At 36.0% G+C, this 286,810-nt stretch overlaps 12 protein-coding genes and 3 long non-coding RNA genes across 22 annotated transcripts; 8 read left to right on the top strand and 7 right to left on the bottom strand.

Moving 5' to 3' along the window:
- Positions 1–5,671: 5,671 nt before the first annotated feature.
- On the bottom strand, positions 5,672–7,168 carry LOC135072948 (uncharacterized). 2 transcript variants are annotated; one of them, XR_010257535.1, is made up of 2 exons: positions 6,694–7,168; positions 5,672–5,834 (listed from the first exon to the last, which is right to left on the bottom strand). It is a non-coding gene; the product is annotated as an uncharacterized LOC135072948 (long non-coding RNA). The 2 variants fall into 2 exon arrangements; XR_010257534.1 differs by lacking the exon at positions 6,694–7,168 and adding an exon at positions 5,920–6,148.
- A 6,290-nt stretch (positions 7,169–13,458) lies between these two features.
- LOC135072586 (aminoacylase-1-like) lies at positions 13,459–26,197 on the bottom strand. 2 transcript variants are annotated; one of them, XM_063966558.1, is made up of 10 exons: positions 26,091–26,197; positions 20,454–20,626; positions 18,211–18,377; positions 17,434–17,605; positions 16,196–16,342; positions 15,039–15,109; positions 14,740–14,856; positions 14,557–14,652; positions 14,205–14,338; positions 13,459–13,853 (listed from the first exon to the last, which is right to left on the bottom strand). In XM_063966558.1, exons 1-10 carry the CDS (start codon positions 26,108–26,110, stop codon positions 13,622–13,624), a joined length of 1,329 nt encoding a protein of 442 aa, XP_063822628.1. In that variant the 5' UTR covers positions 26,111–26,197; the 3' UTR covers positions 13,459–13,621. The 2 variants fall into 2 exon arrangements, with proteins under 2 accessions (XP_063822628.1, XP_063822629.1); XM_063966559.1 differs by lacking the exon at positions 26,091–26,197 and adding an exon at positions 20,914–21,027.
- A 927-nt stretch (positions 26,198–27,124) lies between these two features.
- On the bottom strand, positions 27,125–33,587 carry LOC135072819 (aminoacylase-1-like). The gene is made up of 9 exons (XM_063966856.1): positions 33,581–33,587; positions 33,330–33,496; positions 32,840–33,011; positions 32,310–32,456; positions 30,615–30,685; positions 28,783–28,899; positions 28,157–28,252; positions 27,759–27,892; positions 27,125–27,501 (listed from the first exon to the last, which is right to left on the bottom strand). The coding sequence occupies exons 1-9, from the start codon at positions 33,585–33,587 to the stop codon at positions 27,288–27,290; spliced, it is 1,125 nt and encodes a 374-aa protein (XP_063822926.1). The 3' UTR covers positions 27,125–27,287.
- A 4,332-nt stretch (positions 33,588–37,919) lies between these two features.
- LOC135072587 (uncharacterized) lies at positions 37,920–47,461 on the bottom strand. Its single transcript, XM_063966560.1, has 8 exons — positions 47,200–47,461; positions 46,984–47,124; positions 46,580–46,711; positions 45,882–46,004; positions 45,644–45,714; positions 45,100–45,260; positions 41,284–41,467; positions 37,920–38,170 (listed from the first exon to the last, which is right to left on the bottom strand). The coding sequence occupies exons 1-8, from the start codon at positions 47,275–47,277 to the stop codon at positions 37,930–37,932; spliced, it is 1,131 nt and encodes a 376-aa protein (XP_063822630.1). The 5' UTR covers positions 47,278–47,461; the 3' UTR covers positions 37,920–37,929.
- Positions 47,462–47,684: 223 nt separating this feature from the next.
- Positions 47,685–51,006, top strand: LOC135072584 (zinc finger and BTB domain-containing protein 41-like). The gene is made up of 7 exons (XM_063966556.1): positions 47,685–47,880; positions 48,282–48,422; positions 48,623–48,766; positions 48,849–48,958; positions 49,350–49,885; positions 49,970–50,150; positions 50,772–51,006. The coding sequence occupies exons 1-7, from the start codon at positions 47,803–47,805 to the stop codon at positions 50,974–50,976; spliced, it is 1,395 nt and encodes a 464-aa protein (XP_063822626.1). The 5' UTR covers positions 47,685–47,802; the 3' UTR covers positions 50,977–51,006.
- A 3,525-nt stretch (positions 51,007–54,531) lies between these two features.
- Positions 54,532–57,164, top strand: LOC135072585 (L-2-hydroxyglutarate dehydrogenase, mitochondrial). Its single transcript, XM_063966557.1, has 4 exons — positions 54,532–54,780; positions 54,978–55,847; positions 56,148–56,368; positions 56,453–57,164. Exons 1-4 carry the CDS (start codon positions 54,701–54,703, stop codon positions 56,611–56,613), a joined length of 1,332 nt encoding a protein of 443 aa, XP_063822627.1. The 5' UTR covers positions 54,532–54,700; the 3' UTR covers positions 56,614–57,164.
- LOC135072591 (post-GPI attachment to proteins factor 2) lies at positions 57,087–58,616 on the bottom strand. The gene is made up of 3 exons (XM_063966566.1): positions 58,153–58,616; positions 57,852–58,070; positions 57,087–57,760 (listed from the first exon to the last, which is right to left on the bottom strand). The coding sequence occupies exons 1-3, from the start codon at positions 58,562–58,564 to the stop codon at positions 57,633–57,635; spliced, it is 759 nt and encodes a 252-aa protein (XP_063822636.1). The 5' UTR covers positions 58,565–58,616; the 3' UTR covers positions 57,087–57,632.
- A 156-nt stretch (positions 58,617–58,772) lies between these two features.
- LOC135072947 (uncharacterized) lies at positions 58,773–59,862 on the top strand. Its single transcript, XR_010257533.1, has 2 exons — positions 58,773–59,370; positions 59,646–59,862. It is a non-coding gene; the product is annotated as an uncharacterized LOC135072947 (long non-coding RNA).
- A 2,701-nt stretch (positions 59,863–62,563) lies between these two features.
- Positions 62,564–66,684, top strand: LOC135072582 (reticulocyte-binding protein homolog 2a). Its single transcript, XM_063966550.1, has 8 exons — positions 62,564–62,793; positions 63,444–63,493; positions 63,695–64,642; positions 64,724–64,944; positions 65,037–65,182; positions 65,304–65,687; positions 65,770–65,924; positions 66,139–66,684. Exons 1-8 carry the CDS (start codon positions 62,683–62,685, stop codon positions 66,278–66,280), a joined length of 2,157 nt encoding a protein of 718 aa, XP_063822620.1. The 5' UTR covers positions 62,564–62,682; the 3' UTR covers positions 66,281–66,684.
- Positions 66,685–66,787: 103 nt separating this feature from the next.
- Positions 66,788–70,371, bottom strand: LOC135072590 (palmitoyltransferase ZDHHC23-A). 3 transcript variants are annotated; one of them, XM_063966562.1, is made up of 7 exons: positions 70,028–70,371; positions 69,478–69,687; positions 69,321–69,398; positions 69,020–69,196; positions 68,829–68,932; positions 68,377–68,434; positions 66,788–67,941 (listed from the first exon to the last, which is right to left on the bottom strand). In XM_063966562.1, exons 1-6 carry the CDS (start codon positions 70,237–70,239, stop codon positions 68,394–68,396), a joined length of 822 nt encoding a protein of 273 aa, XP_063822632.1. In that variant the 5' UTR covers positions 70,240–70,371; the 3' UTR covers positions 66,788–67,941; positions 68,377–68,393. The 3 variants fall into 3 exon arrangements, with proteins under 3 accessions (XP_063822632.1, XP_063822633.1, XP_063822635.1); XM_063966563.1 differs by having other exon boundaries at positions 66,788–67,516; XM_063966565.1 differs by lacking the exons at positions 66,788–67,941; positions 69,321–69,398 and having other exon boundaries at positions 67,949–68,434.
- Positions 70,372–71,223: 852 nt separating this feature from the next.
- Positions 71,224–157,113, top strand: LOC135072579 (uncharacterized). 2 transcript variants are annotated; one of them, XM_063966547.1, is made up of 12 exons: positions 71,224–71,585; positions 85,217–87,666; positions 88,219–88,355; positions 109,659–109,745; positions 112,274–112,420; positions 150,809–150,996; positions 151,932–152,064; positions 152,290–152,420; positions 152,570–152,848; positions 153,372–153,671; positions 154,316–154,551; positions 155,022–157,113. In XM_063966547.1, exons 1-12 carry the CDS (start codon positions 71,523–71,525, stop codon positions 155,245–155,247), a joined length of 4,377 nt encoding a protein of 1,458 aa, XP_063822617.1. In that variant the 5' UTR covers positions 71,224–71,522; the 3' UTR covers positions 155,248–157,113. The 2 variants fall into 2 exon arrangements, with proteins under 2 accessions (XP_063822617.1, XP_063822616.1); XM_063966546.1 differs by having other exon boundaries at positions 154,316–154,557.
- Positions 157,114–161,202: 4,089 nt separating this feature from the next.
- Positions 161,203–174,202, top strand: LOC135072946 (lipase member H-like). The gene is made up of 8 exons (XM_063966957.1): positions 161,203–161,553; positions 162,641–162,680; positions 162,758–162,867; positions 164,027–164,181; positions 165,025–165,173; positions 168,505–168,728; positions 172,682–172,844; positions 173,857–174,202. Exons 1-8 carry the CDS (start codon positions 161,511–161,513, stop codon positions 173,924–173,926), a joined length of 954 nt encoding a protein of 317 aa, XP_063823027.1. The 5' UTR covers positions 161,203–161,510; the 3' UTR covers positions 173,927–174,202.
- A 15,087-nt stretch (positions 174,203–189,289) lies between these two features.
- Positions 189,290–210,695, top strand: LOC135072577 (uncharacterized). 2 transcript variants are annotated; one of them, XM_063966541.1, is made up of 7 exons: positions 189,290–189,650; positions 198,087–198,323; positions 199,046–199,174; positions 201,074–201,188; positions 201,761–201,939; positions 208,438–208,509; positions 209,741–210,695. In XM_063966541.1, the coding sequence occupies exons 1-7, from the start codon at positions 189,620–189,622 to the stop codon at positions 209,821–209,823; spliced, it is 846 nt and encodes a 281-aa protein (XP_063822611.1). In that variant the 5' UTR covers positions 189,290–189,619; the 3' UTR covers positions 209,824–210,695. The 2 variants fall into 2 exon arrangements, with proteins under 2 accessions (XP_063822611.1, XP_063822612.1); XM_063966542.1 differs by lacking the exon at positions 189,290–189,650 and adding an exon at positions 197,031–197,621.
- A 35,806-nt stretch (positions 210,696–246,501) lies between these two features.
- On the top strand, positions 246,502–253,362 carry LOC135072576 (glucose dehydrogenase [FAD, quinone]-like). Its single transcript, XM_063966540.1, has 6 exons — positions 246,502–246,606; positions 246,985–247,428; positions 249,191–249,421; positions 251,409–251,541; positions 251,799–251,918; positions 252,076–253,362. The coding sequence occupies exons 2-6, from the start codon at positions 246,990–246,992 to the stop codon at positions 253,319–253,321; spliced, it is 2,169 nt and encodes a 722-aa protein (XP_063822610.1). The 5' UTR covers positions 246,502–246,606; positions 246,985–246,989; the 3' UTR covers positions 253,322–253,362.
- A 16,980-nt stretch (positions 253,363–270,342) lies between these two features.
- Positions 270,343–273,011, bottom strand: LOC135072945 (uncharacterized). 2 transcript variants are annotated; one of them, XR_010257532.1, is made up of 4 exons: positions 272,789–273,011; positions 272,027–272,241; positions 271,622–271,849; positions 270,343–270,862 (listed from the first exon to the last, which is right to left on the bottom strand). It is a non-coding gene; the product is annotated as an uncharacterized LOC135072945 (long non-coding RNA). The 2 variants fall into 2 exon arrangements; XR_010257531.1 differs by lacking the exon at positions 272,789–273,011 and adding an exon at positions 272,551–272,659.
- Positions 273,012–286,810: the final 13,799 nt, after the last annotated feature.

Genomic DNA, 286,810 nt, shown 5'->3' with positions numbered 1-286,810 from the left:
GTTGGTTTTGTATTTTATTTACACTATTTATCGTAAAATGGTTCTCAATCGATTAAAATGATAATGCTAACATTAATTTTGTTGGAGTACAGTTTATTTATTTATCCTTACTAGGATAACAAGCACATGCTACTGCATGTGCTTGTTAAACGCACCTCTACATCTTATTTTGCAATAACACAAATAAAACTGTTTGAAAGAAAGAAATTGGAGAGCATAGGACTTTTTGACCAATTAAAGGAAATTAAAAATAGACAAATTGTTTCATTAGTTCAGTCACTAATCAATTTTGATAGTTGTCCATTAAAATCTTAGTCAAAAGCACCTCCGCCAAACCCGCTATCGTTCTACTATCAGTGTAGCAAACATTAAAATGTCAAGTTAGCTCTCGGGGTCGCGTCAGCTTAATTGGCTGGGCGTCGGCGGGGACCAATCACAGCGCGCTACGGCGGTGGGCGGACTCCGACTCCGCGAGCTACGAAGCGAACTTGCCACGTGCCGAACGTAGCAAGGCTACACGGCTACTACCCAAGTAACACGCAATCTGTATATTCACTGAAGTTAAGATTGATTTACGTTTTAAAGTCAGACTATCACTTTAAATCAGTTTTGACTTAGTTTAAATGCTTTTGAGTAGAATGCGGTAAAATTTACAATGCATGAAGCTATTATATGGTCTAAAAAAATTAAGTTAATTGGCTTATAATCATACTAAAACATTAATTACTTTTAATATACAGCACCTTTAACAGCATTTACACTAACACAAAGGTTAAAACCGTATATTAGTAAATAAGAAAACCTAATGCATTAAATAAACGTTGTCGAAATATTCTATAGTGCATTCAGATATTATTAACACATTTTACAGATTGAACGCATTTTTATGATCTTTTCTTATGCTTATTTACTGCTCAGCATTAGCCAAACATTTACTAAAGTTTTAGCTCTGTTATCTTCTTATTTTATTGTTACTTTAAAGCTTTTAGCACTATTTAGATAAATTAAAAAAATATTTTATTACTTTAGGTCATAATTTGGCCATAAAACCACGAGCCGTATGATTATATTCATTTGTGCGTTAGTAGGTCCTGTATATTCATTAGAAAGGACAATGTTCGTTCTCCATACATTGTTCGCCTAAGAACCAACAATTTTGACATATTACTACCCGAAAGCGAAATAATACGATTCTGTGTGTAAGAACAATGATTCCTGATGGACACTTGCCATAAAATTAATGATTAAGAATATTAAATCACAGCGATTTTATAATATGTCGTTTATGACAACATGGCGTCTAATGTATTGTGTGAATGTATGAACACCGATTCGCGAAAAATGTTTTGTATTGCCGTCACGCCGAGTCGCAGTCAAATAGTATAAAATAATAGAACAAGTTTTAGAAATACAACTCGGCATTCCACTTTTATAATATGCCCACATATTGCACGTAAATAAACAACATGAATCGTAGGTTGTTTCCACCCTTGTCATCTGACACATGAAATAAACTCCTATTGTATTATAGATATCGAAGCCGAATCGTATATAATAATAGAATGGGTTTTGGAGATCACTCGGGGTTCCACTTTTATAAAATACCTACATATTGCATAAAAATAACACGAATCATGAGTTTTCTTTACACCATTTACATCTGACACGAGATAACAAACTCCTATCTCCATGACTACCGTCGTAGTCTATGCCAAAGACTACAATATTTTAAGCAAGAAGTTTCAAACCTTAGCGGCTACAGTAACCCCTGGGCCACATACATCGAGATAACATTCGGTCGACACCGGAACGAAGTCTTGCGATTATGCAAAAAAGCACCGTATTCTAGTGCGGCTATATCACGTTCAACCGGGGTTTTAATTCGACTAAAGTCCTGACTAAAGACTGGAAGAAAATACGCCGCATTGTATGAGCACTTCGTGTTCGTTAAAGCGGCTTCAGATCTAGAGCCTACATAGTTTTCTTTCCAATAATATCCGCAAGTAGCGCTGCATGATCTTTGCAACAAAAACGGCAATAGTTATTAAGGTGCCAAAATTATATGATTACTTTGACACGGTATTATACACGTTCGAAGATTTGTCATTTTCATTCATTTCATCATCATCATCATTTCATCCACAGGACGTCCACTACTGAACATAGGCCTCCCCCAATGACTTCCACATCGCACGGTTGGTAGCGGCCTGCATCTAGCGCCTTCCCGCTACCTTTATCAGGTCGTCGGTCCACCTTGTGGGTGGACGTCCCACGCTGCGTTTTCATTCATTTATTATTTTCTTAAAGTGCCGGAAAAAAAATAGTTTCTAGCTGTCCCAGCAACTTCGTCAATAAAAAGTTGTCTTGTCTTATCTTTAAAATCGTAATATTAATTTCTGAACGTATCCTGTTTGACACCTAATAATATTATTTGACATAGCTGGCTCGGCGAATTTCGGCAAATTAATTTTGACATTGCAGAATATGACTTTTGATAGGTTTATCATAGAATTCGGCGGGGATATCCTCACGGAGGAATTTCGAAAAATGGCGGAACAAGATCTTATAATAATGCAAGGCCGAAGCTGTAACGCGCGTGCTCCTACGGCTCCTACGTGTAATCCGGCGAGTATACAATAAATAGTAATGTCTGGTAAATACTGGTAATACGTATCGTTCGTTCGTTCGTTTCAGCCGAAAAGACGTCCACTGCTGGACAAAGGCCTCCCCCAAGGATTTCCACGAAGACCGATCCTGCACCGCTCGCATACAGGCACCTCCCGCGACCTTCACCAGATCGTCGGTCCACCTAGTGGGAGGCCTGCCCACGCTACGTCTTTCGGCTCGTGGTCGCCCCTCATGAACTTTCCTGCCCCAGCGGCCATCAGCTCTACGAGCTATGTGCCCCGCCCCGTCTATGTCTATATGCGCTACGATTACAGGGTATCATTTTGCATAGTCGCAAGACTTCACTCCGCTGCTGTCAAATCAATGTCGCATAATGTTATCGCAATGTGTGTGGCCCTTGGCCAAATCACAGAAGCCTATGCGAAGAAAGAGCACTTGAATGACAATGAAAATCAGGGTTACCATTTTATAAGATCTCCTCACTATTGAGGGTAACAAAGTAACATTAATAATCTAGCCATTAATTACATTTATTACCTATACGAGAAAGTAAAGCAACATGCGGTTTTATTTTAATTTGTAAAATATTTGTAACAGTTTGTTCTAAGTTTAGTTTTACAACAGTATTGCTGTTTCAGCTGTCACTGTGAAGCTTTGGGAAAATAAATAAATAGAAAAATTATTAACATAAATATTTATTTAAGTTTTTATGTTCATTATCATAATATGCCAATTTAAGTTACACTATGTGACAGTCTTTGACACTAAACAAACTCTTCAGCTTAATAATACCTACCTACAGGGCGTTTTTATAGTTACTCTTGCTGATGAAACAAGAAGGGTTGATTCTACTACTGAAATACAACTACTTTTCTTACAGGACCAATATCAAATTCTCAAAAAAATTCACATCCTCGTGATGGTGATAATTTCTATGGAGAGGTTTTTTTTAAATATTCGGTCTCTTGGGATAAGTTATTCCATTTGAGCAGTAGCATTAATCCTTTTTATTTGATCACATACAAAAATAACACAAGTGTTTAGGAAAACTTCTTCTTTGGTATGGTATCACCACGGAGTTATAATGGCGGCAACTCTGTATCACTGACTTGTAACTTTCAAACAGTATGAATAATTAGGGCACCACATTGGTTTTCTTTCTGAAAAAAGGCTTTCACTTTTAGTACTAACCCTTTAGCACTATTTCATTGAAATAAAAATACATTAAGCACAGAAGACTGAAATTGAGTCAACTGACGTGACATTTATAATTTGTTGACATTATGACAGTTTGACAAGACTAGGGATTGAAAAAGTTTTAATTGAAAAAGTAAAATGACAATTTATTAAAACGATTCACAAGGATATAATCGATTAAAAATATTTATAAAATGTTCTGATACTTGCCTGTAGCGATTATCCAATCCTGGTTTCTACTGAAAAACTACCTCGTGGCAAGATTTTAATAAAATAATAAAATCTTTATCTTCTGTTTCACAATCTATAAAAGTTCATTTGGTCTATTATTATACATGTGCTATGAATGAGGGTTTTCGCGATTGAAAAATCCGCGAGATGGCAATACGTAGACGCGAGGTCCAAATGCTGCATGATTGGTGGATTTTGACATATCTGTCAATGTCATGTCAAAAATAACCAATCATGCAGCATTTGGACCTCACGTCTACGTATTGCCATCTGGCGGATTTTTCAATCGCGAAAACCCTCATTGGCATAGATTATGAGAGACTGGCAACTATACTAGGTTGATATACACTCGACGTCAAATAAATCGCACCTCCCGCGACAAGCATATTCAAACGTATGCATCCCCACTTCCCACCAATATTGGTACCATTTAAAAGCCTAGTTCTAACCTTCATTTCATTAAAGGAAAGGTTTTTACCCCAAAAATGTGTCTTTAGAAGAATCCAGAGTCACTTCTTCAAAAAATAGGTAGTTACGCTAGAGCCAACTTTTATGGCTATAAAACTGTTAAGTTGGGTTTAATTGCTATCCATCTGTTAAAGAGGACACGTGAAATCATTATTTGGTTTTATAACCATAAAAATTGGTCTAATTGATCCCATAGGTGGGCCCAAAGTGAGGTATTTTTTCAAGTCACATTTATGGTATATGTTAATCATTTATTAAGAAATTAAATGTGTTTTTCTTTAAGGATATTTATTGGGCTTTCAAATAACACCAATATTGTTGGGGTACCATGATTGTGTCAAAAGAAAATCGTTAAAGTTCGCGTCGCGGAAGGTGCGGTTTATTTGATGTTGAGTATATGTTTCTCTCACTTCAACTGGCATTGGATTCAACATCGGATTCTGACACTTTTACAGTTATGATACCATGAATATCAGTTTATGGTCCTAATTATTTTTATTTTATTTACGACCTTCGACCACTTGGACACTTTAGATAGCTTCTTGTAATAGTGTCAATATCTTTTTAGCTTTTATAGCAAATCTAGTCTTCAAAGCAGTTTAATCGATTTATTTTATTTTCAAAATCGATATTTTATTGTCTATGATGGCCGCAGGAACATCACTATACATGGACTCCCAGCAATAAAGTACGGTAATGCCTCGTATAGATTTTATCGGCAAAAATTATGGAACTTGATAGGTTTTAGACCATGCCACGCACCAAAACGTCCGGAAGTTGTAATAGTATTATAGAATAAACGTTAAAAGACTTATTTATTTAATTTTTCAATGCTTAAGTGTCCATTAGAATGAATGGGTGCTTAATGTATTAAAAAAAATAGAAAATAATTATGATGGGTTAATGTTTTTGGGCGGTTTTTAGGCGGTTTCTGACAATGTCCTTTATGTCGAACGTGTCACGTTATTGACATGAATAAACAGTGGAAAAAGACTTAAGGCCGGGTTGCACCAACTTACTTTAACAAACGTCAAAAATCTGTCAAACCCCATACAAAAAACATCGGTTATCGTCATAGTTACGGTCAAAGTTAGGTGGTGCAACTCAGCCTAAGAGAACAGGTGGAGTAAAGAGAAAGATAAAGACGGAATATTCAAACTTTATATTTGGTTTAAGAAATGCAAAACGTGTTCCAAAAAATGATACACCTCATACACAAAATACAGTACAATCGGTTGTTGTGTGAGTCAAGAAGTTCCGTAGAACATTCCTTCATCCCTTTCGGTCGTTTGCACTATTTTAAAAGGCATCTGAAAAAAAAACAAATAAGCTTATTTATGACTTAATAGAGAAGTAGTTACCTGAAAACTAAATAATTACCCGTATAACGCATACCCTTAAAAAAACGACTACAGCAACACTACTAACTAGTTACAAAAAGTTCCTTTAAATTATTACTATTACAATGAGCGAAAAATAAGATAGGTAGCTATATCGTGTTTCATTACAAATTACATTTGTAGTGATAATGATTTTATACTTAACACTTGTCAAACTAGGTACCTACCTAATTGGAGACAGATAAAATTGAAAGACGTGGAGTAGGGGATCATGACGTGATTAAAGGATTTTAAATTATTGTTTCGGTACCCTGATTAACACTAAAGCAATCCATTTTTATGACGTTTAAACCTAATGAACATTATAACACACCTAAAAAGTGTTACAGTAATGCTAAAGATATCACTTAGATATTTTATATGTAGGTTGAATGACTTAACCATTTTCTTTTTACTATAATAAGACTGACAACATTAAAAGACACTAGTTGAAAGTTTAAAACATTAATATTATCTGACGCCATTTGCTTTCTGTTTTCTCTAACATAGAAAATAAAATTATAATACACATATGCATGAAATACTACTTATTATCCTTTTCTTACAAGCGGAGTATCGATAGAAGCAATTTTATAAGTTAAAATTAATCAAATCGTTAAAAAAATCACAAAAAGTGTCATATGTCGATTCTAAATTTGTCCCTATTTTATTAAAAAAGGGATTTCTGTGAGGGCGCGTGAATTATAAACCACAAACATATATATATTTTCACATAAGACTAATACTCCCAGCTCATTTTCATTCTTGAAACAAAAAAAAAGATACTTACCTTATGATAAATTATTTTAAATAAAGACATTAAAACATCTCCTCACAACACCATTGCACTGCAATACTCTAAACGAAAAATAATCAAATCGGACAATAAAATGCGATAAGTTTTTTCGAATACTTTCAAACAAACAAAATAAAACGTTCAGCCTTAGAATAAAACGTAACTTTGGCATTGTAATTCTGAAAGCTGTTTCAAAGCTGTACTAACATCTAATAAAATGCTTTTTACATTAGAATATGCTGTCTAACAACTTTACTAATGTCTGTCTTCAATAACATTATAAGCGCTGGTTAGCAGCACTAATAATATTTAATAATGCTCAAAGCCGTATTATTTGGGGCCCAAATTGCGCTTACAAGACACTTATAGACTTTTATACGGCTGATATAGTGCTACATATGCTGCTCATATACTGCTCTGCACGTAGGTTCATGCTGTTGTACGCTTCTTATAATTGTGTTTTGTGTTACTTGGGTACGGACTACATGGCTACGTGCTACGTGTACGTCTACGAATTGTCTCGTAAGTACACGTGTGGTCAGTCGTAGCGAAGGTGCTGAAAGTTTGACCTGACAATGGTTGGAGTTCGATATAGGATTTTTAGGAACTTTTATTTTAAAAGCAACTTGTATATTTATCAGTCATTATTTCTTATAAAATGTAATAAAAAAATAAAGAAGTCTTTACTGTATTACTGTATACTGCCTTTACGCGCAAATCAGATTATTATATCATTCTCAAGAATAAACATTCGACATTGTGCTAAGAATAGTGGTTTTCTTTTCTAAAATATACTCAACATCAAATAAACCGCACCTTCCGCGACGCAAACTTTAAAGATTTTTTTCTGACACAATCATGGTACCCCAACAATATTGGTGTTATTTGATAGCCCAATAAATATCCTTAAAGAAAAACACATTTAATTTCTTAACAAATGATTAACATATACCATAAATGTGACTTGAAAAAAGACCTCACTTTGGGCTCACCTCTGGGATTAATTAGACCAAATTTTATGATTATAAAACCAAATAATGATCACACGTGTCCTCTTTAACAGATGGATAGCGATTAATCCCAACTTAACAGTTTTATAGCCATAAAAGTTGGCTCAAGCGTAACTGCCTATTTTTTGAAGAAGTGACTCTGGATCCTTCTAAAGACACATTTTTGGGGTAAAAACCTTTCCTTTAATGAAATGAAGCTTAGAACTAGGCTTTTAAATGGTGCCAATATTGGTGGGAAGTGGGGATGCATACGTTTGAAAGTGCTTGTCGCGGGAGGTGCGATTTATTTGATGTCGAGTGTATATTCCTAGCTATTTTAAGCGTAGGAAAATTCCATTCCCTGTCTACTGTGGGTTTCAATCGTTATTGAAATTATTTTCGATAACAATTACTTATTTTGTATGTCTGTCTATACCACACAGGAGATAGGGAATCTTTTTATTTTGGGTAAACTAAAAATAAAAATTCTCAATGTGTCTAAATAGTATCTTGGCCGGATTTTTCGATCAGTCTTTATTTTCTAAGCACAGTTCTAAAAAATCTTTTTAAATATTGAAAGCACTTCACATAATATTCCCGCTGGTCGCCGCATAAGCCTTAAATCCTAGATCACACGTGCGTGACGTGTTGTTTTATGGCGCGCGCCCGTGAGGGTGTAGCGCGAACGTCGTCCACTCGATTAGCTTTGCACAACCCTATTATTGGGTATAAGCGCACTTTAACCTTTGATAAACTGTGAAAATATTTGCCTTTGATGTGAAAAGAATGTAAGGATTATTGAGATTGGTTATGTTATTTAAAACTGGTACTGATTTAGTACATTTATCAAACTAAGTAATCAACTAAAAAGTACTCTGCTGCACTGTTCGATGTGTGTAAAAAAAGAGTGGAAATAAATAATATAATAATAAATAAATAAATAAATAATATTACTTTCATGAGCTCAAATTATAACTTAAACCCAAATTATTTTTAAATTATTGATTATTTTATCATTGTTCCAGAAACTATTATCGTGGGAATTTCTCACACTTCTTTTTTAAAACATTAAAAACTAAAATTTTAATTCAACAAGCACTTGAGGTAACGAAAATATTAAATCCATTGTCGATGTGCTCGTTTTAAAATAGAAAACATATGGACGGGCGCCAAAAAATGTAAAGGGTGCAAGACTAAACCACTTGAAAAATTCAAATAATGCGCGCGTGACCATTTCGCCGTGGGGAGGAAATAGAAGAGCTTATAAGCCCTCTTTGTAATGTAAACAATGTCTTTAATTTATTAAAATAGCTTCTTCTTTTCATGATTTTAGATCTAATTTAATGCCAATTATTCGTATTAAAAATATTTTCTAACTTAAAAGTGATGCTTTTCAATATCTCATTATTTTTTCTCAATTAACTGTCCTACCTACCTGGGCGTCTCTGAACTTTGTTAAATTATCGAGTTAATCGAGTAAAACTTACCTACGTTAAAAAAATATGCCTACTTTTGTAATTTAGAGATTTATAGCCAAAACAACAAAACATTTTAGACGTCACAATTTATCAGGTTTTGAAGTTAATTGGATTTTGAATAAATAAAGTCTCGTTTTTACCGAGCCTTGAGTTCTTGACAAAGTAGAAGAGTACTCGCATACAGTGAGATCAAAGAATAATATTGTATGGTGATAGGTATTAGCATTTTTCACATCATAAATAGTCGGTGAAAGTCTATTTTTCACTAACATTAAAGTACTTACAACATTTTTGCCGAAACAGCATTAGATAGGGTTGTCCATCATTTGTGCGAAATGAACACTGCTTTCGTAGCTCGGAACAAAAGTGGATGCGCTGTCATACTCGTAACGACGACTCATTTAACAGCTCGGGGGTAGAGATGAGACGTATTTACTAGAACAGATCCACACACTAGGTATTTTACAGTACTAGGCGGCACCTATTCCATTTTTTAAAATACTTGATCCACCTAGTATTTTATAAATTACACGATTTCCGACCCTACCCTGAAAGTAATAGAGGTTATTATTGCGTAATCCGTAGTCGTGTATTACGCGCACCTAGTATTTCTCGCTAAGCTTATGTGCGAACGTAGAGATTCACTGAGCGCGACGAAGCAAACGCACACAAACGTAGTCAAACCATAATCATGTAAATAAGAAAAAAATATGTAAATATTTTTATGCAATTGATATTAAGTTGACAGTCCAAAGCCTGTTGAAGTATGAAGGGAGGAATTATTATTCAATTTCAAATTGCATTATACATACTACGGTTGTATCTTTTCAAAGAAAATTGTATTTTAAAGTCATATTACTTGGATTAGTCCGCACTAGTCGCGTCAAGTATGCTATATTACTACGTACTAGGTGGAACAGGTATTTGGATCGAGTATTAATAAATACTTGGAATAGGTGCACCTAGTATCAAATTTACCTAGTATAACCCATCTCTACTCGGGGGGTTCCATACATTGCCGCGAGTATCATTAAGTAACAAGAAGCGGAACATCACTATATGAAGTGAGCAGATTTATTCAAGTGTTATGACTAGTGGATATATGATCTTTATATTATTCAGTTTTCGCTTGAGAATAATGTTAATTTATCAATTATAAAGATAACTATCTACATTAAATTATATTTTACTGCTATCTAGTCATACAAGATTTTTATGTGTATGTAGTTGTTGTAACCCTACCCAAGTAGGTAAAATAACCATAGTCATTTGAATAAAATTAATTAAAAACTAGTTCATTACATTACTCGTATACGAGATAGTAAAAGATGATGATGATTGGACAGACTATCAACAAAAGATCCAGGATGTAGGTTTTTTGTAAGTAGATGACGTTTTACTTGTTGTCACTATCGAGTTTATTTGAAACTGGTCTAGAAAGCCCTAAAAGAAAGTAGGTAACTTGCTGTTCCATCAGTAAATGATGGCCAATGTCTTATCCACATTAGCGAGCCGAGCGCGTGCTTAGTGCGTGGGAGTGGATGCTGCGACCGCGCACCTGTGCGGTGACAAATGAGCACTACGAAGAACCGCGCCGCCGCGTTTGGCTGAATTAATTCGTCGCGCGCTGTCTCTTAGAGCGTCATCCCTTGACGGGACCTCGGAGAAGATTAGACAGGGCATATACCAAAACCCTATAAAGAAAAAAAGAAAGTAACAAGCTGTTCCACAGTAAAATGATGGCCAAAGTCTTATGATCATCATCATCATTTCAGCCGCAGGACGTCCACTGCTGAACATAGGCATCCCCCAAAGATTTCCAGATTAGCCGGTTGGCAGCGGCTCAGCATATTTAGCGCATTCCAGAAACCTTAATGAGGTCATCTGTCCACTTTGTGGATAGACGTCCCATGCTGCGCTGCACTTTCCGATACGTGGTTCTATTCCTAGCCCAACAAAGTACCTACCTGCTGATGTTATTTTCCAAGGCTAATATTGCTTTAAACAGCTACAGATTATTCTTCAGCAACTGCCTTAAAATTGCATGAGAACTATATTAATAGCAAGTGGTATTTGTTTATTTGATAGTGAAAATGAATCAATTAACTACTATTTTGTCAAATCTATAACTTCTTTGTATAAATTGGATATTCCACCTACAAGGTGGACCGACGACATCGTAAAGGTAGCAGGGAAGCGCTGGACTCAGGCCGCTACCAATCGATCAACGTGGAAAGCATAGGGGGAGGCCTATGTTCAGCAGTGGACGTCCTTTGGCTGAAATGATGATGATGATGATAAATTGGATAGTTTACATGTAAAGCGGGCCCTGTCTATCCATTCGCCGGTCCCAATCCGCGCGTAGAGGCACTTAACCGGTCGCCGGCGGCGGCTCTGATTTATGTCCCGGCGACAGCCAGCGTGACAATTTATTTCAATTAGAGCGCGCGCCCTCCGGCGGTCTGCGCTAAATTAATATTAAAACGCCGCGTGCCACTCGCAACCAACTATACCCACCGTTTAAAAACTTTGCCGAAGGTAGCTATAATTTATTGTTGGCGTAGACGCTTGGGGCCACTTTATACTGCTGCAACTTGGAAATAGGCATCAAGCAAACTTGGTATTAATCCATCAGATATCCATCATTATTTGTATCTATGAAGGTATTTAAGTTTAGATTAGGTTCTTATGAGTTTCATACGTAGATTTGTTTAAGATACAGTATTCCTAAGAACGAAACTGTTTCTTAAAGCCTGTATTGTTCTTTGGCTTCTCTACATTCCAATTTCGCACTAACAAGCTAGAACACTCACCACATTGTTTCCTCAATCAAATACTAATTTGTTTACATACAAAATCCCTATTATTCGGCAGCATTCATTTGTACGCTAAAAGCGTGACGAGCGCTAAATCCGGCGAGCCGCCGCCGCCGCCCGCCGGCTCTTCAAACACGCCGGCGGTCGCGAAAAAGTCCTTTTAAAAATGTCCCGGCACGTACGATGGGAAGGCACCCATTACTGAGAGTGCCGAGTGTTGGTCTAAAGATTTAGGTGCAAACGTTGAAACAAAGGCGAAAATTAAAGTGAAATTCCGTTTTAGTCTGCGGTAGATAAATGTTACCCCGAAAGAGCATAGTACGGTTTATTCTGTAACTCTTGGATTTACGGTGTAGCTTTGAATGATCTTTCTAACGTTCCTACAAATCTGCACTAACAAAAAAGGTCAATGTGGAAAAGAATCTTCGAACGGTATAATGAATGTATTTTTAAATTGATTACAAATTCCATTTTATTTACTTGGGAGAAAGTAAGATGAAAAGGCAATTTTACTGGTGCAAAAAACTTAGGTAGGTACTCTAATACTGTGGAAACTCAATTTGACAAACATACTTGTCTCGTAAAGTATATTATTTTGCGAAGATTGCCACATCTAGTTCTAATTAACAAGTTTATGTTCCTGTAATTGCGTAGCTCAGTGATCAGTCGAGCCGTCAGCCTCGCGTGGCCGAAAAGACGAGAGCCAATATTTACCCGAAGGCAGGTGAAGTGCTATTCTTGCCTATCCTACAAAGTACAGTGCGATTAGGAGGGTATAATATTGGTAAATGTGGATCGGATTTAGAGTTTTTAAAAGTGGATTAGAATCAGCGTTGCCAGTTTTTTTTTCGCCAAGTCGGGACCTTGGTACTTTTTGAGTGAAAATAGCGGGATTCTTCCGTCAGAAGCGGGACATAGTAAAAAAACGTGTTTAATCAAAGGTTTTCAAATATTTATCTTTTTATTTGACTTAAAATTACGTTTACGTGACAATAGATAGAAAAAGTAGCCATAGAAAATGTATTTTAACAAAAAAAAATATATTTTAAATCAGATTTATTCTATTGTTAAATTCGTCTTTAGAATAAAAAAAGAAAAAAATGAAAAAAGTTTTATTCTTTAGAATAATATGGCGTTTCAAACAATAGTCTGGTGAAGTGAGTGTCTCTCTCCGAAAAGCGGGACGGAGCCTGTCCCGCGCGGGACATTTAAATTTGATTTAAAAATCGGGACGTCCCGCCAAAATCGGGACGTCTGGCAACCCTGATTAGAATGCAGGATGTCTCAAAACTTTGGATAGCCAAAATCGAACTATTAAATAAATGTTCAACTACGGACGATATAATAACCTAACTATTAGGTTCATTATTCAACGAAAAGTAATAGCCTGATGTTCATATTTTAGTACAGCAGGCTCTACCTTTCACAATTTTAATTAAATACCTCCTCAAAAGGCGAAGAATAAAAATGTTGGTGTTGTTTATGTGAGTATACTTTTGTAATATTTGCTGTACAAAGCTAAATCATAATTATACTATTTACGTACGCATGTTTTGGTAACTCTACTTTAAAAGAAAATGTGACTGGTTTCAATCAGACGCGAGACGTGAAATACAAACTACTTGGTCGCTTCTTTAAGTTATTCTGTACAGTCCATTTTCTTCTCCGGCAAATTCGCCAGATTTGTGATGAGGGAGACGTAGATATCGATGCCTTCCAGAAAGATATCGATGTTTAGGTACTCGTCGATGTCGTGCGCGCGGCTCGTGGTGCGACGTTTGGGCGCGAACCCGATGGCCGGGATGCCGATGTTACGGATGTGCAACATGTCTGACGTAGCCGGACAGACCACTGGGACCAGGTTGTAGCCCCTGAGAAAATAAGATGAGTAGAAGTGTTACATATCGTAAAGATTTTTAACTTAACGAATTAACAGCGCTCTTAACCCTTCAATAGGGTAGCGAACAATGAGTTCCAGGGCTAGAAAGTGTTTTTTAAGATTGTCTTGGATTTATTGGTCAATGATGTCAACTAACCAACTGACTGATTGTGTTTGATCCCCTACTGTTACATCTTATTATCTGCAATATTTTACCCTAAGAGGAATCTTATCTAAATGTTTTTGAAGGAAACGCTTGGGAATTGAAAGTAAGAGCGTACTTTGCCCACTTTAATAGACATCTAGGCTGTCTTCATAACTAGTAGATACCTATAAAACTTACATGTGTGTTATGGTTTCATTAATAGTAACCCAATAAGGATTGGTTTCATCTATAGGAGTTGCCAGCGACTCCATTTCTCGTCTTAAGAAGTCTACTGTTGTTCCGTTCCCAGCAAACGCGCCCCATGAGTTTACCTAGAAATTATTATCCTATATTAGGAGTGCGCAAATCGCGCGTGTCTTAGAAAACACATCGGGACTATCACTACCTCTCGTCTTTACCTTTACAATTCCTGTGTGGCCATGATCTACATCAATACCCAAATAAAAACTTAACCAGTGAAAGTTCAAGTAGCCAGTTTAGAAAGCGCAGCATAACTATTTGTTACTTATTAACTTAATTGATCACATACCAGGGATAGTATCTCAGTTGCATTTTCTTCAGGAGACAGTCTCATATCAGCTACCAGAGTGAAGGTTTCCGGAATAATGTTTGGGGCCATTCCACCCTGTAATGATAATAATAAATTACCGTTTATTTTAAAACAAAAATAATATGTAAACAAGGAAGAGCCACCAGAGCATTAGCCACTTACATTGATCATGTTAAGATTCAGAGTTGTGTAAAACCCATTTCTTATACTAGGCACTGATATCAGAGCCTTTTCGAGTGGTTTCCTGTATCTCATCATCACGTTTATTAGCCTTTGCAGCTGAAAGCAAAACGAATTATTTTAAAAGGTGTTTCCCAAACGTGAAAACGAATAGATTTAACTTTACTGCCCGAATAAAATAAAATAACGACGTGTTATTGTTAGTAAGGTCATAAATAAACCTAATGTAATCTAACAGAACACGCAATTTAAAATTTATTTAATGGTAAAACATTAGGTACCTTTTTGATAGCAATATCAGCTGGCATCGATGATCCATGGCCGCTCTTTCCCTTGACTGTTATTTGTATAGCTGGAAACATTCAACATTAGATTCCAACCTCCCAAAAAATTCTAATTAGGTATGCTACTTAGATTAATAAAACCTAGATGGATAGTCTTCATACAAACGCTTCGTCAAGAGTGAGGCAAAAATCTTATGTCATTAGTGTCAATTTTGTTGGGGAGTGTAGACAGTGAAGGCGATTTTCCCGAAAGTAGGGAAAATTTTAATACGTTTTAAATTATTTTATAACTAACAAAAACAAAACACATCATGTACTTACTTATTTGTTGAATTCAAAGTACCTACCTAATTACAATAAGATAAATCGACTTAAAAGTCTTGAATTCATAAAAAAGGAAGTGTATTTGTACGGCGAACAATTGGGAAATAAATTTTCTTGTTACTGGTATCATTCCCGTATTTAATTTTTGAAAGCCAAATTCAAGCAAAATACGCGTCGAATCGTAGTACTTACTTATGAAATGTAACACTGGTCACTTTGTTTAGTTTTTCTGATGTATTTAGACACCCTTTCACAGCACAAACCGTCTTAATTAATTAAAAGTCGTCGGACGTGTTTACCAATTTTTCACTTTGACAGTTCATGTGACGTTTACGAGTAAGCCATTCTGGCTCACTAAAATCTGCCTCACCTTTCGTGCACTGACTATCTATCTAGGTTTTATTAATCTAAGTTATGCTACCTATTTTACAAAAAAAATGTTTGGTAATATACTGTTAGTTCCAAATGATAATATGTACTTAAGTACTATAGATTAGCTTAGATTACCACGAGGGGTATCGGTAACGGGATTATTAATTAATTTGTATTTATAAATTGCTATGTAATAAGTATTCTTTAAAAAAACTCCCAGAAAACCTCCTTTACATACAGTCTACGCATGCAGTTATATTTATTAAACCTAGAGTCGACGGAAAACACCTAATATTATTTTTCACTTTTCTTACATTTCTCATGCCATCAAGAGCGTTCGAGTGAACGCTCATCGCGCTTACCATGTCTTGAAATAGTACAGACAGACAATGCTCCTATTTACTGATAAGACTTAATAAAATACAGCAATCATAACAAAAATTGAAGCATAATCTTACACCAAGCTCTCCGATCTTGATATGTAGCATACAAGTCGTCAGTCGGGTTTGCCAGCCCCTCGTCTAATGCAAAACCGATATTTAACGCCTTGAACTCTGGCGTTTTTATAAAAGGTCTAATTCCCTCAAATCCACCTGTTTCTTCATCTAAAATAAAGGCATAAATTATCTTCATGGCTCTTTAGCAATTTACAAAATATACTAAAAGTATTAAGTGACACCTTGTAAATTAAACATGGGTGTTATGTTACTAAAGTAGCGAATCGAATTTCAATAATTTAAGCATGAAGCTATAATGACGGTCATTGTAAGGCCTGGTTTCCACCAAGCCGGAGCGGAGCGGAGATGTACGTGTTTTGAATAACCAATTAGAATTCATTATTTCCGCATCTCTTCCCGGCTCCGTTTCGGTGGAAATGGATCGAGCGGAGAAGAGAAATGTGTCGGGCGGACTCATTTTTCTCTAGATTTGACAGCATCGGCGGCAGGCGCGGAGCGAAGCTGTGCTGAGCGGCGCAGTGTGTTTTCCTTTCTTGGCAATAGATTGACAGCTTCGTGCAGCTCACACAGCTCCTCTCGTTTCCGCTCTTCTCCACTCTGCTTTGGTGGACATAACCTGCCAGCTTTACCGCACATCTCCTCTTGTCTCCGTTCCGCTTCGCTTTGGTGGAAACCGGGCCTGTGTCTTTCTTTACAAAAACATGTAATTTAGTAAGATATTTACCAAAAAGACACATCACATGCCTACCTACTTCATTTTTGTAAAGTAGGCAAGAAGGTAGTGCAATTACCTACCTACTATAATCTAGCACGGCGAGATAAGTAAGGTAGGTAAACCTGCATGTGACCTAGAAGCAGTCTTTTCTTTAATTAGGGGTTCCAAGTAACAAGGTTATCTCATAAAAGTACTTTCTGCTATTTTATTGAATGGATAAGTAAGTAAGTAGTTGAGCCAACATTGCAATCTCAGAGGATGTGAGAATGTTAGTTATTGAACTAACTTAAACCCAGAAGATCTAGGACTTGGAGTCCAATCCTGTATTAAATCGGTAACACAGACGAGAAAGGATTCCCTCCTTTATCCTCAATAAGCCAAGGTCATCCTTGGCTGTTGGCGAATAACAAACAAAACGGTACTAATCACACCTCCTTTTCCACCAATGCAAGTGAAGGTGAAACACAACAAGTGAAGGTAGGCAAGCAATGAGGTTTTCTTGGATGAAATACAATTTATTTACCAGGCATAAGAGTGATGTGTACAGTGCGTTGCAAGGTGACATTCTGGGCAATGATCCGCCTGACCGCCTCCAGGTACTGGATGGCTACGTCCTTGGTGTCCTGAGCTCCGCGCCCGTAGATGTTGCCATCATTGTCCACTTGCGCCTCGTAAGGTGGATAGGTCCATGCGATCTGTTGTTAAATATTTACAGCATAGTGGTATACTTACTAGTGCAGTAATACTTACCTACTTTTTATGCATGTTTAAATACTATTTTTTGGAGATAAGCTATCAAAAACTCTACTTTTATTGCGTGTTTCAATCGATGTAGGTTGCAATTTAAATATTTTTAAATAAAAAAACATCACTGTATCTTTTTCATTACATTTCCAAAGGAAGAACTTTGCTTCTTGCTCAGGGAATTGGAAAGCGTTCTAAGTGACTTTAATGGGAGGAGTTGAATTAGGTTGATGATTAACTAAAAATTGCAACTTTGAGCTGTTGAGCTGCTAGATAAAACTTAATACAGTAACCGCTCTTAACAGGCATATCTATACTCGTAGACGAAAGTTTTTCGTGCTACAGGTAGGCAGACACTGATTCGAGTGGCGACCAAGGACCGGAAAACGTAGTATAGGCAGTCCTCCTATTCACTGAGTACTGCTGAGCTGAGACCTGTCTGGTGAAGGTCGCGGCACCAGGGCGGGCAACGCAGGACCGGTCATTGTGGAAATCCGTGGGGCATCCTTTGTCCAGCAGTGGACGGAATTCCGTTGAAACGAACGAAGTAACTCACTGGCACGGCTGCAACCACATCCATGTGGGAATTGAGCATGATGCTGGGCAAGGTAGGGTCGGCGCCCACGCGCGTTAGGACGCATATCGGCTTGCCGGCCGGCGAGTACACCGCAAAATCAAGCCCTGAGTCGGCGGCCTGCCGCCTCCAGAATTCCACGGCCTCCTCTGTACAAAAATAATAAAGAAACATTACACATTACCTTGCCAAAAGCTTCAGCCACATCAACGCGTGCAAATCGCCATCGCCATCCAGTGCGATCAAAGGCCAATGACAGGTCGCGCGACCCATGACAGTTCACGCGACCCGTCCCGCCGGCGATGGCATAAGAAATATTAAAAATAGTGTATGTCTAACAGTCTAATTTTGAATGTTATGCAAGGTACATACATTTATAATGCTTTATACAGGGTGACAGGTAAAGCGATACATTCCTTGAAAGGGGTTAAAGTAGAGCTTATTTGCAGTCATTTAAGTCATATGACACCATGTCCGAAACTTGTTCATTTCCAAGTTATTTAAGATTTAAGTATTTTTTTAAAAATCTCCAGTTTTTATGTTAAAATGTATCCTTGTAATGAAGAATACGGAATAATGTTAACTTTTTTGTTGTATTCGTATAGCTAAATAATAAAATTGACATTTTAAATTAAAATTTGCAAGAAAGAATCGTCATTACTCAAGTAAAAGCTAAAAAACCATGTATTATTTTGCAAAAAAAATATGTTTTAGGTAATTAAACGAAGAATTTCCAAGAAAAAATGTATGGAATGTTGTGTACAAATTACAGAATTTAGTTCCTTGATTCATTAGCTATTCAAAAAGGTACAGGTGTTTAACAAACACTTCATAATTATTTTTTTATTTGAATTTAAACGTCTAGTAAGATACTTTCATAAAAAAATAAAAAAGTCACACTAACAACTATTCTTGGGTCTCAATAAATGAAAAACTTAGTATTTTAATAATAATTGTATCACCTAATTTTATCTAGGTACATTATTTCAAGTCCTGCTCAAACTGTGAGCCCCGTCTTCTAATACAAGCTCGTAGTCAGTTTCTCACTTTTGTTTTTGTGACTCTTGTTGTCAAACTGCTGAATATCTTGAGCTGCCCTCTGAATGCGCTCACGAAGCTCTTGCTCGTTGTTTACGGGGGTTACATACAAGAGATACTTCATGTGACCCCATAAATAAAAATCGCAAGGGGTCAGATCCGGACTTCTGGCTGGCCAAGGAATGGGTCCACAGCGCCCAATCCAACGAAGTGGATATTGTTGATCCATCCATTGGCGTACACTGAGCCGAAAGTGTGCTGTGTGTGTGAAAGCTTCGTGAGCGCATTCAGAGGGCACCTCAAGATATTCAGCAAAGTTTGACAACAAGAGTCACAAAAACAGAAGTGAGAAACAAACTACAAGCTTGTATTAGAAGACGGGGCTTACAGTTCGAGCAGGACTTAAAATAATGTACCTAAATAAAATTAGGTGATACAATTATTATTAAAATACTAAGTTTTTCATTTATTGAGACCCAAGAATAGTTGTTAGTGTGACTTTTTTATTTATTTATTTTTTTAAGAAAGTATCTTACTAGACGTTTAAATTCAAATAAAAAAATAATTATGAAGTGTTTGTTAAACACCTGTACCTTTTTGAATAGCTAATGAATCAAGGAACTAAATTCTGTAATTTGTACACAACATTCCATACATTTTTTCTTGGAAATTCTTCGTTTAATTACCTAAAACATATTTTTTTTCGCAAAATAATACATGGTTTTTTAGCTTTTACTTGAGTAATGACGATTCTTTCTTGCAAATTTTAATTTAAAATGTCAATCTTATTATTTAGCTATACGAATACAACAAAAAAGTTAACATTATTCCGTATTCTTCATTACAAGGGTACATTTTAACATAAAATCTGGAGATTTTTAAAAAAATACTTAAATCTTAAATAACTTGGAAATGAACAAGTTTCGGACATGGTGTCATATGACTTAAATGACTGCAAATAAGCTCTACTTTAACCCCTTTCAAGGAATGTATCGCTTTACCTGTCACCCTGTATTTTTTAACTAGGTATATTATCTTAGCAATGTCTGCCACACTGGAATCAGGAATGCCAATAAAAACTATGCCAATAAAAAGTATTGAGTTAATTAACTTAATTTTTTGCGATGACGGGATGCCTAACTGACAAAATGCTAAAAAAATTAGATCATAATATTATTGCTACTTACGTAAATTCTCACTTGGGCTAGTGTCTATTCGCAAGTATTCTCGAAATTTAACAACAGCTGGGTTTTCCAGTTGTTCCTGTAATTTGTTTGGCAGTGGACTGGCCATGACGGTTGAAGTCAGAAACGGAACGAAGGACAGCAACAGCAATTTATATGCCATGTTTTTATAAATTCTGAAAACAAAAGATAAACAAAGTCAACCCATTTAGCCCGCACTAAAACGGTAACTAACAATTTTTATTTCGTCTTAATTTTGATTAAATTCAAGCCGAAGAAGTAGGTAATAATCAATTTACTTATTATCAATGTTATGCTTCAGTAGGCACCAGAAAAAAATATTGAAACGTAAAGTAAAAAAATAAGATAGTGAGTGAGAAACACTCTTACACAATTTGCAAGGTAAGAAACATTTGAGCTCTTCTAAATCTGTTCGAATTTTAAGAGTAAAATGTTGTCTTACCTTCCGATTTGTATTATTAGTTTAGAATAGAGTGAACGTGCACGCTCTCAATTTAGTAAAAGGATGATCTTTTTTACCCATCAACAAACAGAAATATCATATTCAAATAAATAGATTGGCACAGGGCGAAATCGTTATCAATGTAGAGGACATTGATAACGATTTTTTTCTTTTTTATATCTTTATGATGGTCATCACCCCGTGGCCCGTTTTGGGTGTGTCACCTTAGGTATTATGTCATCATTATTCCGAAAAAGATTCTTACTTAATTAATTTCGTTGCGGGTCCAATGACAGCTTAATTTTCCCAAACTTGACCTTCACTGGTTGGATTTTATTGACAGTCAAGCTATACCTTTTCTGCACACGGGAGTTGCAGCGCGGTGGGAACGAGAGGTGGAAATAGTCCCAATAACATTTATTTGCTGATAAAGTCCATCAACGTCAGACAGACACAGATTTAGTTAGTGAAACCGGATCTTTATCGACAGACAGAGTGCAACGGATAAAATCTCATTTGATAATCGAAATATGTTTTCCGAAGTAAACAAAATCTTAAACATTGATGACACCTTACTGATAGCATTTTGTAAAAACTTAAACAAAAGGTTTGATTTCCCTACACAGCACGATCATCTACTAAACAGATGGAAATGCCATGTATTCAAAAACTTGTTATAGTTAAAGAAACATGTTATTTCTGGTTAGACGTGAGCCAGTAATAAATTAATACCGGAACAAAAAGACGATAACTATTCGTAACCAGTGGGACTCTACTTTGTTTTATTAAATGAATTAAGCGTACTACGAGTACTGCCTGCAGTTTTTAAATTAACTCTAACGTAAGTTTTTGATTAATCTCCACTTGAAAGTACCGGAGTTCGGTCAAGTAAATACTAGTTAACTCAAACTCTACAAAACTTACCTCAGTGTTAGCCATTGAAACTTTTATAAATTGACTAACACGTAATTTAAGAATGGGCTGGGGTCAAATCGCAAAAATGTATGTTTGATTTAAATGTTATACCTAGTAAAAACACGTTTCAGCCGGCTCTGGTACAAATACTCATTACATTTAAAAGAACATTAGGACCTTTACTGTGACAAAATTCCCCACGGACAAAGATGAAACGTATTTGTCGGCGCCGGACACAGATGCTGCAAATTATTATTGATGATTAATAGTACCAATCTTAATATTATGTTATCTGTATAAATCTGTAGAGCGGAAGGTTTGTGATTCCTAAACGTAACACCCAACTGATGCGCAGAAAAAGATAACTGTCATTCAGTTGTGTCATGTCAAGTGTGAGCAGGCGGCTGCGAGGTTATCTTTGAGAGCGTGTTGAGTTTGGTGGAACGTTAAATTGTAGGAAAAGTGATTGTCAACCATCCAAGATATTATCTCCTTGCCCGTTAACCCACGCCTATGGAGATTCCACCCCTAGAGTTCCTTCTGATAGAGACCCAGTGCCTTTATCAGAAGTGGGATTCGAAGGGCACTATTCAAAGGAGATAAATCTTTCAGCATGCACACCTACGATATGCAACTCATCAAGTTTTACATGGAGGATGCTGGCTCAGACATTGAGAGTTGGTGCAGGTTGACGGAAATTATTGTGATTGACGTAAACTGGAAGGGCCTTTGTGAGTGAGTGAGTTGAGGGGGGCCGGGCCAAGGGCGCCCGGGCCACCCTGTTGCCGTGGTTGAAGGGGCTGTTTACGCCCGGGCCACGCTGGTGTAATGTTGGTTTCCTGATCGCACGGCTGCATGCCTGGATCAGCAGTAATAGTGGTAGTTGGGTTTGAGGTAACTGGTTGAAGGAGCCTTGGCTTAAGCCTTGCGCATCGGGCCATGTTACCTAAACTCTGGTTTCCTGGTCGGCCAGCTGTAATGTGTTGGTTTCCTGGTCGGGCCAGCTGTAATGTTTTGGTTTCCTGGTCGGCGGGGCCTCACCCCGGGCCAGCTGTAATGTTTTGGTTTCCTGGTCGGCGGGGCCTCACCCCGGGCCAGCTGTAATGTTTTGGTTTCCTGGTCGGCGGGGCCTCACCCCGGGCCAGCTGTAATGTTTTGGTTTCCTGGTCGGCGGGGCCTCACCCCGGGCCAGCTGCAATGTTTTGGTTTCCTGGTCGGCGGGGCCTCACCCCGGGCCAGCTGTAATGTTTTGGTTTCCTGGTCGGCGGGGCCTCACCCCGGGCCAGCTGTAATGTTTTGGTTTCCTGGACGGGCCTGACGCCCGGGCCAGCTGTAATGGTTTGGTTTCCTGATCCAGGGTCATCACGCCCTGATCAGCTGTATTTATTGTGATTCTACGATCTGATATTCGCACACTCTGTAGTCAGGAATGGACGAGCTGTGATAATGAGAAATTGAATGTTTACAGATGGACAAACCCTGGACTAAGCGCACGAGGCCGTGCGATAGTCAGGCTGGCCGTGTCGGCGCCGGACACAGATGCTGCAAATTATTATTGATGATTAATAGTACCAATCTTAATATTATGTTATCTGTATAAATCTGTAGAGCGGAAGGTTTGTGATTCCTAAACGTAACACCCAACTGATGCGCAGAAAAAGATAACTGTCATTCAGTTGTGTCATGTCAAGTGTGAGCAGGCGGCTGCGAGGTTATCTTTGAGAGCGTGTTGAGTTTGGTGGAACGTTAAATTGTAGGAAAAGTGATTGTCAACCATCCAAGATATTATCTCCTTGCCCGTTAACCCACGCCTATGGAGATTCCACCCCTAGAGTTCCTTCTGATAGAGACCCAGTGCCTTTATATTTTATTTCAAAAGCTTTATACTTGTAGGCATGGACCTATAAAAAAAGTCGGACGGATTCTCATCAACAAAATACTGTGACATTAGGATACACCAGCTTGCCTGTACGTACAGGCCGGCACGCACACATTCAAACCCTGACGCACCACTTCGAGTGCAAACTTCACACAGTTGACACATTTAGGCGGCGAAAAAACAACACGAATGCGACATTTCTTGTGTGATGAAATTGTGTAAAAACCGTTCTGTTCGAACAAACAAAAATTAAGGAATTACATTTCACAGGTAAAATAATAATCCAATCACTTATTTCCCGACATTAAAATATTGAAATTAATTGAAATCAAACGTCATTCACTCGAAAAAATAATACGTCAAAGACCAGTGTTCTCAGTTGTTTACGTGGGAAAATTACCCGAAATATGGGAAATTAATAATAATTTTAGGACTTTTTAGTTGTTTATTACGCATGTACGAAATAAAATAATTTATCATAATAATTGTGTTTCAATGGGATATATTTTCATAGGCAGATTTGATCCTTCCCAAAAATGTGGAACTGCGAAATTCAAATTTTCTTACATTGATTGCAAGTCAGTGTCAGGTTGTATGTTAAAATCTATCAGAGATAATAATAATATATTGATGATGCATAAGATTATCATCATAATCATAATCATAATCGTTTATTGCTTCATAAGTGTACATAGGTGCTTCATAAGTGTTCATAAACAAGATTCGTAATTTGTAACTGCGTGAATCATTTTTGATCAACATGATGTACATACCCTGACACTGACTTGCAAACAATGTTAGAAAATTTGAACATTGAAAATTTCGCGCCTACCTCAACGCATTCACCTTTCATCCTTTTCAAATGGCACGGAATAATTCTGTCTACATTTCCAAGTAACATCTGCCGATCTGTTTTTCTTAAATTAAATTGGTAAAATGTTTTGGCTAACGTAACATGGCATCCCTAAATTCACTCACACAAGAGACAGACGCCAAAATTTTGCGTCACAGTTTTGTTGTAGCGCGAGTTCCGTCCGCCTTTTTTTATAGGTCCATGCTTGTAGGTATATTCACTTAAAGCGCTATGTTGTGACATATGGGAATTCTGAGATATGACGAGTCTAAGTTGAAAATATATTTGTCTAAAATGATTTGATATTTTTACATAAGTATTATGTTGTTTGGCATTGCAGAGTAACCAATAAAAGTAAATAAAATAATATAAATAAATAAAAAATATAAATAAATTAATTAACATCTCATACATTACTCCAACCTTAGATTAATAAAACCTAGATGGATAGTCTTCATACAAACGCTTCGTCAAGAGTGAGGCAAAAACCTTATGTCATTAGTGTCAATTTTGTTGGGGAGTGTAGACAGTGAAGGCGATTTTCCCGAAAGTAGGGAAATTTTTAATACGTTTTTAATAATTTTATAATTAACAAAAACAAAACGCATCATGTACTTACTTATTTATTGAATTCAAAGTACCTACCTAATAACAATAAGATAAATCGACTTAAAAGTCTCGATTTCATAAAAAAGGAAGTGTATTTGTACGGCGAACAATTGGGAAATAAATTTTCTTGTTACTGGTATCATTCCCGTATTTAATTTTTGAAAGCCAAATTCAAGCAAAATACGCGTCGAATCGTAGTACTTACTTATGAAATGTAACACTGGTCACTTTCTTTTGTTTTTCTGATGTATTTTAGACACCCTTTCACAGCATAAACCGTTTTAATAATTAAAATTCGTCGGACGTGTTTACCAATTTTTCACTTTGACAGTTCATGTGACGTTTACGGGTGAGCCGTGCCGGCTCCCTAAAAACTGCCTCACCTTTCGTGCACTGACTATCTATCTAGGTTTTATTAATCTAAGACTCCAACCCAAAATAAGTAGCTAAGGCATTTTTGTTATGGAAATCGGGAACGACGAACCACGAAAAAACACGGGAGCGCACAGAACACAGACAGATGACGAAGGACTGCGAGTTGCGTATTGGGTGTTCGAGCGATGCGCGTAGGCAGCGAAACCGGTTTATTTTTTACCTGACTAGACCCTGCTGAGCCGCAGCGCGCATAATCGTAGTCATTTGGCGTATTTTTGTGATGATATTATTAATATTTAGATGCAATGAAAAGTTTAAATGTAAAATAAAATAAAATATTTAACTTCATTTTCTCAATATTCCCATATAAGAGAGAAAAAGAAAATGCACGGAAATTCATTGGATATTAGTATGTATCATCTGTGACAGATTTCGTTTGTGTCCGCTACTTTTTGAAAAGTGGGGCAAAAAGTTCCCAATGTCATTTATTATAAAAATAAATCCAAAACATGAACTGAAAGCAAAAAAATTCATGTATATACTCACCTGTTTACAAAGCTCTCCATATTAAATGAACACAGATGACTATTATTAGCGTGTCCGCCTAGGGGCGCACCGTTGGTGATACTGAAACCGTGCTATAAGTATGGCAAAACATATGAATGAAAAGGATTATTTTAGGTAAGTTTACAGTCAGTAGGGTTGCCAAACTACTTATTCGCAGAGTAAATCAATGAATAAAGACACATGTTTTTATACCATGATACTTACTAGGAACGTGAACGTAACGAAGTACCTAATTTCCACGGTTGTGAATGGATACAATGTAAGGTAGTTAGAGTCAAAATCTTAAGGCCAAACAACAATATTCTGTACAGTGCTTTATTTTATGAATATAATCGCATGGCAATAACTTCACTCACAAGTAAATTATGCAGTTTTTTCAATAAGTAGGTAGGTATTAAGTGTACATTCAACTGTGGAAGAGCCAACAAAAGGGGGCGATTCGATAGAGTCGCAATTGAGAAGTTGATACCATCAACCCAAATCAAAACTTCGTTAAAAACACTTTATTTTAGCGCTGAAAACTGTAAAATTTCACATTTTTACATATATTTCTAGTAGCTTTGATAATAAATAGTTGCTTAATTAAATTCACGAACTGATGACATAGTCCCATTTTCATTGATAATACAGGATGGAATTTTGTAATGCCACCTGGAGGGAAAGTACTGTTAATACTGTAGATAGAAAGTTTTATTGAAAGAAAACATTCCTTTATTTTTGAAAAAAATTCAACTGCATTCAAAGATTTCCAAAAATTTGCTTGCCACACCCGGGAATCAAACCAACTAAAATCTGTAAAAAATTACACCCTGTTTTTTATTACATCGATCGGTATAAGGATCAAATATCTCTAACAAACTTGATGAATCTAATGAACGGAAAACCATGAAATCTTAAATTATTTTAATTATTTACAGAAAAATGTATGGTATGGTGGTGATTTTCGAAAAAATTTCAAAAATCTTTGAATGCAGATCTCTTTCTTTTCAAAAATAAAGGAATGTTTTCTTTGAGTAAAATTTTCTATCTACAATATTAACAGTACTTTCCCTCTAGGTGGAGTTACAAAATTCCACCCTGCATATATTTTATTCTACTATAGGGTAGTCTCATTTTAGCAGCTCAAAAAAGTATGTCATTCATTGGTTTATATTACAGTGGTGTCTACTACCCTATTTATTTTTCAGGCAAATTTGCCAGATTAGTGATGAGGGGGACGTAGATATCGATGCCTTCTAGAAACACGTCGATGTTCAGATACTCGTTGGGCTGGTGCAATCGGCTGATGGTCCGCCGTTCGGGCGCGAACCCGATAGCCGGGATGCCGATGTTGCGAATATCGAACATATCGGTCGTCCCGGGACATACCCCTGTGATCAGTCTGTAACCCCTGAAGAAAGGAAAAAATACTGTACCAAGCTTTCCTCTTAATTATCTCCCTGAGTTGTCTAGAGATCGCTTCTTAGCAATAAGACCGCCTAAATTGTGACCTTTCAATTTGCAATAAAAACGTAAGTTCGTGAAGATGAATTTGTTACTTCTTAAAATAACAACTGTTGAACGGATTTTGATGCATATTGACAATGTTAAAATAAGTTCAGGCATCACTCTGTCGTTCTGTTCTCCATAAAATCCAACGTTACTTACAAATCTGTGATGGTTTTATTCATAGTGACCCAATAAGGGTTGGACTCATCTATTGGAGTTGCGAGCGACTCCATTTCTCGTCTCAAAAACTTAACCGTTGTTCCATTGCCAGCAAACGCCGCCCACGAATATACCTTTAAGTAACGAAATGCAATGTTTTAATAAAATAAAAGCATTTTTTTGTAAATCTTTTAGGTCAACCAAGATATTGGGGGAGGCCTGCAGTGGACGTTCTGTAGCTGAAATGATGATGATGATGATAAACAAAAAAAAAGCGCTTCCATTTATATGGAATTGCAATGAACGCGTCAAGCTAAATCTCATTTAAATAACTATTAGAAATATTATTTTAGATTTTAAGTATATGTACCTATACCTACTTAAATAGCATTATTTACCAGGGACAACATGTCAGTAGCGTTTTCAGTAGGAGGAAATCTCATGTCAGCCACCAGAGTGAATGTTTCCGGAATCACGTTTGGGGCCATTCCACCCTGTAACCAAAAAAGGCAAAATATTTCTGAAAAACAACAATATGTATAAAATATGCATATCCAGACCAAAACTATTAGTTATATTAAAAGTATGTATTTATAACGCTAACGCATAAGCACCCGCGCTGAAAATTGGTCTTTTATAAAAAAATAAAATCTTATAAACTCTACATAATCTAAAACTTAGGCATTTATTTATTCGTTGTACTTTTTATAATTTAAGTGGCTAGTACCTATCTAATGATGGCGCCTAAATACAAAATTGAATGTGTTATTTAAATGGTTTCTATTCCTTATTGTTTTAATGACCGCTTGAAATATCGTGTTACAAGTTTGTAGTTAAGTGTGTTGTTTCTTTTGCATGCATAAATTATGCTACACATCTGTCTCCTTTTCAACTTTGACTGTACAACCTAGCTTTAGAAACTTTAAAGGCCAATGTATAACCCACTTAATTTTAAGCTGCATGTGTCAAACAAGGCTGTATGTTTCTTTAATAAAGATAAATAAATAAATAAATAATCACTTACATTAATCATATCGATATTCAGTGTTGGATATAACCCATACGTAGCTTTATCAGCTGATTCCAAAGCCTTTTCAAGCATCTCCCTGTATTCCATCATCACATTTATCAACCGTTGCAGCTGAAAGTAAACAAATTATTACGATGGGGTCTCCAAAAAATGCACACTGCACAGCCATGTTGGATTCCATGCTTCCGAACATGGAAACAACCATTACATATCCATTTTAAACAATTTTATACAAGTGTATCTCAAAAGTATTAATTGTGTAGTAGAATAACCCCTTATTTCTTTTCGGTTGTGCATTTTATGTACAGTCAGCGTAAAAAAGTTCGAGACACCCAAAGTGGCCAAAAAGTTCTAACTTATTGGCCACTTTGGGTGTCACGAATATTTGACGCTGACTGTACCTGGTATAGCTATTATACTTATGTATTTGAATTACCTAAGGGCTAATAAAGTTTCATGTAGGTGCATCTGGTACATAATATAAACAAGAATGTAAATTCATATTGTAGGAAAATTATGGATAAATCTCAAAACAATAATATTTGTGATCCATAAACAATGATAGTGGTATTGTTACTTAGGATAAACATTTACCCACGCTCGTTGTATTATTCTGTATTTGACTTGTAAGGCGAATTAAGTAATAAACAATAAAGATAATCCCATCAAAAACAATACTTGTCAAAAAAACCAAGTTTCGCAACTCAGTTGTTCTACGGTAAAAAGTTGTGAGATCCATGTAATACCAAGTCCAGGCCAGGAAAACTTTAACGTTTTACATAAATTATTGACTTGGCCATCGCACTAAATAATTTAATTTACACGTGTTTTCATGCGATGGCCAAGTCAATATATTTATGTAAAACGTTAAAGATTTCCTGGCCTGGACTTGGTATTACATGGATCTCACAACTTTTTACCGTAGAACAACTGAGTTGCGAGACTTGTTTTTTTTGACAAGTATTGTTTTTGATGGGATCTCATTTCTTTTTGTATTTTGTAGACAGCAGTTATGTATCTAGAAAACTGGACCGAAAATGAAAAATTTTACTCGACTTGGCGGTTGCACTACCGTGCCCCCAAATATTTTAGTTTTCCTTGATTCATACACCAAACACTACCTACTTATATTCCAAATTTGAAGCTTCTAGGTTTGCTAGAAGTGCCTTAGAGTTTTGATGATCGGTGAGTCAGTGAGTGACAAAATTAAGAAACTTTGACCCGTTATAATTCTTAAACTACTGGTTCAAATTGAATGAAATTTGAAATATACCGTGTCTTTACAATGCCTACATGGTTACTGAAAATTCAGTCTTCTAGTTTTATCACAGAATAATAATAAGTACTACGGTTTTATCCACAACGAAGTTACAGGGGGTCGAAAATAGCCTGAATTGCTTCGAGAAAAGGATGGTACGGCCGTACCGCTTTTTTGCTCGACTTGGTGCTGACAGACTTTGTTTCCTGGTAACAAACGTTTATTCAAAGTTTCAACAACGTTACATCTTAACTCAATAAAATTAAAACATACCAATTACTTAACTGTGTGATTATTTAAACAGCTTTGTACAGTTATAATTTATGATTGTTTTTTAGTAAATAATTATTTACCTGTATACACACACCTGTTCTAACATTTAATTATAATAATAATGTGGTTTTTAATCCTTATCCAATTGCGACAGTCAACTACACCACATTACTCAGTTAAAAAAGAAGACAAATACGCAGATTACATCATCCATTTAATGTAGTTAGTTCCCTACAACTACATAATGTGCCTAAGTGTTAAACTTGATGTCGTCGTCCGCAGTTACACAACGTACCTTTTTGATTGCAACATCAGATGCCATGGTTGATCCATGGCCGCCGACTCCGTTGACTGTTATTGCTATAGCTGCAAATATTCAAAAAGATAATGCTGGCGTTCCTATGCAATAGGGACGAGTTACCTATTCAACCTTCATTTTGAGTTTCATTTGAAGTCAAAGGCCCGGAACACACGGTGAAACGCAATTGCAACGAAACTGCAACTTCTAGTTACTTTTGAGTTGCATCTAAGTTCCTGCCATAGATTCCGTTGAGAGACCACACATGACGCGACCAGTTTGAAACCGGTTTGAAACCGGTTGTAGTTTCGTTGCAATTGCGTTTCACCATAGCTGGGCACCGTTAATCAAATAGTTAACTTCGTTAATCGTTAAACCGTTAATGAAAAAATTAACTTCGTTAAACGTTAAAACGTTACATTTCGCAAGATTTAACGCAAGTTAACGTTAATCGTTAATCCGTTAACACATGATAATAAAACGAAAAAAATAATTGTATGCAAGGTTCAAATAATTTCGACAGCTTGTATCGCGCATGGAATTTATTCCTCTTTTATGTTTGCGCTACAAGCTTTCGAAATTATTTGAACCTTGCATAAGTACAATAAAATTATTTTTTTCGTTCTAGTACAACTGAATTTCAGAATAAAAGCTTGTTTTTAAAAAAGTTTTTTAATTATTATAATTTTATTTTACACTTTTTAGTGTTTTTAGTAGTATCTAAATCTCAGAGCCTTGGTTTAATTACAATACAATTTAGCACCAAAGCGCTCGAAAAGACAAATCCAGCAAACCCAAACTCGATAAGTTTCCACCGTTTCATTTAGGAGTTCCTATGGCCACCTCATGACTCCATCGTCAGACCAGCTCAATGGTACCATAACATTGCATTGTCATCGTACTTACATAAGTATACCAAATTTCAGCTCAATCGGTTGAGGAAAACTGGTCTTAAATTCAGTTGCAAGAGTTGTCCCACACATACTAACAAGTGTCGTTAGTGATCTGGTTACAAAAACTGTTGTTTTGGGTTCTGGAAGTTCTGGAAACCCGAACGTACTTGTCAGAACGCGTTTTTCTAGCGTTTTTCAGCGTGCCTGCTGTATCTTTTTGGTAAATAGTAGGTACTGGATTAACGATTAACGGACATAGGATAATTTAACGGAAGTTAACGAGTCCGTTAACATTTTTTAAAGTTAACTTAAAAGTTAATCCGTTAATAGAAATGTTAACTTCGTTAATTAACGTTTAACGGATTAACGAGTTAATGCCCAGCTATGCGTTTCACCGTGTGTTCTGGGCCAAATTGTAGCGTGACTGATAAGTACAGAAGTTGCAGTGATTGGAAAGAGTGGGATTAGTCCCGATTTACCAAAAAAATCCCGTTCAAACCATGATTTACCTACACCTATTACTGTACTGAATAATAATTATGAATACAATCATAAGTCCGGCTCCTAGAATTTTTAGATTCCAGACAATTCCAGGGCAGTCGTAATTTTCTTTTCTTTTGCTTTTAAAGCACTGCCTAGCAAATTGAATCTCTTTAGCCCTATGGTTATCTGACAGAGAATGTATGTACCTAGCATTAAGTTTCATTTGCATTCGAATGGGCGCTCTACATGTTTTTTACTTTATGTATCTACACTATGAGTTTTTTAAAGTTATTAATAAAACCTTAATAAATCTTACACCAAGCTCTCCGATCTTGATACGTGGCAAACATGTCGTCCGTCGGGGATGCCCCCCCCTCGTCCAAAGCAAAACCGATGTTTAACGCCTTGAACTCTGGCGTTTTAATAAATGGCCTGATGCCCTGAAATCCGCCTGTTTCTTCATCTGTAAGTATACAAGGCTGCTTTATTATAGCGGCAGGCATCCAACTCGGTGGACCGATAAATCTGATGAAGGTCCCGGTAAGCACCTGAACTGGACGCCTAGGTCCACTATTTGCTAGACGCCAATGTCTACTAACACAGACAACTTACTTAAAGTAGTCTCTCATTTCATCAAAGTCAATGATTAATTAAGTTTCAGCCAAACCAAAGCGATCACACGCGATCGCGTGCAACGATGGCGCTGATTGCCATCGCTGCACGCCGGCTGATCGCGTTGGTTTGACCGAACCATTACGTATTGTATCACCTTCAGAATAAAATGCAATATTCTATTTCTGTGCTATTTTTGTAAGTATGAATACACCCATAGATGCAATTAAGTACCAGGCATAAGAGTGATGTGGAAAGTGCGTTGCAAGGTGACATTCTGGGCATTGATCCGCCTGACCGCCTCCAGGTACTGGATGGCTATATCCTTGGTGTCTTGAGTTCCACGAGCGAAGATGTTGCCGTCATCGTCTACGTGCGCCGCAAAAGGTGGATAAGTCCATTCAGTCTGTTGTAAAGAGACATTTGTATTATACAGTGCAATGGTTCATCGCTATCAGTGTAAATACAGCCTGTATTTATGAACCCTGGGAGTCACTCCGCAGTTTACCCATTCCGCAAGGTAATCTGATTTAGTAGCGCAGCAATGCGCGATAAAAAAATGCCCATCGACGGCGCCTGAAAGAAAAGTGGTGTGCTCTTACACGTGTACATGATACGACGTTGCATCGTGTCACGACTCTTAATGTGCGTTTTTAAATGAATTGGCTTGCGAAGTGATCCTTCTGTTGGAACTAAGTATGTATTCTATGCTCGGCACACTTACTGGGTCAGCCTCAACGACATCCATATGAGAGTTGAGCATAATGCTGGGCAGGGCGGGGTTGGCCCCGACGCGCGTTAGCACGCAAACCGGCTTGCCTGCTGGGAAGTACACTGCGAAATCTAGGCCCACTTCGCTTGCCTGCCGCTTCCAGAATTCCACAGCCTGATCTGTATGAATTTATATATTTTATCATCATCATCATCATCTCAGCCATAGGACGTCCACTGCTGAACATAGGCCTCCCCCAATACTTTCCATGTTGCCGGTTGGTAGCGGCCTGCGTCCAGCGCTTTCCTGGGGGCGCGTGAGGAGATCCGTAAACGAACTAAAGTCGCTGACATAGCCCGACGGATTAGCAAGCTGAAGTGGCAATGGGCAGGGCACATAGGACGCAGAACTGACGGCCGATGGGGCAGCAAGGTTCTGGAGTGGAGGCCGCGTACCGGAAAACGCGGCGTGGGACGTCCACCCACAAGGTGGACCGACGGCATTATATATTTTATATTTATAGAAAATAAGCTACTGTCGGAATCAGTTAGTTTTTTCTAATTTAATAATAGGTAAGTATGAGTAACTTAAATGGATCCTACAGTTAAGTATTCAACTCGCAACAGATCAATGCTCAATCCAAATTAAGTCTAACAACGGTAAGAAGAATGTTGCAACTTACGTAAATGTTCACTTCGGCTAGTGTCTATTCGCAAGTATTCTCGAAATTTAACGACAGCTGGATTTTTAAGTTTTTGTTGTAATTCATTTGATACTGGACTCATACTGGCCGAAGTCAGAACCAAAACAAAAAACAGCAGAAGCAAATTATTATATGCCATGTTCCTGCAAATGCAATGAAGCAATAGTAAGTATGTTATTAACACGAAGATAACGCCAAATCTATGTATTTGAGTAGTTACTCAATGCGCGAAACAACGTTATTACTTGTTACTAAAATTAGATTCCACATTTTAGTTATAAGTAACTTTGTCATAAATTAGGCGTTTACTTACTGCCAGTTAATAATTACTGAGGCGTTGCCGATTGTGAAACGGTAGCAATAATGATTTTTATTGTGCAACTGAAAGTTAATCATATGCATAGGTACTTACTTTTTTCTGAATACACACCGGTGGTGGTGGTGATATTATATTACACGAACTGTAACTACTGTTAAGGCGGACACCTTCGGCGGACGACAGTCACCATCATGGAGTCAATAGGAAGTCTTTGAGGGGTAAAAACACGACCACCATTGGTGTAGAGTCGTGACTTTACTGGTTGGTTATGAAGTATTTTATTATTTTTACTATCAAGTTGGATTGACGAAAGCCAAACTGGTGGTCTGGGATTGCCTTTTGCTCTTCAAGTATGGGTAGCAAGCGTGGTAAAAGTAGTTTTTCGAAAAGCTTGGACAGCAAAGGTAGGAGGCTAATTGGTCTATAAGAGGACGCTTCAGTAGGCGGTTTTCCTGGCTTGGCCACCATGTTTATGATCGAAATTTTCCAGATCAGAGGGAAGTAATGAAGTCTCAGTATTGAGTTGAAGAGAATTGTTAACAGGACGATTCCCTTTCTCGGTAGTTGTTTTAAGACCTCTGATGTGATCAAGTCGAATCCTGGTGCTTTTTTCTTTTTCAGATTTCTTATTGTTTTGAAGACCTCGGCTGGGGTGCACAAGCGTAGTGGTAAAGACATTTGCTGGTCACTACTTAGGATTTCGTCAAACTCATGTTCTGGATACATTGTGTCAGGTTCATTTGGTTTAAATGTGTCATTCAGAAATCTGGCAAAAAGTTCCGCTTTCTCTGGGGATTTCCTGGCCCAGCCACCATCTGGTTGCTTTAGTGGAGGTAAGTGTTCTTGTGGTCGTTTAAGAGTCTTGGTGAATTTCCAGAGAGAGTAGTCGTCTGCTTTGCGCGTCGATAGTGTCATGAGTTTGTCCTGGATGGTGGCGTTCTCGTGCTCTCTGAGCATCTTCTTCAGCTCTTTCTGTGCTTTATTGAGAGCTCTTTTGTCGTGAGCGTTTCTGCTGGTATGCCATTGTCGTCTCAGTTTCCTTTTAGTAGCTACCATCTTCCGTATCTCCAGTGTATAGTCCTGTTTCTGTGGTCTATCAACCAAACATGGACTGGACATCCAGGCTGCTTTTTGGATTAGGTTGGTTGTATACCAGGCGGCACTTTCTATGTCTTCCTTTGTTTTAAGGGGAATTTGTAGATTAGTATATTCCTGTATGTAATTCTGGAAGGACTCCCAGTCAGTCTTACTGTTGTATAGAGTCTGGGGAGGTTCTCTCCAAATGATTGTAGTGCTTAATGTACATACTACCGCTGTGTGATCAGAGCTGCCATCAAAACATGATTCGACCTTTGTATAGAGTCCAGACATTCCTTTGGTGATGAAAAAGTCAATGAGGTCAGGTGTTTTATTGGGGTCAGATGGCCAGTAGGTTGGTCCTGTAGACAGTGTGCTGAGTGAGTTTGAATCTACAGCTTTTTTCAAAGATCTGCCTCTCGTTGTGGTTAGTCTGGATCCCCAAAAGGTATACGTCCCCATGGCACGATAGAACAAATACACAGAGTTGTACATACCGTTCGACAGTCCCTTGAAAGGAAAGAATACTGTTCAGCTGCTTTCCTGGATGTACAGCAAGCGTTCGACCGAGCATGGCACAAAGGCCTTTTGTGTAAACTAAAAACCTGCCTACCGCACCCAGCGTACGTGCTCCTCAAATCGTACCTAGAGAGCAGAGTGTTCCAGGTAAAATCTGGAGACAGTCTTTCGGCCATGTACCCCATAGAAGCAGGAGTACCCCAGGGATCGGTCCTGGGCCCGGTTCTGTACACCATTTACACTGCGGATCTACCCACCTCCAATAATACTGTTACCGCTACCTATGCCGATGACACTGCAGTCCTATCCTGTGATAAAGATCAAATTAGAGCCTCTACAAAACTCCAAGAACACCTGGATAGGATTGGCTCGTGACTAAGGAAGTGGAGGATCAAGGCCAGTGCAGAAAAATCTATCCATATTACCTTCGCCCTGAGAAGAGGAGATTGTCCAACGGTAACACTCAACGGAAACGCTATGCCACATAAACAAACCGTGAAATACCTAGGCATGCACATAGATAGAACTCACCTGGCGTGAACACATCAAGAACAAAAGGGAGCAAATTAACAGACAACTTCGTGATATGCAATGGATACTAGGCAGGAGGTCACTGCTAAGCCTAGAGAACAAACTGATGATTTACAAATGCATCCTAAGACCCGTGTGGACATATGGCATTGAGCTCTGGGGGTCGGCCAGCCACTCAAATGTGGAAATACTCCAGCGTTTCCAAAACAAAGTGCTGAAAATCTTGAGTTGTGCACCTTGGTTTACAAAGTCCACTGAAGTGCATGAATACCTGGAGATACCAAACGTCAAAGAGGTTGTAGAAAAGTCCTGTAGGGCTTACAAACAGAGACTTCAGCGTCATGAAAATGTACTTGCTGCATCCCTTCTGAATTCTGAGAACTCTACATTCAGGCTCAGGAGAAAGCGAATAGCATCCATCTGAAGAGTTATTGTAAAGGAAACGAGGTGACACATCATGGGATGTGCAGAACCTAAACTGTCATTAATGCGAATTCATCTAATCTGATAAAGGCTGACGGCTGATCGCAGATAGAATAAAAAAAAAAAAAGTTGGATTGACAAAATTGCACCTGTGCCACGTGACATGAACACAACACTACAATCGATTCCTCGTAAGCTACGAGTCGTAGCTGATTTTGGTACCCCTATTTTTTACCTAGCTCCAAAAATCAAATCAGCGCTGTATTCACCTTTACAGATTACCTACTTCCAGAATCTTAATAAGGGCTACTAATAAGCACTGCATCTAATACAGTATCCAATTAACAGAAAATAATAACTGTGACAAACAAACTCATTTCCATATTTTTAAAGAATTAATACTGCTTTATGCAGCAAAGCCATAAAATAATAATGTAAATATTATATTGCCTTGGCACGCCCGCGCGCCCGAGTTATTGACCATCCTAGTCGCATAAATCTCATAGATAGCACTAAAACCGAAATAGGTTTATGAACTTCACGAAGTCAGTGTCTATTTTTGTTTAATACTTATCACTCCCTGCGTTAACTGTAAATGGAGCACATTGGAGTTTATGAAAGAGTTATAAATCCCAGAAACTAAATTTGCCGGGGCGACCCGGTTGAAACAAAGCAAGAGGCAATATTTTGTTATAAATCGCGTATCGTGATTGAGGGTTGCTACTCGTACACCATAAGTGGGCTAGCAATAGGTAATCGGCACAGCCGGATGGTAAAATCGAACAGACTTGTGGATGTTTTCGGGAAAATTCCGCTCGACTTTGCCGTAATATACGTATTGGCTAGCAATGTAACAAGTGTAGTAATTACTTTCAGTCGGCTTTTTTGTAACTTACTGCCAAACCGACAATTCTGGGCCACTTTGTGTGTAGCAACCCTAATTCCCGTGCAACGAGAGTCTAAAAATTAGTAAATAATATTATTGAATGGACATCGAGGACAGTTCATTCGCGACAAATTAAACTCTTACTAAGAAAGAACTAATTTATTTTGTCTTTGATAAATTCATTTTTATTATTATCCGTCATGTCGTTCATTCCCGTACCAAAGTCGTCGAGCATGTTGAAGTCGTCTTGATCCATTGAAGCATCATTTTCCGTCATTTTTGCCTCTTCTTTTTCTTTGTAGCCATATACTTCGTCTAACGCAGAGTAAACCGCTTTCTTTTCTATTTTCGAGAGTATTTTCTTGTCATGAAACGAGTGGTTGTGAAGATTCGCTCTAAAAATAATTAAGTAAGTTTAAAAAAAATAAAACAAATGAGTACTAGTAAAAAAATCTATTATAGTTGTAATGCCGATCCTGTGACCGACATGTAACAAGAATTGACAGATGTATGAGAAAATCCACAAAAACGATGAGAAAGTGTATGTGAAGTCATAGCAAATAGCATCTGGACAAATATTTTAATTAGGTATCTGAAAAGTTTCCATTGTATCAACGAAATTGTTGACGTCAATTCAACTTTTATGTTTACATTTCACATACACTTGCGAGCAAAAGTATGGAATCACTTACATGAAGTTGTTTCCCCGCGATCTTGTGAACTAACGAATTTGTTAGTAAAAAAAAAAGTGGCACCATTTTAAAGATTAAACTTTTAACTTTAAATTGATACCAAATTCATTTAAATCACACCAGTATTTAAAAAGATATCCCGGCTGATGTAAAGAAGTAAGTAAAAATTATAATAAAAAAAAACTTTTTTAAAAACAAGCTTTATCCTGAAATGCAGTTGTACTAAAACGAAAAAAATAATTGTATGCTAGGTTCAAAGAATTTCGAAAGCTTGTATCGCGCATGGAATTTATCCCCCTTTCTTCTGTTTGCGCTACAAGCTTTCGAAATTCTTTGAACCTAGCATACAATTATTTTTTTCGTTTTAGTACAACTGCATTTCAGGATAAAGCTTGTTTTTAAAAAAGTTTTTTTTATTATAATTTTATTTTACACTTTTTAGTTGTAACTATCTCAATATCTGGACCTGGTCATCATTTAGCATAAAAGTGCTCGGGAAGTCGAATCCAACGACCCCAAACTCGATAAGTTTCCGCCGTTTCGTTTAGGAGTTCCTATGGCCACCTCCTGACTCCATCATCAGACCAGCTCAATGGTACCATAATATTGCATTGTCATCGTACTTACATAAGTATACCAAATTTCAGCTCAATCGGTTGAGGAGAACTGGTCTTAAATTCAGTTGCAAGATTTGTCCCACACATACTAACAAGTGAAGTCAATATAAAGCTTGTAATAATAATAAAAAGCTTGTAATAAAAAGACGTATCAACTGTTTGATACGTCGCGAGTTGCGGCCTATTTACCTCCTATAAAAGCACGTGTTTTCGGATTTTTGCTTTCACACGTTGATCCTTACACATCTCCGCTTGTTTTGACACTTTACTTGGGATTTTACACCTTCAGAAGCAGCACAAATCGTTGCACTATTGCAAGAAGAGCTCAGCCAGCGGGCTGTCGCACGTCAGCTCCACATAAGCCAGTCCTGGGTTTCAAAAGTTTTAAGACGCTTTCGGGAGACTGGTGGCTTTATCCCGAGACCAAGTTCTGAACAGCGCCGGTGCACATCGCAGAGGGATGACCGTTTTTTCATGTCAACCTCTCTATGAAATCATTATTTGACTGACATCGATGTCCAGCAAGAGCTCAGAAATGTTCGTAGGATAGCTGTTAGTGAGTGGACAGTTCGTCGATATTATGAGCAATAGAATTTGACTCCAAAAAGGTCTGCCACAGGCTCGAAACTGACGGCAGGTCACCGACTAGCACGCTTTCAATTACCTCGCACTTATTTTGATGGGAAGGCGAGTAATGGAGGCGAGTTTTGTTCTCCGATGAATGCAGACTATGTTTGCGGTACAGCAGTCGAAGAGGTCGGATCTATAGGCGGCCTGGGGAGCGATTTGTGCAGTGCTGGTTCACTGAAACAGTGGCTTATAGGGGTGGCTTGCTCGACTTCCCATCGAGATGTGTACGAGCAAATTGAAAGCGTGCTTATCGGTGACCTGCCGTCAGTTTCGAGCCGTGGCAGGCCTTTTTAGAGTCAAATTATATTGCTTATATCTTAGACGAACTGTCTACTTGCTAACAGCTATCCTACGAAAATTTCTGAGCTCTTGCTGGATGTCGATACCAGTCAAATGACGATTTCATAGAGAGGTTGACATGAAAAAACGGTCATCCCTCTGCGATGTGCACCGGCGCTGTTCAGAACTTGGTCTCGGGATAAAGCCACCAGTCTCCCGAAAGCGTCTTAAAACTTTCGAAACCCAGGACTGGCTTATTAATATGTGGAGCTGACGTCCGACATCCCGCTGGCTGAGCTCTTCTTGCAATAGTGCAACGATTTGTGCTGCTTCTGAAGGTGTAGAATCCCAGGTAAAGTGTCAAAACAAGCGGAGATGTGTAAGGATCAACGTGTGAAAGTAAAAATCCGAAAACACGTGCTTTTATAGGGGGTAAATAGGCCGCAACTCGCGACGTATCAAACTGTTGATATATGTCTTTTTCCTTATTTCTTCACATCAGCCGGGATATCTTTTTAAATACTGATGCGATTTAAATGAATTTGGTATCAATTTAAAGTTAAAAGTTTAATCTTTAAAATGGTGCCACTTTTTTTGTTACTAACAAATTCGTTAGTACACAAGATCGCGTGGAAACAACTTCATGTAAGTGATTCCATACTTTTGCTCGCGACTGTAGTTGCGCTTCAGTTTCACAAATATCTTGACACGTGTATGTACAGTCGCGGAATGAAAAGGTTCGTCACCTTAGTGTCGGTTTTTGCTTGCACTAGGTACTGTAAGAGTCAAACCTGCCAACATAACCGTGCAAGAAACAGTGCTGCTAACATTTAAATAAATATGACGTTTGCTAAAGAATAAGGTTTTGCTTGTTTATTTTTCTATCCCATCAGTGCAATGTTACGAAATGTAGTTTTTTTTTTATTTAATAGAAATAATAATGGCAGGTTGAACCAACAAGGTTTTAGTTTATCAATCATAATAATCTTCTTGACAAGATAAATCGTCAAACAACTTTGATCTGAATAATTTTGAACTTTACTGACGAACAGTTAAAGATTATTTTCTCTAACTCGAGATTATTCTGTAACATAGTTTCAAAAGGTAATAATAATATGTGCTCGCGATTCGTTGAAGGAATCAATTTGAAAACTGACGAACCTTTTCATTCCGTGACTGCACACTTGGCTTATGAGTATTCATCGCGACGTTCGGCAACCTTAACGAACATTTAGTCTCATTTTATATTTCAAATAGAAATGCAGAGATGTGAGAAATCTGCATACTAACCTGTTTAAGACTACGTTTCCTTTGGTAACAACGAAAGCCTTGCATTTATGGTTTCGGTAGTCAACGCAACGCCAGCGCCGGATCCCGTTTCGTTGTTTGCTCGAGTGCAGATTGTAAATGTAGCGGTTCAGAATTATTTGCAGGGAGCCTCGAATTGATACGGTAAACTGCAGGTTCGATGACGCTATAAAGAAATATCGTACATAAAGTATTCATTTGTGATTTTAGATTTGTGCAAGTCGCCTGTGACGTGACTATTTTGTGAACTACTTTTTTTCAATTACAATGCAAATATAAATCTTAATTTACTGGTAATTTAAAATTAATTAAATTTTTAACCAGAATGAAGTACCTTCTTTAAAAAGTTGTGCTTTAGAATTATTGGGGAATAGTGTTAAGGCTTGGTATTTCTGCTAAAGTAGGTATTTCGCGCTGTCAAAATCTGCGCGCGCAATACTTCGCCGAAGACAGCGCGCCAAAGAGCTCTCGCGGCTACACAGTATAGATATACCAGTTGGTTAGGTTAGGTTGACTTCCTTCCGTTCAAGCGTCACACTCGCAGCACTTTCTAATACAAATCATATCCAAGTGATACAAATTATAACAACTTTCAGAATTTTTAGGAATATATTTTAGAATCGAATAAATATAAAATATAACTGCCAAAGTAAACACGGTTCAAAGAGGCGTGGCGTCACCCGACCTTCCGGAATTTTCAAGATTACGTCACCCGACCTATCGTTAGGTCCTCGGGAGCTTGAGCGATTGGAAAAACATTTTATGATCAGTTACTCTTAGTAGCGATTATTTAGAGCTTGGATAATAAATTATAGTTGTTGCAATTCACGAAACTTTGCATGTGGTTAATTACATTAATCAGTACACGCATCAATTTTGTTCAGTCTTTTTGTTTATTAATAAATAAAAATATCATACTAAAATTGCATACATATTTTTTTGTATTGGTCTGGGTGTTTTCTTTCCATAATTTATGTATAACGTATGTCGGGGCTCTGTATTGAAAATCACTATGAGCATCACACGCGGTTACCTGCCGCAGGCACCCGCTCTGAGCACTCATGGGAGTTTATGCAGAGGTCGCTAGAGTTTGACTTTGAGCTTTGTTTATAGTCATTACGAAGCAGATTTTGATGGGAAACTGCACTGTCTTGAATTCGAAAGGGTAATTTGACGGTGTTAGGGGAATTCTAGGAATAAATGCAGTGCCTCCTCATTGAAATTGAGACATTTCAATTTGAGATTTCACTTGACATTGATTGCAATCTGACATGGAGTTTTCAAACACTTGTAAAAATAAAAAGTAATCAAAAGCAGTAAGACTCCCAAAATAACTTTCTACCCCTTTTACACGTTTGTCATAAATTATAATATTAAGGAATTGTTAAGCAAAATTTCAAGTAGATTGAACCAAATAATCACTGTCCCATACAAACTTTGCCCCCTTATTTCACCCCCTTCATTTCTTGACCCCATTTCGGAAAATCGGATGCCTACGTCATACAAAGAACATACCTTCCAACTTTCAGGTCTCTACGATATCCGTCAGTCATTTAGGACTAAGCATTTTTATTAGTTGTCCAATACTCTATCGTTCCAGGTATGTCATTGACAGGAGGGCGCTACTATCTTAATGGGTTATTTATTAGTCCCAACTTTATACCACTTGACATTTCAGAATCGTTTGACTTTAGATACCTAAGCGATTTGATATTCAGAGTCCCTTAATGAAATCAAGTTCTAAAATAACTTGAGGTGTTGTACCCGATCAAGCTTTTCATTGCAGGACAGTTAAATAGTTTTATTATTAGTTTCTTCTTTAAGTCTTGATTTGTCAGAGTAGGTAAAGGCTCCATGAGAGCAAAATTTAGCTTTATAATAGTTTTTAATTTTTTTCTTGAAATATTTGACGCCTTGTAATCTCTCGTTAATATAGGTCCACACAAATAAAGAATGTTTGACTTCGACTTTAATAATTATGCTCTTACATAATTAGAATAATATAAGAATAAGAATTTTTCGGTTTTTATATAAGGTGTTATTTTTTTAACTGATCATATTTTACCAACACATCCTATTACCCCCTATTGGGTTAGTAGTATGTAGTTTCGCAAGATTTTCCTTCGCACGAATATGCGAAACGTCCCCTTTCAATAATAATTTTTTTTAGTAGGCGTTTCGCCCGGATGTATTAGAAGTATTAAAATCGCGTGCGAATCGACTCTTTTTTGAACTAGTAGTATGCGATTACTAGTTCTCAAAGGGGTCGATTCGCACCCGTTCGATTGTGAAAACCAAACTAATATATTTACTGTAAGTAAATGCTAAATAGTAAATATTAGTTTGGATTGTGAATATCCTATCCTACTATAATATTATAAAGGCGAAAGTTCGGATGTCTGGATGTCATGATGTCTGGATGTTTGTTACTCTTTCACGCAAAAATTACTGTACGGATTTTGTTGAAACTTTATAGTATTATTGTTTATAACCCAGATTAACATATAGGCTAACTTATGACGATATGTGACAAATAAATTTCAATAAATAAATAAGACGTGTCTAAAAAGCGAACTCTACCTATCGTCATTGGTTAAAATCTACAGCGCTGGACAAACTACTGTATGACGTTCGTAAATATTCATTCGGGGGAAGCCGTGAAACGCCATCTATCAACATGATATCTAACGGGGGTAAAACGAGGTCCACGCGAACGAAGTCGCGGGCGGCCGCTAGTTTATAATAGGTAGCTTTCCCTCCGCAACCTTATTGGTATTCCATGTATGTGTCTTTTAACTGATTTCTGTTAAACATTTCATGTAAAATTTGTCCAGTTATAACTCCATTTACATCTGCATCTGTAAACAAGGGTTCATGTTCTCCAGCCCAGATGCCGAGTAAACAGAATCGTCTTTCAGTGACGTGCAGCTGCCCCTATATTTGACCCTCTGACTTAATTTTTTATTATTTATTTGTATCAGTGTGCTCTTCTAATAAGTGTGAGACGATTGTATGTAGGTACTATTAATATGTAATTTTAACTCATTGGTTTTGTCTCATATTTAAGGAATTTACTATGTATCATGAGTAGAGTCTTCGTTTAAAAGGATGCGAACGATTTAAATTTCAATAGGTAGACAAAATTGATAATTCTTAATTATCAAATATTTTAGCTTTCTCCAGTAACACTGATATTATTATACTGTGACTCATCAAAGTCATCATTGTCAAAAATATTGACAAATCGCGAACTGTCACGTCCAAAAAACTGACACGCGTCCGTCCTCCGTAAGCGCCACCGCGCGACTGATTGAGATTGTCCAAGCCGTCATGGACGATTTTTTCCACATTTTTTAACATAGTAACTAAATAAGACGCAATATAAAAATTCCATCCGTTAAAAGCCCTCAAGTTATTTCTGAACTTTAGTTTAGTAAAAGATTTAGAATCTCAAATCGCTTATTTTAAAAATAAAACCATAATTAGAAAACGAATAGAGGTAACTTTGGGAATTTATTCTATCGAGTCAACTTCATCAAATCGTGTTTCCATCCGTTAATAGCCCTAGAAAATATCCTCAACTATGCCCAATAAAAATCTTAGCCTTTAATTTTACTGTTTAGTACCTCAAAAATGAAAAATGAAAACCTCATTTTCGCCATTTTCTCTGCTACCCGGCCTTAAATACTGCTCTGCAACTCTATTAACGCTTTAACGCGGCAATCGGTGGTGCGCATTCTCTTTGGCGAAACCTTAAAACATTGTTTCTAAAAAAATATCCATCTGGTAGGTACTTACGCGTATCTGCTATGTCAGGATCTGTCTTCTCCGTTGGTTTTGTAAAATCATCAGTCTTGAAATCATCATCAGAATCTTGCGCCACATTATCTTCCATGATATCTATTTCAACATATTGGGGTTCAGCTGTTGCTCCTTGAGCTGGTTCAATTTTTCTATGCCTAAAATTCAATATAAATTAATTTGGCTACTTAGGATGTATCTATATGTATATATCATCACATCATCCTTCTATGTATAAACATTAAAATCATTATGTAAACTATTATGAGCCATATTGAGATAACAAAAATTTTCTTATAAAGGATGAGATTCTAGTTTCAAGTACATTTGTTACTTTGGAAAGTTTTTTGTCATTTCATAATATGGACCTCAAAAAATCAGTCTGTAGATTGGAACCCTTATAAAATTTAAATACCATTAAAATTCACAGGGTGGAAGAAAGCAGAAAATTAACAATGATCTTAGCAGAAACGTTATTTATGAACCAATAAAATAGTATTTTTTCAATTTAAATTATAACCAATAAGCTGTAGTTACTTACACATCAGCAGTTTGTATTAGTGGAGTCTCTTTTTTAATGATTATCTTTCTAGCAGCAGCTGGCAAACCAATCTAAAATAATCAACATTTAGATGAAGTTTAAATATAATGGTTGTCATATAATTAAATCAATTAATGTTAACACTGTTTTACTAAATACTTTAAAACAAGAATTATCTTTTAGACAATAGTGATTGATAAAATTGATGAAAGTAAGTACTATAGTATTTTTTATTTACCTGTTTAGCTCCTTCTTTTGTAGGAATATTCATGCTTTTGATTCCACTAACATGACATATGTCTCCTTCTTCCATTTGAGACAGATTCTCAGCAACTTTGAGGGTCATACTGTCATAGCCAGTCTGAAATAAGACATATTTACCATAAAAATAGCAATAAAAACTGTAGCATCTTAACCCACCTAATCCCCAAGCAGTAGCATATGACCGCATAACAATTGACTATCCATTGTATCTTGATTAGCGGGGATTGAAGGGTTAATCGGCCGTGTGGTGACGGCAGAGTAGAATACATTTGTCACCAACCCCTACTCTTCCCGCGGGTGTCGTAAGAGGCGACTTAGGGACTACACATCAAACAGAGAACGGGCAGCAGCGCTCTCTGACAAACATAAATCTTTTTAACTGCGATCTCCAACCCGCCTGCCAAGCGTGGGGATTATGGCAAAACCCTCTACTATAGTGGAGGAGGCTCATAGTCCAGCAGTGGACTGTAAAGGGCTGTTGATGAAGGGTTAATGCTGTTGTAATAAGTGCTTAGTAACTATTTTTCAACCAAAATGGGTAGTCTTGACTGATGTCCTGTTGACCATAGCACAGCAGTACATAATTCAGAAAAAAAGAAAAATACTTAAAAAAAATTATAGTATTACATATACAAAATATTTGTGGTTTTATTTAGACTTTTGAATACTTACAAGATTTTCTAATCCCTTAATGTGAAGTGATTTGGCAGCTTCTGCAAAGGCTGCTAAATTGTCAGACGGCACCATCACTTCGCCAGTGTAAATATACATCAGAAGTAAGGATAATGTACTGTGTGATACATTCTGAAATTTTTAAGTATAAGTTATAGACAATATTTCAAAACTAGGTACAGATGTAATTTCAAAAACAGTTTAATCTAACAAAATTATGAAATCTCTGAGTGAAGGTAGAACTTATTATTAATTTTGTGGATGCAATTCTATATCTGTAAAATGATACACATAATCATTTATTTGAATGCTAATAACTAAAGTAAATGTAATTCAACAGGTTAGTTTTTATGAACCCTCTACCACCATGACTGAAAACAAGACATGAAAGTTTGAGTACTTACATTTAAAAACAATACAGGATGTTGACACGGAGCTGATGAAATAAGCTCCTTTAAATATGGGCTAGCCAAGGCTATTAAAACTTGATGGACCTTTACATAGTGACCATCAGCCGCGAGGGTCATGTCGACAAATTCGCCATTCTGAAGCAAAGTAAACAATAAACATAGTAAAAAAATTGTTTCGTGAAATGTATTATGTGATTTAACAAGACATACCTGTTGTAAAGAGCTAAAACCTTTACAAATACTCGATTTGTAGGACTCCCAAGTAAGTGAAAACTGAGATTGCACCATCTCGTGGGTAGGAGAGCCAGTAAAGCGTTTACAATGGATTCACAGAAAAGAAAAAAATACTAGAAATCCCTTTTTCTGAATTGAAACAACGAATTAATTATAAAATTCAATGGAAAAAACTGAAAAACAACAAACAACCATTTCGTAAACTGTGCTGTGACATTTTGTTTTTTTATGCACAGACAATAAATTAATTTATTTGCAGAGCTATTGGCTATCTTTTTGACAACAGTTGCTAATAATTTTACAACCAATAGTTCAATACACACTTTTTTAGCTCGACTGAATGCATGACAATGTCAGTGTCTGTGATCTAAAAAAAAGAAGAAAAAATAAACGTCACTGTGCTCTTCTGTCAGTGTCAGACGTCAAAAAAAAATGTTTTGTTTGCAGTTGTTTGTTTACTTCATGTGGGTATGTAGGTATTATGGCTTGCTTCAAAAGACGACTGTTTTTCTGTTAAAAAATAAGAGTATTATTTCATACACAGCAAAAGAAATGGTGTGATTGTTTGATTGAACAAATATGTTGGAGACAAACTTTAAACTTTGTTGGGAGACCTATAAAAACAATTTAAGTGATGGCTTTTTCAAATTACAACAGGTAAGTAAAACCTATAACATTGATTGTTCTTCCGAAAATATTCGCTTAGTTATCAGAATGGATAAACACAGCAGCAATCGGTTTAGAGTAGGCGCACACCGTTGATTTTTCGTAATTTTCGTCGGCCGATAGTTCAGTCGGGCAGTTGATCAGTATGGGCATGTATGTGAGTGCGCCCACTACGCCGATTCGATTTGGCCGATTCTTCATACAAATTAAAATCGGGCACAACTATCGGCCAACTAAAAATCAACGATGTGCGCCTACTGTTAATAATTGTATTTAATTCATAATAAAAAATAGACTATTACAGTATTATTAATTGGCTATTTATTACATTTTACTTACTCAAACATTTCAACACACCATAACTTACTCTTAAAAACAAATCAATATTTCAGAGGCAGGAATTTGTGGATGTTACATTAGCTGCTGGTGGACATTTGGTCAAAGCTCATCAAAATATAATCGCTTTGGCAAGCCCTTATCTAAAAGAAATGTTAAGATCGGCACCATGTCAACATCCAGTTATATTTTTAGGAGTAAGTTTTTTTATCTACAAAACAAGTTTTTCTCACAACTCCGTTAGTAGCTTGTAGCAATGGCCTTTGAGTTGCATAAATCCAGAAACTGAACACATAAAATAAACTTCAATTTGTATACAATATGAAAATTCAAGAAGTAAATAAATATTATTATAATTAACAAATTCCTACCAAAATTTTATAATATTCAATTTCAGTCTATAAGCCATTCAGTGTTATGCTGCATATTGGAATATATCTACAGCGGAGAAGTCAATGTTCCTAGTCACTTGCTACCTGCCTTTGTTGAAGCTGCTAAACTATTGCATATTTCAGGCATCAAGGACCTTCAATTGCCTGAGGTAGAAATTTAAAAAAATCTATAATTAACTTATTAGGTACTACAAGTATTTCTTGAATTACTACCTTATATTTATGTTTCAGGCTAACTCTGACCAACGGCCAACCAAACAAAATAAATCTAGTCAGCTTCATTCTAAAAATAGCCAACCTATTCAAGACACTGAAACTAATAAAAATTCTGAACATTCCAGGTAACATATCCCATTTTCATTTAAAACAAGGTGGAAATCAAACACTAGCATGTTATTGAATGTATCATACATGATAATATATGTACAGACGACGGCACGTCAACGTAACCACTGTAAATTCTTGTGCAGTTGTAATAGGGGCGAGTTTGCAACAAAAATGGGTAGCCTGATGTGCTGTCGTGTGTACTTACATTCTATAAAATATTTAATACAACATACCTACACATATAAATAATAATAAACATATAATTTGATTTAATGTAAATTGGACTATGCTTCGTGTAGACTATTTAGGTACACTTTTTAGCTTGATATCCAATACTATTTAAAATTATCTACTTTTTTATTATCTTAGATGAATTTGATGCTGAATCCAGGTCTTCATTTTCAGTGAAAATTGTGTTAATATTGTAAATATGGATCTAAGACACCATTCCGACTTGGAAGTAAATCCTATAGAATGTAATGAAGAAAATGTTCATTTGGAAAATTTTAAATATGATGATCATTCAACATCAAGACTTTCAGAAGTTCATTCAGAAAACTTTGTACCAAGCATTTCTGAAGGTACTATAAATAACTTTGAGTCAAGTGCTCCTGATGAGGATCCAAATAAATATGAACAAAACATTTCTGATGTTAATTCAGATAACTTTGCTCAAATTACTTCTTATAAATATGAGACAAGTCAACATGAATTAGAAAATAATGAGAAATGTGATATGGATCTAGATTTTGAAGACCTTATTAAAATTGATCCTGTCTCGAGAGTACCTGGTACAGCGACTGTGACTACACATGGTGATCAAACAAAGAATAATATTGAAAAGAAATCTACTGCAATTGATTATCAAATTGAAACAGCACCTATAATAATTGATTGTTCTGATAATACTAAAAAACCAAAAAAGACTTGTGAAAATTTAGGTGAGTAAGTATAGAAAAATCTACTTGGCTTATTATATGTATAGATATTATTTTTTAATAAATTAATTGTTTCTCACAATACAGGTGTTACTCCACTTTATACAAAATCAAATAGAGGGTCTTTGCAGATGGTAATGAATAGATTTGTTTACTATTTACATCACTCGTCACGTTTACAACAAAAACGAAGGTGGAGATGTATTAATTATCGTAAAATGCGTTGTCCGGCATTTATTGATACAAATGGCGAAATAATTCTATGCAGGTAAATCTTGACTGTTTCTTGTAGTAGCTACTATAACACCAAGGCGCATTTATGAAACGAAATTAATTTTCGAAGCTATGCGCATAAATAGATTCAAATGTGTGATTGGTATAAACCCAGACGGAATCAATGCAAATGATAAAACCGTCGATCTGCCTCCTAGAAAAGTCACAACAAAATATGACAGTTTTAATTTCGAAATCGCCTCACGGAGTGAACTGTGAAGCAATTGCATACAACAGATGCCGGAGCAAAGACAAATCGACAAATAGTGCAACTCGGCGCTCTTAGACTTTTTTCATGCTTTCGATTGTAGGTATGAGTACTGAACTGCTACTGGCAAAACTTTCGGTGCCTGCATGTGACTGGTTCCACAATATTTGACGAATAGGAGGCAGTTTGTTGAGTTGAAGGACAATAATGGACTTTTGATTAGGTCAAGTATTGAACGAGTTGAAAGAGGTTACACCACAGGGCTCAATTCTGAGCCCTATTCTTTCCATTATATTTGCGGCGAAATTTCTATAAATTGTGTGCGACGTTAGAAGCAAAATGTTATACCACTTTAGGGACTTCCTGACGATTTGTGAATTCTCTGTTTTATAAACTTTCGTTTTTCAGGAAAAATCCTCATAATCATAAATTTCAAGACGAAGAAATATTTAAAATGGGAAGAAGAAAAGAATTTTATACCTCCATAGCAGAAGCTACTGACTCCAATGTTCGCATTAGCGAACAAACAAACGACTCCGATCAAGATGAAACTACTGGCCAAAATACAGAAAACCAAAACATGTTTCAAATAAAAATTGTGTATCCTAATTGATCCAATAAATAAACAATGTTTTTAAAACAACTATTAATTTTATTGCTTTTTAGAGAGAGGGGGAATGGGGGATGAAGAAACCCTATAATATAGGGTTTTATGGACCTCTTATAAAGCTCGCACGTGTGCACGGAGCGGCACATTTTGATGATATTACGTAGCCTATGTGCTTTGCTCATACCGGACAATTTTCGGTACAGAACCGCGTTCGGCGCGGGCGCGCGAGTTTTAGCGAAGGCCCTATCTACGGAATTACTTAGTTCATTCATTGTTTTGGACTTTATGAAAGAGGAATCCCACCAAAAACATTATGTAAAAAACTAGCCAAGTCTCGATGGAGCTGCTTGTTTATCTCTAAAAAGTAATGAAATCTAGACAAAGTCGTGCCAAGTCTATGGTTCCTTACTGCGATTTCTTTATTATTATAGTTAATGTTGTGTGACTTGGCCGTTGAAGGGTGACAAAACCAGGTGCTCCATGACACCATTGCACCAATCTGTCGCCAGAACCGCTACCCATTGACGATGGAATATTGCCACTTGGAAAACGTTGATTCAACAATAACCAGTCAATTGTAGGTTTAGTAAAGCTGCATATTTATAATACTTACTAGCTTTCCGCCCGCGGCTTCGCCCGCGTGGAATTTTGTCTGTCACAGAAAAACTTTATCGCGCGCGTCCCTGTTTCAAAAACCGGGATAAAAACTATCCTATGTTCTTTCCCGGGACTCAAACTATCTCTATGCCAAATTTCATCAAAATCGGTTGCGAGGTTTAAGCGGGAAAGCGTAACAGACAGACAGACAGAGTTACTTTCGCATTTATAATATTAGTTGGGATGTATGATTATCTTAATAAAGATTGTTCAACGGCCAAGTCACACAACATTAACTATAATAATAAAGAAATCGCAGTAAGGAACCATAGACTTGGCACGACTTTGTCTAGATTTCATTACTTTTTAGAGATAAACAAGCAGCTCCATCGAGACTTGGCTAGTTTTTTACAGAATGTTTTTGGTGGGATTTCACTTCTTTTTGTAGAACGTGGCAAAATTATTTAACGTCGTCGTTTTATCGACATTTTTTTTACGATATTAAACACAAATAAACTCTACGACCTTTAAAATGGACAACGAATCAGAATTATTTTAATAACATAACCTTAGCGAACCTTACAATATAATAAACGAAATCCACGAAATGCAAATTACATAACATTCAACTTAATCGACGACTTTCTCTAGAACGGAAAAAAATCTGGACACCGCTTGCTAGTGCTAGCGCCATCTAGCGGTGAGCGATACAGGCGAACACCGCGGTGCCGGAGTAGTATTGATTATGAATGTGGTGTTACTCCAGATCTTCGATTTTCCTAGTTTTTATAGTTTTCCCTTTATGTGGCCATTAAACCCTAACTCTGTACCAAATTTCAGCTCTCTGAGTTTATGGGAAGTACTAGTTTTATTTTGATGATCATCAGTGAGTGAGTGAGTGAGTGAGTGTCGTAAATGCGAAACTTTGCTTTCGCTTAACTTCGGAACTAAATGACCTACAGACTTGAAATTTTGGATTTTAAGTATGTGATTATAGCTTACTAGATGACGAAAATTTCTGTGTTCTGGTCTTATCCAGAGGTTCTCAAATAGGGGCCTGAAAATGCGGCGAAATGGTTCCAGTAAAGGATGGTACGGCAGTGTTTGCTTCGCGCTCGACTTGGCGGGGGCACTGCCGTGCCCCCAGATAAGGTTTACCTAATTAAAGTGGAAACTATATTCCGTCTTATTGAGTTTGCCCTTGATCCATTTTCTTACCCGAATATCCCCGTGGTAGAGATGCTATATACTCATTTTGTGCGCTCCACAGTATGTTATGAGACTGTATAATCGGACATTCTCATTTATTTGATGAACCGTATAGAGCTCGGTTATACAAACATGATAGTAAAACTCCCGTTTGAAAATTCTAAGTAGTTTTCGCGGTATACAAATTCAAAGTTACCTATTTTTTTACTTCAAAATTATGCAAAAATATTCTCACTCGTTAACTAATAACATTTAATTCAGAATTGTTATAATACTTCATAGAGCTCTTAAAACTTCATGTAATAAGCGTATTAAGTGCTTCGTAAACGCATTCAGTTAATTAGGAAAAATGATTTTAGTGATTTATGTTTTTATTTTTTTTCTCAATTATACCTTAATATATGCAAACATTTTTAATTGCAAGATATAGTCTGATATTTAATCTAATTGTATAAAAAAAATAAGCTTTAAATTCCGTGACATATTTGAGGAAAAACAAATTGAAAATAATGCGCCATATAGAATTGTAAATTTCCCATCACTTTTTAATAGCAATATTTCTTTTGGATGTTTAAATATCATCAGCTCGATTGTACCAAATTATTGTATTGACATTCGATTTACATAGGTTTCAAATCGATGAGAAAATTATTAAAGGTAGGATAAATTCGACTTCCTAGATTTGTTTACATACTTTTTTAGTTAGTTACTTACATACAACTTAAGTTAATATAAGAGTGTTCAAAAAGAAAAAAGACTCGACTTGAGAACCTCCTCCTTTTTTTGAAGTCGGTTAAAACCAATGTGAATGTGACTTTTTAGAACCTTCAACACTATGCACATAACAGGCGGGATTTGAAACTTTTTAGACATGAATTATTCCTTCCAAAATTGTCGACCCTAGACTCGTAAAAATTTTATTAAGACGTTTTATGTTTTTTCTCAAATATATCACGGAGTTTAAAGCTGATTTTATTAATACAATTAGATTAAATATCAGACTACATCTTGCAATTAAAAATGTTTGCATATATTAAGGTATAATTGAGAAAAAAAATAAAAACAAAAATCACTAAAATTATTTTTCCTAATTAACTGAATGCGTTTACGAAGCACTTAATACGCTTATTACGTGTAGTTTTAAGAGCTCTATGAAATATTATAACAATTCTGAATTAAATGTTATTAGTTAACGAGTGAGAATATTTTTGCATAATTTTGAAGTAAAAAAATAGGTAACTTTGAATTTTTATACCGCGAAAACTACTTAGAATTTTCAAACGGGAGTTTTACTATCATGTTTGTATAACTGAGCTCTATACGTTTCATCAAATCAATGAGAATGTCCGTTTATACAGTCCCATAACACACTGTGCGCTCCAAAGATTAATATTAAATAACTATTTATATACCAAAAAATATATTGGTCGCGCAATGAGAGAGAGAGGCCTATTTAATAATTATGCGGCACGACGAAACAGTAATCACAAATTCTATTCCACTAGCAAAACGCTCTATCCATTCCACTTCGTAGTGATATGTGTGTTAATTATCATTGCAAAAGGTTTTGCAGACCCTGATAACATAAATACCAGAGATTTTAATTTTATGGATTAATGTTTTAATATTTTATAAAAAAAGCGTTTTATGCATTTTTATCGATATCGATAAAGTTGACTTATAACATCCGTACCACAACTGTGTTCCTGTTCCTGACCATTTATTGTCAATGTCATTGTCGCGTATTTAATTTAGTTAGTGTCATCACCGTCATTTTTTTTAGCAATTTTTAGCGTAAGTTTACCAAGTGCTGTTTTCGTCGTGTAATTACTTCAGATTATTTATTTCCATAAATTTATATAATAAAGTTTGCAGTGTTTGTTTGTTATTATCAATTTAAAATACTTTTTACACACAAATAATGGCTATACTGACAAATTTAATGGGACCCTCAACAATGCGTTTTTTCCACAAATCAAGTCTTATTTCTTGTTCTAAATGGTAAGTAAATTATTCAATTTCGTTTCCATCAAATGCTTTTTACCGCTATGCAGCCTAAGATTTGTATGCAGCCTGCTTTACATTCGTACAACGCCACTTGCTCCGCACATTGGTGCCTTCCCCCTTTAATCTTCCCAATAATGATTATTTAAATAGGTACCTAATCATTAACCGATTCTTCTTTTATCTAATTATAGGTACAGCACTGGCAAAGAGCACTACGATATAGCTGTGATAGGTGGAGGCATAGTAGGTGCTGCTTCTGCAAGGGAGCTATTAATGCGTCATCCCAATCACAAGATAGCCCTACTTGAAAAAGAGAACAGATTTGCCTATCATCAGAGCGGCAACAACAGTGGTGTAATCCATGCAGGCATTTATTACAAACCAGGTTCATTAAAAGCAAAGTTATGTGTGAAAGGCATGGATATGTCCTACAAATATTTAGACAAACATGGCATAAAATATGTTAAATGTGGCAAACTAATTGTAGCCACTCAGAGATCGGAAGTGCCCAGATTGCTTGAATTATATGACCGTGGTTTACAAAATGGGGTGAAAGACATACTGTTATTAGATGAAAAGGAGTTGAAAGAAATAGAACCTCATTGTAAAGGAATACAAGCTTTATGGTCTCCGCATACAGGAATTGTGAACTGGGGCGAGGTTACTCAATCATACGTTAAAGAATTTCAGAAGGGTGGTGGGAAGACTTATCTTAACTTTGAAGTTACAAAGTTTGTTGAAGCTGAAGAGGCTGATTATCCTGTTATGATGATTGACAGTAAAGGAAATACTATACAGGCAAAATATGTATTAACATGCTGTGGCCTGCATTCAGACACAGTTGCTGTTCTAACAGGCTGTCCAGAGGAGCCAAAAATCATTCCATTCAGAGGAGAATATTTGTATCTGGTTCCCAGTAAGAGTCATCTTGCCAAAACCAACATTTATCCAGTTCCAGACCCTAGATTTCCATTTTTAGGAGTACATTTGACACCAAGGGTAGATGGACGCGTGATAGTTGGTCCCAATGCAATTTTAGCTTTCTGTAAGGAAGGTTACAGGTATGTAATATTTCTGTATTAAACTTTCATTGTATGCTTGTTTATTAGTGTAAATGTAAATAATACAATGTCACTATTAAATCTTGTGTAATCAGTAGGTTACTGATAACAAGCACATAATTGAATTAAAACTACAAAACATACCTATGTTTTATTAAAAAGTATTTTACTTAGTTGTCTGTTGATAAGACTAATACTGATTACAAACTATGTAGCTAACTAAAAATGAAGTCTGGCTGGATGTGTGCTCATGAATATTAAGATGTCATAGGGTTGATTAACCAATTAATGTTTTTCCAGATGGAGAGACATCAATCTTAGTGAATTGAAAGACATTTGTTCTTTTTCTGGTTTTCGAAAGATGGCCATGAAATATGCAGGATTTGGTATCAAAGAAATGGCAAGATCTGCAATAATGCCATTACAAGTGATGCAAGTACAAAAATACATTCAAGAAATTACTTCAGCTGATGTAGAGAGGGGGCCTGCAGGTGTTAGGGCCCAAGCCATGGGCAAAGATGGTAAGTCTTCTCTTTTGGTATACTACACTTTTATTTTAGCAACAAAATTCATACAGAATATTAACACTTTAAATCTTTTTTTAGGTACTCTGATAGAAGATTTTGTATTTGATTCAAAGCCAGGCTCTGGTGCTATCGGGAGCAGGGTGCTGCATTGCAGGAATGCACCTTCTCCTGGTGCAACATCTTCACTTGCTATTGCTGAAATGATAGCAGACAAAATGGCAGAGGAATTCAAGTTATAGTGTGAATATTTTAATGAAGTATTCTGTGCTGAATGAAGCAGTTGTGATATAACTAAATAATGCCATGTTCACATAATTAGAAAATTTATATTAGGCATGCTAGGCTTAGTAGTCTATTCCAAAAATAATTTTAATTATCTTGTTGAATAATTCCTAATGGCCACCAGTAATCTGGATCTAAAGTTAATGAGGCCTAATCTAAAATTAGCTCTGCAGTAGATCCAGTTAATTATTATAATCTAAGGACTACACCCCAATGTACTAGACTACTGGGGTGTTACTTATGTTGTTGTTACTGACTAGTCTGCCGAGGTGTTAAATAATGACCATTATGTATGAGGCTTTGTGCAGTCATTAGTGCATTTTATCTATTATGTATGTATAAAATACATTTGTTTAATATTGTAATTGTTTTATATGATTGTTACAATTTCAATAGGTGCTAATTTTAGTCATTGTAAGAGTAACTCAAATTCATAACAATACATATTTCTTTATTTTGTATATTATTATAATTTGTTAAATATAAATTATTTACAACTAATTCATAACTTTTTTTTAACAAAACAAAACCTCCTATTCTACTAACCACCTTTTATTAGCCTTGCATTGGATGACATGATTTATAATTTGTTAGTGAAAATACTATTCTAAGTTATAATAAGTATGCATTATAAATATTGGTTTAGTGAGAGCAGTTCCAAGTCATGAATTCTGTCATATAGTTAGTGTAATATATTACAAAGAAATTCAAAGCCAAAATTCAGTTTGCTAAATTAGTAATAAATATGGAAAATATGATACATAATTGACACTTAAAAGATAGGAAGATACTCATATTTATAATACAGAGTTTAAAAAAAGAGATTATTGTTGTTACAATGATTTGTAAATTAACATAAATCAATGGTTTTGGAGCTTAAACTTAACAATAGAATTTTATTGTGAAGGAAGTCATTTTGTTCAGAGCATCTCATTAGTCAACTACTTTTGTTCATCTTGCACTTAAATTATGCCAGTCATTCAGTAGCGATGCCTCTTTTACTAAAATAGACAAACTGTACTTGAAGATCATAAACAGTTGTCAAATGGAATGTTATATTGCTGATGACTACTATGTATTCTGAGAATCCAAACATCGAGTAAACTGTAAGCAAACATAAAAAGTTGTATTAGTATTAATAACATATTAAATTCATATACAGATTTAAATACTTTAGTAACAAAATTTCACTTACCATATGGCTCACATAGTCTATTGTGCCTCAGGAAGAAATAAGCAGCAAATGCGAATGAACCAACATTCACAAAAAAGGATCTCCATTTTAGTTTTACAGAGTGCATTTCTAATGATGTTATATTTGGCCTTCTTCTATATTTTGTTAGCATCATACATGTGAAGAACATATAAATGATTGATGCACCTATGAATGTTTTAAAACATACTTCATGATATGCTGTGGAAAAAATGGATTGTGAGAAGAATACAGTCTTATTTATTCCTGTTGCATTCCTTAACTATTATATGGAAATACTTACGGTAATTTTGGGAAGACGTCCAGTGGGTTAATCCTAATAAGGCTAAATTCTCAATTATATTTAAAAATACTGCCATTTTTACTATCATAATACAATTTTCTCTGATGACACTTTTATAGTATTCCCATCGTAAATAGATGATAAAAAATCTCACGGGTGCATGAATATAGATAGCGGTTTTCCATATTGTACTTTGGGGTTCGTAGTTACCTATAGATGCTGATATCGACGGAAATATATTGGGAACTTGACAGTGAGTATGATTTGCCTTTTCAAAGTCTTTGTACATCGTTAGAAGTACACAAGTTGTGAATGCAAATAATGGTAATGAAACCGTGAAGAACCCCAGTTTTGTAACTGGAATACGTATAAAATATTTACGGCCGGAAACATTGTGAAGAGGTAGATACATTTAATTAGTTAGATAATTATCCATGAATTAAATAAAAATATAAACATTGAACAAACTAAACTCTGATTTTTAATTCGACGGAATTTTGACATTTCAGAAGTGTTGCCAACATTGAAACATTCCCATTATGAATGGAGAGCATTTTCACAAATTAAAAAATAATCCTTTCTTGAATTTAAGGTTAAAAATGTACTGATCATTAGGCCTAAGATGCGCGCATCGACAATGACATGATATGATAAGACAATTTTCGATCACGTAGATAATTTTATCATTTTCCCTAACATGGGACCATCGATAGAAAAGTCTATCGACCGCTATCGCGTGATAACCCAATTGTTGCCATATTAAGAAAAATTTGCGTTATTATGTTGGCCAACCTTGAAATATTTTAGCTCATTCGTTCAATCTCGTTCATTTCTGCTATTAATTCGGCTGAAAAACATATCTTAAAGCAGTGAGAACGTCATTAAAAAAAAGTTATGTCAATTTTGTTGACATTACATGATTGCTTGATTGTATTTGTTTGTGTTTTTAAAATTGTATTTTTATGTTTCCAGTCTTATTTTGAATATTTCTAAAGTACGGAAAATATCAAACGAAGAGATAACCAAGTTAAAGAAAAACAATGAAGAATTCCTAATCATACCGATAGTATTAAAGAATGAAATCTTCAAAATTTAACAGAATAACCGAACTCCACTACCTATCCCATAATGCGAGGTTTACAGTAAATTCAACGTACATGAAGCAGTCAGAAAGTTTATTGAGATTTGAGAAATAAAGTTACACTCATAAGTAGCAAAGTAAGTACCTAAAGTCTAAAATATTAGCTATACTCCGCACATCTTGATTTTCATAAGTACCTGATAAAAGGAAAAATATCTTTATTCCTACAAATAAGCTTTCACCTTCTTTCCTATATTTATTTCACATAGTTCTTTCACTGTGTAATAATATTGATGATCAACATTTTGTATGTAAACTTAAAATACAAATAGGATTAAGTAAATGTTTGTATTTATGAACTGTTTATGTAATTGTAATAATTGTGTTTAAATAATATTCTTTCTTTTTTCAGACAGTGGATGAAGAAGTGTGGGATTATGAGTGATTATTTCATTCTAAAGCAGACATAAGCAAGTCTCGCTCACTGTCATGAAAATTCACAATAACAATCAGCAAAAAACTTCAAGGATACTGGCTAGGCTAACCAATTCATGGAATTCTGTTAGTGTTTGAAATTATCAATAGCTATTGTAAAACAAAAGTTTTCCAAATAAAGATTTTGTAAATAATGGTTGAATTATTTTGAAATTACACTGCAATAATGAATTTATTGCCTGGTTGGTAGCGGCCTGCGTGATGTTGTCGGTCCACCTTGTGGGTGGACGTGCCACGCTGCGTATTCCAGTACCCGGCCTCCACTCCAGAACCTTGCTGCCCCATCGGGCAACATGGAAAGCATTACAGCAGTGGACGTCCTATGGCTGAGATGATGATGAATGAATTTATTATAATGGAATAAATTGTACAAGATTATCATCCTGTCACATTAAAGCCCTTAAAAAAGTCCAAACGGAGGAATTAGATTTATAGTAATGTGGAATGTATGTATGGTATCACCGTCAAGTTATAAAATTAGTAAAATTCATTTATTCTCATTGTTATTATAGCAATTTTTTATTGATTACATATCCCACCCAATGCTAATTTCTGACAATGACCTTGCCACTGTTTGAAAATAATGTAGACATAAGAAGCTCCGTCACCACATTCCGCCCCATTTTCAATAATTTTTACAAGATTATGTACAGATGACAGTAGGTAGGTACTTAAATCAAGCTAAACACTATGGGGCAATGATATTATAGAACTATAATATCATTGCTATGGGGTATCTCAAGTCATTTGCAACTTAATATTTGTCTGATGTAGGTACTGTTGTTGACTGCCTACCTAAGTAGGTAAGTAAGTAATGGTTATTTTACAAGGTAGGTAATGTAATAATTAAATGTGGGTGGGACTGTGGAAGCACTTAGATTTTGCAGTTAATGATTATAAACTGTCGCAAGATTCGCCTCACATCCATTGCAATAATTACAAAATGCTGCTTCTGATAAACTCTTGAACTAAAACTCAATCTCCACCTAGAAGTAAAAGTATCACAAAGGTGCTAGATTCCTTTCTTAGAATTTTTCTAGCCTCAAATTAATCGTAAAATGTCATTTAGCATTGTAAATGATAAATAAATAGAGTTAAAGTAGCTTGCAAAAAAGTTAATCTCCTATCGTCTTGCTATCGTGGGCAAGGATCGAGGACGATAAAAACACCACATCCTATCCTATCGTGATGTCAAAATATGATATAGTTAGCGCTTCATGTTAGGGCTTGCCAGGTTTATCACAAAAAAAAAAACAAATCTATCACTATCACATTTTGACAGATGACATGATAATTTTCGGGGTGCCATGTTAGCGCCGGTAGATAAAACGATATAGTGACGTCAAAATCGATATAACGCCGCGATAGCAGTTTATCACGGCGCGCATCTTAGCCCTGCATGTCAAAATGGTTATTGGAATTTTTATTATCATATTTTTGAAGTTACAAAAAAAATTGGGAATTTATTTTTCTATTACTGGACTCCCTGGCCAATAATCCATGGGTTACAAACCTTTTTTATGAAAATCCTTTTGTTAATAAAATCTTAGCTACATAAAATAACCAATTTAACAAGATGCCAATTTTATAATCCAAGTTGATTATGATGAAGATAATGATGACTGATGATCAATACATATTTTCGTTTACGATAATATGTTGTTTTACTGTGTTAAAAACACGTTTTTTTCTATTTAATCTCTAAAATGTACATAATAATTAGTGTACATTGAATTCACAAAACAAACAATAGTTCATTCTTGTTAGTTGTACTTGATGAAATTTCATTTCATATTATTTATTAATAATTCATAGCAAAAAAGGCTTATTACATCTGAATTGTCAAAAAATGACAGCTGTCAGAATTCCGTCGAATTAAAAATCGGACTATAGCAACGACGAGAATCAAGTAAACCCAAACGTCAAATTGATTGTCAATGTCAGATTATTATGACGTTTAAACTGCAGTCCGAAACGTAGTCTCGCATCAATATTAGTTCGAATACATACGAGTCATATAGTTCCAAAATACTGAACTGTCCTATCGATGACATTGACAGTGGGGCGCCACGGTCAATGCCGGATCGCTGGTTCCGATTTTTGCCATGTTGGAAACCATATAGTTGAACGATGGTAGCGCCCCCCTGTCATTGAGTTTGGTGGGACAGTTCAGCGTGGGTCATCTATAGTCATAGTTGGCGCTTATTCTGTCAATCTCTTAATAAACAAACATTAGAATCGAAAAATAGTCTTCTGAGTTAGAAAGGAGGTACTGAGAACCGATATTTACATACGTATAACGTAAGTAGTGTCAATACTCAATACGTTTATTGCTTCCATATTTCAGTTGCTAATTTCCGATTTTCCTGTGGCAGTGTGGCCACTGTACAATATTATCACAGCACAGAGCTTCAGAAGCGTAGAGAGAGAGAGCTAGTTCTTGCATTAGAATCACCCGTTGCCTTTTATCAGCGCGCCAGGTTTCAAATATCAAGTCTGGGTTCTTGGACGGTCCAAGGTTCTATAACTAAACAATAAGGTCAATAAATAAAGTCGATAGTTGCGAGTGCGACATAATGACTTAGACTAGATGGTTATATCTAATTTCTCTGTACAATAAAATTCTTATGAAATTTACACGGCTTTTCCGAAACAAATGTACTAACTAAAGTTTACTTTAACTTTGCGTGACATAAAGACACATTAACCGAAATCTGCTGTAAGCAAAGTATGTAAATAATCGCCGTAGGTCGCCATATCAAAAGCTAATTTATTGCAAAGCTTCCTATTGATTAAACAAAATAATGTTCTTTCAATACACAATGTTCGATTTCAATGCACTTCGCTAGCAACCTTATTGATTAAACTGAAACGTAATGGTCTTTACTTTATGCAAGCAAACACTAAAGCACTTGCTAAAAGTTTTGTGAAGTGTGTCAATTATTTTAATAACGATGGACGATATTTTGCATAAAAATATATTTAACGACAAAGATTTGTGTAAACTATCGCCAGATTATAGTCCAAGTGATATAACTTTACGTATGCAAGTGAGGAGGACATTGGTAAGTCTATCACACATTCAACTTTTGTTTGGTAATAAACAGTAGGTAAGGTTTTATTAGTAAATTAACTAGCATTTTAACATGTAGGATTCTAGTTACTATACCTACTACAAAAATAGTTTGGGATATTTAGACTTGATCTATTTTGTTTGTAAAATTGCCAGAGTTTAGTAGGGCTGCACTACTTACTAGTTTATACTAGGACTGCACCGAATAATAGTAGGTACCTTAACGTGGAATCTACGACCTAGATCTGTATCTGAAACAATCAAGGGTAGCTTTTTCTACCATGTCGACTGTACCTACTTACCTTACCAATCAATTCACACACATATTTTTATTAGGTATTATATTATGAAGTACAAAAGACTTAACAGACTATGAGTCCTACTACTTACTAAGTTAATAAAAAATATTTTTATAGGTATATCTTTGATATCAAGGGTTGGTTAGATTTATTTACCTTCTTAGATACTAATGGTAAACAGAAACACCGTATCTACACTTAAGTAAGCAAGTAATAAGTAATTACCTATGTAGATATCGTATCTAAGATGTTATGTACTTATATTATTTTCTTAAAGGTTTAAATGTAGGACGTAGCACTTAAGTAGTTTAGATTTAAACAATAGAAATTAAACTTTTTACAGTTTAGAGATAGCCACAGCCACAGTTACTTCAAGAGTAGCAACTGGCACAGGTAAGTACCTACCCAATGCTTTATTTATTTATTTCAGCTATTAGGTAAATTAGTAGACAAATGGACCAGAGTATTATATATCTTTAGATACCTACTCTCTTGGTACTTAGCCGCTAAGTCTTAGCGACGTCGTATATCTAAGTTACAAATTGTTTTATTGGCCGTAACAACCTTTAATTAATTAAACAACTATATTTACAGAAAATCTAATAAAAGAATGAAAGATGGTTATAAAATCACCAAGGAAATTGTAAAAATGCGCAATGAATTTCGCAATACTAACCTAAGAAATAGGATAACTATGAAAGAAAATATAAATAACATTACATCTCAGCCTGGAATTAAAATTTACGGAGGCGAACTGCTTCTTAATGATATAAAAATCTTTAATGATGACGCTGATCAATGCATTTATGATTTACAAGAGGATATGTCCAAATTAGTTTTATGTAATGATAGTGATTTTAAAATAAATACTAAACAACGGCCTGAAATAGTCAGTGTCCATAATCATTCAAAAAACAAATCTAAAAATAAAATTTCTAATACAAAACCTGATGATGACTCTGAAGATAATAATATAAAAGAACACTCAATACGACTCGATATCACGAGTAAAATTAAATTAACAGAACAAAGTGCTGTTGAAATACAAGATATTAGTGCACCTCATATAAATTGTAATAATGACCTTACAAAAAATACTGAAAATGTATTAGATGGACAAGTTAAAGACGATTTGCAAACGTTACTAATAATGATGGCAATGTCTAAAACAAATGACGAATTTGAAATCGAAAATCCACTAAATACATCACGCGTTGCCAATCAGGAAATGGAAAATGGTGAAGAACAAGATCCTTATTTTTTAATGCCACATTCAGAAAATAGTGATATTTCAAAGGTGCTGAACGTGACTCCACTGCGAATAGAAATGAATCACCGACAAAAATATTTAGTGAAGAAGTACAGTCGGAAATGGAAACAACATGTGTCAAAAAAGAAGGAATACATGAATAAGCAAAGACAAGAAACCCTCAATAACTTTTTCGATAAACTGTCCAAGAAAAAGATGAATGCACTTCAGACATCTGAGATAGAAAATAAAGCGAAGTCTTTTGCTCGTGATTATAACACTTACCAACACAGGTAACTAAAATTAATCATCACTTATGAAATTAAGCAAAACCATTCCAAACATAATTTTGATTGAATAATCTTAACTTTTAGATATATGGTTCAGAAACATATCATCGCACTTCAAAAGGCGAAACTAGAAGAGCAAAATAGAGTGATAGAAGAACTTAAATATAACAAAATAGTCGAGGCGTCCCGACAATCGGTTGATGCTATGAAAGAGGAAGTACGAAGAACCTATTATGATATTGATAGACAATTGAAACCAAAAATTAAATGTCTAACAAATGAGCTTAAATTGCATGAAATTCAAGGTAAGTTAACTAGAGGAGATTATGATAAAAGTCTGGTAGTTGTACTTTAGTTGGTTTGTAAACAATGTATTATTTATGGTATTTGTTTGTAGAGCCATCTCTAGTTCTGCATTGCTTGAAAGTGCCTAAGTTTCTACAAAGAATGGAGAAAAGAGCTCGCGAACGTGAGGAGAAACACGCTTTGATTAGAGAAAGGAGGAGGCAGATGGAGGAAGATCGCATCAGACTAAAGCAACAGGTATTTTAAAAATGATGTCATATTCTTTCCAATCCGTATTTTATCCTATGATCATTCCTTAATTACCTGTATTATAACATGATGGAAATCAACAGAAAGCGAAAAACTTTTTGTTTTACAGGCGGAATTGGCCAAAGCGGAAATGGACAAGGAAGAGAAACTGAAGAGAATCAAAGAGTTACGGGAAAAAAGAAAAAAGGAGAAAATTGAAAGCATTAGAAAGAAACAGCATGTCGAGAGATTAAGGGCACTCATAGTTATGGCCGACTTACATTACGAAAGAAGTTTGATGATTAGGTTTGGTATCAGACCATTCAGAAGGTTGCTGCAAATAAAACGGGATAATATGGAAAAAGCGAAAATGCATTACATATTTCAACTACAGAAGAATGTGTTTCTGAACTGGATGTTTTATACAGAGGATATGTGGTTTGAAAGAAACTACATAGCTGAAGATTTTTACAGGAAAACTTTGTTGAGAAAAACCTTCTCTCGTTTAAAACTAGTGAGTTTACTTAGCCAAGTTATGTTCTATTTTCCTGAGAGAATTCAAATTATTTACTTATTTATGTTTTTTATGTTCACAGAATGTCCACAGCTACACTTTACAGAAACAAGTGGCAGATGACTTTTACGATTTATACGTAATGCAATTGGTATTTAGAAAATTTCGTGAAGGTATTGAAATAGTAAAGAAAGAAAACGAAATGAAATGGCAAATGGCTGTTATTTACTACAACAGGTATGACCTTATGTTATGTACTTACTTAATTTAATTCGGACAGTTGATTATCGAAATCGAACAACACAAAAATATTTTTCGATAAGTATTGAAGTACATACGAATGTGACTTAATTTGAAATGCTACATTATCTGAATTGAACGCGAAAATCAAATGTTTACACAGTGAGCTTAGTTAGACCCTTGTGTAATCATACTCTGAATTTATTTACAGCAACCTGTCATTTAAAATATTCACCTGCTGGAGGACTTTGCCTGCTCTGAATGCGTTGAAGAGGGAACAAGAGGCACGAAAAGCGAGATGGAGAGAGAAAGTATTGCTAGTCGTACCTGATTATGCGCCACCCGATGATTAGATGTTTTCTTTTGTTTTTGAGGGTACTTCAAATATGACGTCATTTTAACCTTGGCTTATCAGGAAGTCGGGAGTCAGGATCTGTAGCACGCTTCGTTTGCAGCATTTATTTACTACACATAGCAGACCTCATTCTTTGTTTGAAGAAAGTGTTCAGTTTCCAATTGCATTTCTCTCCAAAAGCCCACGTTGCGCTATAAGCTCCGCAATTTCCCAGACTGGATGGTTAAAAGAACTAACATAATTGGAGATACCATGCATGATTACAAAGCGCATCGCGCTAAGGTCGGTTTTGCAAATGACTTAGCTATAAATTAGGGCTTAAAGTTAAAAAAATAGTTTAGGTATAATTTAGTACAAAAAAAGGTTCATTCATTTAAATGTAGTATAAAATAAATCATAAATGAACTACTTACACATGTTTTTTTATTCGAGTACTAGCAGGTAGGTAACCCTACCTACGTAATAGAAGGAGGGCTTGGACAATCATTTAAAATTAAAATAGCTATTTATGACACATTTTCTGTGAGATATCATTTATTCAATATTTATTACAAAGTTTGAAATAGTAAATACAATATTATAAATATTAGATTAGGCGAATTGTTGTAATTGGTTATACATATAGGAATAAAATAAAGGTAGTGATAATTCTACATAATATTATAATATTTCTTTTTATACATATAAATAAGTAACTTCGTTTGTAAATAAAAGGGTGACAACGTTAAACATGTGTACTATGTAACTTAACGTAAAGTAATATGTTACAAAATAAAAAATCATCTTATTTCCGACAGAAATAATTATATTCGCGGATACGTAGATTGTCGTAAATAACAATAATAAACTTTAAAAAAATAACGCGATATGCTTTTTACTCTGTGTAAAAAAAGAATCATGCAATTTCCTCTGTCACATAAAACATTATTTTAACCGGATTTTGTTTAATGCTAGTGAGGGATGCTGTACTTGCGCCCTTCAGATTGGCGCTACTGTCTTAGCCACTAGCGAGTCACCGAACTATATTGTGGCGCCAACTGGTAACCGGAAATACGACAGCCCTCATTCCATACATACACATGATAATTAAGCAAATAGATCAATGACGGTTTCCTTAATTTATTGTGCTCACCAGTTTTCGCCATCTGAGGAGAAAGATCCTATGACCTATCGCCAGTGGCGCCAACTAGTGAGGGTAATTACGGAAACCCTCATTTGACGCATTAACCACGATCTGTCAAAACATATTGTTTTAAATTAATTTGTATAGAAGTAAGGACTAGAAGTATTAATGTGTATGGATATTATTTACCAAGCTTACAAGCTAAATCTTACAAGTTTACAGACATAGAATTATTAACTATTGTAAAATTTTGTTTTTTATTTGATATTGTAGTTGTATGCCCACAAAAAAATTAAAAGCTATGCAACATGAAGTTAAAATAATGCAGAATCTCTCGATCAAGTTTAAAATCCCTTTATAAAACAGTTTGTTAGATTTTAAGACATTATTTCTATAGATTGGAATGTTTATAAGCCAACAAATAAAGTAAGTAAAACAATACGAAACATTTTATAGAGATATATCTAATATAAATTAACTATACAATAATAAGTACAGAGTGGAATAGGCATTTGTGTATTCAATTCTTAATATACCTTGAAAAGAAAAAATATTTTTAATTATATTTTAATAACTTGAAGTTAATTGATTAATGTATCATTGAAGTTTATTATAAAGTATCATTACTGTCTATATTTAATAATATGAAGTTTATTGATTAAAGTATCATTATCAAAAGTAGTCACTTAAATGTAGATAAATAGTAAGTTGAAAAGCATTAAGTATTTCTTTTTACACAAGTTTCTCTACTCTTTTCATATTCAGCTATTTGGATTCAATCACGTTATGTTTTATATTCGTAAAAGTAGATTAACTAATGATAATAATACAACTACTTTGGTCAAACATAAGTAATTTATATGCCTCATCTATAATCTCTGGGAACTACCCACCTATGGGATCGGGAACCTATCCAATGACTTTGTCACGAATTTAATAGGAATTCTTAATTTGAGATTAGGTACATATACCTGGTAGTGCCTTTCCTTCAAACATTGAGAACATTCACAAGCCTCCTCCATTGAGGTTCTGAAAAATAAAAATTCACTTTACCATGACAATTATAGTAATTACTAGCTTTCCGCCCGCGGCTTCGCCCGCGTGGAATTTTGTCTGTCACAGAAAAACTTTATCGCGCGCGTGCCTGTTTCAAAAACCGGGATAAAAACTATCCTATGTTCTTTCCCGGGACTCAAACTATCTCTATGCCAAATTTCATCAAAATCGGTTGCGAGGTTTAAGCGGGAAAGCGTAACAGACAGACAGACAGACAGACAGACAGACAGACAGACAGACAGACAGACAGACAGAGTTACTTTCGCATTTATAATATTAGTTGGGATTTTCATTTAAAGTTATTGATTCTTCTTCTTATTCAAACAAAAGTTAAAATTAATAAATAACAAGCATACAATACACTTACCTGTATATTTTGGAATGTATACTATTAGTTGATGGATTAAGACAATAGTTATGACCAATAAGTAGCCTAGACCATAGATACATGCGACAAACCCAAGTGCTAGGCTGAAACAAAATTAGTAAACATTAAATTTAATTTTATAGCTCTCTCAATTTTACCAGATAGATATGCAATATGATATAATTTTTTACCTGAACTCAAAATACACATCATCACAATCTTGTGGAACTAGTACAGAGCCAAAAAGCACATAAGGTTGGCATACTGTCGTAAGTCCCAAGATTACGCCAAATAAAATTGTGGCAAATGCAAATATTTGTCCTATTACAAAATAAATGTAATTTGGACGAACTACACAGCAGTCCCACCTGAAACAAACATTTAACATTAATTTACTTATTGCAATAATTATTTTAATTATCTTATTGTAAGAAACTTAACATGAAAATGTTAACTCAAATATCAATCTTGCTCACAGAAAGAAATACACACCATATTGAGTGAAAAAATCTATCATTTACTTCTATTTGGCAGACCTGGCAGTAGTGAGAATCAGAAGTCAGGACAGGGCTGAAAGAACAAGTCAGTAAGTAAACCTATATAAATTTCACCTATCTACTTAATTGTATTTATTATTTATTGCATTTACCTGTATTCTTTACCTTTCGATGAACCAGTAGCTAATTCAAAGTCCGCAACAGCCTTCATTTTGTAAAAATAATAGCATGTACAAGTTAACAGCACAAGGAATATGAAATTTTCAAGCTGTGTTATCTCAAGCAGCTTCATAATGCTAAGTTCAAATACCAGGAACAAGTATATGCCTGATGACAGCGTCCATGAAAAGAAAAATGGGGATCTGAAAAGAAATCTTTCATTAGCATTAATGCAGTGATATGGTAATTAAATTATGTTGTTGAATGGAGTTATTTTTGTTAGAATTTGTACGAGTTTGTGATTGAAATGGCTCTATCTGGCCAGTGATTTAACACACCTTAATGATAACAAATATTTGTTATCAAGAAGGTGTATCTTTGCGATATTATGACTAACAAGGCCTCTATGAAAGAAGATAAGTGACATCAGATGCTTAAAAACTATTTCTATCAGTTGAAAGTACACCTCTGAGCCTTACATTATTTCAGTCTATTATATGAAAGTTAGTAATAGACGATTTATGAAGTACATTGAAGATTTACCTGTTTTTTTGACGTGGCCGTGAAAGTACGTACAAAACGCCCATGCTGATAGCTACCATCACCGCGATAGTGATGGTTTGAGACAGAGTAGCTATTAGAAGTAAAAGTGGCAATATTACAAACGGTAACACGGTATCCAGGTTCAGTTTCTTATTAGTCGACTTGTTGCCGTATGGTAGGATATCTTGAATAGTTAGAGATATTGTAGCCATCTTTCTCTAGCAATAACTGTGAATTCAATATTGTAATGGCCTATTTAAGGGTTTAAATCCAGAAAAGCGTCAATAAAAAGCATTATTTGGATCACAATACTACTGATAAAAGTTTTTCCCGACTCCGACCGATTTACATGGCGATCAATAAAACCAACCAATGACAGCTGACAGCTGTCACTGTCAACAAAAAAAATAATAAAAGCATGGGAATATAATGTTTTACAGCTTACCAGAAAAGTAAGAAGGAACTAGGTACCTACATAATATGAAATAATCCTAAACAGGTGGAAGACCTGTTTATCTATTTAAATAAGATTATTATGAATAGTAATTTTAACAAATGAGTGATAATATTCAATAAAATATTATAAAAAAAAGAGTAGGTAGGTACTTTTTAAAACAATGTCAATAGAAAAATAGATAGGATAGTTATACCTACATTTACTCGTAACAAGACATGTATGGCACCGCAAAAACTTAAACGTTGAATTTTTTACCAATGTTATGGCTTTCTTGGGTGAATGCTAATTTGTTACCACATAGCCTAAAGCTGGATTCAAACCCGAAACCATTGATGAATCTGAAATGCGAACTACCAAAGTAGGTACTAAACTAAGTAGGAGGTCGTTGTACAGTAGGGTGTAGTAGGTAACGTGGTTAGTAATCGAGGGTTGCTTATTAAACCTATTTTCAAAACCAACTCAAAACGGATAACTTTAGTTCTTGTTTCGTAGTAATTACCCATTTATAGATGGATAGTGGGGTGAGTGCATATGCATAATCAATGATGATAGCAGGACCTTACATATATACTTACTTATATGAATGTACGAATTACGAAAACCTTTGATAATTTGTTCCTATGATGTGGGTAGGCAGGTACGTGTGGTGCACCCAGTCTAGCTCTATCAGTTACTTAGCCCTATTGCAGCAGTGTCGTCATATCCATCGTGGAAACTGTGCAATGTAATCTCCTGCCATTACATTACAATTAACGCCGGCGTTCGGTGGCCTCGCGCAAGTGTCGCCATCGCGCTGCCGAGCTGCCGGCCACTCCGGCCAACAGCCCCACACATGCGCCGTGTCAGTCAACAACAGTTTGCGCGCGCACGCGTAATTCAACGAGCACACTGTATTTTTTTCCTTATCCACCGGCAACGACACCAACAGTATTGATCGGGCCTTCGCCGCGATACCGCGTCTTGAAAATGCGACACGAGTAATACCGCGCTAAATCAGTGCTAAAACAAAATCGAATGCCCTAATTACAATGGAGCTGCATGAAATGGAAGTGTGAGATACAGTTTCAGAGTGCGAACCATCAAGTTGACGATATGTCCAAGGTGAGTGCTTAGGGTAGTGGTTGCGGTTGGAGGTAGTCGCTAAACCATTGCCAAGGACGTTGCGAAAATGGGATTTTCAATTCGAGCGCTGAAAATGAAAATCGTTACTTAATACTTAGACAGTCCAGCTGATAATAAATTTTCACTTGCTTGCGTACGTATGATACTTTGAGTAAGTAGGTAGCTATATTGAATTTGTTGTTGTAAGTACAGATCCCATCAAAAACAATACTTGTCAAAAAAACCAAGTCTCGCAACTCAGTTGTTCTACGGTAAAAAGTTGTGAGATCCATGTAATACCAAGTCCAGGCCAGGAAATCTTTAACGTTTTACATAAATATATTGACTTGGCCATCGCATGAAAACACGTGTAAATTAAATTATTTAGTGCGATGGCCAAGTCAATAATTTATGTAAAACGTTAAAGATTTCCTGGCCTGGACTTGGTATTACATGGATCTCACAACTTTTTACCGTAGAACAACTGAGTTGCGAGACTTGGTTTTTTTGACAAGTATTGTTTTTGATGGGATCTCATTTCTTTTTGTATTTTGTAGACAGCAGTTATGTATCTAGAAAACTGGACCGAAATCGAAAAATTTTACTCGACTTGGCGGTTGCACTACCGTGCCCCCAAATCTCATTTCTTTTTGTATTTTGTAGACAGCAGTTATGTATCTAGAAAACTGGACCGAAATTGAAAAATTTTACTCGACTTGGCGGTTGCACTACCGTGCCCCCAAATATTTTAGTTTTTCCTTGATTCATACACCAAACACTACTTATATCCCAAATTTGAAGCTTCTAGGTCTGCTAGAAGTGCCTTAGAATTTTGATGATCGGTGAGTCAGTCAGTGAGTGACAAAATTAAGTAACTTTGACCCGTTATAATTCTTAAACTACTGGTTCAAATTGAATGAAATTTTAAATATACCGTGTCTTTACAATGCCTGCATAGCTAATGAAAATTCAGCCTTCTAGTTTTATCCACAACGAAGTTACAGGCGGTCGAAAATGGCCTGAATTGCTTCGAGAAAAGGATGGTACGGCCGTGCCGCTTTTTTGCTCGACTTGGTGGGGGCACTGCCGTGCCCCCAGATAATTATACACAGATATGACTTTTAATTACTTAGGTATTTGATATTGATATCATCGCTTTGTTTGTTGTAGGTGAATAAAAATCCCAACTTCCCAACTAATATTATAAATGCGAAAGTAACTCTGTCTGTCTGTCTGTCTGTCTGTTACGCTTTCCCGCTTAAACCTCGCAACCGATTTTGATGAAATTTGGCATAGAGATAGTTTGAGTCCCGGGAAAGAACATAGGATAGTTTTTATCCCGGTTTTTGAAACAGGGACGCGCGCGATAAAGTTTTTCTGTGACAGACAAAATTCCACGCGGGCGAAGCCGCGGGCGGAAAGCTAGTATTTGAATAAATTGAATGTCGAGGTACAGTTGTGCTTGATTATGATGACGTCTTTCATGAACGTAATTTTAATGTCTTCGTTTTATCAGTCGAATTAAACTAGGTGAATATGCTACTGCCACTGGATCACCGCTAAGAATGGGTGTATCTGGGTTAATGTATTACGAAGTGTTAAGTTATTTGTTGGTAGTTATTTTGGTGTGTATTGTTATAAAACTTAACGTTCAACAGAAACTAACGGGTTTCCTCGAAATAAAACTCTTTTGGTCGGTAAATAATCTGCGGTCTGCCGTTACAATAATGATTAACCTTTGATAATTGTTTCCACCATGGAATCCGAAAAGCCAGTAGGTATTTTTTTAGATTTTGAAATCGATTTTAAATACGGTCTATAAGTTACCTACATAGTTATAATTGTCTATTTAATTAATTAGTAGGTGCCTACCTACTTTCAACAAATCCAAATCATGAACAACAGTAATTGCAATAGAGAAGAGATTGGCTCATCTTCAAATCTCAATGAAGTCTCGTCGTGAAGCAAAAAGTTCCCATGGACCAAGTCAGTGACCCATGCCTGATTTTTTGCGATGACGTAAGCACTAAAAGTAACAAGTAACATCTCAGGCACGGCCTCAGGCAGGCGTTATTTAATGTACTTTTCGGCCATTACATCAAACACACTAAACCTGCCTGCCTGTTGTTCTTTTGAAGGAACTAAGTACTTAAGTAGGTAGTAATTAAACCACGTTTAAGTTTTTAGTCCTTATATCTACATTGTAGATCAAGAAATTAGCAATTAAGTACTTGCAGCATCTAGTTTTCTGTCAAAAACCTGAAGATAATGCTTTATGTTGAGATGGACCTGATGTTGCAACCAGTGCAATCTGCAGATCATCCAACTCCTCAATGACTTACAGCAGCCATATTGTGTCTGGGCTCGTTATTTTGGTCTTGATGAAGTCTTGTTTTTACAAATGGTTTTTTACTATATTTTTTCTTTACGAAACTTAAAGGATTAAGGATTGCAAATATATCCTACCTACTTACCTGAAAGTGCCTGCCTGAAAGTAATGCTCGCCACTGACATGCATGTACTTACCAACATTATATGTATGTATACTATACCATGTATATTTACGATACAACCTAGGTATTCGTAGTATGTGAACAGCTTTTAAACTTTGTTATCGCTGTTTTCATTAAAAGTTCAATTGGTGGAATTGATGATGTCACTTCTGAGCATTAGAATCGAAATAAAGTGATGAATATTATAATAGTTTGTTTTGCAGTTACCTCGTTTCTTATAATATGAGCTTATAACAACTGTTTGAGAAAAATGACGACTCTTTCCTAAACAAACACTTCTTTTAAACGAGCTTGTGAATCGCATAGCAAAATGTAAGAAAGTGAATGGAAAACCTTAATAAGATAGGTCTTATTAGATTTATTACTCAAATAAATCATGACTGCAACAACAACTTCATTACTTTTATAGGTATATATCGATTGAACTCACGAAATGCTGATTTTGGCGTGTTCGCAATCGATGCCTCGAGTATGTTGCAAGCGCTTTTTAGTTCAAACGTTATTCTGTGAAAAAAACCTTGGATAAATAAATATTAATGTTTGGTAAACCTGACTGGAACCGGTATGATATGGTTTTTTAGACGCACCTGTCTGGTTGGTCAATAAATTGAAACATGTCTGCAAGCATACACATTATTGTGTAGATTTTTAATGCCGCACCGCGGAAATATAACATTATTTACTTTCTAATGTAGGTTGGTATTTAGTTTTGTCATTAACATTTTAAAAAATGATTCGGTTTTAAGAAAGATATTCAAGGTATACAGTGGGATTCCTTCATTCCTGTGTCACTATGTTGAGGTTCCCAAAATCCCAAGTTCTAAAATCGACAACCCTAAAAGCACACACGTTACCTCTATCGGCACCGCAAAAACGCACACGCTGCAATTATCGATTTTTATTATTTATACGAAGTAGGTAGTAGGTATTGATTGCACTTATACCTACGTGCCGTATCGGATGCATTCTTTCGATTCGTACAGGTACGTAATAGGCACCAGTACCTACCTCTAGCACGAAAATCTTTCGTCTTCGAATCGTTTGCGTATCCGAAAAAAATCGATACTCAGCCTTCGAATTCAACGATATCGTGACGATCTCGATTGTCAAAATTATTTCTCATACTAAGTTCACTTTACGTCATTTTCACAGGGGCGCTGTTTATGTTTTCATACTAAAGCTTCTTCAACCACCAAAGGCGATTCAAATACGCATGCATTGCACGATTCGAAGTCGAAAGTTTTTCGTGCAGAGGTACAGGTAATATCGCGTTACCCCTCGGCACCAGTAACCTTGTTTGTGCTAGTCAATTTAATGCAACAACAAGAAAACAAAAGAAGGTTAGAGAATATTACTTGATCACATTTTACTCTTACAAAAACTGCAAGAATTATGATCATGCTAAACTTCTAAACGACAGTCGCAACATTCGCATTAAATACTAAAAGAAGACTTAATTTACGAAGGCGTCTATGTTGCCAAGATATACCCTATTTTATATTAAAATGACTAGCGGCCGCCCGCGACTTCGTACGCGTGGATCCCGTTTTACCCCCTTCCCGCTTTTCTGTTGAAATTTTTCCTGAATTTTCTTTGCTATAAACCTCACGGAGCCCGAGACCTTTCCAACGAATGCAAAACCGTGGAAATCGGTTCGTGCGTTCTGGAGTTATAGCGTCAGGGAGGAAAACCCGACTTATTTTTATATAGTAGATAACCAGCTAAAAATAGTGTTCTGAACCAGACTTCTAGTTAACTCTTATTTAAAAATGTAAATCAAATCATTTAACTAAATAGCAAATTAAATCAAGAATCGCGGATGGCAGTTTGACCTTCCGCACGTTTTTGCGTGCACGCGGAACGTTTCTAGTCATGCAGTGTATTGAACAAGGATGAGATCGTATCACTACATGAGTACCACGATGAACTACTGATAATAATGTGAATTTAATTTAACACAAATTCAGCCTGGGTGGAATAGGATTTCGTAGAGCTGAGTGGAATAACGCCCATATTCACAAACATTACTATGAGGTCTAACAGTGCACGCGGACGCACAGGGTGACACATGAACCAATCACAGAGCTCTATTCAACACTGTGCGTTCGATTTGCTGCTTCACTTAAGCAAGCATCGTTTGTGAATACGGGCGTAAGCCTAGTAGAGGGTACGGATTTGAAAATGAAAATGGAATGTCAGAGGTGTAAATAATGCAGGCTCAACCAAACTAATTAAATTAGTATTTTTAACCAATTTAAAATAAAATTGATCACATAATTTAAAACATGATGCCAAAATATACGGGCCATCCTTGTGCTCGTATTCTGAAACGAAAAACTAGATAGGTACCTACAAAGCAAGATGAAAATCCACTATTTAAGGTTTTATTTAATTAAGCGACGTTTCTGAATAATAACGATAAGAGAACTAAGTTTTAAAATAAACTGTTTTTGTTATTGTTTGTGTGGAAAAGAGTCTAAATGTATTTATTAATGAGTAAGACAGTCAATAAAGACATTCAAATGAAATTGTAACTCGAATTGATGTCGAATTGTCGAACAACCGGACTGCGGAAAAATACTGCCCATTTCTTGGTTAAAACGTATAATTTAATTTTACTATATAAAAAGTAATGGCAGAACAAATCATAATTAACATTATTATTTAAACGTGTAACTTTAGACCGGTTTCAATATAATTTAAACTTGGATTATTATTGTTTTGTTTTGTATTCAGCCTCAAATTGCGTTTATTGTTGTAGGTAGCGAGTACAATCGGTACAATCTTAATGCACCAGGAAACAAAGTTAACCCGAGCAATGATATTATCATGGTGCAAATTGTTTTTATTGGTTAGGTGTTGCGGTTAAACGCTTACGTTACGATAACGACGAATTTAATTGAATCAATTGCAGTGATCGACCTTGAAGCGTCTGAAAAGTTTGAAACTCTCTCAGACTAGTTATTAAAAATCATTGGAAACTTGGGTTGAAAGTTTATTAATGGTAAGTAAATATTTATATATTTATCTCAGTAGTCCTCCTGCAAAACTTCCTGAAAGATAGTGAATAGTCAATTAATTCGTGATTTTATCTACGTAAAGAGAAGAGATTGACATAACATAAATCCGCTATTTTCTCTTCCAATATTGGATTGATTAATATTCCAAAGATTTATTAATTTATTTGCATTTATAACCTTTTAGTAAAATGACTCTACCATGTCTACACGCAGTAAACAGTAGTAAGAAATTGAAACTATTATTCGATATTAACTTTAGAGACATTCTATAGAATTATGTTAATATCCCTACGCATTTATAAAGTACAGATTTCTTCTCCTTGACCTGATGGAAATTCTGTAGTATATAGAGCTCTTTTTATAATAAGTGTTATTTAATATAGAAAAATAAATAATTGCTCTGTGTAATGAATAATGATATAGCACTCAAGTATTTTCTTATTTGATCCGTAACTAGGTATATTATCTATTAGAAAGCTAATTCTAAATACACATATTTCCACTTATCATTTCCATCAAAGTAATATCTATCTAATGATATAGAGACATCTATCCTATTACAATATTTTTATAGCAGTCATGTCATGATGGTCAAGGTTTCACACCATAAGTGGAAATAGTACCTAAGTATCGCTTTAAAAGGAAACGTTAACTTACGTAGCATTTTACCCATGCTACGTTACATGTTATATGCATAGTTGAGTTGTTTCGCACATAATAGTAGGTACATATGTATTCCTATGTAAGCCTTCACCTTGGTATTAATTTTTTCTACGCTTTGTTTTAGCTCCATGCTTTTTGTGTACCTTTAATTTTAACGTACTATTACTTATATTAGTAACGTATTACTACATCTTTGTTACAGTGAATAATACCTAGTTACATGCGGTGCCTATAACTGGCGAAAGCAAGACTTTAAGTACATGGTTATTCAATGTATGTGACGTTATGAGATGGCATTTTCTCTCAGTTTCACTATGTAAGTACGTGTTGCATATTAAGAGAGCTCAGAGTCACTCAGTGTGCTTCAGAAGGAAAAGCTTAGCTTACGTTGAAAGAATCGGATATGCAGTGACCTGGAAAATAAAGCGGGGTTACGACCATGTTCCGACTGAATCAGTGAGTTAGCGCCACCCTTCTACAACCTGTGAAAAGCACTTGCAAGCACAGCCAGGGACGAACAGGTAGATTTCAAGATACTTATCCCTTGCGTGAGTAGATGATCGTATCACCACAGAATCAGTATTTTGTGAATAAGTAGGTACATCAAAAATATACTCGTGTAGATGCAATCCTGTGTTCTCAGATATATGCGGCAGTAGGTTCAAGTATCGTTGGTTTCTAATATTACATCACATTACGATGACCTACCAATTACCGCAAGCTAGGTAATCATTGGCACCGGCTCGGTAATTCGCATTATTTGCGTTGTCATACGGCTCAAGAGGATAACCACTTTCTATTTATTTTAACATACGTGAAGTAGTTAAATATCCATACAAAGTAATCGACAAATATCTATTTACTTAGATTTACTTATTAGGTTTCAAGTCTTTTCAGTTTTTTTCGTTTTCAATAGGTACCTAAGTCAACGTGTGGGTCAATATCTCTAAGAGATATTTTGGCGTAAAATATTGGAAAAGGTAGGTCGTTCCATACTAAATAAAGTATTTCCATGAAAAAGGTTCAATTCCCTTAAGAGCTCATGCTATCGATTTATCATAGCAGTCTGCGTTATTCACAAATGGAGAATAGGTACCATAGCTTAGGTAGGTTTGTACTTACCAAAACTTTTCCCATGTTTCCAACTGAAAACGATATTACCTAAATGATTGACTTATTTATTGTATGAACCGATGATTGACCTGTTAAACTTCCAATAAAACAATACAGTTTGATTTGTATCGATACTTAAGTTGACCTATTGATTGAACTCTTTGCCCTGATTGGGTTAATCGACTGAAATAATGGACTACAAATACAATAGACCTTCGTTGATTGCACCTATATTCTTACAATTTAGAGTAAATATTCTAAGAAAACGACATTTGATTATCACAAAAATTAGCTTAAGTGTGTAGTGGTTAAGTACGAACATAAGTAGGGAACAGAAATAATGTTTACAAGGAGTCTAGACCAAAAATTAAGGCTTTTGCCAAATGAAACGTAGAGCTAGCAGGCAAGTTTCGATTTGCATTTTGGCATGCCGTGTTTTCCGCATTAATTTTGATTTGTTTAATGTGTATGATGGATGGCGTGCCAGACAACGCATTGTGTAGCCGCAGCCTTACGTAGTGCCTTTCTTCAAGACCATGACAATTAGTTTCAGTCTGACGCAAAATTTTGTGTAAGGCTTTTACAGTGTTGATAGTCATTTCCCTCACGTTCGTCACTACATTATTATGATTAGGCGAACAAAGAAGAAAACATCTGTTGTTCTCGCCGATACATTATCAGCTTTTTGTGCTTGGGAACCTTCTACATCCCATTCAGGTGAATAATTACCTTTCGCACGATCTCAAATTCCAAATTCTAGCAGTTGCTTACAAACGGATGGGTAGTTTTTGTAATTGCTAAGTGAATACTCTCACGAGTTTGTTTAAAACCTAATTAATCTTGTAACTGTCTGGAGATTTTCTCTGTTCCATTCAGGCGTGATTCAACATGTGAATTTTAAAGTAGGTATAATTTTGCGTTTACACAAGTGGTTTGGGTTAGATTGAATTAGATTCATTAACATCATCCGTTTTTATTAGATCATCGCGAATAAGGTCAAGCTTATAACGTCATTTGATGTTGATAGCTGTAGTACCTAATTAATCATGTAAGGTGTCTGTACGTTTTCATAGCATTATACCTAGGGAATATTGTATTTACATTTAAATCTTAGCAATATCAATGTGTGTGATTTCAATCATAACTTCTAAATTAGGAATGTTTACTTATCTTCAGCCACTGTGTGATGCTTAGCTGATAGAGAATGATAAGACATTAATACATTAATTTGGGTTATTCATTTCTTATTATGCAATAATAAACCTAGTAGGTATGAAATAAAATTGATAATTATGAAACAATCGGCAGACATGGTTGCTTTTATTTGGATAATATTCATATTCTCACCGATTTGTGATGGTAATAAAATTAGTGACACAGTCAAATTAACATAAACTATGGACATACAGTTACTCTTTGGTTCGATATAAAACACATTACACTTATTCACATTCCTAAAAATCTACCCAGGTAGGTACTGTGAAAATGGTAATTCGCGTGAAAATAAATTCTTATAATTTTACTCGAACGACAGGCCTTGAAATCATCATAACAATCGATATACCTACCTAATACATGAGTGAAGCTAAATCTTTCACATTATTCTTTAGTTTCAAAACAATAGTGTTGGATTCTTGTAAATTTAGCGGAAAATCGTAAATGACTTCACACCATAATGATGCGTTTGGTGTAATTTTTAACGTTCCGCATATTTTTTTTCACGCAACGTAAGCATGAAAAGGTTTTGTGTTGTGTTTGTTATTCATAAAACATTTAACTGGAATTCTGAATAGACCGGCAGGCAGTGTATGTTATAATAACGTAGTACCTACATACAAAACTTACTATTACAACTGAGTTAAAGGTCGAATTCGTGCGTGCAGGATAGCGGAATGACGGAATTAAAACTGGTATTGGGTAATGAATTGATAGACTAATTGCATTACAAGGAGTCTAAATTTATTTCAGAATTACTGATCTATACAGTCTAATCATTAAGTGTGCGACTGGTGATTATTACCGTAGGATTAAAGATATCAATAAACTCCAACCTGACATATCGTACCTATGCTAGTAATAGTGAGTAAACTGAGATAAGCAACTTCTTACATAGTATCTCGTATTCATAAGCAATTGATGTCATTGTATAATTAGCTCTATGTTTTAGATTTAATTTACAGAATAACTGCTTACTTTTTCACAAGATTATCCAATAGACCAATAAGAAGAAAGTGTGTAGGTAGATAAGTAGGTCTATAGTGTTTCAGAAGCTGGAAGGTGTGAATTATTGAAGTTAAAATAGTATTTGTCTCAAAACAGGAGACTTCTAATAAGTGAGTTAGGCAACAACTAAAGTCAGAGCTTTAGGAATCATACTTAAACTTCATTCCTGAAAAAACCTGCTGAAAATTGCCTACCAATATTATAGAAATTCTTTAATTTGCCTTTTGAATTATTCGATAATAAGTAGGTATACCTAGATCATGGAGATTTATTTCATGTAGAGGCTGTTCTGGTCTCCTAATTTTGAAATTTATTACACTTCCACTTGTTTTTAATAACATTAAGAAAAATAACCCATGCTGATGATTTCTTATCTGATTTTAAAATAAAACAATCAACCGACACAAAACGAAAAAGGAAAACTATTCAGAAATGCATTTAAGTTATTATACACACAATTATCGTTATAATAAATTAATATCTGGTTGAAAATGAATTAGTAACAAACATTTTTTGTTCGATTAATTAAATCGCATTTACGCGTATCGCGCTCTACCGAATCGATTTCATAAAAAATAGGAAGTTATGATAGATATGCGGGTTAGAAACGCTTCATCGATCGAGTATTGTGCAAGCTCGGGTTATGGTAATGCGAATCGCTTGTCATTCTTTAAAAGGTATGGTAAACAAAAAACGATACATACTCAAATGATGAACGATCGCCAACTTGGTGATGGTCCACGTAATATTGGACAGGGTTGCGTGTTCGATCCCTGTTCAGCTTCTAAGTAGGTACTAGACATATGTCATTTGCGTGCATGAACATATCTTTTTGTATTGTTTGTGGGTGTTTTCTAGTAAGTATAATAAACTAGGTATTGTAGGACTTTCATTTTAAAAGAGGGTGAAATTTTATTTTATTTGTTATCTGGCTCTACAATTTAATCATTGCTCAATTTGGGACGTTAATAGCCCAGTGTAAAATAAAAGCCGTCGGGTTTAATTCTTGGAATTGGGCTAAGCTTGTTATGCAGGTACTCCGTTTGTGTACAAGTTCAACCTTCATATAATGAAAAATCACCCCCATACGTTCAATATCGACCAAAGCATGGAAAGTGGAAAGCGCCATCATCGTCCACAATGCGTCATAATAGCAGACTCATTGTTAATAAGGGTTTTTATTTTTTCAGATGGTGGTTTACCTTTTAATTAACCTTAACATATAAATCAATGGTTATAAATAAATGTATTTAAATATACTATGTTATACTGACCTTTGATGCTGACCGGCAAACTAATAAATTGTTAAATGTTAATTATGTGCTGACCTGTTTTGATCGCAAGATAATACTTATATGCAAAATGCTTCATTATTAAAAATACAAGTTTGGTATTTCAATATGCTCTTTCGCAAACTACTTAAGAGCCAATAAATGTATTTAAAACAAATCTCGATAATATCATATTTTATTTTTACCCATGAAATGATTTGAATATTTAAATTGGTCGATTTGTTATCTGCAATCAGTAACTTATATAGTTAGTTTGCAAATGTTTTTCCTTATTTAGTATTGATGATAAATCCGGTTAATACAACTTTATGTTACCTATTGTGGAAGGATCTACATAACTGAAAAGTTGAAGTACAAAATGCTATAGTTCTAAAATCTAAGAATATCTTGCTAATTACATAAAATTAATAAGATTTGGGAAAGTTGCAGTGTTTCTATCACCAAACTGCTTTTTTAATCTGTCTGTCGGCGCTTAAACCTAATATAGATTGTTGATAAGGCTATATCTAAGTACTTGACTCAAAGCCAAGGTGCAGATAAGCTACTGTCGATAGTACATCAGAAATACACATATTTTTATACAAAATAGCCCCTATTACGACAGTTTTAGATGCCACATTGCTTAGCATTGTGTCGTCTGTACACGCACTAGCAACACTAGAGACAGACATAACAGATGATAACCCATATTTTGTATGGGGCCTGAGTCGATTACGCACATTTTAAGTTGTAATAATTCATATTTATTTAAAAAAATAAGTTTCAGACAGCTAATCAACAAGAACTGCATAACGAAAAGATGATTGATTATTGGAAAGGATATTTATTTTTACACCTTACGTGTAAGGCAAATTAAGGCAATCCATTTTCTATTAATAAGGATAAAAGATGATAGTTATAAATCAGTAATGGACAGTACTTAGGTAATTAGTTTTAATTGTCTGCGTAACACTGGCCCTACCAGTGATACATATATTATACCACTTTCAGTAATAGGCAACTGATTTCATAACTTATGAAGTAAACTAGTAAAAAATTAGAAATATTTAAAAACTGCGTAATTTCAATCGGTTATACTTGTTGTGGCATTGGCATGAGGCAGTGTCGACGTGTATTCACGAGTAGGTATTGTACGCGTGTTTCAAGTTCAATGAAAAAGCAAATCGTTTACCTTCTTGGGGCGCTTAAGGTGAAAACAAGAATTTCAAAGTGGCAAGTGTTTAGTTATCTGTTGTTCGTCGATCAAGTGATTTCATCTCTAACACATTATCTAATCTAATATGTTTAGTTACTCCTAGGACGTTAACTTTGTTCAAACAGTCAGTGATAAGAATGCAGAAAATTCCCGTTTAACTGATAAGGTGACAATACTAAGTGCTAACTTTGAATTAATACGAATTGCTGAAGTGGTGAGTGCTAAATGTAAAAACGTTGTGTTTCTCAGGACACTTAAATAAAAAAGGTGTTTTTTCTGTTGAATTGAACGTCATTTTATACGTCAGCTTAGTTAATTTTTCAGTGCTTGCCATTGTTTATTCAAAATATTACATTAAAGAATTATGTATCGTCGACAGCACTTTAGACTTTAAAATTTTGTTGGAAAACAGCATCTGTTGTTGGAACTACCTAGATCGACTATACGATGCCGTAGTGTTATGGCGCAGTTACACTGCGGGAAATTAATCGAGACAGTCATGTAGGTGTAAACACGCATTTCAGTTAGTTTCGTCGTGCGTCGCCCATACTTCGGTGTGCGTGTTGACTATTGGGTTTGATCAATTTCCCGCGTAGTGTAACTGCGCCATTAAATTTAATATGAAATCGTAGGCACTTGTTTTCGTAGCACAATAGGCCTTGCAGTCCATGCGCTACTCGTCTGAATCAGGGTGGAAGCGCTCCCAGTCGGCATAATTCATTTGTCCGCCGCGTCCGTCTGCAATTCTTTGTATTCGCATTCGTGACTTTGCGCTCTGATACCTCGCACTTACACGCGGAATTCTCCTAGGTATCCTTTTCGCTTATTAAGCGGCGGTAATGGGCATTCGGCCTACTGTATAACGGTTCTGGAATAATATTATGACGCAGTATCGAAACGATTAATGTTAAAATTTGCCGAATACCTAATTATTTTCGCATTTTATATTACGTCTGTCCACGTTTTCAGTAGGTATAAGTAATTTATTTTACTCATCATTTAAATTCTCCAGTTATTTAAGTAAGTAACATACCAACGTACTATGTTTGTTGTGTTATCTACATCAAGGACGTCGAAACAACTTGGTAAATTTCATTTGTAATTCATTTGTATAAAAAGTTGTTTACAATTTCTGAATTGTTTCAGAATCTGTTCTGACAGGATACGCCGGCTCATTAATTTCACACTAAAATATTTGTAGCAATTCTCTGTGTACGAATCGCATTACATGGATAAATAGTTATAGAACTTATAAGGCAATTGGTTTGGCGACTACGCGCAGTGCGCATTTTACGTTGGAATACAAAAAACGATCAGCAGGTTGACTTAGTTATGTGGAAATAAGATTCAAATGCGTGCAGCAACTTTAGCTGCGTACTGTATGAGCGCATTGGGATCACCATGCGTGACTGTCCTCTGAACCGTGCCGAGCAACTGTCGGCTGGCACATTTAGTTAATGTAGGTTCAAGTTTGACTCGCGCACTCATACTGTCTAGTATTGCAAATAGCGTAACAATTTAAAAGGCTTCTTTGAGGTGACTATCTGAACCTACCGTGTAATTAGTGAAACTTTGATCTACTTGCTAAATTAGATCTTGTTTTTCTTTTCAGATCCCAATCGACCGCAATGGAAAGTTACGAGCAATAGAATTACGAGGACTCTACTCCAGTAATCATTCCAAGATAAAGAGCTTCGGATCCCTAGATTCCGTCGATGTCAAAAGAGTGGCAGAAGCTGCAGGACATTCTCAAAATGCCGAAATAAAACCAGCAAACGACATCAAGGAGCAAATATTTTGCAAATCCTACGCATCATTAATACCAAAAATGAGCTTAAATTTAGAGAAGGTTGTGGAACAAAATCCCAGAATTCTAGATTTACGGGAAAAACTAAATGCAATAACGAAGAAGCAAGATCGAAATGTGGATAAGAAAACAAAAGGATTCATAAATGATATAACACAACTTGTTGATGATAAAGAACAAGATGAATCAGGACCTTATAGCCTTCTGTTTGATTTAAAACCAGATTCATCTACATCATGTCAAGAGTCCACGGAAAATAATGTCTGGAATAGACCTAAATCTGGTGGCGTTATCGATTTCAGTTTTCAAAGTATGGACAAATCAAACAATCCAGTGACAAAGAGTGCGGACAGATTACCTAATGTTTTGAATTTCGATGATAAACCTATGAAAGAATTTGAATATTCATGTGAAAAGGAGGTCAATTTCCCAGTGAAAAAAGTGTTTAATACACATTCTAGATCTGATCTCTGCTTGCAATTGAAATCTCATATAATACACTCCAGAACATTCGAATCAAATCTGAGCCCGAATGATAATTCTTTAAGTCGGACAAATGAAGAAAACTCTCTTGATGACAGCTTAGGAATTCTAACTCCTGATCAGATGGATGACATTTGTTACCTGGAGAATGCATTTTCACCTACAGTTGAGGGGTTACCAATTTTCTGTGATAGCAATGAGTGTAAAATCTCACCTGATAATGGTGATACACCATCAACTGATAAGACTGAAAGTAATTCGGCGGCTTCTACAATACAAAACGATGGTTTTGAAAACGGTGAATCTAAAAAGTACAATTTATTTGAACGCCCACTTGCTCCCATTGTTAGTTTAGAAGCGATAACTAATGAAGATCAGTCAGCAAGTTATGATGTTCCAGTAGGACCTAAATCGCAACACAATGCATTATCTGTACCTAAGGAGTCAAGAGTACTTTCTAAATATTCTCAAGACCTAATAGCAGAAAATGAAAATTTTGATGCTACTAAAGAAGACTCTATTCCCAATTTGATTGAAGAAGAATTTTTGCCTTCTATTCACAGTAGCATTTTAGAACCAGTCAGTTCTATCGCTGAAACTACAGTGAATTTGGAAATTCCTTTGGATTGCAAGCACGACAAAAGCTCAATTGTAAATCGAATAGATGAAACCCCATCACCGGAAGACCTGCCGCTAGACAGTTCGGATATTAATGGTGAGATGAGTACTTATTCTCAATTTTCTGCATCTACCTTACACGACTCAAACACATATTCAGATAGTAAGAATGACTATCCTAAATCGATGGAAACGTCTAAAGTTTCAAATAGTTTTATAACAAGTATAACCAGTATTACTAGCTTAGATGGATACCAGGGCGATGGAGAAATGTCAAGGCCCGTGAGCAGAGGTGCAGATCATTCCATAGAACAGCGCGAAGATGTGATAGAGATGGACTGGCAAAATGTGCCCGTGACTAGAAGAGCAGATCCTATGACAGATTCAGACTTTTTCACAGAAAGCGACGCCGACGGTTTAGATGACCACATGCAAAGAGGCGATAGGAGAGCCCAAGTTATTGATGGCGCTCTTTATGGTGGCAAGAATGCAAATGGTAATCCCCCACTCTTAGTTAACAGGAATGATGACTCTTGCATGGAATCCAGCGGAGTGTATACAGATTTTGAAAACCATCGAGCATCACCAGTGTTTTTAAATGTTATCGATGACATGTCTCCGGAAGGCTCCACACCTTCAACTCGATCTGAATGCAGTCAAAAGAATGCTAGTACAGGGAATTTAAATGCCTTTTTTACATCCGAACATACATTGGAAGAGAGTAAAGTTATTTCTCAAATCGTCAATGACGATGAGACACCCAAAAATACAAGTAAAAGAAATTCAATAAACAGCGAAAAAGATATAAGAACCACTGAAAAAGTTAAAGAAGAAAAGAGGAGTTTTACATTGAAAAAATACAAAATGCCCAAGCGTGACGTGCCTAGCAAACTGAAAAGTATGCTGGCAAGTAGAAAGACTGATGCCGACGTTAGTGTTCAGAGCAGTCCAAAAGCTGTGAAAAAACCTGATCGACGTGAAAATCTATCCAAGAAGAACTCATTAGACATGAAAAGCGACTATAAGATAAAGTCGTTCAAAGACATAAAGTCTAAAGTGGATTGTTCATTTTCTTTACAACGATCGCAAACTTCTTGCAGTGTCAGCAGGATGTTGAGTTCTAAATCTACAAACACCAACCCGAAGCCTAAAAGGTACCTAACTTTAAAACTTTTTTTTTGTTTTCAGTAATTTGAATAGATAGAGATAACTATTGGTTAATTGGAAGCCTTCTGAAATTAATTAATAATTATAATTTATACATTTTCTCTTGACACAATACAATTATGTAAACTGTAAGTTTTGGCCTTGTCAAACAGCGGGCGTTGTTATCGCGTGACAAACCCACTTGATGAAAGTTCCACCATTGAGATTAAGTTCATGCACACATCAGATAATATTACAGATAGAAGGACTCGACACAAATCAGGTCAATAATTTATACGGCACATACCTATTCCCACCTCTCATTCTCACCGCTGCAATTCCTGTGTCCAGGGATCTACAGCTTGGCTTCTATAATTTATAGAAGAGCTCTGAATCATAATTGACAATCTAGTACCAAAACTACTGTTATTGACTCTATGACACGCAAGTTCATCGCCATCAACCAAAAGAAGAAGACTTCTTCATAGAGCATTTCTTAAAAAAATAAGCACATTATTTGATAATATTGGTAATTAATTAATGAAGTATGCCCCTTCCAGCCGCCACATGCGCATGCGCATGGAGCTTGGTTCGGCGAACGGCAGCGGCAAGAGCAGCCTACACAGCTCGCAGAGCGACATCAGCGCTACTAGCACGCCTCTGGGCAAACACCCTACCAGCCGCTTCCCACTATTAAGTAAGTCTTTCAAAATATTCATTCACTATAAGGTGCAAGGGAGAATTTGGCATAAACTTAAGCCATATAATAAATTCAGAAATAAATATAGTTCTAAGCTGAAAGACTTGAAAATCTGTGAAAATCACCCTGAAAAATTAACGATTTTCCAACTTGTCTCTGACACAAATTCAAACAGGTTTTCATTTTAAGTTCTTAACCACACCGACCTGATATCATCACGGGTTTATCGCAGTCACAAGGTAGGTACAGTTTTCGTATTCTACAAAATCCTGACTGACGTGACCAATATGGGCTTTTTGCCCCACAAGTGTTCAAGCTCCTTTTTTTTGGGATTCGTGGTGAACTCATCTAAATTCGTGACAAAGGTAACAATAAATTACCTAAGATTTATTAATTTAATTCAACTGCATGAATTTTAGCCAGTCCTTTATTATAAGGAAGTATAAGGATAACATTGTTCGCATAATGTTTGTTCATCAAGATCAGATCAAAAGATTTGAGTTACAAACGTCTTTACATGACGTAGAATAGTGTTCACAGAGAATAACAACAAGGAAATCTATGCAGGATTGCAGGTAGGTTTATTTAATCTGCAGAACTTGGATCATTAGAATTCATCATAATAAATACTTACCTTTGTGACTGCCAGCAATGCACGACATGATTATTTATACACTACCTTTAAGTAAGAATCCATAATATAAATATGCCAGTATAAGTAGCCAGCTAGCTAGAAGTATCATTTGAAAGTTTAAAATTCAAAATTCAAAAAACATTGCTTTGTTTACATAAATTCTTTTGCTATCTTGACCCAACTTTATAGATAGGTAAGACTTGTCTCCCTTTCCTGTAATTACTTAATGTGTATATTAAAAATGAAGTCGGTTAACTAGTGCATCAAAGCGGTATAAATACGTATAATATGAAGTAATTTTACCACTGAATTAGAAACTGCAGCTTTCGTGTGTTAAATGAGTTAAAACTTTTTGTTGTAATCACTGTCAACTTTATCTTTACAAAAGTATTCACCTCAACCTCATTCTCGATTGTTCTTTTACAACTAATTCTAGCAATTACCTACCTAGTGTCTATGATTCATACGTACTAGAATTGATCGCTTTTCTTCATTTATTCACACGCCAACAATTTTGTTGCGAGTTGTACTGTAATGCGATATTGCTAGTTGAACAACACAGGAGCTTGAGACTGTTACTGAAGCCATTTGCGAGTAAGGACGTGAAAAGTATTTCGGTGTGCTAATTAATCATATTATAATGGTTCATTTACTTAATACTAGTATATTGATTGCTATAGCACTCCAACATTTCTATTTACTTACTTAATTTCATATGTAAATAGATTGGTTGATGTAGATGTTATGCATGCATAAAGGTATATCCCTAATTTACCTAACTAATGTATGAAAAATTTAAACTTCGATACCTTTGTACTTAATAGAAATAATTTTCGCATTTCATTTCATAATTTACAATAGCGCCTGAAAAACACGAGCAGCAAACTAACACGACAAATATTTCTCATGAATGAACATTAGCGAAAGACTTGGCGTTTGTTATTTATAACAAGCCGATTTCGCATGTGCCGTTTAAAAAGAATTGTTCAACTAAACGATATTAGTAAATGAAATTAATAATAAATAATTTGATCGTAACTAGAATAACTTTCGGAAGTTTTTCAGCATAATACTAAATGTCGCCGTTCCTTAATGCAGTCTCAAATATATTTTTAGTAAGTAGTTACTCGTAGTTTTATACAAATAATTACGTCGCTATGTACTTCACTGTGAGTTTCATTCACTATCTAAAGATGACGAAATGAGGACCTCAAATCTTGATAAAAAAAGACTGACTGATAAATTTTAATCTTAAGTTATCGTAACGCGCGGCGCCACGCTCTATCTAGAGAAGTATTTCAGGTATTTTCGAGAGATAGACATTGTCTACTTATTAGTATGTTACGGACTTACGGAGAAATGCCCATAATTTGCATAGTCATTTCAAGTCAAAAGGGTTTGAATTTTCATAGTCAAAAGGGTTTGACAAATAAAACACGATGTGCCTTCTGATGGAATGGATGGATGGAACGAATCCCGACTCAACTGCAACTCGGTGCAGACTGCAGTTTGCTAATTAAAAATCAGCTGGTCTCCGAACCTGTGACAGTGCGACGCGATGCGGAAGGTCAAGTCAAGAGTGCGAGTGGCTCGGGGAGCCAGGACCGCATGGCAACGACACTTCCTCTGTCGGGTTCAGTCAGCCAGCCGCCGCCGACGGTGAGACGCGAGTCGGCGCGCGCCGCTCTGTCGCGATAGTGACGTCAACTTGCAACGCGAAAAATCAATGGATACCTCTCTCTCACTAAGGTTAACCGCATACCGCATTTTCCTGCCGAAAATGTGCCCTATGCCAGTGCAGTGTTGACAGACCCTACATGGATTTATTGATCAGTTATGATTTAGACGACGTAAAATGCGGCGCGTCGTGTGAACGGTTAACTTTCTTATAGTTTTGTGTGGTGTCATAATTTCAGTTCACCTTTAATCAGCTTTCTCGCAATGTTCACTTATCGGCAAGTCAACATAATGACTATTATAGCAATTGTTCAGATTTTTCACGTTAGCGCTGAAGAGAAAATGAGTGAAAACCTTAGCAAAAACGTCATTACGTCTTTTCAGTGTTTTGCATGCCGTTAGTAATTACTGCTGCATCTTAGATATTGTAAATAATAATTGTTTCTCGATGGTTCTTAATCAGTTGACTATAAAGATCGTTTATACTTACGGTTAGTGAAATTAATGGGACTGTCCTTCATTTTTGTATGTCAACCGGCAACTGGTTAAACAACTTACGTTAACCCTACAAGTTGATATTTTTAAAGTAAACAGCATTTACCTTGCTAGATTCTTGGCTATTTTAAGCTAAGTTTTTAGTAAGGAGCTACCTGTCTTCTGGCATAATCTGTAAAATTAAACGCGGTAAATATTCAGAATTTAATGACGGTAAAATTGAATATTGACTAGCAGGAAATTATTTCGTTATTATTGTTTACCAGTGTGAATAAATAGCATGTAATTGGACTTTCCATGACATCAATCATGTCATTGTGATGTTTGGTGCTTTGGTACAATCGGCGGCGTGTTACATAAATAAATGATTAGTTAATGGACTTAATAGGTTCTAAGATCATTTGGACTGGAGAATGTCAGGTTACTTTTACAAGTTTCCATGTTAAGTAAGCAAAGAAAGCTTGTCACTGTGTAACCAAGTTGTTTCTCTAATAAGAGTTCCAAATTGACTACTCGTGTTGTTTTCTAAAACTTCGCATTTCTATTTCTGTATACAATATTCTTATGGAAGTCAGATGACCGCGACATTTAGCTGATTTAAATTATAAAGGGTTTGCCTTTCACTATGACATTGAATTGCTTCGCGAGACTTACATTAATTAATAATTAGTGAATGCTTCGCGTTAACTCTAGAACATCGATTTGTTTCCGGATATAAAATTTTCTCAACGTAACACACCTGGAACCGACAACTTAAAGTAATAAATCAACGACTTAGAATTATTTTTTCATTAAGCATGTGCGTTATTAATTGATTAATTTTTAAAGATTTTTGTAATTAGGTGAGCGCAACCTCTACGTAGGTACAGAAATAAACTTTTGTCGATGAATTATTAAGTAGGTAAGTGCCTAGTATCGTGTCGTGACAACACTTAATAAATTCGTATAACTAATCAATTTTACATTTTATTGCGGAATAAGGAAACGAGTCTGTATTCAAATTAATTATCTCTTAGACACGTGAGTTATGAATGTGATATTGAAGTGTCAGTTTTCCCGAACATATTTGTTGGAGAGCTAAATACATTTGTAGATTTCTCACTCGATAATATTAATTGGATGAAATAAGTCGACTTTCTTGCTGAGGTAAGAATGAACTATCTGTACTATCACGTATCTGTTTCTACCATATCTATCTATTATCTCTACATTGTTTCGTTCAGCGATTTATCCCACATACACTTTCACCGCTCTTCGTTCACCTTACATATCACGCAACGATTGAATTTTGTTGAAAGTGTTGAAACCAATACTAGGGTATAGAGTTACCAGTAAAATAAGAAACTGTACTTATACGTGTTATACAATAACCAGTGTACAGTTTCAGAATTCGAAATGTCATGGTGATTCTAAAAAATAGGACAAAAAGAAACTTAAAGATCTGATACAATAAACAATCGTTGCTACACCCGTTTGGTAACGGAAATCAACAATGGATACTTACTATTCAGAGTCGTTCGTTTCAAATAAAAACTGCAAAATTTTCTGATGGCAATCGTACAAAAAGTTTTCAAGCGTCAAAATGCGCCATTTGGGTCTGCAAAATGTGTGGAATCCCGTTATGGCTCAAAACTAACATTCGTTTGTACCTTTAAGGCGTTATTTGATCGTGAATCGAGAAAATTGTTTTGTCCTATTCTGGCGAATTCGACAGTAGAGCCTTTTTAGTTTTTAATGCATTTTCGCATATTTTCCTTTTTTGTCGGTAGCGCCGATATAAAATGGTCTAGGCGATGCCGGCGGGTGAAACCCGATGGAAGTCGTAGTCGATGCTGTGTAACGGGTTATTCTCGTCGATGGATTTGTTGACGGCCGAGAAGCGTTGACCCCGAGGCGAAGGCGAAACGACTGCGAACTAGACTGTCCGCTAAACTGCAGCACGCCCCAAACGTACACTTTGGCCCGTGTGAAATGACACTCATATATTATGGCTCTACATTCTGAATTAAATCTGTGATTAGCCCAATATTGAAATTCAACCAATCGTAGGCCTGAATAAATCTATGTTTGAGATTGAATCGAGTTTTGAGCTTTATCATTATCAAATTCTTTGGGTTTTCAATACAGGAGCACGACCCTCCCTAAATTATTATTGGACGCACATAGAGTAATTGGCCTACACGGTACACCACCCATCCTGGTTAGACGGGTTGGGTATTAAGCCTAGTTTAATGATATGAGACTAGTTTGACCTGCTCTGTAAGTTTACAAGTGGTCTCTACAAATAAATAATAGAGCGATTGTGATTGTCAACTTCTTGCTGGTCTGTCAGCTGACGGATGACGCAAAAAGGGAGAGCTTTTAAGAGTAGGCCTTCCTTTGATCTTTCAACCTCAAAGATGTTGTTGGTTGCATTTGTAAACATTCATATTAATTAAGACGACATCATGAGTTATCATCGTTAATAAGTAATGTAGGTAACGTCACCTGTTGCCCTCATCAGTCAAAACAGTGGAAACAACAAAATTGTTTTTGAAGAGTCTCCATCTTGACTAAGGTGTAGGGTTTGTTTAAAAGGCTTATAGAGTAAGAAGCTGTAGAGCCAACATGAGATTTGATAACTTTTAACATTTGGAGCCATTGTGGTTGCGTATTGACAACATTTTACAATTTTAATGTAAGTTTAGTGGGATCTCTATTACCTATTATAATCTTTTTTAAATTAAGTTAATATTTTAAGTGCTAAAACAGTATTATTTATCCGGGAAAATCATGATGTTTTGATTAAAAACAAGAATCGTGTAACTTAACCCACTAACTATGAACAATGCCAAGACGAGCATCTTCTATTATGCGTCTAATTATCAATCCATGATCAATCAATTACTTTAATGAAACTTTCCTTGAATTTTATTATTACAATTTATCTTAACAATAAAAACCGCCTCATAAGATTTATTGACTTACCTAACACGCACAGCTAGCTGCATCAGCTACTCCCACATTATGTCACTTCTAAGGTTAAGAAAAGAAATATGTCAGTAGTTAAGATCAAAGATTGAATTACGGTCAATAACAACAGGGTTGACAAACATACAAAATCTTAAAAGAATTCTGAAAATTTTCAGAAATTGATCTTCAAAGGCTAGATGGTATTTTCACAATCACAACTTCATAGAACTATTTTTTGTTTTCTTTTTCAATATAATCTTTAGATTCCGTACCTACTAATTACTAAACATACGACTATTAACACCTGTTAAGTCCACAATAAAACTTAACTCTACCTAGAATAACTCAATAAGAAGTAACTTAGATATTACGGTTACATTAAATTGGTAACGCATTACACCATTTTTGAATCGTGCATGTTTAACCTGAAACTATTGACGTTATAGATTTGAAAAGCACAACGTAACCCATACAAAAAGTACAACGTCCCAGTTGTGGGTGACATAACAAATTAATGCCAGACCTTGTGAGTTGTGACCCGAATGCGATACTATAGAGCGTGGCCTGAAAACCTACGTGACGACGCATTATTATAGCATTATCATTACTTTAAAGGATTGCTTTACCATTTGGTAACTCGCCTACACTTTATGCCTAGAGGCAGCATAAGTAGGTATAGACAATAAATTAAAATTATAAGCTTTAAGATTACCTATTATAACTTTTAAAGTTGTCTAATTAAGCAACTCAAATTGTCCTTAGGAAAGCTTAACGTCATTAGAAATATTAGATTTTTACACAAGCTGTTGGTAGTTTAATCCTGAAATGTATGCGACATGTTTTGCGATACATTATTATTCTTGGTGGCTGCTCCTAAAGCAGGGCTCATAAATACGTGGACCTATGTTTATGCACCTCGTAATTTACAGGAATTACATCTGAATTTATTGGTCGTTAAATATTTCGAATGTAAGCCTACATAATTTCAGTTTCGTGATTACATGTCGGTTATAGATCTATATTTGAGATATTTCGATAGTTTTGAGGGCAGTCGGTGTATTTGGGTTAAAATGTTTGATTGCTGGTGCCACGCGTGCGTAAATACAGATTTAAACTGAATTGGGTTAAGTGTAGAAATGTATTGTAGGGCGTAACAATAAAGTGTTACTAAATCGTTTAAGTACTAAAATATTATAACCGTTTGTAAGTTCTGATCGTATAATTTCTGTATACAGCAGGAGTAAAACGTTACTAAGACATTTAGTCCAGATATAAAAAAGGTAAACCGTTTTAATGGATACCGCTCGCTACTCAACTGTTCTCAGACTTCTCAGTAGTTGATTGTTTGTGTCGAGTCAGCCCCTGCCTCCCACGGCTGATGTATTTGTTTTACTCGTGAACTCTCGCCAACGTTTCTAAGAAACTTAGTTAGATGCATATTTTGCTGACACCAGATTTATTTATTTCATTACACTTTGTAACGCTTCAAATGGTAATCCAGCAGCCTCCGTTCACAATAATATGTTCCGTCGGGTGAAATCTTAATAAACTGCGAAATAACCGAATAAATCAAATTTCTCTTGCCGTCGGATTAACAGTTTCATCGTGTTTTTTTGCGCAATTATATTTTGTATCCAATTGATCGCTGTTGCACATCCGTGATCACTGGAATTTCGTGACGCAATAATTGTCAATATCATATTTCAGTAAATCATTAAACTTCTCCGTAGTTGTAATAGGCTCAAAACGCAAAAACAACGAGGAAATAAATTAGGGAAATGTTTTAGTGATAATGCCATTCTTCTATAAATAGAATTTAGGCCCAAAGTTACGAAATTACTCTCAAAACTCCGTTCGAAAATTCATTATTGGTCCAATTTCTATATTTGGGTCTGAATTATATTCTTGAAACGGAAGAAATTCATACTTGGGTGTCGTTTTATAATACAGGCCTAAAATATACAATCTGTATTGAAGTCGACCATCAAGACCAATTGGCGCAGTCCGAATGCGTGCGCTCTCGTTTAGTCATATCTTGCTTTGTTACATAAACTATATCTTATTGAATAACTTTCTTGTCTGTGGGCGTTTGTAAAATGGATGAATGCCGTTTGTGAAATGCGGTATTTATGGTAATGATCGCTCTAAGCTTTCCCGCAGACGCACGCAGCCACCCCATCCTCTATTATCTTCTTACGTGAATCGGCGTCTCGTTGCGAAGGATGTTATTGTCACGACGTTCTGTGAGAATCCACGCAAGAGAGAAGATAGAAATTGTTTACAAACAAAATTGCACTTAGAAGTGTGATATGTTATCTAATGACTCTTTTTTGGTGACTCTATAATTAGCTTAGCTGTTATCTTTAGATAAAAGTAATAGAGCTGTAATATTAGTTAACATCGCTTATTTATTTACGTAATTAGATCATTTGTATGGCAATAACTTGCAAGACAACATGTAAAGCATTCATGGCATTGTTTGCGATATATACTTGTGATGCGAAAGCACAATGTCATTGTTCAAACATGCATATTAACTAGCATAATAGTACAGATTATCCCCCGCGTTGAAAGTGTGACGGCTGCCTTTTCGTGGTTTGTGACCGCAGCCAACCGGTTCCACTGCGAGATAGTTACAGGTGATTCCTAAAGAACAGGTTCTTTCGTATTGTTGAAAATCAACTCGTATGCGGTGAACGAACCGATATTATTTGTTGCTGTTGCTATAAGGACTACTTTTACTTTGCATTGCAGTATTGAGTGAACGCAGATTAAGGTTAATGCAGCTGACAAAAGACTGACATGCAGCGTATATGGAGCTTAACTGGATAATTTCGTATTCTTTGGTAATAACAGACTCGAAGCCTGTTATTTAGTGCTCATTAGAAAGGCCATCTAGCACTTACCGTGTTAACAACGTTGTTAAACTTCGTGACATGCTATTATTAAACTTTCAGGACAATAAAATCACTTTTCTTTATTGATTTTCTAGACTCTACATTTTTATACAGTTAAAACTACGTCCCATAGCAATCATGCATAATACCAGATCAATGATGGTTTGGATGGATAAAATTACTTGTATTTCTCACAAAGAAAAGTAATTGCTACCTTCATGTCGTTTTTGCTAACCACACGACACGATCACGCGTGAGGCACTTTACATAGTTGCATTTTCGTCTATACACTTGACACAAAAATCTGCTGTATTTAGATGGCGACTGCGAAAATATGATTTATGTATACTAAATAGAATTAACTTTCAGCTCTTCAAAGGATGGGTAGACTGTACAAGTAATTTAGTTGTCACGGTTTTTCATACGTTGCACAACAAAAACCGTGAGACATATTCGCGACATCACGATACGCGCAAGTGCAATTTCTAAAAGATTCCACAGTCATATCATCATACATTACTATAGTATGTATAAATGAGTGACTAAATACATACATAATTTAACTCTTATTATGTATGGAAACTTTTACTCATACATACCTCAAAAGTATGAAAATTTTCTTCAAAATTGATTTGCAAATGAGGTAAAACCTTCATAATAATATTTCTGTTTAATGATTTCTTGTTAAGTTATACTGCGGATAAGTAGGTACTTACTTAAGGCTCTTATAGTAAGGTATATCTTATATTAACTTATCCAAGTTTGGCAAAACGATTTGTTACTATTTCACAAAATACATCGGTGGGTATCAAACCCGTACTCGCGCACGACAAGCTCGCGTAACTAATAGGAACGTGTTACGACTTCATAATTCGAGGTTACGTGACTTTAATAATTATTTTACTTTCGATCGTTCTCAGACTGTTGCAGACTCTATAAGGCATGGGAAAGACTCGACCGTTTGAAACGGAACTTTTCTGTAACCTTAAAAGCTTTTGCTCAAAGCATCCTGTGTTGAATATTTGAGAAAATAACTAAATTCAAACACTAAGATGGATTAAGGATTTCTCTTATAGTTTTTAATAGAGCTCTTACGTCATTTCAATCGACGGGTCGTAGAGTCACCATACTGATAGCTTTTCGCACTTTAGAAATCCCAATAGAGTCGATGAGTAGGTAAATGGGACTACAATTTCCAGTGACGGCTCGCTCGGCTCGGGTGCCGGATGTAATCTGCGTCCTTATGATGGTCCCGACCTCACTAATAGACGTTGGCGACAGTAGACTACGGCAATATTGTGAACAGAATATGAAAACTGGCTTAAATCATTGATTGAACTCTTCAGAATTTTTTAAGCCATTTTGTAAGCCTACTTCAATACATTAACATGACAGTTCCTGTGTCAATACTACTAGTCTTCTTTTGTCTGAAAAACTACCAGTGTCTACTGAAGCGGACAAAGGTACTCCACACACTCACACTAAACCCTGCGCCTCTACTTACACAGCTCTACAAAATACCACTCAATTTTCAACTGTATTCCTTTACCATTAAGGAGACTACTAGAACTTTCGACGCTGATGTAGCTACTACTAAATGGTTTGGCGTACATCCTATCTATTGAAATGGTATTGCGTGTAGGGAAATGGTGAATTTAAATTGTATCATTTGTAGACGAGTGTAGAATAAAAAGACTATTTTGTAGGTAGGTATGCTTGTTACCGTTGACTTACTTCAAAGTTGCTGATTTCCTTAACAAGCGACATAAAATCACTGCTGTCCTAGTAAGAATGTTTAAATTGATTGAACTATTACTAGACTACTATAACAGAAACATAAATAAAATAAAATATGAGCAAATACTAGCTGTCTCCCTACTGAACTAAAGAACGATTGAATAGAAAATACGTATTATATATTTTGTTATTGTTCTTATTCAAGTGACAAGGTGAAATGAGAAATAAATATCTTTAATACAATTTATATCAATCTCAAGAAATAATTGACTAAATGTACAATAACTTAACAGTGCAGTGAAATCATTTTCTAGTTCAATTAAAATTTTAATGCGATTTTACTCTGAATGAATTTCTTTGTTTAATTATAATTTGTGTATTAGCGGCACATTTTGGCTATTCATAAATGAAAATCATGATCCTTTTGAGGATTTTTCAAAAAGCCTTCTTAATTTGGAAAGCTCTATTTCTTATTTTGGACGGTAATCCTGATCCATCAGTCAGGATTAACAAACAGAAGAATACAGAACCATCAACGGACGCTGCAGCTGGCGACGAGCCAACGTCAGCCATGTTTTGTTTATTACGAAATTCCGCCAAAACTGTTGCACTAGTCCGACCTCATTTACGCTTTTGAGACACACGCCGTATTTTACTATTAATAGACATAACCGACATAACCGTATTGACACACGGTTAGGAAACTACTATGCTCGCGATTTATACGATGTAATCCTAGAACCTATGAGCCTATGAGCCTACTTTCATACTGGGTCACACACCATAAAAATATTAAGATTAGGATACTTAATACTAACATGGCAACCATTAAAACAAAACAAAATGACAGGTAGTATAAAATTTTTGTGTTAATTAGTCAAGAGTTTCCTTTCTTAAACGTACTTTTTACTTGTATTTTCTAGGAAAAATATTATTCAGTAGCTTCAACTTCAACCATATCGAAGTTGGTAATCGTCTTCAACTTTTAAAACGTTTAGTTTTAAATTAACTCAGATTCTAAAAACGTCATAGCAGGTTCTAGAAAGTCAATGTTAGCATGAACAAACCTTAATAAACGGTAGCAATCTAAAGTTTAAATAGATGAAAAGGAAATAAAGATAAACTAGTGAAGCCGCATCTACTTCAATCAATAGACATTCATGGCGTTTGGTTGCATAAATCTCTTCGGCACAGCTAAATCCCAGCCCACATTATCGTGAAACCTGATAGACTTTGAATGCTATTACTGAAATGAGAACAGAAAATTTATTTGCTGAAACTCGACAAGTTTAAACCAAAGATGTCCATAAATAAGGGCTGTAAAAGGAACGATCACGCGAATAATACCTTGCCTATACCTATAACCGAACTATTCATGGAATCGAATCCAACGTTGGAACTTTGCATTCCATGGTCGCAGCTGCAGCTATTTTTGAGGCAGTCGACATTTGTATTTCGAAACCCTTTTTGAGATTGAATTGTTCGGATTAGCTGCCAACAAAATATTGTTACAGTTATTTAACATACAATACGATGTAAAGTTTAGCGGCGTGGGTTTTATTACAGCTGAAGTTGTATCTTGCGTAAAACAAACGCAAGATTACTACTTCATTGATGTAATAAAAAATTTAATGAGAAATTTAATGTAAGTTTTGCTCAGGATTTTAGTGATCATAAGAAATGTGCGTTGTTATACCAATGCTAAGAACATGAATACTGAGATTATCTTTTTTGTGTAACGATTCTTTAGTTCTTTTGAGAGTCTGATATTAGTGGGTACCAATTTATCTCGCGTTTGTGCGAAGATGCGCATGATTGGGTTTTCTGGCCTATTAACCATCCGACCTAATAGTGGATTGATGGATATGATCGCAGAACAGATCTGTACTTGTATACCCATTCAGGTTGTCGGCGGCACAATTCGTGACTCTGAAATAACCGCGCCCGCTTTAGGATCAGTCGGCTGTATTTCTTTTATGGGTGAGTTGGTTCGTTCGTACTCATATCTGTCACACGGTGTAGTTGGATGGGAAGTGAAGCTATTATTTCATAATCAAGTAAGTGTATTGTTGTTTCCCACCGTGGAACATATTACGTTGAAAGCTATATTACCAGTCCTTGTTTCTTCCTCCATGGTACGTATTGCGATTGAGAAATAAACATTGGTCTCCCAATTAATGTTTATTTTTACTAGTCTCTACATAAAGTACGTTTTCACTCAAATAAATTGCTAGAATTGAATTTACTACGACTTATTTAATTAGCTTATGTGCAGCGATTGATTGTATAATGTCAGCGTGAACATTTTCTTTTAGTCTTTAGCTTGACAAAATACTTAATCGTAAACAGGTTGAAAATAAAAAACGCAAAGCGGTTATTATGTTTAATGGCATCATCCTCCGGCTATTTCTGTCGATTGTATATGCTGAGTAAATAGATAATAATATGACAATGTGACCTTGAAACTTGTGTATTCTGTGTAACTTGAAGTTTTAACGTGCATGTGAGGTAGACGTGTGATTTTCTGCACAAAACAAATAAATTCCTTGAGCATTTGAGGTTAACGCGTTAGGATTATAAGGCGCATAATTATTGTACAGACAAGTAACTCCACATCAAGCTAAGCCTGGTAGTGCCATATTTAATTTTAATAAGAACTATTTTGCAACCGAATAAATTCTGATTTGCTGTCATTGTGTAACGCAAAATGTTTTGATTACTATCAATAGAATGATACTCAGTGTATTGTTATTGTCATAATAAAGCATTACCAGAAGCGTGTGACAACGATTATTGCAGCAATAAAACAATAATAACAACATCAACTAATCGGCTTATGCCATTCGATTAACGGTATTTGTTTGAACTTGTTTTTAAAAGGAAACCTATTAGAGGTAGACTTTCCTTTCGGTCTATTTAACCGTATTGATTTTTGGGGAAACACGAGTACGTGAGAAGTAGTGGCCACACGCAAAGGGTTCTCTGAACAGAAAGTTGTTTTAACAGAAATAGCTGTTGTGTTAACATAGAGTCATGCAATTACTTGTTTTTCGTGAAGAGTTCAGTTCAGTTATTTCGATTACGATATTTTATTCGTTTTATCTACTTAGATCATCACTTTAGATACATATACTTGCTATATTATTGCGTTTTTTACATGTTTGTATAGAACATAATTGCTTCATTCGAATTATTACATACGTAGAGTGCTTTTTTTGCATGTTTATCAGGTAAATTAGTTATAAATTACGTCGAGTTACCCGTTTCAGAATAAATTTGTTGATATTGATTAAATATACCCAGTATGTGAGTAGGTAGAGTCTGTTTCATATAAAATAGAGACTATGATTGGCTACATCCCGCGTTGTACTGAGATTTATAGACCTATTCTCGCTCGCTACATGGCTAGAATGTGATGTGTATGTGTTTAGCATATAACTAGTTAGTTGATATGGTTAGTTGGCTATAACATTTTGAGCTGATAAGAAAAATAATCACCACCATTTCGATATTTTGATTTAATAAACTCCGATATTATTTTATATCATAATAACACGTATGCGATCTGCTGCGGTAGTTCTAACCGCTACTTAGTTGTAAGTCTCCGTTTAGCCATTACAAAATCATTAAGGCGATAGCAGTCCATATTATTTAGCGTTACTTCACCGATCAGTCTGGGTGGGGTAGCAAGTTGCATGCAACGTTGTCAGTTTACGTGGTTGCCGGCGCGAGTTAGCAACGCGCTTACTCTGTGACACACGAGTACATAGTTGCAGCGGTGTTATTCTGCGACAGTGCATTTATACGATACGTGCGTCGTAAATGTTGGTGCATCTACAAATTAAATTTTATGCAAATCGAATGTGTCTGTTCGCGGTATAGTGATAACGATTGCCTACTGTGAACACGTTTGCGTGCGGTGTGGTGTATAAGATAGTTTTATTGTACGTCACTAATGAAATACCCTTTAATATTTATTTATAAGCAGTCGTCACGTCATATTATTGCTTTAGCGGACATGTGGAGTTAACTGACGTTAAGTAATTTCAGGAAGATTTTGCCAATTGAATAGTATGACTATTCATATATTATGTCAATTGGCAATAAATTAGTGCCTACACAATACACATGTCAACATTCAAGGTGATGTTTAGTGCCAGACAAGATACGATTTGTTACTGAATTTCGATAAGGATCTTCGTCCTATTCTTCAACAATAAGTCTAGTAAATTTCTCAAACGGGAATCGAACTCGATATAAAGCATAAATTAGTTTAACCTCAGTCATTAAAGGATTGTTTTTGAGTTTAATTTCGAAAACATGTCATAACTCGTCCCTCACGTCTCCATATTTTCCGCCCGCATGCGTCCCAAAGCGCGAGTTGCGAAGTTTGCCGCACTGATGCTCCTAAACTCCTAATGCCTTCGCCAGCCATTACGGCGAGGCTAATGTTTCAACACAATGTCTTATTACCCTGACCCTTTCGCCGACATCACCATCAAATACTTAACAACTGTTTATTCACACATTAAAGTCATAAACAGACCGCGATAAAAAGAGTCATTATATTTCGTTTTATCAAAAAACAAGCATTTATGGTCTGTAGATTTGTCACTACATATATGGTAGCTCGTTCGTTCGTTTCAGCCAAATGACGTCCACTGCTGGACAAAGGCCTCCCCCAAGGTTTTCCACAATGAACGGTCCTGCGCTGCCCGCATCCAGGCTCTTCCCGCGACCTTTACCAGATCGTCGGTCCACCTAGTAGGAGGCCTGCCCACGCTACGTCTTCCAGCCCGTGGTCGCCATTCGAGAACTTTTCTGCCCCAACGGCCATCGTCTCTACGAGCTATGTGCCCCGTATATATGGTATATATATATATGGTAGCTAATTGAGTATTTATATACTTAAATAAATACATTTGTCTCGCCGCTTTGTTTAAAAAAACACGCATAATATTTGTCCAAAGCTCTCGTGCCAAGATTTTTGTTCCATACTTGGCATCTGCTAGCAATCTAATAAATAACTTCCTCTGATTATATCAGTAACAAACTCGTATCTATAACACAATACAATTATATGCAGATGTCTTTTATTTGCTAGAAGATAGAGCATTATACATAGGTACACACATACCCCCTTACTAATAAACCTTACACGCTCGTTGAACAGTGGTTTAAAGTGACGTTTAGTATGGAAATGTCATTTTAAAACAGTGTTCAACAACTGTGTAACTTTTTATTAGTAAGGGGGATAGTCTGTAAATAAAGATACTTTACCCCATTAATGTTGATATGTGTACATAAACATTATACACACGTAAAAATAATAATAAAGTCAGTGTCTGTCTAGTAATTCAGTTTTCCACACATATTTCAGTACCTCATTTTGCACATTAATCGATGTCGTTATATTCACTAATTATATGCACTGTGGCGAGTGCTAATAAACCTAATTTTCATAACAAAAATGCTATGCAATTTATCATTTTTAAATCACGTCATTTTACACTCCATTGCGTATTAAATAATGTACACTTTCGTTACGCTGTTAGTAAAAAAAACTAGACACGTTTTCTCTTGTCTTAAAGCGATTTTATCAGTTGATAATCAATATCTGTAACATGACAAGGTAACCTTCTAATAAATCTGTGATTATACGGTCTCCACTCGGTGAAACTATCGCGTGGCCAGGAGAAAATGTACAAAAAGACGGTTAAATCTAAAAATACCCAGCACACTGTAGCTCTGTGCCATTTAGCGCATAGCCTAAAGTAGTCCTTAAGGACACTACTGTCTTTCAATTATTTAACCCTGAAAGCAATGCCCGCAAAAATAGATACAAACCTGGTAACATTTGCTGCGTTTCGAATGACTAATACGGACTATTAGAGCTAAAGTTAGACTTCTGGGCATAATGCGCGCGCGTTCAACTTAGAACACATCTGTCTTAATTAATTTCAAGTCAAACAAAAGTCGTAATACTTACTTGGATTGTTTTTGGAAACCACTATTATTTTCCGTAGCTAACGAGTTATTTAGTCCAGTAGAATTAGCTTTTAAATCGGAAATAATTCTTACAAAAGATTTTATTGTTTTAATGGCTTCATTGGTTGCCCATTAAGATTCTCCTAAGTTTTCGACTTCGACGGAGTTGTGCTTAAGTGGTGGGGGCCCCCGAAAGAGGCATTTTTTCGGTTTTCCGGTTATACCGCGTAAAGGACTTACCCTATCAAAAAGTGGTCTTCATGACTGTTGAAGGGCACTTAATCCTGCATTGAATAAGACCAAATTCGTATGTTTTGGACAAACCGTTCTCGCGCTAAAGTTCGGCAAAGTAGAAAATATACGTATAATTAATGACCCTCTCCACGTCCAATGGTTTGTTACCCACAGGCTTCCAAGTCTTGAAAAGGGCCACCTCAACCAGTGTAACCCTATCAAGGCTTACGAGCTTGATGCGCCTATCCTTGTTCGTCCCAGCCGTTCCTTAACTGCGGTTGCTGCACCTCTTCCTGGCACTCACCTGAACGACTCTGTGTTACCTACTGTGGCTGCCCCTCTTCCTTGTATCCTCCTGCATGACTACGTTGCCTAGCCGTATGCCTGGTCTAAGGTTCGACGCCAAAAATCAACAACAACAAGTTCATATTAAAACGCTGAAGAGTTTTTTGTTTGTTTGTTTGAACGCGCTAATCTTAAGAATTACTAGTTTGATTGAAATCATTATTTTTGTGTTGAATAGCTCATACATTGAGGAAGGCTATAGGATATATACAATCACTCTACGACTAATAGAGGCGAAGCAGTAAAGAAAAATGTTGCAAGCACGGAAAATAGTATTTAAACTATTTTCACGCGTACAAAGTTGATTTTGTGGCGTTGAACCTTGGACCAGGCATATAGCTAAGCAATGCAATCGTACAGGAGGGTACAAGGAAGTGAGGCAGCCACATTAGGTAACACAGAGTCGTTCAGGAGAGTGTCAGGAAGAGGTGCAGCAACCGCAGTTAAGGAACGGCTGGGACGAACAAGGATAAGCGAATCAAACTCGTGAGCCTTGTTAGGGTTACACTGGTTAAGGTGACCCTTTACAAGGCTTGGAAGCATGTGGGTAACAAGCCATTGGACGTGGAGAGGGTCATTAATTATACGTATATTTTCTACTTTGCCGAACTTTAGCGCGAGAACGGTTTGTCCAAAACATATGAATTTGGTCTTATTCAATGCAGGATTAAGTGCCCTTTAACCGTCATGAAGACCACTTTTCGATAGGGTAAGTCCTTTACGCGGTATAACCGGAAAACCGAAAAAACGCCGCTTTCGGGGGCCCCCACCACTTAAGCACAACTCCGTCGAAGTCGAAAACTTAGGAGAGTCTTAATGGGCAACCAATGAAGCCATTAAAGCAAAAAAATCTTTTGTAGGAATTATTTCCGATTTAATCAATTTTTGTGTTTAATTCTACTGGCCTAATTAGATTGTTTACAATACAAGCGAATAAAAGTCAAATCTTCTCTAGAATTGTATTATTACCTGTAACCCTATTTTTACGAAAATGGCTGATCTTAAAAAATGTGTGACACTTCCTCGAATAGTATCCTGAAAACAACACCAAAAGTAAGCGGCTTCAGACCAAACGTCTCGTAGTATCGGCTATAAATATCTCACAGTAAAAAAATCATCGGGGTAATGACTTGAAATCACGGCGACGTTTTAGTTAATTTGGTAAATTATGTTTGAACTGACACGGCTAAATTGGGCTCAATTAGCTGGGAGTTAATTTTGAAATTGTCTAATATTTGTGTTGTTAGGTGTTAGGAATACTTATCCTTAAATAATAAAATAGAGTATGCAGGTTGGTTCATTGCACTTAATGTAACGAATTGGAAATAAGTTACATAAGATGAATTAAATAAGTTTTTCCTGCGAATAAATACGTCAGTAAAACTTAACAGACTATATTATTTTTATTTTTCTTTTTAATTAGAAAATATTATGACGCTTTAATATGTTCATCTCCTGTAGGAAATTAACGGAGCGGTTTTCCATTTCCGTGGAGTCTGAATTAAGACTAGTGGGTTCTCCGTTATGACAGTGTTTTAAAGTCTATATTTTTACTCAGCTTTATCTCCGTCTATCTAGTTTTATCTCTATTTAACTTTATCTAAGCCAGTATGTTAGCCTAACAGCCGGAGTCGAATCACTTTAAAACTTTATTTGTGTACGTAAATACTAAAATAATGCATAGCGAGCAAATCAAAATATTTTTGGAAAGTTAAACAATAATTTCAGACAGGTCTCATATTCTTGACATCGGCGGTAGTTTGAAAGTACACCATCACTTAAAAGGATTTGACGTAGAGTCATTTTCACATCTGTCGCTGACTAAATGCTTTTAGAATACAAAATACTTTGTGTAATAATGTAACGTTGAATGACAAATGACAATGTTAAGGAGCTCTCAGAAAAGATCCTTTTTAAACACACAGTAATGTGTGAAATTACCATTTCGTGTGGAGCCCCGAGATTTCACCGTCAAAGTTTGAACTGATGTTAGGGAGAGGTGAAATGGTTAAAACGGGAGTTCTTCTTATGCTGGAAGATCCGCAGTGACTCGCTTACAGAAATAGACTAAAGCATTGCAATAATTATATCAGCGAATGGGCTTTGTTGTCCAGCGTATAGGGTAACGTAGGGTGTAATTTTATACTGAGATCAGAGAAGTAATAAGTTAAAATGATTATATTAAGTACACAATATTTACAATATCAACTGAATAAGAACACTCTTTAATCATATTATAGCAGTGATTAATGAAAGTTATCTTAAATTATGACACCACAAATATCACTAACAATTTATTGCGAGACAAAATGAGTGGCAATTTATAATATTAATTGTATTTCTATTAACTAGCGCACGCATGCAAGCATCCAGATGTAGATGAAATCTGCCGTATCAGTGATGTGACATTCAAGTGATATTTCTAATAGACATTAATGAGATGACGCAGTTCCTAAGAGTGCCTGTTCGTGAGCGTGAATACGGAAACATAGTATAATGCCTTGAATATTGATGAAGAAGCCGAATATGGGGGCTTACGGGTCAAAAGAAAAGTTGTACAGGAGCAGCTCCGAGAAATATCCGTCCAAGCTACCGGTTCCTAGCGACAAAAAGTATAAAATAGCGGTAAATCGAGAAAGGTTCGGGTCTTTTGGTGCCAGAGGTGAGTGATATCTAAATAGCGTTAAGTTATAAAACCGACTGAATATTTTATGTGAAACTTTGGCGTTGCTTGACCTTTGAGATGTATGGAGTTTGAAGTTCATGTACCGGCAAACCGGCTATTGACCGTTTCCTATAACTTAATGATTCAGCACTAACCTTAAGAAATGCGTCACCTTGAGTTCAGTGCTGGTAAAATATTTGGCTTTTGTCGGCGTAAGTAAGTAGTTCAATGACCGTAGACTTCGTCAATAAATAGAAAAACGAAACAAATCATCAGCATGACAGCTAACTAATTGGTGAAGTGGCGATTCAGCACGTGTAAGAGAATATTCATAAGTCAATTTGTTGTAGAAAATATGAACGACCAAAGTAAAATGAAAACAATTGAAAGTGTTATTACAATGCAAAAGTTAATTTAGTGATTACGATATTAAAACAGTTTCACAATCCTAATTCATTTTACAAAGCCTTGCAATTTACGATCCAACATTATGTCACTAAATGTAGGTAAAGTATCCATTTTCGATAGATTCGATAACAATAAGTGTTTCTCACTGAATGTGAAAAACAAGAAAAAGATTGGAGCGTATCGATTAAATAGCAACAAAAGATTAATGTCAAATAATAAAAGTTTTGTTTGTTGCATATTTTTGCAGTTTGTATAACTTGCTATTTTGCGCGGTTGGTTTTAATTTTTTAAACTTTCCATTTCGCCTGTAAGTTTGGGACTCTACATTCTCATTTTGTTCAATTAGTAAAAAAAATACGGCTGCTATAACATTTTAACAGAACTCAAAAACCGCCAGTAAGTGTGAAGTGACGTAGGACGTGTGATTATAAACCTCATCACTTACCTTCTGGTTGGAAAACTTACAAATGCAAATCCTATTCTTCACGTGTTCATCACACGATGGAGTATGAAAATAATTTACCACTTAGGCACATTATTTTAGTAGAGATACATTATTTTTGCTGTATGTATTTATCTCTTCTTTTTTGATTACGTAGACAAAATACTACAAGCATTTATCTACTTACTATGAGCAAGTAAAAGGAGCGATTTTGAAAAATTAAGCATCATGTCTTGTTGACTGTACAGGTAAATTATCTTGACGAGAAACGAACGAGATAGCTAAAGAATTATACATATAAAGTTTAAAGCAAGGGTAACGATAGAGTTAGAATAAATGGCCTGACGATTTGCCAAAATCATTTTCAACTTCAGTTTAATTCATGTCATTCTCACAGCTTGTTTAAAACAAAAACCATTAACATATTACATATAATGTTTTGTGGAACAAGTTTACTCACAAGCGATTAAGTGAAGGGGAGGGACCAGATTTCATGGACGATCTATAAGTGACACGAAAGAAATAAATAAAAGAAGTCATCAAGCTGTGGATAGTGAAAGAATTGAAGCCATAATATAAGTTTACATTATACACAAAACACCCACTTATAAATTATTTTCACCCGATGCAGTCTACACACCAAAACCGCAGGTGTCGACTTTTGACAAATGTTGTCAAAAGTCGTAGCTAAATCGTCGACATATTTTATAAATCCACTGAGACACCAAGACTTGCTGTCAGCGGGCTTGGCGTGTAACTGTAGAGTCCTGAGTATGACTGTTTTCCATTCTTCATTCACTTACCTTAGTCCTTTCTGTTTTTCCAGGGAACGGCAAAAAGCGGGACAGCGTCCCGACGCCGACGACCCCTGCGCGCCCTCCCGCCACCCCGCCGCAACCCCCGCCTGTACAGGGTGAGTCATACTCTTGGTATATAAAATATAAAGCACATCAAGCTAATCTTTGTGGCACCTTATGAGGCTGTGATAGGGTGCTATTTTGTAACAAAAATGTAGTCTAATGCCCTTAAATATTCACAAATATTACTATGAGGTCTCAAAGTGCTCGTGGACGCAAAGGGTCACGAACCAATCACAGAGCTCTATTCAACGCTGTGCGTTCGATTTGTTACTTCACTTAAGCAAGTGTCGTTTGTGAATACTGGCGTAAGTGTTGTCGACTGTAAATATGTTTTGCAAGGTTACCTTAGTCGGGAAACTCCGGTTTGGTTCAGGTTCCTAGGTTCCATTTATGACGTAATATTACTCATTTTCAAGGGGTGACTTTGAAGTGAGTAGTTCGTGTGGGTAATGGTGTATATCACAAATAACAGTACTATCTCATCATTTATTATATCAAGTATATCTTTAGAATATTACGAAACTTTTTTCGATCAATCATTAGCGTTAGCTATTGGACGTGAACACTGGCATTATAATAAATATTTAATTATATCGTAAGATACAACTGTTATGTATGTACCTATTTAACTATAATATACGCATTGTAAAATAAATAAAACTGATTTAAGTGAAAACTAAAATAAAATGGTTACGACTACGAGTAAGACAGGCTGTTTAGATAAAACTAATTATTATAAGATATAATGTAGGTATTTTATCATAATTTAAGTAAATTACAATACATAACACTCATGGATAACTTATGTTAAGTAGAGCTCCAGTTTTAAAAATGAAAACAGTAAAAAGTTTCACAGATCGAAGCGATTTCGAAATTACAAGTGTCACGTGTAACTTTGTCTAGGGGGGCTGGTGAGAATTCGAATTGTCAAAGAGGAAGGAAATTGGCGCTTGAATGGAGGTTACATAGTTAAATGGCCATTAGACCACAGATTAGACGCACACAGCCTACGCGGTGGAGCGAATAAGTGGTTACACACAACGGCATCGAGCTTAACTTTATGTAGTTGTAATAGATTATATTTTGCCGTAAAATTGTATAGTCTGACTGATGTGCTGCCGACTGTGCCTATCTAATAGCGTTTTGATTGATTCGCTGTCGAGCTCTTATGCAATTACTTACCTCCGTTCTGTTTGCCATTAATAAAAACACGATATGTCGGTGCTGTTACGATGTTAAGCAAAAAAAATAATTAGACTTAACTAAAAAGTTATTAGCACTTAATGCTTCCTAATTAGCGATTCAGTTTCAGTTCAATGAGCACGATATGTGCTATTACAGAGATAACAAGAACTTTGAGGTTTAAATTATAATTTCCGTGTAAAAAACGCGACAGACTCCGATGAGAGTTGACATTTGTTTTCTTATTGTCATGTTTTAATACAAATTAACTGTAATAGAGTGTTATTAACCTTTTCTTAAACAATGATCCATAGAAAACTATACTTATCATATCAATGTAAAATGACAAATAGGCAATTTATCTTATTTTAGGCATATAATGATAAAGTCGAAATTATAGTGACATGGTCAGTAGAATTTAAAATTAATACATATTCTGGTTCGTTGATGTCTTTTACTTAATTATTAGACGTATGAATAACTAATACTTACCAAATTTTGGTTCTTAACGAGAACATTATGTTGTATCACGCACCTCAGCTTATCTCAGAGATGTATTAAACCAACATAGAAATGATTCACAAACTTTGCCCTTAAAGTGAGACTGTGACAATTTTTTTTACCACCAAATTACAATTTGTTTCGTTCTTTCATTTAATTTACTACTTTTTATGACTAACTCCTTCATTTAATGGCATAAAAGTAAGAAGGAAGTGATTAATGTTATAAATAGGCATACAATTACAATCAAATTAGTTACGTAGTCAAATTGAACCTTACTATTTGGGTATCCAGCTGAGCACATCATTATGAAGGAGCCCAATAAAAACTAGCCTCAAGCGTTTACTATTTCATAATGTTATTGCGCAAGTCTAGTCTAACATATAGACAATAGCGCCTGCGCAAAGTTGTCCTTTGAAAAGTGTGTCAACGCAACTGGTCCGATCACAGCGTGCCATAGTGCTCAATGAAATTTGAATACTACGTTCTCTATCTATGGATAAGTGCGAAGTTTCAATGGCAAACACAATTAATATTTACACTTACTGCCATGTTTGTTTGGCATTGGTGAGATATTACGTATTTTAACGCCTAAGCTCTAAGCTCTACAATCGGGTTCGTAGCAAGAATACCTATTTGTTTATAGTAAGTAAGCAGAGATATACAATACAATACGATCTGAGTGATATTACAAGACAGATTTGTTGCAAAATGTGCGTCAGTGATTAATTTGTTGTGCCGTTTTCTTTAACTACAATAATATTATTGTGTTACATTAGTCTCAACAATTTTAAACGTACTGACATTATCGGAATGCTGTTTTGTGTTATAAAGAAACATTAAAATAAAGAAGAAATAAGTATACAATATAAATAAAATCTATTTTATTTTTTTTCAGCTAAGAAAAATGGCGTTGTCCAAAAGCTATCCTCGTCGCCAGTCACAGTGCGCGCGCGCACATCCCTCGCCCCGCCCCCCTCCCCGCGGAAGCCTCCGCCGCATAGGGTGCCCGCGCAGAGGCCTACCACCTTGCCAACTTCTAAAGGTAAGAATAAGAATTACTTTGTTGCGGTAAAAAATATCTAATGGTCAAGTATCGTGATGTTGAAAACATTAGATTTCACTGAATGGGATTAAAATATAGACCAAAACTAAAAAGCCGGTGAAGTTATTTTTGAAATCCATCATGAAATGGCTGAGAAATTAATTATTTAAATTACCTCCATATTTTCGCGGGGAACTTAAAAATAGGCGGTGCCGTGATGTCAGGCCACGTTCAAGTTTCAATCACAATGCTTGCTAACGCATTGTCGAGAATGACACTATAATGTCAGTCTTCTTTTTCTTCTTAAATATGGTCAGGTCTTAGATATGTCAAAAAAGGTTACACAATTTTACTAAGAATCTTGAGTGACCCTGGCTGAAAAATTAAAAACTACTAGATTTAAAAAAAACATTGGATCTGTCAACAGCACAGCCCCCCTAGACAAAACGCACTTTTTGATCGAATCGAAAATCGAATCCGTCAAAACTCCATAAAAAAAGGGGCTTTTCGACCACTTTTCGAGTGGTTTGCGATTATAATTTGCACTTTGTCTAGACCCACAGGGGTGATTTACTGTTTGTATAGTTCCAAAATACTGAACTGTCCTATGCATGACATTGACAGTGGGGCGCCACCGTCAATACCGGATCGCTAGTTCCGATTTTTGCCATGTTGGAAACCATATAGTTGAACGATGGTAGCGCCCCCCTGTCATTGAGTTTGATGGGACAGTTCAGCGTAGGTCATCTTTACTTCGAATGACTGTCGTGACTACTTCGAATTAAAATGGCGCGAATTTTGATTTGCGCAACTTTAGGGCCCTGGCCCTAACTTTTGTATTTGTAGAGATTTTCATGATTCTTTCACAATTATTATTAGTTGTACCGTACTTATATTTTCAAGTTTTATTAAAAGAAAAAAATTGAAAACTTGTCCATTGCCTTTTTAAGATAATATTAAACCATTAACGATTGCTTCGACAAAAAATAGTCGTTATTGAATAGAGCTATTATAAATCCATTACAACTACCACAAAGTCGTATTAATACCATTATGCAATAATACAGAAAATGATAATTTAGTACGTAAATCTAATTTAATACCTACGTATTTAATTGAGCTGGTTGATAATATTTAATTTAAATGCCTACATAAAACGGAATTTTCGCAATTAATAATAGAACTCTTAAGGTTCTTTACAAAAAAATATTTGAACCATACTTACTCGTAGCTTTGCAATAACGCAAGAAAGTTTCTTCGATTGTGCTGTTTCTGAGTTTAGTGAGAAAGAACAGCGAATTTGTTGAAGCAATATTTTTTAAGTACAATTAATAATTTTCTCTCATTCTAGTTTCTCAAAAATGTTTGTGTTTATTACGGTTCATCTTATCAGATAAATTGTTTGAGAACTCTACATTCGGTTTCCCTTTACATGACATTTACTGTAGGTAAATAAATGCACGTTATAATGAAATGAAAATATGTAATAATAACAATCAGTACATATTTTTGAAATAACAAAGTACACTAAAATCTACCAGAATGCTCGCGCTCTATGTAATTCCGCACAATTTATTTTGATACTAGCGCCATCTAGTGTGTTACAGTCAATCTACTAACAGCTATGGATCCAATCTATTGTGGTGCCATCTAGGCATCCGTGTTCAACAACTATTGATTGTTACAAGTTTCAGAGATGTATGGGTAGATGTCGCCTCTTTAATAAATCATATTTTATTTGAAAGCTTTATTTGTCCATCACTGTACAGTCTAAGCATAATAATTTATTTTTATTCCGTCAAATCAAAAAGGTATAGTAGAATTTCCTATTTAATGTGACTTTAAGAGTTAGGCTTAAATGCTTAGTTACTTTTTGTAGGGAATAAACTACACTAATTATTTTTATAAACTTTTATAAAATGGATTAGCTACTAGTTTACCTGAATATTAAACAAGTTTAATTATAAACAAGTTTATAAATCGTTTTTTATGGCTTAACACAATTTATAATTTTTATTTAGATCAATGAGTTAAGTGAAATTAAATTACTAAGGGCCGATTTTTCAATCGTCTGATAACTTTTAACCGAAGAATGAGTTTGGCACATTGACATTTTCAGTATGGAAAAGCTTTCAAAATGACAAGTTTATTATTCAGATAAAAGATATCAGACGATTGAAAAATCAGCCCTAAAGCGATTAGAAATTGGTGCGTTGATACATCGTTCCTAATTAACTTTTTATCATCTTACTAAGGAACTTATTTATTCATACCAATTTACAAGTTTTCATTAAACGTTAACGTTAGTTTCCGTGGTCCAGTGATTAGAGAGTTGGAGTCTCTTGATAATACAGAGCTTTTGGGTAGCGCCCTTTTCAGGGCGCCGGGAGTCCCACACACCACCCTGTCCCCCGGCAGCGCAAAGCATTTCCTCCGTGACAAAAAAATGTGCTTTTGGGTTTGGGTTGAGTACACCTAGTGGGAAATCACTTTATATTTTGTTTATTTGATCCTAGTTTGGTTGGACCACTGCAGGTTCACTATTTTATATTCACTGTACCTACTAAATTTATTTTCGGGAGTCGAACCTCGTGACACTTCTATTTTATGTACACTTATAGCCGAGATTTAGTGGCACGCGTCGCCGGACAGATTAGTTAGATCATCATTAGCATTAGTTAATTGGGTTTGTTAGTAAGCACAATAGCCATCACATGAAACTGAAACTATTTATTTGTGTCCATATTCCAGTAATAATTACATAATATATCATAGTGTTTAGCTTGTAGTGCCGCTGTCTAACAGTGGTTTTAAGTAGATATGAGATTTTAAGATTTCGCGTTCCATTTCAAGTTTCAGTCATTTCAGTTCGCGTTGAGGCCCGTGTTTCTCTATTTTTGTGGTTTAAGATGCCGTTATTATCAACAATTCGGTCATTAAGATTTCGTAATTAAATGATTATTAGCTCTAGTTATTTTACTTAAACTAACCGCAGTTTATTTCTGCAATAATCGCCTCGATATTTCAGACTGGCTGGCGCTCGATCGCTCGTTATATCCTGTTACACTTACCACATGCCTTGCAAATGTTGAAACGTGTACCGTGTTTTTTTATTTATCTTGAAATCGATAGCCAATTAGTGGTTTTGGTTTGTGGTAATCACCATTGAGCATCGTTCCGAGTAAATACCAACATACATTAATTAAGAACTACTGTACGAGTATCTAGTCTACCCCTTTCTAATGCCATGAAAAAATTATGCGTTGATGACAAGAGTAGGTATGCTACTTCTTCGGAACGGTGTTTAACGTGGTAGAAAAAGCTATACGTTCGAAAACGCAAGCTTTCAAACAATAAATAATGTACCAATGTATGACTATGTCAGTCTCTAAATAAAGAAAATAAAGCCAAGAGTTAAGTCTTAAGCTGATGGGGTAGAGAACGCCGACTCTACATGAAACAATCGGAGCTAGCTTGAGGGATGAACCACAGAATAGGTGATAGTCTGATATAAGGGTATGGGGATGCCTCTTATAGTAAAGGCTGAGTGATCCATGAAGCGGCGCTTTCCACGTTTGCTAGTACGAGTCCCGATGGGAGCGAATCGGGGGCACATAAAAAAATCTGAAAGCTCGGTTTAGACATTGACTTCTGTAGGCGTATTTTTAAAGCATAAAAGTTGAATTTGCATACCAAAAAATGCACAAACGTGCGAAGGAAAATCGTGCGAAACTACAACTAACCCAAATTGCATTGGAATTCGTATTTTTGGATCATACTGGTTCAAAACCCGTTGTCTGCACTCTACATCGCAATCTGTTCAGTCAAGTTGTTTTTAAGGCCACTTGTGCCGATACAGCATAATTAATTCTGATAATAATATAATTCAATCGACAATTCGTAAAGATTTGGCTAATAGCTTACATCTATGAATTGGTAGAGCATCGTATTGTTTTTTTTTTCTCGAGCTTGGTAGTATTGACTCAAATAAATATGAGTAATACCAACCTGAAATTCCTACTTCTATTTATCTTTAATACATTACCTTTCATAACACCTTATTATAAGTTTCCTGGTGCTTTTTATTCTCTTCATGCAAGTGTATAAAATACACTGCGTACATAATGTAGGTATTTGCATTTCAGATTAAACTGGCATAATACATTACGAAACGTACTTTATTACACTAAATGTGCCTACTCGCAGTTATCAAAAATGATGATGATCAGTCGTTAAGATCATGGAACAGATTACAAAATGCAGAAGAAAGCTCGACGTCATTTTATTGAGATGTTACGTTGGTAATATGTTGTTCCTAATTAAAATAAAAGAAAATGCAGGCGAATAAATATTGCAGATGAATTTTAAATAGCCACCATGTTACGCACTCGTATACAAATTGTTTCAACCGTTGAGTTTACGTAAGTCCTTTGCAATTAAATTTTGAAACAATTGTTCGTGATTACATTTAGTTCACACCATGCATGTACGCAGGTCACTATGTTCACTATTAAACTTAATTAGATTTCATTATGGGCGATGCTTCACAAAGACAAGTCCTAATTCTATTAATGCAACAAGATAGTACCTAGTAGTTAGTATTTTTTTGTCTTATACCAAGTTTACAACCAATATACAATTTTCCATTTACATGCACGCTAATAAAACAATTCAAAATCAAATCATTAATACTTGTGTAACACGTATTAGATGGTAGGCTACAAAAAGTAATTTCACTTATTATTAAAAACAAAAAGTTTTAAACTACTTTTTTCCTTTTCGATAGGCACTTAATTACTTTAAAAGAACGTACAAGTACCTACGTAAGTTTAACCAATCTACAAACAAAAATGATTTAACCTTCACATGCCTTAATTTATGTAATTTTACCAAAATCCAAAAACCGAAGTAGTGCGAGACATGAAGCAAATGATTTCCTTATAAGTATAGGTACCTTACCTAATTTTGGCCTGAGTGACTATCAATTCACAACCAAAACTACTTTATTAATAAATAAACAGTTTGGATTATTTAAAATTTAATTTAATTTTAAGTTTATTTTTTAAATAAGCTTTCGATAATAAGAAATAATTATTATCGGACATACTGGTATCAACTACATAATAAGAAAGGGAAAAGGGAGGGGAAATTTCGTACGAAACTATTTGTTTATTTAAATATTCTCGTACCTACATAGAAATATGAAAGTCTGAACTAAATAATTTATTTTTTTGTACAATAAAACGGTTTTTAAAGTTCTTCATAAACACGCCACTACGCGTGTAAAGCCGCGGGCAACACCAACTATGAAATATGGATCCAGGGTGAACGGTGACGAAAGTTTCGGCTGAAGGCAGTGCGCCAGCGCAATAGGTAAAAGAGCGGCGCGCGACATTGCCGCCTGCACCCGCCATTTAAAAAATATACAGTTAAAAATACTATTTCGAGTTTCGAGTGCTTTTTTCCGTGGGTTTTTCATCAACTCTACAAACTCCTCTACACAGTGCATTAATTTCTAAGTTTTTTTTACTAATTTATCGTTATTGTTTTGTAATTCAACAAGAATTTTAAGTGCGTAAAATAAAAAGTGGAAGTTGATTTAACAGTGACTTATTTCTTTCTAATTAGTTGAATTTATAAATTATAACTTGTAATATAGTTTCTTTTATAATGAGCCCAATACATAAGTTTGTGTCATTCTTTCAATCGGACTCGAAAAATAATAGAAAAAATCTTGTTGTACAGCAAAAGACATTTTCTAGTGAATTAAACTTGTACAGTGAGTTCGATGAATACAATAAGAATCAATGGGGGACACTCAATGGATATAGGCGGACTAAAGGTAAATTTATTTGTGTAGTACTTATTTCCAAACATTAATTAATGTTTTTGACATGGTTTATAAATATAAATAATATTAAGTAGGTACCTCTTCTTTTCTTACGCATTACTTTTTGTTAATTAACAGTTTTGATTTAAAATGTAAAAATGGTCTTATTAACGTAACGGGTTCATAATCGGATAATGCAAGTCGTTTTGCGTAATTTTTGTTAACAAATTCCTTCATTAGTATGCCACGTAGGACTGAGCTGAATTCGATAATCAGCCTTTATAATTTGCTACAATATTGACTACGTGCATTTTATTTTAAAGTGTATTTAACCCAGTAATTGTAATATCCATGCTATACTAAGTACTAATTTGTCTGCTATTAAGTAATCAACGTGCTAGGAAAAAGATAGGCTTTTAACTTTCCCAATACTTACTTCTGGATATTATCTAACCTCGTGTGAAAAAAATTATAAAAAGTCCTAAGTAAAACGCTAATTAATAATATCTACATATTTACGAATTGGTTAACTAATATCAGAAAAATATTAAATGTAGAGTTAGGAATTACGTAAATAAAAACAGAAGCTGAAAATGTATTTTAAATGAAAATGGATGAACGATACTTGTATCACAAAAACTTGGGGACAAAATAAAGCATTGCATGCAACATTAAAATAAGTATGTCGTGACAATGTCAGGAATTGTCACATTGAATAGTTTCTGTTAATCGATGCATGTCATCGCTCTGTATATTCGAGTCAAAATAAAAGAATGTTGATTCCATTTAATCGATTGTCTGAGACTAATTAACATTGTAGTTGCAAAGACAAGTGCGAATCGCACTCGCGCAACGAGGGTTCCTTACAAACTTATAGGTAGGTAAAGTTTGTTCCTGAAAATAAGGTTTTCGAGCTACAATCAGCAAATAATAAAACAGTACATATTATAGACATAGCCGTTCCTAACACACACAATTTGCATAAAACCATAACAGAAAAAATACATAAATATACCGAGCTTAAAGAAGAAATTCTGAAAATATGGAAAATGGAAAAAGTATACATTGTACCGTTGGTGCTCTCCAGCACGGGTGTCATCCCAAACCACTTGCTAACTGCCCTACGCAATTTGGACATTAAAGAAAATATTTATATGACTATGCAAAAGGCAGCGATTCTCAACACCTGTCGTATCGTCAGAAAGTTCATGCAGGACGACTCCAACTCCGCAATCAACTCTTAACACGTAACTCACTTGGCATGAGCCCGTGAGTTAACGTTATACCGAAGAACTTATGGACTTCGAGTAAAAAAAAAGCCTAAGAAATAATAATAATAATAAAAAATTTATTTGTTTCAAAAGTTTACATGTACACAAAGTAAGGCACTGGTTCCCACACTAGGATTCCCTGTGTTGTGGGATCCAGTCTCTTTCATCTGATTATGTTAATACATTAAGTTTTTAGTACAAAGTTAAAGAGAAGAAGCAATGGAATGTGTTAGCCGAGTGTAATTTGAAATAGTTGTTGTGTATGTGTGTTTGTGTTGCTGGTTGTGTGAATCCTACTAATATTATAAATGCGAGAGTTCAGATGTTTGGATGTCTGGGTGTTAGTCACTCTTTCACGAACGGACTTTGCTGAAACTTTACAGTATTATTGTTTATAACCCAGAATAGCATATTAAAGGCTATAATTTATGACGATCTGTGACAAACGAAAACAAAAGCTAGTGTTATGTAATTATGAATTCTGTATGCGTGTAATCCCAACTAATATTATAAATGCGAAAGTAACTCTGTCTGTCTGTCTGTCTGTCTGTCTGTCTGTCTGTCTGTTACGCTTTCCCGCTTAAACCTCGCAACCGATTTTGATGAAATTTGGCATAGAGATAGTTTGAGTCCCGGGAAAGAACATAGGATAGTTTTTATCCCGGTTTTTGAAACAGGGACGCGCGCGATAAAGTTTTTCTGTGACAGACAAAATTCCACGCGGGCGAAGCCGCGGGCGGAAAGCTAGTCTAGGTTATATAACCATTTGGTGAGTACATTTTTACATTTACGCCTTGTTAGTTGTACCACATCCAGTAAGGTATTGATTCTATTGTAGATAAGTGGCCCCTTGAAGGTAAATGATCTTTTCCCAAACATTAGCTTGCAGGTTTCCTTTTTCCACTTCGTTTTCCTCTGTGACCTTTGGCTTTTTTGGATTGTGCATAATGAGGTTTTGTGGTATTTAAGCGTGACGGCAAGTATATACAGCTGCCGCACTCTCATCAGTCCCGTTTCCTTATAGAGAGTGTCAGTACAGTATCTTATTCGCTTTTGGTACATCACTTTTAGAATAGCTCGCTGCGCACGTTCAGCTTTTATGAAGTATGTTTTACAGGCAGCTCCCCATGACACTACGCAATAATTTAGAACTGACTGGCATAGGGTAAGATATAGTGTTTTCAGCAATTGCGTGTCAGAGATGGAACGCATTTTCCTGAAGATATGCATTAGCTTTCGAACTCTAGAGCTCAAGTAGTCAAGCTGTTTTGTCCAGGTCAGATGTTGATCTATGTAGACACCCAAGTATTTTATGTAGTTCATCTGTTCAAACGTAGGACAGTTACAGGCACCTGTATTTCTACATGTATGGAGCTTTATTGATACCTGGCTAGTAGGAGCTGTGCGTTTGGTGACGCTGAAGTTGACCACTTTGGTTTTATCCAGGTTCAAAGTGAGCAGATTATGACTAAGCCAGTTAGCAACTGTTTGCATACCCGATTCCGCCGCGTTGTGGGCGTCCTTCCATGTATTGCCATGGAAAAGAATGGCGGTGTCATCCGCGTAGGCAAAGATTTCTGCATTGTCAAGCTTAAGCGCGCAAAGACCGTTGATATAGATAATGAAGAGAGTCGGGCCGAGAACGCTGCCCTGGGGAACTCCGTATTTGGTGCAGACATAGTTACTACAGTGGTCACCTATACGTACACTTTGTCTGCGATCAGTGAGATATGAGCTGAACCAATTCAGAGCAACGCCTCGGATGCCGAGACTTTCCATTTTTTTTCAGAAGAATTGACCTTGACACGGTGTCAAAGGCCTTTGCCAAATCTAGGAAGACTCCAGCACATCTTTTGCCACTGTCCAGCTTTGCGATTATGGAGTCAACCATATTTGTCACAGCATCCTCGGTTGACTTGTTGTTTCGAAAGCCATACTGGTTTTCACTTAGTAGGTTTCGGTCCTCTATGTATTTCAGGAGTCTCTTATTCATCACTTTCTCTAATATTTTTGACAGAGAGGATAGAAGAGATATCGGTCTGTAGTTGGATGCCAGTCGTTTTTCCCCTGACTTGTATATCGGGCACACATTTGCTACCTTCATTGCCATAGGAACCTCGCCCGCTCCAAAACTAAGGTTGCACAAGTAGGCTATGGGACCGGCCAGACAATGCTTGGCATTTTTCAGAACACGATTACTAATGCCATCCCATCCAGGTGCAGAGTCGCTTTTTAGATGGTTGATTATATTGCTGATTTCTCTTTCATCCGTGGGTGAAATAAAAAATGAATCGCAGTGAGGCGTTTTGCTGACATCCAGTGTATGGTTCATATTGATAAGTTCGAATTCTGATTTTTCGAGAAGCTCCATAGTTTTTTTAGCCAGATGGTCTCCGACTGTAGAGAAGTAACTGTTGACCGCGTTAAGAGAATCCACAGGATTCTCTTGGGCATTAAGCAACTCAACATTTGAGGAGTCTTTCCTATTTAAGTTACATATTTTTTTAATAGCAGTCCATGTCCTCTTGCTGTTCCCATTTGCGCGGTCCAAAAGTTCCCTTTCATAGGCTTTTTTAAGGTTTTGTATGGTATTATTGCAGTAGTTCCTGTAATTTTTGTATCTAAGCTGTACATTTAGGTTAGGTTAGGTTAAATAAATTACGTTTATGTATGGGAGCCCCACTTAAATATTTCTTTTATTCTGTTTTTGTAAGTATCTGTTGTTATAACAACATTAGCGGCAGTAGAAATTCATCATTTGTGAAAATTTTAACCATCTACCTACGGTCCATGAGATACAGCCTGGTGACAAACAGATGGACAATGAATTATATCTATAGGGTCCCATTTTTGCCCTTTGGGTACAGAACCCTAAAAAAGCTTAGTTCAGCGCTCTCATTAGTGAGATCTCCGCGTTTGTCACGCTCGCGTAGTTCCGCAGGATGCGCCGACGCCGCGTCGCATCGCCGACAGTTTTATGTCATTCGTTCTAAACGACAAACCGATATGGGCCATTGTTCCGATCTCAATAACAATCAAGGTGACTGCGACTTTATGACCGTAGATATAGTCGTAACCGCTTGAAGTTGGTTGCTAAGCCTCAAAACATCAAAATTGTTGTTTTTCCTCACTAGTAATAAGTTATCTAGTACATCTTAATAACGTCCTTGTACTTCTTTATGTAAAATTCGGCAGTCAAGTAAAGATAAAACATTATGATAACGTTTAGTTTCAATAAAACCAAAATGCCTGTTCGTAACAGCACATTTACAGCATTAATATGCAAAACAATAGATTGCGAGTGGAATTTGCATGCATTATTAATTAAATTACCTGATTATTTTCACCTTCACACAGCTTTATTTCAAGTATGTTTGTGAAGTAAAACTGCAGTAAGACGTGATGTTAACCAGCCAACAGCCATTTAAAGTGAAACGTGTTTAGCGAATTGCACTCGCCCTAATGTAGTTTAGGCCTTATGCAGCAAACAATCGGCCGGCAAGACGTTAATGCATTAAAGTGCATGTCATAAAGCGGATGCTCTGTCACTCGTTAACCCATCGACGTGGGTGGCACCTCATCGCAATCGATTTCGATTCACGTCAGAATTTCGCTAAAGTAATCTGAAACTAGCTCATTCATATTATTATATCTAGATATGGAAATGTGGTTAATACTTTGAAATTAATAATGCCTATTATGGATGGTGGCTGTAATCATGATACATATGTATGAAAATTACGTTGCCAAAGCTTATAAGTGCTTACTAAGTAATAATGATAAAAATAAGTATTAATCATGATTAATAGTTAAATAGCCGACGGAAAGTATTTTTAAAGAAAACAGTAATAAGTATTTGCTGCTTTATACGGTTTGGGTTCCGAAAATATTACCTATTATTTTTAGACATGCACTTTTACACATGCACATGCACTTTCCCGCACCTTTACCTACAAGTTTTGAACAAAAATACCAAGTTAATTTAGGCCGCAGTAATTCTTTTAACACCTCTATTAATAAGCTTGTGAGTAATGTTAGTACTTTTCTAATCGTTTTAAGTTTCTTATAAGATAAGAAATAGCGGATTAATTGTACAAAGCCTCGAATAAGTTACTATTAAACTTTATCGAGAGTCAGTTTAAGTCTGTGGAGGTAATTTCACGTTTTCTAGCAGTTGCCAAATGAATTTCTGAGTAAAACACATTGTGAAAGCGTTGTCGGTCAGTCGGATACTTTATGGAAACTTTCTTGCCTTTGAAACCGCGGTAATAACGGGGCAAATAAAACTACCTGCTTATTATGAACTATTCATATTAGATAGCATGAGTTGTTACGTTTTTAATTGACGGAAAAATAATAAATTCATAATTAATTTTGGTGGTTTGTCTTATATATTTTTTTACGTACGGATAACAGCAGATCAACGTGCTGTCGACTGTACTTTAAGAGTTTTTGTCAGAATCTTATCTTTTATGTAGATCTGACAATATTATTTTCAGTACCTATACTTACTAACTAGTAAGGTAAGTTAATTAAACTTTAAACCAATGTACATATTATATTTGTTTGTCAAATTAAAATGTATCCATTGCATCGCCGGATATCTGGTAGTCTTTCCTATATTGTTCTTTATGTAATAGACATTAAACTATTGTCACGACATAATCATAAATAATGAGCATACAAGCATCTACGTGTACAGTACCTAACGTTCGAACCGGGTGATAATTGTGTTGCATAATGCAAACTGCAAAGTTTCCGTTTTATATTTTGTAACCGGTCATGTATCGTCGATACCGTGTGGGTTTTTCAATGAAAGAAAGTGTTTGACTGTGGGAGGATGGCTGCGACCCGAATTAGGAAACTGAATCCTTAATTTGTTTGCTCACAATGAGTAACAAAACGGATTTCTCTAAACCACATCCATTTTAATTGCATTTGCCTAATCGTTAAAATTAAATGAGAGTGAAAACTATAAATTTCTATCCTTCTCAGAAAATCATGGCGGTAACTGCTAGCATTTATATTGAGTGATAACTGTAATGATTTGCAGCATTATATTATATTGATAGACATTTATTATTTTGGAATAATTAAAAAACATTTCGTCGTATCATAAATTACTGATAATTATAACTGTAATTAGCGAAAAAGTTAGCCTACATATTAAAGTTAGTTTTATTACTTGATTATATTATACTGAATGCGCGTGCGTGGCTTAGAAATTATCGCTGAGATTTCTTACATGGTGATTTTAACAATGGCGCGTGGAAGCCATTTAGTTAGAAAATCCCGTGTTTTTTTAGCATTATGGTTCTTCTAAGTTCCGTAGCTATCATCAAGTTGTCAATTGCTGTACTCTGGTTTCAAAGCGTCCGGGAGTCAGTCGCTACGTCTACCTCACACGCTTATTTATCGCTTCCTCGCTCTCTACATTGTTCTTGGAAGTACCTTTTTGTGTTTGTTAATTGATTAGACACAACCAATTTTGGTTTGGTCGAACGAATCTACTCATTACTTGTTTACTTAGACGGTTTCGTCATGTAGCGTCTACAATATTCGCACTACTCGTAACTTTTGGAGAACACTCATTTTTATTAATGGTGCTATGTTATTCAACACTACAGGGAAAGTTTTTAATTATTTATCCGATCTTTATCTGAATATGAGACGTTGTATTCCAAGTAGCATTTCGTCAGTGAAGTTCTAACAGTGCTTAAGTAAAAAATGTACATTTTCAGGAGAATGGTCGGAAAAAGGCACGCGGTAGGTATTTCTTCATTCTATGGCATCAAAATTTTAAAACCGTCAAAAAATGACTTGCGCACTGTTAGAACATCACTGACGGTTTTAAACCTAGCATAAATAGATTCTATTTGCGTGTAACATGCAGGTGCATTATCAAATTGCATTACTAAAAGCGTACTTCCTCGAATTCCGGTTCACCCATTAACGCCCGCTTTGAACTGCTAGACAGCCAAAGATACATTCCCGCCTATTTTGGCCGCGGCCAATTATATGCATTTTTTCACTCTTGATTGTTTTTCTCTTCGATCCTTTAAATACCACGGCTCGGATGAAATTTGATTTTAATTGAGAAGGAAAGATCGGTGTTCATGCCGTGATGACTTCCGAAAATTAAAAATAGATTGATCTTGTCAGCGTGAGTTTGTCGGGTTAAAAAGGTAGTTTATTCAAGACTTATTATGTCAGAAATTGTTGCTAAGCTTTGTTTTGTGCCTCAAATGGCTATTAATAACCAGCTGTACCTAGTTAACGTTCTTGTATTGCGTTATACAACCAAAGAAAAGGAATCAATTACAATTTCAGTCTAGCAAATTATCATTCTGTTATAATTGCATAATTAGCGGAGCATCCATTGCAATATTGGAAGTAGAAAACCATATTAAACAATGACCGATAGAACAGTTACGTTCGCAGAACGGTAAAAAAGAAACAAACGGAAGTTCACGCGAGCGAGACGCCCCTATTCATGCTCAGATATTCGCAACTATCACGACTTCTTCAATACGCAGTTTTCTTTATCCCTCAGTTCTCGTGAAATCGTGATTTTGGATCAATAAAAACCATTTGGTACAAATCACAAACAATTTGTGAATCATTGTTTTATGGCGTAATGTTTATTGTTACGCAACGTTTGAGTGCTTGCTTAGCGATCGGCCTATAGAAAATAGTTTTGTATGGATTTCGTTGTTTTATTATTATTTCAGAACTTTCAGGTTCTAGGTTTTTGTCTCATAATAGAACAAATGACAAAATAATTATTGTCATTAATCTTAATCTTACTTTCAATCCATTTGGCTCAAATACTTCGTTAATGAAGATCATATTAAGAGCAATTACGAATCGAATGAGGCTTGGTCTCCAGTTCTCCACAATTAATTGTCTCTATGAAAATGTGAAATTCACCAGTTTCGCCCGCATTGATTTCCATCCGTTACGGATTTAGTTTACAATTTCATGGGATTTTTAACGGTATAACTAAAATAAAAGTAGCTACTGTCTGAAACACCAATCGCGTGGTGAAAATATATCAAAATCAGTCGTAGCAAACAAGAGCCTATTTTCATTATAATAAAACTGTTACTTTGACGATATAAATAGATACTCGAGTTTTTATTTGTATAGATAATTATAGAAGATAATAATAATTGACGATGTTATGAGCACTAGTTGCGGGTTTCTTCATTATATGTGTACGTAGCTTGCTAAGTACACTTGACACGGAAGCTTGCGGCTATTTTTATACATAGTTGTCTTAAGTCAACGGAAATGTCATTTACAATGCTGCAACAGGTACTAAAGATCTAAAAGGCGTGTTAGGTAAGGCAGGTCAACTAGTGCAGTAAGTGCGAGCTTGCACAATACACTGACCAATAAACGCCTAGCAATTGTTTGGAAAGGCCGCTACTAAAAAGCTCATAAATCTTTATATACCATTGTTTCTTTGTCTTGCTATTTTATTGTCTAAGGTAATTATTCACCGAAGTGAAATCGATAGATAGAGAATGATGGATTTCTGACCATTAAAAGATGATGATTGCATTTATTTCTCTTACCTACATTTATGATACATTAGTTTCATATCGCACGAGTAATTGAATATAGTTTTATGTATTGTTTTGTTTGTTTCAGGTAAATGTTACGATAAATCATCATCCGTACTATATTAGTAGGTACTTGTTTAATCTTTAGTCGACGATCACCTATGGCGGTAAGTACATTTTGTACAACTTGGTTGGTTTGTCTTATAGGCTTTAGTAACCCTAAATAGTTCTTTACCTAAAATTAATATTTCAGGCTTGCATTTCATAAGATCATTACTTACTTCTATGGCTGTGATAGAACTTAGAATACTTGGCATACTAGTGCTATAAATGAATTCAAATTGTGTTTAGAGTAGAACGTACCTAATTTATGCCTGGACTTGCCATCTGTAAATTACGTTGACGAACTAACCGTGAACCGAAATATCAAAATTATGCTATATCCTGTCCATAATAATTAAATACCGCTATAAAAGTTACCGAGTGTTTATATTAACGTGAGTTTATTACTGACATTACCCTTCGGTAAGTTAATAACAAGCAGCGATTTTGAAATACGTTTTCATATTTAATACAGCACAGTCAGGTCAAAGGCCTTGGACAAAGTTGTGATCACCTCGGAAGTATTTAGCAAATGTTGGCACTGCATACAGCGGAACTTTTGGTATGAAGGTCGATACCTAAAGCTTTGAGAAAGCAAAGAAGATTTGGTTTTCAACCGACTTCAAAAAAAGAAGGTGGTTTTTAATCACAATATTTGAACAGTAGACCGTGTAGAGATGCCTAGTAGTTTGCGTACTAAATTACTATGCCAGAGAGATCGCGGATTCGTTCCCTGTGCAATGTGTTTTCATGTATGCTCTCCCATGCCTATATTGCCCATGGCAAAAAGCTTTGCCTGACTAAATGACACTGTGTTTCAAGGATTCTAATTAATTATTATGCATTAATATGTGAACAGAAACCCCGAAAGTAAGGTTCCTTTATATTGACGTCTGCCTTGCAGCATTAAAGTATATTAATACCACAATTTGAACGATGTAGAGTGGCCAGACGCTCAGTTTATCGGTTTTGGCTAGTTTTCAAGTGCCGAAAAGCCATTAGAGGAATATTTTGCGATGGGATGAACCGGTAATGTGTATTTTTGTACGATACAACACTGATTTATTTCGTCTGAAGAAAGGCTTTCAACGATCTTGGAATATTTAGGGTTCATGATTTAAGGTACTACTTTGTTTGTGGAGCACTAAAATCTTTTCTGATTTAAATCTTTGATACCACAAATTAAAAGACTAGCAAAAAGAACAATTTAGACGATTACGAGAAAAATGTACGCATATCATATTTGTACTAAACATCCTATAGTCTTATCTTATAACAACAATGGTATGCAGCATAGAGTATTTAGCACACTATTGTCTGTCTAACTAATATCCCTAATATTTATCCTTTTTCCTGCTGATGTTTAAGTCGGTAAAAATATTAACTGACAGTGCCAGTTTGATCAGGAAGTTGCTTATTTAATAGCAATGTCTATTTTTGTATGCATATTTTAATGCAGCGACCACTCTAACTGTCGGGTCTATTAATGCGAAAGATACAAACTGACAAATTAAAGACTTTTAGCATTTATAATCTGTCTGCGAGAACCGGCTACTCGTTTAAATTAATTAAGTTATGTAATATTGTTTGTTACCCACTAACCTTAAATGTTCGCTTTGGGTAAGTAGCTTGCTCTTACACATCACCAAGAGAGGTTTTATATGATTTTGAAATAAGTATACCATTATTAGTTTGAGATCTCAATTATTTTCGTACACATTTATTTACTTTGAACAGTCAGTAAAATAAATATTGGCTATAACATTACAACGCATAAAACTGTTGTAAATTAGGAACTTTTCAATCTACATTACTCGTGCAATACTCTCTACTACATACGATTGCATATTCATTGTGTAGTAGGTATGCAATTTATTCAGTTTTACCGACCGAGTAATCATTCTCGCAATACAGTTGAACTAAAGCTGTTACATGTAAAAACATGCCAAGCCCTAGTTTTAATTTTGAAGGCAATGAACAAGTGCCAATTATTCCTGCTATACAAAATATAAGACCGAAATAAGTTTCGGCAACGTGTTAATTGACAGTCAAATTCATTGTAAATGGTTTTATAACTTTTCAATACCTCGGAATCCTAAAGCTTATAAACGTTGGATTTGCCATTCACCCGCCTTGGGCTGAAAAACGAAATGACCATTATGTAACATGCAGTGTTTTATTTCGCATGCATAAGCACTCGTGCTGCGCTCGCCCTATTTGCATACGAACTGGACTGACTTGTAAATTACACATAACTCTAGCTAGAAAGAGAAATCATTTGCACTTATTTAGAACCAAGTCGTGCTGAGCCTTGTGTACTTACTGATCCACAAATATGCCTAGGTTGGCATTGATTAACATCGTCTAAGTAATGCATTATGAAGTTGGTTATTGCTAGTGTTTACACGGTAACTTATTTATTGATATTTGATTTAGTGTAAGCTGTGCTGTGCAAGTAACTTAAGGGCTACACCTAAGCGCAGAATTACAGCTTGTAGTGGTGTTTATGACATTTGTATGGCCAAGAATATTTTATGCAACATTTCAATATTTTCATGGAAAGTTAGAGATAATTGATGAACTTGCTTGCGTGCTTCTGGGTATTATACTAAGTGTTAAGTGCTTACGTAGGTTTTAGATGGTAACATCTAGTAAAAGGAGAACATAAAGTGTTTCTAAGTTTAGCCATTTTGAGTCACTCATATGTAAACATTGGTTGAGTAATCCAGGACTTTTTATTGTTTTCCCGGGTTTCTTAGCGCGAGGAATTAATTTAGTCACGAATAGTTGTGTATCTTTAATGCTAATTGACGTAGACAGATGGTAGTGGGCATTTGATGAAAACTCACTGATTGTATTTACAGAAGGGATGCTGTCATAACGACAGACTGTTTTTTACCCGTTGTTGTTATTAATGACCTACCTTACCAGGAAAATAAAATATAGTTTCCAAGAAAAATGGTCAAATTAGCTATAGAAACTAAAGAAAATTGAAATAGGAAATTAATCGGAAATATTTCTAGTCAGGGTGCCGTCATGATGATGGTATGCATCGCTCATTTCGATATACATAACAAATAAGCTAACATATACAATTTACCTTAACATGAGGTAACAGGGGGAAAATAGTGTGACACGAATACAAGATCTTTATCATACTTCCATGGAATAGTAGCATTCTCGTGATGTGCGTGTTGTGACAAAGATTACTTAGATATTATGTACCTACTACACATGTATTACCTACTGAGTTCGGTTTAATTACCAGGAAGTTTATGTTATTGATGAATGATAGCAATAATTTGAAATTTATGAGCAAATTGAGGATAAACAATAGATTGATCATCAGTAATTGACCGTGAAAGACACGCTAGTTTAAAGAAAACACCTTTAGACAATAGAAATCGAAATAGCTATGTTGTCCGTTAGTTTTCCTATTTTTAACAGAACTTTTTTCGCCCTAATCAAATTGTGAAAAAAAAACAGTCTTTTTTTTCAGTTAAAGATTTATTAATATCCTTATTGCTGGGTTGCGTCGCTAGTCTATGCCAAAGAGAAAAGTAGTGAAACACATGTTATCAGCGACCCGCAGCGCGTTAGGGATTACATCGTCACACTTTCTGTCAGCCGGCTCATTTGTTTTATCCCTTTTTAAAACACGACATGTGGACGCGGCTTATCGGATCGAGCGACATGTAAAGCTTTTCACGACATGCAAATACTGGCCACATTGAAGCATAGGTATTTATTCTTTTTTGTTTATGAAACAGTTCCAAATTCGAAAAATTTTGACACACATGAGAGAAGACAAAAACAGTGGCGCGCAAAATTAAATTGTGATCAGATTTAACGTCATACAAAAATCTTAAATGTAAGTGTTTAATATGTGGTTACTAATTTTAATTAAAGTCGCAAGTTCCAAAATATCCTTCCCATCCTGTCAAAAGTAAGAAATAACTTTAAAAACGTATTCTTTCACTGACATGTTATAAATATAACTTAACTTTCAGGCTATCGGAATCCGGTTTTATTTCCTAAGTCGTTAACATTGAATACCGGTAATAAGGAGCTAGATGTTATAGTGTGCCGAAGCGTAAATGTATAAAAATAAATTTGTTTACCGCATGCGCGCGCACTCGCATGATTAATTTTACGGCGGTGCGCCGGCGCGGCCCTGCACCTCGATATGACAAATTGTCCAAGAATAGAGTTACGAGCCGTTCGCGCATTTCTTCCATTTTCAATTGCCACCGTTTAACTTTACAACTCGACTCTATTATTACTTTATTAGATCGGAATATTGAATAATGCATTCAATATGCATCGCATATAAAGCTGTGTATTCCTTGCTCAAGAGAGAGCTCTTATTTTAATTGTCATGAAAAACAAACACTTGTCATAACTGTCTGTCATCACTTCAATCTCACTAACGACCGTCAACTTTTTATTCGTATTTTATTTACTTATTCTGATTACGATAATTTGAATTAATATTTATGTGAAATCTTTCTTCTCAATTAATTATGAATTTGTTTGTTTGTTTAATAAAGTGCTAGTTAGCAATTAACACAGCATCTAATCACGTTTGTTGTCAGTTAAGTTAGTTAATTTGGGTTTTAGACAAACTACAGTGGAAATTAATAAGACGTTATTCTATCTATACCTAAGTCTCTTCATCTATATCTCATGTATAAATGATTCTTTCAGTGAAAATCAAATGTAGGTAAGTATTGGCCATTACCAATAAACATTGACAATTTCATAATAGGTATAGGTGTAGTAAAATAAATAAATAGACTCTTATAGTAAATATCCTTGGACATTTTACACTGCGCTTCTAGTCCCAAACTAAGCAAAGCTTGTACTATGGGTACTACACAACGGATATAAACATACTTAAATACTTTTTTTTTTGTAAAAACATACTTATTATACATAGAAAACACCCAGTCCAATACAAACAAATATGTTCATGCACACAAATGTTTGTACTGTGCGGGAATCGAACCCGCTACCTCCGGAATAGTAGTCCGTTTCGAACCACTACACCAAACGGCCGACATATAGGGATGAAACATTGTTTTATTTATTTATTTGAGGATAGTACACAGCACTATATTAATTTCTATAACAATGGTGTTTTAGTGAGATTTTGTAGGTTTTATAATTAAGCATGTAATACAAAGTTCGGTGTCATTGTCAGTCTACTTACTGGTGCTGATTAATGCATGTGTTTGGCACAGATCGTATAGAATATAGAAACAATTTCATTAACATAAACGAGTACAGTCTTCAGGCATTAGGTGATTGTTCAAAGAAACAAACGGATGTCCTTTACTCTTTCAATGTCACCCCAATCAATCAGGAGTCCGTCAGGCGCAGACGCGCGGTTCCGTCCACTTCGCGTCCTATTTGCAGACCTTTCATTAGTTCCCCGAAGTCGAGGGAAGTTCACGTTTTTGTATCGGAAACAGACGATTTTTCCCTTTTTTACACAAACAACACATTGAACGGTTGTTCTTTGTAACATTAACGGGCGGCCGTAAAAGGATTTTGTGAAATTCGCGAAATCAAGGCACGTGTGCTTAGTTCAGAGGAAAAGCAATCAAAACTGTTTGGAAAAAGAGTAAAATAATCAGTTAAGTTCTTTAGAATTTCTTCCATGGGAGAATTACATAATTATTTACTCATTAATTATAGAGTATGCCAGTTACATTGTTTACTAAATATCATATTAGGGTGAATACATTGTTTCCCTTTAAGTAGTAACAGAGTATCTCGAAAACTGCAGATCAGTTCAGTTTCGGCCAATAGTTATTTCTAGTAAATTATACCTTGTGTTTTTTCTCTTTGATCCTGTTGGGTTAGCGGTCGTACTTTATTAGTTTAGCCGATAGTCTACATCTGAGTATACTAGGTACATCATAGGTGTAAACATAGGTAGGGTTTGTGTTTGTTCCTTTACCGGCGTATTTACGAAGCGCCAGTCAAATGCGCCACCGGCCTATGATTTAGAGCGTCTAATGTGGTTAAGAACAGCTTTTATGCCTGTGCTAAGGAATGCAATCGAAACGCGTTTGATCTCGCACGTAGAGCCAATACATTAGTAGAGTCGGCTGGTAGAGAAATATGGTATGTCTATAAAACGTGAGTAAAGCAAAAAGAGATATCACAAAATAAAAAAGGTAAAGTCATCATTTTATGCAAGTATTACTAAATATTGCATTTGAGGTTTTCGTGTCAAAGAGTCAGCAGTTTTTCTATTTACGATACCTAGTAAACGAAAACATACTAGATAGTATCACAGAATAATAATATGTACTGAATGTCGTCACTTCCTGTCAAATGTGAACAAGGATTAGTCTAATTATTACTTGATTTATTTTCATTATACCTATTATGAATTAAACTATCATTAGTCTGAAATTATTTTCAGAACTGAAAAAAGAAAAAAGTGGCATAATTAATTATATTATAGTAAAAACTTATCGATTGAATATATTAAAATAATAAATAAAAGGTTATATCACCATTTTATTACTCGTAATATTTTTACTTCACCAGAGCTACCGGAAAAGAACCCAAGTGTATTAAATTACTGTTTTTTTACATCTTTCTAATAATCATTTCAAGCAATAACTAAGGCATAATTGGTTCTGTTAGCTCTACCTTACATTTAAGAACTAACTGCGAAAATATCCTTAATTCAGTATTTGTGGGCGTAAATAGCGTATCATATATTTCTCACAGACCTTTCACCCGCACTGACTTGTTATAGCACATTATGTGTGTGTGGTTTCAAAACAGACCAAGGCTGAGATTTTTCACGAGAATCCAAAATGGAAAAGCACATTTACTGAACACCTACTAACGATTAACTGGAATTGATTTCCACACAACTCGTACGTGTTATCACAGAATAATAATAAGTACTTCGTACAGAAGATTTTCTTCGCGAAGGTATTTAAAAAAAAATATGCTCAATGTCGTTAACAATATGGTGTAATTTAGCTTGTCTCAAGAGTCGAGCACCATTTTGTTGACAAACGTCAGTGATCGGTACTGCGCCGAAGACATAGGGCTGACTTCGGTAAAATGAAGTGTGACATGAGGTGCCAAACTGCGGAAAATGGCGGAGGAAATACATGAATAAGATTGAATTATATTTTGTGTTTCTAATATTATTCAGGCAATTAAAAATACTGCAGAGTATTAATTACACCATCGTTTTTACAAATTGTTTATTGTCTTTACAATGCAAATGGGTGAAGAATACGTGCGTGCGTCAATACTCGCTCGTGATTGTCCTGTCGATTAGGTACCTCAGGAGGGGTAGTCGCGCGTGTTTTGTTTTCGATGCAAACTCGCGGAGATGAACAGGCCTGGTGTTATTGAATTTTAACAAACCTAAACATGCGGTTTAGTGCTAAGCGCATTTTAGCGGGCACACCCGCTTAAACAGTATCGTAATGCAATATTGTTTACTGTTTCTGAACCTTTATTCAGTTTCAGGCAAAATGGCTCTGAGTTACGATACAAGGGAGGCCAATTCTGCAAGGCATTCGTACACATCCGTCGGGGAACGTGCGTCCATTCTAAAATATTGTTCTCGCTATGTAAACTGTGTGAGAATAATTTTTCGGGGTATACGATCAGAATAAACTTACTAGGAAGTGCTAACTACCCATTCATTCACTATTAATTTTGGAAAAGCTGAGAGTAGAAAATCAATTGTGGTTCACTTGTAAATGTCAGCAAAACAAAACTGTAGTTAATTAAGGCTGTTCTTGTAGACGATTAAAAGTACTCTATAACATTTAATCTAGATAAGTCATAATTACCACTTTATAGTTATGTAGGTAAGCATTAGTTTTGTTATAGAAAAGGAAAGGCATGTGTCAATGATCAATACCTAACTCGTAAATCATTCCTGCTGCCTTTTTTCTATTAGACAGGAAGTATCTTGCTGTGTAATTAGCCACTAATATTAGAACTGGTCTTACATGTTTGGAGTCATAATGTGTGTCATATGATGCTTCAAGCAAGAAAGCCTGCGGCGATCGTGTCGCGCCAGGATTATATAATTATGTCGTAAATACTTGCTTGCTCTTGATAAACATGGATCTAATGCCGATGACCCAGAAAACACGAGCTTGATCGTAAATTTGACTATGTTTTGTTATTAAACTGTTTGTCTTCCTTGAAAACAGTAAACTGAACCTCTTTGAAACAACTTTTAAGGCAGATATTACCCTACCATAAACTTGGAAGGCTCGAAAAATACCCTACGTTTAAATTCGATATTAGGCTATTAAATAGGAAAAATTGGAAATTTATTTATTTATTTATTAGGGATATCAACAGCTTACAGATTTCAACAGCTATACATTAAACACTTAGCACTATGGAAAGCCAATAACAGATATTCACGTATGAGCTTAGTTTAAATTATATCTGTGTACAGTCGCGGAATGAAAAGGTTCGTCACCTTAGTGTCGGTTTTCGCTTGCACTAGGTACTGTAAGAGTCAAACCTGCCAACATAACCGTGCAAGAAACAGTGCTGCTAACATTTAAATAAATATGACGTTTGCTAACGAATAAGGTTTTGCTTGTTTATTTTTCTATCCCATCAGTGCAATGTTACAAAATGTAGTTTTTTTTTATTTAATAGATAATGGCAGGTTGAACCAACAAGAAGGTTTTAGTTTATCAATCATAATAATCTTCTTGACAAGTTAAATCGTCAAACAACTTTGATCTGAATAATTTTGAACTTTACTGACAAACAGTTAAAGATTATTTTCTCTAACTTGAGATGATTCTGTAACATAGTTTCAAAAGGTAATATGTGCTCGCGATTCGTTAAAGGAATCAATTTGAAAACTGACGAACCTTTTCATTCCGTGACTGTACAAACAAACATTTGTGAAGAGAAGCTGAGAAAAGTTATACAATTTAATTATACAATTAAACTTGTAAAATATTTGTAAAAATCTGTGCTCATAACCTATTTAATTATACTATAATTACATTCCACAATGTTATATACCATTTACTCGAACGCCAAATTGATTCGCTCTCCATTTATTAATGGTGCATTTTCACCTAGATCTTTTTTAGTAAACTGAAATTATTTGGTAGCTGTTATTTATATGACTTTTGCATCCAAGATTTAATATAAATCTAAAACAGATGCAGAATTTGGCACTATACTAATTCACGTGTACACCTACGCATTGTCAAAGGATAATATTATTATGGACGGACGACGCGACGCACATAAAAGTAGATGACACTGTGGCATCTTACTCGTAATTTAGTTGTATTGTGTACTATTTTGGCAACAAAAATGTAATTTAATTTTGTAAAAGATTCTCTTTTTAGAATAACGACGATGTTCCCGAATTCATACCACCCCAAGGCCATTATGACACGAGTTTAAAGACATCTTCTGGGCAAGCTTGCTCCATCATAGATCGCATAATATGCACCCTACGGGTTAGATTGTGATCTTAAGCTATTCAACATAAAAATACGCAAAGTTGGCACTTATAAAGTGTACTTGTATGAGATGAAGAATACAGAGATAAAGTTTGCCGCTGTTTTGCTGCTGTTTTAATATTGAATTAATTAAAAGTAAGCAAAACAATGGCGCAAATAGATAACGCAGTTGAATTCAGTCTATCGATTTGAAATAAAACTTTCCTCAAACACAAATAGCCAGTTAATTAAAGCCCATAAAATATGTTTATGTTGTTAACGTTTGTTACTAACTTTGGTTAACGAAAGAGTTTCAATAGGAAATGGAAACTCAAAACGTTTATTACACCCTTAATATACCCAAATCGTGATTTAATGGACAACATTAGCAACTGTTTAAAGCCGTAAAGTAGGAATGATGCCAATAGACGCAATAAATAAACACAGTTAGTTCGCTAAGCCTCGTGACGAAACTTTTGTTAAAAATAAACGATTTACGGTTACCGCTTCTTTCTACCACACTCGCAACGCATTAATCTGCGATAGATAAAAATAATTGTGGGACTGAAAGCCGAACAACAAACGAAAGTCGAGAGTTTTGTTTGCGTAAACATGTTTTGTTCGCAGTTGCAATTGAAAAAACTGCAATAAATTAATTTTCGAGTAGCCGATTTTTATTAAGCCAATGTTTTTCAAGTTTAAATTATGACTAGGTACTTTATACACGTTGTTAATAATATCCAGCGTATGAAAATCATTTAAACTTCAAACGGATAATCTAGAGTATGACTAATAAAAATAAGTAAGAACAGACAGGTAAATTTACGTTTGCCCACGTAGCTAATTTAAGCTAACGTAAACTGTCTTTGCCAATTTATTACTCACTATTTTATTTTTAACCCCAATTCTAAGATTACCGGGTCGTCCCACGCCCGTTGCGAAGTTCTTTCTAAATAGAATCCGTCTATACACATCTATTGGTGAGAGCTACATTTACGCCTTCAAAAAACCAACCAACCAGATTGAATATTGTCGTGTACAATAAAGAATTCCTTTTTTGCATGGAAACACCTAATTGATATATTTTTCAAGAAAATTCATTAGTGCTTGTTATTCAAAAATCTGTTTGTTATCAAACAGATTTTTTGTCTGTTTATTGCAAATTCGAGAAATTAATTAATTAACACACGATATTTATTACTATTTCAATATTTCCAAAAAAATACACAGAAAGTTATTGACGTCTGAGACTGATACGTCCTTGTACGAATGTTTGTAATGGAAATGGTATACATGAAAGTCGCAGGTGCAAACAGAATTAGCCATTACAAAAACTGATCGGAATTCTAATTCTTGAAGCGGCGTATCAGTGTAGTGCAAGTTGGAAATACATATTGATAACACGCCACATACCTTCGGCCAGTGCTGAATACTAAACAGATACTAGAGGCTACAGTCGTAAATATACGCAACAAATAAACTCTACATTGACGTGAGCCACATCAAAAATATTACAGGCACGTCTAGGAAACTGCCTTTATGATGTCACTGCTCCACCAGTAATTACATAAATCTTGATAAATTACACTTCAATAAAAACAAGGCGAACGTGAAGTGTGTTCCGTCTGTTGAACTCGGTGTTGATTTCATGATGGATGGCTGAAAATGAATGCAATTGTATTAGTGTGCATATTTCAGTTTCGAAAAAAATGCAACAGTTCATTAGAATTGAACGACGATTGAGAAAGTGGTAGCAATTAAATTAATGAAATACGTCGTAAAGCTTTTTGTAGTTATGTTAATTGTCAACATGTAAAACTGTTGATTACTGTCGGCAAAATAGTAATCTTGCATCACAAAATGAGAGAAAAAGACAATTTAAGTTGGTCTAGATTGCTCTATCTAGCATGGGAACAGCATCAGTAGCGTGATATTAACATACAATAGGTCATTTGCTAGATTAGTTTCTAATTTGCATGCTTATGTTAACTCTCCGTAAAATAAGTAAAAGTTAGTCTAAAAGTAGAAACAGCATCAAGCAATAAATAAGAGTGGCGAACAAGCGGGAAACGTTTGTGTTAATTTACCTATACTAATATTATAAACGCAAAATATATGTACTTTGTACGTCCTTTCAAACACAATACCTATACATACATAGTTCACGCATAATATCAATTTTTTTTTTACATACTCGGCCTAGAGATAGTGAAGCCGCAGGCAGTAGCTAGTTTTATAGTATATAAAAGTTAGTTAGTTAGCTAGTTTAAGAAAGGTTTTTCAGGCAGTGCTAGAAATTGTCGCATACGCACTCGTGTCTCGTCACGCACAGCAATGCGATGTACAAGAGTTTCACACGCACGGTGCTAGGCCGTCTGCAGATTCAATCTTCGAAATTATAATGAACATTCTAAGTGTAAAGAAAGTCAGGTTTTTCAAGCCATGCATATGTATGGCGTAGTCGTAGACGGCCGCAGCCGAGCGCGACTGGCTACAGCGCTGAGCCAGCCAATCTTGATATTGCTTGCAAACACCCGTATTTTATTTAGGGGGTGAATACAGCGGGCGATGGTACCATTAGGTATAATAAAATTATCATAGTAATTGAATTTAGCCCGTAATTTCTTTCTTAAATCACGTTTATATGAATTATTTAAGAGCAAATAATAATAATAATGAGGAATTGTCCAATTCCAAAACTAATATAATAATCAAGTCGCAAACTAAACAAAGCTAAAAGATGGAGACTAGATAAACATAGTCATATTTGTCTAAAACTTTGAGCAGAAATGCTTGATTATACTACTAACATTTACCCTCCCCGAGATTCGAACTTCTGACCTTAGCTGGCGGATCAAGAACTAAACACTGCCTAAGCTCTCTTCATTTCATTTGCCTCCATTTATTTTATTCGTCTACACTTTTTGCAAGCGGTCGCTTGTTATTTGTTTATTTCTGAAACGTGATTGTGAAATGCTCGAGAAAACTTGCTTGCATTTTCAAGAACAATGTCAACGTCTTTTCACGTTAGTCGCCGGTCATGTTCTTTATCCTCTGCACCCTTAGGTCTGTAATTGCCTGCGTAATGGCTTATGACTTTTGTTTGTCCATACGGAACTAACGGATGCACCGGCCGACGTATTCTGCACACGTCACAAATGGGTTCCGGTACGATTGTTAAGACTATGCGTTAATTGTCGTTCGGTTTTTACGACGCCTTATTAGTAACACGCAATAACGTTTGTACAATTTGAATAACCCAAGGCACTGGCTCCTATCGACTAGAGCTTCTTTAGAGCTCGGGAAAGCGGTGCAAGATGCTCCAGATCTTAGATTGAGCATGACGTTGCGGTGATTACCGACCACTGTAATATCTGGGAAAGGCTATTCATTAAATGCACAATTTTTTTTTCGAAGGTGTTTCCAATTTAATTGATTGATAATTTATTTAATATGCACTCTACATTTTTTATAAAAAAAATTGGAAAATGTGACCATCATTTTTGTACGTAAACGAGCGTAAGTATCAAGCGAAAGCAATAGGTGCAAACTGTAGATTTATGTTGACGACATCATGATATCATAATTACATAAGTCGGAAACATATCAGCGATTTTCCGGCATCAGTCCAACAGGCGAAGCTGTCAGCTTCATCTCGCCACTCAACTTTCCACGCGTACGTACATTGAACTGCAATGTAAGGGGAAAAGTTACGCACGACACCTTCTATACACATGTTAGCGAGTTTTCTTTTCAAGTTATACAGCTCTACAGTAATCTCATTAAAATTTATAGACACGTTAATTATTCACAGCAACGACTGATCGCGGCCACGCTACAACTTTTCAGTACATAGTTTTGATGTGTTTATTTGTGAAATATGATTATTGTTACGTTTTAGTTACTTCGAGAATTTGAGTTGTTTGTAAATGTGCTATACTTAAGCGTCCTTTTAACGGCGATATGTTTTCTGCTTCTCGTTTGTATTCAATGAAGAAGATCGCTTGTTACCGCAAAGCGAAACGTCAGTCCGACATATAGCGTGACTCGGAACGCACGTTCCGAGCGTCCCTTGCTACGTGTGAGTACGTTTGTGCGGTGTACGTTGGCCCAATATTTGCACTGTGCGATGGGTGTTGGTACTGGTGAAGTGATGGTCGAGTGTGGTGGATTAACCTTACGGCGCATTATGAGCTAGTGTGTGCTACGAACTTCGCAAATGTTTGTGGACGGAAGAGGTTGGTCTTTGGTTAACCTTTACTAAGAGTTAAGTCAACTACGAGTATGTGTACTCTATTCTGTGTAGAATAGAACCAAATGAACTTCTCTTGTATGACTTTTTGTTGTTAAATTGTAAGATAAATGTACATACCTGTGTTAAATGTAGGTATACCTATTGTACACGATTGTCAAGATCTCTTTAACATAATATCATTAGGTATGCGCATAAACTTGAGAAATTTTGTTTTGTTAAACCAATACACACAGTAATTAACTAGGGTCAGGGACATACTATAGGATATATTAATGGTGGTATAAACGAAAACACCTTACTTAAAAATCTTACTTTAAAAAAATATGAGTTTATAAAGTTAGCATTGGGCGTTCATATAGACAGGACCGTTTCATTCATATTTATGACTAAAAATATTCAGTTGAAATACGGACAATCAAAAAATTGGTAGAGCTCTTTACTCTGAAGTAAGTAGGACTCCAAAGGAACAAAAAACAAATCATTCCCTTCACAAGTGCTGAGTAATTGTACTAGGAAGGTTATTACAGGGCTTAGCCCTTAGCGAACTTGAAAGTTTCCGCATGACCTTGTCCCCGCCAAGGCCGCCGGTTTCCTTGCTTTTTGCCGCAGCGGACAATCCGTAATGCTTTACCAGGTACCATTGTTTCACCAGTTCGAGCGCGACTAATAAGTTTCCTTTGCTTGTTTAACACTTTACGGATGTTGTACTAAGTTACATCTCGGTTTTAACAGCACAGTAAAGTGTCGGCAACATGTATTACTCGTAGTTCTTTAACATGATAAATTATTTAGTTTTGACTGTGCAATGCGGCTCAAATTTATTGACTTTTTTCATGAAAATAAAATGATGATCTCAGAGTAATGCTTGATCACATAATATACAAATCGCAACATTATTATCTGATGGATTGGATGTTTAGCAACGAGAATATGGTTATTTTAAGACTTTCAAGTTCATCGCGTAATTTCATTACTAATAACTGATTAAAATAAAATTATGTACCTATTTTATGTATATGACATTAGCTCTATCATTAATTAATCCTGACGCGAGCACGAGTGCGTCATAATTCTTATTGTATTCTAGGACTAACTTAATAATCTGGTCAGTGACCGCTGTTATTCAGCTATCGCATGTTAAATCCAAGGCAACTTGAACATGGCTCGTAGAAACCCCCGTCTACAACCTTGAGGGTCGAAACGAATCGATTTCTTCTGCATTCGTGTTAGTTGCAAAATTTTCTAAACTAAAAGTAGCTGGCCTCACCTTTGCGAGCTGCCTATACAATAAAAACAGTTTGGCCGGCTGTATTTTTGATGATTCTTCGACGTAGAATATTCTTAAGTCATCACTGGAAAACGACAGTTTTCGACGGAAGATTTAAGAAAAAATTAAATAAAAATACATTTTTACTACTTACAAAAGTTTTCTTGCTACATATTACCTCGGGGCCATATTTTTGGAACATTCAAACTCCAGTTTACTTACAAAATTAGGTAGATAAGTACATCCATTTATGATTTAAAATTCAAATGATTCAAGAATAATGTTATTTTAGACTACTTTTAGGATTTTTTTTTATATTCAATGCACTGCTTTTTCTTGCACAATATCAGAGCTGTTATCTCTTTAGTAATTTAAATTTTTAATAATTCTTAACCATTGTATGCAATGAGCAAAAGACACGTTTAACAAGTAAACGATTATACGACGAGTTCTCATGTCAAATGGTGTTATAATTTGTAAAATATTTTTTATTGTTCACCTTATGTTTGTAATAGAAACAATACTATATCATAGTGCTGTAATTATGACACTTGGTTTAAAATTGACCTAATTATTTCTTGGAGTGAAGATACGATTGTCTCAGTTGCCACGTGAATCCATTGTGCATTATTTCAGCAATTCATTGTTGCCGCCGCGGATATTGCGAAATTCGTGCAACACTCTGCTATTGTGTTTATGAAAGCATTTATCGATAAGCCTTAAACTAATTAATGTTGCTATTGTCAGCGTACATGTTAATTTTTTTTCATACAGAGACTATAACATTTACTATTCAGCCTTTGACTTCCATGGTAAAATTTTAAGACAAGGCAACAAAGATCAAACTAAAGCTGCAAGTAGGTACCACATTGCCAATGTTTTTCGGAGGGTTAACTTTGTAATTAGACAAAGCTTTATTATAAATTTAATTCCGTACCTACTTTTATACATTTCCTTTTATGCGTTGCGTGTGCGGTCATAAGAAGTCTTGGTCATGCCGAGTGAAGACTGTACTGGGTGATTAAATTATTTTATTAGACATTTTGTCATCATGTTTTTATGACGTAGACGTCGTTAAGCTCATAAAAGATGCACTTACTTTACATTGCAGCGGGTAATGATGTCTTTACCAAGTACTATGGAGAGAGTGCATGATGTAAATAAACAATACCTTCGTAAAGGAAAAAGTCTCAATATAAATAAGTGAGCTAGTGCTGCTGAGAAAAGCAGCATAAGTAATTTACTCTAACGTTTTTGCATATCTAAACTAACATAAAAGTAGATATACTACACATTTTAAACGGAACAGTTTTAAATACAAACACATACAATATTTATTACAATATTGCCAGTCACTTTAAAACAATGAATAATGTATTGTCTCCTGTTAAAAATAAGGTGGCAATTGTTTTGAATGGCTAGTCATTGAATATAGTCATTGATTGATGCAGCTCTACATTATGCTACTCGATTACTTCCAGATTTCCTGACAGACAGCACACGCAATTTGTATCATTGTTATTTCACATGCGACTACAAAATAGTTCGAACTCCATTTCCTACCATTATTGAGTGGCACTTCGAATAACAATATAGTAATGGAATTAAGTGCCTAATACAAAATTCAAGAACACACAACAAAGTTCATTGAACAAAATACGTACATCCAGTTGCGTGACTAAATAAAAATAAGGAAGTCACTGGCTGGCATCCTTTCCATGCTGACTTCTTTGTGCTTATTCTTTGGAGACGACCAAATGTGCGGACACGATAACTTTACGGTGAATCGTTAAAATATGACGACGGATTTACGCGAAATTTAACAAAGAAAATGGCATTACGGTTGCTGAATGTTACATTATTTATAAGTATTTTTTGTACAAAGTTCACTGACTTATATTTTGAAAAAGGGGTGGTTTTAAGAGACGTACGAAACTACCATAAATCACAACTAAATATGTTGACTTGACTCTACATTATTCAGTAATGCGATGCAATTGTGTGACTATCAACACATCCAAGTATTTACAAGATAGATAGATAGATAGATAGTCATTTATTGTCAAAACTGTGCATACATTGTTGTTACATGGATGTTAAATAACACAGGAACCGACAGTTTGCCCATTTCGGACGTACAATATAGGTAGGTAAAGAGAATAATATAATTTACAATGTTACTTAAGTGGGTTGTTCATATTTTAGAATTTCAACAATGATTAAAATATTCTTCTAAACTATAAAAACATTTCATTATTAGCCAATCTTTAAGAGTTCTTTTAAAAACAAGTATTTTAATGAAGTATTGTAATAATATTCAACACAGTTTTCAACACAAAGTGATAGCTACAATTAACTCTATGCACGCAAAGCACTAAGACAGAAATAGCAGTGTTTTCTAATGTAAATGGACACTGAGTGTCTATTTCGTCTACTATTTTGATTTGTATAACTAGGATTTTTAACTGTTACTTAAGAAAATACAGTTTTATCAAATAATGTTATAACATTAATAACATAAATGACGGGAATCATAGTGCGCAGTTACTATTTCACAGGCTCATTAATATGCTGCCGATTGTGACTTCCAGCACAACTTTAGATCGCGGTGTTACGAGGTTAAACAAATTCCAATTGTCACTAGTCGCGTGTCGTGCACTGACCGATTTGCTCGGTGAAATCAACTCGTGCGCATTCATTTGTTTTCAATCATTATAAATATGTAATTTTCTAATAATTTTTTCACCAACTTTCGCTGGATCATATTTTATTGACGCAAGCCAGTTAAATATGCGTGCGTTCAGACAAGAACTGTTGTTTTATTAATTGTGATATTTAGTAATATCGGTTATGTTTTAATATCGCGTTATTTCTCAATTCTAAACCGCAAAATACAAAGATACTCGTATTTTAGCATTTAATGTTAACGTTAACCTTTATGAAATGGCGTAAACGGGACATCCTATATAATTAAAATAACTGTCGGTGCTTACGAAAATAGGATGCGTGGTAACTGGAAAATGAATTATTATTTAACTAGCGCACAGTTGTGTGTTTGGCAAGCAAAGAAAAATATTGTTATTAAAAATAACAGCGTGAAATTCGACCAATGCACTGAGTATTGTCACAAAAATATAATCCTTAAATAAATTTCTTTTAAACTGCATTAGGTCGAGTATAAAAAACAAAACGGAATTCTCACTCATGTGAACTATACGCATTGTGATAGACTAGGTAGGTAATTATCAGTAATTATTCATAATAACTTTATTATTATATTTCATGGGAAAATGGTCTGTAGAGAACGTAAAACATGAAAAAATATGTTATCACTAGCGCGGTTTTGCGAAAGCGTAGAGTTACGGCGGCATTGTCTTAGGGCGCCTCCGTTGACCCGTAGGGCGGGCGTCGCAGCGCCCCCCTGACATACATACAAACACAACTAAATTTAGAACTGTGATTCTCACTAGTACACGCTAGACGCGAACGAATGGATTATAGTATTATTAGCGCTGGGCGAGTTAGAAATAACACTCAGCATAAACTATTGCAAGCGAAATTTGTTGCTGTGTGCAACGACCTCAAACTGTCCACTTCGAACAGCTATTATTGTCTAGGATTACTTTGTAGTAAAACGTTACTTTATGTGCGTTTGTTTAGGCCGATACTCGGACATGTGGTTATTGACGCAATGCCTAATGCTGTTAGTCAATACTGTAGCCGACCTACAGCTAAAGTAATAAAAGGATCTTCTATGTTGTTATTATGAAGTACCTAATTACTAAACCACGTAATCGATTACTTTGTAAAGCCTTCATACGATATATTTGTTCAGTAAAAAACTATTTTATGAGCAAAAAATATCGCATAGACAGTAACTACTGCGGCTTTCTCCATAAACCTGTGTTTTATAGGTGTCTAGAATGATTTATAGATACATAAACGGCAATACGAGTAATACTAACAAGTGTATAACACTAACAAGTAGCAATATAACGCTGCACATACATATTAATTATCATATTCTTGTTATTAATTGCATACAAACGGTATACCAGGTGGTAATTACAGCTCTTAAGTACACACGATCGTAACCTATTGGCATAAATATAGAGAAAGATGCAAAGAGCGTGAAGAAAATGGTCGTCCTATGTTTACATCATGTAGTCAGTAAGTCGTGTAACATTGAGTTGAATTGAGAATCATACTTATTTGTTCTAATAAAAGTACATTATATAACAAATATTGTGTAATGTGATTTATTGACACGATTGCGGGAAAACATGAACAGATTATAAATATTCTACAAAGCTTTAGAAATAGAATTATTCTGGCTATTTTCCGAAGTAAACGAGGCGATTTCAGAATTTTCCCAGAACAGGAAGCGGCGTGTGTCAATACTTGAGCCAAATAATGCAACATATAAATATTTCCAATCGGGCGACTGAGACCGCTTTGATGGGCCGAGGCGGGTTGGGAAATATCTGGGCCATAAAAATATTTTCCATTTAAGCGTTAATATATTACTTTACCTTGCTATTGATTTGTAATAATTCCACAGTTTAAGGTTTTTAGGCACGGATGGGATAGGTACCTACTCCTGTCTAGGTTATTTACTGATTTTCAAAATACGATAGATTATAAGCGCTCCTAAATCACTGTGGAGAAGAAAGTATTTTGTGGAGCTCAACGATGTTGAAATTACTAATTTCACCGATAAATATTATCAAGATTTGCGATTACCTAAATACCTAATAAGCAATTAGAAAATCAGGCTATCAAATCATAATTAGCATAGTCGTGATATTAGCCGAGTTTTAATTAAAACTATTTTATCCAGTAACATGTATTTCGACACAATGATATCGTTATTGTTATGTTGATAATGCAATAAGTGTATAATGCACCAGTCGGCATGCGTACTGCGGACAACATTCATTCACTGGCATATTAGAGTCGTTCATACAAACTACCACACGAAAGCTAGCGTGATGCGATGCAGAGGTCGACGACCTGTCTGTATGAGGTCTTGTACGCTAATAATCGTAAAACTGTATTTTTATAAATCATTACAATAACATACACCACATAATAAGCAATTTGCGGCTTCTGTAATCAACTAATAATGACTCTACATACGAAACACGTTCGTATAGTATTCATACTGAATGTAAAAAAACAATTGCATGAACTAAGACAAAATTAGGAAACGAGCGGTACGTTTCATCTTCAATATTGCCAATGAACTCGTGAATTGGGCTCTGATTAATATCGTCTTACCGTGCCCGTAGCAGAGTGACCTTTAATAGTACGGATACAGCAATTAGAATACAAGTGCCGGTTTTAACAATAACATCAATTTGCAGTCAATTTATGTAGGAGCTGTAACTTGGAGTACGTTTTGAATACGAATATTTTAGGGCTGGATTTAAGACACGTGTAGAACAAAAGCGGAACTGCAAATGTGCTTAATCTACTCAGTTAAGCATTCAATTTCACGCCACGGACTGGTCCCGTTACCCGGCTCTCCTCGTGGAATACTGATACAAAGGCGATGATGGCGATCATAGTAATGACTGGCTTTGTGCCGATGTCATTTCCACACTTACTGTAAATGTGATTGGTATACATCACGATCATGAACGAGAGAAGCCTGGTTCTAAATGATGTATGTTACTGGGTTAAGAGTTCAGTTAGTGTTCAAATGATCCGGATATTTATAACGATATCGATATATCGACTCTATCTGTATCTTATTATCCATGGATATTTTGAAACAAACTAGATTCAAACTGAACAATTAATTGATTTCAGCTTGATACGTAAATTGAATTTTAATGTTAAGAAGACCAATCATAGTCTTGAACCTATTCGTGAGTGGAGATTCATTCTTACATACTGTGTGGTTTCATAGAACAGATCTAAGAAAAGTGGGTAGAGTCAGATAACAATACACGGAGAAAGACTTGCCAAAGAGCGGTAAATTCTAATAAGTTTATCAAACAGTGCATAAAGATTGATATGCTCGGTTAACTAATAAAAGTAGTGAATTTTAAAAAGCATAATAGAGCAGTTTATAAAAACAATATCAATCATATACAAATTTGAAACTGACAGCAATAATGAGTTAACACACTATGCCCCGCGACGTAGGCGCATCGTTGTTTGGTACTTGTATTGTTTTTCTGTAGGGCTGTCAGATTTTTTTTTTAATCTTCATCCAATCCCTTAATTAATCGCTCTTAAAGTACTTTTTGAGCTACTATTGCCGAATAATTAATGATTTTTTTGCCACTTTATAATTAGCTCAAATAGACGATATAGCTGGGCTGCGGCTTCGAAGAACTTTTATTTCTGTCCAAACCCCAGTTACGTCTATGACATCATTGATAGTGATTTAGTTGAGCTCCTGCCAGCCCTAGCGCTATGTTAATTTGACGTTTCAACAACGCTCCCAATTGGTGCCCACGCGCCGCCGCTTGCCTGACCCTCCGCAACCGGCCATTCACAAAATTACTATTGAGACATCATCCGCAATAATTACACACATCTTATGAACACTTACGTGACTTCTCACTTGAGAGCTCATAGAACTGTGAACTGGGCTACTTGAAGTATATTATAGTATGCGTCCCGGACTCCCGGGTAATGGTTAAAGTGTCTTAACATAAAAATTACAACAGTGGACGTCCTATGGCTGAAATGATGATGATGTACTTTTAATTTAATAGATTGGCAATAATCTGTCATTGTGAAACAGAAACCTACGCGAATAGAGCTCCGGGAAATGAGTAGTTCAGTAATAAATTTAATTTAAATGCTTTCAGTGGACGGCAGATTAAATTTCTAATGCTTTATCATCAGCGGAAGTGGGCGCTGCTCGTTGGTCTAATGATGCGGAAAGACATCTATCAATGGGCCGCGTGGGAAACACTGCTTTTATATTTTATGCAATTATTTCAATATTATTTTAACGCCTTTCAACTTCTGCATAACGGCACAAAAACATATGCTTATAACGTTTTAATAATCAATATTGTCTTAATAAAAATAATTATTACAGTGGATCATAGAACCTTCTCCATTTTGGAAGTAGCGTGGCGTAAAAATGGCATGCACAACGTGAATGAAATACCAAACGATTTCACTTTGGGACCAAAGGGTCTGCCAGTCTGTTGACGAAATCTAGAAAGTTTGACATAACAGTCATTCACGTGTGTGAACCACTGTGAACCACTAGGTTTGTTTGTTTAAGTCGTTGGGTAAGAACTGTGGGAATCTATCACTTTGCAAGAATCAGGATTACTTCGCTTCTCACGATTCATGTCTGCTTTCGCAGGGTAGTAAAGATGTTGATAGCCTGAGTTTCTGAAATAATAGTGGTAGTTTAAATTATTTACCTCCAATATAACATCAGTTTTGAATGTAGACCAATTTTATCCTTCAGATACTGTATAAATACATACATTATATCCCTTCACAAGACCATAAATTACGGATCATATCCGCTTCAAATATCTAGTCTACGTATATTATGCATAAAATGGATGTGTTCTCCAGATAATGCGAAATAAAGACAATCTTATCTCTATGGCTTCCTGTTCTGGGCGGGTACATCTGTTTAGCCATTGTCTTTCTAGTCTAGGATATGAACAATAATGTCGTTCCGAAAGAAATAATAAGAACGCGGAATGGATTGTGTTTTTCATAGGTAGATAAAACAATATTCCAGAACATAATAGATATAGACAAAGACATACTAGTAAATTCACAGCCTTCGCAGCAACGATTATTTCATCTCCTTCTTACTTGTAATATATTGCAATAGGTATAATTTTTTGTGGATCTCTGCTCTACGTAGATTTTTACAGCAACAAAAGTGATGACACTAGTGCACGATCCAATAAAAAATACAACAACAAAAACACTTTACAGTTGTGGCTATTGCTTGCTCCGTTATTTGTAACACCTAGTCCAGTGGTTAGAGAGTTTACTCACGCGATTTGGATCTCCTGGGCCAATTCCCAGATCTTCTACATTGGTACTACCAATGTAGAAGACACTCTTGTACTAATAGAGATGCCTCTAGGCCACACTAGTGGCTGAGTATCGTTATCTCGCCTCATATCTACCTATTGTTTACTTGTGGATTCTATTATTCTGGCTGTAACACTCGTACTATTTTTCCCATAGAGTGGCCTCGAGTGGCGAGTATTGTTATATCTTAGATACTATACTTATGTTATTTGTGCTCACTCTTCTACACTGGTAAAGCCTGGTCCGTGAGCACGTAGAATTTTGTCGACGCGCGACTGTGCGACTGGCGCCCGCAGTGAGTGTGCGAGCGCGACAGCAATATAATTACGCGCGAGCGATAAGGATGGGTAGCTTGGGGTCATTGGACAAAATTCTACGTGCTCACGGACCAGGCTTTAGTAGCACTTGTATTTCTCATAGAGCCGCTGCTAGGTTGGCGTTGCTACTGGCCGAGTAATGCTACATCGTACGTACTAACGTATCCTTAGAGAAGGCTCTACACTAGTTGTAATACTTATGTGTATATTTTACTTGTGTGCATCTACACTACTTGTAACACTCATGTTTTGTCCACAGAGCCGCCTCGAGTGGCGACAGCGGTCGGGCCGCGCGGCAAGCGCGTGCAGACGCCGCAACCGGCGCGCACGCCGAGCGCGCCCGCGTGCCCGCCGCCCGCGCCGCCGCGCGAGCAGGCCGCCGCGCTCGCGCACGCTGCCAAAGGCGTAGAGGCGCTGGGCGTGCTGGTGCAGTATTTGGTGTTTCGCGTGAGTATTCAATGTAGTTTTTTTAACACATGCATGCATAGAGTAAACATTTAGTGCTCGCTCACGGGAACATTAGCCATTAACTTAAAATGCAATAGTGGTACCTAGCTCAAAACCTTATACAGATTCTGAATCAGAAAGGTGAGGTGCGGAGGAACACCCATCTCCACAAGCACATCAAACATCGTTTTCCACTGCACATAATCGAACGCTTTGGCTCAGTCGATAAAGCACAAAACCAGTGACTTGTTGAATTCGTGACATTTCTCTATGAGAATACGAACATTCAAGATTTGTTCGCGAGTGCCCTTTTCTGCAACAAATCCGGATTGCTCACTCGGTATCTGGTTTTCTACAAATGATGATAGTCTCGTGTTAATAATGCGAAGCATAATCTTGCTTGCATGCGACAAAAGAGACAGCGTTCTGTAGTTTTCGCATTTTCGCGTGGTACCTTTTTTGTGCAGAGGAACAACAGCAGATTGAAGTCCAGTCATCTGGCCACTGGCCTGTTCTCCAGAACTTATTACATATCCGGTGAATGATCCTTGTTCCTTCATTTCCCAAGAGCTGCAGCATCGCAGCTGACACACCATCAGGACCCAAGGCCTTATGTTTTAGTTTTTTAATGGAATCTTGCACTTCAGAAAGCATTATATCTGGTTCTCTGTCGTGGTCGTCCCATCTTCTTTCAACACTATGACCCTCTTCATCCCGGTAGAGTTCGTAACAATAGTTTCTCCATCTATCTAAAACGTCTTTCAGTTCCGTCAAAGTGTTACCTCTATTGTCATCTACAATTCAACTCTTCGGTTTGAAGGTACCAGTCAGTTGTTTAATTTTCAAGAATAGGTCTTTCGTTTGCATGGGAAAGAATACCTAGTATTTAATTTTGTAAGGTTGTGGTTTTTCATTTGAATTGTTTTGTGTTACAGTTAGACGCGTTAAACGGCGGGTCATGGCGGCTGGAGGCGGAGCGGTGGCGCGGCGTGGCGGCGGCCGAGCGCATCAGCGCCGAGCGCGCCGACCGGGACCGGCAGCAGCGCGCGCAGAAGGATCTTGATACAAGTGAGCAACCATTATTGTAGACGACCGGCTGTGTTTGAGACTTTATAAAATCGACTGCGTAAAAAAAGAGACTCCTACTTAGCATTATTTCGAATTGGAATCATAGAGTACGAAAAGATAGTTTCCTCCAAGTTGTCCTCACAAAACAGTGCAATTGAATAATGGATTTAAAAGAGATAAAATAAAATTTGTAATATCTAGACTTAATCAAAATGTGTTTTACAGTTGCAGAATGCTTGAGCAAGATCTCAGAACTGGAGATGGAGGTGTCGTCCAAAGAAGAGGCGAACGCCCGTCTCCAAGCAACACACATCGAAGAGGTGGCATCTCTTGCGAACGATATCAAGGGGCTCAAAGTAAGGAACCATAGATCTAGCCTTGTTCAGAATAGTCTAAATGTCTTGTGAATACTGATAAAATGTAGTGTATCTTATTGCCTACTCTACTGTGTGATCTGATAACATAACATTTTATTTATAGAAATGTGTAAATTCATTTGTTTCAGAATACAATAGAGTCCCTAAAACACGAAGTAGCCGAAAGTAGAGCGCGTTTACACGCGCATAGCGAAATAGAGCGCACCCTGCGCGCGCAGCTTGAAGCGGCGCGGGCGGAGCTCGAGCGGTCGCCGCGCGCGCCCGACCCGGCCCCAAGCGAGCGGCGCGACAAGTGCACCACGTGCGACGCCGCCTGCGACCCCGTGCTGTGCGAGGTGGAGGACTGCGAGCTCCGGCTGTCCGCCAATGAGGAGCTGAGCACTGACGCCACGGAGTTGGCGGCTGAGGTTAGTTTCAATGTCGAAATCGAGAGTCAGATTCTAAGGGTGGTTGAACTGAATACATGGGCAGCGCGGGCGGAGCTCGAGAGGTCGCCGCGCGCGCCCGACCCGGCCCCGAGCGAGCGGCGCGACAAGTGCACCACGTGCGACGCCGCCTGCGACCCCGTGCTGTGCGAGGTGGAAGACTGCGAGCTCCGGCTGTCGGCCAATGAGGAGCTAAGCACTGACGCCACGGAGCTGGCGGCTGAGGTTAGTTTCAACGTCGAAATCGAGAGTCAGGTAGTTGAACTGTAAACATGAGCAGTGCGGGCGAAGCTTGAGTGCAAGCTGCCCGACCCGGGGCTGAAAATGGTAGTTGAAAACAAGGTTGCACTGTTTTAATGCTCTGAAATATTTTAAGTTTGCTTTGACTATGCCAGACGATTTCATACATTAGGATTTCAAGAGTCAATTGATATAAGAAAGAAGAAAGAAATGGACAGATGTCTTTCAAGGAACAGCACAATCAAAATTATTTCGTTACTTCCAGGTGCGATCTCTCAGAGCAGTAATCGAGCTGAAGCAAGCGGAGATGGCGTCCCTACGCGACGCTCGATCCGAGCTGTCAGCCGAGCGCGAGCGGCGAGCGGCCGCCGAACGCGACGTGCTCGCCGCTCGCCACGTGGCCGAGGAACTGCGCGAGCGCGCGGCCGCGAGACAGCGCGACGTGGACCGGCTGCGCGACGACAACCGCCGTCTGCGCGACGCGGCTGCGCGCGACCGCGACCATGCTGCGAGACTGGCAGCTCTCAATGAGGAGTTGAGATACAAGCTTCGCCAGAAGTCTCAGGTTTGTTCTGCACTTGTGGAAAATAAGCTTTTTCTTATAGATAGGTTGTGAGATTAGCAAAAGTCTATAAATTATTGCACTAATTAGAGAATGCAAAGGTTGACGATCTCACCAAGAGACGGTTTGAATGTGTTGAAAAACGCTGATAATAAATTAGTCAGCACATTACGCTCGCTCTTTCTGTCATGTCGGCACATTACTGAACGATAATGATATTCATTATCAACATCATCATCATTTCAGCCATAGCGCCATAGGACGTCCACTGCTGAACATAAGCATCCCCCAATGATTTCCACAATGGCCGGTTGGTGGCGGCTTGCATAGTAATGATATTTGACCCGTTTAATTACATACTTTTGTCACTTTTGTTTGATAACTGTGAGATCATACATGGTAACATTGTCAAACCTTGCTTTACATAATTATAAAGGCTACGTCCTCACTAGTTCTACCCGTTGCCTGATATAAAATACAAGCTTTACTTAGTTTTGGAACCCGTGTAAAATATTCAAGCACATTTCTTCTTCTTTGCCTGGCCCATCCCATTTTATTTGGGGTCGGCCCTCCGCGTCATGCGTCTCCAGGCGGCTCGGCCCTGGGTTGGTTCAAGCACATTTATTAATTTCTAGTTCTTATTGCAGGTAGTGTCCCTACTCGCCGGTGGCGGGTACATCGAGCGGCCGCCGCTACGCGCTCGCACGTCGTCCGGCGACTCGGCCCGGTCGGCGTCGCCGCCGCCGGACTCGCCGCCGTCGCCCGCCTCGTCCCCCGCGCCCGACACGCCCCCCCTGCCGGCCGTCAAGGGCGTCGTGGAGAAACACGACTCAGTCAGCTGGGTGCTCGAGATTGAAGAGACGCCCGAGGAGGTGGCTTCAAGGTATATGTATGTCGGATGATACATAGTAGGTTATTTATTTTTTGTTGTAGAAAGTAGGTTGTGGATTTTATAAATAAAATGATGGAAAGTTAGAAAATGGGAAAGTCAAACTACCTAGTTAATTTCATTCGGACTCATTGTAGCTGTATGACTTTGAACCGAGTAATGTCATTTGTTCACCAACTTAATTAACTATTGATTTAAAAACAATTTAAAATCTATCTTTACAGTTAATTGCATAATGATTCCATTTTAAGGGCTAAAATAAAGTGATTCTAAGAGAACTTTTTATGCAATTGCTTGTTCGTTCGTTTCAGCCAAATGACGTCCACTGGACAAAGGCCTGCTTGTAAAGGCAATTGTTTGTAAATGGTGTCAATAATTTTCATTACTGATGGCGATAGCTTTTTAATTTTTGGTTTAAAGCTAAATTCCCATTGGTGCAATACCTAACGCTAGTGTCCCTCCAGGCTGGCCCGGCGGTCTTCGTTCCGCACGGCCGGCGGCGCGTCACCCAGCGGCGTGAAGCGGCGCGGCGGCGGCTCGCCCGGCAGCGGCTCGCCGGCGCCCGCGTCGCCCGCGCCCAACGCCTCCAAGCTCTTCCGACCCGGAGACCTCGACTTCCCACCGCCGCCGCCCCCCCTCAAGGAATCCGCCGGCGAGGCCATCTACATATACGATGACCGCCAGTACTGAACGCCTCGGTGATGTGGTTCGTGAACGTGATATACTAGTCTCGTGTAGATCGTCCTCGAAATTCTTTCGCCCCACCATTTCACCTCTTTGTACGGCGACGGGTTTGTTATTTGACGGACTAATTCGTGCCTGAGAACGGCTTGCCTTCTCTGCATCTCGGCATACAAAGATCTACTGTCATTCTATTAGTAAAAGTAACAACGATATTAAGCTTATGTGACACTACGTGCAGGTTACTGATACTTTATGTAACGTGATGGAGTTATTTTAATTTTAGAATGGTAATGTGAAGTGGAAGCGGGTCGAGGTTTCGCAGACGATCCACACTCGCGCCGTAGACCCACCGTCTACGCGGAATATCAGCTCGCCCGAGCGACGATGCGGCCCGATTTGATATTCTTGCCGAATAGCTTTTGCATGTTACAGTCATAGTTTAAGATGAAAACGTGGGACCCAACCGGAATGTCTACTTAGTCGTTACGAATATTTATGGTACGAATGATGCGTCGGACCGAGCTCGACCGAGGATTGTCAGCTGTGAAAGATCACGATGCACGTGATATGGACTTACGAATAAAATTATATATGAGCTTCGAAACTCACTGATAAATTGTAATGCGTGTTTGCTCTTTCTTGACCGATTTAGCTGGAGGTGATATTTTATGCTCCTAAATGATATTACAAAATGATACCTTAGATACCTTGTAGATATTAATATAGCTCATAGGAGTTACTCAATTAGCTTATTCGATATTTTATCGACTACATTTCTGATATCGGTGGATAAAGTAGCTGAAATAAGGTGAGGCAGTAGCTCCGCACTTATGTAATATTTAAGTATCTGCTTCTCCCAAAATTCAGGCCTCGAAAATTTGTACTTGAATAAAAATATTAGGCTATGTGTTTAAGGAAAGTGATTATGTACCTGCTGATTGCGCCAATGAATAAATGTCACTGTCGTTTTCTTCATGTGCAAGTTTGTTACTAATGTATCGGATTGCATGCCTGTGTTCAGGATGTACCCTTACTGATTTATCCATTTTGTTTTAAGAAACAATTTTGTATATTCAGTTTTTAATTATTTTTTGTTTGGGTACATCATTCTCTCTCTAATCTCTTATTTTATATTGTTTGTCCTGTACTAACATTTTCTTATAATTCTACTTTATTCTTCCTCTTTTTTTCGTACTTTTATTTATTGGTGCAATGTTCCTCGTTTCTGATTGTTTATTAATTAAGAAAAAACATTTGAAAGTGTTATCCTGTTCAGGCTAGCAGGTTGTTGTCTGTATTACTTAGCATAGAGTGATTTAAATGTTTATATTGTTTTGTATCCATTGTAGTATTTATAACTTAATTATTATAGTTTATCATGGTTGTTGGCACTGTATTATTTTTATGTACAAATAACAATTTTAATGAGAAAAATTAACGTAGTCTTAAGTGATACATGTCTGTGCGTTGAAACGTTGCGTCTGCGTTTAGTTTGACGCTGATATTTAGGATTGATGAATGCTTTGCAGTGATGTTAAATTAACATGTTTTTCTGCATAATAATTATTTCTTCAAATTAACTTTTAATTTTAATTTTGTAAAATGGCTTACGCTGTTTAGAGAATCCGTCGTCAATCATCTCAACCAAACCAAAGAGTCGCGTTCGTCTAAACTCTTTGCCATGTTCCTTGTGTTGCTAAGCAAACCATACAATTGCATGCCTTCGTTGAAGTTGTACATTGAGTTTTTTATTTATTTTTAAGCTAAACTATATACATAATACCATTCCAAATTAAGAATTGTAAGCGAAAATATTATAACGTGATTACGAAGAATATTAATATAAAAAATAAAAATAGTATGTTAAAAGTATTATGTGGTTTTATTGGTCAACCTTGTGATATCCTCCCACAGTCAATGAAATAATACTGTAATCGATTAGCTCAGACTTAGGCAGGCCCAGTTTTTTGATTCGTAGATAAAGTAACCAATAGTTAAATTTGACAGATGTCAAAAGACAAGTGGTTAAATATTAGAAAAAAATGTTTTTCGAACAGTGGTTAATTTGACTTTTCGTACATTTTTTAATATTAGTTTACATTTTGTTAATATTTAAGCATTAGCCATTAGTAGCAAAATTTAACAATTAGTTATTTTAACTATGAATAAAAAAACTGGGCCTAAGTAGGTATGTACCTAAATATTTTTCAGTGATGAAAAAGACCTAAGTATTTCACTGCTATTCATTGCACATCAAAGTTGGGTTATATTGATAATTTGTTAAATTAACCATCAGTTAAATTAGTTGATCATTTTAAAACTAGATAAGTAATTATTGGTTTTCAGACAGTTTAGTTCATAAATAATAACAGTACAGATACAAGTAAGAAGTATTTTTTATTTTATTTACACTTCTAAAGAAAGTAACAGCTAACTATAGAATGTACGAGTTGCTAAAAATATAATAAGGACAATTACAAGTTTCCACTTATAGTCGATTCATATTACGAAACTCGTCTTTTGCTTGCACATAAACTTTCCTCAATATATCTCAATATATCCTTGGAATTATTATAATAAGGATCCATTACTACGTACCTATTATAATAATGGTTTTAACAGATAACAATATAAGTAGTGAATACTGCCTTGACGGCAACTTATAAGTAGGTACATAAATATTTTTTTCATCAAAAACTGGTAGAGCAAAAGCGTTCCCCGATAACATTGTTCATTAAGCTGTTTCAGAAATTAATAAGTCAAGGCTAATAAGTAAATTAATAGTTCGTTCGTCGCAGCCAAATGACGTCCACTGCTGGACAAAGGCCGCCCCCAAGGTTTTCCACAATGAACGGTCCTGCGCTGCCCGCATCCAGGCTCTTCCCGCAACCTTTACCAGATCGTCGGTCCAGGTAGGGACGTGGATTCCTGCAGTAAGGATACTCTCAATTTTTCAGCAGCTTTCAGCACATTTTTGAAGAACTGCTAGAGATACAGCAACTGTCTTTAATTGGAAACAAGTGGTGAGAACGAGACAATAGTCCCATTACCTACCTATCTTTATACTATAATTAATGTTTATTTTAGATGACATTGACCCGAAAACCTTGTATTTTGTTAACTACAATTATTTTATCACTCTTTGACAAACTATCTGATTTGAAGATAAGACCTAAAAGTACATAATTAGGTATTGTTGTTTAGGCGTAACACATTCCTTGATAGAAACGTAGCAGAATACACGAAAGGAAGAACTTTTAGCTTTACTAGCGGCCGCCCGCGACTTCGTACGCGTGGATCCCGTTTTACCCCCTTCATATATCTTACGCGGTTTAGATTTTTTCATACAAATGTTTTTTCCCGCTAACTCCCGTTCCCGTGGGAATTTTGCAATATCCTGTTCTAACTAAGCTTTGAGTTTACTAAGGTACCTGCATGCCAAATTTCAAGCGTCTAACTTAAGCGGTTTAGATTTTTCATACAAATGTTTTTTCCCGCTAACTCCCGTTCCCGTGGGAATTTTGCAATATCCTGTTGTAACTAAGCTTTAAGTTTACTAAGGTACCTGCATGCCAAATTTCAAGCGTCTAACTTAAGCAGTTTAGATTTTTCATACAAAAGGATTTTCCCGCTAATTCCCGTGCCTGTGGGAATTCCTAAGTATCCTATAACCTGCCCAGGAGTACGAAGAATAAGTGTACCAAGTTTCGTTAAAATCCGTCGAGTAGTTTTTGTTTCTATAAGGAACATACAGACAGACAGACAGACAGACAGACAGACAGACAAAAATTTTACTGATTGCATTTTTGGCATCAGTATCGATCACTAATCACCCCCTGATAGTTATTTTGAAAATATATTTCATGTACAGAATTGACCTTTCTACAGATTTATTATAAGTATAGATAATGAAAAAAAATTGCCAGTGCGTGTCGTGTAGAGATGAGACGTATTTACTAGAACAGATCCACACACTAGGTATTTTACAGTACTAGGCGGCACCTATTCCAATTTTTTAAATACTTGATCCACCTAGTATTTTATAAATTACACGATTTCCGACCCTACCGTCAAAGTAATAGAGGTTATTATTGCGTAATCCGTAGTCGTGTATTACGCGCACCTAGTATTTCTCGCTAAGCTTATGTGCGAACGTAGAGATTCACTCCGTCTCTGTCTGACCAAACAAATTTTAGCGCGACGAAGCAAACGCACACAAACGTAGTCAAACCATATTCATGTAAATAAGAAAAAATATGTATTTTTTTTTATGAAATTGATATCTTTTAAATACGCCAACTTTTAAGTTGACAGTCCTAAGCCTGTTGAAGTATGAAGGGAGGAATTATTATTCAATTTCAAATTGCATTATTCATACTACGGTTGTATCTTTTCAAAAAAAATTGTATTTTAAAGTCACATTACGTGGATTAGTCCGCACTAGTCGCGTCAAGTATGCTAAATTACTACGTACTAGGTGGAATAGGTATTTGGATCGAGTATTAATAAATACTAGGAATAGGTGCACCTAGTATTAAATTTACCTAGTATAACCCATCTCTAGTGTCGTGCCACGCGCAATGTAGGGTTCCGTAGTTGTCCGCCGTTACCACAATATATCTATTTCAGAAGAATTTTTATTAAGTAAAAAAAAATACAATAATTAATGAGTTATACGACTATTACTTTAAAACTAAGTGATCTATTTTAACCGTTATAGTTTTCCTGGAATAATGTATCTACCTACTTAGTACAGACGACACAGTATTCGTGGTTTATCATAATTTGAGTAATCAGAATTTTGTAAACGGTCAATATTTTTATTGCAGCATAAAGGAGAATTTTGGAGAAGTATGAAAGTAGGCCATTTACAATATAGATATAATTGTGCATTTCGTAGTTTTCAGAGTACCTAAATAAATCGTCAGTCAGACCTGGTATTTCGCCCTTCAATTAGTTATAGGGTACCTAAATTATATTTCATAGGTGTTGAACCTTCTTTCTGAATTTAATATCTTGATACACCACCACATTGAGATACTTTTATGACTTCTCAAAATACTGTTTCTTCATAGTGTGGAAATACCCGCGTTTGACGTCAATGGTAGGTTCCATTCAAAGTCAACTGACCGCAAGATTCAAATCAAATAAAAATCGTAGCAAGTACACGAAAAGTCGTTATTTTTATAAGTTTGCTCAAGCAACTTTTCACGATCCGGTTCCTTAATCATCTAGAGTTTTTTTTATCCACAACGATGAAGCTCTTGGCCTGCACTTCACCTGATTCTCTTCATAGAAATTATAATCAGGTCGAAGGTGGAAGCAAGCTACACCCGGAATCCTCAACCACCTATGAACTGGCTTTCAACTGCTGGAACATTACAATGCTCTTAACATTGTTGTTATGGCGTATACTTGGGTAAGATGGTGGTTGGTGGTAGCTATTAAAATAACGAAGCGGATAAAAGACACTGGTATCTCTATCAGTCTATATTTTGGCTCCAAGTTTAATAAATTATATTAACTCCAAGCCTTATAAATTTATATTTGTAGGGGTTTCGCTCTGAGTGTATAAAATAGGGATGTTACATTTTAAACCTCGCAGTTTGCCGATTCCTGGCCTAAGTAGTTCATTGTTTTGTATGCGACCAGGTCAGTATTTTTAACCAAGTTTTTTTTTATTGTAGTTAGCCATACAAGATTTTTTATACAGTCCACAACTGAAACTGAAATGAAGAGAATTACTGAATTCAATTAGATCGGATTTTCTGGCTGTGGTTTTCAAATCCTAAATACACAGAGCTAGTCAATTTGAATATTTAGCAAGTTTCTATATGGATATTACGAGTGTCGGTCACGCATTATGTGTCTCGTTTCACGCTTTTACCCCCAATGTATCAATTTATTTACATACTTAGATTTGTTCAGTGTGGAATTGTATTGACTATTCGTAGTGTTTATTCTAGAATTACTTGTCAAAATTGGCTAAGCAAACAAGCAATGGTCAATATTTGTTAACGTGCCAAGTCTAATCCAAAAAGTGAGCAGTGAAGTGACTGAATCAAAAAAGAAAATATTTACACTTCGAAGGCAGCTGATAATCTGAAATGGGCGACATTGTCTTTAACAAATATCAAGCCTAATTTAATAACACTTGTAATCAGCTAGGTGTATGTCAAGGCGATTGGTAACGCGTGAGGACGTTGATACCGGCCCCTATATAAACACTCCAAGATTCGCCAAAGGACAAATCGAGGAAATTCGGCAAAATGTTCACCGGTGTATTTAATTTTTTTGTGCTTATCGGACTCGGTAAGTTTGCATGTTGTGACATTGGAAATTCCGCGTTAAGTTATTCGTAATACGGGTTATTACAGCGAAACACTTTCTATTTTCCTTTTTCATTTTAAATTGTCAAGCTGAAAAGATAATGAACAAGTGACTCTACAGTGAGTCGAGTTTATGAATGAAAGAAAGAAGACCTGATACCTACCTATTAGTCAATGTTAACTGTCTACTTAGGTATATTTTGTTTAACTAGAAAAGACACAAATATTTTGTGTCGTAAATTAATCTGACCCAATGCTACAAGTAGGTACATAAATACTTATTCATAAACATTCACTCACTGCAACCAATGTTATAAATCCATAAATGCATTTTATTGTAGCAGGTACATTAGCGTTGATTGGTCCATAATACATTAAACATACTGCTACTTGTTTTTAGGCTTTCACTGCACAATAAAAAACAAAATTAAATGTCGTAACGTTTTTATTATAAAAAAATACTTTTAAATACTGTAAACAAATTAATCCGAATCCGATAGAGACATGGAATGTGACATTGTCACATACCCATCGCATTCGGAACATCTTTAGTTTCTTGAACTTGACTAAATCTGCTCTACATTGCGTAGTCTGCTAAGCTGTATCTCAGTGTACGCTTACCCTTAGGATGGGTTGCACCATCTTACATTAACAAAAATCAAAATTCTGTCAAACTTCATACAAAAACACTGGTTATGGCCATAGCATAGTTACGGTTAAGGTTAGGTGGTGCAACTCATTCTTAGAGTAGACTTTTGCTTTGCTTATCTAGACGTGTCTCCTGTGATCTGAGGTCTTCTCCAAATCTCGCATTCTTTTTTCGATATTTTTTTTTTTTCTCCAGCCGAAATTACCGGAGTTTGGTTTTTGCAAGGTAATGGTATTTTAAATATGCAGACAAATGAATGTACATATTTAGAGAGTGCTGGTAGCTTCTTGCCAATGTATACGAGCAAACTTGTAGGCTCCATACTTTCAACTTTTTTCGATATTTGATAATATACTTGGAGAGATATCACAATAATTTACACTTATTTTGTCCATTTTGTTCAATGAAACACAATTTACAGTTTTAGGCGATGAACCTGCAAAACTGAGATACTTTTACAGGTACGTTACATTTAATGTTTATGATTATAAATAAGTTTAAATGAATCTGCCTATATTAATGATCTTCCTATTTGTAGTACAATAGAAGAGTATACGGAGCTGCCCCTAGAAAGAGCACAGGATATCTTCAGCACATCGTGGTACAACGCTAGCCGAACCACAGTTATTTTTGCTCATGGATTTACAGGTTTGTAATTAAACTGGTCTTATGTGTATAAATAAAAACTAATTGCAACATGATTGACGGAGTTACAATTGATAACGACGGGCTTGTTGGCTGATTTCTTTTTTTAATAATTGTCAGTTCAAGGTTTGTATGAAAAAGTTGAAACTACCTAAGCCTTTCCTGTGACTGACTGAAAAATACGCGGAGTAAGCCACGTGCTAGTTATTATAAATTGGGCAAGGCCTAAGCTCTATATGGCTATGGTTGGCTCCGCCTAAGCTGAAAATTTAAGCATTTAGGTATAATGTGAGAATTAGGTATTATTCGTTACGTTATACAATTTGTGTTTTTGAATTTTATGAGATCTGACATTATCTTATTACATGACATACCTATTTTAAAATATTGATTTCTCTCTCTACTATATCTCTCCACGTTGGCAGTGTTTCTCCTCCGAGTACAGTTCTTTATGTGAGGTAAAACTATTAGGAACTCTGAATTACTTTATAAATAATGCAATAACGAGGTTAAAGCCCCGTGCGAAAACATAGCGGCAATGGAATGTCACCCCATTTTTGCAAATGCAACCCTTGTCATAAATGTTCTTGTACAAATGTGCTCAAAATCCCCAAAGCGGTCAGCAGTTCGGGTAGTTGTGAGATTGTTCCTTGAATAATATATTTTAGGTACAGAACCGTAAACTAAACAGACGCAGCGTGCACAGTCAAAGGGACTTTTTTTATAAAGGGATATACTGCGACGAGATTGTGATTGACATTTGATACACGCTACACCGAAATATAAACCTCGAGCACAGTACACACCAGGTTTTTTCCATTACGTGAATAACCCTGATCCTTTGACGACTAAGGCCTATTGTCCACATAAGTCACACATTATGCGCATGCTATCGTCAAGTGACGTCAGTTTAAGTAAAGCGGCAATGTATTTTCAAATTAGTGTAGCACTTATATTATGTATTTAAGTTAACAAATGTTGCCAATGTGGATTCAGTGTAAGACTTGTTGATTGTCCTATCACAGTCGGGTAAATACGCCTATCATTATTTGTAGGTTGCACTTGCATGCATACGTCAAAATAACTAATCGTGGACAGTATGCCTTAGCCATCAGGCGACCGTATCGCAGCCTCTGTGGGTTCAAGTTGTCTGTCATTTCAGGTCACCCCCAAGGGCCCGCGGTAACCGCGGTAATAAACTCATATTTGGAACAAGGAAAAAGCAACGTCGTGCTCTTCAATTGGGATAAAATGGCGTCTTCGAATTCTAACATGGTCAGTTCGTATCTGAGTTGGGCAGCGCCTAATGCGAAAAGGGTACGTATTTTATGCAAATACCTAAGGGTTTTCAGTTTAGTAGAAAACGGTTAATTAATTACTTATGACCCGTTGAGACGCCACATGCCACATCATGGAAAACTGCGGTATCTTATAAGGGCTTAGTAAAGCTTTAGGTGTTATTTTACAACAGAAATGTGTAGCCGACTGTACGTTAATACAGTTCACATTCAATTCGATTTATCGGATCTCGCATCCCCCGAGATCTGCCTATAACTAAATGGTTTATGTGCTTTGTCGTTCAGATCACCAATTTTATTATAATGCAATGCAAAATAAAGTCCTTTTTCATCTATTATACTTATTCAAAGTGTAGGTTTTTAAATATTTCGCGTTACTTAAAGATTAGCTTAGAGACTTTAGTTACATTAGTTCTACTTTCAGTTTCATTATTGTGTAAAAAACTGAATTCCTGAGAAATATTATATGCATAATACGAGTAAGTATTTATTGCACAATGCACATACGAAATTTTTTGCTTAATTTTTATGATAATGCATATTGCATTGTTCTGCAGTTAAAGTACCTATGATGAAATTGGTCCAATGCCCGCTCTCATTTTGAGCCTTCCCAAATATAGATTTATATTTTGAACTAATTCATTGAAAACTTAAGTAATTAGTTATTAATTAATACTCGTTCATTACTGTTAAAAAATTGATGATTATTATATGATATGATTTAAAACAATGTTACCAAAATTACTTCAAGTTTCCTATAGTCACACAAAATCAAAAGGAATGACAGCTCATAAAAAGTACCTACGTATTGGTTAGCGGTGTCAGCTACCCAATTATTGGAAAAATCACTTTGATCTTGCAGCTGGGTTACATTTTCTCCGAGACGCTACAGAATATGTCGGCCGCCGGGCTCGCGTTGAACAAGACGCACCTCGTGGGCCATTCACTCGGCGCTCATATCTTCGGGATTGCCGGCAATACTTTATTGACGAAAGGGATCCAGTTGCCATGGTGAGTGTGTTCTTTCACTCTTTTTGTCGCATATTTTCTGTGCGTACGTAAAAAACGAAGATTATTATACTCCGGAGATCGTATCAGCAATAAATACTGAATTGAAAGAGTTGGAAGAATAAGATTTTTTGCGAGATAAATTGAAAATGTAAAACATTGAGCGCTACCATATTTCGAATTATAGATGAATAAAAGACTACGAGTAAAAGTGTCCTTATTTACGTCGTCATTCTTGATTGAAATGAGCTACTTAGTTGTATTTTTAGCAAACGTACCTCGCTCATTAGACGTTATAAGAACTACCACACAATTAGTAAATAATTGCTTTTACAGGGAATGTGCTCTAAATCTGTACTACGTGGGTATAATGAGCCTGAATGTTAGAATAACATTTCTAACTACCTTGGAGAACACAGTTAATCAGGCACTGGACCAAATTACCAGCTGGGGTGAGAGCGTCAAGCTGGAGTTTGGCCCAGACAAAACGCAAACTATTGCTTTCACCAACAAAGCTGTCAAATGTAGGTTAGTCATGAGGGGTCGTAGACTCACCTTTACTGACCGCATTAAATACCTGGGCATCATCATTGACAAGCGTCTCACCTTCACCAAGCATGTGGATTATCTGGGGGCACGGCAGTGCCCCCGCCAAGTCGAGCGCGAAGCAAACACTGCCGTACCATCCTTTACTGGAACCATTTCGCCGCATTTTCAGGCCCCTATTTGAGAACCTCTGGATAAGACCAGAACGCAGAAATTTTCGTCATCTAGTAAGCTATAATCACATACTTAAAATCCAAAATTTCAAGTCTGTAGGTCATTTAGTTCCGAAGTTAAGCGAAAGCAAAGTTTCGCATTTACGACACTCACTCACTCACTCACTGATGATCATCAAAATAAGAACTAGTACTTCCCAGAAACTCAGAGAGCTGAAATTTGGTACAGAGTTAGGGTTTAATGGCCACATAAAGGGAAAACTATAAAAACTAGGAAAATCGAAGATCTGGAGTAACACCACATTCATAATCATTACGACTCCGGCACCGTGGTGTTCGCCTGTATCGCTCACCGCTAGATGGCGCTAGCACTAGCAAGCGGTGTCCAGATTTTTTTCCTTTCTAGAGCCCCCCGTCGATTAAGTTGAATATTGTGTAATTTGCATTTCGTTGATTTCGTTTATTAAATTGTAAGGTTCGCTAAGGTTATGTTATTAAAACAATTCTGATTCGTTGTCCATTTTAAAGGTCGTTGAGTTTATTTGTGTTTAATATCGTGAAAAAATGTAGATAAAACGACGACGTTAAATAATGTTGCCACTTTCTACAAAAAGAAGTGAAATCCCACCAAAAACATTCTGTAAAAAACTAGCCAAGTCTCGATGGAGCTGCTTGTTTATCTCTAAAAAGTAATGAAATCTAGACAAAGTCGTGCCAAGTCTATGGTTCCTTACTGCGATTTCTTTATTATTATAGTTAATGTTGTGTGACTTGGCCGTTGAACAATCTTTATTAAGATAATCACACATAAGTATTATTGAAATACGCAGCTTTATTAAACCTACAATTGACTGGTTGTTCTTGAATCAACGTTTTCCAAGTGGCAATTTTCCATCGTCAATGGGTAGCGGTTCTGGCGACAGATTGGTGCTATGGTGTCATGGAGCACCTGGTTTTGTACCCTTCAACGGCCAAGTCACACAACATTAACTATAATAATAAAGAAATCGCAGTAAGGAACCATAGACTTGGCACGACTTTGTCTAGATTTCATTACTTTTTAGAGATAAACAAGCAGCTCCATCGAGACTTGGCTAGTTTTTTACAGAATGTTTTTGGTGGGATATAGTTGACAAGGTAAAGGCCCTTTATGGCAAACTGTGCCTCTTCATACGACCCACTTGGGGCGTTCACTCAGACAACGTTCGGATAATCTACGAACATGTAATAGAGCCTATCATTTGTTACGGGGCAGGAATCTGGTCTCCAGCCATCAAACACAAATATATCGTCCAGCGTCTCCTCTCTGTTCAAAGGCTGTTCGCCATTAAAATCATTCGAGGATTCAGAAGGATTAGCACCGCTGCTGCAATATCTCTTGCACAGCTCACTCCGCTCCCAGCAAAAGTTGCCATGGTTGCTGACGTGGAAACCTCAAAACTCTCCGGCGTAACATCTTTTTTGCCCCATGAAATCTCTCTCGAGAATCCATGTCCTCCGTCTAAATTACTCCACCCGTCTGACAGAATTGGCATACGATTCGAGGAAATCACCTCCACACCCGAGCTCACTCAGGCGGGCGCCAATCACACCTGGCTTATATTCACGGACGGAAGTAAAATTGACGATCGAGTTGGAGCTGCCTTTGTCGTTAAGGACTCCGCCAACACTCAGCCATCAGTCATCAAGAAGTTCAAGCTTCATGACGACTGTTCGGTATTTCAGGCGGAAATGCTTGCCGTGCAAATGGCTTGCAAACACATCATTGACCACCACCTCACGGATGTACTCATACTCTCTGACAGCAAGTCTGGCCTTACAGAGCTGCGAAACGGCAGCAGCTACAACCGCTTCGCCGTCAACATCCATAAACTCTTACACCAAGCCCGATCATCTGGCTATACCATCGAATTCGCGTGGATTAAGGCCCACGCTGGATTCGATGGCAACGAAGAAGCAGACTTTGCAGCAAAGGCTGCTGCAAGAATGCGCAGAATACCAGACTTCCAAAGAGTACCCATCAGCCTCGTTAAACATCAAAATAGGCAAAAATGCAAAGAATCGGCCAAAACTTTGTATATGGACCCGAACACTTGCGTCCATACAAAATCTCTCCTGCCAACATACAACACCTTGCAGGAGTTCATAAAGATCGTTCGGCCGGACTTTGCCACCACCCAGGTCTTAACCAACCACGGTTATCATAAGGAATACCTACATCGTTTCCATATCGTCGCAGATGACCGCTGTCCCTGCGATGACCAGACTCCACAGACTTGGAAACACCTTTTAACACAGTGCCCTAGATTTGCTTCAGCCCGATATAATCATGAAATGATATCCCGTTTGTTAAACATCGATCCATACAATCTCTCAGAAATAATCAGAAAAGAAGATACAGCAAAAAGTTTTAAAGCCTACATTACCAATATAGTCGATCATTTAAAAGAATTCAACCAAACATAAGCAGCCAACACATTACAACAATAAAAATCACAAACTAAATCACCGCACTGCAATTGGAGTACTCCACTAGCTCCAATTGCAGGTGTATATCAATAGCATTCATTAAAAAAAAAAAAAACATTCAGGCTAACCTTTACATATGTTTTCAGGATTACAGGTTTAGACCCAGCCAGTGCGAGTTTCGAAAATAGGCCAAAGATGATGCGGCTCAACCCAGAGTCCGCGAGCTTTGTGTCGGTCATACACTCCGACCCCAGCAAGTACGCTTGCAAGAAACCACTGGGCACAGTCGACTTTTGGCCCAATTTTAGGCCTGGAACCGTGGTGCAACCTGGCTGTAGTAACAAGTCGTATCCCATGTTTTCCAAAGAAGGTAAGCATGATTGTATTTACGAGTATTTAGGATCTCAATGTTAACGATGTATAAGATTTTATATTTTCTTTCGATTAAGGGCTAATTTTTCAATCGTCAGATATCTTATAACTAAAGAATAACCTTGTCATTTTTACATGTTTAATTTGCCATACTTATTCTTCAGTTTAAAGTTATCCGACGATTGAAAAATCAGCCCTAAGAAATCAAAAGCATGTCCTTAAGTTTCTACGCTTGACGGTTCTGCCAGTTCTGTACTTACCTAAGTTCACCAAAATGAATAGGTATCATTGAGTAGGTATTTGTAGACGACTTTACAGCGTTACTTTCAGAACTAATTAGTTCGTTCTAATACTAGTAAGAGTGTATCTTCAATGTTGTTGACGACTAGGCTTTGCTTTTCTGAGAAAAATAATAGAAAATCCCTTATCAGAGCTAAATTAACTTATAACAAAAGCAACAACTCAGCCGTAATCCCACTTGAATAATACTCTGAAAATTGCTACAGATAATTCCAACTTTATCTCCGTTTCTATTTACTCGTAGTTACAAGGCTTAGCTTTCAAAGTTACCCACCTGAATAATTATTAATAAACTGAATAAAAAAAAACCGGCCAAGTGCGAGTCGGACTCGCGCACCGAGGGTTCCGTACAAACCTGCAAGGTTTACAAAGTTCGTTCATTACGACAATCGAGTCATAACTATGGTATTTTTTTTGCAAAATGAAATTCATAACATTACAATGGGGAAAGATGGAGGAGCATAAATTTAAGACAAAGATCTCTTTATCGTTTGTCATTGCTGTAACTAAAATTATGTTTACAATCACAATTTTTTTGGTGGTATAACTACTTAAAATTTTAAGCTTTTCGGAATTTTTCTGTTACCTGTGCTGTAAGCTATTGCTTCTTACCAAATTTCGAGATTCTATGTCAACGGGAAGTGGTCTTTAGGTTTTAATTCCCTTGCGTGTAGTTGCGAGTTTCAAAATATGCGGTATCAATGGTTGTATTTTTGCGTTTTGCGTTTTTGCGTTGACTTAGAATTTTTTTTTTTTCACGGGTTAAAGGCAATTAGATCTAAGTATTTGATATGAATTTCAACTTGATAGCTCTACGCGTTCATGAGGAAAAAAGTAATAAGTTTATATTTATTAAAAAATATATATTTTGTAATGTAACTAAAAATTTAAGGTTTTCGGAATTTTTCCTTTATGTGTGCTATAAAACGTTGCTTCATGCCAAATTTCAAGATTCTAGGTCGACTGGAAGTACCCTTTAGGTTTTGATTCCCTTGCGAGTACTTGCGATGTTCAAAATATGCAGCTTAAATTGCTGTTTCTTTTGATTGCGTTGACATAGAAGTTTGATTTTGTTACAGCTTAAAGGTATTATAGACCTGAGTATTTGGTATGAATTTCAATTTAATACCTCTACGCGTTTATGAGGAAATGGGTAGGTAGTAAGTTTAAAATTATTAAAAAAAAAATATTATGTGATGTAACTAAAAATTTATGGTTTTCGTAATTTTTCCTTTATCTATGCTATAAGACGTTGCTTCGTACCAAATTTCAAGATTCTGAGTTCACGGGAAGCACCCTGTAGGTTTTGATTCCCTTGCAAGTGTCGAAAATTTGCGGCATAAACGGCTGTATCTTTTGATTGCGTTGGCTTAGAAGTTTGATTTTTTCACAGCTGCAAGGGACAGTAGACCTGAGTAATTGATATAAATTTCAGCTTCATACCTCCACGCGTTCCTGAGAAAAAGGGTCTTGACAGACGGACGGACAGACGGACAACAAAGTGATCCTATAAGGGTTCCGTTTTTTCCTTTTGAGGTACGGAACCCTAAAAAACGAAAAATAAACAAAATATAATTTTTGAAAATATATTTTTGGAACCTTCAGAAGGTTGCAATTAGAGGTTGCAATCGAATATTCGAATATTCGAATATTCGAATTTAGATTCCAAATTTAATATTCGAATAGTAAATTAACACGTATTCGAATATTCGAATATTACAAAAATTAACAGAAAAGATAGAACGAAGACCACTTAGTGTTTGCAAATGTGGTTGGAGGCATCAAATACATATCACCAACTAAAAGAACTAGTCATTGATGCTTCCGACTTCATTGGTGAACAATAAGTTGTCTTGCGAAACCAAGGTTCCAAATTACCTGAAAGAGACAACTTTATTAAGCAAAGTCAGCTAACGATGCTGAAGACGGCGGACGGTAATGTCAACAAAAGCCGAGGTTCTGGGTGAGATCGAAAAGATTTATGGACAGCTACATACCTCCAAACCTGTTAATAACTCAGCAACAGATGCAAGTGCTAGGTTAACGCGACACTATACCAAAGACATCCCGTATATCAGCCTATACGAGATTAGGAAGGCTCTCAAACAGCTAAAGAACAACAAGGCACCGGGTGATGACGGAATAACCTGGGAGCTTCTGAACGCGGGTGGAACACCGAAACTCGTCCCGTCTTACTCTAAAGAACAACGCCAGAGGTATGGGATAGAAGCGTGGTGATGCTTTTCTTGGACTATGAGAAGGCCTTTGATTCGATCGATACTTATGCAGTGCTGCAGTCTCTTCAGCGGTGCCGTATTGACTATCGGTATATCGAGATGCTGAAATGCCTGCACAAAAACGCTACCATGTCGAGCCGAGTACATGAGCAGAGCACGAGAGCGATTCCTCTGCAGCGAAGCGTGAGGCAGAGAGATGTTATATCTCCGAAACCGTTGACCACTGCATTGGCAGACGCTTTCAAGCTCCTTGAATGGAAAGGATTAGGCATAATTACCTTTCAATCACTCAGCTTCGGTTTGCTGACGATATTGTGATCATGGCAGAATCGCTTGAAGACCTTGGCACAATGCTCGAAGACCTTAATCGAGTCTCTCAACAGGCAGGCCTTCGGATGTACGTGGACAAAACGAAGCTTAGGTCCAACGTCCATGTTTCGGTTAGAGCTCGATTCTCGAGACTGTTGACAAGTATGTCTTCCTCTGACAAACGATTCGGCTAGGTAGATTAAATTTCGAGAAAAGGGTACATCGTCGAATCCAACTCGGCTGGGCAGCGTTCGGGAAACTATACAACATCTTTTCGTCCAAAATACCTCAGTGCCTAAAGACGAAATTCTTCAATCAGTGTGTGTTACCTCTACCAGTGATGGCACACGGCTCGGAAACGTGGCCTCTTACAATAGGTCTTATGAATAAATTCAAAATTGCACAGCGTGCTATGGGGAGGGCTATACTCAGGGTTTCTTTACGAGACAGAATCAGAAATGAGGAGATCCGTAAACGAACTAAAGTCGCTGACATAGCCCGACGGATTAGCAAGCTGAAATGGCAATGGGCAGATCACATAGTACGCTGAAATGATGGCCGATGGGGCAGCAAGGTTCTGGAGTGGAGGCCACGTACCAAAAAGCGCAGCGTGAGACGTCCACCCACAAAGGTGGACCGAATACCTCATATAGGTAGCGGGAAGGCGCTGGATACAGGCCGCTGCCAAGCAGTCATTGTGGAAGTCATTGGGAGAGGCCTATGTTCAGCAGTGGACGTTATATGGCTGAAATTATGATGATGGTGAGAATTTTATAACTGTTTTAAAAACTATATTGTTAAATAGTTAAAATATAGTTCCTAAAGCAATAAAACCAGCAATAAAACATTGATAATTTAAGTACTTTTTATTTTTTTTGAAAGTATTCGAATATTCGAATAATATTCGAATATCACTGAAAAAATATTCGAATATTCGAAATAGAAATCTATCGAATATTTGCAATCCCTAGTTGCAATATCAAGAAGGGCTATTTCCATCCCGGAAAAATCTATCACTTACACATCAATTTATTTTTACTCAAAAGGCTAAAAAACTTATTCAATTTTCATAAGTTAACATTGTTAATTAATCATCATGTTTTAGATTTGTGTAACCACAACCGAAGTTGGGAACTACTCATAGATGCCATAAAGTATCCAGGCACTATTCTAGGGAGCTACGCAAAAAACTATAGGCAATGGAAAAACTCGTCAAAGGAAGAAAAAGAAGCCACTGTGCTAGAAATTGGAATCCACAAAGAGGATCCGTAAGTACATTTAAAAAAATATATTAATTAATTCTTGCCCACGGCTTTAGCGTGTGGATGAAATCTATATCTATCTATACTTCTGTAGAGAGTCATCTGTAGAGAGGTCAATTCTGTACATGAAATATATTTTCAAAATAACTATCAGGGGGTGATTAGTGATCGATACTGATGCCAAAAATGCAATCAGTAAAATGTTTGTCTGTCTGTCTGTCTGTCTGTCTGTCTGTCCGACTGTCCGTTTGTATGTTCTAGAGATGGGTAAGTGCTAATAATCCGATTAATAGCAATTGGCTAATAACGGATTAAAAGCAGTTATTAGCCATTAATAGCCAATAATAGCCGATTTCAGATGGTAACCCTGCTATTAATGTTATACTAATGATTAAACATATCCCTTCATAGTTTACAAATTTAACACTTGAAATTTGGAAGGGACGTAGCTTAGGTACCGTAGAGGTGCATTAAGAAAGGAATACCCGAAATTCCCACGGGCACGGGAATTAGCCGGAAAATCCTTTTGTATGAAAAATCTAAACCATGTAAGATAGACGCTCGAAATTTGGCATGCAGGTACCTTAGTAAACTCAAAGCTTAGTTACAAGAGAATATTGCAAAATTCCCACGGGAACGGGAGTTAGCGGGAAAAAACATTTGTATGAAAAAATCTAAACCGCGTAAGATAGATGAAGGGGGTAAAACGGGATCCACGCGTACGAAGTCACGGGCGGCCGCTAGTTTGTAATAAAAAACTGTGTCGCGATTGTATGAAACGTGCTTAATGTAGTCAAAATTTCCACTACAACAAATTTCTTGAAAGCCAAAAACGATAGTTTAAACTGTCAAAATCCTTTTGAATTTTCATATGAGCAGCATCCGCTTATATGAAAATTCTGCTTTGTATGAAACTAGATAACTTAGAGAAAGAAGACGCGCGAGTGCCCTTAACAAAATTATTACCTACGCTAGAGATAGGTAGAAAGAAGTTAAATTCGTTTTCTGTTCTCTGCAGGGTTCCTGGTGACTACTTCTTCATCACAACAGCAGAATCTCCATACGGTCTCGGGAAACAAGGATTGTGATATGTGATAATAGTTGTAGGTAGATAATGATAGATCTAAAAATCATTAAAAGTGTTCTTCAGGTAATGTAATCTTTTGATCGGTTAGTAGGCAAATCAAATTATCCTACAAAGGTAAGTATTAAGCTTTATGTTAGTATTAGAATGAACTGGATTAGTAATAGTACTGTTAAGTCTGGTATTTTTAAGTTAAGTTAGGTAATTATGAAATTGTATTTTTCCGAAATAAATTCCTTCATTTACTTTAGGACCGTATTGATTTGCAGCCAAATATACACCAAAGCATGAAATGAAAGTTTTATTGTGCGGGGGGTGGCAAAGTCAAATAATGATGTGTTCCACAATTTGTTGATCCTCCGGTCCTGTTCATGAATAGCAGTGGAATAATTATTTTGTTGTTATTCCGAGGCCGCTAATGAAAACGATTAATCATGGTATTTGGAACGTTAATCACCGGACCTGGAATTTTTTCAACAATCATTAGAGCACTCCGAGTGAAATGGCTTTTTTCTTCGATGCCAAATGGATCCGAATATTTTAATACGACTCCGTAGCTAAGTCAAGGACGGCCTACTTACTTATGTAATAAGGAATTTGTATTTATAAATATCCTCTATTAACTTCATGATAAATATAGCCAGGAAAATTTTGCGAGATTGTGTCGTAACTAAGTATACGTATATTTAATAGAAAGTACGCACTGAATTCAATTAACTGCTGAATTGTCACGACTCGTTCAGCTTTCTGTACCTTTAATACAGTGGTAGGTATATTACAATATGTTTAAAAGATTATTATTACTTAATTTTGCTTAATAAGCTTTTTAAATTGCCATTAATTACAGTTTCAAGATTGTTTTTATTTCTTTATTTCATTAGTGCCCGTGAAGTGCTAAAAAATTAAAACTAAAACGGTTTTCTATTAAGTATCTCAAAGACGAAAGTGGTTAGAAGTTCAACTTTACTATCATCATGTGAGTATTTGTAAGTTGGCTATGAGCTCAACAGTTTTCATCGATGAAATGTTACGCAATTAAGAATTATAAGAATAAGAATAATCCACAAATGATGGTTGGACTAGATTCGAGTGCCTATAAGCTGACACAAACAACAGATAGATATTTGTCTGTCTTGAATCGATCATAGTATCCGATAGGAAAAAATAATCCGAACTTCAGAAAACATACGCCGTAGGGTTGATCGATCGACGTCAAAGAGACATGATGAAGATGTTTACATAACGTCCAATCTAGATTTCAGTAAAATTACCTACTTCAGTAATCAGGTATTCAGTAAAAAGGAAATCCTTGGGGGAGGCCTTTGTCCAGCAGTGGACGTCTTTCGGCTGAAACGAACGAACGAACCTACTTCAGTAATAATTGCTACTATTGAACAAGTTTTCTGTGTAATCGTATGAAATTTTTCTTCCAGCAATTGTTATGTTATGTTTCATATGTCCAGTTCTGGAATTCAGCATAGCCTCAGGGACCAGTTTTCCATCAAAACCGCTCTCAGACGTGTGTTTGTTTGCCCACTGCCTACACGCGGCCTTTCCGGACTGCCCAGGGGAACCTATACCATGAAACTCTTTTGAATTCGCTTCTATCCTTACAAAAATTACTTTTCAAATATGGAACGCTTTATGAACAAATTCGTTTAATCGTGAAATTGCTTGCGCTTTGATCCCATGGAATTTTTAGCGGCTGCTACTGGCAGCGAACACTGAAATTGGTCGGATGGTCGGCGCTGACCACGAAATTTTACATCTGCCATAAATACAACGCTTCTCTGTATATTGATACTTGAATAACTATTGTAATTAAAATTGGTTATTTAATATGACATTATAAATTGTAGCCGAAATTTGTTTCCCGATTTTAAATTTGTCAACGACGTTATCAAGCATAGTGCGGTCGCAGGCTTGAATTCCGCTTGAAAAGTAAGTTTTGTGATAAGCACGTAGGAACAACATACTACTAAAATAACTCTAGATTGTTCTATTTTATCTCTAGAATTATATTCTTATTCAACAAAATCCTCTCTTCCACATTAGCTTCATGAATTTTTAATGTGTTAAGTGTAACTAACATCCTCCTACTGCGCTACTTACAAGCTCTGCGCCAGACCATAGGTCCTATAATGAGAACCATTGTGTGCCGGCACCGACTCGACTAATTGTTCTAATTTGAATTTCTTTTAGCCGTCCTCTTTAGCGACTGCAGCCTAATTTCACCCCTTTGTTTAGTGATTTCATTTGAATGACAAATAAGAGAGGTAGAACAGAATAAAATAACGAGTCGTGCCCCAAATTAATTAAGTATATTGAGAATGACACTCAATCAAAGTTATTCAGCAGCATTTTCAACCTTTAAAGACATATCAAAAGATCTGAAACCGTCATTAATAGTAATCGATATGAAACAGGCATGGCGCGCAATCAAAATTAATGCCTACAAAATTGCGCGACGGCCAAACCTACGGCAATTTTCATTGCGTTTTAAAACAGGCGGGACGCAACCAAAGTCGTTTGCTACATCTGTTTGACAATTTACGCTTTTAATAATGGCCGTCGGAGCCTTTGAATCGGTCGCGCACGAATTAACAGCGGCTAAATTAAAGCCTTCAAACTTTTTGCGGGCCGAATGGACCGATACGGCCCGCGGACTGCTCCCATTTGGCCCGGGGACGCCAGCCAAATTAGAAATGTATCAAATCCTATGCAGAATTGGTTTAATTCACTTTGATGACTGTAAATTGACTTGTTATAGTAGTAGATATTTGTCAGGCTTCGTTTCAAATGACCTGTTTCAGGTTAAAGGGGAGAAAGTGTAACGTAAATGCACTACTTATCTACCAGGTATATTTATAATAGTTAGAGCTACTTACTGAAAATTGAAATCCAACGTGATGGGTAACAAAGACTTGTAACAACGAACGACTATTTAGTATCTCCGAAAATAAATAGCGCATTCATAACTGACATGAAATGGAGCAAGCCAGAAATAGAGTCAGGCAAATTAAATTTAACGCTTAATCCGTATACTTTTTAATTGCAATACAAATACCACGAATTTCTAAAGTACTTTAACTAACCGCGTCCAGCCAGTGCAATCAAATGGTCCGAGCTAGTTCTAATTATAGACAGCGAAATTATAACCTAGAACTGGCGTTTCATAATTTATGCGAGGCAAAGTGCAGGGTTGGAATAGCCGGAACGAAGTATAAGTTCAGTCAATTACGGGCCACTAACTGTCCATGTTTTTGACATTAAACATGGACGGGCTATCGGAGTTTTGTTAACTATTCATAGCGCTGTCAATGCGTCAGTTGTCGGAAGCAGTTATTAGAAGTAAGGAGTTATCGGTATAATGGGAGCAGCTGTTCATTAACTCTTTTGTCTCACCGTCGTTTATTGACTTTCTAGCTGGATTCAATTGTTATGTAAATTAGTCATGTATTGTCACTATTTTATATAACAAGAAAACATTTTTATGTTGTTTTGTTTCTGTTAACAAATATAAATAACAGTTACAAATAGTTTGTGTACCTAATATTTTTTTCATGAATTGCAACAGAAAATATTGTTTTTGGTACTTTTGAATTAATCCTCGGAAACTATGCGTCCTAGTGACATGACTACTATGAACCAAAAAAAGCTTATTCAATTTACTACAGGTGAGACAGTCAAGTTTTTCTATATCTTGTATAGTTTTTGCGGCATCTGCTCTAGAAGGTCTGTAATATTGGAAATTTTATTTTTGTCTTACATGTTTCCATCAGGAGAAAATCGACTAAATCAACATTGAGCTAATATTCTAGACATGCGGGAGCATGTTAAACCTAGTTCCAAGGAGGGGACTGCACCGTGCGTATATTTAGACGAACCAATTGGAGCCACTTTTGATTCCTCATCACTCAAAAAGTACTGTGCATTAACACTTCAAATTTGGCTCATGTGTTGTGACTTGCAAGATAAACATCAGCTTAAAATTTCATAAATATACCTCAAACGGTTCATTAGGTATTGACGTCTAAAAATCTACATGGCTGACCTATAAGACCAAATTCTAACCACTTCCAGATGACCTTGAAGTTTCAAATTTGGCATCCAGATAGGCAGTTGTGTAAATACAAAGGAACAAATAAAAAACCAGTACATTTTAACATTTCACAGGTGATAGATAGATTTTAGTGTCCTAAATGACGATTTTTGAACGTCAATACCTAAATAACCATTTGAGGTATATTTATGAAATTTGAAGCTAATGTTTATCTTGCAAGTCTCAAACACATGAGCTAAATTTGAAGCGTTAATGCTCAATACTTTTTGAGTGATGAGGAGTCAAAAGTGGCTCCAATTGGTTCGTCTAAATATACGCACGATGCAGTCCCCTCCCTGGAACTAGGCTTAACATGCTCCCGCATGTCTATAATGTTTGTTCAATGTTGATTTAGTCGATTTTCTCCTGATGGGAACATGTAAGACAAAATTAAAATTTCCAATATTACAGACCTTCTAGAGCAGATGCCGCGAAAACTATACAAGACATAGAAAAACTTGACTGTCTCACCTGTAGCAAATTGAATAAGCTTTTTTTGGTTCATAGTAGCCATGTTACTAGGACGCATAGTTTCCGAAGATTAAGCGAAAAACCGAAAAGTAGTACCTTTAAAACCCCCCTTTCCCCGCCGGCTCAAGGGCTAAGGGCGGGGACTTTTGCTATGTTCACCTCCTAACTAGTCTAAATAAAGTCCCGAGGTCAGAAATTGTGTTCCAGGGATTTCTCTCTACACCGTCGTTAAAGCATTCATTGACTGGACTACCGAAGTAGGCATGTTTATGTAAAGCGATTTCATAGCAGCTATTTTGGTTGAAGTTACTTTCTGCATTATACGATGAACAGTTGGCTGTTCGATGTGGAAGATATCACCTATTACACGTTGATAACTTCCCGTTGCGTAGAACCGTAGGATTTAAGTATTTGGTCCACTTGATGTACGGCGTTTGGTGAGGGGTTTAAAGAGCTTCCAAATTTTGATTCCAGAAACAACACCGTTTCTTTTGAGACGCGGAACCTCGCCCGGAATTGCATGTCATTATAATAATATTTTTCAATAATGTTCAGCTTTATTGCGTTCCTGCGATTAGATCTAGGTATTTCCTCGAGGCTCGAAAGAAATTATAACGATGACACAGACATTATTTACATAGCTGGGCATTAACTCGTTAATCCGTTAATCGTTAATTAACGAAGTTAACATTTCTATTAACGGATTAACTTTTAAGTTAACTTTAAAAAATGTTAACGGACTCGTTAACTTCCGTTAAATTATCCTAAGCCCGTTAATCGTTAATCCAGTACCTACCTTCTATTTACCAAAAAGATACAGCAGGCACGCTGAAAAAAACTAGAAAAACGCGTTCTGACAAGTACGTTCGGGCTTCCAGAACTTCCAGAACCCAAAACAACAGTTTTTGTAACTAGAAAGAAACGTTATAAAAAATGCTTATACAGGGTGGAATTTTGTAATGCCATCTGGAGGGAAAGTACTCTTAAAACTGCAGATAGAAAATTTTACTAAAAAAAACATTCCTTTATTTTTGACAAGAAAGAGAACTGCATTCATAGATTTTCGAAAATTTTTCGAAAATTCACTACCATACCATACAATTTCTGTACATAATTTAAATAATTTAAGATTTTTTATGGATTTCCTTTCATTTGATTTATCAAGTTTGTTAGAGAGATTTCATGCTTATACTTGACTCTAACGATCGATGCAATAAAAATACAGGGTGTAATTTTTAACAGATTTTAGTTGGTTCGATTCCCGGGTGTGGCAAATATTTTTTGGAAATATTTGAATGCAGTTCTATTTGTTTTCAAAAATAAAGGAATGTTTTCTTTAAGAATTTTTTTCTATCTACAATATTAAGAGTAGGTACTTTCCCTCCAGGTGGCATTACAAAATTCCACCCTGTATATTGACTTCACTTGTTAGTATGTGTGGGACAAATCTTGTAGCTGAATTTAAGACCAGTTCTCCTCAACCGATTGAGTTGCAATTTGGTATACTTATGTAAGTACGATGAAAATGCAACGTTGTGGTACCATTGAGCTGGTCTAATGATGGAGTCAGGAGGCGGCCATAGGAACTCCTAAATGAAACGGCGGAATCGCATCGAATTTGGGTTTGTTGGATTTGTCTTTTAGAGCACATTGGTGCTAAATTGTATTATAATTGAACCAAGGCTCTGAGATTGAGTTGAGATACTATAGACTAAGACCTGAACGCCAGACCAACGTCATTTTATAAAAGCTGAAAGTTTGTCAGCGTATGCTCCCAATATAGGTTAGAATGTTGGTGGATTATGAAGTTTGGGTCATGGTGGCTTTGGCAGCTATCCTAAAAAAACTGTCTGACAAGGAGTTGGAACTGTCAAAACTGTCTGGCTAAAAAGAGGAATAAATTCCATGCGCGATGCAAGCTTTCGAAATTATTTGAACCTTGCATACAATATTTTTTTTCGTTTTATTATAATGTGTTAACGGATTAACGATTGACGTTAACTTGCGTTAAATCTTGCTAAATGGAACGTTTAACGAAGTTAATTTTTTTATTAACGGTTTAACGATTAACGAAGTTAACTATTTGATTAACGGTGCCCAGCTATGATTATTTACCACTATTTAGGTCGATTTAGGTATAAGAATAAGATTTAAGATACCGCGCAAGCACTCTCAAATTTAACGGCTGCTCAAGTCGATTTGACAGTTGTTTGAGTAATGCTTATCGTTGAATGGCGTTTCAGTATTCGAAAATTCATTTGAGTGGCGTTTGAGTGCAACTTAATTTGAGAGGTGCTTAAAAATTGAGAACTGCTCAGATATTGTTTTGAGTATGCGAAATGTAAGTTTAGGAGCTGCTTAATTATTTGAGAAGCCGTCAAATATTTAAATGGCGTTTCAGTATTCGGCCGTTAGAAGCCAATAAATACGAGTAGAACAATCATAATCAAATCATACTCTGTTTTTTATGTTTTCAGGTATTGTCTGTTATTACGAGTAAGTATTATTGGAGTGCTTATTCATGTATTTTATTTTCGTTCGCCGTATTTTTCACAAATGAAACAATGTAACATTAGTAATCACTCCGGAACGTCTCTAGTACCTTAGCGATATTACCTATTGTGAACTAAACCTTGAAAAGGGTGTGTTAACAAAGAGAACCAGTGGTACAATGTCATATTTTGCTAGAACCTACATATAATTCGTACAAAACAATACGTATGTAGAGTCAATATCGAGTAGATATTTAGAAAACTAATGTTACTCACTGGAAATGGTGATTGTGAACTATCGAACAATAGTTTCGACTTAATTACTCTAGTTTCAGCCGCAATCCTAAATATTCGTGTTTGTCGCGTATATGTTCGATCCATGTAAATCAACAAGAGTCACCGGACAATTTCTTTTTTACATTTTATTCCCAGGTTGGGATATTTTAGTCCCAAACTAAGCATAGTATTTACAACGGTTACTATAGTTACTTAGATCCTTTTTTTACAAATTTATAAAGGATGGGGGCGTGGGCAGGCCTCCTACTAGGTGGACCGACGATCTAGTGAAGGTCGCGGGAAGAGCCTGGATGCGGGCAGCGCAGGACCGTTCATTGTGGAAAACCTTGGAGGAGGCCCAGCAGTGGATGTCATTCGGCTGAAACAAATATGTTAAATACCTAAATGTTCATGCACACAAACGTTTGTACTGTGCGGGAATCGAACAGCAACCTCTAGCATAGTAGTCCGTTACGAACCACTTCACCAAACGGCCGACTGACTAAATGCAAGCGTCGCGGTAGTTATTGACCACCGTCACTCATTCTAATGCGGGCATCAATTGCGACCGCCAACTCGTTTTATTGAACTTCCACTCGTATTGCACTTTATTATTAAAAAGTAAACTTTAGTACGTATGCGATGGCGGTACAGGTGCTAGGGCTGTCGATTAGGGGTAGTTTAAGATTGTTCATTCATTTATTACAAATAATAAGACAAACACGTCACAAGGATAATAATAATTAACTCATTTAGAACTAAAGTAGTCCCTGACTACGCTTCATGATTTTAAGTAGGAACGATACCTTAATGGTAACTTACGAACTTTGTTTAATGTGTCGAAGCGTAATGAGAATGTATTTATTTTAGCCTACCATTAATTAATTGTCAGATTTTACCTTTCCCACGCGTAGGTAAGCCTGAATTTTATATGATCTATTAGAGTTGTGTCACTGTATTGTAGAATAATTAAATCAGGTGAATAATTAAGTCATTACAAAAGCTACGACCTACCTACCTCCGACTATAATCAAGCTGACCTAACACTTATTTAATACACCAATATTTCAGATACAAAGCTTTTAGTGCTTGGTACCAACAACCAAGATAGAAGTTGCTTGATTTGAGGTAGGTACCTACTAAATCTTTAAATTAATGGAGATATGAAGTCTTAGATAAGTGTAAAAAGGTTCATGGAATAAATAAATACTAAGCTATCCTTTAGGTATTCTTACACCGAAATTTAGCGATCTGTTTTATGGAAAATCTGTATTCTCATAAACATTATTTTTTCAATTAGCAACATAATTCAGTGATCCATAATTCCCAGTGTTGTTTTTCTCCACAAAACAATTCCCCGAAAACGGGACCACCGGGCAAAGGTTAACGTTAGAAATAATATTTGACGGGATTTAATAGTTAATTGATAAATATAAATAGACAACCCTCTTCCTTGGGTTACGACTCGCGGCTCTCGGGTCAGCGCCCGTCCGGCCCATCGAACATCGTCAAATATTAAAACAGCATGAATCGACTCGAATTTTAACTTACAGTTACTTACGTACATTTAAATATTACGTCCATAACGTTAATGGCTGTGTAAATAAATAATAGATTGATAGGTTCTAGATTAAATATGTTATAATTTGCCGCAAAGTTACATGAAAATTGTTCGGGCTTGGAATACGAGTGAATTGAAAACCTTTTCATATTTGTTACATGTAAGCATCTACTATTTTTGATAATAAGAACCTACTGTGATATTGAATAGTAGGTAAGTAGCTAATATTCAGAGGTCAGTAAATGTTGGGGCAGAAAAGTTCTCGAGTGGCGACCACACGGGCCGGAAGACGTAGTGAGGGCAGACCTGCCACTATATGGACTAATGATATGGTAAAGGTCCAGTCCCAAATCCAGTCTCATTATTAATTAACAGTTGTCATTAAGGTTTCTGGACCTTTCTGCATTCACTTTAACACTACATTAAATTGTTAATTGCTTCTAATGAGATTATAATGAGATAAGTTTAAGTAGGTCAGCTTAATGTCATAAGAATGAGATTACAATTATTATCACTAGACAAACTTAATTAATAAAATACCCATTCTTATTGTAAATCTTAGAATCAAATGAAAACTAGTTTGTAATTAGTTTAGAATCTCAAGAAAATTTAACCTTTTGTAGACAAAATAACAATTCTAAGTAGAAAAGAAGCTTTCAGTTTAAAATAATAAATTCCTATTAATGCCTTTTTTTCCGGCAAACTAAGTTATTGCTGCTAAGTGGACTTCCTGAATTTCCCTTTTGAATGATACGCCTTCAATAATTGCAATTTATTTTCTGCATACAAGGGTGTATTAGAGTTGGCAGAATACCAAAACTGGAAATATACTGAATTGTATTGGCAAGAAAAAATGCTTGTTCTGTCTAGTCAGGCCCAAGTTGCCATAGGGTGCTCGCACATTGTGACACATTTTAATACGAGTGCTTTATGTACATTTATGAAAATGTAAAACCCTACAATTCGTAATTTAATAGAAGATTCAAGTCAAGATAGTAAATTTTTGGTGACTGAGTAAAAACGTTATCTAAATTCTCAAACATTCACAAAGAAAAATTATCTTGATATAACTCAACTTACACAATCATAGAGCCGTCTAAGCATTATGTAACTTTATAAAAACAAGCTCCTTAAATAATATTATTTAGCATCTAGAATACCTATTCTTTCATTCGTAGCTAAAAATTCTTCTTGTACAATGATCAAAGGAACTTATTCAATGAGACATTAACGGCTGGGTACTTCACCGGACATCAAAAATAAACAAGTGATTTATATGACAAGTATTTTCCTAAAATCTCTTAGGTATAATAATATAGCTAATCGTACAAACCTCCGAAAGTTAATTTCCGGTGCCATTTAGATGAAAATCCTGGGCACGAACGTTTCCCGCTGACCCTGACATCCTCGGAGATCTTGTAACTTTTACAAGAACTTTTCGTGTGTTTATTTTACTTTTTCTGCTAAAAAATAGATTGACTAAATTCAATTTCGCTTCCCGCAATGCTTTCATCATCATCATCAGCCACAGGACGTCCACTGCTGAACATAGACCTCCTACAATGATTTCCAGTTTGGCCGATTGGTAGGCAGCAATGGAATGCTTTTAAAGCTGTATTACTGATATAGACATAATTTTATATGTATTAAGATAATTGAGAACCCATACAAAATGTTTCTAATTTAACTTCAGGGAATTCAAATAATTATGCTAAGGCTATTACGAGTAGCTACCTACATTACTGTTTCTGAGAAATGAGATCCATGGCCGTTCGAATCTGAACAAATAATTACCCAATTAAATTAAATTTTTGAAATGATCATACTCGTAATATCTGAAGGAATTATTGATCTTATTTATAATATTTTAGAATAATTGCGCGCCCGTATGTGTATGAGGATCTTAAAAGGATGTGACAGAGAGATGATTACAGCATTTTTCTGTGTAGGCTTTGCCAAATGTGAGTGACTGAATATGATTAGCCGTTATATTTCATTTTTATATACGCTACTATGGTACCTGCTATTGTTCTGTTTGGGCATGTTAGAAAATATTATATGTTTGGAAAAGCTTTTGTGTGTCTTTAGTCTGTTAATAAACTAATACTGTTCTAGATAGTTAGTAAGGTGGGTGGACCATGGAAGGCCACGCTCCTTTGAAGGCCAACTATCAAAAAGTCGTAGTTATTGACATGAAAACACATATTCCTTCGGCTATACACTAAGATCCATCAAACTTAAGGCCACAGATGCGGCGGCGAGTCGCTTGCGCCGCTATTGTGGCAGTGCGATCTCACGATTCGTGGACTTCGGTCATCGACGTTACAATTGTTATTCGCGCGCACAGCAAAACGTACGTTTTTAGTTAGATAACCTATTATTATTTCATATTTTTTTACTGTGAACTGTCGTATAAGGATATGTTTATGGTACTAAAGAAAAAAATAATAGTTTTGCCTCGATTTAAGTTAAAATATTGGTAGTGTTCCCAGCAAAGCCAATGGTTCCTTACAAGGCCCATAAAAAATTTGACAGTTGGCCTTGCTAGGGTACATGGGCCTTACAAAGAACATGTACAAACCATGAACATATGAACAGTTACTTTTTAGTAAATACGTACCGTTACAGTTAAAACAATGTTTTATATTTATAATATTTTTATTTACAAGGGTTATTAAACTTTTTAACTCATATTAACTCATTTTGGCCTTACAAAGAACGGACCCATAAGAAGGCCATTTGAGGTAAAAAAAAAGTTTTTAATTTCATTATAATACGCGTTGGCAAGTTATTTGATGTCAATATAATACTCATTACTACTGTTTTTAAATAATTTCCAATAATATATTCTTAGTTATACGATGGTGTTCAAGTAATGTTCTTTGAGTTTTTTATAAATGATAAAAATATATTGAGCATTTAATGTTTTGCTTAAATGAAAGAGCTTATTATGTAGTTTTAGTAAAAGCGAATATATTAATTGTTACAACTCTATTTTTAAGTTGAACGACTGATGTATAATATTGGCCTTGTTTGGAGCCGTGTTGCTTGCAAGGCCATTTGGAAGAGCTTAACAAAACTTAAGTTTAATGAATACTGATTAAAGCTAGGTTAAAAAAAAGTGATTTATATGGTACACAATAAAACAAACTATTATTTGATAATTTGTTTTTTTCATTTATCCAGTTAATAAAGGAATAAAAAGCGTTTACTCGTTAGAGTGGCCTTCCATGGTCCACCCACCTTAGTTTACTTATAGCTTACTAGCTTTTTGGCTTTACACAATTTCTGTAGATCACAGAAGGTCTTTAACGCGCTTCTCGCAATAATGACTTATTTTTTTTCTTAATAATAGTGATAATAGCAATAAAATATGAGAACCCTCACTCGATATTTTTTTTATAATTTTTACTTTATTACTCAAGAAAATAAATGATTGGTTCTACAGACAAACCTTAAATAACACTTTTTTAAGAATAGTTTTTAGTAGCAAACAGAACTTAGGCATAAATCTTTACGATATTGAAATATTTTCTACGTTACAGTTAAATAATATCATCATTGGACATTTTACACTGCGCCTCTAGTCCCAAACTAAGCAAAGCTTGTACTATGGGTACTAGACAACGGATATAAACATACTTAAATACTTTTTTGTAAATACATACATATTATACATAGTAACACCCAGACCCGTCACAGAAATTAAAATCCATCATTTCAATTTCTGCCCGGCCGGGAATCGAACCCGGGACCTCTCGGCATAGTAGTCCGTTCTGAACCACTACACCAAACGGCCGACTAGTATTAAAATCATACAAGTATTATAATTTTCTTTGGGTTTAGTAGTAGACGCATTTTACGTACTTGCAGATTCATGTGTTAAGCTTGACATATCATTGTCTGTATGTACGAGTATGACTCAATTGACTTACAGTCCATACTCAGAGTTCAAACCTATAAAATACAAAGGCCATTAGATTTGTATATTTTTATTTAGGTCGTCCATTCATCGAAACTACATTTATTCATCTTTCACACAAGTTATTGTATTGTGCCTTTTATGTCGTTAAAAGTAGATTCTACTGAACAATCCTGCATAATGCTAGTCTTTGTATTACATGTCTGTTTAAGATAACCTACGATACTGGGCTGTGATTTATTTTATCTCTACAATGCCTATTGGGCACTCTTAAATCAAATATATCTCTCTCTTTGACGTAGATTGATACATTATTACGGTAAACAGGATTCTGTGCGCACTTTGTTATAATTAAATTAATATGTACGCTTGACTTAGTAAGGAATCTTTTTTGTTTAACCTTTTGAAAGTCGGTATTGTATTTCACAAATGAGAGTGATCTTAGAATATTATAGTCAGTAAACAGACTTCAATCAACAAAAGGGATATGAAGCAGCTAAATCTATCAGGAAACATGCTTAACATTTTAGAGTTCGTCAAAACTGTATATCTACCGTGTTCCGAGCTAGTCGTGTTTCAGATTTAGCCATTGTTTACGTAATATCTTCAGAAGTTGCAGAGTCTGAGAGTGACGTACTCCCGAAGTCCCGACACCCATCGCCTCCTTCTAATTGTTTAGGATTGCATTTGCTTAAAATTATTTGCATTAGATTGTGGTTGATTTATGACTTTAGTAACTAAATTTATGTAATACGTGTCAGGAAAGACAGTTTATTTTAAAAACAAAACGAAGACGAACTTACGCAATAAGTATTCTTACATTTTTCAGTTACACTACATATCCTAAGGTTGTTGTATCCTGAAATGTGTCTTGTTTCACACCACGACGGTTCGCACATGTGAATAGCCCAAGTGTTTCATGTGAAAAGGGTAGCTTAATTAAATTAAAGCAATTTGAATATAGGATTTCAAGTTTAAGTGGCATGACCTTAAATGTTTTGTACCTAATTTGCGCGTGTTTCACGTGTGGATGATACTTGAGTGAGCCGTTTTACTTTGTGAATTAAATGAGTGACAAATCTAGAATGCAATATAGTGCACCATAATATTGGTGATATACATATACTCGTATATATAGACAGACAATTTCTTTTTCAATTGTAGTGTAGTTTTAAGTGTAGTAGTGTATTGTGTAGGTGTAATATTTGACTGTACATCAACTCTCATGTTCTTAACCTGTATGTTGTTATCTATCACGTAGTCAATACAATATTTATCATCGGGATCGGATTGTCCAAAGATATTAATATTGGACAAGTTGGCAACTGACGCTAATGTTCTTTGATTTGTCTTGGCATGTATTTATTGCCTAGTCTATCAGTTGACAATATTGCGCTCTACAGACGCTTTTGACAATTGCTAAGTGGCACTTGGCTAAGGCCACTAGACTTGATAACCTTTGAGTCTGGCAGTGGAGGGTATCCTAGCCCAAGCTAATAACTGAACTTAATTTATATTCAAAGTCTGTTTGGCTGTAAACTGAAGTGTTTATTTTTAACGCTCAATTTAGGATCAATTCAATAAGTTTCTGATAAAGTTACGAGACCAGCAGATAAATATTATCTTCAAGAGAAATCCCCGAATAGGCTGGAATCATAGAATACTAATAAAGATCATAATATTGATATAACGGCTCTCAGTGGGGTAATATTCTCTGACTTATTTAATCGTTAATCTTTCGAGATACTTACCTTTTCTACATGAAAAACGAATAAAAATCCTTAACTGTATTTTCTTTCAGAGATTACAAACAAAGTTAAATTCATCAGGTCACTTTAATTTATAATGAGCCAGGTAAAACTAAAATGAAATTAAAATGTTTGCCATTTCTACCAAATTAATTCAACTTAATGATGATGCCTCTTGTCCCATACGCCTTTTATAAGAAAGACAGCTCTAATATGTGTGCAAGCACTGCACTGCTAGACTCCAGGCTCGAACTGAGACTATTAGGTATATAAATATTAATTATCCAAGCTTAGCCGCGCTACATTTCACTTGTACCAACTGTTTTCTCATTAATGCGGTGGTCTGGTAGCTGGAACTGCGGTACGGGGTGGTGATTCATCAGCAACACAGACAGTGAAATTAGGTAGGTACTAAGGATTTATGAATATAAATATCGTTTGAGACTTGTTGTTCTAAGTTTCAAATGTAATGGACGCGATACATATGTATTATACAAATGAAGTTTAAATAAAGTGTATAACAACTTGTATAAGTAATTATACAAGTTAGAAATCCCTCTATTATGGTTTAAACAACTACTTACCTACTTACTTCATTAACCTTAATACACTGGTTCAAAGCCAGGGTTATGCGGAAGCCAAAATTTGGAAAATCCTCGTTTTCAAACTTATGCTTTAAATATGCCAAAGAGTCTTCAAGGTGTTATTAAATTAAGGAAAGTTGCTAAGAGCTGGCACTCAACAGGCGGGTCAAGCACGCATGCGCGATTGATAAGTAATATTGTTCGCGCTGAAACTTTTAGTCGTTTGCCACCCCTGACTGTCGAGGGAAGCCCGCGCATCACTTTTGGCAAATTCTCGTAAAATATTTCGTGCAAACTAAAAAAGATTTTGAGAACTTAATTAACAAAGGACTATGGATTGTTGCACTCGTTTCGTGCATGTTACCCTGTGCGCCAGTTGCCATCGCGTTTTGATACACTAGTTTTTGCATTTGTATTACTTTGTGGGTGTATTGCGTGCTCGAAGTTTTCGTCGAGTGTAATTTTCTCGTCATCTTAGATTTTTGATTAGCGTCACGTTTGGTTCAGTTATGCCGCGTGGATTTTGTGTAATTTACTAAAAATGTTTGCGTTGGTGATATTTTTTCTGACACGTAAGCATTTTACTATAATTACTTTACACATTCATTGCATTGTAAGTCAATAATTTACAGTTTCTTTGCCATTTACGTTGGGTCCATCTATTTTTTATAAACATATCTTTTACACGGATAACACACAGGTAACATGAATTATCTCCAATAAGACTCGAACTTTTAGCCTCGGGCATTCCAGTCTAGCCCACTGAAGGTTTCAAATATCCCATTTATTGATAACGTTCTCATGTTAATAACTTCAAAATCACGTAAGAAGAACCTAAAGCAGCACTTTAATATCTACTTGGATTCATCTCATTTTAAAATAGGTGTATAACACAAAGCTTATTGGATTAAGTCGTCGAGTCTGTCGAGTCGCGTTTGCTTCGTCGCAACTTTCTAGTGTTAGATGGAAGCAGATGATATCTGCGAAACAAGTAATTATTATACCCTAGTGTTGCTTGCAACGTTAACTTTGTGGATTAAGTAGGTATAATTTAAATTAGAAAAAATAGATTTTCTGTCTTTATCCATGTGGATTATATTATCATATGATGTTGATGATGATACATATGGAAATAACATGCATTGGGAAAAAGCGCTGATGGATTTATTACATTGATGTTAGCCTTCAATGTTTTTACTTCTGTTTTCATTAGGTAATAATACCTAAGTATATCTTACTCAAAACTTCAAAAACATGTGCTACTCAATTTTCCCAATAAAATTGGTGGCGGAATGTTTAAACGAACCTGATCACTCATCAGTCTGATATTGTTTTTGGAAGGTTTTTATATTATATTTTTGAATGATTGGGCCTTGATCTATACTATGTACCTATTGTAAGACGTACTTATACTTACTTGTAAGACGTGGCATAACATAATATCGACATATTCTCGGGCTACAATTGGTCCTTTGTTTTACTGTGGTTAAGGTACCGCTCAAAGGCTTTGTGCATCCAAACCATTCCTTTTGCTTATGGAACGCAATGGGCATAGATCTAGGTTTGAAACGTGCACTATAGAAGCTATATACAGCTATTGAATACTCATATATCATGCATCTGTTATTTGTATACGTTGAGGATTATCATAAGCCCGATGACAAATCGAGTGTATACAGGCGGATTGATTTCTATCTATATCTGCTTACGAGCAAGTATGGACCACCGGCCTTCTTGTATTTTGTTTCGAGCTATGTGATAGGTATGTAGGAGGTACCACGGTATCTATTTAGAGTTTATAATTATAACCTTTGATGGTACCCATTTTTTATTAATCTTCATTAGTAATTTAGTTCTTAAGATCGCTCGGATGAAATAAGGTGATTCCATCATTTTGCTTTGAAGCAAGAGAATTTAATGTTTAGTTTACTCGATTTTCACTTAATAATATGAATATTCATAATGTTAGATGTAGTGAGAAGAGGTGGTAGAAACAACTCACTAATTACGAAGTCTCAGCAATTTATTAAATTTGGTTGATTTTCGACCTAATTTATCACTCGGTCTAGAAAGTAGAGATTTATTAGGTAACGGAAACACTAAGAGAGGCTTTGTTTGTTTTCCCTTTAAGGTGTTTTAAAAATTTTACCCAGGTACTGAATCGATACTTCAGTTCATACCTACAATACATTTTACAGAATGTTATCAAGCTTATTTCAAAAGTTGTACCTACATTTAATATACTTAAATAAAAATGATGTGAGTTTCAAAAAGTTTAGGTTCATAAAATATACGCTTAAACGTTGGCCACACGCTCTCACACCCACATCCCCATATTTAGATCCTATTTTATGTACGTATGAGTTCTCCGTGTGGGGACGGCCATAAAGAATACTCTTCCCCACCGCCAACAGGAGGCGTGTCGTAAGAGGCGACAAAATCCCTGCAGCACCGGACGGGCAGCAGCGTCTGCGTGCGAAACCTTATAAAAAACTGCGATCGCCAACCCGCCTGCCAAGCGTGGCGATTAAGGCAAATCCCCCCCATGGAGAGGAACAAAAAAACACGGCCCCTAGTCCCCGGCGGCCCCACTATCCCGGGCCACGGTAGCGGTCACGGTAACGGTGGGGCGAGGGGTGCTAAGAATCACCGGGTACCGACAGGCTACCAACCCCGACGACCTCTGGCCCTGGCAACATTTAACACTCGCACGCTGCGGACTGACGTGAGGCTCGCCGAACTCGAGGAAGAACTGAGCAGGTTGCGGTGGGATATCGTAGGATTATGCGAAGTCCGAAGAGAGGGGGAGGACACCATAATCCTGAAATCCGGAAACCTGCTCTATTTCCGGGAGGGCGACCAGCAGTCCCAGGGTGGTGTCGGGTTTATCGTCCACAAGTCCCTTGTCAACAACGTGGTCCAGATCGAGAGTGTTTCGGCGAGGGTAGCGTACCTTATACTCAGAATCACCAAACGGTATTCGCTGAAGGTCATACAGGTATACGCACCGACCACGGAACACCCCGACGACGAAGTGGAGACTATGTATGAGGATATTTCCAGAGCCATACATAGCTCCCGGTCCCATTTTACCGTTGTGATGGGGGACTTCAACGCGAAGCTGGGTAGACGAAGCGATAATGAGCTGAAAGTGGGGCAATTTGGGTATGGAGAGAGGAACGCACGTGGCCAACTGCTGGCTGGCTTTATGGAGAGGGAGGGCCTCTTTATGATGAACTCCTTCTTCAGGAAGCCAAAACAGCGAAAGTGGACATGGCTGCATCCCAATGGCGCTATAAAAAATGAGATCGACTTCATCTTGTCGACGAAGAAGCATATATTCAATGATGTCTCTGTGATCAACTCGGTCAAAACAGGAAGCGATCACCGAATGGTAAGAGGCACATTGAATATCAGACCCAAGCTTGAGAGGCGTCGACTGATGAAGTCTACGCTCCGCCCAGCGCCCATCCAACTCCAAAACCCCGAAAGCTTTCAGCTCGAGTTGCAAAATCGTTTCGAATGCCTAGGAGACTGCGAAAATGTGGACGAATACAATGACAGGTTCGTGGAAATTGTCCAAACGACTGGGTCTAAGTTCTTTAAAACCCGTCGTCCAAAAGGAACCAAAAAGATCTCTGACCTCACCAATAAACTTATGGAAGAGAGACGAAACTTGGTTCTGCAGTCCTCTGAAGATGCTGCTCAGTATCGGCGTCTTAACAGACAGATCTCCAAGTCTTTGACTCGCGATCTACGCCAATTTAATACAGATCGTATTAAAGAGGCGATTGAGCGTAACAAAGGCTCTAAAGTGTTCGCTAGGGATCTGTCTGTTGGCCAAAGTCAACTGACCAAGCTGAAGACCGAGGATGGCAGAGACATCTCGTCGGGGCCTGAGTTATTGGAAGAGGTTGAGAAGTTCTACGGACAATTATACACGAGTGTACGTACACCTGTCACAAATCTAGCCGAAGACCCAAGAGCTAGACTGACCCGACACTACACCGAAGATATCCCGGACGTCAGCCTGTACGAGATTAGAATGGCTCTCAAACAGCTGAAAAACAACAAGGCACCGGGTGATGATGGAATCACGGCTGAGCTTCTGAAAGCAGGCGGAACGCCGGTACTAAAGGCTCTTCAGAGGCTGTTCGATTCCGTCATACTTGAGGGAAAAACGCCTACGGCATGGCACAGAAGTGTGGTGATACTTTTTTTCAAAAAAGGCGACAAAACCTTGTTGAAAAAATTATAGACCCATCTCACTTCTGAGCCATGTCTACAAGCTGTTTTCGAGAGTCATCACGAATCGTCTCGCACGCAGGCTCGACGACTTCCAGCCTCCCGAACAAGCCGGTTTCCGAAAAGGCTTTAGTACCATAGACCACATACATACGCTACGGCAGATTATACAGAAGACCGAGGAGTATAATCAGCCACTTTGTCTGGCGTTTGTGGACTATGAAAAAGCCTTCGACTCGATCGAGACCTGGGCAGTGCTACAGTCTCTCCAACGGTGCCAAATTGACTATAGATACATCGAAGCGCTGAAGGGCTTGTACGAAAACGCCACAATGTCGGTCCGCCTCCAGGATCAGAACTCGAAACCTATCCAGTTGCAGCGAGGGGTGAGACAGGGAGATGTCATATCTCCGAAACTGTTCACCACCGCCCTGGAAGATGTTTTCAAGCTTCTGGACTGGAGCGGATTCGGCATAAATATCAACGGCGAGTATATCACCCACCTTCGTTTCGCGGACGATATCGTAGTCATGGCTGAGACCGTGGAGGACCTAAACACAATGCTCGATGGCCTCAGTAGAGCCTCTCAACAAGTGGGTCTTAAAATGAACATGGACAAGACAAAAATTATGTCAAATGCCCGTGTTGTACCCACTCCTCTGAAGGTTGGAGACACTACACTCGAACTTGTTGACAATTATGTATACCTGGGACAAACAGTCCAGTTAGGTAGGTCCAACTTCGAGAAAGAGGTTAATCGTCGAATCCAACTCGGCTGGGCAGCGTTCGGGAAGCTTCGCGAAATTCTCACGTCCGAAATACCGCAGTGTCTCAAGTCAAAAGTATTTGACCAGTGTGTGTTGCCAGTGATGGTGTATGGCTCTGAGACGTGGTCGCTTACTATGGGCCTCATAAGAAGGCTCAAGGTCACCCAAAGAGCGATGGAGCGTGCTATGCTCGGAGTTTCCCTGCGTGATCGAATCAGAAATGAGGAGATCCGTAGGAGAACCAGAGTGACTGACATAGCCCGCAGAATCGCTAAAATCAAGTGGCAGTGGGCGGGGCACATAGCTCGAAGAGCTGATGGCCGCTGGGGCAGGAAAGTTCTTGAGTGGCGACCACGAGCTGGAAGACGTAGCGTGGGCAGGCCTCCCACTAGGTGGACCGACGATCTGGTAAAGGTCGCGGGAAGTACCTGGATGCAAGCGGCGCAGGACCGGTCTTTGTGGAAATCCTTGGGGGAGGCCTTTGTCCAGCAGTGGACGTCTTTCGGCTGAAACGAACGAACGATGAGTTCTCACAGGTACCTATGAGGTATGAGCAAACTGTGGTTATTTAGATAAGCTCTAAAGTATGCTAATACATTACCTAACTAGCAACAATATCATTACAACACCAACGTGTTTATTAAAAGCGAAAAATACCCAAAGTTATTACTTAAAGTTCTAGAAGAACTTTAAATAAGGTTGACGTTGATTAAGCACAAAATTACGAAAATGCCAAACTTAAGTTTACTGACGTGCGAAGTAATATATCCAATTTAGTTTAACGGAGTTAGAGCAGAATGGAAGTGAACATTCGTGTCAAAAGGGTATTTTGGTTTCAGTTAAAGCTCCTGAACATGTATACCAGAAAGCTTAATTTAGGGAATCATATTAGAAAACTAGAAACGATCTAAATTAAATTACGTACAAAATATCGGCGTCCAGTTTGTTTTAGTTAACTAAGTTGAGATATATTTTAGTCTACCTTTAAGTTTATGTTACCTTTAGTAATTTACAGAAGTGGTTAGGTTATACTTATAAGTAAGTAGAATGTGTTCTATAGGTTATAGGTTCTGTGTTAAAGAAATTTTTGTCCATTCTATTTTACGGGACAGGAGGCAAACGGTAATACCATACTTATTATTATTCTGTGGTAATACGTTTTTGTATTAATGTAGCTTTACATGAAGCTTTACGAAACGTGCTGTAATTACGAGCTGTCAAATTTACTTCGTAAATGACACATGACTGGAACAATGAACTTGTTTCATTTATAAATTAAATTTTAACTTACTTTAAATTTTCCACGTGGCTTTCGCGGAAACCTGCACTGGACCATGCTACAAGTTTTAAAAAATCGACACATTTAAATGCAAATAGAGCTTACACAGTTTCGCTAAACATTTTTATTAAATTTAGAGAGACGTCTCCAAGAGGAAATTGGATTTCAACTAAGAAGCTTGATCTGCACTCAGAGCTTAAGATTTTTCCCAATCTGTCCTCTAAATCCTGTATAAGTAGGTAGATACGTTATATTTTCTTCGTAGTATTTTGATTTATATTATCTTTGCTCAGTTTTGGCTCGTTTTTAAGTACCTAAACGTTACACTAGCTTTTACACGTGGCTTCGCTTCCTAGGTATGACTTATTCTCCGTAATACTCCCCTCCCCTATTTTACTCCCTTCAAGATTAATTTCTACAAAAAAAGTTGACTATGTTATGAATCTGTCATGTTATACGAGTATTACGCCCGTATTCATAAACATTACTATGGAGGTCTCACAGTACGCGTGGACGTACAGGGTGACAAACGAATCAATCACAGAGCTCTATTCAACGCTGTGCGTTCGATTTGCTGCTTCCCTTAAGCAAGCATTATTTGTGAATGAGGGCAGAATGGACACATGAACCACAATATTACATTTTAAACGATCTCCAACTTTAACATGCACTATGGAAAACCCAAACTAAGTGAACTGTGTGGTTGGAACATCTATTTTAACTACAGAAAACAATATAGAGTATTACTTTCCTACCCTTACAGTTTGTAGAACCAAACTGCCCAATTTCTCGCGAACTATTATTGTGTTACAATAACGTGTTACACATTGTATAACTCTTCATTATAGTTCGTAATATTCGTTCGTTCGTTTCAGCCAAATGACCTCCACTGCTGGACAAAGGCTTCCCCCAAGGTTTTCCAAAATGGCCGGTCCTGCGCCAGGCACCTCCCGCGACTTTCACCAGATCGTCAGTCCACCTAATATTATTATGAGGGTTTTATCCTTTATACGTAAATCCATGGGTACTATTTATTAACCAATAAGCAAAGAAATGGAAGTACAATTTATTGTGGATCTAGCATTTATTCAGATTAAAGCACCATTTCAATCTCCTTGAAAGCTCATAACCATATTATTGTTAGTAGTACGACAACAATGTATTATTCATGAAGTACTATGCGAGAGATAAATATCATTTTTGTACGCATAAAACTCTTTGCTATAATCACAATACATTTTGACATTATTATAAGTTACTTAGTAGAAGTTACACCAAACTCATTATATCTAGGGTCTGTTTCACCTTGCTGATAACTTCCTGAGAGCTTATTAAGCACTTATCTGTTAGATAACTATCTGAAACTTATCAAAACCGGCGATGAAACTGACCCTTAGTAATTAATAGCCTACCACTAATGTTTAAAGCATAACAATAACGTGTTGAACGAAAGGTCATCTCGAAGGGAGTAGGGTAGGTACATACATGACGTCATCTCAGTGTGGGTGAATATGGTTTCATGTAACTAATATAATCTTCGCACTGTATATCATTATGTATATTAGATACAGAAAACCAAATATCAATACAGACTTATAAAAACAGCTATTCGTATTTTCTTAGAGTTAATCGTGTTTGCTAATAACCTTTACTGCTTACATATTGAACGCAAAAACTCTACGCTATCTGAATGTTTGGTTTCTTAAAACAACTCGTTTCACGGGTCAATACAGCAAGCTGATAAACAAGGTTAACGAGTAGGTTATTTGATTTTAAACGAACATTATGAATAGGTAAAATAATGACAAAATAATGATATTTACACATTCGATTTGTCTACGAGTGTTGCTTAGATATCTACAAGGTGAAAACGATAAATGATCTCACTCAATAATTTCTAAACTTTAACATAGACATCAACAAACTAGTCACTGATCCTGAAAGTGCTTCATGAGTTCTATGAAACGGTATCAATAACAGGTTGTGTAGTTTAGAAAATCTAGTGAGATCACTTATCGTTTCTACCCTGTATACGCCACAGTAGCATTGCTACTTGAGTATACACGTACATTTACTCGTAAACATGCTCCAATTGCGTATTATCAGATCCTTGCTATTGGTTCCAAGAAACCAGGCGCAAGTCGTTCGTCTAAAGTTACTAAACGTTGCCTATTAGTAAGTGATCGTGGCTTGTTTGTGTATAATACCTTAAGGAAAAACCTTTTCTTACCAGTCTTGTAGGGGAGACCAAGGTGAGTTTAACAGGTGACAGAAGAGAGTTACGACATTGTCAATTATTTAGAACAACTATCTACTAGCGAGCTCGTAACAGTGTGCGTTTTTTAGTTCAAGCAAACAAATACGCGTTGTTCTGAGCTCGCTGATAGTTAATAGGTTTCCAAAAATCGAAAATGTCACAACTCTCCTCGGTCTCCCCTACTATCGTCAACCTGACTACCTTAAAAACGATTTTCTCTAATGAATTTTGAGCTTTCATGTCTTTATAGTAGCCCTAAAATCAATAAATTTATTCTTGAAAAAAGAAGGCTGACAATAATGACTGAGTTTCTTGCGCTGCCTTTTCTCAGCACGGGCCCATTTATTGTCCCGAAGCAGTGGTAGAGTTAATACTGGGACGTGTAAGTGCTTTTTAAAAGCCTATTTGTAAAAATAAAGCAGTTTTATGAGTTTTTTTATCATGTATTTTCTCCTCACAGAATGCGTGGCAGTGAACATAACCCGGATAGAAGTGCCAGCTCTGGTGGAAGTGGGGACGAACTATGTAATCTTGGACTGCGAGTACAGCACCGGACAGCTAAGCCCCGCGCCTGGTCTGGTCATGAAGTGGTTCTTCAACGGGTCCGCCAACCTGGTCTACCAGTGGATACCGCCCATGCGCCCGCAGGTCATTGGCCTGCTGAAAGGAAAAGTTGACTTGAATTTTAGGATCTCTGGTAAGTCCTACAAAATAGAAGATGAATATTAGGAGAATCTGTGGAATTGCCAATAAAAATGCCTTTTTAAACTCCTGTTTATTTATCGAAGAGATTAACGCCCGTATTCACAAACGACGCTTACTTAAGTAAGTGAAGCAGCAAATCGAAGGCCCAGCGTTGAATAGAGCTCTGTGATTGGTTCGTGTGTCACCCTGTACGTCCACGCGCACTGTGATACCTCATAGTAATGTTTGTGAATACGGGCGTAAACTTTCAACATTTAGTTTTTTTTTATCTGTGTATGTATGTACTTACTTCTTTATTACACGTGTGCCCTAAACTCTAACTTACCTTGTGAGAAGATTATTAACTACGAGTGTTTCGAGTATATTATTCCCTTTCATTGACATTAATTTCAGTAGACCTACACGTCCCATGTCACATCCACGCGACCTATTGAGTTTCAGCCAAAGCCAATTTGTGCTTGTAAACCATTTATGAATTTTCCAAGAAATTTTATAAAGCTTACACATAGGATATTGTAAAATACAAGTTTTTTAAAGTTAGTTAACAAAAGTGCTGATAGTTAATTAATTTTCGTAAACTATAAAAGCATGTTAAAACTTAAAAGCAAAATTCACTTTTATGGGCTTTATCGCATTTTTTTTACGTATTGATAGTAGGTTTTTCATGGATATTATAATTTAATTTTGCAGTAAAAAGTTCTGTTATTGTTACAGAGGAGCCATTGCAAGCGTACCGAGCCATTAAAATATTGAGACCCACCACGGATCTGAGTGGAAACTACACGTGTGTCGTCTCTACATTTTTGGAGGAAGACCGACAAACCAGATCCATGCTAGTTTATAGTAAGTTTAACATTACACAACCAACAAACAATACTGTATAAATTTTCTGTATTCTGTTTCAAGAAATAAATCATGTTATTTTTATTTTTTATTTTTATTTTTAAGATTATATTTATCTCCGTCTTAAAGATTGGTATACTTAATTTACTTATTATTATTATTATTCGTTTGTTTGTGTTCAATTATTGTTAAGTTTTTCTGCTGGAATCCGGTTTAATGTCGTTCACGGGCCGAAGCCAAGTGAGCAGTTTTTTGTGGCTTATTGGGTTAGTTCGCTTTGAAGGAACTTGCGAACTTATTATTATTATTATATGTATATTGCTTGTTCTGTCGGTTAGTTCTGTCATTTAGGCTGACACTGTACATGTGGTCTGAAATACGAATAATATTCATCGTAATTTAGGTTGATTAAGAGCGATAAGTTGTTTAATTTTATATCGTCTCTTGTGACCCACCTCTTAACTACATATTTAAATAATTTGATTTTATACTTACCTACCTACCTATATTTTTATTATTCAGTATTCAAATATTAAAGTATCTGAAATGTACAGCGACACCTTTTATTGTGAATTTAAAATATTTAAATGGATTTTAAAGTAGGTGTATTTTCAAACGAAATGATTAGCTTAAAAACCTAATATTGAGCTTGAAACTCTAAAGCTATTCAGTATGAGGGTTTAGTGAGAAGAGCAGAGAAATGTGTCTTCTTAGGTACTACTACTCAAATAAAAATAACCTAATAAATATAAAGCAGGTAGATTGAACGAGTTAGCTCTGTGCCTTCCGCCCTTTGCCCATCAACTCCTACTCAAGACCCACGCTTAAGTCTGAAATAGCTGCTACCGGAAGAAGCGCGCCTTACACGGGCAATTGGTTACGGACACAGGAAGCTAATAGTGAAACAACACATAGTATTTTACATTAATAGTATTTCTTATGATGTGAAATAACTGTTTGTGAGATAGCGTAGAAATCGTTTACCAAAGTAGGGCTTCGGCAATCAAAATAACATTTAGTCTGAGTTGCAACATTTAACTTTAACCGTGACTATAACGTTAAGCGGTGTTTTTTGTATGGAGTTTGACAGATTTTTGAGGTTTGTTCACCACGTTAGCTAATAACGATAGCTGTAGGTACTCGTAAGTAGCAATTTATTGTTTGTGTGAATCCCAATGCTTTAGCATAAGGTTACTTTTAAAAGTGCTAGCGCTTAATTAATTTTGTAAAAACGTTCTACAAATACGGCAAAGTTTTTCTGAACCGGATTTAATCCGGCTGTTATTTTCAAAAAATAGCTCTCAGTTAATCTGCGATAAGTAAAATGGATTAAGATGGGCGCTTTTCTTTGCTTCCTTAGTGGTTACTTTAATAAATACAACCAGGTTCAGAGATCAAGTGAAAGCTAAGATTATTAAACAAATCTAAAAAATCGCAGATTGTTTTGCAGTCGTTTCTTTTAGATTTCCCTGAGTAGATAGACACGATTCTTAGTTATTTTCTTAAGGTAAATGATATTGCGTTACACTTTCTATACAATTAACAAAAACACATTGTCATTTCTACTCGCGACTTCGTCAAAAGTGCTCTAGGGTGTGAAAAGTAATTATCCATACATCAGTCAAGACAATGCCTACTTGGTGTTAAGGAGCTCCAGAGCGTTTAATATTGTTACATCGTTTATTTTACGAATTTGAGATCATTAGAAATTCAAGGAACTACGCAAATAATGTAAGATATAAATTATTTTAGGATTATACTCGTGTTTGACCTTGTCTTGAAGAGGGTTTCCTTGGCAACTAGAAATTGATACTCAGAGCGTGGACAACAAAATTGTTTTAGGCACTTAAATTTTGAATTAGTGATTATTATTCTATTGATTTTGACCTTACCTTTCAGGTACCGGCAAGAGATTTAGTTTTATTCAAGAAAAGAAATATGTGTTTCTGGTCACACTTATTTGTGTCGCTGCAGATTTGTACCCACGACCAGTGATGACTATTTTGTCACAGGGGTAAGAAATTCCTATTCCAAAAATTTACGTTTTAAAATTCAGATACAAATTCACATCGAATTATTTTGTGCTTGCTTCGAAGTTGCAGCAGAGTTAAACATTTTCTATTCTTATCAAAAAATAATTTAGAATATGCGGTAGCGAAACGCTACAATTCTCTTTTACAATCTTCGCTGGCATAAAACATGTTCGAATGGTACAGATAGCAAAAGATCTAGCATCTACTTGGCAGCCAGCTCAGGTAATTTAGGAAATAGTCAAAAGAATTGCTGCCATTACTGGAAATTGTGTAATCAATTCACTGTAAGCCGGATAACGGTATTTATTGAATCGCTACTAATTAAGCTGACTATTTTGGTAAACTAACAACGACATTTTAAAACGGTCCATTTGATTGCATTAATTGCGTTGAATTGCAAATATTGATTTATAGTTAGCGAAATAAATTCGGGAGACACATATCGTGTTCGCATTTAAGTTTTCCGGAGTACTTTTATAAATGATCACTCACCGCTTGTTTGAGTTGGCGGAAACCTTTGTGCAATTACGAGGAGGGCAATTTTGTTTTTCAGAAAGGCTTTGAGTCAGGCCGTGACAGACATGAGAATGGACTCGTGGGGTCTGTACACCGTGGAGACGCAGGCGGTGGTGCACGACGATGACGTGGCGACGCCCTGGGAGGAGTTCGTTTGCGTCCTTAGTCTCCCGTCCACTAACTACACTGTTAACCTAACTACGATATATCATCCAGGTATGATTCAGTTTACGAGGTGCATGCAATAGTGATTCATTGTCCCGATAGCAGCGACCGCGGAGGTTTTTATGGGTTTATTGACTGTAGTTCAGAAAAAAAGCAATTTTGTTTCTTTACTAGGGCTTCACAGGAAAAGGAATGCTTTTTAATAAATATAGATGATTACAGATTTTAAAATTGAATGCGACAAGTTGAAGACAAGGTTTAAAGCTGAAACGTATTAACCAACAACTGTAGCCTTATGATGATGTTTTAAAACGATTACTCCTAAATACTAATAATATTACCTACAGTTACTCCCAAATTAAGTAGAGCTTGTATGTACCATGGATGGTGACTAGATAGGTAGGTACGGATAGCTATACTTTAATAAATAAATGATTATGTTCGCGTCAAACTAACGTTTGCCAGCGGAATTAGAACCCAAAACAACTGGCTTATATTCGGCCAACAAACCATCAGGTCAGGTCCTGATTCAGTCAAATACTTAGTCGCAAAAAGCAATTAGAAATTTAGTTATTTACGTAATCCGTATTAATTAGGATTTCGCTTGCACGGCCGCGGCAGAAATAGACCAAATTAGTAATCTGCTTGCTTATCAAAGGACAATGTTCGTTCTCCATACATTGTTCGCCTAAAAACCAACAATTTTGACATATTACTACCCGAAAGCGAAATAATACGATTCTGTGTGTAAGAACAATGATTCCTGATGGACACTTGCCATAAAATTAATGATTAAGAATATTAAATCACAGCGATTTTATAATAGGTATGTCGTTTATGACAACATGGCGTCTAATGTATTGTGTGAATGTATGAACACCGATTCGCGAAAAATGTTTTGTATTGTCGTCACGCCGAGTCGCAGCCAAATAGTATAAAATAATAGAACAAGTTTTAGAAATACAACTCGGCATTCCACTTTTATAATATGCCCACATATTGCACGTAAATAAACAACATGAATCATAGGTTGTTTCCACCCTTGTCATCTGACACATGAAATAAACTCCTATTGTATTATAGATATCGAAGCCGAATCGTATATAATAATAGAATGGGTTTTGGAGATCACTCGGGGTTCCACTTTTATAAAATACCTACATATTGCATAAAAATAACACGAATCATGAGTTTTCTTTTCACCATTTACATCTGACACGAGATAACAAACTCCTATCTCCATGACTACCGTCGTAGTCTATGCCAAAGACTACAATATTTTAAGCAAGAAGTTTCAAACCTTAGCGGCTACGGTAACCCCTGGGCCACATACATCATGATAACATTCGGTCGACACCGGAACGAAATCTTGCGATTATGCAAAAAAGCATCGTATTCTAGTGCGGCTATATCACGTTCAACCGGAGTTTTAATTCGACTAAAGTCCTGACTAAAGACTGGAAGAAAATACGCCGCATTGTATGAGCACTTCGTGTTAGTTAAAGCGGCTTCAGATCTAGAGCCCACATAGTTTTCTTTCCAATAATATCCGCAAGTAGCGCTGCATGATCTTTACAACAAAAACGGCAATAGTTATTAAGGTGCCAAAATTATATGATTACTTTGGCACGGTATTATACACGTTCGAAGATTTGTCATTTTCATTCATTTCATCATCATCATCATCATTTCAGCCACAGGACGTCCACTACTGAACATAGGCCTCCCCCAATGACTTCCACATCGCACGGTTGGTAGCGGCCTGCATCCAGCGCCTTCCCGCTACCTTAATCAGGTCGTCGGTCCACCTTGTGGTGGGTTGACATTGCAGAATATGACTTTTGATAGGTTCATCATAGAATTCGGCGGGGATATCCTCACGGAGGAAGTTCGTAAAAGGGCGGAACAAGATCTTATAATAATGCAAGGCCGAAGCTGTAACGCGCGTGCTCCTACGTGTAATCCGGCGAGTATGCAATAAATAGTAATGTCTGGTAAATAGTGGTAATATGTATCGTTCGTTCGTTCGTTTCAGCCGAAAAGACGTCCACTGCTGGACAAAGGCCTCCCCCAAGGATTTCCACGAAGACCGATCCTGCACCGCTCGCATACAGGCACCTCCCGCGACCTTCACCAGATCGTCGGTCCACCTAGTGGGAGGCCTGCCCACGCTACGTCTTTCGGCTCGTGGTCGCCACTCAAGAACTTTCCTGCCCCAGCGGCCATCAGCTCTACGAGCTATGTGCCCCGCCCCGTCTATGTCTATATGCGCTACGATTACAGGGTATCATTTTGCATAGTTGCAAGACTTCACTCCGCTGCTGTCAAATCAATGTCGCATAATGTTATCGCAATGTGTGTGGCCCTTGGCCAAATCACAGAAGCCTATGCGAAGAAAGAGCACTTGAATGACAATGAAAATCAGGGTTACCATTTTATAAGATCTCCTCACTATTGAGGGTAACAAAGTAACATTAATAATCTAGCCATTAATTACATTTATTACCTATACGAGAAAGTAAAGCAACATGCGGTTTTATTTTAATTTGTAAAATATTTGTAACAGTTTGTTCCAAGTTTAGTTTTACAACAGTATTGCTGTTTCAGCTGTCACTGTGAAGCTTTGGGAAAATAAATAAATAGAAAAAATATTAACAAAAATATTTATTTAAGTTTTTATGTTCATTATCATAATATGCCAATTTAAGTTACACTGTGTGACAGTCTTTGACACTAAACAAACTCTTCAGCTTAATAATACCTACCTACATGGCGTTTTTATAGTTACTCTTGCTGATGAAACAAGAAGGGTTGATTCTACTACTGAAATACAACTACTTTTCTTACAGGACCAATATCAAATTCTCAAAAAAATTCACATCCTCGTGATGGTGATAATTTCTATGGAGAGGTTTTTTTTTATATTCGGTCTCTTGGGATAAGTTATTCCATTTGAGCAGTAGAATTAATCCTTTTTATTTGATCACATATAAAAATAACACAAGTGTTTAGGAAAACTACTTCTTTGGTATGGTATCACTACGGAGTTATAATGTCGGCAACTCTGTATCACTGACTTGTAACTTTCAAACAGTATGAATAATAAGGGCACCACATTGGTTTTCTTTCTGAAAAAGGCTTTCACTTTTAGTACTAACCCTTTAGCACTATTTCATTGAAATAAAAATACAATAAACGCACAGAAGACTGAAATTGAGTCAACTGACGTGACATTTATAATTTGTTGACATTATAGTTCCAAAATACTGAACTGTCCTATGCATGACATTGAAAGTGGGGCGCCACCGTCAATACCGGATCGCTGGTTCCGATTTTTGCCATGTTGGAAACCATATAGTTGACCGATGGTAGCGCCCCCCTGTCATTGAGTTTGGTGGGACAGTTCAGCGTGGGTCATCTATATGACAGTTTGACAAGACTAGGGATTGAAAAAGTTTTAATTGAAAAAGTAAAATGACAATTTATTAAAACGATTCACAAGGATATAATCGATTATCCAATCCTGGTTTCTACTGAAAAACTACCTCGTGGCAAGATTTTAATAAAATAATAAAATCTTTATCTTCTCTTTCACAATCTATAAAAGTTCATTTGGTCTATTATTATACATGTGCTATGAATGAGGGTTTTCGCGATTGAAAAATCCGCGAGATGGCAATACGTAGACGCGAGGTCCAAATGCTGCATGATTGGTGGATATCTGTCAATGTCATGTCAAAAATAACCAATCATGCAGCATTTGGACCTCACGTCTACGTATTGCCATCTGGCGGATTTTTCAATCGCGAAAACCCTCATTGGCATAGATTATGAGAGACTGGCAACTATACTAGGTTGATATATGTTTCTCACACTTCAACTGGCATTGGATTCAACATCGGATTCTGACACTTTTACAGTTATGATACCATGAATATCAGTTTATGGTCCTAATTATTTTTATTTTATTTACGACCTTCGACCAGTTGGACACTTTATAGCCTGACCAGGAACATAAAAACCCTGGCATAGAGGCGCGTCAATTGCATTTGATAGTGCAACACTGAGTACAGTCGTACCTGTGTTAAATTAATAGGCTAACTTTATGTATCAGGATTCAGGATTACGGGCTAATTTGATATTTTCATAAATTAACGAAAAAATATTATTATAGGTAACCTGATTTAAATAAATTAAATGAAAACATCAATCGAGCTAGTAGGATTTATTTTATTATTCATCAATAATCAAATTCAGAACTTGAATATTCAACTGCAATGTCTGCTCATGAACGCTTAAAACTCGGTACTTCTTTCCCAATTCCATATAATTCAACACTTAGAAAGTGACAAAAAACTTTAAAATAGGTAGTTGAAACAAACAACAGCTAATTTTCATAGTGGACTGTACTATACGATAAACATGTTATAGATGACCCACGCTGAACTGTCCCGCCAAACTCAATGACAGGGGGGCGCTACCATCGTTCAACTATATGGTTTCCAACATGGCAAAAATCTGAACCAGCGATCCGGTATTGACGGTGGCGCCTCACTGTCAATGTCATCGACAGGACAGTCCAGTATTTTGGAACTATAGTCAATTTGACACCCTTGTCGGAAAAATTATTCAATGAAAATATTGTCCGAACCCTTAGTATTTCTCTTCGACAAATACTTTAACACATTGTGAACCACTTTTCTTTCATGACTATAAAAAGATTTTAGCAATTTAATTCACAAAATCAATTGCGCGCATTTAAAATAAAGTTTGTTTACACTTTGACAGCAATAGACTGATATGCAAGGTGACATGTCAATGAAGTTTACAGTTACTGTTGCCATTAAAAGAAATTAGTACCATTAGTTTTCCGCAACATGGCGAGGGTTTTTATGTTCCTGGTCGGGCATAGATAGCTTCTTGTAATAGTGTCAATATCTTTTTAGCTTTTAACGCAAATCTAGTCTTCAAAGCAGTTTAATCGATTTATTTTATTTTCAAAATCGATATTTTATTGTCTATGATGGCCGCAGGAATATCACTATACATGGACTCCCAGCAATAAAGTACGGTAATGCCTCGTACAGATTTTATCGGCAAAAATTATGGAACTTGATAGGTTTTAGACCATGCCACGCACCAAAACGTCCGGAAGTTGTAATAGTATTATAGAATAAACGTTAAAAGACTTATTTATTTAATTTTTCAATGCTTAAGTGTCCATTAGAATGAAAGGGTGCTTAATGTATTAAAAAAAATAGAAAATAATTATGATGGGTTAATGTTTTTGGGCGGTTTTTAGGCGGTTTCTGGCAATGTCCTTTACTAACTGGATTAACAGATCGGCCGCGTCGAAACAACTTACTTGTTACTAATTGAAAACAAGATTAATACAAATTAGGCCTCTGAGAAAATGTTTTGAGATTGTAAATAGTGTGTAAAATTGAGACTTAATAAAAAAGAGTAGTTTTTATTTTTGTAAAATCGTTTCTAACTGGGTCAAGCCAGGATCAAGAAAAGAGGACGACCATTAATTAAATATAATTAATTTCTGGGCAGGTACTATGAAGGTATTTGAATGTACTTAGAGAATGTTTCGTTCATACCTTTTTAGCAATAATCCAAAATTATGATTGAACTTAGCCAAAAATCTGATGAGTGTTACATGCATTGCTAGAGTATTATGTATACTGCTCTAAACGTATCCCATTCCCATCCATCCATCTCTTTTGGACAAAACTCTAGAAATTATGAGCTCCAAAATATTCCGATTCCATTACTAGGTCCAAATTAACACGAGTATAATACACAAGCATAATTCAAAAGTAATTTGAACGGAGCCGTAATTAAGTTATTTAAGTAAAGATAACAAGATGTTTTTGAATTAAAATGATGCTTAGATATGAGTATTGTGTTGCTAACTGGTAACTGTATTTAACAAGCTAAATACAGTGCATCTTACGTGGTATAGATGGTTTCATCCACGAAGACGCGCCCCACCAACTTTTGGTCGAGGGAAGCACGGGGTGCGAGGAGTTTGATCCGAGCAATCCGAGCGTCATTATTGTAGTGCACTCATGGATAATTTAGCGTGTACCAATAACACTCAAACGTTAGCGGAAGAATGGTGGGGCGCGTCTTCGTGGATGAAACGATCTATAGTAGTACCTATAACACAAGCATTAAGTTGCTTACTTTGGGGCTAGCTGGCGCTGTGTGAAATTGTGAAATTGAACTATTTTGCCACAAATAAAATATATGTATCCTTCCTTGTATCCTTGGACATTTTACATTGCGCTTCTAGTCCCAAACTAAGCAAAGCTTGTACTATGGGTACTAGACAACAGATATAAACATCCTTAATTACTTTTTCTGTAAATACATACATTATACATAGAAAACACCCAGTCCAATACAAACAAATATGTTCATGCACACAAATGTTTGTACTGTGCGGGAATCGAACCCGCAACCTCCGGAATAGTAGTCCGTTTCGAACCACTACACCAAACGGCCGATATGTCTGACTAATAAGAATACGGTTTTCAGGCTTGATGCCGACTGCGTATAAAGAAGCTCCTGAAGTAGAGAAGCCTCAGGAACGCCTAGCAAATGAAAATGGTAAGTTAACTTTATTGTAGAGAAGATGGCACCTCAACCTAACTGTGTCATCTTATGTACTTGAAATAGAGGTTATTATGCTACAGAAATGTTGCAAAATCTTATGTGATTTCGACTGTATAAGCTATGTAAACAAGACAGTGGTTTTCATCAGTAATTCAGTAGCCAATACCTATTGGATATCATGTACAAATATTTGGCTTAAATATCTTCTTATTACAGAACTACTTCAAGAATAATATTATTTGTTAATCGAATTTCATAGAACAGCCTACCTGTATCATATTGTTCATGAATAAATACTTCAATTAGAGACAGGTACGATACGGTTAATTCAGAATAGTTCTAGTATTTTTTGTAAATGCCAAAATGACTTTTAAAATCAAGAACCAAGTTAGCTAATTCCTAACACAACCTAATAAGTATTATTTAATTATTGAATCCAGATATTTGTGACTTAAAATTGCTCTACAAAAATCTACTCTTACTTGAATTTGTTTTGGTAGTATTTTAATCAACAATCCAATGTTAATTTGGGATACTGTGCAGCGAATGAGATTAATATTATGGCTTCAAGAATTCAATTTGTATTACACTAAATAACTACTGTAGGCTACGAGTTACATAAGTCTACTTGCTTATTTTTATTACTTGAATTAGCTAGGCCACAGTGAATCCAGGATTATCATCTCATAAATATGAAACACTATTAAAATGGAATCAATATAAAATTTGGCTACTCCATATGCATTTGGAGAGGTTATGTAATTCAGGAGAAGATACGTGAACCTTGATTAATTCCAAAACCTTCTCAACGTAGTTTAACTATTGGTCTGGAGCTTCATCTAAATAGTTTGAATGTTAGTATATAAATCGCTAGGCTAACAGGCCATTCAATAGATGAATAGTTAAACGTTGTCCTACAGTGCTATCTTTATCTTAATTCTCCGACTTTAAAACGCATTGCTGAACTTATCGCAAAACATTAAGGCTGGGTTGCACCATCTTACTTTAACTTTGACAAACGTCAAAAATCTGTCAAACTCAATACAAAAAACACCGGTTATCGTTAAAGTTACGGTCAAAGTTAGGTGGTGCAACTCACCCTAAAAGTCACATTTTTGCTGTTCATAGTTGCAGAACATAAATTACATAAGGGTGTTAAAAATTGAAAATGGAGTGTAAATAGGCAAATACCTATCTATAATGTAAACTTGAATATTTTTTACAGGTGCCCCAACATCGGCGCCATCGATCATCTTCATAGTGTATAGAATACTTACAATTGTTTTAAATTGTTTTGACTATACATGAATATTATAAACTTTCTATTGAATTTAAATAAAAGTACTTATAAAAATATATACGTAAGAATGGCTGCACCTAGTAATTAAGACTAAGTTTTGTTTGACTTATCTTTTAAAGATAAATGCTATAAAAACTTTTTATTTCCTCTAAGTCCTGACCAGACGGAAAATATTTGATTTTACAGACAAAAATAATAATTGAAAAATCGGCCTTTAGATTTTGTATACTTACCTAAAAGATCTATATTTAGGCTTTATAACAAAAAATGTTATCTTAAACTACGTAATTAATATTAAACGTTAGCGATAAATCATAATGACTTTGTTACTTTGAAAATTGTTGTTGAATTGGCGAAAAACTGTGATATTGTTTGTTTCTGTTACTAGTTTATAAATGGTAATTTAAAATACAACTGGATTTGTAAATGTATTCTGTTTTCTTCTAAAACAAACAACTTTGAAAATTGGACGTAAGTCGTAAAAGAATTGAGACAATCTAAGTTTTCATTCTGTGTTCTAGAAAATATGTAGAACATCTAAATTGCGTAATGTAAATATAAAAAGATTTTTTACCGCATACAATTGACCACGATATAAATGTAAGAATAAAATATAAGCAAGCAGGTATAAGTACATATGTATAGATTTTCAAGAACTAGATTTACAAACATGATAGTGAGGCTATTTAACCTTATTCGTTCATTAATGAAAGCGCTGACAAAATAGAAATGAAAAAACTAGTTAAAAATAATACCATAAACATAAGTATATTTGTTAAATAGATAAATCTAATGTAAGCGAACATGACTGTTAGCATAAGTTAATGTAATCAAGCTTTTGATGTAAAACAAAACTGTGAATAAATTTTTCTTACATAAACATGTTTATTTTTTAAACTCTCTTATTTGTATTCGGGTTATTACATTAAGTACGTTATTTTATAGGGAATTGTAATTAATAACTTTTAATAAGTCTTTTACCTTTGTATTTCAGTACTTTACGTTGTTCGACTCACTACTTAACTAATTAATTACCTATCTGGGATTGGTTTTAATCTGGTTCGATTCCCATAGTGTGTATAACATTGTGTAGAAGTTTGGTACAAAATTTTAGGATTGATTCGATCTGATTCCGTCTAAAAAATGGCTACAGTCAACACGATGGAGAAGAGTTTTTTCAGGAATATAAACAAAGATAAACTTACAACTTTTAGTTTTATAGGTCGGGAATCAGTATCCAGAAATCTTTATTTGTTGATTGAATGTTTTACTATGTCAAATAGCAGTGTTTTGTATTTGTAGGTAATTTGAAAATTTTAAGAAGGAAGATAGAACACCAATATACTCGTAGCATCACCACATAACACCCCCCTGCTCGTTCAGGCGATAGATACATGTGCTCTCGGTTAATAGTCCAGTCATTATAGTAAGTTCACCTCGGAATTCGAGATACCCAGCTGTAATATCTGTAAATACTTGTATATTGACACCCTAAAAGTTGTCTCAAAACCTACATATGGTAGGGTGTAAGCAACTATTAAATTTCAAGGTCAACGGTCACAAAAATCGGTTTTTTGCGCTTTTTTTAGAAATATCTCATTTCCCATGGGTTTTTTGCTATTTGTATTTATTATCAATATTGTAGAATACTAAATTCTCTACAAATTTTGCTTAAAAATTTTTTTTATACGGTGAACCGTTTTCGAGATAGAGGGCGGAGAGCGCGCGGTCACTGCATCACTTCAGATCAACTTAAGCGGTTTAGATTTTTCATACAAAAGGATTTTCCCGCTAATTCCCGTGGGAATTTCGGGAATTCCTTGTTGTAACTAAGCTTTAAGTTTACTAAGGTACCTACATGCCAAATTCAAGCGTCTAACTTCCGTTAAGCGTTTAGATTTTTCATACAAAAGGATTTTCCCGCTAATTCCTGTTCCCGTGGGAATTCCTAAGTATACTATAACCTGCCCAGGAGTATGAAGAATAATTGTACCAAGTTTCGTTAAAATCCGTCGTGTAGTTTTTGTTTCTATTAGGAACATACAGACGGACAGACCGACAGACAAAAATTTTACTGATTGCATTTTTGGCATCAGTATCGATCACTAATCACCCCCTGATAGTTATTTTGAAAATATATTTCATGTACAGAATTGACCTCTCTACAGATTTATTATAAGTACTAGCGGCCGCCCTCTATCTCGAAAACGGTTCACCGTATAATAAATTTTTTTGAACAAAATTTGTAGAGAATTTTGTATTCTACAATATTGATAATAAATACAAATAGCAAAAAACCCATAGGAAATGAGATATTTCCAAAAAAAAGCGCAAAAAACCGATTTTTGTGACCTTTGACCTTAAAATTTAATAGTTGCTTACACCCTACCATCTGTAGGTTTTGAGACAACTTTTAGGGTGTCAATATACAAGTATTTACAGACTTACAGCTGGGTATCTCGAATTCCGAGATTCTTACCTAATGGACATGGCGCACAATTTTTGTTGAAGATGCCAAAAAAAAACTACAAAAAATTAGAATGAATACTGTATTTTTACTTTTTTGATATCTTTAAAAATGACTGAAATATTCAAGCTCAAAGTGCGCTCTTCCGCTAGGAGCGATTTTCCGCGCGGATTTTGAAAATGTGACGTAGTAACATGAAAAGCTGCATGTAAGATATTATCTGTGTACAATGGTTAGAATGGTTAGTAGGGGAGCCGAAGCGGGGATTTCGGGACTTACTAAAGAGTGGCAGACTAACATACAAGGAAATACTTTGTACCTGGTTGATTACCTCTAAGTATGAATTTTTGATATAAAACGGCATTAGTTCTTATGCCTCAATTAAGCCCAAATTTGAGACCGCAGCCAAACTTTGAGTGACGATGGAAACTAGCCTAGATGGAGGACACATGAAATTGAACTTCTGCTTCTTCATTGATAAAGACTTATCATTTACCATACCTTATCATTTTGTATTCCATTTTCAAGTCACTTTTTTTTCGCTTACTGTAAAACAAAACGTTGGATTTTTTTAAATCTCAGGTCTTTTGAACGCACATCTGAACGATGTCTGGTTTTAATTTCTTCAGTTACTCCGTGACCATGGCGCTTGCAACAGTGCCGAAATATTGGAAACTCAAAACTAAGGTACATGGTAGCAATCCCGTCAGTAATAATAATAGGAAAATGTCTTGAAAAATAAGTAAATCGTATATTACTTTATGTAACTAATTTTATTATGTATCATACTTATAACTAATCACTTCATTCAGAACTAGAAAACGATTCCAAGGATTCCACTTTTCTTCAATAGATGATCAAGATAATAATAATAATAATAACATGTCTCATTCTTTTTTTGCCCTACTAGCGCTTCGAGACAAACATTTGGCAAGTGCTGAGAAGAAGCGCCGCAACAAACTCAGTCACCACTGTCTGCCGGTTTAAAAATATAAAAAAATATAAAAAAGTAGGAAGTTACATACATTCAGAAGCAAGTTACTTACCACGCGCTCCCGTTAATAGAAGGTGGCCTTTAAGACGCCCATCTAGCACGAGACCGCGTGGCAGTTTTGAATATTTATTTCTTTAGTGCCGTGCTAATTTCTAGGTTAATTGTTGCGTTTTGATACATATATTTTATGTCAGGTATATCTTTCCTTGACCAGTCCCCGAAGGCAGCGCCTGTTCACAGACATGACGTGTGAACCAGCCATCGCTTCACTCGACCATATTATAGGGAATGTAACGACCCGCCTCACACGCCACTACCCCAGAGACATTTTAGTGAGCATGACAAGTCTAAGATATCCTTCTGGCTAAGTGCCAGATATAAAACTATTTAGGAGACAAGGCAAGAAAACTCTAGAGAGAAAAGCAAGGCACCATAACAAAACCGTGTGGTAGTTTTAAATAAATTGTATATACTTATATTTAGTGCCGTGCCACTGTCTAAGTTGATTGTTAATTGTTATGTTAAAAAATTTAAGGTAGGTATATCTTGTCTTGACCAGTCCCCGAAGGCAGCGCCTGTTCACAGACATGACGTGTGAACCAGCCATCGCTTCACTCGACCATATTGTAGGGAATGTAGCGACCCGCCTCATACGCCACTACCCCAAAGACATTTTAGTGAGCATGACAAGTCCAAGATACCCTTCTGACTAAGTGCCAGATATAAAACTATTTAGTAGACAAGGTATGAAAACTCCAGACAGAAAAGCAAGGCACCATAATATAATAGAAAGAGATGGCAACTAATGTAGGGCAGGTGACCCGGTTTTGGCCATTTTAAGAATTTTTTAGACTTTGAGGCTATGTCATTTTACAGTTTTTGTTATCACGGACTTATTTCATGTAAAAAGTGATTAAACATAAAATATTTAGATCTAGCCTAAGGATACATTTTTTTTCATAATGATTCAATGGAAAAATAATCCTGTAGAAAAGAAAAAGAAATGGGAATTTGTGCCATTTCTGGCCAGCTTTACCCCATTTCTGGCCACAGTCATGTGCCAGTTCTGGCCATCAAAATTCATAAAAAAAACAAAAACTACTCGACGGATTTTAACAAAACTTGGTACAATTATTTTTCATACTCTTGGGCAGGTTATAGTATACTTAGGAATTCCCACGGGAACGGGAATTAGCGGGAAAATCCTTTTGTATGAAAAATCTAAACTGCTTAAGTTAGACGCTTGAAATTTGGTATGTAGGTACCTTAGTAAACTTAAAGCTTAGTTACAACAAGGAATTCCCGAAATTCCCACGGGAACGGGAATTCGCGGGAAAATCCTTTTGTATGAAAAATCTAAACTGCTTAAGTTAGACGCTTGAAATTTGGTATGTAGGTACCTTAGTAAACTTTAAGCTTAGTTACAACAAGGAATTCCCGAAATTCCCACGGGAACGGGAATTCGCGGGAAAATCCTTTTGTATGAAAAATCTAAACTGCTTAAGTTAGACGCTTGAAATTTGGTATGTAGGTACCTTAGTAAACTTAAAACTTAGTTACAATAAGGAATTACCGAAATTCCCACGGGAACGGGAATTCGCGGGAAAATCCTTTTGTATGAAAAATCTAAACCGCTTAAGTTAGACGCTTGAAATTTTGCATGCAGGTACCTTAGTAAACTTAAAGCTTAGTAACAGGATATTGCAAAATTCCCACGGGAACGGGAGTTAGCGGGAAAAAACATTTGTACGAAAAAATCTAAACCGCGTGAGGTAGATGAAGGGGGTAAAACGGGATCCACGCGTACGAAGTCGTGGGCGGCTGCTAGTATGAAATATAATATCTCAGCTTGAATTGAAATTACAATTAAGGAGATCAACATTAACCTATAGTATAAGTTTATGCGGTTAGTACTGGAACAATTTTCTTTTCACAACACCGATTTTTTTAGTATTTGGTTTCGGTGGAGGCATTATAATCGTAACTCTGAAAATGAATCGATTACTTATATCAAAATAGCTAAGTAATTAAATTGAAAAATCACGATAAAAACTACATGGCCAAAAGTGGGGTTCTTCGTGCACCACTTTTGGTCAGTCATGTGGCCAAAGATGGGAAAATTCATTCATTCTGGCTCCATTAGTGGCCACCTCTCATAAACCCACTTAATAAACAAATAGCGATAAAATATCATTAGTACCACTTAGACAGTGTATTCTTTATTAAGGATTAACATAAACATTTAAAAAAATAAGAAGGATTTAGAAAATGATGATTATTTACTCACCCGCTCGCCTTAGCCTTTTTGCTAAGACTTAAAACAATTAACGCTTCTAAAAAAATAATGACTTGTTGGATTGAAGTGAAGCTTGACACATCAAAGCTGTTAACGCTATCAGTGTTGCTAATATTAGATATTTTTATTCCCGTAAACCATAGAGTAATATATTAGTCTTTGCCTTAGTTATAACGATTTGAAGTTCTAAATGGCCACAAAGGGGTCGGTGGCCACAACCGGGTCACTTGCCCTATCTATACAATTAATTAGGTACATTGTGAGAGCCTGAGAGACTTATTTCCAAGGTAATTTATCATTAAGGTAATCATTTGTAGTGTAATAAGCTTTTTTTAGTAAGTGTTCTTTAACTATACTTTTAAATTTATTAATGGGTAGTTTTTTATAGTCTTCAGGAACTTTGTTATAATAGTGAATACTCTGTCCCATAAAAGTACCATATACTTTTTGAAGTCTAAGATTAGGTATAGCTAATTTATTTTTGTTTCTCGTGTTAAAGTTGTGAACGTCGCTATTTTTCAAGTATTTATTTATATTTTGGTGAACAAATATAATACAATTTAAGATGTATTGTGAGGCGGCCGTGAGAATACCAATTTCTTTAAACTTCTCCCTGAGGGATGCTCTTGGTTTCAATTTATAAATGGACCTAATAGCTCTTTTTTGTAGGATGAATATAGTTTCAAAATCAGCTGCCTTTCCCCATAGTATGATTCCATATGATAGCAGGCTATGAAAGTAACTAAAGTAAACTAAGCGAGCTGTTGGAATATCAGTTAGAGATCTTATTTTCTTAATTGCAAAAGCAGCTGAGCTAAGCCTACTTGCCCACTGAAGTTTAGAGTCCAGTGTAAGTCCCAAAAATATCGTCGTATCCACAAGCTCAATTGTATCATTATTCAATATTATTTGGGTATCAACAGATTTTACGTTGGGCAGAGTGAATTTAATACATTTTGTTTTTTTTAGCATTGAGTTGCAGATTGTTTGCGGTGAACCAACTTAGAACTCTTGATAGTGCATCATTTACATCGTCAAAGTTAGCCTTGTTTCTATTAATAGGGAGAGGGGGGCAGCTTTGGACAGGGGCAGCTTAGAACAAATGAATTTAAAAATCACTGGTTTAGGATACAATGGTATAAATCATAATTTATATTGCCAGCACTGATGCGCATAGCCGTCACATCTCATTTTTAAGATCTAACTGTAGGTTAACCGGCAAAAGTGTTTTTTTGTTTTTGACTGCCAATTTCGCACTTTTTTATTTTGGTTCTAAGGATTTTGTGGACGTAGTTTTATAAAATAGTGATTGGTTTGTTTACTATATGGAAGTTTAAATAGTTTCAATGAAGATTTGATAAGAAATTGCTATATAAAAGTATGTTCCGTTATTAAATTTATGTTTTTTTCTGGAAATATACCCATGGGGCAGCTTTGAACGAAATGGTTGGGGCACCTTTGAACTTTATCAATTTTCTTTTTTAAGTGGTATTATGAAACCTAAAGCTTTCTAATACTTCGTAGAAGATTTTTACATAAAAAATAAGCAGATTGCTTTACTGTGACAGATAAAATTTCAAGCTGGGTGAAGTCCGGGCAAGAGCTAGTTTTAGTAGTTGATTGATATTTTTTAAATTATGCAGTTTTGTCTTTGATGTGTCATTAAACAGAAAGTTTATTAGTATTTAGTTAATTGATATATCTTATATTTACTTTTTTTTAATAATATCCCTAAGTTTTGTGTTACCTTGTACAGAGTGATGTAAAATAAAATAAACATGTTAAATTGATCCCAAATGACACTGATCATTTAAAATTTTGTTTATTAATTATTTTAAAAATACACATTCATAAATATTCAGTTTTATTTCATTGAAAAAAATACTAATTCAAAACTGCCCCAGGCGTGTTCAAGGCTGCCCCGACTACGGGGCAGTTTTGAACGTTTATAGGTCTGTGCAAAAATCTAAATATCTTAATAAGCGTTCATGAATAATTAAGAAGAACATCATTATTTTGTTGTGTGATAACCATGACCTCTATCTAGGAAGAAAAAATTAATGCAATCGTTCAAATTTGGAAGATATTTAATAAAGTATGAAAATTGTTCAAAGCTGCCCCCCTCTCCCCTATTAAAAATCAAAGATGTGTCGTCGGCAAATAATACGATTTCACAGGAGTTCTTTACAAATGATGGAAGATCATTTATATAGATGAGAAATAATAATGGACCCAGAATGGACCCTTGAGGAACTCCCATTTTTACGGGTGACCCACATGAAATAGTTCCGTTTATATCTACTCTTTGAATCCTGCCACTGAGATACGATAGAATAAATGAAAGTGCTGAATCCCTGACTCCGTAATATTCTAGTTTTCGAATTAGCGTTTGATGTTCAACACAATCGAAAGCCTTTGATAGGTCGCAAAACACCCCTAAGGCATTCTGAGAATCCTCCCAAGCCCCAAAAATATGTTTGAAGAGAGTAGCACCAGCGTCGGTAGTGGAACGACCCTTAGTAAAACCATACTGTTCACTATGAAAAAGTTTATTTAAAGTGAAATAGATCGTAAGCTGTTCTTGTATAATTTTCTCAAAAATTTTACTTAAAGCTGGTAAGATTGAAATTGGCCTAAAATTACTAGGGTCGAGCCTGCTGCCAGACTTAAAGAGCGGCAGAACTTTGCTATGCTTCATAAGGTCCGGGAAGACCCCCTTATCCACACAGTTGTTAAATATAATCGCCAACTGTGGGGCAATGATGTGGATAATATGATTGACTACCTTCACAGAGATTCCCCATAGATCAGTAGTATTTTTTACATTTAGCTTATTAAAAGCTTTTATAATATCCAAAGGAGTGATGTGTTTAAAGGTAAGTTGTGAGTTACAGGGAGCTACATGATCTTTAAGGATTAATTCAGCCTCAGTAGATGAGGAGTTCAAGTTTGCAGTGGTAACAAGTGGTATGTTAGAGAAGAATTTATCAAAAGCGTCTGCTACTTCTTTGTCCGTATTAATTGAACAATCATCTATTTTGAGTGCAAATTCACTGTCACGCGGCTTAGTTTTGCCAGTTTCATGATTTATTACATTCCATGTCTCTTTTATTTTATTATTGGCGTTGTTTATTTTATCTCGTATATACAGAGATTTAGCCAAGTAGCAAACTTTTTTAAACATTTTAGAATATTTTTTGATATGGTCTTTAAAAGATAAACTATTATTGTACCTTTTCATACCGTATAACTCATATAATGTATTTCTGCTCTTGTGTATACCTATAGTTGCCCAGTCACTAAATTTCGAACGTTCCTTTGGTTGAATTTTTTTCACAGTAAAGACTTTCTTGTACTCATTTTTGATGCAGTCAAAGAGATTACTGTAAAGTGCCTCTGGGTCACCCTCGGTGTATGGAACAAGATGCACTTTATTACTTAAATTATTCTTGAAATTTTCTAATCGACCACTTGTAATAGGTGTACAAATAATTAGTTTTTGAGTATTATCATTATTTAGAGTGGTACATTTTAATGAAACTAATTGGCCACAATGATCAGAAGTTAACTTGTTAATAATTGATTTTCTTTCGGGAACACAATTACAAAATATGTTATCTAAACAGGTAGCCGTTGTATCTGTTATTCTTGTCGGCTCCATGAATTGGCCATGTAAATCAAAAGATTTAAAAGAGTTAGCAGTCTCATACTCGTGGATGAGCTTTCCATCAAGTTAACGTTAAAGTCACCACAAACTAAGATTTTTTTATTTTTGTTGCTGACCTTATTAAGGGCATCTTCCATAACCGCCTCAAATACACTAAAGTCACCAGAAGGTGGTCGATACACGCATAATACAATATATCTCTCAAGCTCCACACAAGAAATTTCAATAACTCGCTCAACCGAAAGCCCTACTACGTCATGTCGTCCCTTGCATTTTAAATTATTATTAATAAATATTACAGATCCACCGTGAATAGCAGATTTTCGAAAAAAAGCACTAGATAATTGATAACCATCAATATGAAAGGAACCTTCTGCCTTTTTTAGCCAATGTTCAGTAATACAAATGACATTTACATTATGGCTTTTTAAAAATAATTCTAATTCTAGATCCTTGCCGGCCAAACCCTGGATATTTTGGTGAACAATATTAAACATGGAAGGGCTGGCCTTTGTCTGATGTCTTAGTTTAAACTACTAGTACTAGTAGGCACTATTACATTATTACTGCTAGTATTTTTTATACTATTGTCATGATTAAAAATACAATTAATATTGTATGCTAACAAAGTAGCTAATTGTGATCTTAAATTATGAGGCAGGTGTATAGGGCTGCCAGTCAATTGTTTATCAATAAATTTATTTGTGTCGAAAAATACAAATTTGTCGCTGTGACGTTGACATAAATTAAATATTTGAGTATTCAATAAGTGAATACTGTTATTCCTCTCTTTTGAATAATTTCTACAGAAGGGCAAGGCACACAAAATTACTTTTTTAACATTAAGATGGCAGAGAGAAGAGAAGTGGTGAATAACATTTCTTTTGTTAACACTCTGTGAACTTCCTAATACAAGAACTAGTATAGATTCCCTATTTAAGTTACTTTGTTGTAGGCTATTCATTATCTGGTCAAAAGAGGCATCTGGCATACAATTATTCAAAACATTGCAGTCAATTTTTTTTGTGTAACAGTGGCCCATAACCTATCCCTAGACTGTCTGATAGTATAACGACATTTCTAGATGGTTTTGACAATGATGGCTTAAGGCAAACATTAGGTTGATGCTTCAAAGATTGATGAAATCTTTTTCAATTTTATTTACACGGTCTTAACACTCACCATTCCTCTGCACCAATTTGTGAGGTACACCTGAAACCCCCGATAAAGCAGCTATTATAAGAATAATATTAAAAAAACCCTTCTGACGCAGTTAGGTAATAAACTAAATGTATCAAATTTCACTCCAACTTACTGTCAAGTCAACGACGCGCTTTAAAATCAAAGATTGACTTTAAATTATGCCTTATTTTACAATACACATTGAAAACAATATGACTTGCTTGAGCTTTTTCGACTTTTCCACAAAAATAACAAATAGGTATGAAGAGATTACAAAATTTCTGCAGCGACTGACAATTCACTTGATTTACTTTGACAGGTGACAATAAATCCATAGACATTTGCCATCATATTATGAAAGACACACTTTTCCAATATTTTTGTTTGCCATGAGATTCTGGTACACCTATACCTATCATTTAATGAAAAGATAAACTAAATTTTTTCAGCACAACGAAAATCAGCTTTGGCGCGTAGCAATGCAACGTGACAACTGCAGTTCGGACTTATTTATGCGTCCACTACACATACAATAAAATTCGAACTATCGCACATTTTTTCTTTTTAATTCTAATTCAGTAAAAAATGTTTTTGAAACCTTCATTCAAAATTCAAAAGTTATTATCATATGACAGAACTTATGACCAGACTATGTACATTGAATAAAATATTTTTCTTTATATCATCAAGCTTAGCAGTCTAATAAGTTACTATGACACTCGAGTTAATCCACATTCAGCACCATAGCCTCCCCTTCTACAAGGCCCTCTACAAATGTCAAAACGTCACTTAACCCTTTTAGCACCAGTTCTTTTGTTTTTGAGAAGATGTACCCAAATTTTTATATCAATTAAATTATAGTCCAGTCGTTTGTTACAAATTAACGTGGTTACCTGGAAAGTGTTCCGGAAGTTTTGAAAATTGGTGATTAAAATAGATTTCGCTATGCTCTCTGTTAGTCTGTTAGTTAAGTGTGATTGCCGCGCTCGTTGCGAAATTGGAAAAATGCTGCCTTAGAGAAGATTTTTGATAGTTACATTCTTTCCTATTTCGTCGTTACAGCCAAATGACGTTCACTGCTGGACAAAGGCGAGAATCCTTTGGGTTTTCCATAGGTTTTTCATAATGAACAGTCCTGCGCTGCCCGCATTCAGGTTCTTCCCTCGACCTTTACCAGATCGTCGGTCCACCTAGTAGGAGGCCTGCCCACGCTACGTCTTCCAGCCCGTGTAGGGTTGCCAGGTCCAAAAACACAAAAGCCGGACTCTGTGCTTCATTTGGCCGGACATTTTACCCTAAAAGTCGGACATACCTTTTTAATAGCTAATGTACCATGTCACGGGGGGGGGGGGGGGGTACAATATGCGTCATAGCTCATGAGAGGGTACTATCATCTTTGAATGAATTACGTTATATTAATCTGTGGCTCGAGTTTCGACTGGCGCGGCAGCCACATAAAAAGCCTAACAAAAGCCGGACAGGCCGGACAAGACAATGTTTGGCCGGACAAGCCCCTATAAATCCAAACATGTCCGGCTAAAGCCGGACGCCTGGCAACCCTAAGCCCGTGGTCGCCACTCAAGAAATTTTCTGCCCCAATGGCCATCGTCTCTACGAGCTATGTGTCCCGCCCACTGCCACTTGATTTTAGCAATTCTGCCTGCTATGTCGGTCACTTTGGTTCTCCTGCGGATCTCCTCATTTCTGATTCGATCACGCAGGGAAACCCCGAGCATAGCCCGCTCCATCACCCTTTGGGTGACCTTGAGCCTTCTTATGAGGCCCATAGTAAGCGACATAATATAAAATTAACAAATAACTGGACTATTTACTCGTTATTGAGCACAGAGACACAAACTTAATTATTTTTCCAGAAAATTTATATTTAAGTGCATAAATGTAAAAATGGCTTCATATTGCACAAAATTGGCAATAGGTGGCATAATAATGGTTACTTTTTAGCGCTTAGTTTGAAATGTGATTGAACGATGACAACTAACAACAGTTGTCAGTTAGGTAAAATTTTATTTTAGTTGTAAAAAGACAAAAAGTGGTAAATGGGTTAACGTGCGGGGGCTGCAAAATCATGTTGTGACGTCACGCGCGAATATTGGAAATTTTTGAAAATTTTAAAAAGTCCGTAAACTTCTCGAGGCTCTATCTTCGGTAATACTGGATGGATTGAGGTGAGATAAAAACTAGTGTAATGTGTGTGATCTAAACTTTAAATTAAGTCATAATTTAACTTAATATTACAACTTATGCGTGTTGTCCATTTAAGCTTAAATGACTGGACTATAAATAAAACAATTATAAACGATTAATTGCAGTTTAATAAATTGAGACTATGCTGTAGGTATGATTAATTATTAAATACTATAATTAAGTATACTTTTTGCACATTTCAAAATAAGCTGGAATGCGAACGAATTTCAAGGAAGGAATTTCATTAAAAGGAATGGAATTTATTAACTGTGTTGTTAAATAAATTAATACCAATATAGTTTGCGAATTAACAACGGATGATGTTGACAAAAACATCTAAAATTTGTATAAAAATCTATGAAAAAGCCGAAATTTTCAACAGATTTTGTAAACGTTTACATCAGTACAAGTAATTTTTTTTTTCAAAACTTCAGTTATTTTTAACTGTCCTTTAAAAAAAATTTAGCGCAACATTGGTTTTATAAAATTAATTTAATTCCTCTGACGATTGCCCCTACAAACGAGTGGATGTTTAACTACGCCGAATTGATTGCAATTGTGACTGGATTTGTTTTAGAACAAACGGCAATAGAATATTTTTGCAGAGCTACGTTAGATAACATTCAAAAATTGTTTGTCAATTGACTATGCTATTGACGTCATTTGTGTCTTTTCCGGTATTTCAATTTTTGTATTATTTACCGCTTCTTGATCGATAAATGACCAACTACCTATGATATTGTGAGTGAAAGCTAAGAACACCTCAACTCTTGCTCACTGCTTTTCGACAAAAAAAGCCTGAAACCAAAATCAGTTCATCTGTTTGGGACCTACGATGCCAAAGATCAACATCGACTTTTCAGCTGCGGGATAATACCTAAAATAACATGTAAGTAGATAGCAATAAGTACTAAAACACAACCTTAATACCATTGTTACAAAATTACGTTTAGGTACCACGAACCCTTCTCCATCTCACTTTGCGAACAACTGTAAAGCATAACTGCATACAAAACGTCGCTCCCGCGTAAGTGCTAAGTTGTGGCAGTATCTCAGCGATAAGTTCCTAATTGCACTTTACTTTACGGAAATAGGGTAAACCCGGTAACTCGCGGACACGTACCGTGGAACGTGTCCTGAAACCTACATGCCTTAAGGTTCGGCCAAATCAAAGCGTGCAGCCGGCGTGCGCGATGGCGATGGCGACTTTAACACATTGATGCGCGTGCATAGGCTAAGGCGATTATCACACTGCACCGCGCTCCGCCGCGGAACGCGGGACGACAGATTTAATCATTGTATGCAAGTACCTCAGTTTGTATAGAAAAAACGCGCGGCACAACACACTGACAACGCGTCTGCGCGCGGGATTTTGTATATAATAATAAATAATTTTTATAATAAATAATTTAATAAATAATAAATAATTTATTCATTAAAATAAGAGCATTATACGAACTTATTATGCTAGAGTTTACATATAGTTCACAGTCTTTTGTAGCCTGAGCTAGGTTAAAAACCTGTGTTTCAGGCGAAAAAAGCTCACACATTAAATAGTGATTAAATATAAATTAACAATTTGCTATATTAAATACAATTTTTTAAAATACTTAGGTTAAAACTTAGATTACATAGGTACTACAAGTAGCTCCTCAGTTAAGTCATATGTCAAACATTGAAGGTACTTAAATACGGCTTTTTTACAGTTATATAAATTTAGGGCATATATGTTAAGAGTCTTATTTAATTTATTGTACAGAAACGGACCGAGGAAAGTAAAAAATCTATTTGTATAAATAAATTTGGAGATGGATTGCGAAGTGCAGACTATGTCTTTCCGTCTTTTATTAGTGGTGTCATCATCAGCAACATAAAAGTGCGAGGTGTGTTGTTTAAGTAATGTGTGCATTATGTATAATTGGCGGACAGTTAACACATTGCAGGAACTATATAGTAGGTGGGTAGGGTAGAAAAAGGGAAGAGAATTCGCGACTTTCAAGATGGCTCTCTGAGCTCGTTCAAGTGGAATTAATATAGTCTTATGTGCTCCACCCCAAGAAGTGATACAGTACTGGATAATAGATTGGCAGAGCGATAAATATACTTTTGTGATCAGTTTTTTGTCTGCTATTGTTCGAAGTTTTTTGAAGACATATATTAATTTGCGTACCCTTTGAACTAAATTTTCTATGTGAGGTCTGAAGGAGAGTGTCCCGTCAATTATGATCCCGAGATATTTTAGGTTGTTAGTTTCATGGATGGTGGGGCACATACATGTAGTGGTAGGCGGGGTTTGACATTGGTGTGCATAAAGATAAGCATTCTTTGAATTTTCGTGTCGGCTGCGCATAGAAAAGTTTATGAATTTAGTCTTGTCGGCGTTTAGTGTTAGTAAATTGCAGTGAAGCCAGTCAGTTACAATGCTAAAACCTAGCTGTGCAGTCTCATAAAGCTCCGCGCTGGTTTTGGCTGTGAATAATAGCGCTGTGTCGTCGGCGTATGATACAAGTTTACCATGACCTATGTTGAGGTTGCACAAGTCATTAATGTAGATCAGGAACAGGGTAGGGCCCAGGATACTTCCCTGGGGAACACCAAAACCAGAGCATCTCTGTTCATGACTTGTGATATTTCCTATCCTAACGCACTGGTATCTGTCGTTTAAATAGTCCTCGTATATGTATGTAATCACGCGTTCCGCGGCGGAGCGCGGCGCAGTGTGATAATCGCCTAATGGCAAATTGGGCGCGTCCTGACATTGCGCCTATGCACGCGCAGTGATCGCCATCGCTAACGCGATCCGCACGCGCTAGTTTGACCGAACCTTTAAGGCCGGGTAGCAGAGAAAATGGCGAAAATGAGGTTTTCATTTTTCATTTTTGAGGTACTAAACAGTAAAATTAAAGGCTAAGATTTTTTTTGGGCATAGTTGAGGATATTTTCTAGGGCTATTAACGGATGGAAACACGATTTGATGAAGTTGACTCGATAGAATAAATTCCCAAAGTTACCTCTATTCGTTTTCTATTTATGGTTTTATTTTTAAAATAAGCGATTTGAGATTCTGAATCTTTTACTAAACTAAAGTTCAGAAATAACTTGAGGGCTTTTAACGGATGAAATTTTTATATTGCGTCTTATTTAGTTACTATGTTAAAAAATGTGGAAAAATCGCCCATGACGGCTTGGACAATCTCAATCAGTCGCGCGGTGGCGCTTACGGAGGTCGGACGCGTGTCAGTTTTATGCACGTGACAGTTCGCAATTTGTCAATATTTTTGACAATGATGACTTTGATGAGTCACAGTATAATAATATCAGTGTTACTGGAGAAAGCAAAAATTTTTGGTAATTAAGAATTATGAATTTTGTCTACCTATTGAAATTTAAATCGTTGGTATCCTTTTAAACTAAGACTCTACTCATGATACATAGTACATTCCTCAAATATGAGACAAAAGCAATGAGTTAAAATTACATTTTAATAGTACCTACCTACATACAATCGACTTACACTCTTTAGAAGAGCACACTTACACAAATAAATAATAAAAAATTAGGTCAGTGGGTCAAATATAGGGGCAGCTGCACGTCACTGAAAGACGCATCTGGGCTGGAGAACATCCTTCATCCTTGCTTACAGATGCAGATGTAAATAGAGTTATAACTGGACAAATTTTACATGAAATGTTTAACAGAAATCAGTTTTTGCGTGAAAGAGTAACAAACATCCAGACATCCAAACTTTCGCCTTTATAATATTAGTAGGATATTTCACAATCCAAACTAATATTTACTATTTAGCATTTACTTACAGTAAATATTAGTTTGGATTGTGAAATATTTAAAATAAAAAAAAGAATAAAACAAAATAGGGTTTCAAATTACCTATCTATATCTAATATTATAAAGAGGTAAAGTTTGTGTGTTTGTATTTTTTTAAATTGTAAGGGGTAATCTCGGGATCTACTGAACCGATTTTAAAAAATCTTTCACCAATAGATAGCCACATTATATCTGAGTGTAATAGGTTAGTATATAAAAACCGAAAAATTCCACGCGGGCGAAGCGGCGGGCGGAAAGCTAGTTTATTTATAATTATGTAACAGCATAATTATTAAAGTCGAAGTCAAACATTCTTTATTTGTGTGGACCTATATTAACGAGAGATTACAAGGCGTCAAATATTTCAAGAAAAAAATTAAAAACTATTATAAAGCTAAATTTTGCTCTCATGGAGCCTTTACCTAATCTGACAAATTAAGACTTAGAGAAGAAACTAATAATAAAACTATTTAACTGTCCTGCAATGAAAAGCTTGATCGGGTACAATACCTCAAGTTATTTCAGAACTTAATTTCATTAAAAGACTCCGAATATTAAATCGCTTAGGTATCTAAAGTCAAACGATTCTGAAATGTCAAGTGACATAAAGTTGGGACTAATGAATAACCCATTAAGATAGTAGCGCCCTCCTGTCAATGACATACCTGGAACGATAGAGTATTGGACAACTAATAAAAATGCTTTTTCCTAAATGACTGACGGATATCGTAGAGACCTGAAAGTTGGAAGGTGTGTTCTTTGTATGACGTAGGCATCTCATAAGAAAAGATTTTCCGAAATGGGGTCATAAAATGAAGGGGGTGAAAAAAGGGGGCAAAGTTTGTATAGGACAAAGTGATTCCTTGGTTCGATCTACTTGAAATTTGGCTTAATATAATTCATTAATATAATTCATGAAAGACGTGTGGAACGGGTAGAAAGTAATTTTGGCAGTCATTTTCTTCGAAGTTCATATCAATACTACTTAGTGCCTTTGATTTAATTACTTTTTATTTTTACAAGTGTTTGAAAACTCCATGTCAGATTGTGTTCAATGTCAAGTGAAATCTCAAATTGAAATGTCTCAATCTCAATGAGGAGACTCTGTATTTATTCCTAGAATTAACCTAACACCGTCAAATTACCCTTTCGAATTCAAGACAGTGCAGTTTCCCATCAGTCTGCTTCGTAATGACTATAAACAAACAAAGCTCAAAGTCAAACTCTAGGGACCTCTGCTTAAACTCCCATGAGTGCACAGAGGTAAGCAGGTAACCGCGTGTGATGCTCATAGTAATTTTCGATACAGAACCCCGTACATACGTCATACATATTTTATTATAGAAAGAAAACACCCAGACCAATACAAACAAATATGTTTCTGCAATTTTAGTATGATACTTTTATTTATTAATAAACAAAGAGACTGAACCAAATTGATGCGTGTACTGATTAATGTTATTAACCACATGCAAAGCTTCGTGAATTGCAACAACTATAATTTATTATCCAAGCTCTAAATAATCGCTACTAAGAGTAACTTATCATAAAATGTTTTTCCAATCGCTCAAGCTCCCAAGGGCCTACCGATAGATCGGGTGACGTAATCTTGAAATTCTTTAAGCCGGCGCAGAACTTCCAGCAGATTGGGCGCCGCACGGTGGATCGAGCCCATACAAGGTGTTGGACATGGTGCTTTAAATGCAACTACTTAAAACAAGACTGATTTGCATATAAGTTGAAAGATGAGACTTCATTCTATCAAATATCATTAATATCAAGTCATGATCTACTATCATAGCTATGTGGTGCGACCGTAAAGTGAACAAAGTCAAAATCATGGATTTTCTGACTTCTGTTTGTATTGTCAATTTATCCAATTTCGTTAACTCGTTTTATGTTAGTACTTAATAATGTATTAGTTTATACCATTATCTTAATTTGTATGTTAAAATGAGTGCCTAAAAAACTTCTAGCTTGGCTATTTTGACGTATTTTTAAAAGGTATTTTTTGAAATGAAAACTGCGTATTTTAGTTGACATCTTGGGCAATCTTTAACAAACCATGAATGAGAGATGATAGATGACAATGTGGGCGATATTATTACTCAGTTTTTGGACCCTTATTCATCCCTATTTTCTAGAAAATAACAAAAAACCAAAAAAAAGCGCCTCAATTTTCCACAGAGCAAAATTCACTTTAGTCAAATTCGTTACACTAAAATAATGTCAGGTAAACCAAAGATGTTTAATTTGGTTTAAATGAGTTGTTTGTGATATATTATTTTAATTTAAAGGCTTTTAACGGGTTCGACATGATGTCAGTGAAGAACATAAAATATGGTTCGCGAAAGTTTTAAACATTACAAGAATTTTATTGTATGTCAATATTTTTATCGGTATACCCTCCTATAGATTTCCTTGTTCTTTGCCTCAGTAATTATTGTTTACAAATCAATTTCGTGTGCAATTCAGTTAAAATACTAATTAAAATGGAAAACCTCAAGACAAATAGTGATTTGTACGCATTATTAAAAACTACTATGAAAGATCGCGCTAGTTCTTTGGCTAGGATATTAGAGCTGTTTTCGCATACACTCTCTTCAGATAAACAGAGGTGAGTACTAACGTAGTTAATACTTTATGTACATAAAGAAATACTATAAAACAGACATAGTAAAAAATCACATCATCACAAAAGATTGTCGTTGAATTTATTACACATACATTTCGTATGTAAATTTTTTTTAATTTATGATTGTGTTAGATAGGTACTGAGTTATACATTTTATTTTTCAGACAACTATCGAAAAAAATAAATAATTTCATTGACACTGTTTGTCGCAAGAAGAAGCAGTGTCGTTATAGTGAGAACCAGTTTTTAGCTACAAACGTAGATTGGCTTAGTCAATCTGTTGATTGGAGTCAGTTTTGTAGTCCGCCAAGTCCATCTAGTTTACCTTCTTCTTCAAGTACTACTCCACAGAAACATTTTTTAGAACTAAGTGATCGCCAGAAGAGACGTAGAACTGATTATTTAAAGAAATCTCCTCAAGAGCATATCGATTACTTAGCATCAAAAAATCTTATGGATTCCAATGCAAAGTTTATTTTTGATTTCATTCAAAACCATCCTGAGTATAATGAGGCAATCAAAAGTTTTTGTGAAAGTCTATTATCAAATGAAACTAAATCGATATGCAAGGATGATGCTCTTCGTCTGTACTTAAATAATGATCTTACAAAACAACAATATATTGACATTAGATCTACGGTAAATGAGATAGCTTCCGACTTATTACCTAGCTATTATCAAATACAGTTAGCAAAACAGGATTGTTATCCGCCCTCTGAATCAATAATTGTATCAGAGGTTCAGGTAAAAATTAGATTACAAGATATTCTAGACCTGACTGTTTCAAGAATATTGAAAATGACTAGTATTAACACTGAGGAGTCTCATAAATACACATTAATACTAAAATGGGGGTGTGATGGTGCTTCTTCTCAGGCTACTTATAAACACAGCTTCTCTGACCCTGGTTTTGATGACTCATCGGTGTTTATGTGCAGTTTTGTACCAATCAAATTGTATGATGTTGATACTGAATCTGTAATTTGGCAAAATCCAGCAACATCTTCATCGAGATATTGTAGGCCAATTCTTTTTAGATTCGAAAAAGAAAATGAAAGGTTAACAAAGGAGTGTTATAATGACATAAGGGAACAAATAACCAGTTTGGAGCCTTTTAAAATTAATAATAATAATACTGTTGATTATAAATTACATTTCACTATGGTTGATACGAAAATATGTAATGATTTGACTGATAATAAATCCGCCATGAAATGTTTTATTTGTGGAGCTAACCCACTTTCCATGAATAAGCTAGATTTAATTAATACAAAACCACCAAATGAAGAACACTTTGGGTATGGGGCATCATCACTCCATGCATGGATAAGAAGTTTTGAGTGTATACTACACATAGCTTACAATCTCCCATTTAAATCATGGTCAGTGAGAGGGGACGAAAACAAAAAAATTAAAGAAGAAAGAAAACAACAAATACAACAGGATTTTAGAAGAGAGTTGGGTTTGTTAGTCGATTTTGTTAAACAGGGCTCAGGAAAGACCAATGATGGGAATACGGCTCGTGCTTTTTTTACCAATTATAAGATAAGTGCCCGTATCACTGGCATTAATGAGCAACTTATAAAAAGGTTTTACATCATACTTCAAACCATATCTTCTGGATATGAAGTAAACATAGAATCATTTAAAAAATACACACAAGAGACCGCGGAATTATATGTTTCATTATATGACTGGTATCACATGCCAGTTACAGTTCATAAAATATTAATTCATGGTGCTGATATCATAAAATATAATGGTATAATTCCAATAGGGCAGCTGTCAGAAGATGCCCAAGGGGCAAGCCATAAAGTATTTAGATACCAAAGACTGCACCATACTCGGAAACTATCTAGAGAAATATGTAATACTGACATAATACATTCGCTGTTATTACTATCTGATCCTATAATTTCCAGTCATATAAAAAGACAAACTAAACACAAATATTTAATAGAAGTTAAAAATCTCCTTGTTTCAGACGATTCTAATATTACATTTGTTGAAGAATAATTAAATTAAAGGTATTTTATCACCCTATAAAATTGCATTTGTATGTATCTAACAGCTAACAGAATATTATGAAATCAAGCTCGATAAAATCGAATAAAGTGATTGTGTGCAATAAAAAATCAGGCGTTTACAAAAATATTTGTTTCATAATTTTAACACTCAATGAGAATAAATTTAGGGTATTGTTAGATTATGTCACTCTTTAAATATGGAAATAGACCAAAAGAAGTAAGTATTTGCTTTTAATTTAACAATAAATACAAGTTTTTCATCACTATATTTTGAGATTTTTTTTCACCTATATTAATTGCCATTTAATAAGTAAAACCTACCAAATTAGAAAGATAAACTTGTCAACCTTACACTGTAAAAATTTGAAGTTGCTACGTTGACGCAATCTCATTTTATTTTAAAAACATTGAGAAAGGAAGCGATGTCCAACGCCTTGTATGGGCTCGATCCAGTGTGCGCCGCACAGTAGTTTGATTTTAAAAATAGGTGGACATACGATCGAAAATCATAATTTCACCGAAACAAAAATTGTTTTGGATAGCATTTTGAATGCTGATCAACATTTGTTATTATGCATTTTTCGTAAAAACGAGCCTCTCATGCTTAAAAAAAATATGACAAAAAAAAATGTATGGAGAAAAATCGTTTTTATTTTTTTTCTGGCCACTGTTGCAAACTGTAGCGGTCAAACCTTATGTAGTCGTAAGTACCTATGGTGCCTAATATTACTACATAAAAATTTTATGCGGGCACGCGCGGCGAAGCGAGTAATGGACATGCAAAATTTTAAATATTTTTATTTATGGATTATTGATTTTAATGCACTTAAAGTAATTATTAATAGGAAAATAGACTTAGTCTAACTAGGTACAGCCCCCTATTACCTCATTTCACACTAAAACCTTTCAAACTAGAACCTAAGTTTTTAGGTACTAGGTAGCCGAAGTCGATTATTGACATTATAATATTCACTACTGGTCTACTGGTTATGGTGTAAGATGGATTAGGTAGATATGTACCCTTTTACCAAGGTATATACCTACTTCTTGGCACGTATAATACCGACAGACATGATTAAAAAAAGTCTTCAAGCAAGAACCCTTGACTTCAATGGCTATGAAATATTTTTTTACTTTCTAAAGTAGCCCTGAATAGATCTTTATATCATTTTGACTGTCATAATCGATTACAGTAGGTAGTGGGTTCAGTAAGGGTTGAACGGTTATAGTAAACAATACATTTTTATCACTCTCTATTAAAGTTAGTCAAATAATTCTTGCATAAATGGGAATACCCGCAACCCTGTTCCACACATTATTCATCATCCATCATCATTTCCACAATGGCCGGTTGGTGGCGACCTGCATCCAGCGCCTTCCTGCTGTATGAGGTCGTCAGTCACCATGTGGGTGGACGTCTTACGCTGCGCTTTCCGGTACGTGGCCTCCACTCCAGAACCTTGCTGACCCATCGGCCGTTAGTTCTGCGTACTATGTGCCCTGCCCATTGCCACTTTAGCTTGCTAATCCGTTGGGCTATGTCAGCGACTTTAGTTCGTTTACGGATCTCCTCCTCATTTCTGATTCGATCTCGTAAAGAAACACCGAGCATAGCCCTCTCCATAGCACGCTGTGCAATTTTGAGCTTATTTATAAGGCCTATATTGAGAGGCCACGTTTCCGAGCCGTATAGCCACACATTATTGCAGATCCATTATGTTCACCTCTACCTATAGTTTTATATGCCAGCTAACGTACAAAAAATCCTGATACATGGTGCAGATAAAATGTGATAACATTTTGGTGTACTGGCTAACTGCCTATTGGATTCTTTCGGAAAAAGTATGTGAGTGACTTAGATTATTTTGAACACTCTGTTCAATATAAGTGAATAGGTTAAAATATATTTTTTGATTGTTTTTCGAACGAAGATAATAATTGAAGACATGAATGGAAGAAGGTGATAAATGTCGGATTTCAGATTTTTCTCTGTTCGATGCTTGGATAAAGGTGTTATATTTCAAACCTTAATATGTTTGAGGCTACTTGATGAAGGTGTTATGTACGTTATCTTTTTTAATAGACGAAGGAAAAGGAACTTACAACTCTTTAAAGGAGCCAAAAAAAAGAATCACTTTTTGCGAAAGTGTATATAACTTATCAGAAAACTGGAAATTACAGTTATATCAAAATTGAAACTACCTACTGTAATCGATTATGACATTGACTGTCAATGATTTAAGGATCTATTCAGGACTACTCTAGAAAGTAAAAAAAAATCTTTCAAGACCATTGAAGTCAAGGGTTTTTGCTTGAATACTTTTTTTAATCATGTCTGTCGGGTATTATACGTGCTAAGAAGTAGGTATATACCTAGGTAAAAGGGTACATATCTACCTAATCTACCTTACACCATAACCACTAGACCAGTAGTGAATATTATAATGTCAATAATCGACTTAGGCTACCTTGTACCTAAAAACTTAGGTTCTAGTTTGAAAGGTTTTAGTGTGAAATGAGGTAATAGGGGGCTGTACTAAGTTAGACTAAGTCTATTTTCCTATTAATAATTACTTTAAGTGCATTAAAATCAATAATCCATAAATAAAAATACTTAAAATTTTGCATGTCCATTACTCGCTTCGCCGCGCGTGCCCGCAAAATTTTTTTATGTAGTAATATTAGGCACCATAGGTACTTACGACTACATAAGGTTTGACCGCTACAGTTTGCAACAGTGGCCAGAAAAAAAATAAAAACGTTTTTTCTCCATACAAATTTTTTTGTCATATTTTTTTTAAGCATGAAAGGCTCGTTTTTACGAAAAATGCATAATAACAAATGTTGATCAGCATTCAAAATGCTATCCAAAACAATTTTTGTTTCGATGAAATTATGACTTTCGATCGTATGTCCACCTATATTTAAAATCAAACTACTGTGCGCCGCCACGGCCACTTTGAACTGTGTTTACTTCTGCAGTTATATTTTATATTTATTCGATTCTGGAATATATTCCCAAAAAGTCTGAAAGGTGTTTTAATTTGTATCACTTGGATATGATTTGTATTAGAAAGTGTTGTGAGTGTGACGCTTGAAGGGAAGGAAGTCAACCTAACCTAACCAACTGCGTATTTCTATACTGTGTAGCTGGAAATTGTGGCGGGAGCTCTTTGGCGCGCTGTCTTCGGCGAAGAATTGCGCGCGCAGATTTTGACAGCGCGAAATACCTACTTTAGAAGAAATACCAAGCCTTAATGCGTACAAGGAACCGTTACACGTATGCAGTTAATTTTGAAATCGTTCTGGATTGTAGTAAAATTCTCTAACAGCTGATATTATTTGCAATTACGTTTTTGTTGGCTATATTCCAAGCTTTTTAAGAAAAGCAGGCAATATACAAATGCGACGATGATTATTGAGACCCATATCGAACGATTCGATCATATTCACATAATATTTCAAGTGTATATTGACAAATCTATTGATCCTTACACTAAGTTAATAGTGAAAAAAAAACTGAAACAAAATTAAATTGGGCATGTATGTATACCAGACGCAAACGCGAATTCCTCAATTAAACAAAAAATGTCAGGCTGTTTGTAACTGAATTTATGCTGGCATCGGCCGACAATGTATTTTGTACTTTTTGTGGAGGGAGGCTTTGTTTTATGCGACATGTGTGTATCAAAAGTTCGGCGAGCAACTGGATGTTTTTGTACAATATTGCTTTAACATTGGCCTATTACGATACGTTTTCGGCAAAGCAATGATTTGTGTACGACAATTAATTGGCTACGGCTTTATTATTTCAAAATATTTGAAATAATAAAGCAAATTACTTAATTTTTAACCAACTTCAAAAAAGGGAGAGTTTCTGTGTTCGACTAAATGTATTTTTTGTTCGATTATTGTTTTGTGTAAATCTTTTAAAAGCATTTCTATGGTTATGCGTTAGGAGAGTAGGACTCCCTCCGCAAGTTTTGGGTTCGATTCCCTAGGAATCACACAGTGGTAGAAATAAAACTTTGTGGCAATTCGGATTTTGGTTAGGACGTCGCGTTGTTGACTTAATTAAAGATTGTCTAATGAGAAAAAGGATCATGATAGTACTCTTCGGTGATATTTTATTTGACCTATTACTAGGTATTAAACGTAGGTAGTTGTAGTAGAATGACGATCACATAGTAGGTAAGTTAAATCTCTCCTTCATAATATGTAACATTACTTAGTGAGTGGTTTCCTCTATTTCATATTATTTATTTAGGTGGTAACGAGAGCAAAAGCTACGCGAAGCAATTCCATACTTGTGAACTTTTGAGAGACTCTTTGGAAGAAAAACAAAATTCTGAGTGATTTGTTAATATAATTGAAAAACTTAAAAATTCCCCTTCTGAATTACTGGAGGGGTGATAAATATGAAGTAAAAGTGTCACAGACATAAAAAGTTTCAGGGAATTATCGTGCTCGGTTGTGTTTAGAATAATAACAACCAAAATGAGACCTCGGCTCAGGGCTGTGGAATGAATACCATATCAAAGAGCAAACGCCCGATACTTTTTGGTGTGGTTTTGTTTATTTTTTACTGTTACAAACTTTTAGGATTGAACTGCTTACAGATTTTGCATAAAAAAGCTTTTTTATTACATCGTAAATAGTTAATTTAAAAATACCTAGGATGTTTTACCTTGGTAACTTAATTAAATTCTTCTACACTACACATACATGTAAGTACAGCCGCTTGCATTGTGGTGTAACATATTGTTACGAAAGTTAATATTTCAGCTAAATAAAAAAAGGATTCCCCACTTTTAATTTGTCGTAGGTAAAATTAACTCAGTTGAATTAGTTTCATAGACTTCACATTTTTTATATACTGCATAATTGTACTTATATGTATACCTTATTCAATTAAGTGTTATTTAAAGTTAAACCGAGCGTTTACTACTTAGCTAGCATGGAATACAAGTTCTTATTACAAAGTTAAGTATTTCAGAGAAGCTCTAGCCATACAAGCACGTCAGCCTCATTAGTACACTTATTATGTGGTTTGTATTCAGTCAGACTATTATACAATTTGTATAACTTTAAGCTAATAATAAGAAGGATATTTCGTATTCCTATTTGAATTCTTTTGGAGTAGGCGCACACCGTTGATTTTTAGTTGGCCGATAGTTGTGCCCGATTTTAAATTGTATGAAGAATCGGCCAAATCGAATCGGCGTAGTGTGCGCACTCCCATACATGCCCATACTGATCAACTGCCCGACTAAACTATCGGCCGACGAAAAATCAACGGTGTGCGCCTACTCTTAAATTGTTTTCGGTGGCCCATCGGGACAACAGTTTTCTATCATTGAAAGTTTGTAAGTAAATAATTTATTTTATTTTTCTTAGATTTAGTTAGATTGATGGCTTTCCCTTTTAAATAGCTTCTGATAATACTTATAAAGAACTACAGATTTAATAAGTAAACAAATTGTTATCATTTTAATAACCTCAGTGGGCGGTGAAAGCATTTAGAAAAACATAAAAGCAAAAAGATTGTGTGGAATTTCTCCCAATTATGAAATTAGAACATAGTCCGCAAACCGAACTCGTTTCAAAGCACGTTGATAAAGGTAACTCAAAGTGAGAAGTCTGAGGGAAGTTGAGAATTTTATTTTAATTAATACCCGAGCACTTATTTAGGAGCCGGTGAAGCAGCCTTTTAGATATAATTACGCCTTAATTAACGTTTTCAGTTTCATGAGCATGTGCACTGCTTGCTTTAGGTAGGTATTAAGTAATATTTTAATAAGTATAAGTACAGAAGGTGTACTTATTCTTATTATTAGTAAGTAGGTACTAGCTTTGCCTGTGGCTTCGCTTCGCTGAAAAGCCTATTTAATTTTGTTTCTTCAAACAAACTTTCATCATACCCTCGGGGGACGAATTTTGGAAAATACTTTCCTAATCGTCCTTACTTACTTTATAATATAATAACCATCTGCGTGCCAAATTTTTGCGTAATCCGTTCAGATGTTTGAGCTGTGTTGATAGATTAGTCAGTCAGAAACGATTATTTTAACAAAATAGGTAATAATTTAAGCCGCGCTCTCTCTGAAATTGAAAATGCCTAAATTAAAAAAAAATAAGTCTTAGTGCTACATTTTTACTGACTTCTTACAATACCTACCCTAAACCTTCTCTTGTAGGCTTATTTTGTTTTATTCAAAGTCAAAGTCAAAATTTCTTTATTTGTTTAGACTAATAAATAGTTCTTACAAATCGTCATTTTGCTCTTAAGGAGCCTCTACATGTCTCATAATCTTTTTACCCTACCAGCGCTTCGCTTATTGTTTTTCAAATCCACCAGTATTAACTTTCCAGTCTTATTTTGCTGATATTTTACCTACATTTCCCCATACTATTGAGTATTCAAATTCGGCGAAATAAAGGGCCAAGCATTAACTGATTAGGCCGCTACCCTTCTCAAAGGGCTGCTCCAAGACAGCAAAAACCCAGCTTCCATCCGCGTGGGTTTTTGTTTACTCAGTTCCCATACCCATGGGTTTTTCTTTAGACCTTTTCGTACAACATTCAGTCACTTATAAAGAGATTAACATAATTTTTAATATTAGTTATACATTTACTATTATTGCCTATAGATATTATTATTTCTCTCCATTTTATCAAATATGCTTTACCACTTTTTGACAAATTATCGATGAAAAGGACTATGAATATTTTTATGTTCATGATATTTTATTTGCTTCAAAAAAAAACATGGTATTTTTTTGCATTACTCTTGTTTCATATACAGATTCGTTGTATTGGTGCCGATACAGTTCTAAGTATTATGTTTCGTTTTAAAGCTTTATTTTTATTATGATTATTTCGGTTTTTTTGGAAACCATAAAAGGTTTTGATACAATTCTATACATAGATACATATTTTCTTGTTGATTACGGTTTTTACTCATACTAGCTTTCACCCGCGGCTTCGCCCTCGTAATATTTATAGCCTTTAGATATCAGTCTGATACATAAACAATAACACTGCATAGTTTAAAGAAATTCCATTTTAGTAACTTTTGCGTCAATAACAACTTTCCCATTTCTAATATTAAGTAGGATAGTTTTTTTTACATTATTTTATAAGCTCTACGCCTCTACCAGTGCCCGAGTAACTGACGATTAGTTGGCAAGGTTTAATTCACTTCCATCGTAACGAACCGTATGTGGATGACGACATATACTATACGAGGCATCTAAATCTAATCAAGTTATAATAGACGCTATATTGCCATAAAAATGTAGTCTAATATTATTATGCTGTCGACTGTACTTTACGATATAAGTAATTTATCGTTACGCGATATCGTAGATGACGTGTCAGTCTTTATATCAGACTAGCTTTCCGAGAGGCGGTTTCGCCCGCGTGGACTCCGAAAAACCCAAATATTTTACGGAACCCTATTTTTTTTTCAAAATAAAATAAAGCCTATTATGTTACTCGTGGATAATGTAGCTTTCGAATGGTGAAAGAATTTTTAAAAACGGTCCAGTAGTTTTTGAGCCTGTTCATTGCAACCAAACAAACAAACAAAGTTTTCCTCTTTATTATATTAGTGTAGATACGACAAAGGGTCGTATAAGAATATTCTGCAGTCATCAAATATTGAATATATTTTGTCTTTACAGGTTTACATAAAAATATTATGGAATTGTAAAAGCAGAAGCCGAAACCAATTTGCTACTGAATCCACGTCGATGCCTCGATAAAATAACTGCATGGACACTGCACAGGTGACTTTATGTACGTACACGCGTAACAGTTTGGTTTTAACTAAGTTGAATACTGCAATGCGTTGCCTAAACCTATAACTGTTTTAGTCAGAGTACGACCCTACATAAATAACGGATTTGATCGCTATCAAAATTAAACAGAATTTTAAAAGAGAAAAATGTGGGAAGTAAGAAATTATATGAAGAGTTCAGGGATTTTTACGTACCTATATCTTGTCTTCAGGCTACCGGCTTATTTTCAACAACTCCAATGTTTTTAAGTAAATGCTATACCGTACTGTAAATAAAGAAATAAATAAAAAATCGTTTATTTTCAAAAATACTTGTATGCTGAGTTATTACCGAGTCTTCCCTATTACTAGGTACCTACTATTATCTATTCCCTATATTACTGTATGTACTTTTATAACTTTATTATTTGTTTTCCAAAAAAGACATAACAGCGGTTGTCTTTGCACTAAACCTTCGTCGCGCCTTTTTACGTAGAGCTCTAAGGATTCAAATCAGTACCAATACAATCATCATCACACGAGATGAGCATAACTAAATTCACATTTAAAATGAACGTGAAAAACTTACGTAATAAAGCGTGTCTCTAATTAATATTGGGTAAATACAGTAATTGATTGAAAATGCAACGTGCAGGTGCATTAATAAGTCCCAGCAGTAATTAATTCCGTTGCGCTCAAAATATCTGGTAAACTCTGAAATATGCGATAAGGTATAAAGGTATTCACGTACGTCCTCAATATTCCCAGAACCCCCGCTGTATTCTCCCGGGCCCCACGTCACTTCACGCGTGATTGAAACCGTCCATTTTGAAATTACACCCGCGACAATTAATTTATTGATTTTAACATTAATGTTATGTTTGTAGCTGAAAATTAAGTTAGGTTGTTGGATTATAATTCGTTTAGCTAGGGTATATTTGTCGTTTTTAGTGACATTATAGGTTTATTATTTACCTATTACCTAAAACTATTTTCATTAGGCCTGGATTATATTGCCGTTATTTGTGTAACTTTAGCTAGTAGGTGCTACCTACGAAAATTCTGTTTCAAAAATAATAACCCCTCTGCTCTCTGTCCTTCCCTAGAAAAATACTTCCATATATATTTGACTATTTCCGACTCTTTTACTACTAAATTGTCTGTTTTCATCAGAATATTAAACGGCTTAAATCAAATGCGACATTTTTATGATCCCCCTTTTTAGAAACACATACGAAGTCATATTACCTACGTTAGGAGACTATTAACTTATGACTGTCAAAAATAGTCATTGAAAAAATCACTTCAAACGATATTATACTGGAATTTACAATTTAAGAATTTTTATTGCTGACTGTACACCAATAGTATCGTTTCAATTAATTACCAAATCAGAGCCTCAGATGATCGGCTCAAGTTGTTTTAGAAGATATTTAAGTTGTATTTACCACACTATATTATTCATTCCTTATTTCAGTTGTTTTCAACAAAGTTTCAGTTTGGGAAATTAGGTTTTAGAGGTCATTAAAATAAATTCATTTTCATCAAAAAAAGTAAAGCTTTATGTACTTACTAACTAATCGCCATCTAGCGTGTGTATTTGAAACCAATCCGTAGCAGTTGTCGCTACGATGGTTCACGCCGCGTTTCGAGCAGGCGCTTTTGTAAGCACGTTCACATTTTGGTTCTAAAAGAACTTAATGCACCTAAGAATCAAAAGATAGCGTTAAATTTACATTTCTTTTAGGAGTTTATCTGGTTTACGCAGTTATCATCATGAAGAAAGAAGGAATAATTAATTAAGTATTATTGTGGAGTGAAAGAAAATAATGCTTAGATACAAAGAAAAATATAGAGCGAGATGTGGAAAAATACAGAATCAACCAATTCTCTGACTTGGTATGAATCTATGTTGGAATTTGAATAGTCACGATATTGAGCGAAATATAAAGTCGTGTTTTCTTAAATTGCACTAGGTACATTACATCATCATCATCATCAACAGCCCTTTACAGTCCACTGCTGGACTATGAGCCTCCTCCACTATTATATAGTGGAGGGTTTTGCCATAATCCCCACGCTTGGCAGGCGGGTTGCAGATCGCAGTTTAAAAGATTGATGATTGATGTCTACATTACATATACATATGTACTTTAAACTGATCTAGGTATATAAAATAAAAACAAGTATTGAATCGATACAATTTTGGCGGTCTTATAGCTAGAAAGCGATCTCTCCCGGAAAAATCAGAAGGGTATGATCGTATAGGTTTATTTACTATACATTGTTTAGTCACCACTATTGCAATAACTCCGGGGCTTATGAAAATGAGGGTGGTTACGCTACGTGTTGTAAAGAAAAGCCTAACCAATATAAAAATAAGGATTCATAACATTCTACTTGTGAATGTGAAACCCTACACGCTCTATATTTTTATTATGTTGTAAAATACCCTATCTATGTTAGATCGAAGATAAGGGTAGTTTATAAGATATTCATGTTTACAAATAGCAGGGAAAGTTCGCCACCTGGGCCTTGTTTCACACAGCCTACTGACCTCTAGAAAAATAGCAAAATAGCACTTTCGCCCGAGGCCGTAAAAACAGAAAATGAATTAAGAACCGGCAGATAGATCCAGTTATGTTAATTGTATAATCATTCCAAGATCAATATGTACGCGAAGTAGGTATGAAAACACACAATTTTTTGCATTAAGAGCCAATGACCTGCGATCAAACGTAGTTAAAGTACTTACTCGTACTTATGTATTTCGATTCGATAAAGTTACGTAGGTAGGTATTTAATTTGAAGACATAGAGAAGTAGTGAGTATATTTAATTCATCAATATTACGAGTATACAAGCAGTTGGTTACTCAATTTCCATTCATTTCTAAACACACAAAGAGGGAACACCGCTTCAACCATTAATTTTATTTAAACGCAGGTTTTTTAGACTTCTTGCTGTACCTTTTCCAAGTAGGTGTACTTACTAGCTCGTTCTTGATGAAAATTAGTAGGTAGGTACGTAATGTTCATCATTATCACCATCTCAGCCATAGGACGTTCAGCAGTGAACATAGGCCTCCCCTAATGCTTTCCAATGTGGACCGACTACATCGTAAAGTTATAGCAGGATACGGCGCTGGACGCAGGGAAAATCTGATCGATATTATGAATAAAACATTTAGTAGATGTTGCTTGTATTCAGGGAAGCACATTCTAGAAGATATCGAGAAGGTTGTACTGTACTATAAGTTGTAATACATTATGTTCGTAATCGTCCTAAGTGAACGAGTAGCGGTGAATTCGCCGGCCCGTTATACTGCAGCTGCAGGTCGGGCGTTTTGTTATCCTTTTATTAGGGTTCCGCACCTAAAGTTACCGACGTTTTAACAACGGTCCCCTTCAAACAAGCTGTAAACAGCGCTACTGTTTTATACTGTACGTTTTACTGTTTTTGGGAGTGTAGTCACTTGTGTTGTTTTAATTGAATTGATGCTTGATCATTTTGATACCCTTAAATACGCAAATAAATATACCTTTCTTTAAATCAGTCATATGGATCATTTAAACGCAGCATCCATATGAAAATCCAATAAGCCCATTCACCATTGAAAATCAAAATGAAAATGAACATTGAAAATTTTTAGTATTACAAAATTACTATGTTGTACTGTTTTTCATAATAGGTCTCCCTGTTTCGTAGAATACAATCTCTACCGTATAATTAAATATTCACGAGAGGCATAACCTAAGAGATAACCTAATATTATAATATTTTTACTGGACTAGGTACCTCTACTTCTCAATATGGAATAAGTTATTGGATTGTTTTAATGGGATGGCTTTGTGTGAATGGACCATTATGAATAAAAAATACAATGCAAGCAATGAATGTTATCGAGAACATGAATTAATTGGTCCCATAAGAGTTCTGTGATGAATCATTGTATACCTAGGCAGGATATTCCGGTTATTTCTTATAAATAAATATTTTTGCTATTTGTTTATGATTATTCTGTCAAACCAAAACCAACACGACAATGTTTGCTCTAAGTTATTATGGCTTAATAGGTTACCGTGGTATGCAAACTAGACTCGGATATATTTATTTAACAGATCTCCATAATACTATTTAAGTATAATAATAATGAACAATTTTATCCTTTAGATAAAGTTATCCCTGCCTGACGAAGTTTTTAAAATTGAACGCATCAAACCTGCGGATCCCCAGTAAAGGCATTTTAAGAGCTGCTTAATTCGTTCATGTTCGTGAACTTGACAGCTATACATCTCTTGTTGTAAAGTAGCGGCCATTGCACCGACCGTAAACAGCATTCCTTTGACGAAGGCTTGATAAATGTATCAACGTAATGACAGCAGGATGTATAATAACAAAAATGTAGCCTGATGTAATTATGTAGATGGCTGTTACATGACTACTTCATGTTATTTAATTGATTAAAGTAATCAATTAACTATTACAGACAGCAACTAAGGAACAACAACAAAAAGGGCTGACACTTAAATATTTTTAATAATCTAGGCTCTACTAGCACCCATCTTCTGCTTATTTGTGTTATTTTGAAAACACTAAAATAAATATTAGTACAAGATAAATATTGACCTCTACTGCATAATTCAGGTACCTACTCGTATTAGTTTTATTAATGTAGTTTGTATAATATAAATAAATAATGTATATAACATCTACAGAGCAGCCTACAGAGACGTTTAGTAGCACTCGTTAGCACCTCCTATAGTCCGGAATTTTAGTGAAACCCAACCCAACTCCTGGGGGACAGCTGACTGTATTAACTAATTGTTTGTTACTTAATTAACAATTTCTAGTTAATAAGTCGAGGAGAATGAAGATACTTAAATATATGTAGGTAGGCAAATATACGTAATCTTTTATGTACCTGTGTAAGTTGTTAACGGATAAATAGGTATCACCTATTAATCAATAAGGGATTCAGAGTTAACAATTTGCGAAAACCAATTCATCACCATTTTAAATTGGCATTTACGTACTCTTTCTTTGGCTAGATTTTGTATTCGTGTCATGCACCGTAAGCTTGAGAGCACAATAGAGGTAAATTCAGTATTCTTATTCTTTGTAGTGCAAAAAACATCCGAATTATTCTTAGTCTATCGCTAGACATAATTTTTTTGTTGACAATCTCAAGAATTGAGCTTTAAGCTCAAAGTTGCACAGCGTGCTATGGAGAGGGCTCGGTGTTTTTTACGAGATCGAATCATAAATGAGGAGATCCATAAACGAACTAAAGTCGCTGACATAGCCCGACGGATTATCAAGCTGAAGTGGCAATGGGCAGGGCACATAGTGCTCTGAACTGACGGCCGATGGGGCAGCAAGGTTCTAAAGTGGAGGCCGAATACCGGAAAACGCAGCGTGTGACGTCCACCCACAAGGTGGACTAACGACATCATAAGGGTAGCAGGACGACGCTGGACGCAGGCCTATATCGAACGATTAACATGGAAATCATTGGAGGAGGTCTATGTTCAGCAGTGGACGTCCTACGGCTGAAATTATGATGATGAATAGTAATTTGACTATCTCTTATCTATTAAATACTCGTAGATGAAAAATCGCATAAACGTATTATAAATTCGGATTTATTTCAAGTGAGGTTACTTAGCCAGAATTTATTACAGTAAGCGTAGAGACGGGATAACGGCAGCAAGGCGATGTGTTCCGCACACAACCAGCTATAATTGGAAAGCTAAATGGTTTGCAAATAAGCTATATTTTGACGTCTCACTTATCACCGATTGTGGGTCAATAAACTTAACACACTTGTACAGCTGATAACAGATGTTTTACGGAATTTTAATTTCCTCAATTATTATGAGGAGCTCACTTGGTTGTTTTTAGTGACCAAACTAGAAACGACCCAATCGTAGTGAAAGTAAAATTGTTAAACTGTAATCGTAGTAAATGTTCGAATTGATCTCATTTAACACAAAAAGAGAATAATAATTAAACCTCCCTAAGTAGGTGTAGCAGAACTGTCAATAAACTTCTTACATCAAGAGAAGCTTCAGAATTGTTTTAATGTATAAATATATCGGTTATTTTGTGACTGATTGTACTCATTTTATTGAGGACATCAGTCATTAATATTTCAAGAGATTTGAAGCCGTTATAGCTTTAATTTGATCTGCAGTTGTTATGTACAGACGATAGCACATCAAGTGACATCAATTATGTGTTTACCTTCTGAGGCATCTTTTATACTTGTATACCAAGTGCTACTTTGCAACAAAATGTATAAGTAACATTTAAATATTGACGCGTTTGGATTGAGAATTAGCCACCTGCTAATTACATAATCGATCCTATTAATGCGACGTGAAATTAATTACGTTGACACGTGTTGAGTAAATGGATAACATCTCAAGTCACATTCAATCTACATTACAATAAACACAGGAACTAAGTCATTTGGTATGGATTATTCAAGTTGTTTGAATTTCATCTCTTAGGGTCCTTCACACACGGGCCACCAGCCACAACCTAAACGACGCCACCGGCATATTTCCTGTTATTTTCATACATTTTCGTGTGGCGGCCACCACGTTAACTGTGTACGGCCACCACGTCAACTGTGTACGGCCACCAGCGTCAACCGTGTGCGGCGAGTCCATATACCAAACGTGTACGGGGACCCTTAAGGCATGTCCATTCCATACAATGCGTAAATAGGGTGCGTCATTATGTGTGAAGTGTTACATCGCATGGTGTGGCCGCACCTTTAGAATATCCCGACCTGAATTCGCAATAGAAAATAACTACCTTTTATGTGCTTTTACTTAGCATCTCTAACTTTCCACACAAATCAGTTGACTGCGAAACTATTTTACTTTTTGTTAACACTTTCATGTGATGTTGATATGTCAAATAATGTTAGTTAACATGATTTTTGGAAAGCAATTGGTGGTATAAAACTACGCCTATAATGACGGCTAAAACCAAAGACCTTACCAATAAAATGAGTATTATTAGTTTTATTTAACATTCAGTCAATGCATCTCAGATAATAGGCGATCGGCCCTACTGGCATATCACGGACGACACGACATGATAATTAAAATCCGGCAATATGACATTATATCGATAGTAGACAAAAGTATCCTAAAAGGTAGGTGTATCGTCTAAAATTAACGTAGAGCCACGATAAAATTTTATCATTATTTTATCACTTCATCATGCCAGCCCGACTGGAAATACTCGACAAAAACAATCGTTGAAAATATAAACTCTGTTCTTACTTTCTTCAAACATTTTAACCTGTAGCAGGTTAAAATGTTTGAAGTAAGCAGTAATGACGAAAAATGTACCCAATATCCTAAAAAGTAGAGCAAAATAAAGCTTTGTAATTCACTCAGAATCCACAGAGAATGGTTGCAAAAAGTCCCGACCATCTATGGAGCTGCACAAACTATTTTCGTCCAGGTCAGCCCGTGAAAGGTGCTCGCAAAGCGTCTCTACACATAGTAATGTGTATGCCGAAAGTATTTGTCGGTGTGCTTAAATGCGGGTGAGTGATATTGGTCATTATGTCAAAGTAGCGGTACAAGCCACGGTCAAGGCCCGCGCGCGCGCAGGCTGGCTCACTCCGCCACCGGCCGCGGGGATGTCGACACGCTGCCCTTGAACACTAAGGGAGTTTTGAAAAAGAGAGGTAAGCTAAGTTTTAGATTATTTGACGTTAAATTAACATTATTAGGAAGGTAACTTTCCAAACTGTGCTTGTCACCCAGTTTCATATTTTTTTTTAAATTATTTTTTATTATTTATAATTTAACTATTTCTATGGCCTTTTAAAATCATATTTTTTTTACTATCTTATTCACAATTTTCAAATTTTATATGTAAGACTTACATTGTAAGTGTAACACCAAAATAACATCCCACCATTAATGAAGAATTAACCATTTAAAAATACACTCAAAATTAGGCATTTAAAATTACAATAGAAAAACGCATTTATCAAAATTGAACGACATATTCCAAAATGTTATAGCAGGTCTAAATAATTTACTCGAATTTTTGTTTGCAGACAAAATGGGGAGCTTCAAAAAAGTTACTCTAGCCATAATTTTACTAGCCATCCTTATCCATAATGGCAAGTGCGAAGACGACGAAGATGTTGTGACGATCGAAGAATTTGACGGCGACTGGAGAAAGACTGAATTAGATTCTGTCAATAACATCAATCTACCAAAGGGACGGATACTTTGGCCTTACCCTGTCGATGATGCAGCTGCAAAAGACGAAAACCTCGATAGTGTTAAAAGTGATAACCAAGATTCAAATATAAAAGTAGAGAATGATGAAGAGCAACTTCTAAAGGAAAAGGGGAGAAAGGGCCGCTTTCTGCTGTGGTCATATCCCCAAAGCCCAATAGTGAACATGATGATGCAAACTGTAGCAGTGAACTACTCCCCACAGAACGCCAATGACCCGTTCGACTTCCTTCGAGACAGCTACCCGTTGCCTAAAGGTAAGCAAACAAGTTATTATTAGTAAATTTAATGAATTTAGCGTTAGTAATTAAAAAAAGTTCAAAATATTCCCATGCTAACAACATATTCATGTTGTTTTTCTTTAGCATGTTCGAGTATGTATTAAGCACATGCCTACATACGAGTGCCCACGTAATTACAATGATAATTCGGTTTAGTCATCAAAATGACAACTTCTCAAAATGACAACCGGGATGCAAAATGTCCACTTCTCGAAATTACAACTTCTTAAAATGTCAACTTCGCTAAAATACAACTTCTCATAATACATAATACCTATTGTCTATTTCGGATATTTCGATTATTTGTGGACATTTTGCGTCCCGGTTGTCATTTTGAGAAGTTGTCATTTTGATGACTAAGCCGATAATAAAATTCATTATAATATTTGACTCTTAAACAGCTCCTAAAATGTGTTTTTTTTTTATATAATATATTAAACTCTCACTAGTTACCTAATAATAATTTATCAATCACTTACAATAATTAAACTTATTTAATGTAGTTTATATTGCCATTAATCGAGTGATTTATCGATGACTCAATGAAAATAACCAGTAAAAATTACATGGTTATCCAATTTAGCTAGATTTTATGGTGTTTATTAAAAAAAATCAAGTTCGGTAAAACATTACGAGGTAAGTATTGACTGTCGTTCGTTATTATACTTACTTATACACTTCTTAAGACTTAAACCAAAGGACAAAGGAAAGAAAATGCTGACTAATAACCGTGTCTCATTGTTTGTGTCATTAGAACTCTGTCATTTGGTAAAAGAGGCTATTGAATTCCTATTGAACCGCCAACCGGCCAAAGTACTTTTTATGATTTGTCAGAAAGATATTTTCTTCTAGGAAGTAGTAATAATGAAATATTATGTACAGAATGTAGGTACTTTTGGATTACTGAAAGTAATATCACCATCTCTTAACTTTTTCACGTTTCATCAGTTTTGTTAATAAAAAATGCAATACGAACGCATAAATTGTTTGCAATCAAGCCTTGCCGAACCAATTGCAGGTATTCGGTGACCAATTAACAGAATGCTAAAATTATATAATGAAAACTTCAACGATCTGGATATCTTTTCACTAAGGCATGATAAGTTTCGAGGGCTTGCTGTTGATATGCTCAGTTCAGCCCCGTAAGTTCCACATGTAATTGATATCACACACCTGCTCTGTAGATGCACCCACTTGCGAGAAATGCCTCTGAACCCAAGGTTTCACTTCGATCACCGTATCTCTTGCATATCACCAACCAACATGCACGGTTAGGTTGTTGAAATTATGAAGGTACAAAATATTGCTTTGTATAAGTTATTTTACATGCATACTTAGTTAAAATTATGTAAAAGACGAACTCCACCTTAACACTAGTTGATAAGTAAACTGAGACCAGCGCTGTTGGATTCATAATAATAATATTATTTTATACTATCTTCTTTATATAAATTCTGATTGTGAATCTGTTTGTGGTCCTATGAGAATAAATGAAAAAAAAAAAATAACAGCTAAAAATACCTACGGATTTAAAGTGCATTCATGCGGCATTCGATCACTTTGAGCTGCTTGTTATAATAGACCTAAATAAAAAAGCAAAACCATGTGCAGGTTCCCAACATACTTCGACTGGACTTTAGTCGCTCGCTGTAATACCTGGACCTAAAATAAATCTACGAAAGCAAAAACATGCTATACAGGCTCTGCATACCTTGACTGGACTCTAATTTGCTTTCAGGTTATACGAGTCCTTTAGACGAGTACGACTACGTTATTGTGGGGGCGGGTTCAGCTGGGTCTGTGTTGGCGTCTCGGCTCACTGAAGACAAGCCTAAGGCGATGGTGCTGGTCATTGAGGCTGGAAAACCTGAGATGCTGCTGTCAGACGTACCAGCTTTAGCCCATTACTTGCAGCTGACGGACTACGCTTGGCCGTATACTATGGAACACCAACCGGGCGTGTGCTTGGGTGAGTGTTGAATTTCTTGCTGCTGTCATAAATAACAACCTCAATAAATTAATATTTAAAAAACCGAAACCGAAAGGGGTCTATAAGGTACCTGCTAAAATGAAAATATTTGTTTAAACTTTGTGTAAGGGTTTATTTATTAATCTTTAGTAGGTATGCAGAAGTGTTACAATAAATAAATAGTGCCTGAGTATAAAAATTATTGGAAGTATTTAATTATGATAAACATTTGTAGATGGACACTACCACCTCATTATAAAAATTTAAAAGGTACGTGAGCAGTGAGTCGTATTTATTTTCTTTTAATGTTATAAGAACAATAGCACATAAACCAAACACAATGGCATGTTGCATTCAACGATTCTAACGTTTTTACCCAAATAAAACGATAAGCTTTCAAGTCCAAACTTTTCTATAGACCACTGTTTATTTACCAAGTCAAATACTTCAAATTTCTTTTCCGCCGCGAAGTGTTTTAAATTCTAAAGCTGTAGAAGTACTCAAAGTCTCATTAGCGACGTAGTCCCAACTACCTATTTAAGTAAGTGTTCGTCTAGTGTATAAACTTGTTCGTGCAAGATAATTTGATGCAAAAATACCTGCAAATATTATGTAGGCAACTGGGATGAAATATTGTTATTTATATTCTTTTTTTTAGTTACTTTAACGTTGAAATTATTATTCTGCTCAATACAGATTAAATGTGACATACATATATGTACTATGCACTTGTAAACGTGGTTATTATGTACTGAACTTGCCTATTTTTTGTGGCAAAAATAGATAAATCATAAACCTCAGAGACGTTGGTTTATCCTGTAAGCGAAAGGTCGTTAGCTCGAATCCCACCTGAGGCAGTCTATTTATATCTAATAGAAAAACTTATGTGGTTGAAGATGTAGCAAAATGCTACTCCCATATTATTCAAGGTCCATGGACCTTATTTTTTTTAATGTTGTTATGCTGCGTCATACCGGGAGTCAATTATTTAAATTCCAGTAACAAGCAAATAGCATTCAATAATTACCATAACAAGCATTTTTATTCAAAAGCGTGTTAAAGCCTATGGTTAATGAAAATAGGGCATTTAAGTCTGTAAGCTTGTCGAGTTAGAACTTCCTATATTATTACGAGTAAGTACTTTGTCGCGGAACTCCCTTACATTTTAACAGTTAAAGCATAATCACGGGACTTAATTATAACAAACGTAATCATTCTTTCTCTATTAGTCATAGTACTCTGAGGCATATACTAAGAATTAAGGACCTAGTAAGGACCTAAGCACAGCCAATGTTACTTCCATTCATAAGGTAGAGTTATTCTTTATTTATTTAGACCTTAGAGAATTACCCTTTTAAAACCCCTGTACAGATTCTTACATTTCACCTCTGAGAATTGCCCTTTAAAAACCCCTGTACAGATTCGTACAATTCAAATTATCAACTTTTTAACGCGATTATCACGTTCGGGGCAGGGGCACATCTGCGCGGATTAGCGCGGCGTTGTCGCATTCAGTACTTTGGGTAAAAGAAAACGGCATGAATAATGTTCTTGTTAACTGCCATTTGTAAGAACGCTAGCCTGTACCCTCGGTTTTGCTACGTAGAGTTTAGTTTTTCAAAGAAAGTCTTAACTGGATGACAATCAAAAACACGATGGCAAATCCAAAATGTTAAAAAAGTATAGGTTCTTCATAATGACATCCATAACTTTAAAAAAACATTTTTGTTTTGCTTATAAACTTTTACCCCCTTCAAGTCCAATGTAGGTATTTCTATATCAAAAAATTCGTAATTGATTGAATGATGAATAATATTATAGACAGACAAATATGATTGAAAGTGGTAATGGAACAGTATTAAAACGGATGAATGTGAAATCTCATTTTGCTCGAAGCACGAATTTATGGCACGTAAGCAATCATTCGCGCCGATGCGATGCGCTGAGCAATAAACTTGACTTGTTCTTATCTTTTTCGTTATTACAGGGAGTGAGGAGCAGAGGTGCTTCTGGCCTCGAGGCAAGGCAGTAGGAGGCACGTCAGTCACAAACTTTATGCTGTACACCCGGGGTCGCTCGCAGGATTGGGATCGTATCGCCGCCGATGGAAACTATGGCTGGTAAGCTTTATTTTTTTTTCCATTATTTCGGGTAGTAAGATTAAAATTTCTATATCTTTACCAAATAATAATATTATGTAGTAAGAAAATTCTTCTTGGTGGAAAATTACAAACAGTACTATCTACACGTAATGTGAATGTATACTTACCAACACGAGTAATATGGAACTAATACTCGTCTCGTATATTATAACTGAGTACGATTGTTTAATATTGCATTTATAGCGTATAAAGAAAGCTTACTTTCCTATTTACAGGTCTCACGAAGAAGTTCTGCAATATTACAAGAAGTCTGAACGTTCCGAGCTAAAAAAATACAAAGATGCCTCCTATCGCGGGCGTCACGGCGAGCTAACTGTCGAGAACGTTCCGTTTAAGTAAGTTCTAAACTTGCGCCCAACCATAGGAAACTTTTAAATTTAATAACGAAACTACCAAGATAAGATCTTTACAAAGTTTAAATTAGTTGCACAATGCAATAAATATTCATAACCACTAAAAAGCATTTCGCTATAACGCACTTTTTCATTCCAGGACTGGACTTATTGAAGCATTCCTGCAAGCCGGCCGTGACTTTGGACATCCAACTGTGGATTACAACGCACCAGATCAATTTGGATTTGGCTATATTCAAACAACAACCAACAAAGGTCATAGACAAAGTGCAGCGAAAGCATTCTTACATCCCCATAAAAGAAGAAAGAATCTACACATTCTGCCAGAAGCTAGAGCTACAAAAGTGATTATTGACTCTCAATCTAAAAGAGCATACGCAATTGAATACATTAAAAATGGCAAAAAATTTACAGTCCGATGCAGACGAGAAGTCATTCTTTCTGCAGGACCAATAGCATCGCCTCAGCTGCTCATGTTGTCAGGAGTAGGACCTAAAGAACATTTGCAAACTCTTGGCATTCCAGTTATTGCCGATGTTCAAGTTGGAAAAACTCTTTATGACCACGTTGCCTTCCCTGGAGTAATCTTCAAATTAAATTCCACAAACGCCAGTCTGTTAGAGCCTAAAGTTGCTACATTACCAAATCTGATGCAATGGCTACAGTTCGGTGACGGACTTCTCACTACGCCTGGTTCTGTTGAAGGTATCGGTTATATCAAGACATCGCAATCTGAAGATCCAGAGTTGGTTCCTGACGTAGAACTGATAAGCATGGGTGCATCAATAACACTTGACGCTGGTGGTTTATTCAGAAAAAGCTGGAAAATATCAGACAAAACTTATTATACTGCATTTGGATCACTTAGTGGACTTGATACATGGTCAGCAGTGCCCATGCTTTTACAACCTAAATCAAAAGGCTATATGGAACTGCGAGACACAAATCCGTTTTCACATCCTAAATTATATGGAAATTATTTTACTGATCCTAAAGACATGGCGACCCTAATAGAAGCTGTCAAATATGTTATAAAATTGGGACAGTCACCAGCTTTTAGTAAGTATGCACCACAATTGCATTTGGCAGAATATCCGACGTGTAGAACACATGCACCGAATACTGATGCATACTGGGAATGTGCAATTAGAACTTTGACTGTCTCACTTCATCATCAGATCGCTACTTGTAGGATGGGTCCTCCCAATGACCCTTACGCTGTGGTGGATCCAGAATTGCGCGTTTATGGAGTCGAAGGATTAAGAGTGGTAGATTCTAGTGTAATTCCGAGACCAATTTGTGCTCACACGAATGTTCCTGCAATTATGATCGGAGAAAAAGCAGCAGATATGATTAAGAAAACTTGGTCGAATGTAGTAGCGTAATTCATTTTAGGTAATAAGTAAATTAAAGACTGCCATCATAACATTAATTATTAATTTATTATCTCATCTTCTTTTGAAAATCTGTACTCTATTTTTAGAACGTTGTAAAATAATCTGGCATCCTTTGATTTCATTACAGCCCATATTGGGTTTGAGAAAGGGTTCCGTGCCGTGTCACGTCACCACGAATAATAAAATTAATGGTTCTCCTATGCAGACATCCATTAAAGAGGGATTAACGGCGCTTGGGGAAAGGGCACTACCTTCTAAGTTTACCTATTATGCCAGCAAAACATTGCTACAATCGCAATACGCCGCATCAAAGACTTATGGAAAGTTATTGACTGTACTTATTTACTTACCAAATTAAGAAAGAAAGAAAGAAAAAACATTTATTTGGTACCAAAAAATTAAACAATAAGTACAATCAACTTAAAAAGCAAAATACATTGTACCAAATTGGTCTCTGCTCAGTATGAGGTCATAACGTACTGAAGAGCACGTTACGGCCACTGGTATTCTGCAGAAACCATGAAAGAGGGGTGCGTGGCCCACAGCGAACGTTACAATTCACCAATTAAGTGTTACCGATACATTTTAAAATGGGTTGGAAATTGCTAATGTTTGAAGTAAACACCTTAATACAAAACTAAGTCCATTTAATTAAAATTTCATAGCCAATCTGTTCATTTCCAACGAGATCAACATCTTGGGCAGAGTTTATTAGCTTTCCTTACTTTATAGCAAAATAATGGGCGTTAAATCTTTGGGGGTTTGCCTCATCATTTCCATAAGAGCAAGTAGGTGCCTTGTGTTTCCATTGTGTTCATTTCCTTTCTTTAGCATAATTACAGCGCCATATTACCGTGTCTTGAAGACTCAAACATGCTTCACGTAATTTGGGATTGTACCCTGATGAACACATTGTTGACATTATGTCCTGGCCGCCATTGTCTGTGGCTGATACATTATGTACAACCCACGCCTTCCGATGTAGAAACTCTTACCGCAGCTTTCATTCTATTACGTCACTAAATTAGAAGAAGAAATATATTTACTACACACCTTAATAATACACCAATATGACTTACGACATTCCGGGATTTTGATATCAAAATCTTAGTAACTAAAGTTTGCTGAAGTAAGTTTATTTACGTATGAGTTTACAACTTTATTAAACCAATATCAGGCTCTATCGAACAACAGTACCCACATACGAGAAACAAAACAAATGAAACAACTTTGCCAAAATAATTTAATTCAGTCAAAGTTCGTTCGTCAAATCGGATTTCGTTTATGCGTGCCAGTAAACTGTTACCAGGGTACTGATATCCGGCGACAACCGACATTAAACCCAGGGGAAATGGGTTAAGACATACATTCGGATAGCGGAGTAGTAATACAGCGTTTCCAATGAAAATCACAGACAACGAATTCACGATAGGCTGTAATCTTTAGAGCACCTTAAACCAGCGGTACTTTATCAAAGCCACCCAAACACAGTTGTCTGCGCACTCACTTACTTTACAATACGTTTATTGTGCTTCGAACCGACGCGTTAAGAAAGAGCGAGGGTAAAAAATGTGGAAATGGAACTTTGATGATGTTTCGGCGCTTGGTAGTTAAGCGGCGATTGCGTGGATAGGTTTTTGGTATTAGTTTGTTGAGCTTTTGTTGAAAAGATCTTATCATAAAACCGCCTCTAGCGTCACATCGCCTTTGCATTATTCATTTTAGTTTTGTGTCGAATAATATTAGGTAGTGTGCTGTATTTTATTAAGCTCTATGAATAGATAACTTCAAGTAAACACAATGTTACGTATGACACTTCTGTAACGTGTTACAACTACATAAAATGTTCAAGACTGACTCGTTCGCAGGGAACTTAAAATGTTAATTAGTGAAGTAACGTTCCGTCGTTACGTAGAATTTTAAACTGCTTAATTCAGTTCAGCTCTGTAGAGATTAGGTGGTTTTTGAAGTCGCCGTGATAAAGGGGTGCGCGTCTTGAGTCCTCGTCCAGCACGCCACCAGCACACCTACGCCAATGCCCAACTACAGAAACTCACAATTAAAGGAACTCGAATTAACTATTTTTAATCTTTTAAATAAAATTTATAGCAAAATCGAGAAATCAAAAGTAACTGGTGACCAATTATGAACGAAGTTTTTTTATCAAACTTCAGAAGTATCAAAATTGTGTCGTGGTTCTTATCTCTGGCCATGAACTATAATATAAATGACAAACTTTTATGAATTAAGTTTAATGTGTTTGAAACAGAAACAGATAAGTTGTTCATTCCATAGATAGATTAACTTCTAGTACCTATATGTACCTACGTATGTTATGATAGATTTCACTAACGAAAATATATTATTATGCTTCACACTACCATAATCAATAATGTCAAGGAATATTAAACTACATAGTAGCGATGTAAGTAAGATAATCAGGTAGGTATTTTAGACCAAATATAACATTAAGCTCAAACTTATTCAGTAGATGTGATCATTGTTGAAGATGTAGAGCTGCAATCACGCATACTAAGACCCTACTCAAGATAAACCGAATCGAACTAACTTATTGAACTCCCAAATCTATTATTTCAGTAATGGTCTAGCGCGACCGGCGATAACTCATACAATCCGCAATACCTTCCCGTTTCATTCATCATAAGAACGATTTGGGATCGAGTCGAGTTCACCCTAGTACTCCAGCCAGTTCAATGAATGGGCGGGAAGCGCAGTCGCCCACGCTCCGCCGAGCGCGCGAACGTTCGAACGCTTCGCGCCTCAACAAGTGGACCGCTCGGCAAGTTCAGCGATACGATACTCATAAAAAAGAACTAACCAGCCAATGCGGACTCGTTCAGTGAAAATAAAAAGTGCAACAACTTTTTTTTGTCTGTGCAAAAAGTGAAAAGTTTTTTTTTTGGAACGACAAATTGCGTGAGTTTTTCAAACAGCATTGGATTCGGAAGTGTTTGAATTAATTATTCATTCGTGACGCTCCCAGTTATGTAGGGTTGAAAACTTTTTGTCTAATAAAAAATGTTTCCCTTACATTATTAAAATTCTTCGAAATAGCCTACAATGATTGCGAAAGTTTGGTTCTTATTTTAGGACAGAGTTGTTAATATTTTTAAAAGTTAAAATAAAATAATTCTTGTAAATAATTACAACAAAAATTATAGTAAAGTGTCGTGTAGGTAATTTTGGGGTAGCAACTGGAACAGCATAGAATAGGATAGGGCCTATAATGCATCAAGTGAGTCCTATCTTCAGGAATATTTAGATAGAGTTTATTTAGGCTATGATGATGATGATAACAATAATTGTTTCCAATCCTCCAAAGAGTACACGGTTATTTGATTTGCCGTTTAAAAAAAAAGTAAAGCGCCAAAATAATCATATTATTGAAGATTACTTTCTAAAACATAATATCAAAATAAATTGCCTCATTATAGTGACTAAGTGTATCTTCCGGCAGTACATCCTTTTTATTTGCGCAATAAAGAAGTAAAAAGTAATTCGTACCTTCCGCGCGACGGAATGCTCGTACTTTTCAGCGTTTTAAAACGGCAACTATAAATTAATGGCAACTCGGGGAATATTACAAAATAAATCACGCTCGTTTAAAACAGGTGCCTTGTTTATCTTGTTTTTAACATGGGCTACATCTCGAATTTCCTGAACGTATTTTCAGTTCTTTTGTACCAGTTCTGGAGAAATAATTATTCTTAATAACAAAGCTTTTGTGCAACGTTTTCTTTGGAAGGCCTCGCCTTTGATTCATATTTTTCATTGCCCGGAAATTAAGTGGAATTGTTTTTTTAATTATTTAGCCTGAAAATTTCATCCTGAATTTCGACCACAGGATTACATGTTAAATACTTACTTGCTAATAAAACAAAGCCATTTGTCTTTGCATCAATAAAAAATATAATAACCATAACTACTCGTAGAGCTAGAAACAATAACTAACAATTAAGTCATAGATAATAAATCAATGTCGCCAGTTACGGTTCAGTACATAGGCAATGCGCATAGAATATAATTTCGAGGTACAGCCGTAAGAGATTTATTGAGGAAGTGCGAAATAGCCGGAGATGCGATCGCAAACGGAACAGAGAAACAAAGAGGAGCGGTCATCCGCTCTCCGCAACCTCTAACGAAGCGGAGCACACTTTCCAATACAAAGAGAGCGATATTTGCGGTAAAGATGGCCATTGTCTAATATTTTCAACGAAAAGAGGAACTAAGTATCGACAAAGGTTTCATACAGGGTGTCTTTTTAAGCATGGATCAAACAAAAGGATTGATTCTACTGCTCAAATTCAACAACTTCCCTATACAAATAATATCGAAATTCTAAAAAAATTTACGTCCCCATACTAATTAACGCTGATTACTGATGATGATTATATAAAAGTATTTTTAAGATCTTCTTTCTCTTCAAAGACTTCCTTCTCTTGAGAAACATTTTTGCTCTTAAGCAGTTGAATCAATCCTTTTTGTTTGACCCATACTTAAAAGGACACCCTATATAACGCGAAATATTGCGTTCCCCTTCAACTGTAAAGCTGTTGAATCTTCGCTGCAATATTACGAGCCTGCTGAGAGTAGTATCGCGGGGAGATGTGAAATGAAATAGGACCCTTTAGTACCGGCACTGACACAGTCTGTCAAGTAAGTGGATAGAATTGATGTGGATTTTACAAAAAATACTGTTAAGCGCCATTAACAACAATTCAGTCGATGCCACTGACCTAATTAAACCTTTTTAATTGGCCGATTAAAGGGTAATTATTGTAAATATTTGTACGAAATTACAAAAGCTGTGTCGAATCCAACCTGAATGATAATAACACATAAAGACCGACACGATATCCTTCCATGTGAAATATTGCCGTCCGTGTATACATTCTTTTTGATACATATTTACGTTTTAGCGAAATTGGGTTTTATTTTATGAAAAAAGATCGAAGTAGGTATTCATTTCAAGAATAATTACAAGTAATTTTTATCGGCCTTTATTCCACAAAAGAGAATCATAAACAAAATTATAGGCATTTTTGAAATGCGAAATGGCAGCTTAATAACAAACGAAATAGAGGAGGAACCACCAAGAGCGGTCATCCGCACTCAGCATCTCGAGGATCCCACTCTACCACAAAGCGAGCTTAAAACGCTGCGGGAAAAAATAGCCTCATTGGCCCCCAATCTCAAGCATTTTTCACTAAAGAGGACTGAAACAAAGCATCAGTAATAATAACAAGGTTAAGTACAATGCATTGTAAAATTACTTTCCAAATAGGGCGTAATTTGGACTTTTTAATGAATGCACAATTACCGCTCAAGAAGCGATTGCTAACGAAACAGAGGAATAAAGAGCGGTCATCCGCACCCCGGCGCCCCTAACGAAGCTCGAGGACTCTCCCCGCAACAAAGAGACAACAAACGAATCTGTCAGCGGACTGGAAATTGTAACATGTTCCCGTAGCTATTGCATTTGGCAGAAAGACACGCGTTTTCCCACATTTGTAATAGCATACTTCGTCATATCTCGTACATACTCGTAAGTCTACCTCGACTTACAACGAACAAAGACGTGAGTCAGGCCAGAAAACTTTATTCAAAACTGCCCTTCGGGGATCCAAATTTATCATAACACGAAACCACATAACTGTGGGTAGCTAAATCTTGTCTTTGAAACGCTACATAGTTTTATTCATTTTCTGTAAATAGATTTCGATATTATTTTGTACAGAAGTAATGATTAAAAGCCGTTTTTACATTGCACATGTTGGATAACGAAGCTCAGCAAAGCGAAAAAGCAGCTATAGCTATGTATCAGCAATTAAGGGGCTATAATTCGCAAGCCGAGAGTGCTTGATATAAAGTGGGGTTCTGTATTATTTTTTACATTTATAGAATCTGAGTTCGTTTTTGATACTCATCTTAAGAACAGAGTCCCATAAAAACCTATGTAAGATGAGTTAGTAAAATATTAGTAAATTGGTATTTAAAAATATGTAATGTAGTAAAAACAGCCCCGTAGAGCGATTTTCGCGATTCATTTTAGACGAATCCACAGATAAGTAATTACAAAAGTAACTTTAACCAAATGTTGCATTTAACTGTTTATGCTGCCCTTATCGGGCTTACTTATTTATTTGTAGGTGTATAAAGATTACTGTTAATCAGCAAATAAACGTCAAATGGAATAGTCCTCACAAAGTCACAAAGGTCCCGCCTTCTCCGTGGAACCTTGGAAAGCTCGTTTGGTAAAGCACGATAATTTATCGCGCCCTGCAAAGCTTGCCCGGCATAAATATGTACGCGAGTCCCGCTTAGCCTTAGATAATTTTAGAATTTATTATATTAATTTATTTATTTAAGTGCTCAGTGATTCGCGTTTTCTATTTGAGTTCGTTTTACATAAACTTAGGCAAATTAACGTTAAACAGATAATTAGAATATTTAGTTTAGAGATGTAATTTTCGTACTTTGAAAGAGAAGGGTGAGTAAATTCAATAAACGTCGCTGCGGTTTTGTTTGTTCATCACGCATCATGAATATTCTCGTGAAGGGTTTTATGCATTTGTATAGACGACGGCACATTAAGGTGAACGCAGTCACACATTCACAAACGATGCTTGCATAAGTGAAGCAACAAATCGAACGCACAGCGATGAATTGAGCTCTGTGATTGGTTCGTGTGTGACCCTGTGCGTCCACGCGCACTGTGAGACGTCATAGTAATGTTTGTGAATACGAGCGAGATTTATGTGCTGTCACTCAAGCACTGCTTAAGTGTAAGTAGTAGACGAGCAGTGTTTCAAGAGAAGGACTCAAGATACGAGTACGAATGGAGTACCTTAGTTACCAATTAACATTTTGATAAGGTAGGGCAAACTAAATATGGAAATACGTGCATACGAATAGAAACCGGCTCGCAAGCAAATTACACGTATGAAATATGGCTCGGAACGAAGTATAGAAACATAAATCGGCTCCGTACTAAACTAATGTGTTTGTGATTGGCCGTGGATTTTTTTACCCATAAGTGATGTTTCGTACTGAGTTTACTTCCGTTGTTTTGTCTGGGTAATTTTCACATATTAGCGTCTTCCAATGGCTACCATTAGTTCTGGGTGAAACTAAAAGAAATAAAAAGTACCCCGAAGTAACTAATTAGTATCTAGGCAGGAAATCACTAGTCAGAGATAGATTTATGTCCTAAATTGAAAGGGGGCAATAAAAGTTTAGTACATTTTTACGACATACGAGTATATTATTACAGGTTAGTAATAAATAATAATAATAATAAATAAATTTATTCAGTTAAACATTTGGATCTAACAAGGGGTGAACCCTGACACCGAAACTAGTAAAAAATACTGTATTTTCAGTGTCAGTGATTCCTCGACATTTGTGGGCTAACATAGAAATATTTAAGTTTTACATGCTAGGACTATAACATGGAAATTTCAGCTGGTAACTTAAAATAACATTAAGGTGATATGAATAGGAGCGATTTTACAGAACATTTTATGATCATGTGTGTGTGTGTGTGTGTGTGTGTGTGTGTGTGTGTGTGTGTGTGTGTGTGTGTGTGTGTGTGTGTGTGTGTGTGTTTGTGTGAGTGTGTGTAGCAAACTTTAATGGGTAAGCAACTATTTTAACAGATTTTCAGTATCAGCATATGACATCTTCAATAGGCAAGCTGTAGTTTTCTTTTTTACCTCGAATCTATTGAGAGTATAGATATGTGTAGACTTATGTATCCTGTTGTATATAATTGAGGAGAGGGCTGCATATTGACGTCTAGCTAAGGCTGTACGGCATTTTATCGTGGGACACACGTGAGTTGAGGCTCGTCGGTGATTAAGGACATCCTTATCAAGAGGAAGAGAGGCGTGTCTTCGCAAAATACTTCGAAGAATGAAAAGTTGCCGAACTGTGAGGACCTGGCAGTCCAAGTATAACAGGTTGGTAGAATATCTAATGCGGTTGTGAGTCATTACCTTTAAGATGGCTCTTTGGGCCCGCTCCAAATTCAGCATCAGGGTACTGCCAGCACCTCCCCAGACCGGGATGCAGTAAGACAGTAAAGATTGGCATAAAGCAAGATATATAATTTTGATGGTTTCCTGGTCGACCAAGTGTCTGATGGTCTTAAATATATAAATTAACTTGCGCACCCTACCATTCAAAGTTTCAATCTGTGGACGCCACTTTAGGTTTGAATCAATAATGACCCCAAGGTATTTTACGTTGTGAGTGATGTTTAATGGGTGACATCCACACGATGCTGACGGCAAATTACAGGTGTGCACGACAATATTACAGGCATCGGTTGGTGGAGAGGAGGTAGATGAGATGTAAAAGGGGAGAATATGTGTCTTCTTTAAGTTTAAGGTGAGAAGATTTGTTGAAAGCCAGTCAGTCACCTTTTCCAGAGCAGCCCGGACATATTGCTTAGCACTCCTCCAGTCATTGCCATATACCAAAAGTGCAGTATCGTCTGCGTAAGCGAATACACTACAGTTTGGTATTTTAAGTTTGCACAGATCGTTGACATATATCTGGAAGAGGGTAGGTCCCAGTATGCTGCCCTGTGGGACGCCATAGTCTATGGACAGAATGTCACTAACGTACGGGCCGATCTTGACACATTGTTCCCTGTGCAGAAGATAACTTCGAAAGATGCTAAGCTCCCGACCACGTATGCCATGGGATTCCAACTTATCGATCAAGATGGGAATTGAGACCGTGTCAAAGGCCTTGGAAAGATCAAGAAAAACACCGAAGCACTTCTTTTTGCCGTCAAGCTTATTTACTACTTCACTTGTGAGACTAGCAACAGCGTCCTCAGTGGAGATTCCAGATCTAAAGCCGAATTGATTTTATGCTATCAAGTTATATTTATCCAAAAATTTAACTAGAGCATTGTTTAATATCCTTTCCAAGACCTTCGAGAGAACGGGCAGGACAGATATTGGTCTGTAATTAGCCGCATCATTTTTATCCCCCTGCTTAAAAATGGGACTAACAAGTGCTCTTTTTAGTATCCTAGGGAAGACACCGGTAGAAATTGAAAGATTACACATGTGCGTAATTGGTGGTATCAGAACATTCCTGCAAGTTTTTACTAAGGTCGGAGTGATTTTATCCCAGCCAGAAGAGCATTCATCTCGCAGACCCATAATAATGCGCTCCACCTCCCCGAAATCAACCTCGGTGAGTGCCAGAGAGTTTATTGGATTAACGAGTACCGTTGGCGAGGTTGTAATTGGAGGAGTTATCTTAGCAGCTAGATCATTTGCTATATTGACGAAATACTTGTTTACAGAGTTTAAAGCAATTTGAGGATCGCTGTTTTTAGCAAGAAGTTCACGTGGAGGTTCTGCGTTACCAGTAGAGTGAGTCACTTCTTTTACCACTTTCCACATAGCTTTGGGGTTATTTTTAGCCTTATTAAACTCAGATCTTTGATATTCACGCTTTAATTTATGAAGAAGATTATTCAAAAAGTTGCGGTACCTTTTATAGGTAACTTTGATTATATGATTTTCTGGATCGTGACGTAGCTGTTTATGAATTTTATCCCGGTTTTGAATGCATCGCAGTAAGCCTGGTGTGATCCAGGGTTTTAGAATATTTTTCCTACGAGTTGTCACAACCGTTATTGTGTGTGCATTAATAATGTTGGTAATAATGGATACTAACCGATCAGCTGCTTGGTCTGCATCCAGGGTACATATTACAGAAGTAAAGTCAGCATTAGTGAGAGCTCTTTTGATGGATTCGTGGTCTGTTTTAACAATTGTTCTAAGTGTTTTAGAGTTTTTAAGGGGGCCACTTTCAAGGCACAGCACAATTGGCAAATGGTCAGTTATCATGCAGTCCAGAATCAGAGCTCTAGAAGGTAGATTTGTTTTCAAAAGTATATGATCTAAACAGTTTTCTAAGCGTGTAGGATACGTATGGGCCGGTAGCAGACCAAGTGCTGCGGTAGAAGTAAGGTAATAATTAGAGAATCTATCATTGTTATTGGTTTTAATGTCTATGTTTAGGTCCCCCAACAGAGAAATGTTTCTATATGTGTCGAGACTAAGGACAAGATTGTTTAAACTAGATATAAAGTTGTCTATATTAGAGTATGAAGGGGATCTATAGATGCCTATAAATGCAAACTTGTCATCTATTGTACAAACTAAGCAGTTACCGTCCTCGAATCTGGGTTCCCACACGGAAACATTTAGACCTTGTTTTGCATAGATCACTACACCGTCATTCTGCAGTCTGTTGTTACAGGTATGAAATGAACTATATCCATCTATCTGTGGTATTTTATTTATGTTCTTAAGCCAACACTCGCTCAAAATTACAATATCAAGGTTGAGCTTCGTAGTACAAAGCATAGCCGTGAACTGATCAATATTTTTGTTAATGCTCCTAATATTCATGTGAATTATTTTGAGATGCTTATTCGGATTACCTAATATATGTAGACATTGACCTGGTTGACATCTGAGAGAGTCAGCAACATTAAATGAGTCTAGCTCATTGGTTATATTGTTTAGTTCAAGCTCCGTGACAATTAACTATGCGTCATCTTTTTCTGCAATATGGGTTCGCCCAAGCTAAGAATATTAGGCATTTCAGATTTTCGATTAGGAGTATTGCAATTATTAAATAGTTTTAAAATAAGAAATAAAAAGAGCAGCAGGTCTGCAAGGTAATAGCCACCAGAAGTATGCGAAAGGAGAACATAATTAAATATTGAATGTTTGCTATAATCACTTTTCCCAAGGATGTGTGTATGTGGTGTGGTATGTGATGGATAGGTTATTATGTATTTTGTTTGATGTGTGTTGTGTTTGTGTTTTGTGTGTGAACAAAAACACAAACACAACACACATCAAACAAAAACTTAGTGTAAAAATAAATTAAATAATCTAAGTGATACTTATCCAACCAGGTGATGCAGAGCTTTTTGTGCTCATAAAATTAGTATGACTCAAAGCCCTAGTCAATTAACTCTGCTGATAGTTGTTATAACTGAAAGGCTTACCGCTCTTTCCGAATAAGACCATCAAAAACTTCCCAATAAAACTGAGCTGGTGGTAATTATGTTTAAGTCGTCCGGCCCATATACATTGTACCTGCCAAGGTCCGACTGGCTCCGAACGTGGGCCCATTACCACGTAGGGGGTGAAATACGACATAAATGTACGAGTTACGGCGCCGGACATTCTATGGGCCATATAAAGCCGCAAGCGCGATAAATTGAATTTAGCGCGTTTATCATCGCGCGCTGTGATTAGGTTTTTTATTACCACGCCATGTTTTGCGAATTAGTAGTATCTGTATTCTGTACCTAATAATGCGAAGCGAACTGATTGCTTTGAAGGCCGTCAAATGTTGATTGACTTATAACTGATTTTGGGGGTATTCAAACCACGCCAGCGCGCCAGTATTGTAAATAAAAACATTAACGCCCATATTAACGTAAGTATTCACAAACGATGCTTGCTTAAATGAAGTAGCAAATCGAACGCACAGCGTTGAATAGAGATCTGTAATTGGTTCGTTATGTGACCCTGTGAGACCTCATAGTAATGTTTGTGAATACGGGTGTAAATATAATTTGGAAACAAGAGGTTTTTACATAGTTATTATTATTAAAACTATTTAGTGTGGCATATCGATAGTATTATTATCAAAAGAAACAAATTGTCATTATTAACAAATATTTTGGTCTTATTTAACTTTAATGGTAACTATGACGATAACCGGTGCTTTTTGTATGGAGTTTGACAGTCAAAGTTAAAGTAAGATGGTGCAACCCAGCCTAAGAGTAAAACTGTTAATAATAACAATAATTATTATTGTAATAATATTGTTCATGTGTCATACTATCAATGTCCTAAATCATTTCAAATTGAAAATCGATATTAAAACTTATCGATAAATACGAGTCACCATACCACCAATGATTAAAACCGGACAATGACATCAATTTTCGATTCGACAGATGGCAATGTTGTGATAGGGAAATGATAAACAGTGTTATAAACGCGGTTGAGTGACGAGTGAGTTGATTACTATGTTAATTTTACTTTTTATTGACTACTAGCTTTTGCCCGCGGCTTCACCCGCGTGATATTTAGTTTGTCACATATCGTGTTAAATTATAGCCTAAATATTATTCTGGGATATAAACAACAATACTTTAAAGTTTCATCAAAATCCGTTCAGTAGTTTTTGCGTGAAAGAGTAACAAACATGTTGACATTCAGACATTCATACAAACTTTCGCATTTATAATATTGGTAAGACTAGATTCTGCTTCCGGCTTTACCCGCATAAACGGTTAAAAACTTCATTTATTACCAAGAGTTAGTATAAAAATAATTCCAAATGAAATCTTTGGTTTTCACATGAAACTTTCTACCTCTATTTCAGCACAAAGGGTAAGATTTATTTCAGCCCTTTTCCTTTTTCTAGGCTCTATCTGACTTTTGCCAAAATTCATCAAAATGGGTCTGAGATTTAGGCGTGAAAACGTAAGACAGAGTTACTTTCTTGTTTAAATAGCTTTCTGAAATTTGTATTACCTATTCTTCGTTCCACTTTAGCCTTGAAGCAAATACTTACATATCACACACACTATTCATAAGTTGATCGCTACAAACACAGATGAAATATTTAAAAGGCATTATTCAGTTGCAGTGCCTTCTTTGCAACAGTAACACTAGACTCGAGCTAAATCCCATCCATAAACGATTGACGTTCGAGCTTTTACTTCAATCTGAATCGCCCGGAGGAAGGAGATTGTGTTCATTTATATTGCATTTGAAAGCATTGTTTCTTGCGCAATTGCTTTGTTTGTAAATAGCAAAAGTGCTCACTGAACTTCGAAATGGCAAAGGATTTCTATTATTTGCAAGGTTTTGAAGATTTTTCTAAAGTAGAAGTACTTAAAGCTTGTAAGATCAAGATTTGCAAATTTTTGGTTATGTTCCTTTTCTGACTTCACATTGATCGTGCCTAATTTGGATCTAAAAAAAAACAATGAAGCTGTTTTAGGTCAGTATCACTACGAGACCTTTTCTGAATTTTTCTATTTCGAATTTGGCCAGATACAAAAATATGTTAGTCGCAAAATCTTCCCCCTATCACACATGAATCTTAACTCAAAACATTACTTAAACCAAGATCGCATAACATTCCACAGACGAAGAAGTTAAGCAGTATCAGAAAGTAATTCCAATCCGAAGTGACAAATCATAAGGTGAATTCATTATTATAGCCGAACGCGGAGTTGGAGCGGGCAAAGTTTTATTAGCTCGGGCAACCCGCCGGCTAAATTCCAGTAGTTACAGCGGTGTTGCCATTGTTTTACCCAGGTTTCCACGGTTGTTGCAAATAACATTATATACGCAATACGAAATGCATTAGTTTGTTTTACATTCCCTATAGCCCGTAGTATGTAAGGGAATGTAAGTAAGTTGTATAACTTTAGATTTAAGAGCAAGGACGCATACTTGAAACCGTATTACAGTCTCTGTGACTTATGACATCATCATTTGATAAACTACATACCTTTATGTAAATACATAATGTAAGGGTATTTTCAATTACATAAACTAATAAGTTGCTTTGAAGACAAATCAATTAAATAAATAAATAAATAAATATCCTTGGACATTTTTACACTGCGCTTCTAGTCCCAAACTAAGCAAAGCTTGTACTATGGGTACTAGACAACGGATATAAACATACTTAAATACTTTTTTTTTTTTTTGTAAATACATACATATTATACATAGAAAACACCCAGTCCAATACAAACAAATATGTTCATGCACATAAATGTTTGTACTGTGCGGGAATCGAACCCGCAACCTCCGGAATAGTAGTCCGTTTCGAACCACTACACCAAACGGCCGACGAATGTTAATGTATAAACAGATAAATTAAATCAGGTTTCACACGGCTCCAGAATCGTGATTAGATTTGGCACGCAGACTGTGTGTCTACCCGCACAAATATTGGTGTTTTCCTATGTCTATGTTCTAATCGTGGTTTATTTGCTTGCTAAATTCGTTTACGACTTAATTGAATGATGCGTAATTGAATTAAGCGTATTTACGCAAACAGAGATCATCTAAAACTTTCATTTTAAACAAGTAACGTTGAATAATAATACTCACAGATTTTAGTGAAATCGATAAGCTATTTGATTTCAATTAGAAAAGAAACAACACTCATTTACATGTAGCATTCTTGCCCTCAACAATATACCTATTTAGTTAGTTTCTTTATTAAAATTATTCGACTTTATCCGCCTGACTCACCTGTGGGCTAATTCAAATGCATTTGTCGAGAGTAGAAATCGTCTGTCAAATAATTTTCTAGTAATCAATTTTGAACTGATTGTCAAGGTAATACAGTTGAAAATTGAATATCAAAGCCAGACTACGCCTAATGTCAGATCAGCCGATGGTAGATGCCAAATTTCCAATATCGCGTACGAAGACGGAGAACTTTGTCAATATAGTGGTACATAAGGGTCATAATTAGTGGATGCCGACGATTTTCGCGCTGTCATCTCAACGACTGCCCACCCTTGTCGTTAGAGCAGTCGACTGGATAGAAAGCATGGAATTAACATGGTGATTGATAAACTAGGTGCAAATAAGCATAGGTATTTTATAACCACAGAATGCTTTTTGCTTAAATTTGAAAATAAAGGATATTGTTCTGCGTCCATACATCGTTCGCCCCAAGACCCCCAAGCAATGAAATAATGATTTTTATATGTGAAATTACTTAACGATTGTCACCTTATCTTAGATTAATAAAACCTAGATGGATAGTCTTCATACAAACGCTTCGTCAAGAGTGAGGCAAAAATCTTATGTCATTAGTGTCAATTTTGTTGGGGAGTGTAGACAGTAAAGGCGATTTTCCCGAAAGTAGGGAAATTTTTAATACGTTTTTAATTATTTTATAATTAACAAAAACAAAACGCATCATTTACTTACTTATTTATTGAATTCAAAGTATCTACCTAATAACAATAAGATAAATCGACTTAAAAGTCTCGATTTCATAAAAAAGGAAGTGTATTTGTACAGCGAACAATTGGGAAATACATTTTCTTGTTACTGGTATCATTCCCGTATTTAATTTTTGAAAGCCAAATTCAAGCAAAATACGCGTCGAATTGTAGTACTTACTTATGAAATGTAACACTGGTCACTTTCTTTCGTTTTTCTGATGTATTTTAGACACCCTTTCACAGCACAAACCATTATAATTAATTAAAATTCGTCGGACGTGTTTACCAATTTTTCACTTTGACAGTTCATGTGACGTTTACGGGTAAGCCGTGCCGGCTCCCTAAAAACTGCCTCACCTTTCGTGCATTGACTATCTATCTAGGCTTTATTAATCTAAGCACCTTATACTCCACTAGCTTTTCGCTCGCGGCTTCGCGCGCGTGGCCTACATTAGGTACCTACATATTTTACGGAACCCTATTATTTTCCAAAATAAAATTTAGCCTGTTACTCGTGGATAATGTAGCTTTCGAATGGTGAAAGAATTTAATAAAAACGGTCCAATAGTCTATTCATTACAACCAAACAAACAAAGTTTTCCTCTTTATAATATTAGTGTAGATACTTAAAGCACGGATAAGCGGGAGATTCGTTACAATAGGAAAAATGCTTCAGATTTTGAGGTTATTAGCATATAACAGAAGTACATTTCCATTTTCTATCTTCTATAGGTACTTATAATAAATCTGTAGAGAGGTCAACTCTGTACATGAAATATATTTTCAAAATAACTATCAGGGGGTGATACTGATGCCAAAAATGCAATCAGTAAAATTTTTGTCTGTCTGTCTGTCTGTATGTTCCTTATAGAAACAAAAACTACTCGACGGATTTTAACGAAACTTGGTACAATTATTCTTCATACTCCTGGGCAGGTTATAGTATACTTAGGAATTCTCACGGGAACAGGAATTAGCGGGAAAATCCTTTTGTATGAAAAATCTAAACCGCTTAAGTTAGACGCTTTAAATTTCGCACGTAGGTACTTTAGTAAACTAATTCCCACGGGAACTGGAATTCGTGGGAAAATCCCTTTGTATGAAAAATCTAAACCGCTTTAGTTAGACGCTTGAAATTTGACATGTAGGTATCTTAATAAACTTAAAGCTTAGTTACAACAGGATATTGCAAAATTCCCACGTGAACGGGAAAAAACATTGGAACGAAAAAATCTAAACCGGGTAAGATAGATGAAGGGGGTAAAACGGGATCCACGCGTACGAAGTCGCGGGCGGCCGCTAGTTGCTAATAAAACTATTTATTGTCAAGAATTATATGTATAATAATGCGAATTCCCGTTCCCGTGGGAATTAGTTTACTAAAGTACCTACGTGCGAAATTTAAAGCGTCTAACTTAAGCGGTTTAGATTTTTCATACAAAAGGATTTTCCCGCTAATTCCTGTTCCCGTGAGAATTCCTAAGTATACTATAACCTGCCCAGGAGTATGAAGAATAATTGTACCAAGTTTCGTTAAAATCCGTCGAGTAGTTTTTGTTTCTATAAGGAACATACAGACGGACAGACAGACAGACAAAAATTTTACTGATTGCATTTTTGGCATCAGTATCACCCCCTGATAGTTATTTTGAAAATTATATTTCATGTACAGAATTGACCTCTCTACAGATTTATTATAAGTAGGTATAGATATGTAGGAGAGACGTCTTAATTACACTTTAAATCGTAGATCGATAAAGAACCCCTTTGTCAAACCGTATGAATAGCAGCAAATAGAACTTTGCGTATTGGAAAAATAGGAATGCCTACGGAAAAGCCAAACATTTTTTAAAAAGAAGTTAATATATTTTACTTACATTTAAATCCAAAAATATCTTTATTCCGACCCAAGGGTAAGTAGGCAGTTATGTAGGTATAAATGAAAATACGTATGTAGGTACTTATTATTTATTAATGGTCATGTTCTACATTTTCTATTAAATATGGGCCCAATACATCAATGATGTCGCCATCACAACAAAGTACCATAAATGGTTTAACGAGATTCCGATATTTGTATAGGGAATAAGTTTTTTTTTGGTATGCATAATTGCTACTTTTTTGCACATAAATGTATGTATGTACCATCCATGATGACAATAGCCTTTCTTTGTGGTAAATCGTTTCCTGGCTTCCCGAAAAGAGACTGGAACATAAAGGTTTCTTTGGGCTACTTCCTCTCTACTAATATGTTGTAACCCTAAATGTGCTGGTACGAAATGTTCCTCCATCATACTGCGTGCTTTCATTACATATTTTGTAAGAGTACTCCTTGAAATGCCAAGTAATGTAGCTATTCTGTCATCTGAATCACCGGTCCTCAGCTTCATTAAATAAGCACCAACTGTAGTAATTCGTGCTCTCTGATAGTATCTATGGCAAAGAAGATCTGAAGGACGAATCTGAAAATAAAATAAAACATCAGATTCACAGTTCAACAATAAGAAGAGCAATATTTATATAGGATTAACGACTTTTGTGTGTAACGGAATAGTAAGATGAGTGATGAAAGATAATTTATGATTTGAACGCTGAATGATGAGGAATGATTGGTCTATGGAGGAAACGAAAGGGATGAATGAGGAACGAGGATTGAGAGTGAGAATAGTGGTAGTTTAAAAGAGTAGTCTGTTGTTATGCAGGAAGTATAAATAAAACTTTACTGAGTTTATTTGGCTCAGGGAATTTTTAACTGGCTTTATAATAGTAAAAATTATGTTTAATATTATGTAAGTAATAATATTGCAATATTTTAATAATATAAGTCTATTTGTATTATACAGGGTGGAAACGATAAGTGATCTATAACACTTTTAATATTGTGTGGCTGGCATACATTTAGTATGGAGGCTGAAAACATTGAATTTTCGGATAGATCCAGTTAATTCTGTAACTATTTACTGATACCGTTAGAAAGAGCTCGTGAAGCACTTTCAGGATGAGTAACCAGTTTTTCGATATCTTGTGTAGTTTAGAAATAATCGAGTGAGATCACTTATCGTTTCCACCCTGTATAACCTGTATGGATGAGAGTAGTGGCAGATTGAAAGCAATGGAAGGAGTTGAAGGATGGGAAGGCTGATTCGGAAAAAACCTTTTTTATTATTATAATAAACCGGCATAATTATTTTTATGTATTATAAAACTGGCAGGGCTCTTACCTCTCTGGGTTGAATCCAATTTCGAACAATGTTTAATATATCTTGATTATTCTCTGTATCCAAACAATGACTTCAAGTTCGCAATAATGAACAACCACATCCAACACAAACTTGTTGGTGACCTACCGGGGCACCGGTTGGCATATCTGGAGAGTCTTGTGAAGTAGGTGTGGTATCTCTTTGCAATAATGAGTGACAAGCCCCACAGATGTAGTCATTTGCAGTAACCTGTTTAAAAATAATAATAATTAGAAATAAGTTTAAAAAAATTATCAGTTTTTTAATGTCCCGCACTTAAATTATTTTATTTTAGTATTAATTTACAGAAACCAATAACTTTACAAGAATTAGACTGATTGTATAGCCAATAACATTTTATTAAATAAGGACTTTAGCGTGCATTACCTCTAATGGAGTTAGTCGTTCCACAATTATGTTCCTGATGTTAATATGATGTTGAGTGTTAGTTCTCAGGGACATGAGCTGATGTGAACGTGTTCTAGGCTCTAGTGTTCTACTGCAAAGCACACATTTTCTGCTAAGATTTGAAGTAGATGCATTTGTGTTGTATCTTGGGCTTGGGTCCAACATGTTGTGCATATAAGATCATGAGCTGTAACCTGTAAAAATAAATAGATTCATTGCATGCCATGCCACACATACTCCTGTGCGTTGAATAAATTGAGCCGCAAACCATAAAAAAAATGATAATTCAATATTATGTGCTGTTAGTAGAATTTTGGGTCAGAGGGTAGGGTTAAACAGCTTTAGTAAATAAGCATTGTTGTTATAATAATTAATTATGACGTGTTACAAACTTAGTTACAAAAAATAATAATCTAGTAGTCTTAGTTCCAAAAAACAAAACAAAACAAGCTTTCATTGAGAGCAGGGAGATAGTGTCAAAGTAAATAATTCCTTAGATTTACACCAAAACCAGCTGGATTGTCAACATAATTGTTGTTTCGCTCATGCCTCCATTGCGCTGTACCATCGACTAGTTTCTTACAATCGAATCGGGCCTGGCTGTCCACACTGTCCAGGGTTGAACCACAGATAATAGCGGAACATTCATTTCAAGACAACCCGCCATGAGAATGGCAATTCAGAAGTTTGGCAAGGCTAGTACTTATTCATAAGATTGCAGAGCAAAATGTAGGTACTTACCGATCGAGGTGCTGCCCATTGTTGTGTATAATTAAGTTGCTCATTTTCTAACACCATAGAACCACCAGCCGAGCCTTGGCCGAGCCACACAAAAACAGTAAATCCCAGGCTGAGTATGTCGTTATTGCAATCAATCAGAGTCCGTTTGAATAGCCAAGTTTGTAGTTAATAAAGTTCCGAAAATAAAAGCTAAAACACAAACGAATCACAAAGAAGGATCAAGCAAGACAGCAACACAGCAAGAGTGAGTGAGAGAGAAAAGGTGATGCGAGTGAATGACAATTTGACTAACAAATAGGGATGTCCATTTAGAATAGACATAATCGATTAAATTGATCGTTTTTGAAAATTTTTATTTTTAAACATTGTGTTGCTATAAATATTTATTTTATTTATTTAATAGGACAACCAACAAGACATACACTGGAAGACAATCAATATTTACAACGTATTTAACTTAATCTAAGTGCTGCCTTAATTATAGGTTGCCACGGCATGCAATAGTGGACTTATACATAAACAGTGTCTACACTTAAAGAAAAGAGTAAATATGTAAATGTAGGTAAATAAATGTGATTAAATATACATAAAATGCAATAATCCACTGAAGCGCTGCGGGCGCGGCGGATCTGCGCCCGTCTAAAGGTCTAATGATTACACTCTAGTCTAATCGATCATACCATTATTTACATAAATCGAATTAAAAAAGCGCATCTCTGTCTCTGCTCTGTCAATATGTCGGTGACTTTGATTTCGTTTAAATACTTTTAAAATATTTTTTCGAACTGCAACTTGTCCGATAGGTTTGGACACTTGCAAGTAAATAAATAAAATATACATAAAATTATGGTACATACTAAGTCTTTGAAAATCTTAGGGCGATTTTTATCAATGTCCTTTGTCTGCTCGATTGCATTGATGGTAAGGAGCAATGGTGTTATCTATAATATCATTGGTAAGGAGGGACTGTTCTAAATACATATTATGATAGTTGAGATGGTTGAGAATATTTCCGGGTCGATCGCTTCCACCTTCGGCCTAGATAGTAGGCCGTTAGCCGTAGCCCTACCTACCTACCTACTTATACGCCAAACTATCTTAGGATTGTTATGCATTGATAGGTAGGGTTATAATACCTAATTATGATTGTTATGCATTGTAAGTAGGGTTATAAATAATTATAATTTACATAAGCAGCAGGTCGGTTATTTTTATTTAGGCAAATGTAATATTTTAAAAGACAATACGTACGATCAGATATTAAGATTTCTGCTGTGAAAAAAAATATAAAACAGCTAACTTCTATATCAAGTTCCAACGTCGCTATACGTACCTACCTACTTAATGCTATTGGATTATACGTTCATAGCTCAGAAGTTTAGTCCTTTTTCAGCAGTGTTTAGTAAGAATATTATTACAAATGGGCTTTTAGGGATTTTGTTCACATGGAATAAACGACAAAGTTCTTAGTTACTTATCCAATAGGTAGTAGTAACATATATGTAGAAAACAGGAACTTAGATGCCAACGAAAGAAAATAGGCTATCAAATGTTGTTTTGGGGACTTACCTTTATAAAAATATCACATTTAAAAATTCATACCATTTGTTGTTATTTAAAAAACAATGTCAATTTTGACGATTTACTGAAAGTCTATTATCTATGAATATAGTAGCGATATATGGTATCCAGCGGCAATGGCAGTGCAAAATTTTGACAATGACTGTAGTTATCATACTTCGAGTTTGTCCATGGAGACGGCAAAAGTCCTTTAGTTGGCCATAAAGTAAACTTAACGGAAAATGTTACTTAATTGATACCGAGGCGCAACCTGGAAGCATTGCTAAGTGTGCTCCTCGTTACTGGTTCATCGTTCGTCATCGTCATTGTTCGTAAAAACCGGGTCGCGGCAGGCAAATAATAAAATTAGTCTTATGTCTTCTCCCTTATTAACTTCGATGGATAAATAGCTAAACCTCCTTGCGCGTAACTGACGTTTGTTGGAAAACCGATTTTTTCAGGCCATCGGATTTTAATTTCAAAAGTCATTGACCAATCCCAGTTCATATAATAACTATTATGACGTTTTCTATTGGCCAAAAGATTTAACTCTCTAAAAATCCGCGTGCAACCATATCCTGCTTAAATATTGTGCACTTTATTCAGCACAGATTAAACAAGCTAAATGACAAATAGAATAGATTGAAATGACAGATTGCACTTGAATTACCCTACTGGAGCACCTGCAAATAAGAAAGACAAAAAGGCCAATATATCAAAATCGTTCTGCGTAGAAGCCTACGCATCGATTCATAGTGAACGCAGACCCTACAATAACGTTTTTTGTTCCCGAATTTTATGTTATTACGTGAAACAGTTGGAGAGTTTATAGCCGGGACGATAGACAGTCAAACTCACATTCTGTTTTATACCTTTTAGAATTGCAAAACCCCGAACATCCCTCTGCGATATTGATATTTGCTGAGGGAAGCGCAACATTTTTATATGAATAAACTTTTCATAAACTGGGAACTCCTTTATGATGATGTTGTTTTGAATTCAATTAATTCTTCAAGAGAATATTTACATCTGCTAGCACGGATTTAAAAAAAACTACTCTATTAAATTATATAATTATATAGACGTTTCATGTATTCTATCCGTAAAGGTTCTATTTATATCAAAAGTCAACCTTTGTAAATAATCCGAAACCACTATCCAGATTAAATAAATCTTTAATTTGGTAAACTCCTTTAGTTGTTGGCGGACCGGTATTTACTTAAATTGTAATTACGTCTAATGGACCTTCTGGTGTGGAATGAAGATTTATGGCTCCCCACAATCACACTCAAGTACCTGCAAAGATACCTGGGTGAACAGTAATGGCCGGTTTTCGTAGTCGCTACGCATTTTGTAGCACCTGCTACGAGAATCGTAGTAACCTTTGCACGACTACAGATTTCGTAGCTCTGTGATAAAAATTGTAGCCGATTATTTTAAAGCATTTCTGTATTTAAAATATTACTTGGATAGAATAAAGCTGTAAAAATAAAAATAAACTACCACGACGGAAGCTTAAAATAAGTGTTACACAGAGAAGCTGTTTCACATAGAGGTTCATTACTTGCAATTTACTCAATGGCTCTTGTCTCAGGGATCTTCTTGCTACAAAAGACAAATTAGGAGTTGCGGCTGCTGATATAATGACTTTGGTTTAAAGCCATTTCAAAAGACAGCTTAACTTCAGCCAGCTTGAAGCGTACTTTGGTTTTTTATGGTTCATTTTATTTTACCAAACTAACTTCGGACACTCTTAGTAATTTGCTTTTCCGAGGAAACTCGTATAAGTTACAGTCGCTTTTCCGAAACAGAAATCACAACGCTTACGTAAACAAATCGAACTAGGCTTTTCATCTCAACCTGCCATAAACTGTGACCTTTGGCGACCGCAGTGTCAAGAGACAGCGCATTCTGTCGAATATTATCTGATACTAATTCCATCGGAGATATTAGAATAGTACCTACCTACGAATTCTTTCATAATTGGATACTTTCAACTAATATCAAGAAAGCAGGACACTACTGACACCTGCAAATTAGTAGCCATCGACAAAAACAACAACCTACAATTTAAAATTAAAAATATATGGTTTTGTATGAGCATACGGGGTAGACCTAAAACCTTGAAACTCATCAAACATTTAGACTCTTCGACTCGCACTTTTCACACTTTGTCATTTGACCAAAATATTATTTCTTCATTTATGGGAAATAACATCTTTCCTACACGAAATATCTCTACAAAGTCCAACAGTTCCGCGCGCATTTAATAGATAAAGTTTCACATAACTAGTAAAACTAGTAACTAGTTCTCCAACAAAATAGAGCGTAATAATGCCGTGACGATGACGCTCCAGTAGGATTTTCGCTGTTTTGATAACATCATAAGCTGTGACAGCTTCAATTAAAATGTATCATCTATATATTTATAACCCAGCTAGCTATACCTACTTACTAGTTAATTTATTGTTTTGGACAATTCGAAAATGAACTACATATGCGAGACGACAGCGGGTCAATTACGCTGAAAATCTTTTTCAAGCACATATTAATGAAGCATACGTAGTATTTTATGACTCTATTAATTTACGCTTCATTTATAGGTATTTATTTTATGCCTCTCCCTATTAGCTTCTCCGTTCAAAATAATCCAGAGCTTCCAGAGTAGCTATTCAGTATTTTCAGCTTTGCTCTCCACATATAAAAAAGTCGATTATCACTATAGGCTTTCCTTAAATGGTACACTATCAGGTCGGATTCCTTTTAGCCGGACACATGTCTTTGTGCGGCAATCCGCTATTAGCGGCGCGTGTGTCGTCACAGGCTTTGGCAACGCCTCGTTGCTGAGTCACGCGACGTGTTCGTCCAATTTTATAAATGACCACCAATTCTATGCCCGGACGAAACACCAGTAATTCCGTACGGAACCTTGACAGTAGCTTCCGTAAACAGGTACACGAATTTATTTCGCTTTTAATTTGTGTGAAAAGCGTCGAGGCGTTTAATTTATGCTCAACTAGAGCGCGCTCGCATCGCCTCTGGGTTTTTTGCCCGAGTTTGCTTTACTCCAGGGAGCCGGCCTGAAATTAAGGAAGCTTAATACATGACATGCAAAACGCTGGGCTCATCTGCTGACTGGATTTGCGGTTAATGACTAAACAACATTCAGCTTAGCATTTGGTTTGGCGCGGCTGACCGGCATAAATATTCATTCGCAGTAACTGAATCGGGAGCGGATTTTGGGGGATAATATTATACTCACGTATGAATTCTATATTATTTTTAGCTAATACTTTTATTTATATCATCATAAGCCATATAATTCCTTATTACATAATTACTTTAAATGTACCCGAATATGAAAGTTTTCGTTAAACACGGCTAATCACTAAAGTTAAACCATTTCTGCGACTTAAATGAAAGCCATTTAAAATGCTTTCAACGTGCTTGTAACACTGATCGAAAGCTTCGATAACCGTAGTTATCATTTAAATGTGGCTTTGTATATTTCTCTGTGAAAATCACCCTGGGGAACACACTCCACCATTTTTCTCTAACCTCCATCGGCTAGGCCAAGCACACATACACGATAAAATCTATGAGTTCTGGGATCTCGTTTTCAGACCTAGAGCGTAAACAATTTTTATTTAAAACCAAAGGGAAAACGGAGCATACGTTATAATATTTCAGAAGATTATGGCAACAGGTTTTTTGCCTTTTGTTATTTTATCCTTTGTTCACATTGCTCTGCATTATTAATGTGTGCTGTAGCTATACATCGTTTGGAAAAGATTAAACAGATATATCTCGGACTCTTTATCAGGCATGTGACAACGCAACGCATCGCATCTGAAACCACCGTCTGTGAATGTGAGAGCAGGGAGAAAAGGCCAGTCCAAAGCCAGGGCGTGCTAGTTTACCATTTTTATTATTATTCGTTAGTAAAAAATAGACTGCTAATAAAATTCTAAAGATCATCTACAAATGTCGGTAACTTGCGTATTACCAGCATTGCTAAATAGTGACTTGTCAATATAAGCTATTGAAAAACGACCGTTTCGGCATGTCTGCGCTGCTGCTGACACCTGACAACGACCTAAAAATAGCGACTACCTTCGCCATAATTTATTTTTACATTAACTAAAGTAAACTAAAGGTTCTTGTTCCCATTTCCCTCTACAAACTGGTATAAATAATATCTGAACATATATAAATCTAAGGTGACTAACTGACTGACATAGTGATCTATCTATCAACGCACAGCCCAAACCACTGGATGGATCGGGCTGAAATTTGGCATGCAGGTAGATGTTAGGTATGACGTAGGCATCCGCTAAGAAATGATTTTACGAAACTCCATCTCTAAGGGGGTAAAACGGGATCCACGTGAACGAAGTCTCGGGCGGCCGCTAGTTCTAAAATAAATACAGAAAGTAATTACAAAATCATCTAATTTGAGGTCCTATTTTGTGTTTGAGGTGAGATCTAGGCCACGAAAACATTATCAGAATTACATTTTTTTTTTTTGGGATGGACTGTCCCGCTGAAGGCAGAATTACATGTTTGTTGCAAAATCGCCCTAATTACAACTTTCATAAGATGCTACAATGATAATGAATTATTTAAATGCATATTAGTTACTTATAAAATTAATGTAAAAATTTCAATGGTATTTATGAAAAATGAAACGAAATAACTTGCAACTTCAATACGGACTAAGTCGCGGATACCGCCATGCTCCTGAAAATATTTTTATATCTATGTCGCCTTAAAATTCCCCGTATCGGCCAATCTCTAATTTTGTTTACGAGCAAAAAGTTTACGAGTCCAGCCGAGTTTATTTGTGTACAAAAGAACAGCACGATCTGCGGTGCAATTAACCCTCGCGTGAAGTTTGTTCCAGCCCGGTCTTTTATTCGCCCCTGTAATTGTCACTTTGGAAGTTTCTCTCTTGAGAACTTGGTTTAGCGTTGATTATTTTCTTAATTTCTTACCACTTATTAATAGTCGCATATCAGTTTTTGCTGCAAAGCTCACAGATTGTGCATTTATAAATTTATTTAAAAGTTGTACGTACGTACAGTCTTAGGCTTAGTAACGTGTCGTTTTGTATATGTATAGGTAGGTTCTTACAAAACATACAGTAAAGAAGCGATCATATTCTGCAACACAATTTCATTTAGCGTGATAGACTTCTTCTTTACAGTACGATACCACCTAATTTTGACCGTAACTAGGTAAAACGATAACTGGTATTTTTGTATGGTGTTTGACAGATTTTTGACGTTTGTCAAAGTTAAAGTAAGATGGTGCAACCCAGCCTTAGTTTCATTACAAAGCATGATCTTTGTTTCGTAAATCAGGAACTTTCTTGTCGATCCGAGGTATCAGATTCTGTGCTACCCTATAATATTGTAATATCAGTTTCACGGCCCTTTACTACCGTATACACTCCAGCTAAATTAAGTTAATCCCGCAGGACCGATCATCGCTCATTAGTTTAAGGCGGGAACAATATTAAACTTGTAAGCTCATCTAAGTAATTAATATGCGCCATTATGTGAGCAATATGTCACTAGGTAGGTAGCAAGAGCTAGTTCACATAAAAAGTCAGTTTTTACAGGATCGTTTGTACCTATCTAAGCTACCGGAGGTAATGTTCACACTGCACTGAATACAATATTTTGTGTGACTCGCTCGTTCTACTGTATATCGCTGAGTAAAATCGTATACCTACGTTAAAAAGGACCTGTAAAACGGATCGTTATTTGAACGCCCACTTATAGTTAAGTAAAATATTGCAGGACAACATTTATCTCAAGTCATGTTTTTAAAACTAACAAACTTCGTTAGCTTCTATTGAAAATTTTAACATCACAAAATAATTTAAAACGAAATCTAAAATTAAACATGTTAAATCTAAAATGTTCGTTTAGTTTCAGTATTCTTCAACAGCATTTTGCTAATTACTAACAAAAACTTTTTTACATTTTAATTGCCCTGTAATTTGAAACAACATTTTCTAAAAAACTGTCCAAGCTCGACATTGACATTGTTATTTATTTAGGACTATTTTAATTGGTTTAAAATTTTCAATTTCGGTTTGCAGTGCCTTTAGTTAATAAAAGTAGAACCTACACTGTGCTCACAAATTTTAGTCATCCATAGACGACCAAGTTACAGCTTTGAAACTGAGCTCAGAGAATCGGCTCCTACTCTTAGGAAAAAAGTTTCCAGTCCGAGTATCAGATGAAACTTTACTGTAGTCAGACACGTCTTCAAGATCGCAATCGATCTAAGTTCTTTTATCTTCTCAAACGCTTCCACAAAAATGAACGAAACGTACTTGGTCTTTGGGTTTTAGTTTTAAAACAAATCAAATAATATTTTCTTCCATGTTTTCCATGCTAATATGTATCGCAAATTAGGAATTTCTACCTAATTACTGAAACCTTACATGTAGTCTATTTTGATAAAATAATATTCTGAAGTTGGAATAAAGGGTGGATTTAATGTAGGTAACAAATAACAGTGGAAATGTAAATTTTAGTATTCTCTTCTGGTCAAAATAGGATTGTAAACAGAACAAAATACTTACCAAAACTTTTTAAGTGCTCTTTTTTTACAGTGTGTGTGACAAATATGCGTGTGTTTAAAACGAAGTGTATTAAAAAATGACGAAGTGTAGTGTTTAGAATGTCGTGATAGTGGACGGTGGTGGACAGAGGCATGGTGGAGGACATCAGTTGATGTTGAAGGCTGTGCTGGAAGCGAGGCAAAATGTCGGCGCGGGGCAGCCGGCGGGTGCTCTCGATTCTGTTTAGCACGCTACTTCTGGGCCGGGCTATTGCAGGTGAGTTTTAGATCTTAAATGCTTTTATTTTTAAATTTAAAAAGTATATTTAAACTAGAACTGTCGACAGCATATCTCACTTGATTTCTCAATAACTAGTTTATTTGCAATTGATATCATAGTGACTTGATATGCTGTCGACCATACTAGCTGCGGATTAGAAAGAAAGAAAGAAAGAAAGAAAAAATATTTATTTGGTACTAAAATAATGATACACATTAGGTGATTAGTGATCACACCTTGCGCATTTTTGCTAAAAAATACCGACGAAAATGTCGTATTTTGAACTTTATTATTCAAACTACCCATTAAGCTAAAATTATTGATCCTTCAATCTCTCTGCCATATCATACACAAAACGTGTAAGCTAATAAAATTCGTTAGTTTAATTACTGGCTATTATTTTAACTGGCACATTTTTACGACCTTAATTTTAGTCATTAGAGCTGGTTGTCTAGCTACGTATACTCGCAGTGGGTAAATTGCGACCCCGATAAGTTCCGAGCCCTCATTTACACTTAATTAAAGTGTAAACTACTGAACTCCTTGTAAATATTTTTTGTTGCGAGCTTGTAAGGGAAAAATTAATTAATCCGATAGGAAGTTTAATCATCCAGCTTTAAGAATCCTGGCTTTCATGAATTTCGTCGAGTAATCTTTTACATTTGTGTAGATAAGCATCTCATCAATTAATGTAACGCAATGATGTTATCGTGCACGAACGAAGGCTGAAGCTTAATTGCGAGGAGTGCATTGAAGATGTATTTTGTTAAATTAAATACCACAAACAGAGAGTCCAGTAATTGATTTCGCTGCCTGTTGGACTCATTTTGATATCAAGAGTGGTACATTAAATTAATGGGGGTCAGCGTAATACGTTCATGTAGTTCGTTTGGCAATTACGAGTAGGTAAGTAGGTACGGTGAGAAGTCTGAAAGTTGTAAATACAAGTTGAGGTGGTCACCTTAGTGAGTAGGTACTTACTTAAATGAGTCTACAAATCTTTCTTGCTTTTTATCACATTCTGTACGTTTTTTTGCGCGCGATATCTTGGCCTGTTGAATTTCTTGTCTTTCCAATTCGATATGTTACAAAAGCGGACAAAGATCTTACGAAATCACAACAATAATTCCATTTAGGTATAATATCTTACTAATCAGCATTTGTAAATAATATAATTTGATCAGCCTACACTCCTCTTCAAATGTCAGAATAACGAAATTCAAATGTCAAATTGTAGGCTGTACCTATATTGTATCTTTAACGTATTATGTTGGTATTTATAGAACCTATTTACAGAGCACACACTGAACGAATATCTTCAATGTCCCTCCTCTACTAATGACGCAGAAACACCTAAATAGGTCACGCCGAACATTCAATATTGTAAACTATTTCATGTCACTGGAAGGTTATAAGCAAAACTAGAACGTCTATGGAAAAATAAAATGTGGGAAACAACACACAGTTAGTTCGTTACAATTTCATTGTACAATTTCCTGGTAGCGAAAAAAAGCACAACCAACATGGAAAATGTCAGTGAATCTCAGACCTTCACAACATCCAACACTATTAAAAAATTGCTGGCTTTGTTACGGTAATATTGACTTGAAACCCGAGTTAAAACTGACACATAGGATACACGGATAACAGGCAAATATTAACAAACTTATAAAAAAACTCATTATGTAATTCATTTCTGTAGAGAATAGTCCTACTATCCATATTAAAATACCTACAGGAACAAATTTTCACGGTCAATTAGCTCCAAGAGTTTAAGGTAGGAACATTATTATCCTTGTAGTGCCGAAAGTTTTAAAGCTTTCCATTTTGTTAAATCAACGCACCTAATTCAATTTACTTCGCCGTAATTTAAAGGGACAAGGAAAATCTCTATATAGCTACAGTATTATACCGGCGCAGCTTAAAGCTGAAGTGTTTTACATTGATTTAAATGAGATTCGACTTGTTAAATAGAAATTAAATGTTTGTACCTTTTTAAAGGAAATTTTGCCTTTGAGTACAAAACATTTAATTCATCGTCATCATGATTTCAGCCTAAGGACGGAATTTGTTGATTTCTAATGAAAATGGCGAAGGTGCCACCTCCATACGTCACTTGCAATCTTAACCAAGTCGTCGAAATAGCGACAAAACTTTACAAATGCTGAACACACAAATAGAGTATTTATTTTTATAACTAATATAAAATGTTTTCAGTTAGCCAAAGCTCTGCTGTTTTGAAATAACAAAATGTTAGTGGATCGTTTTTATTCAGTTGAACGCGTAGGTCACAGTATTTTTGTTTTAATTTATTTTACGCTGTAGTTAATGTATTGTCATCATGACATGCCATAATACCCCGGGGAGTTCATATTAATAGATGGCCTATAAACACGACAACCTGTCCGTCAATAATAAGTGCACATTGGCTAATCATATAAAATCGTAGGTAATGATAATGTTTTTTAATAACGACTTGAAGAAATACCTATAGAATACAATTTAAATATAGCTTGCCTGTAGATAAGAACTGTAAGGTTATATTGTTTCTTTCTCTCGTGGCAAAGTAACTAAAGTAATCCAATCTCTCATCAATAAATCGCTTCGCTAGTACGTGTATCTTCTTAATGGATGGAAATCTATGACAAATGATATCTTTTATTTAATCTTACCTCCCTACCCAGGGATTATGTTTTAGTTTATTACTTATCTCTGTCTGAATCTCTTTAGGTACTAATAGATTGTCTATAAAAGACCCCTCAAACAATGGGGAAGTTTTTACAGACTGAACACTTTTAAGCCTTAAAAATCTTTCTTAATCTTAAGAAGCACTTTTGAACAACGGCCCGAACTCATTCCTCCCAACTCGCAAGTTTGACGTCAGACGCGATATAAGAATAAGTTTCAAAGCCGCCTGGATAGCTGCCACTCTCGGGAATAGTCAAACCAAACTTCTTTAGTTACAAAGATCAAGATGTAATTCGTGATAAAAATCTCTAAGACAATAAGAAAGAGTTTGGTAAATCGTTTAATAAGTTTACGTAAATTACTAGTAGGTACACTACAGAAATAGTACAAACTGAAAGAATGACAATAATACATTTTATTTAAAACGTACAGTTTTTAAGTATATAATTAAGTTTTTATATAAGTATATAATTATGCTGATTTTCTATATACTTACATATAATTGTATAATTCAGCCGTAGATAATACGTGACAACATGATTTTTCGCTTAAAAAGTTCACCAACTGAGAAGGTTGACTATGTCAAGTGAAAAATCATGTTCCAATTGTATCGAATTAGCGGACCTAGTAATCTGATTAGTCTAGTCTAAGCTTACTTAGGTCTAGACCTAAAAACAACTAAAATGCAGTGTACTTAACGTCTTTAAAAACAGTAGAGTAAACATTAGTTTTTATTTTTTGCACCTAAGTATTACGGCGACGGCGACGGCGACGGCTAACAAATCACAGATTAATAAAAAAAATCTCAATATCTTGATACATTCTAGAGCTTTTCTGCTTAATATTAATATAGGAAATAATCCAACTGCGATGTTAAGGGTAAAATACTGTACCTATGTAGTATTGTAAATCGAGTATTCTCATACAAGTAAACTGAATATTAGCAGACCCACTAAGAATAAAACTCGCTGCGCTCAGCCCAGATATAACTTGGGAAAAGGGAGGATAATGATAATAACAAACTCTACCACGCACGACTACAGCTGCTTACTTATACATAAGCAAGTTTGTGTACCTAATGTCTTTACTACGATTAGTTTGCGTGTCCCTGACATCGGCGTCACAGTGTAGATAAATATCGTTAGTTTGACCTACTCCTTTCGGTACTTACAAGGACTCATTAGCCTGTAAATAACTCTGCATTAATAAATAACTTGTCAAAAGTTTCGACAGAAAATCAAAGGATAAATAATTAATAACGTAGCACGCTTTTGAAGCTTTTACTTGAATTAAGGCGTCAGTCATCTTAAAATGCAATTTCAAGTTTCCTTACAAAATTACAGCCCAGTGACTGGAAAGGGAATTACTTCACAATTTCAGAATCCATTTCCTTCGCCGTTCCATCTGTCTGGCTAACGGCTACACTCGCGTTTTCCTAATATCCGTGATTATCGTGATATAATCATGATTTACAATCTTAACCGACGCGAGTAATGATATTAAAGTGATAATTCAAAGCCGCGTTAGGAATTTGCCCTGAGTATAATGGACTGCTTTTAAATTAACAACATAAATCAAACATTTTAATTACTTTTGGGAATGGAGTAAAGATAAAAAGAGCTTTTTAATTTCCCAAACGTTTTATTCTTTACTGTTACCTCCTTTAGAGATCGGATAAAAATACCTACCCATTTTCAAGGCCAAATTAGGAAAACCCTTCCATTTTTAAAACATGAGGATATCTTTAATATTGGCCTAACTTGGTAACCTTTTTGTTTTGGCGTTTTCATATCAATCATTCATTCATCATTTCATAGTGCGTGTATGTAGTTAAGGGCAGATTACCCAAATCTCCGAGAATTCAATCTTATTTTGCCGTATAAGGTGCTCGCGATCCGATTTACCATGTACCCCGTAGATACGAACAAACAATGGCACGGGCCGGGACAAAGCAAAGCCGATTATGATAGCATGCCCGTAGGCCGCCACGCGAAATGCATTCAAATTGGCGCAAATAAGCGGGGGCCAACCACCAACGACCGTTTAATAAAGATTACGCGGTTTTGCTTTACTTTCCGAAATATTAGACGTTAAATCATGAATTGTTCATTATCTTTCATGACATAAAAAAAATCAAGCCATTTAAGTACAAAGTTAGCCAAGTGTTTTGTGCATAACTTTCTATGAAAAAGTCTGCAATTTTATCGTATTTCCTGTCACCTGAAAAAGATTAAAAATCATTGCCGATTTCAGGCAAAGATAATTAGTTTTCTGAAACATAAACGCTCAAAATTCATTGTTCAAATGTCGGTTCTATTCTAATCTTACTTTATTAGCACGACAAGCCGCAACACGCTCAGCGTTGGTTATCTTTTAGTTATATTTCAGGCAAGGATTTAACTATTAGATGGGAACAATGGACGTCCCTTGGATGAATGGTGCGTAGGTGCGGGGTCCCTCAAAAGAATTACCTAAAGGTATTGTTCTACATGAAAGAACTTGCTGTACCTACCACCTTTTCTTTCTAATTAACTGCCTACGTACAGTTTATGTATAATATGTTTTTAACATTAATGTCCCTCTTGTTTTTACGCTGAAAGTTTATTACATTTTTAAGGAACTGCTTTACTCATTAAATAATATTTGATTTGAAAAAAAAATGAGGAAGAATGTCTTTTCGAAAACACTTTGAAGTTACTGTTTCATAATTATTTAAGTAATTGTATATGCCCACATAGTGACTTCCATGGCGTGTTTATCTTAAAAGCCCTAAAGAATTTGCAGTTGACATAAGCATACTAGTTACGAGCACCAGCCTGTTAAAAATAAGTTTCAATTAACATCTGATGAGAAATTTATGAACGTCATACACGTTGCACTGATCGATACTAGATGTGGATGCCGAGGCAAGCTCCGTC

This window comes from Ostrinia nubilalis, chromosome 6, assembly GCF_963855985.1.
Source record: "Ostrinia nubilalis chromosome 6, ilOstNubi1.1, whole genome shotgun sequence".
Lineage (NCBI taxonomy): Eukaryota > Metazoa > Arthropoda > Insecta > Lepidoptera > Crambidae > Ostrinia > Ostrinia nubilalis.
This window is presented reverse-complemented; position numbering and strand designations above follow the sequence as displayed.

What these genes read in the sequence shown, in the direction of transcription:
- LOC135072579 (XM_063966546.1), top strand. Translation starts at nt 71,523, where the DNA reads ATGAAATGGAAGTGTGAGATACAGTTTCAGAGTGCGAACCATCAAGTT. An exon ending in AAGTTGACGATATGTCCAAG is followed by an intron (nt 71,586 to 85,216) that starts GTGAGTGCTTAG and finishes TTTTCTTTTCAG; the next exon opens with ATCCCAATCGACCGCAATGG. An exon ending in ACCAACCCGAAGCCTAAAAG is followed by an intron (nt 87,667 to 88,218) that starts GTACCTAACTTT and finishes TGCCCCTTCCAG; the next exon opens with CCGCCACATGCGCATGCGCA.
- LOC135072591 (XM_063966566.1), bottom strand. Translation starts at nt 58,564, where the DNA reads ATGTATCTACCTCTTCACAATGTTTCCGGCCGTAAATATTTTATACGT. An exon ending in GACGTCTTCCCAAAATTACC is followed by an intron (nt 58,071 to 58,152) that starts GTAAGTATTTCC and finishes TTTTTTCCACAG; the next exon opens with CATATCATGAAGTATGTTTT. An exon ending in TAGACTATGTGAGCCATATG is followed by an intron (nt 57,761 to 57,851) that starts GTAAGTGAAATT and finishes GTTTGCTTACAG; the next exon opens with TTTACTCGATGTTTGGATTC.
- LOC135072584 (XM_063966556.1), top strand. Translation starts at nt 47,803, where the DNA reads ATGTTGGAGACAAACTTTAAACTTTGTTGGGAGACCTATAAAAACAAT. An exon ending in AAAGACTTGTGAAAATTTAG is followed by an intron (nt 49,886 to 49,969) that starts GTGAGTAAGTAT and finishes CTCACAATACAG; the next exon opens with GTGTTACTCCACTTTATACA. An exon ending in GGCGAAATAATTCTATGCAG is followed by an intron (nt 50,151 to 50,771) that starts GTAAATCTTGAC and finishes TTCGTTTTTCAG; the next exon opens with GAAAAATCCTCATAATCATA.
- LOC135072576 (XM_063966540.1), top strand. Translation starts at nt 246,990, where the DNA reads ATGGGGAGCTTCAAAAAAGTTACTCTAGCCATAATTTTACTAGCCATC. An exon ending in CAGCTACCCGTTGCCTAAAG is followed by an intron (nt 247,429 to 249,190) that starts GTAAGCAAACAA and finishes ATTTGCTTTCAG; the next exon opens with GTTATACGAGTCCTTTAGAC. An exon ending in CCAACCGGGCGTGTGCTTGG is followed by an intron (nt 249,422 to 251,408) that starts GTGAGTGTTGAA and finishes TCGTTATTACAG; the next exon opens with GGAGTGAGGAGCAGAGGTGC.
- LOC135072946 (XM_063966957.1), top strand. Translation starts at nt 161,511, where the DNA reads ATGTTCACCGGTGTATTTAATTTTTTTGTGCTTATCGGACTCG. An exon ending in CAGCGCCTAATGCGAAAAGG is followed by an intron (nt 164,182 to 165,024) that starts GTACGTATTTTA and finishes TTGATCTTGCAG; the next exon opens with CTGGGTTACATTTTCTCCGA. An exon ending in TCCCATGTTTTCCAAAGAAG is followed by an intron (nt 168,729 to 172,681) that starts GTAAGCATGATT and finishes ATCATGTTTTAG; the next exon opens with ATTTGTGTAACCACAACCGA.
- LOC135072585 (XM_063966557.1), top strand. Translation starts at nt 54,701, where the DNA reads ATGGCTATACTGACAAATTTAATGGGACCCTCAACAATGCGTTTTTTC. An exon ending in TTCTGTAAGGAAGGTTACAG is followed by an intron (nt 55,848 to 56,147) that starts GTATGTAATATT and finishes ATGTTTTTCCAG; the next exon opens with ATGGAGAGACATCAATCTTA. An exon ending in CCAAGCCATGGGCAAAGATG is followed by an intron (nt 56,369 to 56,452) that starts GTAAGTCTTCTC and finishes ATCTTTTTTTAG; the next exon opens with GTACTCTGATAGAAGATTTT.
- LOC135072577 (XM_063966541.1), top strand. Translation starts at nt 189,620, where the DNA reads ATGTTTGCGTTGGTGATATTTTTTCTGACAC. An exon ending in CTTGAATTTTAGGATCTCTG is followed by an intron (nt 198,324 to 199,045) that starts GTAAGTCCTACA and finishes TTATTGTTACAG; the next exon opens with AGGAGCCATTGCAAGCGTAC. An exon ending in CAGATCCATGCTAGTTTATA is followed by an intron (nt 199,175 to 201,073) that starts GTAAGTTTAACA and finishes CTTACCTTTCAG; the next exon opens with GTACCGGCAAGAGATTTAGT.
- LOC135072582 (XM_063966550.1), top strand. Translation starts at nt 62,683, where the DNA reads ATGGACGATATTTTGCATAAAAATATATTTAACGACAAAGATTTGTGT. An exon ending in GCATCAGACTAAAGCAACAG is followed by an intron (nt 65,183 to 65,303) that starts GTATTTTAAAAA and finishes TTTGTTTTACAG; the next exon opens with GCGGAATTGGCCAAAGCGGA. An exon ending in CCTTCTCTCGTTTAAAACTA is followed by an intron (nt 65,688 to 65,769) that starts GTGAGTTTACTT and finishes TTATGTTCACAG; the next exon opens with AATGTCCACAGCTACACTTT.
- LOC135072819 (XM_063966856.1), bottom strand. An exon ending in CCACATCACTCTTATGCCTG is followed by an intron (nt 32,457 to 32,839) that starts GTACTTAATTGC and finishes GTATACTTACAG; the next exon opens with ATGAAGAAACAGGCGGATTT. An exon ending in TCAAGATCGGAGAGCTTGGT is followed by an intron (nt 30,686 to 32,309) that starts GTAAGATTTATT and finishes GAATATTTGCAG; the next exon opens with CTATAGCAATAACAGTCAAC.
- LOC135072587 (XM_063966560.1), bottom strand. Translation starts at nt 47,277, where the DNA reads ATGGTGCAATCTCAGTTTTCACTTACTTGGGAGTCCTACAAATCGAGT. An exon ending in CTAATACAAACTGCTGATGT is followed by an intron (nt 45,261 to 45,643) that starts GTAAGTAACTAC and finishes ATTGAATTTTAG; the next exon opens with GCATAGAAAAATTGAACCAG. An exon ending in TCCTGACATAGCAGATACGC is followed by an intron (nt 41,468 to 45,099) that starts GTAAGTACCTAC and finishes ATTTCTTTATAG; the next exon opens with CGTCATCGAACCTGCAGTTT.
- LOC135072586 (XM_063966558.1), bottom strand. Translation starts at nt 26,110, where the DNA reads ATGGAGAGCTTTGTAAACAG. An exon ending in ATGTGGTTGCAGCCGTGCCA is followed by an intron (nt 17,606 to 18,210) that starts GTGAGTTACTTC and finishes ATTTAACAACAG; the next exon opens with ATCGCATGGACCTATCCACC. An exon ending in CAACTGAGATACTATCCCTG is followed by an intron (nt 14,339 to 14,556) that starts GTATGTGATCAA and finishes AATAATTTCTAG; the next exon opens with GTAAACTCATGGGGCGCGTT.
- LOC135072590 (XM_063966562.1), bottom strand. Translation starts at nt 70,239, where the DNA reads ATGGCTACAATATCTCTAACTATTCAAGATATCCTACCATACGGCAAC. An exon ending in TCGAAAGGTAAAGAATACAG is followed by an intron (nt 69,399 to 69,477) that starts GTAAATGCAATA and finishes TTGTTCTTTCAG; the next exon opens with CCCTGTCCTGACTTCTGATT. An exon ending in AGATTTTTTCACTCAATATG is followed by an intron (nt 69,197 to 69,320) that starts GTGTGTATTTCT and finishes TGTTTGTTTCAG; the next exon opens with GTGGGACTGCTGTGTAGTTC.